Consider the following 279090-nt stretch of genomic DNA (forward strand, 5'->3'; position numbering starts at 1 on the left):
CAAGAATTGAACATCCAACCCCAGCAGCAGCGACTACATTAGGCATTGTTATGGACACATTATTCACTCAACCCCAGATGTGGCTAAATTTTTCCCTTACAACACTAAAAGGGAAGAGTTTAGAGAGAGAAGCAAAGTGCCCTATCCATGCACAAAACTATATAAACATAGTCGATTGGAGTTTGGGAGTTAGGGATTTAGGGTTTGGGATGTTACGGATTTGGGGTCGATTCATTGCTCTTATCTACTTTTTTACTCTCATTTCGGCACATTATATTCGGTCAATTTTTGGTTTTCTCTTTTCTTTATTTTACCCCCAAACATGCGGCCAATTATTTCAATAAACGAGTTTGACAAAGAAGATTCAAAGTGAGCGAATGGGTACTCAGGAAGGTCATGGAGAACACCAAGGATCTAAATGTAAGAATATTTGGATGGACATAGGAAAAACCGTACGAGGTAACAGAAGCCTATGGAAAAAGAGGCCTATATGCTGAGGCATATCGAGAGTGGTTAGTACATACGATGCCCTTGGAACACGACTCATTTGAGGAAGTGTTACATTTGATTTTATTATTTTAATTTCTTTGTTGCTTGCTGATTTCGTATTTTCACTCATTTTGGAACTTTCCCTAAATTGTCCATCGTTCGTTGAACATTTAACATAACACATATTTTCTTCACACTCAACTTGTTTGATCATATGAGTGGCTTGGTTTAACGGCGGGGGACCTGTGAAGGCATTTGTTCTTGAAAGAAATCTTGCTCCAACAGCTTGGGGTCCACTACATATGGGTTCAATTGAGAAGCCAACAATAGACATTGGTGGGCTAAGAGAAATGTGCATGGATTGAGTTTGACAACGTTATAATAAGAATTATTTAGTTAAGGTCTCCACAAATCCAATTAACCCCCACCAAGTATTGGGTTCAATAACACTTATATGGGATTAAGATGCTGAAATTGGACATGTAGGACCAACGACATTCATGAGTTCCACAATTCTTATATATGGGTTCAGAAAGAATTCAAGGATTATAGGTATGAGTTTGGCAGCATCTCAACAAGAATTGTTCACATGGGCATGACGATATCTCAACAGGTATTGCTTGCATAATGAGTTTGGCAATGTTATAATAAGAATTATTTAGTTGGATTCGGCCATGGTCAACGGGTTCTACCATGGTCCCCCTATGGGTTTAATCCGAAGGATTAAATCTAAGTAAAATTATTTTTCCCTCTCTCTACTCGCGAAGCATGTAACAAGGAAAAAAAAGGGGCCACTATGGGGACCAAAAATCATATCCCACGTAGGAAGGCCCAACTAATATGTCACAATTACAAGCAAGTAAAGATGTGGGTTAGTGGACCTCCCTCACATTAGAGAAGTGCGAAGCAAGGAAGGCGTAACTCGATCAAACTCCCCACGATTATGGAATGGAGGATGGGAAGCGCAAACCTAGAGGGATCGAGCCCTAGAGAGCTATAAAAGCCCAACGGAACCTCAACCAAATGTACAAGAAATTCAATCGAGCACTAAGAGATCGCTGCACAAACACTGACTTGAGCGTCAAAGTGCCTTTTGCAGGTACTTCTCCCATTTACATTGTTCGCTTCAGAGAAGGGATTTGGAGTATTTTCCAATTAGGAAAACGTGCGTATTTTAGTCAAGAATCTGTGGAGGCATTTCTTCTTGAAATAAATCATGCTCCAACAATGCCACTTCACTAACGATCACACATAATCGAAGAAACTCTGGCAAAGGCATCCCAACTAAGATTGCAAACTCAGAATAAAAAAAAAATATAAAGCTTAAAAAAAAAAACAAGCCATGACAATACAAATAAAACTCTCACAAAACTATACGAATTTTTCCTTTACAACACTAGAGGGGAAGAGTTTAGAGTGAAACAAAGCCCCCAATCTATGCACAAAACTATACAAAGACAGTCGGTTGGAGTGAGGGTGTTAGGGATTTAGGGTTTGGGGTGTTAAGGATTTGGGGTCGATTCGCTGCTATTCTCTACTTCTCTACTCTCATTTTGGCACATTATATTCCGTCAATTTTTGGTTTGTTCTTTTCTTTATTTTACCCATAGCCCATTATAGAAAATTATTCGATTTCTAACCCTGAAAATTTGTTATTATTCCATTTCAACATCGTGTAGTTCTAATTTCATGAACAAGTCATTCTTTACTACTCTACTCAATGTTCCGAAAACAAGGCTAGCCTAAGAGCACTCTTACATTATATTATCCTACCTCTTCTCTATAGCGCCTAGTCATGAACAATGAAATCTACATGATAGAAAAGGTTTTTTGATTAGTTTCTGGTCATGAACAACCAGATGTAGATAATCAAATACCAAGACATGTATGAAAATCAATCTTTAGTCTTGCTTTCATAGGAAATAAGCTTACGAGAACAAGGAAAAAGGCCATGGAGGCCGGGAGGGAGCTTGAATGGCATCCATTTGCTCTGCAACACCTGTGTTGATTGGTTAAGCTCCCCAGTGACCTATTTCCTAACAATATGAAATGAAATAGAAATTCACAAACAAATAAATAAAATAAAATAAATTAGAACAAACTTACATTTCTCAGCTCTTTTATAACCAGGGTTAACGATTTCACATTCTCATCTAGTTGTTTATGATGCTATTTTGCTTTCCTCCTGTTGAAGAAGTCAAGAATTGAACCTCCAACCCTAGCAGCAGCGACTACATTAGGCGTTGTTATCGACACATTCTTCACTCAACCCTAGATGTGGCCGAATTTTTCCCTTACAACACCAAAGGGTTAGAGTTTAGAGAGAGAAGCAAAGTGCCCCATACATGCACAAAACTATATAAAGACGGTCGATCGGAGTTAGGGTGTTAGGGATTTTGGGTTTGGGGTGTTACGGATTTGGGTTCAATTCTCTGCTCTTCTTTACTTCTCTACTCTCATTTCGGCACATTATATTCCTTCAATTTTTGGTTTTCTCTTTTCTTTATTGTACCCCTAACCCTAAACAGGCGGCCAATTATTTCAATAAACGAGTCTGACAAAGAAGATTCAAAGTGAGTGAATGGGTACTCAGGAAGGTCACGGAGAACACCAAAGATCTAAACGCAAGAAAATTTGTACGGAAGCCTATGGAAAAATGGGCCTATATGCTGAGGCATATTGAGAGCGGTCAATATGTACCACATCCTTGGAACGCGACTCATTTAAGGAAGTATTACATTTGATTTTATAGTTTTAATTTCTTTGTTGCTTACTGATTTCGTATTTTTACACATTTTGGAACTTTCCCTAAGTTGTCCATCGTTCGTTGAACGCTTAACGGAACACATATTTTCTTTACACTCAACCTGTTTGATCATACGAGTGGCCTGGTTTAACGGTTGGGACCTGTGAAGGCATTTCTTCTTGGAAGAAATCCTGATCCAATAGTTTGGGGTCCACTACGCATGGGTTCAGTTGAGAAGCCAACAATAGATGTTCGCGCTAAATCTGAACAGATAAGAGTTTAGGCTAACTTACAAGTATGCTGATGGTTGAGGATTGGAATGACCTTATTCCGTGATGTCCGAAGGTTCGAGCGGGGGTCGGATCCGAGCTGAGGAGGATACCGGTGTGGTACCTGCCGAAGGCACTCCGATGCCAAAGTTAATAACTAAGAGCAATTCTATTGACAGTGGAAGCACTAGTCAAGTCAGAAAGTCTTACCACTTGGCTGGGCCAAGGGGCTCTATTTATAGAGAACATTTGTGATGCTCTTAGCTCTTAGTTTCAATGTGGGACTCGTGGGAGTGTCCTCGGAGATCGACACGTGCTCTGACAGATTCCAGCAGAAGTTCGAGGTAATTTGACAGAAATGGATTGACGTGATAGTTGGTTGCTCGGCATACCATGCCGAAGGTTAGCGAAGGGACTGATGGTGCGAATCGACTTCGACGGTACAGCGTGCCAAACGCACATTCGGTATGGCCCGGTTGAGCTGGTCTCGGTGAGGGTGTTCCACGTGTCACGACGTGGGTGGGCGGTCAGATATGGTACAAACAGTAGTCCCCAAGTTTCCGATTGAGGAGGGACTTCTTGGTTGGGGACTTGCTTGTGTCCTAAGCTCGACATTCGACTGGGAACGAGTGTCCGTTGCTTGTATGCCGGTGATGATCATGTAGTTCCCCAAGTCCCCAAGCCAAGAGGTTAGTGTGAAGATTGGAAGGAATCGGCAGGAAGCGGAGTGAAAACTCGACCACGTGCGCCTACCGTCGGCACGAAGGTGAGAGAAAACTCGACCACGTCGCCTATCGTCGCACGAGAGGTGAGTGAATACTCGACCCGTGCGTTCTCGCCGCTTCGACACGAGAGGTAAGTGAATACTTGACCAAGGTGCGTGCTTGTCGCTCGCGCGAGAGGTAAGTGAATACGCGACCGTGTGTGCTGCCGCTTCGCACGAGAGGTGAGTGAAAACTTCGACCACGTCGCGCCACCGCTCGCACGAGAGGTCGCTGAATACTCGGCCAGTGCATGCCGCCGCACGATAGGTGAGTGAAAACTCGATCACGCGCGCCGCTGCACGAGAGGTGAGTGAATACTCAATTTATGCGTGCTGCCGTTCGCACGAGAGGTGAGGGAATACTCGACTAGTGCATGCCTACCGCTCGGCAAGAGAGAGGAGTGAATACTCGACCCGTGCGTGCCTGCCAGTATCTTTGTGGAAGTTGTGCTCTATCTCAAAAAGAGAAGAAAATGAGAAGGCGAAACGCTTGAAGTGTAGGCACAAGTGGGGAGGCGAGGGCAGTTGGGCTCCCCTGTGCATGGGTGCCACGTGTCGACAAGGTTGCGGAGACTTGTGATGTTTCGATTCCAGAGGCTAGGCTCGTCCTATAAATTGAGGGAAGAGGCGGTAAGAGGAGGTACTTGAGGTTTTGAGAGCAAACGGAGCTTGTGAGAGGCGATTTCCGGCGAGGGCATTGCGGCGTTGGGGGCAATTTCAGCGCGTTTGTGAAGGCGGAGCGATTTTCGGCAACTTCCACCACCGTGCAAAACAAGGTATGATAATGTTTTTCCGCTTAGCATGAATCAAATGCTTGTATAGTTGTATGAACACGTAAGAACATAGAGGAACGTAGATGAACATCAGCTCTTGGGCTCTAGGATATGGGTTTGATTCAAGCATGTCGTTTAGTTTTGTGTTGCTTTTGTTTGTAGATGTCAGACACCGAATCAGACTATAGTCATAGCCCAAGAGCGTTTGATGGAGAATCGGCATCGGAGAGCTCGACCGCAGGGCTTGATAGTGCCGACTTCGAGGAGACCGAGTGAGGAGAAGTGCTGGAGGTGTCCACCGATACGGGGAGCTCTTCGAGTGTGGAAGTAGTGGGGGCGGACGACGCCCACCCATCGACATCTGGTCGTCGAATGGAAGAGGCCGAGGTCGAGGTGTCGGTTGCCAATCCTAGGGAAGGCGTGCTGACGGTGGTCACCGGCCTACAAAGGATACCGATGGCGGCTGAAGGACCTTGTGTTCGTGGTGGACCACTTAGAGCTGAACGCTTTTGACCGGCTGCAGGTGACGAAGATCCGCCTTGTACAACATTCCGCACTGGTCAAGATGCGGATCCTGTGGTCGCGGAATCGCTGAGCGATCCGAAGGGAGGTTGTCTTCTTCACGGATGTCTTCAAGCACGGGCTTAGGCCGCCGAGACATTCGCATGTAAGATCCCGGCAGCGATCGGCTACGCCCGGCGCTTTAATCCAAATTTTTGGATCACATTCCTGGGACGACTGGGGCCTTCGGCATAGCCGGTGAGGGGAGTCGAGCTATGAGCAATTCACCTATTTGTACAGCAGACGAGGGCGAAGAGTGCCGACCGGGGTGGGTGCACAAACCGCTGTCGGCGGGCGTAGGGGCACGTAGTCGGGTGCCGACCTCGCAGAAAACTCGCGTCGGCGTTGGGTGTTGGTGTCCGAGCTTAGGAATCGGCGCCGAATGATTGTGGAGAGGCGTATCCCACTTCCTTCCAGATAGTCGGTAGGCCCATAGGGTGCCGTTCGGAAGCAATGACGCCATTTTTTTTTATCGAAGCTAACTAGAGGTTGTATTTTGTATTTCAGTGTCGTTGAAACGGCCGGTCGCTACGAAGAGGGAGATAGAAGTGATCGAGCATGTTCGGTCAAGAATACCTGAGGAGGGTCGTGTGCACAAGGCCCTGCTAGACTACAAGAACCTATTCAGAGCGGGTTTGATCAGCGAGCCCGAGTACCTCCGAAGGAAAAATGAGGAAGAAGAAGAAGATAGGCGAAGTAAGTATTGCCGTTTGGCCTTCATGATGTCATGTTATTGTGGCGTATGCCGAATCAGCGCTAACTTCCTTTTTTTTTTGGCGCAGTGGTGGTAGGAGGGCAATGACCGGGCGACGAGGAGGAGGCTCAGTCGCGGGCTCTCGTAAGAAGAAAATCGATTCCTCGAGGCCAAGACGGCCGCCCGCCAGTCGAGGGTGCATCGGCACAGAGGGCACGCCGAGTGATCAGCAGGGAGAGAAAGGTGGTGGAGGCCGAGCTGATCAGGGAGGCCCATCTTGGTGATAGGAAAGAGGGTGATCGAGGGTGCCCTCGATGTAACCCTTCTATCGAAGAGGCCAAGGGGACCAAACGAGGAAGCAGCCATCCTTGTGTCGGACGAGGAGGATGCCGAAGCAAAGCCGGTGAACATCGCCTGCCCTAGGAAGGTGGTACCATTTGTGAACTGCTTCATCGACGGTGCTCATATAGAGCTCCCGGAGCTGGAGCAAAGAAGTCGGTGCGAACAGGCCGGACGTGCCTTCCGCCTCCAAGCTGCCGTAAGTGTGCTTACCGAGTTTTGTCCAAGGGTTGATGGGAAAGTGCTAACGTTTGTGTTTGTGTTTGCAGGCTAACATGGAGATGTGGCTCGGCATGAAGCGGGCTATCAATGCGGCCAACGCGTCCCGAGGAGGGCCGAGCCAAAATTGCCGAGGCTGAAAGCTACTCCAGGATGCGGATCGGCATTCGGAGGAGAACATATCAAGATAACCGAGCCGTCATCCAAGTTGGCGGAGGTGAAAGGGCGGCAATGGATGCCGAAGAGGCGAGGGTGAGGGCAGAGGTGGCGAAGGAGGCCGAGTGTCGGTCTCGGGCGACGGAGCTAGAGGAGTCCAAGAAACAGGCCATAACGGAGTACCGAAACTCGCAGGAGTTCGTGGCATTGCTGGACAAGGAGGTGATGGAGCAATAGGAGGATCTCATCTACCGGTTCAAGCGCTTCAATGCTGATAAAAGCTAAACTTGCACTTCGTCCGGGATTCGCCGCCGTTGCTCGAGAAGGTAATCGAGAAGATGGTCGAGGCGCACTCGGGAGGATGCCGAAGTCAATTCCTCGAGCAGCGGACGGTGAGGAGGAAGAAACGACTCCCCCTGCCAGCCGTTGAGTGCACGAGAGGATGAGGGCGGGCCAACACCGCCCGACGCCGATCCTTTAACTCCGTGACTGCTGCCCTACGTGTCTCTTTTGTTGTAATATATGGTTAGTGTTTGGGATATTGAGGCCGTTTGGCCAATTTTTGTAAAGACAGTTGCCCAGTTTGAGGCGTTAATTATATCCAAGTCTAATTTGAATCAGCGTTGTTGTTTGTCTTTATTGCCGAATATAAGCATGTTGTTGAAATAAAAATTGGACAAAAGTGTAGTGGCCGAAGGTCTAATCACTTGTGATAGAATTTTAAATGTTTGACATTCCAAGGGTGGCCGAGGGTTTGACCGTCGAGCTACGTAATCGGTAAGTGCCGGGTCGGCGATGCGACAATTTCATAGGGTCCTTCCCATGAAGGGCCAAGAGTGCCTTCAGTAGGATTTCTCATTGCTAGAGACACCTTACGCAGAACCTAGTCCCCTATTTTGAACGATCGGTGTTTTACGCGCGAGTCGTAATACCCACCGTTCGTTGTTTGTAGGTAGCGTTAGTGTGCTTGCGATCGGCGTTCGTCAATGAGATCCAGATTGAGGTAAGTGCTCATTCTGTGAGGGTCGTAAGACGCCGTTCGCATGTGGGCGCATGTACCTCTACCGGTACAATAACTTCAGATCAAGGCTAGGGAGAATGGTGTCTCACCAGTTGACCTTCGGTAGGAGGTGTTGATGACCCATAGTGCTTCGGTAGTATGGCAGCCAATTGCCCTTGGCGGCTCCCAGCTTCTTCTTTAATCTTTTCTTGATGATCTTTTTGATGGCTTCTACCTGCCCATTGGATTGTGGATGTGCCGGAGATGCAAAGAAAATGCTGACATTGAACCGAAGCGAGATGCCGAAACCGTGAGCAATCGAATTGCTCATCACGATGGCATTTGGTAGGCCGAATCGGCATAGGATGTTGTTCCGTACAAAGTGTTCGATCTTAGCTGTCGTTATTGTTGTGAGGGCTTCGACCTCATCCATTTGGTAAAGTAATCGACGGCTACGATCGCGAATTTGAGTGACCCGTGCCTTGCGGCATTGGGCCGATGAGGTCGAGTCCCCATTGGGCGAATGACCACGGGCTAGTCATCGGATTGAGTGGTTCGGCAGGGGCCTTCGCAGATTCGAAACGTTGGCACGGATCGTACCTATGCACAATCTTGGTGGCGTCAGCGTGGAGAGTTGGCCAAAAATAGCCTTGCCGAACGGCCTTAAAGGCCAAGGATCGGGATCCCGAGTGGTCATCGCACGCGCCTTCTTGTATTTCACGCAGGATGTAGTCTCTTTGTTGTGGTGCAACACATCTCAGCAAAGGGAGTAGCTGCGCCGATAAAGGATGCCTTGCAATAGAAGGTAGCGAGCCGATCGTCGTCGTCGCTTTTGCTTCGGCCTTGTCAGCTGGTAGGGTGTCGCGGTAAGGTGGGCGCGGATCAGTCCATCCAACTAGGGTTCTACGACGGTGTTGACATCAGCCGATTGTGCTCGCCGAGCGAGAACGTCCTATGGGGACGTGGCGTCCGACACGGCCGTCGATTGCCGAGACGAGCCTAGACAGAGCATCGGCGTGGATGTTCTTAGATCCGGGACCTGGCGGATGTAGTAAGTTTTGAACCGTTTGAGCAATCGGCGGTCTGCGCGAGATAGGCAGCCATTGATTCGTCTTTTGCTGTGAATTTGGTGATTACCGGTTGACGACGAGTTGGGAGTCGCTACATATCATCAGCCGTTCGACACTCGAGCTTTGGGCAAGCCGAAGGCTTGCCAAGAGCACCTCATATTCGGCATCGTTGTTGGAAGCATGAAATTGAAAGCGGATAGCATATTCGATTGTGGTGTCATCCGGAGTCTTGAGGACTAGGCCTGCGCCGCTGCCCTACCGACAGATGAGTCGCCCATGTATAATGTCCAGTGAGGGTTGTTGTGATCGAACGTATTGTCGGCCGAAGGTGAATCTACGATGCCGAAGGTGGCGCCGTGACAGGGTCGATTGGTTGACCGTTGTTGGTTGGAAGTGTGAGTTCGAGATGAAATCGCCACGACCGCCCTTTTGGAAGGCCGAGGTGATACCGATGTCGAACTCGCCAAGCTCGATGGCCCATTTAATCACGTCCCGATGTCTCTAGCTTCGTAAGACTGCCGTAGGGTTGATTGATTAATATGTCGATGCTTGTGAGCCGAAAGTAGGGCCAAGTTTGCGCGTAGAGAGGACGAGAGCGTAGGCCAACCGCTCAACTTGGGGTACCGTTGCTCTACGTCCTGTAATGCATGGCTCATATAAAAGATGGGGAGCTCAATGCCGTTCGGTCGACGGATGAGTACGGAGCTCGGGCGATGCAGAGACCGAGATAGATGGTGAGATCTTCTCCGGAAAGAGGGCTGGACAGCAGATGGGCTTTGCTTATGTAGGCTTTCAGATCTTCGAACACTCGGTCGCATTCGGAAGTCCAATTGACATACCGTTTCCTCCCTTTGAGAGCTTTGAAGAAAGGGGCGCACTGGTCTGTGGCCTTGGATATGAAACGGGCCAAGGCGGTGACTTGGCCGGTGAGGCTTTGAACCTCCTTCTTCGTCCTCGACACCCGCATATCGATGAGCGCTCGGATCTTCTCGGGGTTGGCTTCAATCCCCCTTTGGCTGATCATGAAGCCCATGAATTTACCGGAAGAGACGCTGAAGGCGCACTTGCTCGGGTTCAGGCGCATGTTGTATTTTTTAGCTTGCCGAACATGAGTGAGAGGTTTCAAAGATGATTGTTGGCGATCCGACTTTTGACTAGCATATCGTCCACGTAGACTTCCATCGAAGTGCCAATGAGTTCGGCAAAGATTTTGTTGATCAGTCGCTGGTATGTAGCTCTAGCATTCTTTAGGCCGAATGACATGACATTGTAGCAATAAAGCCCTCTGTCGGTAATGAATGCTGTATGCTCACGATCCGTAGGATGCATGAAAATCTGGTTGTAGCCGGAGTAGGCATCCATGAAGTTGAGGAGCTCATGGCCACCGTGGCGTCCACCAGTTGGTCAATTCTTGGTAGTGGAAAGCTATCATTCGACATGCTTTATTCAGATTGATGTAATCCTGGCACATTCGCCAGGCTCGGATTTCTTCACTAAGACCGAGTTGGCGAGCCAAATGGGGTAGGTGACTTCGCGGATGAAGCCGATCGCCTGAAGCTTGTCTACTTCGATCTTCATGGCCTCGTATCGTTCGGCGTCATAGGATCGTCTCTTCCGCGGATCGGCTTGAAAGAAGGGGAGATGCTGAGCTTATGGCTGATGATATCCGGAGATCCTGGCATATCGCTGTAAGACCAGGCGAAAACTTCCGAATTGGCCCTTAGAAAGGTAATGAAGTCGGTTCGGAGAGACGGACTGAGGGAAGTGCCGATCCTGTGTGTTGGAGATGGAGATAGTCTTGAGCTCTTCGGCAGTTGAGCTTGCAGCGTGATGTTGTCGTCCCGGGCGCATCGGGGAGTTCGGTCCCTCCTTTGCCGTCGCATACTTGGGCGGTGTTTCGAGCGGTTTGCCTTGACGCCCGGGTTGTCGATTCTACCGTGGATGACACGTAGCATACCCGCGCTTAATTGGTCCCCGCACTGACCGATTCCCGAGTGTGTTGGGAATTTAAGCAGTAGCATATATGATGACAAAATGGCTTTTATTCAGGTGAGGGCGGGCTGCCGATGATGGTGTTGTATGCGGTCGGACGATTGACTACCGAAGTGAGTGTAGATGAATGCCCTTCTCGAGCCGGAGTCAAGGCAAGGGAAGCTGGATGCTTCCGATAGGCTCGACTACATCGCCCGAGAAGCTTAGAAGGGGATTGATCTCCTTGTTGAGGCTTTGATGGTCGATTCCGAGGCCGTTGAAAGCATCGGCAAAGAGTACGCTTGACCGAGCTTCCGGTCTCAATGAGGATTCGCCTACGTCGAAATCGGCAATGTCTGCTCGAATGATCATGGGATCGGAATAGGGAAGATGACGCCATTCTCTTCTTCTTCGAAAAAGGTGATGGGTTCCCATCCGAATTGCCGAATCTTGCTGTTGCGCTCCTTAGTGAGGCCGAGGACTGAGGGTGCCGAACGGCCCGTGACGTAACTCTTGGACGGATTGATACCGCGGTGCGATCGTGTATCCGCCGATCATGTTGATCTGCCGATTGCCCGGTACTCGGGACTGATTGTGCACTTAGATATCGGTCTAGTTTGCCTCGCGATCGCTTTTTCAACGATCCTTCGGAGGGCGGCGCAGACTCGGTATCGTGGCCGCTGTATTAGTGGTATCGCGAAAACTCCTCGTATCCTTGTCGACTTGCCGAGGGAGCTTAGGAGGCTTGGCTTTGGAATCATTCGATTTTCGACCATGAGGACATGTTCGTAAGTTGAGTTAAGAATGGTGAAGACCTCCGCGGTCGGTCGCTTTGGTATTTCGAAGTCTCGCCACCGACCCTTATTGCTTTTGCCTTTGTCTTGCCGACTCGAACAAATCCTTCGCTTATCTCCCGCAGTAAGGTGCGGCACAGCAGCCGCTCGATAGGGAGCTTGATTAGTGTTCGTGTGGCGGGAAACGGTCATAGATGGATGTCGAAGGCTGACTTGTGCTTGCTGCCGTAAGATGCCAAGGCATTCCTTTAGAGTTGAAGTGTTCGGCCTTGGCGTGAATGGCTGCCTACATCATGAGTTCGCCATAGGTGGTCCAATTGCTGCTGTGTACTAGGTAGCGAAATTTTGAAGGCGCCGAAGGCTACTCGGTCGTCGGTTTTTGGGCACCGAGAATACTCGTGGTTGAATCGCCGCATACTCCCGAAGAGGCTCACTGTCTTCTTGTCGAATGGTGTAGAGGTCGTCGGCAGAGTATAGACGATCGGTTTGTATCATAAAATGATTGAGGAAAATTTGTTTTAACTGGTCGAAAGAGTCTCAGACCTGGTTCCAACCGATAAAACCAATTCAGAGCTGCCCCGACCAAGGTAGATGGGAACAACAGGTATTGGCCTTCATCGGTGAGTCCCTTGCAACCTAAGGCCGATTGAAATGTGTGAATGTGGGTGACGGGGTCTTCCAATCAAGAGTAGAATAAGATTCGGAGGGCCTGTACCTCTTTTTCAGGTCGGTAGGATCGGATTCGACTAGTGAATGGTCCCGATTGTACTTTTCCCCAGGTTGGTGTCCGGATCTGATTCTGCTCTTCCTCGATCCGATTGACTTTTTGAAGGAGGAGGCGAATTGTATGGTCGGTAAGAGGGAGGTCGGTCCCGAAAGGTTCGCCATTTGGGGGCCGGTTGGGAGGCGACTCCTTGTGCCTCGTGGCCCGACATCGGACGTTCTCGCCGATCATTCCTTCCGGCTGATCCGGATGTCGCCGATCGGGCGTGAGAGTGTCGTGCCGCCGGGAGTTCGGAATGTAGTCGGATTCGTCTGCTTCCTCTAGGCCGATCACGTCGTACCTTCGTCGAATGGGAGATTTTGGTCCCGACGTCGGATGCCGATCGTTGAGCTTTGCTTGGGCGGAATCGATTATGTCCGCCGCCCCGCCGCCGATCGCTTGATTCTATCGCGGCAATCGGAGTAGACTTGGTATTCCTAGCGGTGCTCGCCGGAGTCGACGAAAAGTCTTGAGGCGGATGGTTCGCCTCAAGCTAGCCGCTTCACCGTCGATTATTAGGCCTTGTACGCTCTTGGTGATCGTTCTCGCCGGTCGCATGGTTTGTTCCAAACCGCCCTGCAGTTGGGATGAACGTGATTGTTGCTCGTGAAGTCGCTTTCTAGGTGTCATCCGTTTGGAGGAGAGGATATTGTTGTGCTCCTGCATCCCGATCATTTCGCTGTAGGGCTTCCATCCCGTCTTCGAGGGTGTTTTGCCGACTAGGCGTTTCCACTCGGGGTGTGTCGGTGGCACAGCAGGGTTCTCTCGGGCGAGGCCGAGGATGAGACCGTCGGCCGCGAGGGCAAAGGCGAGTTCATAGTTTCAGGAGTAAAAAGGGAGATATGGGCTGATTGTTAATCGGCTTCCCACAGACGGCGCCAATCTGTTCGCGCTAAATTTGAATAGATAAGAGTTTAGGCTAACTTACAAGTGTGCTGATGGTTGAGGATTGGAATGACCTTCTTCCATGATGTCCGAAGGTTCGAGCGGGGGTCGGATCCAAGCTGAGGAGGGGATACCGGTGTGGTACCTGCCGAAGGCACTCCGATGCCAAAGTTAATAACTAAGAGCAATTCTATTGACAATGGAAGCACTAGTCAAGTCAGAAAGTCTTACCATTTGGCTGGGCCAAAGGGCTCTATTTATAGAGAGCATTTGTGATGCTCTTAGCACTTAGTTTCGATGTGGGACTCGTGGGAGTGTCCTCGGAGATCGACATGTGCTCTGACAGGTTCTAGCAGAAGTTCTGAGGTAATCTGATAGAAATGGATTGACGTGATGGTTGGGTGCTCGGCAAACCATGCCGAAGGTTAGCGAAGGGACTGATGGTGCGTAATCGACCCGAATCGGTACAGCGTGCCAAACGCACATTCGGTAAAGCCCGGTTGAGCTGGTCTCGGCTGAGGATGTTCCACGTGTCACGACGTGAGTGGGCGGTCAAATATGGTACAAACAATAGACATTGGTGGGCTAAGAGAAATGTGCATGGATTGAGTTTGACAATGTTATAATAAGAATTATTTAGTTGAGTTCTCCACGAATCCAATTAACCCCCACCAAGTATTGGGTTCAGTAACACTTATATGTGATTGAGATGCTGAAATTGGACACGTAGGACCAACGGCATGCATGAATTCCACCATACTTATATATGGGTTCAGCAAGATTTCAAGGATTATGGGTATGAGTTTGGCAGCATCCAACAAGAATTGTTCACATGAGCATGACGATATCTCAACAGGTATTGCTTGCATAATAAGTTTGGCAATGTTATAATATGAATTATTTAGTTGGATTCGATCATGGTCAACGGGTTCTACCATGGGTCCCTTGTGGTTTTAATCCGATAGATTAAATCTAAGTAAAATTAATTTTCCCTCTCTCTACTCACGAAGTTTGTAACAAGGAAAAAATGGGGCCACTATAGGGACCAAAACTCATATCCCACGTAGCAAGGCCCAACTAATATGTCACGATTACAAGCAAGTGAATAAGTGGGTTAGTTGGATCTCCCTCACATTAGAGAAGTGCGGAGTAAGGAAGGCGTAACCTGATCAAACTCCCCATGATTATGGAATGGAGGATGGGACGTGCAAACCTAGAGGGGTCCAGCCTTGGAGAGCTATAAAATCCCAATGGAGCCCCAACCAAAGGTATGAGAAATTCAATCGAGCACTAAGAGATCACTGCACAAACTCTGACTTAAGCGTCGAAGTGTCTTTTACAGGTACTCTTCCCACTTACATCGTTCATTTTTGGAGAAGCGATTTGGAGTCCTTTCCAATTATGAAAACGTGCGGATTTTAGTTAAGAATGAGGAGGCATTTCTTCTTGAAATAAATCCTGCTCCAACAATGCGCCTCCATTAACGATCACGCAGGATTGAAGAAACTCTGGCATAGGCATCATAACTAAGATTGCAAAGTCAGAATAATCAAAAAGAGATAAAGCTTGAAAAAACCAAGTCATAACAATACAAATAAAACTCTCACAAACGAGAGATGAAAATCTCTCACAAAGGAGAGGTGAAAATCTCTCATAAAAGAAAAGGTGAAAACTACACAGAGAACCCAAAATGTCTAGTGACTTATTTTGAACATAAAGAAGCTACAAATAGGATGGTGGTGGAGATCTGACGCCGAAACGCAGGTAAAGATCTGACGCTGAGACGCAACCACCTGTGATGACTGGAGGAAAATCATAACAAATCAAAGACAAATAGAGAAAACCTTTTGTCTCTAAAAATGAGAGGAGAAGAGAGTGAGGAAGAAAAAGAGGGGAGATTGGAGGAAGAACAAACAATGGTTTACAACCTCTTTTTTTTTTCTTCAAAGTGAAAATGGCTCTAGGGGGTTTTTGGGAGAGAGGGGGCTAGGGTTTCTTTCTACTTTAGTGTGTTTTTAGTACAAGGATAGTCTAAACTACAGAAGAGGGAATTTCTTACACATACAACTAAAATGTTATGGAGGTAACCTGAGATCTCTAGTCTGCAAGTCAAGACTCTTTCCATTAGCCTAGATCCGTTGACAAATTAATTAGTGTTTTGGCTATGTAATGTAGCAATGTATATATAATATTACTATGAAAGGCTTTAGATTATTACAAATTCATACAGTTGCACAAGAGAAAGAAACAAATTCCCTACTGCATTCTAGCTTTTAACTTGTGGCAAAAAGAAGCCATTTTCTTAACTTTACACCATAATCAAGTCTTGGTCAAACCCACCAAGAAAAAATTATTTATATATATATACACACATAATATCGTCACCATGCTGCATATTACATACACATAATCACATGGTGTTCAGACCAAAAAAAAAAAAAAAAAAAAAAATCACATGGTGTGAAATATAGATAAATTAAATATTAAATATAAAATAATAAAACAATTCAACAGATAGACTAGAATCTCAATCCCTGCCGCAGTACATTTTATTTTTGTTAATTAATTCCGAAAACTACACAATAATTTACAAAGTAGAGGTTTTACATGTAAAATATTGTCTCTGAGGGGCATAATTAAATTGAAGTGTAGATTTGCATCTGGCTCAAAATATGCTCAAAGTTATCGGTAGATTTCTCGATGGGATGAGAGTGCATGCCTTCATAAGTTGTCACAACAATGCCTTCATCTTTGGTTAGCCTCTGAACTTGCTTCTTCACATTGCACCCCTGATGTGCACCGGTAGTAGCTTCTGTATATAATAAACAAACTCACAAGTTAACTCAATATGCATGGTCGTATGTCACCATAGATAACTAACTTAAATTATATATTTTTTCTATGTAGTGCACTAGAAAAGGGTCTTACGAAAAAAGGTCTTAATTTGTGGACCCGTGATTTGAATCCCTATGCAGTGAAGGAGCTAGAAATTTAAGTGAGGGGGACATTTAAAAATTGAAACTCTTTCACTTTCTCTATTGTTACTTTTTGTATAAATAATCTAATATTCATTTATAATAACAAAACATATGCAACTTAAAAGAAATTTAGACACGATAATAAAAGAGAAAACAAAAAATAGGGGGAAATTTAAGAATTTAAGAGGAATTTCATAATATTTGTATAATATTACTACAACTAAATATTCATACAACAATATTTGAGGAGGGGCACACGCTCGCATGCATTGGCTCCGCCACTGTCCCTATGACACTTTTGTAATTTAGACTATCACTTGTATTCAAAAAATTATTATTTTTTCCTATGCATGTTTGAATTAATGTACTAACTACTAATATATTTAATCTAATTAACTTGCACTTAGTTCTAGAGCAGTTGAAGAATCAATATTCTGTCAACGATTAATCTTCCCATGCTGCTTGAATATTAATAATTGTACACATTGAGAATCCAATATCCCATTTCGCTGCATGTATATTGTAGAACTTCATAATTAATATATCAGAAACATATGAACTAGAATATTATAAAATGGAGCAGATATACAAGGACAGACTAGTTCTTTCCCCTGATAAATATCTCAATTTGTTAATTATACTTCTTTTGAATTACAACAAATATCAAATTTTGCTCGGCAACCTCATGACCAATATGTCATGCTTGACCATGAAAACTCCATATTAATAAGCTGCTTAACTTTCATTACTTGAGCGATTGTTCTAAATTTCTTAGGTTTTCAAGTGTGAGATTGATGTCTCTGTAAAGAAGAGTGACTGGTTTGCATTTTCAACCACCACAGAAAAGTATAATCATATTTGCAACCATGATTAGTTCAACATGAAATAATAAACCTAATTCTTAATTTTTTTTTATACATGCTATATTCTACTCTAAACTAATCTAAACTACAGGAAGGGAGATTTGAATTCGAGTGCAGAGTGGGGAGCATATTTGCTCGCAGAGGTATTTTTTACATATTTTTCAGAAAAGCATAACCTAAGTTTTACATATTTTGTATGCAGAGGTCGAATAAGCCTAGAATGCTTGATGTAACGCATTTATATGAAATAATTGATCACGGTCGACTTATAGATCGGTGCCATAGAACTAACTATAAGGAGCTACACATACCTTGGAAACTTGTTGTTCTTCACCGCTTTTTGACCATACTTCCTCCATCGATATCCATCATCAAGGATATCAACTTGGCTCCTCGTTTGAAAAGCATATCTGGGTTTTCTTATCTTCTTCTCCCCCTTCTTCGTCCCTAACCTCACAGCACCTTCAGGCCCCCCAAAGCTTTTGCTCTGAGAAGAATTAATATTGTTTGAAACCTCCATATCTGACATCAGCCCCAAGAACCCATTTGCTGCTGGTGGTGACTTGTTATTTTGGAATTGAAGATGATCAGTAGTACTGTAAGCGCCCTGAGGGTTCCCCATGTTCAATGACAAGGAAGAAGAAGCTGGTGGTGTTGCTGCCGAGGAAAAAAATGTTTGGTAATTTTCCATCAGAGAGAGAGAGAGAGAGAGAGAGAGAGAGTTAGTGATAAGATTGATTAATTTATATGGACTGGTTTAAGTTATGTGTGGTTTATAAAAAGGTGGGGCTTCTACTTTTCTTTGGAATTATTAAAGGCAGTGAGGCGGCTCATCGATGGCAAGCTTTGGAGCTTCTTAATAATTTGTCCTATGTTTGATGTCGTAAACGGCACGCAATTATCAATAATATATACTTGTAAAGAAATGGTCATTTCCACAAAGATAATTCATGATTAAGGGTGGAAATGTAAGCCCTGTTAGCATAATCGCATTCGTTTTAATAATGTAATTCATCAGTTGGTTGGTTTTGACCAAATTTAACCCAGATTTCGTACGGGTATACTTTTCTTTGAAATTTGAACTACGTGTGTGTATGTGTAATCCTATATTTATTTTTAACAAATAATACTTTATAAATAAATTAAGCTTATTCACATGTATATCTGTATATATCCATGGGTTAAATAATTGAGTAGGCGCCCCCACGAGTTGAGGGCCATGCAATTCTGTCTGGTAACGGAGCCGCAGTTTCTTTAGTCAGGACATGTGTTTTCCTTATTCTTGAATCTGTTGCTTCCTTCTGAGTTCTTTTTCTGGCGACTCAAATATTCTTTTTCTCCTTTTAAGTATCCTTTTGGTATCATATTGTGCCTTGCCTAGTGGTATCATGGCCCCATATGTATATATATGGATGCATCTGAAAATTATATCCACATGTTCTATATATTGCATGCAATGAAAAAGTCAGACAACTTATACAGAAGTTGGTGATGAGACAACCTTGTGCAAAATAGATTTGATCAAATCATCTAGACTTCTTAAGATTATTTATTTTTTTTGTGGTCAAAATCTAGACTTCCTAAGATACTCTAGTTTATACTATGTTACACGTAAATATGTATATACACTAAGATGGAAAGACCCGCAATATATCCAACGTGTAATATATATGATGAAATTCTTTCCTCCACGGTGTTGTAATTCCAAACTAAAGGGTTGGACCATGTTCATCATAAAGATGGACAGGAACAGACCCGTCTTATTTGTTGAAACTATTTAGCCTAAAAACTCGGTAGGAGTAACCTAAAGATCTAGGGGAAAAGCCATGTAATTAGAAAATTCTTTCTTTTGTAATTGGTACCATGTTCAAATAAGATGGACAGTGTAGGAGAGAAGATGTAATGCATGCTGATGCTGAAACTTTAAAACATATTATCTCGAAACCAAAACAACATGATGATCTTCATCTTAAAGTATACAGGACGTTGAAAACTGACCAATATATGCTAATGCTATTGGTTCAAAGAAAAGGTACACGTGTCCTGTACACATTGGCCCAACAACAGTTAGCGGGTGATTATTCAATGGATGTGGAAAGTGTGAAAAGAAAAAAAAAAGGGCCTACTATTTATCGTCCACTCGTTTTGACCAATGCAGCAGATAGAAAATGATAGCTTCATATCGGTTGAAAACTGATGTAAAACACAGGTGTCTTCTGATTGAATTGACAAATAATGTGCGGTTTGTGAGATCACTTCTATGCTCTAAAATTGTAGTCTTCCTAACATTATTATTGTTTACTTTTCATATGTAACAAGACTGCAAGAGAAAGAAAAATACGAGAGCGAAACCTCAATGGACACGTGGGTTTGAATCAATATATATTCTCCCTCTGGCAACGAAAGGAAAGTCTCAAGGAAAGTCACAAGCTAACGATGGCGGGCTGAGTTTTTATTTAAGGTTATATATATTACGGTTGGTGGTGGTCACTACATCACCACAGCCTCTCCTGTCCAAGAAAGTAACTGAATTAATTCATCAAAAGCTTTTAGCATAGTTGATAAACTTAGGCCAATTTATTAAACACACTAGCTAGCTAACTTTCCATGTTCCAACTAGAGCGGATGAATATAAGTTAGGCTAATTAGTTAAGGTAGTGTGCTGCTTCCTTTACACGAGAGTTTGAACAATCTCCCGTATATTAATTGTGAATATTGCTTTGTTTTGTTTTGTTTTTAAAATTATATAAAAAACCAGGGTTGATGAACAACACTTAAAAAAAGCCTTAGTTCCACTCTCCTCCCACATATTTACATATATATATATATATTTATTTGGTTTTTATTTGTTAGATTCAAAAATGAACACTATAATTAAAAAGAAAAAGTTGACCTTTCAACCATTTTGGCCGTGTGACCATTGAATAAATGGTGGTCACTCACTCCTTTCTTTCCCTCCTCTTTCACGTAGGATGTGGAAAATGTGGGTTATAGCAATTTTGTCCACCAATATACGTAGTTATGGGTTTTAATTCTTTCACGGCAACGAACATCAACAAATGACAACGAACATCGTACTATTTAGCTAATTGCCCAATTAATCAAAGTATAAAACATTATATACATATATATATATATATAGCTTTTATTGAGGGATTCCTTAAGTAAGTTTATTTGAGGAACATTCTTCTAGGGGCTACTTATTTGAGGGACACTCTTGTAGAGTCTATTCCGCATTTTATTTCACTAAACAAAACTGTCTATTTTATAAATATTCATTCAAAGATCATTTCTATAAAAAAAATCACTTGAATCTGATATTATTTGACCATTCAATTAAATTATTGAAATTTTAGTAATTTTTTGATGCACCGTGTTCATTGATTTTGTAAGACACAATTAGATGTCTAGACAATTTCTGATTTGTCTAATTTTTTACAAAAAATGATCTATGAATGCAAACCTAAAATATAGATGGTCTGGATCGTTAAAAAAATTTCCGTACGGTACCCTAAAGGGCGTTCTTCAAATAAAATTATTTGAGGAATCCCTCAATAAAAAGGGACCGTGTATATATATAGGTGTTTGGCATGAATAATTCGAGATTAGGTCTGCTTTTATAGAATCTATAAATCTATGATTCTATATATCATCCAACTGTCAACAGATCTTAATTAGCCTACTAGAATATGATACCCACTTTTATAATTAAGCTTTTGTACTTCCATGACCCCAGAGCATGCCCAACTTCTTTCAAATTATATGCTGCAAACGTACCAATCAAGTAAGCACCCAAGTGAAAGTGATGACCTACAACCGACCTCATGCTTAAGGGGGGCATTAATGTAATCCCCAATTACAATAGAGAGTAGTACAGGCTTTAGGATAGGTAATTAAGTGTGTTTATTATTCGTTGATGTTAGGTTAGGGTTAATTAGGTTACCACCACTCTATAGAAGTCCTTTAATATATATATATATATATATATATATATATGGTGGATCCGTGGCACTACGTTTTTGACACAAGTTTTGACACAATTTTTGGGCCATTAGATTACTCCACTTTCAATGGTTGAGATTAAATATTATATGACAAGTAGTTTTAATTTTTACAAATTAAATAGACAATTTAATTTTATTTTCTCTCTCATAAAAATAAAAGGAAATTTTTCTCTCTCTCCTGCCTCTTTAATCTCAAATATTTATTAGAGTCAATAAATAAACAATCTCACCAAAATCACCCCAAAGGGAGACTCTGGAAAAACACAAAGGAGAGAGAAAATTTGTGAAGCCATGGGTTTTGGGTGTGTTTATAAAATTGCTTATTTATTTTTGTTTTAGTGAAACTCCCTTTAATTTGACAATCATTAATTTTATTTGAAAGTAAAGGAAATTTTTCTCTCTTTTTTGCTGGAAAAATCTCTCTGGCTCTTTAATCTCAAATGATTTATTAGGGTCTAATAAATAAACAATTTACTACCAAACTAAATACCCAAACCACAATCCCACTTCTCACGCCTCTCTCTCTTTCCTTTGATTGAATCGGCAAATGAAAATGATATGAAACCAGTAAGGTTTGCCTATAGATTTGATCAATGAAGTATTTCATTGAATAAATTCTCTGATGACAGTTAGTTCTTCCACCTCTTAGACATTAAAATAAAAAGTGAAAGGAAGAAATTTGGGAGGAAAATGAAAATGATATGAAACCACAATGCAAATATTAATTAAGAAGCTAGTTTGGGGACGAGAGAGAGAGAGAGAGAGAGAGAGAGAGAGAGAGAGAGAGAGAGAGAGAGACGTCAATTCTCTGTAGAAGAAAGAGAGAGAATTAATTAATTAAAGATAATTAATGAGAAGAGAGAGAATGAATTCTTAATTAATATTTGCATCAGGATTTTAATCAGGATTTTAAAATATTAATTCTCTGTATCAGGATTTTAATCCCAATGTATAAATATTAATTAAAGAGAAAAATATTATTTTGCCATGTCATATTTAATCTCAACCATTAAAAGTGGAGTAATCTAATGACCCAAAAATTGTGTCAAAATTTGTGTAAAAAATATGGTGCCACGGATCCGCCCCTATATATATATAGGTAATATTCTACTTTAATCTAATCTAACCTACAGGGAGATAAATTTGAACTCGGGTTCAAAGTGGAGAGTACATCTACTTTAGCCAATTTGGCTAAGCCCATGTATTGATAGGTACTAGTACAGAGTATTGAAAACAAAGGAAATGGAAGAAACAAATAAGAAACAGACAAAGTTCTATCCTGCTTTCTCATTGATGCTGTAGCAATTTATACAAAAGTTTGTTAGGGCCAGATCATAAGCTGTCACGTAAGAAAAGGTAAACAACTAATCCATAAGGATAGAATGGCTAAAGTAGCCTTTGAGTAAATCCTAACAGCAACAGGTAGTGACTAGGCGAGTAGTGATCCATCCATGAGGATTAGTGGTTTCATCAATTCCTACCCCCTTGAGAAGGAGCATGTCCTAGGAGACAAATGAAGGAAAGCAAGCAAGGATATCATCTGCTACTTCCCAGGTGGCATCGGCTTTGGGCATACCAACTCATTTGATAAGCCATTAAACAACTGGAGAATTGTTATGTTTGAGGAGGCGACGATCAATGACTGCTTCGGGCAGCCATTGGAATTCGTTGCCGGCAATCTAAGTCCGAAGGTCAGGAGAGGGAAGAATGTGCTGACCCAATTTGAGCTTTAAGAGTGTACATGAAAGACATGGTGAATTTTTGTAGAAGGTGGCAAGCGGAGGCGATAAGTAGTTTTGCCAATGCGAGCTTCATCTTGATATGGGCCATAGTATTTGTGGGATAACTTGAAATTTTTTTTGGGGTAGCAACAGAGCTCTAGCGGTAAGGTTGAATGCCCAAATAAATCCAATCACCAATGTTGAATTCGCTTATCTGTGCGGTGTTGATCAGCATAGAGCTTCATGCGGTTCTGAGCCTGGAGCATGTTGGTGCTAAGGGAAGCAAGGAGTTGGTCACGCTACTGCAAGGTTTGGTCAACTGCTTGAACCAAGCTTGTGCCTTGAAGGTATTGGTGGACGGTTTGGGGAGGAACATCGTAGAGAGCTTCGTAAGGACTCATTTTAATGGTAGCTTGGAAGATGGTGTTGTACCACCACTCAGCCCACGGAAGCCAATGTACCCAATTGGAGGGTTTGTTGTCAACGAAGCAACGTAAGTAATGTTCCACCGTGCGATTAAGAACTTCAGTCTGACCATCACTCTGTGGATGATATGAGGAGCTGTGACAAAGTTGTGTCCCTTGAGCCATGAAGAAAGAGTCCCAAAAATTGGAAATGAAAACTAGATCACGATCACTTACGATAGTCTTCGGCATGTCATGGCTCAGAAAAATCTCTTTGATAAAGATGTCAAAAAATTTAGTAACTGTAAAGGGATAAGTGAGAGGAAAAAAATGGCCATATTTTGTTAGTCGATCGACAACAACTAATAAGGCATTCTTGCCAACAGATTTTGGGAGACCCTCAATGAAATCAAGGAAAATGTCCTGCCATACGCCGTGAAGGATGGGAAAAGGTTGTAGGAGACCAAGAGGTCTAATAGCTTCATAGTTGTTTTGCTAGCAGACATCACAAGAAGAGACAGAGTTTGACGTCGCGTTTAATTCCAGGCCACAGAAACGAACGAGTAAGACATTTGAAAGTGTGTAGAAATCCAGAGTGGCCTGCACAAGAGAAGAGTGAAATTCTGCGAGAATCTTAAGACGCCAATTTGACGTGTGTGGCACAAAGATGCGATTCCAATACAACAAGAGTTGATTCTGAAAAGAGAAGCCGGCGGGTATTGTGGTGTTGGTACTGAGAGCATGAATAATGGCTATAGTATCGGGATAAGAAGTATAGAGGGCTTGAATGTCAGCAATGCCATTAAATACTGGGGTAGAAATTGCAAGAAGGGAAACATCTTCAGACTGACGAGACAGAGCATCATCAGCTTTATTTAGACTCCTTGCTCTGTATTCTAGGGTGTAATTGTAGCCAAGCAACTTGGTGAGCCATTTGTGTTGTGCCAATGTAGTAATACCTTGATCATGGAGGTGGCGCAATGTCTGGTGGTTGGTGATGATTTTGAAGTGGGATCTGACGAGGCACGGCCATCATTTCTCCACCACAAAAATGATGGCCAGCATTTCCTTTTCGTATGTGGACAAGGATTGATTCCTCAAAGAAAGGGGCTTGCTGAGATAAGCAATGGGATGATGGTTTGGGGACAATACAGCACCAATGCCATTGTTAGAAGTATTAGAAATATGCCGTTAAAGCCAACTAATTATGTAATAGTTAGAGTCAATGATATCTTTGATAAAAGACATATTATGTTATCAATGGGCATTATACATTAAATCATCCTATATTATCTTTCAATATGTAGAACAACCATAGTCCAAAGAATACACAAGTGGATATGAGAACTATGTAATGAGATTGCATACATGGAGACTTCTCATCATCCCTAAATCCTGAATATGTTCCTGGCCATAGGAATATTGATTGAGCGTATATATTCCGCAAAGACCAGTACACACAGTATCGTCTCTATATGTAGGGAATGGAAAAGTCTCAAGTCATTAAGTGTGGAGATACATCGATATGTGTGTAGGTGCTTGTAGAAGAACAAGTACACTGAACACGACCCAACACGTAAATTACAACATGGAAGTCTTTACTCACATGTGAAGCTGGAACTCATAAATTGCAATGGTGCAAACTAATCCTAAGACATGAGGCATCATAGATGTTTTGTAGCTATGTTGTTAATCTTTGAGGGCACTATACGGTCATGCTGAATTAGGCATAGCTTAAGGTGCTCATCAAGATTCTCAATACAATCATGGAAGCAAATGAATGTACAATAAGGAATCTTTACTCTCAGTAAATGAGAGAGAATACTTCAAGATATGATTGGTCAAATCTCTGCGCAGAGTAATGGATAAGACTTGAAAAAAGAAGTCGTCAAATCTTACCAGGATAATCATATAGAATGAATGATTCACATTAGGATATTGACAATCGGATTCCATGATCTAATAATGTGAATAAGGAGTATTGACATAAAAGAAGGATTCAATTGCACGATCATTCCAATTTGAATAAGTTCTTTCACAACGTCTCATTTAGCTCGGATAACCGTGACTTGCTGCTAGGTGACAACCATGGTTTGTGGATGTCCTAAAAGGTTTCAATTAACCTTTATTAATAGGAAGAATTAAATTATGGAATTTAATTCGTATATCATCTCTGAAGAGTTGAGTTAACCCACTACCTGGCTAAAAGGAACCTATGGATCTACACACCCAAAGAATGTGATTAGAGGTACAAGTAAGGGGAAATGAAATGAGGAGACACAAGTCAATGGTTGATAATCAAATGTCAAAGTCAACGGTCAAAAGTCAACATGTTGACCGGAGCAATTGACCAGAGTCAAATAGTTCGACCGGGTTATTAAGTAAGACTATAATTATAACTTAATAGTTAAATTATAATTAAAATATTAATTATGAAATTAATATTGACATATAGAAATATTAGATTGGGCTTTTAAATATGATTTAAAAGGAAATAGACAAAATAGCCTAAAAGGCTATTGGGCCCAAGAGATAAGTGGCATAAGATGACATGACCTATGGACCATATGGGGCCTCAAATACCCACCAAATTGCCTTTTGTGTTGTCCTATATAAGCTAAGTATTAGAGAAAACCTAGCTAGGGTTTTTGTTTTCCTACTTTGGTTGATGAGTGATTATCTTTGTATCTCATCTTCCATAAACCAAAAATTGGTCCAATCAAGAAGTAGACTAGCATCCATACTTCTTGATTGCCTTCTCTTCATCTCTAGGAACATTTGGTATGGTGAGGTAGAGGACTCCAATCTTGGAGCCTTAAGGTGAAGGAGTCAAAATCAAGAGAAACAAAAGGTTTTTCCAACAAATGTGTTCATTCTTGGGAAATCAAGAAAAAGTCATCAAGGGTAAATGATCTATTCCCTTTTTCCTTTTTCTATTTGTGTTCAAAGGACTAGGCTAAGATAATAGGTTTAAACTGAAAAAGGTTTAGCTCAACTAGTATAAACAAAATGAATTCGCCATTTAGAATATTTTTATTGTATAGGTTGTGGCTAAACTTCATTTCTTAAGCATTAGATGCATGTTTCCTTCAAGAAGCATCACATTCCAAAACAAATGGCTGTGTGAAATCCGGCAAGTCAAGGACTGTGGTTGTGGCCAGGGACTACTTGAGGGAGGTAAAGGCCTGAGCAGAGCTTAGAGACCAGATGAAACCATCACACTTTAGCACATCAGTGAGGGGTTTGGTGAGGAGTCCATAATGGCAGACAAACTTCCGATAATAACCCATGATGCCCAGGAAGCCGCGTAGAGCCTTAAGGGTCTTGGGTTAAGGCTAATTCTGAATGCAACAAATCTTTTGGGGATCGACCGCAACACTCGCAGCGGATAGCGCATGGCCTAAATAGCTCATGGAAGGTTAAACAAACTCACACTTGGAAAGCTTCAATTTGAAACCATGGTCACGCAACACAGAGAAGACTGCAGTTAAATGTGTCAAATGATCAGTCATGGAAATACTGTAAATTAGGATGTTGTCAAAAAATACCAACACGAATTGGAGAAGAAAGGGCCAAAAAATATCGTTCATCAAAGATTGAAAAGTCGACGGTGCATTGGAGAGGCCGAAAGGCATTACGAGGAACTCATAGTGGCCCTCATGTGTGTGAAAGGCAGTCTTTGGAACATCATCCGAATGCATTCGGATTTGGTGATAACCTGAGCGCAAATCCAATTTAGAAAAAACCGTGGCGCCATGAACTTCATCTAAAAGTTAAATCGTCGACGAGGGATAGGAAATCGATCCTTAATAGTTGCATGATTCAGAGCGCAATAATCGACGCATAGACGCCATGAGCCTTTTTTTTTTTTTAATGAGGAGGACAAGGGAGGAGTAAGGGCTACAACTGGGTTGCACAACCCCAGCCTGGAGCATTTCGCATACCAAAGCTTCAAATATGTTTTCTAGAAGTGGGGATATCGATAGGGGTGAACATTCACTGGTGGAGTGTCGTGCACCAGGGGAATTTAATGGTTAATTCGGTGAGGAGGAGGAAGACCAACATGTGCAATAAAGAGATCAGCATACTGCAATAAAAGAGGGAGAATCGCCACATGGGGTGAGGAAGAAGTCGAGGTTTCCTCGACAGAGACTAATTGAGTGAGAATGCCAAGTTTCTCCTAACCTAGCAGCGGGGTCATCACATGGCAATCCACCAAGGAAGCCTTAGTTTTGGTTTGGCCCACCAATCTATGGATCTCGCCACCCACTTTGAAAACCATGACCTTTTTCTAAAAATTCCAACCAATAAAACCCAATGTATCAAGTCTGTCGGCACCGAGAATGAGATCACATCCTGAAATGACATGTAAATAACAATCAGTAACAAGGATATAACCCTGCAGAGATACCTGGACTTGAGAAACGAAGCCCTTTGTCTCAATGATATTATTATTAGCAACTTTGATCAGCTTGGATGGTTGAGAAGAGTCAATAGCGAGGCCCAATCGCTTGGTGAGATGTGGGTTTAACAAATTGTGGGTGGAGCTTGTTTCGATGAAAACCGTAAGGCCCAATTTGCCAATGGACCCTTGAAGGCACATTGTACATGAACAATGAGAGCTTGTGAGGACGTAAATGGTAAGAAAAGGTTCAGACTCCTTGTGGCAGGGGAAATTCGTGGGTGTACCATGTACAACTTCTTGGGTAATGGCCTCCTCAAACGATTTGTCCAAACGTCCTAATCTGCGTCAATCATGAGAAGTTGAGGTCTTTTGCGCGATGACCTTATCACAGTTAAAGCAAAGACTTTTTTCATGGCAGATCTTGACCTTTTGCTTGAGTGTGCAGGCGAATGGGCGGTTAGCCGGAGACAACAAATGGAGGCGCCGAGGTCGGTGGTAAACTCGGATGGCGAGAGCTCGAACCAGGAGAAAGCGAACAGAAATGGCGGGATCGGTATCGTCGACTTTTGATTATCAAAAGCCCAGCCAACCGTTTAGTCAGTATTGAGAGTCACCGGATGGTGAATCGTAACATTGTCGTGGAGGTCAGCGGTCAAGCCACTCACATAAATGCCCTTAAGTTGTTCATCAGACCAATCAAGGGTGTGACATGAAAGCTTTGTAAATTCGATGTTGTAATCGTTGAGAGTGCCAGTCTGTTATATGTGGGAAAGAGCGAAGTTAAAATTCAATGAGTCACCATAACCAAAGTGAGCTAATAAGGCCTTTGAGAATGAAGTCCAAGAAAGATTCAGAAATTGGGTCTCGAACCATTGCATCTAGAGCGCGGCATCATCAGTCAAGTGTACTGATCACTACTTTAACCTGTAAATGAAGGGGAATATCATAGAGGTCCAAGTAACGCTCCGCAATGGTCAACCAAGCATAGGGGTCCCTTCTAGTAAAACAATAGAGTTTGATTTTTGGGGTTTTTGGGGAAGGTGGGGTAGTGGTCTGGTAGATGTGGTAGGGGTGTATTGGGGTTGTGGGTGAGGATAGGTAGGGGAACAAGCTGAGTAATGGGGATGTGGGAATAAGGGTTGGGTAGTGTATGCGCTGGTGTACGAGGGTGGTGTGATAAAAATGGCGGAGGGAAAGGTGGTATGAAGGGGAAAGATACGAGGACGAAAAGGTGGGAAGAGGATGAAGCATGAGAAGAAACTTGGGGAGTGGGTCGGTAAGGCAGGGGAGGTATTCGAATGGAGTAGAAGGAAATTAGGGGAGCGGTGGTGGGAAGGGGTTGGGAGGATGGTGGAAGATGATGAACAACATCCAATAGGGTTTGCTGGAAGGAGGATTGTTAAAGGCAGAGGTGGTCCTACAGCCAGGCGGGGTAGGCTACTGCCTACCCAAAAAAATTTCACTAAAAAAACTATATACAAGCAAAGTAATTGATACCCATTTGTTCACCCCGTTTTGTTTTTACTCCTGAGATGGAAGGACAAAGTTCCCCACTGCCTTGGAAACCATTGACTGTCAACAAGACAGACTTTCTTTGGTGTATGAGCGTGCCAGCTATCGGTGAAGACTCTAGCGACTTATTCTAGAAAATAGATAGCTTGCGCCCCAAGTTACTGATTTCTAAAATAAACGATTGTGAATTTGAGTGAGGAATATCTCCCAAGTAAGTTCTTTTCATGCCTCAAGCTGGTGAGGACTTTCATAATTTATCTCAGTATAAAAACGATTGTTCTTGCCGAAAGTTGATAAAAATTGGACTGTTTTAGGCGTAATGCCCTTTACAAAACTATGGACATACATATCAATGCTAGGAAGGTTAAAATACAACTGGAACTCCATTTACGCTGGATAGAGGACTCGATCCGGCCGGACTTGCAAATGTTTGGGCTGGACTGAACTATTAATAACTTCAACAACAAAGCTTCAATTGTAAATTAATACCAAAGTTCAATTTTGGCAGAGCTTTAATCTACTTCAAGCTTTTGTGAGGCTTTAAGCGGATAGAACTGCGGTCACTTCAATCTAAAAGGGCGTAAGTGGTGTTCTTGAGGACTCAGTGTGCTAAGAACTGCACTGTGAAATTTGTTGAGGTTTTCATGTTTGGAAAAAAGCTCAAACTCTACCTGTCTTGGCTTTTGCTGAACCAAATTTGTAACGAGAGGAATCTCGTTTTAAATGACTTATTTTCTAAGTCTGAACTTTGGGAATTTTGATCTCAAGCTGGTTTTTTCTGGAGCTCAAGTGAGTTTTTTTTTTTGGTTGATCTCTTGTTATTTGTTTGATTGATGAATTGAGTGTAAGATTGATTGTGTTTTTGCCATGTTCACTCTCTCTTGTATTTATGTGGAAAAAAATGCATAGGGGCAGGGTTTTCTTTCTTTTAAAATAATGGGCGGCAAGTCTTCTCAAAGATCTACAAAGAGATATAAGAGAGGGAAGATTTTTAATTAAATTCTGGCAGATAGGCTTTCATCAATCAATCTTAGAGATCACTTCCCTATTTTTAAGAGAAAGCCTAATTCATTTTCCCAATTTAACTGGCCCTTGTGTGATTTCAATCGTGATGGTTAGTTTGATTTTTTCTGTTTGAACAAATCCCTTCTTTCCTGCTTATCTCCTTTCTGAAAACATAGCCTGCGTATCCCTTAAAAGATGGTGCCTCTCTAGAGTGGAAACAATATCTTTGAATATATAAGAGGGATTTTGATTTTTGGCTGGCAGATTTTCAGAGATGTCTCTTCCTAGTTTGCCAGCCACTGTTTTTTTTCTTTTGAAATTTCCAATCAACTCTGTGATAGTTGAATTTGTTGACTTCTCCATTTCTGATGGTCACGTGGGTTCTTTGAAAGAATAGGCTTTTAATCAAGTCTTTGATATTTTGATTCTGCACTAGTGGTTTTTTTTTTCTTTGCAAAAAGGACTTGGGCCCCTTTAAAAAACTAAAGGTGGGTTCTTTGATGTTGGGCTAGTGCTTTCACTGTTTTTGGGCTAAATGTGTATTTATGGCCCAATTTCAAAGAGGTGTTTGGTGGCTGCCAAAACTGAGATGGGCTTTTATTTCCTTATGTTGGGTATGCCAATTTAGGCCCAAACACCATTACATGTGATGGTATAAACCCTTGCCTATCCAACCCATGTAAAACCCACACCACATGTGTTAAAGCCCACTCAAACTTTTTAAAAAATAATAATAAAATTATAACCAGCCCATGTTATGGAATGGCCCAGACTTTAATACAAGGGGGAATATAACTTATAAGCAGCCAAATAGTGGCTATGCAATTCCAAACAGAGTCGGCAGCTTCTTCTCAACTCAACAATCTTAGCTGTGCAATAGTCAAGCTGTGCAATCGTGAACAACCCATTCTCTTCTCATATACAAGGAAACAAGTATTCTTCTTAATCTCTTCTCTTTAATTATCTTCTTCAATTGGGTTATTCCTAAAATAAATGTATGCATCTTAGTTTTAATTTTAATTTGAAATTGAGTTTTCTAGGGTTTAATTAGGAATGAAATATAATTTGGGGATTTTTTGAATTTAATTAGGTCTTTGATTTTAAGAATTTTGTTGAGATGTTTGATTTGATGTTGGCATTGTTGAGATGTTTGATTTGTTATTGGTATGTTAATGTTTGATTAAATTCATTGATGCTTCTATGAGAAATTGTTTGATTTTTTGTTGGGATGTTTGATTAAATAGGTTATCTTTTATTATGTCGGATCACAATCAAAACCCCAAGAAAACAAAGAATTTGTTCTCTTTTTTTAAGAAAAAGAACGATGGGTCATCATCTTCTAGAATGCCTTCCATTTGTGATGAGCCAAATCTTCTCTCTTTTCTCATTGTCGAGCCTCAAGTTGAAAGAGTTGAGACTCAAAGAGTTGATAGTGGTCAAGATTTTAATATCAATTATCTTGAGCGTGATCCGGGATTACGTCGTCAAATATGCCAATATTCGGTGAGTGAACAAGATAATGTGCGAAAAGCCTATATTATTTTAGGACCTTGTCAACCGGAGTTAGAAGACTATCCAAGCCATTTAGAAGGGCGAGACTTACGTCGATTTAATAAATTGTGGTTTGGTAAATTCCCTTGACTTGAGTATTCAATTGCTAAAGATTTGGCATTTTGTTTTCCTTGCTTCCTATTTGACATAAATCATTCACATTCAACCTTTACTATTCACGAATTTCAAAATTGGAAGAGAATTGGTGGTAATCAATGTGTATTTCAAAGTCATGTAGGCAAGCTAAATTCTCCACAACATCTTGCTATGCAAAAGTGGGTTAGCTTAAAAAACTCATCTCTTCATATTGAAAATGTGGTAGATAAGCAATCAAAGCAACAAGTGATGGATAATCGGTTGCGACTTACAACCACAATAGAGGACATTCGGTATCTAGCAAATCAACTATAGGCTTTTCGAGGTCACGATGAATCCGTTGACTCATCCAACCGGGGCAATTTCATTGAAATCTTAAAGTCTTTTGCAAGAATGAATATAGAAGTTGAGAAAGTTGTTCTAGATAAGGCTCCTCATAATGCTCAGTATATTGCCCATGATATACAAAAATAGATCTTGCATATTTTTGCTACCAAGGTGAAGAAGAAAATTTGTACCGAACTTGGGAAGAACAAATATTGTATTCTTGTTGATGAATCAGGCAAGGAACAAATGACTATTATTCTAAGATTTGTTGATTGTAATGGATTTATTCGTGAACGCTTTGTCGATATTATGAGTGTCGTAGACACTAATGCCTTGACTCTTAAACAAGAGATATGCAAAATGCTTGATAATAACGGCATTCTAGTGGAAAACATGCGTGGCCAAGGGTATGATGGTGCTAGTAATATGTGTGGTTCATGGAATGGATTACAAGCATTGTTTCTTCAAGATTGTCCATATGCATATTATGTGCATTGCTTTTCTCATCGCTTGCAATTAGCATTAAATGGTGTGGCTAAAGATGTGAAGGTTGTATGGAGATTTTTTTCAATGTTGACTAACATTGTGAATTTTGTTAGTGCTTTTGCTAAGCGCCGTAATGAGTTAAATTTAATTCGAAAAGTTGAACTCAAAGAGTTGTTGGATTCTAGGGAATTTGAGACAGGTAGAGAACTTAATCAAGGTCATAGTTTGAAACGAGCTAGAGCCACTCGTTGGGGATCTCATTTTGCCTCTATTACAAGTTTAATGAGTTTATTTAAAGAGACTAAAATACTTCTTCAGGAAATCAGTGAACATGGACCTAACCAACAATTTCGTGGTGATGCAGAGAGTAACTATATTGCTATGATGTCTTTTGAGTTTGTGTTTGCATTGCTTTTGATGGATAAAATTATGGGATTGACCAACTTTCTCTGTCAAGTGTTTCATAAAAAAACTCAAGATATTGTAAGTGCTTTAAACTTTGTTGAAAACACAAAATCACAGTTCCAAGATATGAGGGCACATGGCTGGGATGATTTATTCATGAGTGTGGTATCATTTTGTGAACAACATGGTATTGATGTTCCTGATATGAGAAGATTTTATTACAGTTGAACATTACTATCGCGTTGATGTATTTAATGATGTGAGAGATTGCATATTGAGGGAGTTACATGACAGATTTCCAGAGCAAACAGTTGAACTTCTTATTCTTAGCTCAGCATTGGATCCTCGTAATTCCTTCAAATCATTCAATATTGGGCATCTATGTAAACTTGCTGAGAAATTATATCCTACTGATTTCAGTCCAAGTGACTTGAAAGGTTTGGAAATTGAGTTGAGGTATTTTCAAAATGATATGCATCGCTTTCCCTGCTTTAAGGACCTCACCACTCTTCCTCAGTTATGTCAACAATTGGTGGAAACAACTTTGGCAAAAACTACCATTTGCTTTACAGAGTTGATTCAGTTGGTGGAGACTCTTCCTGTTTCTACAGCAACAATGAAACGAGCTTTTTCATGTATGAGAATTATTAAGAATAGACTTCGAAGCACCATAGCTGATGAATTCCTTGTTGATTGCATGATTCTCCACATTGAAAGAGAGTTTGCTAATAGTATCGATAATGAAGAGATAATTGAGGAATTTAAGATTTCTAAGTCTCGTAGGGTACAATTTTAGATTAAAATAGTTTAGTTTTTGTGTTGCACTGCATTTACTTCTTTTTTTTATTTTTTTTATTAAGCTTTTATTTATGTAAAGATATGCATATTTGAGGGTAAAGCTCATTACGTCCCCCCTGACTGGGTGTATCTTTTTATTTTTATGAATAAAATTCACTCGTACCATCAAATTTTTAAAGTAAGTTTCACCTACCTGACTTTTGAATCCTGAATCCGCCACTGGTTGAAGGGTAAGAGTCTCAAGAGCCTTTTCCAAGGGATGCCTAGAGGATGGTGTGTTGAGCGGTGAAAGAGGAGAGGGTCTGTTGAACCTCAAGAATTTGCTCTCTGTGTAAGTAGGGTGGCAATTTCCTACGACCCGTTACACGACTCGAAACAAAAAACACGACTCGAACCATACGATTAATAATTGGGTAATTTTGGGTCAAGCCGTTTTGACCCGTTTATTAAACGGGTGGGTTTCGGGTCAACGACAACCCGTTAAAACACATGTGTAACTCGTTTATTAAGCGGGTCGTGTCAACCGTGTAAGACACGCCAACCAGAAAAATATAGAGAAATAGAGACTTCAAAACACACATGGGGTTTCAACCCCACCATCCTCATTACTCTCCAACACCTTATCCACCATGCTAGATACAACTTTGTGATTATATACTATGCCTTTTGATATTTATAATGTTTCTTTTTATTCTTTTGTTTTTTTCTTTTCCGTCTATCTTCTCCTCTCTCTTTTTTAATTTCTTTTCCTTCTCTCTTTTCTCCTCTCTTTTTTTACTTCTCTTTAGTTTTCTCTCATCTCTTGTTTTTTTTTCTTTTCCTTCTCTTTAGTTTTCTCTCCTCTCTTTTTTATTTTTATTGCTTTCCTTCTCTCTTCTCTCCTCTCTCTATCCTTTTTTTTTTCTTTTTTTTCTTTATATTTTCTCTCCTCTCTCCGTTTTTATTTAAATGTTTTCAGTTATGACTTTTGTAACATGCATGTTATTATTTATCAATCCGTTACACGACTCGAAACCCTTACGATAAAGCGGCCCGAACCCGACACGACACGTTTATTAAATGGGTTGGGTTCGGGTTGAGCATTCTTGACACGTTTAATATCCCGACACGACACAAACCCGACACGACCCGACCCATTGCCAGCCCTATGTGTAAGTCCATCTCTAATTTGATGGCAGGGATGGAAAGAGAGGAGCACAAGACTGCCCATTGTCGTGGCTGCTCTCATACCAATGATAGGCATCAGTACAAAGTATTGAAAACGAAGGAAATGGAAGTGACAAATAAGAAACAGACAAAGTTCTATCCCGCTTTCTCATTGATGCTGTAGTAATTTATACAAAAGTTTGTTAGGGCCAGCCTGTAGGCTGCCATATAAGAAAAGGTAAACAGCTAATCCATAAGAGCAACTCCACCCATTTGCCCTTAGCCATGGCAAGGGGGAGAGCTAGGGCAACCACTATTCACGTGAATAGTAGTTGCCCTTGCAAAATCAATTTTGTGTTTCCACCGTTGCCCTTGCTAAGGGCGTTACTATTATTTTTTTGTTTTATTCACAACTTTTTTTACCTCAATAATTAATTTGGATAATATTTTCGGATAAGATTTTCGGGTTCCTACGTGTCAATACTATTCATATCTCATAATCGGATAAAATTTTCAATTTCAAATTTCAGATAAATTAAAAAAAAAAAGGCTGGTATTTATAGAAAAAAATTCATTAATTTTTGGGTATTTTTTAAAAAATTTCGAATTTTTCCAGTATTTTATGGCAAAAAAATTGGTCGTTGGATTGGAGGAAAAAATCGATCGGAGAGCCCAGACGACGCCACGTGGCAAAAAAAATCAAATCAGCGATGCATCAGCGATTCTTGGCGATTCGTTTGGACCTCCTTGCCTTGTGGGTCCCACACCGGGCTGGTGCTCGTGGAACTCCTTTTTTTCCCTAGCCTTGGGTTGGGCTGCAGCGGTGGAACCGCTCTAAGGATAGAATGGCTAAAGTAACTTTTGAGGAAAGCCTAACGACAACAGATAGTGACTAGGCGAGTAGTGATCCATCCATGAGGATCAGGGGTTTCGTCATGTATGCTAGCTCCTATAGAAGTCCTTAAACAAACTTCCCTAAATGATGATAAAAATGCTTACCATACCAATGTAAGAATTTGTGCACAAACTTAGTTACCCCATGTATTGTACGTACATATCCTCCTGGCTTGCATCATCAGTTTCCGTACATCCTCATGTATTTATAATATTTGCTTAACATAAAATACGATATGTGTGTGTATAGAGTAGTTTTCTCCTTTGAATTGACGAGTTCTAAAATTCTAGATAAGTCATTTTCTACCATTACTATCGCATTAATGTATTCAAACGTTCTCATTTTTTTCTTTGTAGTCCTTGTACACTTCTCAATCAAATTAAATTACAGATAACATACATCTCCACTGCACGTGAGTTCCTTTTTCTTTTTTTTCTTTTTTAAATAATTAAAAAATAAAGATTATAAACAAATTTTATTTGAAGCTTGAGTTATATTTATTGCTTGCCTTCTTCTTAATTTCTGTAAATATATATATATATTTTTTTTTTTCCAAATAACTGAGTAAGTACCTACTTAGTTTTCAAATTGAATACAAGGGCAAATTTAGCATAGACATAATGTTATATCATCTGGTCAACAAATTACATCCATGCATATTCTTATGGCATTATCAACGGACGTCATGGCCTACGCATCAAATGATGCTATCTGATGTTTAATTACGTGACCCCAGCCATAATATCTAGGCTGCTAATTAAGCTAACCATTGTTGTAAATTAATTGGTGCTTCCTTAATTTTGATTACTTTTTTCTAATCAAAGTAATGAACCATAAATTTGAAGTTAAATCCAACAAGTAGCATGCGTACGTCGAGGTTAATTTCATTTTAATTAATCTTGAAGTTAATTACTAGGGTGACATGAATTGCATGCATGTCTCTCTGCACATTCACGTCCAAAATGAAATTCTTACTAGGCATCCCTAGTCACTTATACATCGTTATTTATCTGGTTTATTTATTTATTTATTTAAAGGAGCATCGTTAGCACTTTTCATTATAACAACAGTGCTCAGATCATGAAATTTGTGTCGGTGCACATGTGAATTGCTTTTAAAAAAATAAATGAGATTGAGACTCTGAGCTAAATTTAAATGAAAACCGAATCATTTGGTGAGCAAAATTTATATGAACAATGGCCAAGTACTTTTATTACTTGATTACAAGCTAATTGGTCATTATAACTAGAGAAGCTTCCGGATAAGGCTTTGACCATTTCCAGTCAAGCTTTCAGAACCTTCAGAGAAATAGCGGTTTCAAATTTGAACTTTTTTTTCTTGTTGGAAAATATATTGTATTGAACAAATTTCATAAAAAGTGTATAATGTTAATGGATAATTATAATAGTTAATTCACAATTCAAAAGTGGCGATCAAGAATAAAAGTAGAATCTTAATTAAAAGATTCGTGACCTAAATGCAATCACTGGGTAGAAAAAAAAAATACAAAATTATAGAAACAAATGCATAGCAATGCACGACTTACTCTCAGTTTCAAATTTGAACTTTGAAGTTGTTGGGTTAGAACACAAAAATTCATGCATATCGAGAGCCAAAGATATTTGTTAAGGTAGTATTCTATGATTTATCCTAAACAACCCAAAAACCTCGAAGATTTTTAATTTTAAAATTAATCTAAAATATATTTTTATTTTTATTTTTGCATATATTGAAACTTTTGCCACAATATTTTTATATGGAAAATGTTACGCATGCCACATTTTTATACCAACATTTTTATAATAGAGATGGGCCCCATTGTATTGGTGGGCTCCATCTCTATTAGAAAAGTGGTACACAATCACAATGTGGTATAAAATTATGATAAACCTAGCATTACCCCTTTTATATTATTCAAATCTGAACATGATGGAGGCCCAACCCTGTCTCATCCCACCATACTCTTGACTAAGGCCTAAAAACCTTTCAAGGCTTTCACACGTTTGAAGTCATTCCTTCACTCTTGTGGAAAACAAATACCCGAGCCCAAACAAGTGCATTTTGACAAGAATTATATAGTGAGAGCCTTATATAGCGCTATTAGTTGATGTCATATTTTTTAATCGTTAAATCAAATTAGTTAGATTGATCCAACGATTAAGATTCAGAACCTCACTTAAGGGTCATATATAAGACCCTCACTATAAAATGACTTTGATTCCAACTTTAATCAAAAGGCCAAAACATGAGTTTGTTGATTAAGGACTCATAGCTGTCGAAAGCCCCAAAACTTGAGTTTGGTAGAAATCTGGTTAACTTTTCCGGCTTTTAGAATATAATGACGTATCAATTTGCAGGTGGTTGTTTGAGAACTTGAGATAATGGCTTGAAATGAGGGGGGAAGGGGGTTGTGTGGTGTTTCGGGGATTGATCAAGTGGGTAGTTCATATAAATTGAGGTTGATGGCAGATATGGAACTGGACTTTTATTTTTATTTTTTTTCTTTTTCTGTTTGATTTTAGATTGGAAGAATTAATAAATTACCATAATAAGTCCTCGTAATTCAAGTATTTAAGATTACTTATTCTTTTTTTTCTTTTTTTGTTGGTTGTTAATAAGATTACTTCTTCTTCAATCCACAGCCCGCTCATAGTATACCATATATAACTATAATCATCTCAAATTGTATCACATTTGACTAATATCATATGAAGTTTATCTTTATTATTTAGCTAATCTAAACTTCTTCTTTTTTAGTACAAACGATAGTCTAAAATTGGAGAGAATGATTTCTTACACACACAATTTTTGTAGGTACTGGTGTACCCGCTATTAGGAATGAGACATGTGTAATAATTTATTTTTAGCCTTAAAATTGCAGTAACTTTTAACTCCATTAACATTTTGCTGCAATCTAGAATCTTTCCATTTTTTTATTAATCAATTTTCAGTTTTTCAAACAAAACCCTAAAGATACAAATTTTCTCTGACAATAACCCTTTTGCTATCAGGGAAAACAACCTGCTTTACGTTTTTAGTTACTCTATTCATGGACAAAGAAAAAGGTGATGACTTGCACCCTATTCCCACATGTCTTTACTTTTTTAGTTTTCGGGACTGTTCTATGAGTTTTGGTTTATTGGATTATTATATTGTGGTTTGAGTTACTTTTAAGTCAACATGTAGTATACATATATCATATTGGCTTTGCTCCAGATTCTTTGAACATTGGGGGTTGCCCTCCGAACATCAACTTATGCATATGTATTGGCTTTGCTCCAGCATCGTCTTTTAATTTCTACATTTCTTTCTTTTTTTCTGGTACAAGTGTTTCTTTACATTTTAAATTACAACATATTTGCATAGTATAATAAAAAATATCATAGATCAATGGTCTGTGCAGCTTCGTTTGGATAAATATATATATATATATATATTTTACTGCTTCCTATAGTTATTATCATTGATATGTTATATTACCTTCTAATCTACTCAATTTATTGAATTTTTAAATTTATTTTTGTGTTATATGCTACGAAAATTATTTCTTCCTACAGTTATTCATTATCATCTCACAAAAATTATTTCTTTCGTTGAATAATGTAGTCGTTGATCTCGGAAGTGATGAAGAAAACACCAAAAGCAACGATCAAGAAAAAAAATCCAACATTTGGGAATCTTGAAGAATCTTCCAGTGAAAATTTGTATGGGAAGATTGTGTACAACGAGCAAGAAGCTTATGATCTCTATAATGAGTATAGTGCAAGCATTAGCCTTAGCATTTGAAGAAAACAAAAAAAAATATGACAAATATAGGAGTTGTGAGATAACTTAATTTTGCGTGTTCAAAAACAGGTTTTAGAGAAGATAGTGACCCTTGTAAAGAGAAACCAATTGATAGACTATAGACCAGAACAGGGTGCAAAGCCAAAATTCAATTTTCATTGGAAGGTGATGTGTGGAAAGTTTCTACCTTTAATCCTGATCATAATCATAAGCTTGCAAGACCAGATGAAAGACAATTTTTGTTATCAAATCGTAAAATTTCATAATCTCATAAGGGTGTGATTAAAACCATGGTGAGTGCAGGTATAAGAACTTCAAATACATACTCGTATTTAGCAGAAGAAGTATGCGGATCTCAAAATGTTGGATTTACAAAGACATATTGCTACAATTTTGTCAGTAGGGAAAAAGTGAATCTACTTGAAGCAGGCGATGCTCAAAGCTTGATCAATCTTTTCAAGCACAAGCAAGTTGAAGATCCAGTGTTCTTTTATATAGTGCAAGTAGATCAATGATAAGTTCATAATTTCATACATTCGCATGACTTCTTTACTTAGTGACTTTGCTTAGTTTCTCTTTATTTTGAGTCACTTACCTTTTTTTGTTTGTTTTGTAGGTTAAGACAGCAAGAGATCACATTTTATGCAATCCATGCTTGTTAAGGGCTGATTAGGATAAGAGGAATATAAGCTTAAAGGCAAACCCAATTTGAGCCACACTCCTTGTCAGTCCAGTTTCGTAGGTCATCTTGCAGGCCTCATTTCAGCAACTTACATAGGTCGGATGAGGAGACATCCTTGATAGAAGTTGTTCCAATGGGTGTCTATTATAACATATACAAATTTCAGCCCAATTGGATAAATCTGGAGCCCTCAATATGTCAAAGACTAAACCAAGTTCACAGAAATGTCATGTTGGCTGCCATCACATTTAATCTGTCTCCGTCCCTGGATCCATGTGCTACACATGGGCAGCCATACATGGGAGTCAAATCAGCTCAGGAACTCAGAAAGATGAACAAAAGTCAAGCTTTCCATAAATAAACCATACCAAAGCATGTATTTGGCAGCTGGAGCAGGTGGCAAGTATGGGCATCTGGAGCAGTTGGCAAGTATGGGCAGCTGGAGCAGTTGGGAGCAGCTAAGAGAGGTGTGCTTCACCAGCCAAAGGGGAGGATGAAATTACACTCTATAAATAGAGAGCTGCACACTCATTCAAGATATAGAGAGTCAGATACACATTTTCACTTCATCCATTACTCTCATACACACATTCAAATTCACCACAAAGAGAGAAGAGAGCTTGGAGCTGTCCTGGGAACTACAATGCTGCCAGTTAGTTCTTCTCATCTCTTCTATCCTATCTATGTATTTCTTATTTTCTGTATTCATAGTTATGTTTAACTAATCCATTTAGTTAGGGCTTAGGATGAAGCCCTAGTCATGAATATTCAATGTTATAGATGATTTTATAGTTAATTGATTTCCTTGCTTTCCTTATCAAGTTGTTAATCTCCAGTTTATTATGTGCTTGATGTATATTTTCTTAGAGTAGCTAACTAGGATTTTATGCATCTAGCACATGTTAGGAAGGGGTTTAGATTCACCAATTCTACTCTCCTTTCACAAGCAACACATGAATGACCTAAGAATCATTCAAGGGGTTAATAACCATAGGTTGACTAGGACAGATACCATGTTCTAGGACTTGTGTGATTATCATATTCTCATAGAGCTTAATGACTCTTGTATGCTTTATTCTAAGTACATACCATGCTTAGTTACGTATTAGAGATCACGTGTTGTGTAGATACCATACACAATTACATGCCTTAGGAGAATCATGCATCCTGCACCTAGATACCATAGGCTTGTATGCGATAATCTATTGTGATGAAGCTTGAGTCAATTTCTATGCATTCATAACTTGGATAGGAAAACTAGTGGTGGATTCCAAGGCTCTAACACCTCTAAATTATTGTTTCACAATCTGTCCAATGTTTACTTTCGAGCACTTTCATTTCACTTTCTTCTTTTTATTTCAACAACAAAACCCCCCATTTTGAGTGCGTGTGTGGTGCTAGGATTCTGTCCTAAACCTTGAGTAATTAGCAAGAGGCATTGTTGAATTCGACCTTGCCTTTAGTTAGTTAGTCAGTTTCTTTGTTTTCTTTTTTTCTAGCATTCTAAGTAATTTAAATTGGAACCAAGTTACCATTCTCCGTGGGATCGACCTCGTATTTACATAAGCTATACTATAAACGGTTCGTGCACTTGCGAGAATTAAAGTTGCTATTTTTAATAACTCATTCTAGTTGTTAAGAATTGAATCAACAATCAAGAGAACCGAATGACAAACTTTTTTTAAAGGGATGGAAGGTCTAGACTTGATTATGAGTGCTTTGGGGACGTGATCGTATTTGATACTACATATCGAACCAACAGGTACAACATGATTTGCGCTCCTTTTGTAAGGGTTAACCATCATTGGCATAATGTGTTATTTGGCTGTGCTTTTTCGTTGGATGAAAAGATTCCTACATTTCGGTGGTTGTTTGAGACATTCTTAGAATCCATGGGAAATCGAAAACCTGTAACCATTTATACTGATCAATATCAAGCAATGGCAAATGCCATCTCCACAGTTTTTCTTGGGACATGTCATCGTTTATGCACATGGCACATATCAAGAAATGCAACACTGAAGTTAGCATGTTCTTATGCCATTCCAGAGTTTAAGAGGTTATTCAACAAGTGTCTTGAAGGAGGTGAGACAAAGTCTGAATTTGAGTGTACTTGGAATGAAATGATTTCAAAGTTTGACCTTGCAGATAACACATGGTTGATAAGTTCATAATTTCATACATTCGCATGACTTCTTTACTTAGTGACTTTGCTTAGTTTCTCTTTATTTTGAGTCACTTACCTCTTTTTGTTTGTTTTGTAGGTTAAGACAGCAAGAGATCACATTTTATGCAATCCATGCTTGTTAAGGTCTGATTGGGATAAGAGGAATATGAGCTTAAAGACAAACCCAATTTGGGCCACACTCCTTGTCAGTCCAGTTTCGTGGGTCATCTTGCAGTCCTCATTTCAGCAACTTACACAGGTCGAATAAGGAGACATCCTTGATAGAAGTTGTTCCAATGGGTGTCTATTATCACCTATCCAAATTTCAGCCCAATTGGATAAATCTAGAGCCCTCAGCACGTCAAAGACTTAACCAAGTTCACAGAAATATCATGTTGGCTGCCATCACATTTCAATGTGTCTACATCCCTAGAGCCATGTGCTAAGTATGGGCAGCCAAACATGGGAGTCAAATCAGCTCAGAAACTCAGAATGATGAACAAAAGTCAAGTTTTCCATTAAAAAACCATACCAAAGCATGTATTTGGCAGCTGGAGCAGGTGGCAAGTATGGGCATTTGGAGCAGGTGGCAAGTATGGGTTGCTGGAGTTGTTGGGAGCAGCTAAGAGAGGTGTGCTTCACCAGCCAAAGGGGAGGACGAAATTGCACTTTATAAATAGAGGGCTGCACACTCATTCAAAGAGGGAGAGTCAGATACACATTTTCACTTCATCCATTAGTCTCATATACAAATTCAGATTCACCACAAAGAGAGAAGAGAGCTTGGAGCTGTCCTGGGAATTCCTTGCTGCCATCAATCTAGTTCTTCTCCTCTCTTTATCCTATCTATGTATTTCTTATTTTCTGTATTCATAGTTATGTCTAACTAATCCATTTAGTTAGGGCTTAGGATGAAGCCCTAGTCATGAATATTCAATGTTATGGATGATTTTATAGTTAATTGATTTCCTTGCTTTCATTATCAAGTTGTTAATCTCCAGTTTATTATGTGCTTGATGTATGTTTTCTTAGAGTAGCTAACTAGGATTTTATGCATCTAGCATAGGTTGGGAAGGGGTTTAGATTCACCAATTCTACTCTCCTTTCACAAGCAACACATGAATGGCCTAAGAATCATTCAAGGGGTTAATAACCATAGGTTGACTAGGACAGATACCATGTTCTAGGACTTGTGTGATTATCATATTCTCAAGGAGCTTAATGACTCTTGTATGCTTTATTCTAAGTAGATACCATGCTTAGGTTGTGTATTAGAGATCACGTGTTGTGTAGATACCATGCACAATTACATGCCTTAGGAGAATCATGCGTCCTGCACCTAGATACCATAGGCTTGTATGCGATAATCTGTTGTTGATTAAGCTTGAGTCAATTTCTATGCATTCATAACTTGGATAGGAAAACTAGTGGTGGATTCCAAGGCTCTAACACCTCTCAATTATTATTTCACAATCTGTCCAGTGTTTACTTTCAAGCACTTTCATTTCACTTTCTTCTTTTCATTTCAACAACAAAACCCCCCATTTTGAGTGCGTGTGTGGTGCTAGGATTCTGTCCTAGACCTTGAGTAATTAGCAAGAGGCATTGTTAAATTCGACCTTGCCTTTAGCTAGTTAGTCAGTTTCCTTGTTCTATGTTTTTCTAGCATTCTAAGTAATTTAACTTGGAACCAAGTTACCATTCTTCGTGGGATCGACCTCGTATTTACATAAGCTATACTATAAACGGTTCGTGCATTTGCGAGAATTAAAGTTGCTGTTTTTAATAACTCATTTTAGTTGTTAGGAATTGAATCAACAATGGCTTAAGACCTTATATCAGCTTCATGAAAAGTGGTGTCCAGTGTTTAGCCTAGATACTTTCACTGTCAGGATCAAAGCTTCTCAAAGAAGTGAGAGTATGAATAATGTTTTTTTTAATCATATGTGTACTAAAACAATGAGGCTTACTGAACTTGTGCATCATTATGATAAACAAACAAATGGTATGCAGTCATGAGAGTTGGAAGAAACTTTTCGATACAATCAGGGATTACCTTCCAGAGCTGCCATAGAAAGTGGACTTTTGCTTCATGCTGCTAATATCTACACCATAAAAAAATTTAAATTATTTGAAACTGAGGTTATTGATAGTTTAGCGGTAAGAATGCGTCAAACTGGAAGTGATGGAAACTCTAAACTTTTGAGCTTAAAGAGGAGGGTCGCAAAAGAGTGCATGTTGTCCAATTTAACTCTTTAAATTTCAATGTCTTATGCAGTTGCAAGATGTTTGAATCCATGTGTTTATTATATCGTCATGCTCTAAAGGTGTTGAATGTAAAAGAGGTTACTAAGATACCATCTCAGTACATATTGAAGCGGTGGACAAAAGAAGCAAAGAAAGGATGGGATGCAAATGAGCATGGAGAATCTTTGCAAGTAAGTGATAAATCATCAGTGATTTTGCGTCCGAATAGTCTGATGTGAATGGCTTATGATATATTGAGTAAGGAAGCGGAGACAGATAACACTCATAGAATTGCAATGCAAAAATTGAAATAAATGGAATAATTGATTGAAAAATATATGTTGAAGTCTAAACCAGTTGGAACTTCTAATGAAGAAAGCAATGGAGTACTGAAAGAGGATAAGTAACACCAGATTAAAACCTAGTTTTGAGAAACGAAAGAAGAAGACATCACTCTCAAGTAAGAATTTTTTTTATTGGTTATTATTCCATCAATCTCTTCTAATTTATTATTATTTATTGACTAGAAGAATAACTGTTTATTATTTGCTTGTGTATAAAAAATTAAACAACCAAGAAAAGGAGGTTCTTCACAAACCTCACTTCACGCGCCCAATTATTTAAGTATGACTTTGCCAACAACGAATGACCGTTTTCCTCCATCTAATCAGGTAATCTAATTTGTAAGTTTGAGACTTATCTTTGAGATTTCAATTCTTTGTTTAATTGCGTAATTGTTTTCTTATAGGATTCCAATTTTAGTTGGTCATTTAGTCAATCAAATGTTTCCTTCACCAATATGCTTTAGGATCAAAATTATTTGGCACATTTGAATCAAGATTTCTTTTCCACTGGTTTTGAGCAACATCAGGATCCAAAGGAATAATGCATGTTGACAGAATGTTGGTTGGGTACTTCAAGGGAGAGGCTTTCTTGCTGTCCTATGTCATTAGAACTTTGAAATGGTGTATCAGATCATGTGACTTGTGTTTTTTTTCATATGAGACTATCCGTTTGTAAGATTATATTATAATTCCAGATATTATTATATGTCAAGTGTGTTTGTTTTTTATAGATGAAAGATCTGTTTCAATCAAGTCAAGAAAATTCTAACAAGACTTTCCCTTTTGAAGCCAGGCACTCGAAACTGTATGAATCACAAGAGTTTTCAATGAAAATACTATTGGTGTTATGCACAAGACTCTACATTACAAATATGATGAACCCGTACACACAGACACCTGAGAGGCAGGCTATAGACCCAAAATGCTGGGACAAAACTACAAAAGAATCATATGTTGATTCTAACATGACTTTTTACATAGTACTTTTCCCCTTCAACATCAACACCATAAACTAGAAATTCGTCTGCATAGTTAGCAAGAAAGTCCAATATTTCCTCATCAAGATACACATCACTGAACTTTTGCTATCTATCTGTAACAATTGCATATTTGCCTTCCTACAGATTAAAGTAAATGCACATTAAGGCCAACACGTAAAAGCCAAGAAGTGAGGCAGTTGAAAATGCTCAACGAGAAAATTAAAAGCAACAAAATCACTTTAATAATGATTAAATATTGATAGTTCTGATTCTTAACATATGCAATTGTCTCAGAAAATTGTTAGTCTATTCATATCACATATCACAAAGAAGCCATATAAAAATTGCTCAAGAATCAAGTAAATAAAAAGTCTGCTTAGCCCTTAGAAAAAACATAAATAAGAACAAAGGAGGTTTAATTTTTGGCTGGCTTCCTACCCTCTTTCTGTATTTAAGGTTTAAAACAAGCCTATCTTTTCCAACAACAAAAACAAGGTCTTTAAGCCTTTCAAGGTCCATTTGCTCATTGTTGAATACATACTATAAGTTTTAAAGATGTCATCAACTATAGAGATTAAAGTGAAACATCACACTCCCAAGGCACTCAAATTGCTTGACAATCTTATTTTGTGCAATAATACTGGGAAGCTTATATTTTTGTAGAGCATTTATTTGATGTCAATCCTTCCAAGCCTACTGATGCTAAGTTTCGCTTTCTTTTAAAAAAATCCACACTCATTTCTAACCACTTAGTAAACTTAAATTATATTTGCACTAGAGCCAGTTGCATTTTATTGAAACTGAGAGAACAATCCAAAGAAGCACTTTGCATAAATTACTAATGGGATAATTATTAGAAGACTGCTTCCAATCATTTGAACACATCAACAGAATCTACAATAACAAGAAAGCAACCATAGACCCACCAGGATAGGCATGCAGAGCTTCAATGGCTGCAGCTTTGCTCAAAGAGTCAGCTCCAAGCATGATCACATAACCACCTGTAAGGCCATCTTCATCATACATCTTTGCATTCTCCGTCACTGACTTATCTGACACAAAATTAGTAACAAGAGCAGACTCATCCTCCTTCAAATCCGAAAGGGTAGACCCAACAATTTGTTTCACGTTCCCCTAAAACCAAATCAACATAACAAGTACAGAAAATCAACAAAACACAAAAACATAATTGGGCTAAATACACACATATAAGAAGATGAGAAGACCAATAACCATACCACTATTGGAGCGAACCCCTAAGAACCCAAAACCAGTGTTCTCTCCAATCCCAAACCCAACACTTCCAAGCGCACCCAAAACCCCATCAACTCCTTACCCAACCCTCACTCTCTCCCCAACTTCTAACCACACCCACCTCCTCAACTTCCTTAAAACCCATATAAAAAACCTATCTCTCACACCCCAAACCCTCCTCCATTTCCTCAAGTCCAAACCTAGAAACTGGAAATTATTAGAAACCGAGGAAAAAGAGGACCTTGATGGCTGTCGGAAGACTTGCGCTACAACTTCATCATCCATGGTGACTTTTCGAGTCATACTAAACACCATTTCAACCCCAATCTTCCTCAATTCTCTCTTTTGTTTAGATTGTGCTTTGAATTTTAATAAGGGGGGAGTTCGATAAATTTGGAGAACAAAAGAGAGAATTGAGAAATAAAAAATGGGAAGACTCTCGATGTAGCAAAAGCTTTACAGAGAGACAGAGTTAAAAGTCTAACGGAAGAATGCTAACGGAACAAATAGTTAAAAGGCTAAAAATAAATTATTGCACGTGTCTCATTCCTATTGGCGGGTACACCAGCCAGTTGGTATATTGGGTACCTACAAAATTTTCTCCAAAAAATGATGCCATGAAGGTTCAAGCATGAGATCTCTGATTTGCAAATCAATGTCCTTTTACACTGGACATTGGCAGCTAATCCACACTTGATCTGCCACTAACATGATTGTTTTTCTTTATTCGAAGTTTTAAACTTGGGAGAATTTATTGGCACTTCATTATTTGCTCTTTGCACCCCATACTAATTTTAAACATGAATAACATATTTTATCATTGTACATAATTACCGTTAAGGACAAAAAACATTTAAAATAAAAATTAAATTTGCTCACTACACCTACATATGTTCCCGCAACCCTAGTTACATTTTTTTTTCTCAAACCATCATGTTCCTTCAACCCTAACGAGATTTATACTCTTATATTGGTGAAAAAAATATCTTGTATTTATTCATGAAGGGTGAAACTGAAGTTAGAGAGGCTTCGAATGAGGTATGAGTTTATTTTTTGGCGTTTTTCAAGTTTAGAATTTCATGATGGTCGCTGGTTTCATTCAGCACATCGATCGAATGCGATAAGTAAATTCGGTAGGATGCCACTGAAACATTGCACCTATTTCGGTTATGTTTGACCAGCCATCATGAAATGGTGTTTAGTGGTGTATTACCGAATTTTTACCTACAATTCAGTGGCAACGAACAGAAATATATTTATTTTTTCAATAACTTATTGTTGACCACAAATTTAATGCAAGCTATTTTGACCTTACTCCTATTGAAGGAACAAAAAGAAGGTGACGCCCATACTGAAGGCAATAATGTTGGAACATAATGTGTAATGGACTATAGTGATCAATTCAAAACTTATTTGGTAATTATTTTGATTTTTTATGTATTCGAAATCCTTTTTAATATCATTAACTTGGCATTAATGTTTCAAATTTTAACTTTAAATAACATGAATTTAATGTGTAGATATTCAATGGTAGAGATGCATTAATTAAATGGACTCGTACACAAGGAAAAATAAATAATATTGTAATTGTAATTAGAAGGTCTGATTATGGAGGTGAGGGCAAGAGGAGACCTCGAGTAATACTTGCTTGAGAGAGGAAACGATAACTATAAGTCTTTGTTTAAGTCTAGTGAGACAACTAATGTAAGGTCGAATGCAAATGGTGATACCAAAAAGTGTGCTAGGGACACTGGTAGCAAGAAATGTGGATGAACATTCTTGTTAAAAGGTGTCAATATTGGTGATGGGGATGATTGGAAGTTGGAGGTGGTTTGTGGAGTACACAACCATGCTATTTCAAAGTATCTTCAAGGTCACTCATTTGTGAGGCGATTTTTTGAAGAGAAGAATGCCTTGTTGGTAGACATGTCTAAGAGTTTGGTGAAACCTAGAGATATTTTGGTCATCCTGAAAGATAGAGATGCAATGAATGTTTCAACTATGAAGACAATATACAATGCTAGGATCCGAAATAGAACCAAAGAATTCGTTGGGAGAACACAGATGCAATCTATGTAATATCCTCAAAGTGATCTTAGGGAGCTGCTCTATGCCTCCTCTTTGAGGCTGTGGGACGTTGTATATTAGGTTGAGATGATGAAGCCTCAATAGTACCTATGTGAGTCATCTTCATATCTAAAAAACAATATTAAGTACAAACTCATCAACGAATTCGGTAGATGACCATTGAAACAAGAAACGAATTCAATAGACTACCACTGAAAAATGGAAATAAATTCGGTGGACAACACTGAAAAGCTGAAACAGATTTGGTGGACTACCACTGAAAAACATAAATACATTCGGTGGAGAGCCATTGAAAAACAAAAACAAATTCAGTGAACTACCACTGAAACAAGGTAACAATTTCAGTGGTAACCCACCAAAAGTAACATCTATTTTCGTAAAACCAGATTCGAACCATACATCCACAAAGTTGAAATCAAAATTGAAATCAAATCTCGACTTTTCGAAATTGAAATCAAACCTAGGCTTAATCAACACGCAGAAATATAATTATAGAAATCAAAATTGAAATTGAAATCAAACCTAAACCAGATTCGAACCATACATCCACAAAGTTGAAATCAAAATTGAAATCAAACATGGGCTTAATCAGCACACAGAAATATAAATATAGAAATCAAAATTGAAATTGAAATCAAACCTTGGCTTTTCAAAGGATTTTGAGGTCAGATGGGTTTGTGAAAAATGGTGAGATCGGCTAGCTGCGATAGGGGTTTACAATGGGGTTGAGGTCTACAATGGGGTTTGTGTTGGGGTGTGCGATGACTCTGTTTCAAATGGGATGGGGTGTGCGATTGGGGTGGGGGTTTGCGATGGAGTCTGTTGCAAATCGAATTGGGTGTGGGATGAGGTGTGTCTACAAGATGAGGGGATTTTCGATTGGGTGGTGCAGCGACAGATCCAGGATTCAAAAGTCAATTAGGCAAAACCTATCTTAAAAACTTGATGGTACAAGTGAATTTCATTCATAAAAATAAAAAGATACACCTAGTCGGGGGAACGTAATGAGCCTTACTCTCAAATATGCTTCTTTATATATAAATAAAAGCTTAACAAAAATAAACTTAAACAAATAAATGCAATGCAACGCAACACTAAACTATTTAAATCTAAAACTTTACCCCAAATGATAATTTATTCATAATTAAATCCTAGAATACTCAATTTCAAATTAAAATTAAAATTAGGCTTAATATCACAAAATGTCGCTAAGGTTTACAAAACTATCAGATTGCATCCTCTTTTTTTTTTCTTCTTTTTTTTGTCATTCGTGGTCCTCAATGTTAGTATATGTGATCACAAATGGTCCCTACCGTTAGGTTCCGTCAAAAACTCCGTTAGTTTGCTGACGTGATATATATCAACAAACTAATGAAGTTTTTTTAAAATAATTTAAAATTCATAAAATTTAAAAATGAAAAAACCATTTATATAAGATTTTAACCTTACAGACTATTTATGAACCATAAACCCTTGGTTTTTTCATTTTTAAGTTTTATGAATTTTATATTATTTTTTAAAAACTCCATTAGTTTGTTGATGTGACATATATGTGGAGCCCACATCTTCAATAATATAGTGTCACGTGTATTTAAAATACAATATATAATTTCAAATTCATAAAATTTAAAAAAGAAAACCAAAATTTTATGAATTTTAAATTAAAAAATTTTGCTAGGACCACTTGTGATAGGTGCGTGAACCTCAGGGATGTTTTGTAATATATATATATATATGTATATGTCGCGTCGAAAACTAACGGAGTTTTTACGGAACCTAACTTGGCGAGGATCATTTGTGATCACACATACTAACATTGAGGACTACGAATGACACAAAAAAACATTAAGGATGCAATTTGATAGTTTCGTAAACCTTAAGGACGTTTTGTGATATTAAGCCGTAAAATTAAGATGCATACCTTTATTTTAGGAAAAACTCAATAGAAGAAGGTAATTAAATAGAAGAGAATAAGAAGAATACTTGTTGCCTTCGATATGAGAAGATGTTGCTGCCAAGAGAGAAGTTTCTGTCAAGAAGAAACCGCCAAGGAAAAGGATGTAGGACTGTCGACTATTACATAGCCGAAAAGGTATTGGTTGCTTATATTGCTTCACGATTTTTTTGAAGTTTGAGTTGACCATAACACGTGTGTGTTGCTTTTAAGGTTTTTTTTATGTGTTTGGACAGGCATGGGTTCACTTCACACCATCACATGGGCTAGGTAGGAATAGTTTTGCTTACATATAAGTTCTTTTTTTTTTTGGTGAAAAAATTTGGGGTAGGTGGTTGCCTACCTTGCCCTTGCTGTGGGACCGTCCATGGGGTGAGTTTGATATGGGATTGGGTTGATATGTGATGAGATTTACACAGATTAGTTAAGGAATGGGGTTCATGAGGGTAATTTAGGAAGGAAAATGGGGTGTAGTAGTGAGTAATTTTAAATTTTAATAAAATTCAATAAGGTGTAAAGAGAATGTGAGGTGCAAACAGCAAATAATGGGATGCCAATAAAATCACCTTTTAAACTATAGCGAGAAAATTTATTTTATCAATTTTAGAATTAAAAAATGTGATTATTTTGTATAATCTCAACTTTTTCTGTTCATGAATTTTTACCATGTGCAGTTTGTATACGTTTCATATAAAAGAGTCGGTCGAAGTATATCGCATGTGATATTAATATATAAAAAGGTCGCGTCGCTCCAAATGAATTTATAATAGCACAATTAAATAAAACAGAAAAAAGGTGTTCTGATCGAGAAGGCAGCCGGACCATTGTAAGAATTTCAACGCTTTGTCTCTTCTTTCACACTTCTTCCACACCAGCATCAACAAAACATTTGCATCGAACAATAATCAGAAATTTCGCCAACAAAGCATATCAAAATCCAAAATCCAAAAACTCCATTCGGTAAGAAGCTCTCTAAAGCTACGCAACCCAACCAAACCCAAAGCGTTTACTTGTACGCCAGAACAATTTTTCAACCAAGCCTCACTATCTATCCGTAATTTTCTCTACTGGTTTTGAATTTTCATCGACGTAGTCTTGAACTGTAATCAGATTGTTCAGTTCAGCCATGGATTCTTCTGTGAAATCGTTCCTGCTTGATGTTAGAGCTTTCGCGAATTCATTCTTGTCCGAATACGAGCCTCTGGTTCTGGTTTCTGCTCCTCTTATCGCACTCTTCGTTGCTTCCATGCTTCAATCGGCTCTCCAAGTCCTGCACGAGAACGGACTCAAAGCCACTCTGCTAGGGTTCTTCATGAGCTTCGTCAAGTGAGCTTTCAGTAGAATGCTCATTTCTGTTTACTTGTTTCTTTCTTAATTTAAGATATCACCGGTTTAATTATTCATTTCTGTTTGATTTTGTCAATTTCAGGTTGGTTCCTGGCGTGAAGAGTTACATCGACGCTGAGAAACAAAAGGTCTGCGTTTGTTTGTATATAAGCTTTCATATGCGATTCAGTTTCTTTCTCTTTCAAATTTTAATTTCGTGGCATCTGTTTGTTTGTTTCTGGCGCCAATATATAATATTTTTGGACAATAAATGAAATGAGAAGGAAAAAGAGGAAGCATTCAGTGTGAGACTGTGAGTGCGACATAGACTTTTGCATTTTCTTATTTCTTGCAATATGAGCATTTAATGCAGTTTGTTCAGAGGCTGGTGATGTGTAGTAAATAGCCCAGTTGAGAAAGGTTTTGAGGTTTTATAGTTTAATATTTGAATTCAGTGCATGTCTCATGGCGGTAACAATTTGTCGAATTTGTGGATGTTGTTGTCAAACAAGCAGGTTGTGGATAAGTTACAGTCTGGTGGTAAATCTGTAAGAGAAAGTTGGAGAACTGAATTGCCTAGCACAGGGTTGGGAGTGGGAGTCATAGAGCAAATGAAAGATGAGAAAAGAAAAGATGTGGCTTGGCAAGGGAAATGCTCTGGCGCAGTGTATGTCAGTAGTTGTTAGTTACTATGAAAATTAATGTTGAACTACTTATCAACACACACATATGTGTGTCTGTATAGGATTTTCGATTGTAAGACATCCTGAATATCATGGATGACCACAGGCCATTAATTGCATGGGGAAGTCTATGTGATTGACGGCTTGAGTCTTTGTTGAGGGATCTTCTGTATCTTTGTCATGCACAAGCGAAACACACCCATGTGTGTGTTAGATTGTATAGATTGTATCGATTGTATCTATTTCTGTGCTTGAGCCTGGTTGTTTCTTGGTTCGTGTTTGCAGCTACATTGGAGGAAGTGAGTGTGAAGGACATTTTTCTTTAATTAACGAGGCATGCTCAATGTAAGTAAGATTTTTTTTTTACATCTGTGAATAGCCTTTTTCTTATTGCTATTCTTATTAGGATGTTAAACTTATTTTGCTTAGAACTTGGGGTGCAGAAACAGCCATACCCCATATATATTTGTAGGATATACCACTGAAAAAATAATTACAGGGTTCTACATTTAATGTTTCCTGATAAATTCTACACTTGTGCCGGGTTTCACAAACAAGTGAATGCCAAACTCCTTTGCATCCCCTCCACCCCTGCCTAAAAAGAAAAAAAAAATTGTAGTACTGAAACATCAGAAAGGTGGGTGAATTGGTGATTTTCGTATAAGCATTGAGTTTGCACTGGCTTTATGATTCAACTTCTTAGATGTCTTAAGTTTTAATCAGGTACATTGTTTACATTGACACCAATGGGGTTATGTGTGTCCAAGACAAGATTGCCTGTTACAGTTCTTTGCTTTATAGCTAGGGTACCATATTTATTATATCTGATAAGATCACTTCCTCTCCAATCTCCACCCCTTCCCATGTATTCATGTTTTACCTCTTGTTTGAACTTGCTTGGTTTTGGCTTTCAGGTTTGCACATACCAATCCATTGCATATGGATGTATTCCAGAGTGTGGTACGGTTTGAAGCAGAAGTGGTTGCAATGACTGCTGCAATGCTTGGAAGTAAAAAGAAGTCTTCTGGAGGACAAATATGTGGAAACATGACATCAGGAGGAACTGAAAGTATATTATTAGCTGTGAAATCATCACGAGATTATATGAAAACCACGAAGGGGATTAAAAAGCCTGAAATGTATGTCATGTTACACTTATCAATACTAACTGTTGTAGCATGGAGAGTATTAATGCAACCTATTTTATTTTCAAGCGCAGGATAATACCTGAATCTGCTCACTCAGCATACGACAAGGCTGCACAATATTTTAACATCAAGCTCTGGCGCGTCCCTGTAAATAAAGAATTTCAAGCAGACGTCAAAGCAATTAGAAGATACATTAATAGAAACACCATTTTGGTATGCAATTAATGTATTGATTTTGCTCCTTTCATATTTTCCCCTGTATCTCTGATAATATATTCTATTAAAATTTTGTTATTCTCATTAGCTCAAGAGAAAAAGGAAAAAAAAAAAATTTCTCCATTTAACCCATTGTGCAACATGGGTGATTTTCCTAACTTCAAGTTCTCTGTTTGCCAGTTAAACTGACCTATACTTTTGTGATGCTGCAGATTGTTGGATCTGCACCTGGTTTCCCTCATGGCATTGTTGATCCGATTGAGGTATTTTTTTATAGGTGGTTTTTATGGATAAATTTTTGGAAGATGACGTGATCTTAGCTTTAGTGATGTTCTCTTATCTTAAGAACCTTGAACTGAGAATATACGGGAACTTCTTGTACAGGAGCTTGGTCAATTGGCTTCAAGCTTCGACATTTGTCTCCATGTTGACCTTTGTCTTGGCGGCTTCGTATTACCTTTTGCTAATAAGCTTGGGTATGTCTGGGTTGGTTCTGCTAGCAAAAGTTGTTTCTAATTTTGGCAATTAATTTTATTGTGTACCATGTAGATGTCTTACTGTTGGGAGTATGGTCCTTTACTTTACAAGTCTTTTAAACTTCTTGTGTTCCAAAAGTTAATGAGTTGCAGCCTTGAAGGTACCATGGTGTTAACTTGATGAATTTGAAATTTGCTAACCACATTAGATTGGTCAATTTTCTTTTACCGTATGGTGATTAAGCAAATATGTTGAGTTTAGTGTTGCACATGATAATCGTAGTTTATTCTCTTGGTTTTACAATTTAGAGCTATTGGTAGCTGTAACTACTTTGTATAGGTTGGCACTTCGGTAATTTTAATTGATATTAGATGGTTCTTGTTTTTAGAATTTGATATTAGAGAGTTTATGGTATAAAATAGTTGGTATACACATGTCCATATGTCATCTTTTTGGATATATATATATATATATATATATGTATATATATATATATATATGTATGTATGTATGTATGTATCCTGAAATTAGATGGGTGTTCTTTTTTGGAAATTATAATTTCTTATTATTAACTCATCTTTCTCAACTGTTTGTTTTCAGGTATCCAATTCCACCCTTTGATTTTTCAGTGAAAGGAGTGACGTCAATATCAGCGGATGTGCATAAATATGGGTTGGCTCCTAAAGGAACAAGTGTAGTTCTGTACAGAAACCATGACCTCAGAAAGGTTATCCATTGATGTTGGTCAAACTTTCAGAAAACATTGCTTTGCATTTGGATTTAGCCTTCCTAATATGCTTTTCTTTTCATTGCATATTGGTTCATCGGAATGCTGGGTTTATGGCTTTCTATTTTCCATCTCAGCATCAATTTGTTGCTGGTAAGTTTTCATCAGAAAAAAAATGAATATCCAGGCTGTCAACTGAATTGTTCATCTGTCTTGTTGCTGGAACTGATGTAATTTTGATGCGATAATCATTGCCAATTTTTGTGGTTTGCAGTTACTGAGTGGTCAGGAGGGCTATATGTGTCTCCAACCATTGCCGGAAGCAGACCTGGTGGTTTAATTGCTGGGGCTTGGGCATCTATGATATCTTTGGGGGAGGAAGGTAAGAACGTATTGGCCAGATGTTTCTACTAATCCAAATATTTTCAGCAAATTCTTGGCTTGTGGCTGATTATGTTCCATTACATTCCAACATTCTGTAGGGTACTTGGAAAACACAAAAAAGATCATGGAAGTATCAAAAAGACTTCAGAAAGGGTATTGTTTTCTCTTCTTTTCTTTTTCTCCGTCTGAAAAGGGTGTCTTATTTGTTTGGTTATTTTTGTTTTCCTTTGGGGATTGGAAACAGGGGTATCGATCTTTTGATAATCTTTGTGTGCAGGATAGAGGAAATTCCCGAGTTGTTTGTCATTGGAAGGCCAGACATGACAGTTGTGGCATTGGGATCTAATGTTGTTGACATATTTGAAGTAAATGATATCATGTCATCTAAAGGCTGGCATTTGAATGCATTGCAAAGACCCAACAGGTAGGCTATTGTGTGTTTGTTCGCGTGGCTGCATGTGCACATACGTCTTCTTATAAAATAAAAAAAGTTTTGCACAAAGTCATAGTAGGCTATAGCCTCCTTTCTTTTTCCCATGTCAAAAAGTATCCACCACTAGTGACAAGTAGATTGTCTAATTTACCATTATGGAGTGTCAAATAAGGGGAGGCTTTCAATATGAATTGGATGGATGATTTTTGTGGGAAGGTATTCTGTTTTAGTGAATGACAGAAATGGCTTGTGCTCAGGTGCTGTCTTCATGATTAGTTCACAAATTCATGCGCATGAAACTTATTTGTTTTGTTTATTATGCTTGACTCAGCATTCATATCTGCGTGACACTTCAACACGTACCAATTATTGATGACTTTCTCAGGGATCTAACGGAATCTGTGAAAACTGTAAGTTGATTTTGAACTTAGCAAAATACCAGACCATATTTACCATTTGATTACATCCCTTTACTGTGTACCAAAAACCATTTATGTGTATTTTTATTAACTGTGACGTGACATCATTCAGGTTAAAGAAAATCCGGGTCCTATAAGTGGAGGGCTCGCTCCCATTTATGGTGCTGCAGGGAGGATGCCAGATAGAGGTACGGTTCAGGAGCTGTTGGTAAATTACATGGACGGTGCATTCTAGTGGTGCTCTCCAAATTTTTTCTCATAGAATTCTTTGGTCAAGTTGTAAGAAAAATGTTGTTTTTGAAAAGACCACAAGTTAAAAGAAAAATGAAAATCCATTCGTTGATTTTCTCCAATATTACTTGATGTTCTTGCCTCGGGTTTGATTTAAGGATTCATTGTCTAAATCCACGATATATACGTGTATTTTGTGATCATTTGCTGCTCATTCACAACTTTTTATTTTATAATTCAATCAACTGCCCCTTGCGGAGCCCCCCCAATTGTCAACTGCTTTTATAGGTCATGTTTCTTTTAAACCTACTTCAATCCCGTCCATTGCAATTATTAGTTAGGGTAAATTTTCTACTTTGTAGCGGTAATTCATAAGAAAAGGAAAATTGCTGCAAGAAAAAAAAACCCAAATATTATAGGAAAAAGTGCCAAATATCAACCCTAGCTGAGTTTTTAAAAATAAAAATAAAAATACAAGCGATTGTCTAAGGTGCCATAAAAGTTCGAATCCAAGTTGAGTTTAGGTGTTTGCTTGAAGTCTTGGTCTATTGGGTTCAACTTGTTTGAGCTGAGTTTTATCTCGAGTTTGGGTTAAGCAAATTCAACTTGAAGTTGGGATTAATATCAGATTGTGCCTAATCAACTTGATACAAGTCTGGAAAGATGATGATAAAACAAGTCTGGTAACAGCTTTAAATTAAAGTCATCGTTTATCAGCATATATTTCTGTTTATTTTATGATGATGAAGATGATGATAATAAAAGGATGTATAAAAATATATTTCAAAATTTCTGATAATTGTTGAAATACGATGACCAGCCAAAGTACACGATCTTACATATTTTACATTCACCAATCAGAGAGATTTATAAGAGGACTGAGCGCCTCTTTTTATTTATCTCTTCTTCAAATGCTCTTTAATTTGATCATTATTGGCAAATGCCAACACTACCAAGTAACACCAACAAAGTAAATTCTCACTCTTACAAACAGTAACTATAATCACTTCTTTCTTACTGATCAAGCTTCACAAATTAATTTGAAAACCCAACTGGAAAACCATCTTCTTCCTTTCACCTTTCACAGCTCCAAGACTAAGTCTACAGCAAACACAACACAACACAAGAATTAGGATGGTCTAAAGAATAGGCAAAACTTTGATTCACAGTTAATGTAATACTTGATTCATTTTAGTGTTCATTGTTAAGTAAAGGCATTGAGGCACCAAATACTACATTAAGAGCATAGTGCAGAGTCTACTTACAGTCTGCATCTGTTTTGATCCAGTGCTCCCTGTTCTCATTTGAATCAATGCTGCTAAGCGCGAATTGCGGTGGGTTTGATTGACTCTTGTAGCGCCGCATGCTCTGCTTCAAGGAGAAGCCTCGTTCAGGATATAGCATGATGTCTTCATCTGGGAGCACCTGATCTCCACTGTTGTAAGCCCCATCATTGCTTGTTTTCTTCTTGTTTTCGTTCTTATGGTACTTACCAGTTTTTTGCTCAGCAGATGAGGTTTCAGGGTGAACTTTTCTGTGGAACATGTGAAGGATCTGCAAGCCACACACACACCATAGCCATGAGCCAGGACTATATGGTCTAATTCAGTTCACATTACTCTTTTGATGTGAAAAGTCTGAAATGCATGCACAATGTTTGATTAGAGGTACCTTATTCAGTTTTGTTTCTGCTGAGGAAGGATCTGCAGGTCCACCAGAGCTGCGAGAAGAAGCATAAAGCATTTTTTTCTTGAGCTTCTTTTTCATCAAGTGCATGGCAGACTTTTCAGCTTCCTTCTCTGCTCGCTTCTCCTCCTTGGCCGATTTCGGTCCAGAAATCTCCTCTGCCAATTTAGTCCTCTGAAACAGCTCGCCAAGAGATGTCCTGTGTTCCTTCTTTGCCACTGTTGTTGTTTCTGACAATTCATATGCTGACCCAAATAGATATCCCTGGAGTGGGCACACTGTGGTTCCATTAATCCCATTGCTCTCTGAGCCTTCCAGTGTCTTGCCACTTAGTGTGATGGTGCTACCATGGCTACTTCTTCCATTGCTAACATGGCTGTTTCTTCCAGATGAATCATTGCAAATCTCATCTTTAGCTGAATCAGCTGCCAGCACTTTCTCCAATTCATCATTGATGAGCTTCAATTCATTCTCTGTGACCTCAGTCTCTTTTTCAGTTATGTTCTCCACAGAGATGGCAAGTGTTGGAGTTGATGGTTCCGTGATGACTTGCTCTGAGCCAAGGGTACCAATTGCAAGGAAGCCATGGAAGAGCTCAGATGCTGCAGCAGATGATTCATCTTCATAGTATTCTTCTTCTGCCCTGGCTGCCTCTAGACCGTTGAAAGACTTCCGAAGGTGCTGGTCTCTCTGGGTTTGTTTAAAGGGCTTTGTGCCACAGTTTGGCTTAGGATAGCATTGTTGATCATCGAGAGATGGCTGCCCTGAAAGACAAGCACAAGAATTCTCTGACACAAAGAAGAAAATGTAAACTTGGATGAGACTCAGATTGAGCAAGAACAGAGATTCTCCCACTGCATATCGGTACAAACCTCTCTGTCTTTAATAATGATCTTATGATTTCTAAGTACATATTAGTCTTTTGGTTCCCAAGCTGTTACGCATATGTACTTCATGTGATTTATTTTGGGGCTGTTCTGTTCTAGTCTAAAAAACCATGCAATGGGGAAACTATTGTATTTCACAAAATCCTTGTTCAGACTAATTTCTTTTATTAGGCGGACAAAGTCTTAGTTGCATCCTGTACCGTCTTTCAGGAGTGAAATGATTTATCTGGTTGATTCACAAACTTGCTGGGCATCATTAGAACCCATAATGATGTTTTCTGCCATTATTTTGGTAAACTGCAGTTATACAGGAATGCATAGGAGAAAGGCATAAGGCACCACACGACTTACCAATGACAAAAACTTTAAATGGCTCGTTGCTATTCTGCCGAAACTTACGATGCATCCAACCTAGTAACTGCAACATTGGCATGCAAGATCAACTTATAGATTAGTTGAAACAGTTTTAGCTTATCTAAAGGATAATAAGAGAATAGGCTTTTCTTACCTTCATCTTATGATCTTGTTTAGAACACTTGAGAGCTTTGATCCAATTCTTTTCCTAGGAGAGGTTGACAGAGGAGCTTCTTTTCATTGGTAGTCTTAATGCTTATTTATGAACAAGAGGTCAAATGCCACCTGAAAGCCTCCAGGCTCTGAAGAGAAGGTGAGCAGAGGCGTACACACAGATAGTTACAAACTTGGGCTGGCTATTCTTTGTCAAGATCAAATCAAGTGGACAAATGGCAAGTGGGTCCCGAACCACCAACCCAGTCATGCACATATGTTTATTGTGTGAGATTGATTGTTATAGGGTTTATATTTTATAATCATTTGGTGCGTAATTACATGTCTTTCAGTATACACAATGTTGATGTGTTGTGCACATGTTTTGAAAAACATGTACATCTACACACACACATACACGTATATCTGCTATGTCTTCTCTTTTCTGGATGTGGTGTTTTCTGATGCAACTTTGCACGTCCCGTTTTTGAAAAACATGCATGCCCATATCAGGTGTACCATGTTACATTTGGGCTTTCCACGCTGACATGTTCATCATGCACATGCTTTGGGCAGAGGATAACAAAGTAAGTTTCGTCTAATAATTTCTAGTACTTTGTTATTTTACTAGGAACTTGTGCCAAGACCCTAGATTGAACAATAGGGATTGCAGGGGATATTTTGTCGGACCTCAATGGAGCCAAACATAAAATTCGACAATTAAGTTGATCTTCTTTCTCTGGGGACACAAAACGTCGGACTCTCTACAGTTGGTAGGTCCACAGGTGGAGTTCTAACCGAAAGAGCTTAGCTGATAAACTATGATAAACTGGGATTGCTTTTAACAAGTATCTTCATAAGGTTAAACTTTTTTTTTCTTTTGCTGTTTACAGTCAATATACCATTGAACTCCAAAAAAATCCCATATTCTACCATGTTTGGAGGATATCAGCTTATAAGCTTTGATGGGATTGGTGATTTAATGCAGGTCTGTCTCCACATCTTCCACCGCTGTCATGTTTTCTGTTTGATAGTTCTAGCCGTTCTTGTAAACTAGTTCAAGGTGTTTTCTGTGCTTTTGCAGGCAATGACATTCATTTTTCACCATCATTCTGGCATAAGATTTACTAGAAAAAGAACAAGAAAAAAAAGGTTCCTGCATCAAGTCTTTTATCTCGTCAATATTCCTAAAACCTTTTGACATGACTCATGAGATGGCAAGATTGCCACATGTTATCAAGTTGTCCTCCCTCATTATTAACCATTCATGTTCATATACTTGCAAATATCGTTTTCATTAGAAACGCGTTCACTCTCAGAGTTAGAAATGTACATGTGGAACGGGGCCGTTTTGTCCTGGAAAAGTTCCACGAGCATCTACATATATGAATAAGAAGGAGCTGATAAAAACTAAAGGGTTTGAGGGCTTAGAGACAAAGGTAACAGTCTAACAGAAGTGTCCTTGATAGGAACCAAAGAAAACGCATTTTTGTGCAATTTCAGTAATAACTGATAAATGATTAATCAAGGGACAATAATTTCATTGAAGAATCTTGATATGTTTGTAGAAGTAGAAGAATTTGTTTATGTGAAAATGATGGATGCAAACTTGGTCTGTTTCTGTGAAAATGATGGATGCAAACTTGGTCTGTTTCTTTTCCATTGCCTCTGTATTCTGTGGTCTGTGGCAACATGAACAAAATCAAGTGGGGATAACGGATAAGATCATCTCTAGAGCCTAGAGGCATCTAGCCATTGTGCTCTCTTAATGTCCAGACGCATCTTTGTCTAATCTCTAAGCATAGGTACCAGCAAGCCAGAGAAAAAGCTTAAGAAGGGTTAATGTCCTCTGTCAATGATTATGTTAATTTTTTCTGTGGCACAAACAAAACCCTTGAAAAATATATTTTCAGATTGATTGAAAATGTTTATAAATAGGGGTAGAGTGGATATCAATCACAAATAATTGCCCTACTGTTGGATTGGCAGTCTCCCTATGTTTTATTTCCATCTACATTGTATGTTGAGATTCCACTTTACTGGTTGATAAGATTTTTTGAATAGCAGGGGACATGGCCGTGGATCGGGTAACTGTTGTTGATAGTGGCTGATTCTTGTTTTTATTATAATAATTCCCAAAACGGTGCTCTGATTCATCTGTTTAATACGTAGGTTATCTTATAAAGCTGGATAGAACAGTAATTGACAATGAGTAATCAGAAGAATGGGATTTGTGGGATAGGTTTATTTTGTATTGCTTTTGTAATATCAACTTCTGTATGCTCTCAGAGTTGCTTTTGAATAAAATCCATGATTACGACCAAAAAAAACAACTAAATATACCTGCTATAACTATATTCATGTTTTCTTCAATAGGGTTTTTCTTGTGACATGTCTTATAACTATATTTCTCGGGTTAACGACTTTTGTTCGTGAGATTTGAAGTCACCATCTCCTCCAACAAAGTGGAGACTAAAATATCAAATGGTCGTTTTGAAACTGTGCTGCTAGATCAGTGAAGTAATTAAGAAGTTGGGATGATCATGTGACTTGTTGAGGACAAAACAAGACCTCTATTTCTACTGTATGTTTATGTGACTGAGTGCTGGCTGCTCATGCACAACACAACTCATAATCTGTGCCGCCGACAAAGCAAATAAGTTGCTCTGGAAAATGAAAGTATTCCACATAAACGTTTGAAAAAGATGGCATTGTCCAAGGTTGCAGGGCCCCAAGTGAACTCTTCTATCCTTGGGAAGCCTACATGCAGCTAAAATACGAAGTGGTGGAGAATTTTTCTGCTACTGTCATGAGGGGAACCAGCTCTCAAGGAGACACAAAAATTAAAAAATACATAAAATACAGAGCTCCATCCACATCCCCACTTGACCTCTTTTTAATCATTTTTCCTGAAAGCACCTACCAAAAAAGTCCCACTGTCCTGTCCCTGTTTGAGTGTGATACGAAATGCATTTTGTTATTTGGACGGCGTTGTTTGTCTCCATGCCTTCAACTCTTTCTTCACTTTGTGGATTGAAAAAGATGGTGATTAATTTACAAACCTCATGATCTTATCAGATTATCATTTAAGCCAAGTTAATTTCATTGACATCTCCTAGTACTTCGATCATCAATTGCAGATTTTCAGTGTCGACACATTCATTCTTATTTGATCAACTTTTGTTATGAAAAAGAAAGGGTAACTACCAGTGCTACTAGATAGATAGATAGATAGAACCATTGAAACAACCAAGATTTGATTCCTTTAGAATCAGCTTTAATGGTTAAGTCTAAATGAAAATGACCACTTCATGGTTCAGAGCTCAGAGCTCAGAGCCATGAAGCTACTCACTCAAAATTAGAATATCTTACAGCTCACTGTTGTTCTTAATCTTCTCACAGCTCAATTGAAAATATGGGTGAAATGATAAAACATCTTTCTAGGTTTGACCATCCCTTCATTGCCAGACAAACAACTCAAGGAATGAAGAGATTCTCCCTCTCGTCAACTTTTTTTCCTTTTTTTTCGTTTGAACTTTATTATTTCCATTTTCTCTTATACCCCATTTGATATAAAGAAATTCTACTTTGTTCCTTCCTCTTTTGTGGATCAAGAGCAAGAGGCTTCCTGATGGTATTTGGAACCACTTGCCCAAGGGCCTAACTGAAACAGAGTTGGGTTTAGATTTTAAACCACACTTTACTTCTATTTTCGTTTTCTCCACATTTGTAAGTCTCATAATCAAATGCTTATAAACTATCATTTGTGACAATATATATCCAATTTAAACTAATTACTTGCAGACGTGGGTTTGGGCAATTAGCTAGTGCAATATATCCGTCCTTCACACCTGAGTCACTCTCCTTCCCGTAAATTAGAACATAATTATAATAATATAAAACTAGTAAGTACTTTGTTAAATTACAAAATAAAGTACTTTAGTTTAACGAGACCATTTGTAATCTTACCACCTAAATTCAATGACCTGTGTATCATTCTTCAACAAAGCCAACACTACAAGCACTAGAAAAACTTTATTGAAAAGATGTCATCTAGAGTTTAGCATTATTTAATAATAAGTGGGTCTATAATAACAAAGGATTGTGCATTTGGTGTAGATTTGTTTACCAATTCAAGAATAACGTTGTTTATTTGGTATTCGTTTCTTTCTTTCTAATTGTTCCTCCAAACTACATTTTTGAACTCTTTAACATAAATTTGGGCCTTTACTAAATTAGATTAACGATTCATTAAAGGCTCATCTACATTAATGCTCTGGAAACTACGGTCAAATCTCACATTGCCCTTCAAAGTTAAAGTCGCCCACTTACCTTGCTTGACCATGGTTTAGTGACCCACTTTATCACCTACCGTCAACTTCGTCCAAAGGTCTATTAACTATGATGACGTGGCAAGGAAGCTAATAAGGGCCCCACACGCTTCATGGCAACAGTTGTCTAGCCATGTGTCGCGATCCAACGGCAACAATTCAAAGCATCCTTTTTTCTTTTTTTAATTATATATTCCAATAGTAACCTAAATCAACGATCTATATTAAATCCAAGCTATTTAAACTGTAAATAAAATAAATAAATAATAAAGATTCAACGGCTGAAATTTAAATCTAACGGTCAAAACAATATTTTAAATTATTCTAAATCAGATCCAATCCTAAAACTCACTCCAAACTCTATAAATACCCACCCATTTCTCAAATAATCTACAAAAAATATTTTTTCTATTTCTCAATTTATTTTTCCTTTGTTAATTTCATCAATCTCTTTTCATTCTTGTTGAAGATGTCCACAAAATCTCAAAGAGGTGTGAATTGGAGGTCCGAAGAAGATGAGGCATTATGTAAAGGGTGGGTTTTCATCAGTGAAGATGAGGCTACTGGCATCAATCAAGCAAGCGACATATTTTGGCAGCGTGTATATCAAAAATTTTGAAAAATGATCCAGGCATTAGTGGACCCAAGCGATGAACGTACCAAGCCATTGCTTCTAGATTCAAGACTATCAACTAACAGTGTTCTTTTTGGAAGGCATGCTTGACTAAGGCCAATACGAACTCACAAAGTGGCTCAAATCTACATGATGTGGTAAGTACTCATTCTTATTAAAGCTTTAAATTTATATTTGTAATTTTATTCAACTTCAAATTTAAATTTATTTTTTCATGCCTAGGACATGTATGCGAAAAGGATCTTTCTTAATGATAATAAGCCTTCGAATAGGTCTTTCAAGCTATACCATGCACGGAAAATCTTAAAAGATTGCCCAAAGTGGAATGATATAAATGAGCCTCTCATACAACGTTCTTCTATAGCTAGTGTAAGTATGGTGAATTTGGAATTATGTTGTGTGTTTTTTTTGGAATAAAATTATATTTGTAGAATATCAATTTCTTCATTTAAAAAGATTAAATGAAAAAAAGTTATCCATAATATATATATATATATATTAGACTTAAATCATTCTTAAACAATTTAATAAAGTTGCGGATTTAAAATTTGAATCTGGAGGGTTGAGAGAAAAAACCGTTTGAGTTCGAACAAAACTCAAACAGTTACTTTTTGGATGGGGAAATTTGAGTTTAGCCCCAAATTGGTTGGAAGAGCCTAAGTAGGCCACTTTAAGCATGAACAGGCAATATGAGATTTGACCGTAATTTCTAGAGACATTTGTGTAATGTAAACCTAAAAATTAAAATTTACTAATAAATATATATATTATTATATAGATAATATGTATAATTTATATAATTTATATAGAAATATATATAATATAGAATTTATATATTTTTTATATTTTTATTTTCTATTTCTAATATATAGTATCTAATATATAGTATATTATTATATATTATATAGTATTATAGATATAGAAGAAAATTGTATAGAATTATAAATTCTAAACAAAAAATGAGATTTTATATTTGTAATTCGTTTTCTTTAGTTCTTTAGAAAAAATCAAGTTAAACAACTACGAGTGGTCCTGACCCCTGGCAACTGTCATTTCTTGTAACAGGAGAGGAGCTTGTGTGTCCTGTCCCCTCACTACTCATCTCCTTGTCCATAACCCCATCTTCATTCATTCATATGTAAACCCAACCCAACATTTGTCCTCAAAACTAACAAAATACAACCAGACAATTCAGCCTCGCGCAAGAACACGACCCACATGTACTACATTGTTCATCTTGTTTCTGTAATTTCATGAAACAAAAGAAATTTCCATGGCTCATTTTCATGAAAGTACCATCTCGAAAATAGCAACTTTTTATCGCAGGACAAGATTGCCCTAAAAGGGAAAACGAGAGTGCATCCGATTGTTGGAAGAGAGGGAGAAAGGGGCAATTTCGGTTTTTTAAGTTGCTTTTTGTAGGGCTAGATGTCAGAGAAGCATAGGGCACCTAACCCCAAATTAGCAGTGGCCTTGGGAAAATATAAAATGGAAGGGTACGTGAATTATTAGACCTTTGATGGGAAATTTCCGGCCGAAAGGAATCGAAAGGAAAAAAGCATAGAAAACCACATCCTTTGACGTTCAAAAACGAAGAACCCGAATAAAGAAAACAAAAGCTAATAACATCATTAACCCATTTTTAGTGTTAAATAATCCTAATTCCTTTAATTTAATCATCACTAAACTAGACATCCCCAAAACTCGAAAGCGATTGGCCCACTACCTCACAAATCCAAACCATCGCCACCAAATCAGAAAGCTATATATAAAATAAAAGCTTGGTTTCTAAGCAAAAATAAAGATATTTCCATGCCAAAAAAGAAATAAAGAAATAAAGAAATAAAGAAATAAAGAAATGAACATTTTCATTTGGGAGGGAGGGAGGGAGGGAGGAAGGAGGACATACCTAATATTCGAGCACAAAAATAACCTAACCCACCAAAAATATAATACTTTGGTTCTCTTCTCTCTCTTTTTTGAGGCTCGAAAAATTAAAGAAATAAAAGAAATTCAGAGATTTTCCTTTTCTTTTTTCTTTTTTTTATTGGAAGCTAGACATTCGGACTCCAAAGGTTCCACAAACGAGAATTAAACAGGCCCAACACGTCCGGCAACACTTTCCTAGCCAATCCCCTGTGGTTGCTCGTCGATGCCGTCCGTGCAATCATCGCCACGTCATCCGCCGTCTCCGGAGGCTCTAAGTTAACCTCCGCGCCTAAGTCTTCCACTTTCCCGTCATTTTCTTCTACCCCATCCGCTTTCTCATTCGAACCCACCAAAACCACGTCGTTTTCCGGCAACAGAGCAGAAGCAGAGCTTTCAACGGCAAGCTCATGTGAAACTTGAGCGTTCTCTTCCAGAAAGATAGAATCTTGGGCAGCAACATCGACTAGTTTCGGGGCCTCGCGACGGCTCAACTTGTCTCTTCTCTTGCCTCTGCCGCTGTTCTTCTTGGTCTTCTCGCCGTTGGCCAGGTGATCTTCGAAGGCTTCGATGGCCTTGGTGGATGAGCTCGCGGTTGGGGGAAGAGTCCCATTTGAACCAGTAGCTTCTGTAGCAGTCGAAGCAGTCGCAATCGAACATTGGGGGCTGGTGGGTGCTGGCGCTGGTGGACTTGGGGCCTTTCTTGGAAGATTTCTTCTTGGGGTCTTGGGCCGGGATCGAAGAAATATTGGGGGTGGTTTTCATGGACCGGGTTATCAAGTAAGCCAAGACCTCGCGGTCCTCGAGGGAGAGGACCGAGGCCAGAGCTAAAATGGCAGCTGGGAGGAGCTGAAGCACAGAAAGAACAAACCCATCAGAGTTGGATGAGGAGGAGGAGGAAGAAGAAGGAGATGGGTGCACTTTGCCTTTGTTCTTTATCTTCATGGTGTTTGATGATTTGCTTGTGTGGAAGAGAGAGTGGTAGGTGATGAAGCTGGGTAGGGATTTTGGGAAAAAGATGAAAACTTTAGAGAGATAGAGAGAGAGATGGAGAGAGAGGGTAATGAATAGTTGTGGGGTGTTTATCAATTAATTTTTATATTTTTGCTTTGAAAAGAAGAGTGGGCTGTCAAGGCAGGACAGTAGTACGTCGAGCAGAGCAGAGAGGTCACCGTTCCTTGTTTTTCAGGTTAACTAGCTTTTCTGTACTCGCGGGGGCGCGTTTCTTGGTTTTTCTTCTTTTGGATGGTAAATTACAACGACACCCTTCAATGCTTTACAAGAGGATCAATTATTAAATATTTGGGTAACAATGAATATTTGATAGGGGCAACTTGTGAACACGGTACTAGTAAATGAAATTATATCATCTAGACTCGTGTTGCAGTTTTTTACTCTACTAATTCGCATCATTTGCATTTACAAACATGGTGCCAGTCGATCAATTGATAGCATAAGCTAGTTACTGGCCTACGGTTAACCACATGATAGAATTGATTAGTTAATCAATTCGCTTACGCATAGTTTCGTGAGACGTTGTCAATATGGAATTGCCCGTAACACTTTAAATAAGTTATTTGATATTTTTCTCTTTCCTCCACGTGTATCAATCTATGTCTAAACCATAAAATTTCATTAACTAATGTTGTCTCTTAGATGAAGTGTTTGAAAATAAAAAATATTAAAATGGTAAAAGACATGTTTCATCAGTCTAAAGATGAAGTTTATTTATTATTATCATGTTTATGTAATTTCCCTTCTAAATTTTAAATCACTAGTTCGTAGTTGGCATTTACACGAAAATAATCAAACATATGGATTAATCGGCGCCATTCCTCTCCTCAACAATTTGAACTGTTTAATTAATTAGCAAGCAATTTATGTCTTCCTTTATTTAACAAAATACTGGGGAGTAACATAAAAGCATGCAAGCTAAATCTGATTAAGTCTAGAGAAAGGACAAAGTCATAGGATATATGCATCCAAATAAATATGATGGGGGCAACACATGTCAAACATGTATTGAAAATAAACTTTTGAATGCTCGATTGGTCACCACTTTAGCTACGCGCGTGGCTTTGTGTTGCGGTTTGAATGAATTGGAAAGGTTTACCTGCCCCATCGCCATTGTGACGGGACTGCCCCTATCTGGGTTTTGATCCTTTTTGTCACAGAGCTAGATGTAACTTTTTACTTTATGGGTAAAAGAGTCATTTCAGCACCCGCGCCGAGGATAAGGACAAGTGGACACCCGACCAGAAGTACTATTGAAGGCGTCAATTGAGGAGGTGGTGTGGCTACGGAGGGTATTGAATGGGATCTTCTCTCCTCTATCCTTTCCTTTCCCCCTTGAATCTCATTCGTTGGAACTTAGTAAAACAGATCAACGGCTGATATTTTTTTATTTTCTTAAAAGAACACTATTTGATTACAGCTGTTAAAATCATAGCGGGCCTTTTTTAACAAAAAAAATTAAAGACAAAAGATTACTTTTGGCCCTTATAGTTTTTCGATTTCACTACATTAGCCCATATATTTTCAATTTCGTTAAGTTTATGTTTGTAGTTTCAATCAGGGCAACTTGAAGGACAAATGAAGAACTATTTCAATTGACTCAAGTGGACCAAAGTACTTCTCTTCGTGAGGGCACATGATCAAAACTTACCAATTGATAGTGATGTAGAACATATGGTTGAAGTGATGGAAGATGAGATGGAGTGTAGCGAGTGTAAAGACAAGACCGGTAAATAAGTTTTGGTTTTCGAGTTCTGATTTCGACTCATGACCTACCGTTTCGAAGAGAATAATACTATAAGTAAACTCATTACTTTGCCATGAAGTATAAGCTTTTTTGAGCGTTCGAGATAGTTTAACATCACAAACGTGCCTTTTTATTATTTTTCCAGTGTTTGAAAACCTTTATTAATCTCTCTTTTAGTACCCTTTTGTTTCCTAGAGTTTATCAACTTTGGCCCGTGGTTAGGGCATCATGTTATCATTCTGAAATTAATAAGATTGAGGTATTCTCATCTCTAGTGAATTCCATGCTTAATTTTGTTAGGTAATTGCGTTGTCACGTTGCATCATATAAATTTTTTGACATAAATTAAAGTGTGTATTGAAACTGCTTTGAATTGAAAACACTACATTAATAAACTATGGGGTTCAAATTGACAAACTACAATAAACTATGGGGTTCAAATTGGCAAACTACAAGAGCCAAAAACAACTTTTACCAATAACAAAAGAAAAAAACTATTCATGCCAAAAATAAAAGAAAAAACTATTCATGGGCCTTATTGATCACCAGGCACTCTTCCCCGGATCATTTACGTTTTTAACCATTCAAACTTGTGACTGCAGTTTGGATTGCGATTTAGATAAAAATTCTGGTTTGGAGTGGGTTGAGAGTTTAAATCCTTGTACCCTATCGGGATTTATAGCTGCGGTTGGACTGGCAGGCTCAAAAGATTCTGTTGGTTGGTCGACTACAACACAAATTTGAACTTGAAAAATGGGCAAACCACCTTTGCTTTTCTTTAGTTAAATATACCTCAGCAGGTGAGACATCATCAACAAATGTAGTTATACAAAACAAACTTCCACAGATCAACAAGCCACATCATGTTCAGCAATTGATTAAGTTAAGATGCAGTATTCTGCTAACAAAAACAGTATATATAACCATGACCGCGAGAAAACCAAAACTCAAGCAGCTTTCTTATCTGAAACTGGTTCTGATTTATTTGCATCTGCTGCAGAGCGCTTGTCTTCTGCCATCTTGGCATGAACTTCATCCCTCTCCTTGAAGTACCTCTCGAACGCCCTCGGAAGGAACCGAGGGATCAAAAACCCGAACAGGTTGATGGAGAAATATAGGAAATTGGCTATGGCCAAGGTCCTCCCAAACCAAAACCATGCAGTGTCCTACAATTACAAGTACCCCAAATAAGAAAACCAATTAAGAACCACGAGAAATATGATTCTAATTTACCTTGAACTGTGCATTGGCAGGCAGGGTTTTGTTGAGCCAAACATCTCTGGTCCAATCGAGGATGACAAAGATTCTCCTGACAGTGTAAAGTAATGGGACCAAAGCTCTCACCGGCGGCGAAAACAGCGACAGCCCGCTGATCACATTCTCAGTCAGAATCTGAAACGAGAGCAAGAACAAGTGGGGTGTTGCAGAGCGCACAGCATGTTCGTCACCCCTTGCAAAGCCACCCAGCACATATGCAAGCGGCAAGAAAAGCCCAACGGTGGTGCCCACGATCACATAGACCCTGAAGAATCTGCTGCCTTGGAAAATCTCCTGAGAGCTGGAAGTGACGGTGCCGTGTGCCGGGAAGGCCAGGCGAGACAGGGCTAACAGATAGGCAGAGGCAAAAGCAGGGAAGATCAAATCAAAGAGCGGGACAAGGCCACTGGCTGAGAAGACCATGATGAAGGCCACGAGTTGGAGCTCAATTACCCGCAATGAGCCCATGACACCGCCAACAGCAGCCTGCTGTTGTTGACGGTGCTGCGGTTTCTCTTGCGAGTTAGATCCGGGTTTTGTAGTTGTTGTACCAGGCTCCGTTCTAGGAGCCACAGCAAGAGACACACCTGACATGTCTTTTTTGTGTGTGGAGATGTTTAGAGATTTTAATCAGACTAGCTTGGGAAGATTTGTTAAGTGTCTTACTGGTGATACTTCTTGAACCTGAACAAGATGGAAACAAATTGACCCAATTCACATTTACAAGAAGAAATGAGGCAAATCTTAGCAGTGCATCAATCAGCGATTTCAATGTTAATTATTTGAAGGGCCATAAATGGTAAGTAATTAAAAAAAAGTTTCAACTAAGGATTTAACTTGGGTTAATCAATACTTTCCACACAAAATTATCACCCGATCCAATCAAGAAAGGCTAACAATCTGAAATGCAATGCAACACATTCATGCATACAAACTATAACTGCCTGCAATATATAAACAGTTGTTGTTATTGAAATTCTTGAAAGAACATGAAAGAGTTTGAGAGAGAGATCTTACTGAAGATGAGGGATGAGTGAGAAGGAAATTAAAGCAAATGATTCATTCAAAACCAAAACGAAAGCCTCCGAATGAAAAGACGAGGCATCAGATCAGGGGAGAGAGGCCGAGTGCGTGCGCATACGTGGAAAAACGAAAGGACACAAAGGCAAGGCATGCCTCTCTCTACTTACTCTTCTCCTCTGTTTGTACGTGTAATATTCTGCGCACGACACTTGGTTTCGTGCAAACGCCGGACTGAATTTGGGCGACACGTGTCCAAGACCATGGCATTGTGCCGCTTTGATATGGATCAGGCAGTATTTAAAATACAAATTTATAAATAAACCCAATCCTAGGTATTTATAAAAAAACCCAAGACTATTTAAACATAGAAACACACCCAAAATTAACCTCAAAGTCAACTTTTTGGGTGTGTTTATAAATAGGTTTTGAGTGTGTGTAATGATGGATTTTTGGTGTGTTTATATGTTTAAATAGTGTTTGAGTTTTTTTATAATTTCATTTTAGGTGTTTTAGTGAAACTCAATATTTAAAATCGGTCTGGAACCATCTTTGATTTTCCTTGTTTGCTACGATGGGCCAAGGCCCATAGAAACAATGCCAACTAGTTTGGCCTGACAATCTATTTTTCAGTGGAAAAGGTGATGTTTCTAATTAATTCACTTATGCGATAAATTTGTGCAGGTGTGAGTTATGTTAGTTGAATAAGAAATGTTAACTATAACATACAAACAATAATAAACTATTTGAAGGGCACTTAGATCCCTTTGTTTTTATTTTTTATTTCATAACCATCGGTTTGTGGAAGGAGTAAGATATTGGCAGGATAGCAATGGCAATTATACACAAGGAAGGTTTAATGTCAGGCACAAATGCACATTTATGATATTTTTTATTAATTCGTAATTGAATGAGGATGAATTAAATAGAGGAGAGTTAGAATCTGAATTCCTATTGAAATTATTTACTAAATCATATGGAATTGGAGTAGAAGTGGTACTGATTCCTTATAAGTTGTTTACAAAATTACCATGAATCAAAATTGAAATCCATTTTGATTACTAGAATGCAATTGTTGTTGGGTTAAAGTAGATGACATATTTATAATTTTAAAATTTGTGTGAGAATATAATAGATAAAAAAGATAGATTTCTGATGGGTTAGCTCTAGAAATTAGAATATCACTTCTCACTCAAGAGTTCAATTCCTCCAAAATCAGGAGTTGAATTCATGATTTTGTGTGGGGGGCACATACATTTTCATTCCTCATGTGAAGTAAACATCAAAGTAATCCGTAATAGGAATTCAAATTCTTATTTTGATTCCGATTATGGATTAGTAGGGGCTCGTTTGGTATCATACTAAAAAAAATAAGCTCAAAAAATAATGATTTTTTATTATAACAAAACATGAGTTTTTAAATAGGTGTCAGTGTTGAGGCCAAAAAATCCACGGTTCGGCCCAATGCGATACCTTACCGAGAAGAAACCCGATTTGGGCACATGAAAGTTTTTTATATGCGCTTGCATACATGCCATGCCAAGCAAATAAGCAATACACCACGCTACAAGCTTAAGTGAGCTTAAGCCACGCAAGATGCCCGGGGCTTGCTTGAGTAGTTATGGTAAGGATGGTAATAAGTTAACATGAGGCCCATTAATGGACCGAGAAATGGAAGTCCTAGGGTTGCTTGAGAGCCTCTGAACTCAAACTCATTTCTTAAGCCCAAACATGTGGGTGAGCACAAAAGAGAAAGTAGTTAACCAACCAAAATAGCCCATCACTTCCAACCAAAATAACCCATCACTTCAACCAAACTAGCCCAATACTCGTTGAAGTTAGCCCATTTGCTTGATAAACCAACTTATTGTCCTAGAAGACCCAAGCAACCCAAGAAAATATCTACAAATCTCTAGCACCTAGCTGAAAACAAAAGCCACGATGAAAGCCAAAATAGCCATGTCAGTGAGCTACTGGGAGGCTCCAGCATAGAGGAGGGAACAAGTTTCAAGCAAAAAATCCAAAAAACCAAGGGATACGTGAGCAAAACACCCTTCAAACCAGTGTACATACCCATTTCTTTTCCCCCATCAGATCTAGCCATAGAAGAGGGAAGAAAAGAAGGAAGAAAGATGGCCGAAAATGGGAGTTCTCCACTGAGGTAGCTGCATGAAAGAGTATTGAGCTCTTAAAAATCCATGATTTTGTGAAAATGGGCAGAGTGAATTTCACCTAAATATGATGATTGAAGGGATGAGGGGAGAAAGGAAGGGAAGACTTGGCCAAATTAGATAGAAACCATTAGAGTTTCTTGGAAAATTATAGCTTCCAACACCTATAAAAAAAAAAGGCATTTCCTACCCCATCATCACAACATACATCTAGAGAGCAAGTTTCATCTCTCATCTCTGAAACTCTGCAATTTTGTGCCCTTTTCCTCCATCTTCCTCCCATTTTCTCTTCTGGCAAGCCATTCCAAAGTCTGACATAGCTTTTTGTCAAGTTGCTGAAAAATTACCCAAAACACCCTCTTCTTAGCGAGAGCAAGCTTAACACTTGATGAGCTATTCTCACTCAAGTCAAAAACACTCAAGCCACCCATTCCTCTCTCTTTCCCTCATTCTCAGCCAAACCTTCATGCATGCACTTCTTCTCTTACCTTAACACCCCATTTCCCCCCCAAGAACGCATAACTTTCTCTTCAGTGCTAAACTCATGTCAATTTTGCTCCCATGCCACAAGCCTCTCATACCAAGCTAGAAAATCTTATCTATAAGCTGTTGTTATTTTTGTTGATAAATGTAACCAATGTGTTTTCTAAGGTTTCACTGTCCTTTCGAAACATTCTTGAGGCTTGATCTTTGAACTCAGGCTCAAGGGGCAATTTCATCAAGTTTGCTATTTACGGCAGCCCAAACCCATAGTAGCTACCGGAACGAAAAAGCCCCTACACTAGGGAGGAGAGAGAGATCTGGGAAACCAGTAAGTGTGAAACTAGTAGGTCCCGACGATGAGATATGGGAGCAGGTTCAAGTTAGGTCGGGCTTTGGGGAGATGAGACAGAGAGAAAAAAGAAAGAAAGTAAAACGTCGCTTCTTTTTTTAAAAAATTGGGCATGTTTTAAGTTTTTTTTGAGTTGGCCTTTTGAAAAATGGACTTTACCAAACACTAATAATGGGCTTTGGACTCAAAATTTGTTTTTACATTTGAAAAAAATGGATCCAGTTAGGATACCAAACAAGCCTTAAACGTGCTATTAAAAGAAATATTAAAGGCTAATCTTACAGCAGCATATCAATCAATGATTTCAATGTTAATTATTTGAAGGGCCATGAGTGGTAGCAAATATTTAAGCGATCACATAATTAATTTCTTGTCACTCCATTGCAATGGCAGCAATGTGCCTAATTAATTTCTAATCTTCACGTGGTTTTCCTTTGAGAAACTGTCCATTGTTAAATAGGGGGGAAAAAAGGAGACAATTGAAGAGAAGAAAGAGGTGAAAGATCAAGAGGTTTTGAAGCATGAAGGCTGTTAAGTGGTTAAAGAAAAAAAGCTTCGGGGGATATGAACGCGTCCCCTTAATAAAAGAAGAGGTTGGCAATGTATCAGAAAAGAAAGAAGAGGTTTGACACTCAATAATGGTTTTGAATACGTAGGAAGTGCAATATTACAATTTTTTAAAAGGTATATTTTAATTCTTTTTATTTTATTTTTAAATTTTTAATAGTGGTGCAAATTTGTTGAGCTAGAGTTTACCAAGCACTGTGAAGGTTGTATAAGAGATGTGAAAAAATGCTGCAAACAAACGAAAGGTACAAAATGCCTCCTTTTTTTTTCAATTTTTTGTTGTTTCCTCTCTCTCTCTCTCTCTCTCTATATATATATATATATATATATATATATATATTTTATTTATTTATTTTTGATTTTTTTCTTTCTATGTCAGGAGTTGAAAGTGTTGTGGTTGATAAGGATAATCCAGTAGTGGTAGTGGAAGGAAGATTTCTTCTGGAAAAGCTTTGCTCACGCCTCCGAAATGTGACTAATAAGGTGGTCACAGTTAAGAGGTCAGAGATGGAAGAAACACAAGAACAAAGCGAGAGCAGCCATGGAGATGACCACGTTAGCGAACCAGAGGAGGATAAGAAGAAATAAAAAAGATCAACTCCTTCATTAGACTAAATTTGTTTATTTGTTTATTTATTTATTTGCTGGGATATATATTAATATGGTGGTGTATTAAAAAAATAATGGAGGTTGGGTACGCAAAGAAATGACTTTAAGTTCAAACAGGTTCATAGCTCAATGGTAAGAGTTTTTGTTTGCATATCAATAGTTTTAAGTTCGAACCCTGAATAACACATCCCTTTCTCCTTCCAAAATTTGCCACAAAGAAAAGAAAAACAGGTATGAGTAGATCCATAACCATGGTCCTCGCAAAACAATTATCTCTTTTATATACAAACAATATATTACCTCATTAAAAGTGTAATCTAAACACATTATAAGAAACGAAACTTATTTGCATAATTGGATTGGAAGCGTAAATAAATTGTTCCAGAACTAGTTGGGAGTTCAATCTCATATTGGAAATGCATCCATATATGAGAATCCGAGTGGTAACTGAAACCCAATCATTTCCTCTGCAGATCATCTCAGTTTGGTAAATTGGTTACTGAAACTGTTTCTCAAAAGCAAAGGTGCATAATTAAATACCCATAAATATCATATACATGGCAATGGCATGGCAGGGAGAGTCTTATTTGTATCTAACATCTTCATCCCCTTCGATGTAACACAGGAGATTGTCAAATGGGGAAGGTTTGATGAACTTATGCTTTGCTTGTAATTTGAGTTTTGGTTCTTGTAAGTTTTATTGTAAATGTGTTGAAATTTTTGCATAATATTTGTTTTGGTTATTAGAGACAAGATAAACAGGAGAACAATAACCAAAACGCAGAGACAAATCAACAAGATGAGAAAAACAGTCAGTCCAGCAAAGAGATTGTGTTGAGAGTACTTATGCATTGTGAAGGATGCAAAAGCAAGGTTTCTAAATGCTTGAAAGGGGTTGAAGGTAAACATAATTAATTTTGGGTTGTGCAAGTATTTAAATTTTCACATGCACATATATAATTTTGGTTTTTTCTTTTCATTGAAATGAATATTAGGCATCGAAGATGTTACGGTTGATTATGCGAATCAGAGAGTGGTTGTGAAGGGGAAAAAGGCCAATCCATTGAAGGTTTTGGAGAGACTGCAGAAGAAGTATAGCAGCAATGCTGAACTTATCTCTCCAAAACCAAAGCCTGAAAACAAAGAGAAAAAAGAGCCCCAAAAGAAAGAAGAGGTATGTCCCTGTTATTTTTAGTCTTGAAGAATAAAATAAATCATGAGTTTTTCTAGTCTACTTATTGTTGGTATTGTAAATATACATGCAGGCTCAGCCTCAGGTGAAGGTTGTGGTGTTGACAATGTTGATGCATTGTGAAGGCTGTGCAAATGATATTAAGAAATACTTGGAGAAAATGAAAGGTAAAAATCTCTTTAATGTGGGGATTTTAATCTTGAATTTTTGTTGTTGTTGTTGGGGATTTGCTGCAATTTTAGGTGTTTTAAGTGTTGAAGCAAATATGGAGAGCTCAAGGGTGACAGTGAGGGGAGTGGTTGATCCACCAAAGCTGATAGAATACATCAAAAAGAAATTAGGGAAGCATGCTGAGATTGTGAAGCAAGAACAAGGACAAAAACAGGGCAACAACAATAAGAAAGACCCAGAAAGGGAAAATATATTTCAATATCCTCCTCAATACTCATCTCAGCATATTTACCCCAACCAGACATTTAGCGACGAAAACCCTTTTGCCTGTACCATAACGTAAAAGCTTTTCAAGACATCATAATTCTGATAGAATAGCAAGAGAGAATAAAATCAAGAGTTAAATTGCACCATATATTGGCTGTGGTGGCTGGCTACAAATAAATGGAAACTGTTATGCGCTTTTGCTTTTTAGTTCCAAATAAGCACTTACTTATTAAGCTCTATAGCAAGAGTCATATGAATATGAAGCCAATCATTTACATAGCAATGGCATTGAGCCAACTGAAACTTTATCAGCAAAACAAAAGGAAAGAGCCAACCATAAAACCGTCCTGCTAATAGTCAACTTATTTGTCATGATCATATATAGCTTTGTGAACTCAAATTGTTATAAGTTTTGCCACCCTTCAACATAGTTTGGAGCTCTAAAAAGGGGAAGATGTCTGGTTGTGTTGGATTCGAGTTTAGCTAATGCGGGACTATGAGTTTAGCCGATATGGCCCCATGATTTTCTTCGGGTTGCCCAAAAAATGTGGAGTCGTGGTCTTGTTTCTTAGTTTTGTTTTAGACTAATGATTTTCATAAACTCTTTAGGAGTTTGTTGTGATTTATTTTCTATTTATGATTTTTATATTCTTTTTAGCTTTTGGAATTTGTACTTTTGTTTGCTCAATAATAATATACCATCGCTTATTTTAAAAAATTTAAGAAGAAAACTTAGACAATAATTTTGTTATTTCAATTTTTGGTAAGTTTGTAATTGAAAATTACAATAATTTTACCTGAAATGTTCTTGAGAAAATGGTAAAAATTTGAAATTTGATACCATAATTGATTGAATAGATTACAATTTTTTTTTGGTCCGATTTATTTACCATTCCTGCGCCAACTACCAGCCTCAAGTTTTGATCCCGCTCAAAAGGCAAGCAACAGAAATTCTACAATAACCCCGCCAAACAAAACAACCCAATAACTACCCTTGTAAAATCCACACCATTCAAAAAACTGGGTCTAATTCCTCTGTAATATAACGCACATTTTATACAACTACTCTGCCAATCAGACACTGCCACGTCATTTTCTAACCGTTACGATCGAAGTCAACACTGGTGTTGGGTCCCACTAACATAATAGGCTGAGTTGTCAAATAATTATTGGTTGGAGCACGAGTGCACCAACCCATTAACATTCGAATTTCGGGGCAGCTGAGAAGCAGCATATCATATGCCAACAAACACCAACGTCTCTAGTGGGGGAATATTTTCCATATAATATTTTCTAAACGCGTCAGTTATTCCCTATCCACCACGTGTCCGAATTGTCCCGCTCTTCATAAATCTATCCGTTAACCCTGTGTTTTCTTTCTCTCTCTTTCTTTTCTCTCTCTCTTCTGCAACTTCCGTTGAAGAAGAAGAGAAAGAGTAACAAGAAATACAAAAATAAATAAAATAAATAAAAAAGATAGAAGATTTTTCAAAAGAAGAGGAAAAGGTTGGGAAATGGGGAAACTACTATGCGATTCGACTACGGTTGCCGAGACATTTCAAAGCTCCTCGCCGACGGTTCCCTGGAGGGACCCACCCAAGGCGTCGCCACTGGACGAGGACGCAATCTCCGCCGTAGATCTCGTTGACCAGTCGACGGCCGACGTCGCATGGGACAGCGTGGTGGGCCTCGAGGAGCAGCAGAGACGGCACCTCCAGAGGCTGCACACGAAGGGCGTGCTGTGGAAGCACCCAGAGGATCAAGACTCGTCCGAGTCCGACTCGGACTCGTTAATGCCACAGAAGTCGATGGTCTTCAGACTGTCGCACGGGGGCGAGGTGTCGTCGGACGGGAATTGCCTGTTCACGGCGTCCCAGAAGGCGATGAGGGCGGCGCGTGAGGTGGACGCGCGGGAGTTGAGGAGGCGGACTGTCCGGAGGTTCACGGAGGACTACGGATCTGCGGTCGGGGAGGAGAAGCGCGTGATAGACGACGCGATTCGGCATATGTACGCGCCTGATCTGAGGGCTGGGTGGGGGATACATGTGATTCAGGAGGTCAAGTTGTTGGCCAAGAAAGACGAGCGCGTGAGTCTTGATTCTGCCATCGATGAGCTTCTTCAGCTCGGCATGCAGAGGTAATATTTATTCAGATCTGCTCTTGTTCATGTCTTTGAAATCTAAAGTTTTACAGGTGAAATGTGATAATAAAAGAAAAAAATCGTTTTTATTAGGGTTAAATTTTCTTTCTTGAAATGTGACCAATACAATTTATTTGGAATAATTAAAAAATATATATATTTCTTTTCAGATCTGAATATTTTCATTTCTTGTATGTTTCTTTTCAGGCCAAGGAAAAACTACTTTGTTTGATTCGATTGCCTTATTATTGTTTTGTCTTTTCATTTTCTTTTGAATGTAGAGAGCTGGCAGCAGAGTCTATTTACAAAGAAAGATGTATCCCAGTGAATGATGGAGCAAGTTGGGCCAAATACATGTCGACCTCTGGTTCTACCCATGATGAATATGATATCATCACATTGCATTACACAGAGGAAGGTTTATTATCCATTGATGAAAACAGAGAAGGTCATGCCGCTGCTTTTGGAGATGATATCGCAATAGAGTGTCTTGCCACAGAGTTTAAGCGAGAGATATATGTGGTAAGGGGAAGTTTTGGTTGGTGTGGATGTTATTGCTTGTTCACTCAATTTCTTCAGAAAGAGTCTTGGTTGAAGATTTTGATAACTAATTTTATCAGTAAAGTTTACAAGTGTGAATGCAATCAGTATTCAAATTTTCTGTGAGTTACTAAAGTTTAGAAGTGCATCAAGGTTTATTGCACTTAACGTTTGAGAAGGCTGAGTTGATCTTTAAAGAGCTTGTTGATTTGCAATAGAGGATCTTTTGGTTTTAATGTTGTTTTTCTACAATTCTATGAGGAGAAATGATACACTAATTCTCAATGCAAGTATTAGTCCGCTGCTTAAACTTGACCTATGTGCATTTGATAAATCTGCCGTTTGCTTTGTTGGGATATTGGTATATATTATTTTTGCAATTTTGAAGTTTGTGAGATGCACTGGATTATGAATCATTCTTGTCTGAAATTCATCAATTACAGGTTCAGGCACATGGATCGGATGCAATGGTTGATGAAGAAAATTGTGTTTTCTTCCTTCCACATCGACCCAGGAGTCAAATTTGTGAACCTCCTTTCTTTCTTTTCATGAAAGGAACAGGTAAGAAAAAACAATCTGCCCTCTGAAAATACATGCCATGTAGTTGATTAGCTTCTTCATTAGCTAGCTGGGCCTACATTTCTGAACATTTTCTCAAACAGGTTGGTGTGGTGCCGGAGCTGATCACTATGAACCCCTCATTGCCCATCCTCTGTCATTAATTTCCCAGGAGAAGGTTGCTGTGGTACTCTGATGAAAGGGAGGGCATCATGTCCAGCAGTTTTGTGGCTTTAGAGAGATTGAGTAGAAGTAGTTGTTCTATTTATTCGTTCCCTTAGTGCTTGGCATGCAATCTAAGTCTCCTGATTCTTCTCTGGATCATCACCACAAGGAGAATTTGATTGCATAGCATTCATTTTTTGTTAGCTAGAATCGGTTATCTGACTCCAACTAGCAGGCTTCGTGGCACTTGAGCTACCCAATAGTAGTATTCGCAGGCTTCGTGTTCCTGCACTTGAGCTACCCTTAGTAGTATTCGCAGTGGTTTTACCAGCTTTTGTTATTGTTGTTGTAGTTGAGTTTTTTGGAGGGTGCATATACTGCTAGGCGCTATTTCGTCCAAGCTGAAATGGTGCCTTTCTGTTGTATCTTAAGCTGGCTTTTATCATTTGAATGAAAGAATTGACTCCCATTTGTTCTCTCTTCCTGCTGGTCTTATATGTGACGAGATCATTATGCGTTTTAAAGTTCTACTTTTGTTCTCTCTTCCATACTCAATAGTTTATTATTAGTGTGATTCTACCAGACTCAATAGACCTTCACATCCAACCTGTTGGGTTTCAAATTTCTATCCCAACAATCAGTTCAGCCATTGAGTGAGTGATTGTGAACCGTTAATGCAAGTGATCCGTGTTTGAGTGAGTGAAAGTGGACTGTTTATCGTTAATGCAAGTGATCCGTGTTTGATTGAGTTAATGTGGACTATTGATCGTTGATGCAAGTGGTCAACACAATTGATCTGTGTTTGAGTGAGCGATTGTGGACCGTTGATCGTTGATGCAAGTGACCCGTAATCACTTGCGGGTTCATGCAACTGGTCTTTATGCAGTACCCAAGCTGGTCCATGCAAACTCATATTCTGCCTCATGTAGATTTCTCGAGCCTTGAGGGACCCGAAGTTCCAATAAGCCCACGTTTAAAGACATGTTAATCTCTAAAGCAAATGTGTTCCACATGATTGTTGTGTGACATAATGACATGAAAAAGACGGAGCTCTCAGTTCCCAAGTCTCTTTTCATTAAAGAGATGATGATGCAATACCAGAAAGACGTTAAATATTGTTTCAATTTGCTTTTGCCACATCTGAAGTTTTTGGTTCGGTTTGGTGAATATCAATTCAAAATTATTTTAGGCAGCAAAAAGTAATTGCAATCCTTATCAAATAAGTAATTAAACTAAACATAATATTCCTTATCAAATAAGTAATTAAACAAGAATATTGTTTTCTATTTTTTCATTAATCTATGATGTATCTGCAATAAAACAAGTGTGGAATCAAATAAATTCGACAATCAATTAAGAGGCGCCATGTGAAAAAGAAGCAAACCTTAACAATATATTATTTAAATTAATATTCTGATTTAATAATATATTCAATAAGGGGTTAAGCCGAGCAGACCAGGGAAAAAGCAACCGATAAAGGATAGAGTTCATTCCTATAAGTCTAGCAAACCATAAGGAAAAAGAAACAATTGTTCCTCAATAACAATTAAAGAACCAGGATCGAGATGAGCAAGTTCACCCGGAGACTTCTCCTGAAGAAGGATGGAGGCTTGAAGAAGATGTCGAACTTATAGATCTTGATCTTGACAAGCCAAAAAGAAAAGCGTGGATCAGCTCGCACCTTAGCAAAGAAGAAAAAGTAGAGATCACCACCTTCCTCCAGAACAATAAGGATGTGTTCGCATGGTCGCCATCTAACATACATGGCATCAATCCACAGATTACTGCCACAGAATACATGTCAACGCAGCTAGCAAGCCAGAGCTAAAAGAGACGCAACTTCGCTTCTGAGTGAGTTGCAATTATTGAAGTCGAGATTGACAAGATCTTAGCTTCCAGCTTCATTGAAGAAGTCTCCTACTTTGAATGGCTGGCCAACATTGTTCTGGTGACAAAGAATGACCAAGGCAAATGGAGAGTATGCGTAGATTACACGAACCTCAACAAGGCATGCCCAAAATACAACTTTCCATTGTCAAGGATTGATCTCTCATGGATGTGTACTTCGGCTACTATTAAATGATGATGCAATTGAGAATTAAAAAGCCTAGTGAGTATTTCACATCTCCTACATGCCTCATGAGTGACATGCAGAAGCTAGGGGCATTTATGGGAGCAAATAAATCCGACGACCAATCAGGAGGCACCACGTGGAAAAGAAGCAAACCCTAAGAATGAATTAATGAAATCAATATTATGATTTAATAATATATTCAATATGGGGGTTACCTATTTGGGTTGAGGGAATAAATTCCATAAATTCACTCAATCTATTTATTTCCTTCCATAACTTCCCTCAACTCAATTAATCATGAGAGGAATAATTCTCAATTATTCCCTCCTTAATTGGAAAATGAATGTTATAAGAAAGGAAAATCTATTTAAGCTAAATGGAGGACACAAATAAGGTAACTCTGAAAAATCCCTAAATTTACTCTCTCTCTCTCTCTCTCTCTCTCTCTCTCTCTCTCTCTCTATTTCTCTCCACAATTGATGGGGATCGGAATCAGGACACAGGTCACCAACCACATACACGAGCACCGAAATCTAGGGCTAGTGCAAAGTCACATATATCGTAGCAAATCCATGCCACAAATAAACTATTTCATTAATCATCAATATTCAAAAATTTTACAACTATTACAATAGCCTTATTTATAAGCTTTACAAGACTTGGGCACCAAGACTGCTTGGTCCAAAAGTAAACTAATTAATTATAAAATCACACATAAATAATAAAAGATATCCTAAAACTACCTAAATAAGAAAATAACAATATATCAAGAAATAACTAATTAAATGATAAATATCTATCTTGATCCACTCTTATGCTCTTGCATCAGACTCCCCTAGTTGGAAAGAATTCGTCCTCGAATTCAAGCCTTTGATTGAGGAAAATCTAGAATCTTCAATTGCTTCATATTAATTCTGGATCTTTTAGCATCCAATTGAAACCTTCCTTTCCAAATAAAAAGATATTTGGAATATTTCGTTATTCTTGGCTTCTTCTTACTCCCTCTAACAATGCAAATGTTTCTCTCTAGAATCTTCAACCGATTGACAAAATCAACCAAAGTTTTGGCAACCTTCCAAGTGAAAATATTAATGCCCAAAAAATCAATAATATCTTCGAAAGTTTTCTCAATTCTCATCTCTTCATTGTTTTGATCAATAAATTGCTTATCAAAATTGCTTTGAATACCCAAACAATTTTCATTGCAATTTTCACAGTTGCAAGGATCAAATATTGGAGGCAAATCCAAATTTAATAACTTTGATGAATAACAAGATGCACCAAAATTACCAAATCTATTTATACCTTCAAAGACACAATGAGAATAACCGTGCCCCTCTTCACTTGACTCACTAATGAAAAGGGCTATCCTCACTCCCGTCGAGACTCCCACGGCTTAGAGTGTCGATGAGCTACTCGGTTCAGATAGGTTCACGCATCTCTCCCGTCAACTCTTACCTATCCGGGTTCGAGCTGATGCGAGCGACGCCCGTAAGTTGCAGCATCCTCCTAATTTCCTCCATGTCGTTGTAGTTGTCAATACGACCCTCCATCCAAAAACCTCCCCGATAAAGCAGATCTTAAACCATAGCTCTGATATCAATTGATGGGGATCGGAATCAGGACACAGGTCACCAACCACATATACGAGCACCGAAATCTAGGGCTAGTGCAAACTCACATATATCGTAGCAAATCCATGCCACAAATAAACTATTTCATTAATCATCAATATTCAAAAAATTTACAACTATTACAATAGCCTTATTTATAAGCTTTACAAGACTTGGGCACCAAGACTGCTTGGTCCAAAAGTAAACTAATTAATTATAAAATCACACATAAATAATAAAAGATATCCTAAAACTACCTAAATAAGAAAATAACAATATATCAAGAAATAACTAATTAAATGGTAAATATCTATCTTGATCCACTCTTATGCTCTTGCATCAGATGGTATCAGAGCCTAGTTGCCTCCACCTCTCTTAACTACTCGGCTCCCAAGCCACATATCTCCCCTGTAGAGAAATATCTCCATCCTTTCAATATTATATGCATCTTCCGAGATCATATTACTAACTTAAGCATCGGAGGACCCCTTGTCACCACCACACCAGTGGTTCTCCATTGACCGCCATTTGTCTTGCAGGGAATCTAGCAGGGGAACGTACGAGAGAGAAGAATCATCCGCGAATATTCTCCCATGAGAAATTTACACAAACAACAAGGGTGCTGATTTTTCCACTTACATTCCCTTTTGTTTTTTTTAAATACTTTTTACTATAACAAAAAAAATGAGTGTAAGTGAACAAAAGATGAGTGAGAATGTATAATTTTCAACAAAGGGAATATAAATAAACAAAAGAAGAGTGGGAAAATCAGCTCCCTAAAATGAAGATTGTTTTTGTTTGAATGAAATTTGATCACATGTTATTCTTCCAACTTGATATATGGAAGAAGAGAAGAGATTTTCTATTTAAACCCCACACTTCTCTTAGTTCACCCCATGTTCTAAGTTTACCCCAACTTTTAATTAAAATTTTCACAATTTCTAAGAAAACCTCACTATCTTCCCAAACTACCCTTAAATACACCCCAAACTGAAGAAAAAAAAATTGAAAAAAAAAAGAACTAAAATAGATTTTCTATTTAAACCCCACAATTTTCTTTGTTCTCAGCAAAAAAAAACACAAACAAATGAAACCCCAAATTAGAAATTTAATACTTTCTAGAGAAATAGAACAGCTTTACCTCTCTCCAAGAACTGTAACTGGAATTCTAACACTTGAGTATTGTTGAGAGAGAGAGAGAGAGAGAGAGAGAGAGAGAGTTTGTAAACAGGAAGTTGGAAGGAGATTTTTAAAACTTAATATGAAGAGTGGTGAGGTGTGTGGGGTGTATAAGTGTACTAGAGTTAATTATTAAGTTGGATGACATTTTTTGTCTTTTTACATAATAATAAAACTTATAGCTTAATGATTTAAGTATTGGGGTGAACAAAGAGAAGTACTGAGTTTAAATAGAAAATCTCAACAATTAAGACCCGCGTTAATTTGCTGCATAAATATACTTGTAGACAAAACCAAAGCTTTTTTATGTCCTTCTGTCAAGCTTCATGTTCACCTCCAAATACATGGACTCCACTTCTGTTAAAACCGTCCGTTTAGTAAAAGCAGAATGTATATACATTGAACACATACTTTTGTTCCGAAAAGATGAAAAAGGCGCATCTATCAGGTATATACTTGCTATATGTGGTCTTGGAAAGCTGAATTAGGTTGTAAATTAGCATATGCATGACAGCTGATGGGTCAACAATCAAATGCCAAATATTTGAAAGCATTAGAAATTAGAATGAATTAATACAAGCTAACACTTGGAAGCTGCTCTCTCATGGTTGATATATTTAATTTACCTCAGTAGCCTTGCTTTCCAAACCCACCACTAACTTCTTTAACCCTCTTTGTGGAAGGTAGGTTTGGACTTTTGGGGATTTTCCTTTTAAACTTCTTTATTATGAGCACTACGTACCTCTAATTCAATGATTCAAAGTTCCTGCACTGCACTCAATATATCTGGCACCCACCAACTTCCATTTGATCAATCTTGAGAGTGAGATTCTAATTAACCCTTAATTAACCCTTGTTGTGTTAATCTTTGAATCACATTGCTAATTTTGACAACGACCCTCTTGTCTAGCTTTTTAAGAAGCTCCTTTACAAAGTGCTTTCCTCTCTTCTTTTTTTAAATTCAACACATGTGCCAATGCCATACTGCCATAGGCCTCTATTATATGGAGAAAAGCAAACCATGCGCATCCATTTTTTGAAATAGAAAAACCTAAAAGTGGCATTTGGGGCATCTTCACGGCTGTTCTCTTCTCTTGCAATGCCTGCCTACCCTAAAAGTGGTACTTTTTCATGGCAACTAGTCTTAACTTACTCTTAACTTTAGATATGGAAACCATTGGTGAAAGCAAATAAATTTCAAGGAAAACAATATTTCCATGTAGTGATTAATTAACATAAAGAGCAATGTTTTGATTTGTTAAAATCATGCCTCGTTTTGTCTTGAGGTGCTCTGTTCTGTTGTACTTCATAAAGGGATGGTCTATCAAGAGAAATCCCCGTATATGGCGTGCTTATTTATGTGCATACATACAATTCTCTTTTATTGAGGGATTCTTCAAATAAAATTTCTTTAGGGTTTCCTAAGAATTTTTTTTCAACAATCCAAACCATCTATTTTTGTAAGTCTTCATTCATAAATCATTCTTACAAAAAATTATGCAAATTGAAAATCATTAAGACATCTAATTAGGACCAATAAAATATACGAACACGTTGCTTCAAGGAAAGACTATAATAACAACTATCTAATTGAGAGGTCAAATGGTTTTGAATTCAAATGATTTTTTTTTTAATAGAGATGATCTTTGAGGAAATATCAAAAAACTAAACAGTTCAGATCATTAAAATACAATTGTAATAGGCCATACAAGAGTACGTATCCCTCAAATAAGTTTATTTAAGAGATCCCTGCATACATATAGTACTAGTATAACACTGGCATATATATATATATATAGGTTTTTTTCTTTTTTATTTCTTTAATAAATTTTCACTGCATGGGTGTTTAAGGGACGGGGGTGTTATATGGGGGGCTATGCTCCCTCCAATCCCTTTAAGTGAGAAAAAAGTATGATGTTTTGGTAGTCCGACGACCAAACCTTTGTGTGTAATTTTGTTTGCCGAATCTTTGATTGCCTTCGCTATTGTCTTTAAATATCTATATCTATATATATATATATATATATATATATATATATATAAACATACACTAAAAACTTAATTCTGTACAAAAAGGTGTGTAATATGATGGAAGTTAAGGGTAGGAAGCTATGCTGTTTTTCATTAATTTCTGTCACCCTGAACAAATTAAGAGGGTTGATGTCACAAGGACGTCCGACCATACCACCTACATCCAAATGCAAAAACCATTGCTGATGATGCAAATGTATGTTTCTTAGCTCAGAAGAGGAAAATTGAAAACCATCAACACCTTGAAAAGGAATTGTGAAAACAATGGAGGCTGAAAAACAAAAGCACCAAAATGAACACATTCTCAACTTGTTTTAGCTTTTTCATAAAGTAACCCTCCCTCACACAATAGTATAATGCATGTACAATAATTAATAAAGCAGCATGCATGCCTTGAATCCCTCCAAAATATCCAGCTTTTCCCCCACTATATATACACCTTGTTTTCACTTCTTTACGTTCAGTCAGATGTGAATTCAAGACTCACTGTCTAATTTTAGTCCTCTAAATTGGCTCCTCTCAAAGGACCAACTTAGAACTAAAAATCCCACCAAATTCCTCATACCACTTTGTGCAATAAATATATGGATCCAATCAAGGGTGAAAAGCTTCGAGCCATGAAGAGTTACAAGAAGCAGAACAACAGTCAAATTTTTTACAGTTTTATTGTTCATTTGCTTATTGCAATAGCATGCTGTTTACTTTGTTCCTACTCTCATTGGTTTCCTTCTCTCTACACTGCCAAACACTTGTTGTTTATGTCTCTTCCGAATTCTTGGTCCGGGTTCTTTAACCCCAGGTGCCTTTTCATTGTGGTCAATTTCATAGTTGTCTTCCTTATTGGAGAATCGAGGCTCAGCGGCAGGCAATCATCTCCCGCGAATGAGATGTACAACGAGTATGTTGAGAGAACTCGAAGTCTCGGGGCGCCAATCTCAATGTTTCAAGAGAAGAAAGAAGAGAGGACCGTACTAGCGATATTGAGTCAGAAGGAGGACAATGCGAAGATACTTGAAGAGAAAGAAGTTGATGAAACTAAAGAAGACAAGCATGAAGATGATCAGGACGAAGACTTTAAAGAATGTGAGGGAACTGATGAAGAAGAAAAAGAAGAAGAAAATCAGAAAAAAGTAGAGAAAAAAGAGGAAGAAATAGAACAAGAAAAAGAGGAGGAGGAGGAGGAGGAGGAGGCAGCTGGAATTCCTGCTGAAGAACTAAACAAAAGAGTTGAAGCCTTTATTGCGAGGGTTAATAAGCAAAGGTCGCTGGAAGCTAGATTTTTTGTTTGTAGTAAAGCTTGATTAGTATGTTGGGTACCCAAAATTGAGACTCGGTTGATTAGTTGGGGTAATTATTGGTTTTGTTTTTCTTTTCGTCTTTTGGGTACTTTGAAAAACCTTGGTAAATTATTGATGTTATTGATTACATAATAACAATTTACTGGTGGCGATTGCCAATATCTGCTGTTAAATATTAATTCTTCATTAGTTATTGGAGAAACTGATGAAAATAAAATCGGAATTTGTCCATTTACACTTCTTTTGGGTTAAAAAAAAAAAAAAAACTTTTTACTATAACATACAATTTCCAATAAGAGAGTGTAAGTGGAACATATAATTTTTAATTAAGGGTGTAAATAGAAAAAAGAGGAGTTGGAAAATAAGCTCCCTTTATTTAACATATCAATAATGGTGAAGTTGCAGAAGAAGAAAAAAAGCTATTTAGTTTTTCTTTTTTTTCTTTTTTTTGGGGCTAATTAAAACCGAATTTTGTTTTCCTTTTTTTTTTGTTGGGATAAATTAAATAACACCAATTTATAGATTTAATAGAATTTGGACGGAATGGATCACATTGGCTAACATATATAAACACAATAATAAAATTGACCAAACTAATAACACGGGAACAAAATTGATCGACACATGAACTATTTTGACATTTAAGCCTTTCATATAAACGTATTTAATATTATTTTTACAGTTGAGATTCTAATAAATCCTTGAAATTAATAGTTTATACATTTCACACTACGCAACCAAACACCGAAAAGGCAAAAAAGAACCACTCAGACGGTCGGTCTCCCTAGACCCACTCTAATTTGGAGGAAAGAATAATATTAGTATTGTATTAGATTCGAGAATTTGGCAGGTTTTAGGGTAGCAAGGAGCAATACCCCACCACCACAGAACCCACTATGAATATGAATATTATGTTGGGTTTATTTTGACGCTCAATTCTCCAAGGGCTGAAATTCCTTCCTTAGCTCCGAAGAGAGAAAAAGGAGGCAGAAAGAAAAGCATTAAAATTGTGAACAGCTCGACTCAAGGTCAGCCTACCTCCTCTAAAATCTAAATAAACTATTCATAACCACCATGTGTTTCTTGTATTCAACCTTTCCAAATAAGAGTGAAATGCATTTTTCCTCATTGTGTTTTGTCTCAATTTCAATTTTAAACACACTAATTTTATTTTGTTTCTTCCCAATTTTGGTCATTGTAATAATCCGTTAGAAAAAATCCGGATTTTCAATTTAGAGAGAAAAAATCCATTTGATTTTGAGAAAAATATTGTTGAGGGTTTGAAAACTGCCATAAGAACTTTTTAAAACTTTTTTCAATTTTAATTTTCGTGTTTATTTGATACAATATTAGAAAAAAAAATAAAAGTAATGTAACTCGATGTTGGCGTGTGCGTGAGTTCAGGAAAGTGATTTCCTAATTAGTGTAGTTGACTAATTCTTGTACAATTAGGACTTTGTTTCCTACTTTATTTTGTTTCCTTGTTAAACCTGTAAAACCCTATGTAAACATATAAATAGATCATTATGGAGATGAATAGAATTGAATCAGTTTTACCAAAACATATATTTCTACTTGGTATTAGAGCCACCGATCTAGTGGTTTCTTGTTTATCCCAAACCCTCTAATTGAATTCAAACCTATATTGAGTTCATACGTTTTTCATCCATCCTCCACATATATTGAGTTCATACTTCCACATCATGAATTTCCACTGCGATGACCACACCCGAGGCTTCCCTTGTTCTCCCGCATAGTTCTTCGACCTCCGCTGCACAACCTCCAACTTCGTCGGTTCCACATATTGTCACCATCCAGAATGATAATTCTGTGTTGCCTACATGAGTTATTCTTAATGAGACCAATTATGCTCTTTGGTCTCAACTCATGGAAATTCGAATTGTTACCCATGGAAAGTTGGGCTATCTTACTGGCTCTATTGCTATGCTAGCCGAATCTGCTCCTACTTTTGATGCGTGGACCACTGAAAATCTACGAGTCAAAGGTTGGTTAATTGATTCTATGTCCCCTGAGTTGATGGGCCGCTTTATTCGTCTTCGCACTGCCAAGGAGATTTGGGCTGCTGTCAAGAAAGTATTCTATGATGGATCCGACGAATCTCAAGTTTACGAAGTAAACAGGAAGGCATTCACCCTCAAATAGAATGGCCAACATGTTTCCAAATATTATAGCATGCTTCAGAGTCTTTTTCAGGAACTAGATCATCACGACCCCTTTATCTATGGTGTGCGCTGCTGACACTGATGCATAGCAAAAAAAAACCTCGACCGTCTTCGAGTTTATATTTTTCTTTTTGGATTGGATCCCGAATTTGATCAAGTCCGTAGTGAAATCCTCCGCAAGGAACCTAAACTAGATCTTGACCAAAGTTTTGCTTATGTTCGCCGTGATGCACAACAACACGTCAATTTTACTGGTGCTGCCACCTCTCTTAATGCTACTATCATGGTGGCTCAATGTTCCAAGGGACCACCTTCATCTCATGGGAGTTCCTCGACCCAAGGGGTGAAGGACAAATTAGTTTTCACGTGCACTTATTGTGGTGGTTCAAAGCACACTCGTGAATATTGTTATGAATTAGTTGGCTTTCCATCTTGGTGGGATCATTCTAAGAATAAAAGAAGTGGTCATAAGGCACTCCAAGCCTCTGCTACTCCAGAGACCCCCCTGTAAGTGGCAACAAATCAAATGAACATACTTCTGCATCTGCGTCCATGGCTACATCAGGTACAACCAGTTATGCATTGAATGTTTCTTCCACCTCACCTACCAGTAATGTCTGGATTATTGATTCAGGCGCCTCTGATCATATGACATGTGATTCGAATAAAATCACATCTTTGTCTCCATCTTCACAGTCAGTAGTATCCAATGCTAACTGTAGTTCCTCTCCTGTTGTTAGAGAGGGTTCTTTATCCCTTACAGATTCGTTGCACCTAGATTCAATACTTGTTGTGCCGTCATTGGATTTTAATTTGCTATCTGTTGCGCAAATTACTCATGCTATTTTCTGTACTGTAATGCTTTGGCCAAATTGTTGTATTTTTTAGGACATCCTTACAAGGAAGATAATTGGTTATGGTACTAGAAGGGGCAAGCTGTATTTTTTGGATTTGGCACCAAGTGGTGAGACTCGGATTTCTCAAGCCTTCAAGACTAGTGGAGATCCGACCGAGAAAAATCATAATTTTATTTGGTTGTGGCATAGACGGTTGGGTCATGCCTCCTGTGGATACCTTAAAAAGTTGTTTCCTTCATGGTTTAGTAAACTTTCAAATTTTAATTTTAAGTGTGATGTTTGTGAACTGGCAAAAAGCCATAGAGTTTCCTTCCCTTTGAGTTTGAATAAAAGTACGGTGCCATTTGCAATTGTTCATTCTGATGTTTAGGATCCTGCTCCAATTTCTACTCCTTCTGGTGCTCGTTGGTTTGTTACCTTTATTGATGATTGGACATGTATGCCTTGGATTTCTCTCTTAAAAACCAAGGGGGAGGTATGTACCACATTTCATCAGTTTTACAAGATGGTAGACACTCAGTTTCATGCAAAAATTAAGATCCTTCGTTCTGATAATGGGGGTGAATTTGTGAATCATGATCTTTGTCAGTTTTTAGAAGCTCATGAAATTGAACATCAACGAACATGTCCATATACCCCTCAGCAAAATGGGGTAGCAGAGCACAAAAATCGTCATTTGTTAGAAGTGGTTCGAGCTTCATTGTTTGATGTTCAAATGCCTCGTTCTTTTTGGGAAGAAGCAGTGTGTTCTGCTACGTATCTTATTAATCAGGTTCCCTCCAGTGTCTTGAACTTCCAACCACCATTACAAGCCCTTCGTCAGTTTTGTGCTCTTCATTCCACTCCAAATTTGGAGCCACGAGTCTTTGGATGCGTAACTTTCGTTCACCTTTATACACATCAGCGCAACAAGTTGGAGCCTCGAGCACTCAAGTGCGTGTTTATTGGCTATGCCCAACATAAAAAAGGGTATCGATGATATCATCCACCTACTCAAAAGCTCTACATCATTATGGATGTGGATTTTCGAGAAGAAGAAATGTATTTTTCTGGGGGAGTTCAGGCACAAGCGAGTCCAGATCTGTTGATGATCGTTCCTGACTGGAAGGATTCGTTACTCGAGTCGTTATGTCATCCAACAGTTCAGGATGCAATAATCGACTCGTCAGATACCACTCCAGAAACTACGCATGAAAGTCTTGATGACCGGTCACAGTTGGTCTCCTCACCCACAACCCACTCACCCAGTTAGGGGGAGAAGAATGATGTATTGATGCCCGTTTCTGAAGTTGCTGTACCATTTAACCAATTATCTTCTGAGGTGTCTTATGAACCTACAACCCAGGTAACATCCCAGAACATTGATGTTGAAGATTTATATTTAACTGATTTATTTTCAGACGATCCATCTAATGAGATACATCTACAATCATACCAATTACCCGTTCGTAAGAATCGTGGTATCCCGAAGATTCAATATGAAGCAGATCCCAAAACTAAAGAAAAGTACCCAATTAGCAACCATGTTTCCACTCATAGATTGTCCACACTAATGCCATGTTGATCAAACAACTAGATTCTTTGCCTACACCAAGCAGTGTAGAAGAGGCTTTGATGGATCCAAACTGGAAACAAGCGATGAATGATGAGATGCAAGCTCTTCAAAAGAATTCCACATGGGAACTTGTTCCTCTCCCAAGTGGCAAACGAACTGTGGGTTGTAGATGGATTTATACCATTAAGTTAAAGACGGATGGATCAATCGAACTGTACAAAGCTCGATTGGTGGCAAAAGGATACACTCAGAGATATGGAGTGGATTATCAGGAGACGGTTGCTCCAATAGCAAAAATCAATACTGTACGAATCCTAATATCACTTGCTGCAAACTTGGATTAGCCATTACACCAATTCGATGTCAAAAATGCCTTTTTACATGGTAATTTAGAAAAAGAAGTTTATATGGATCCTCTGCCTAGATGTAACTTGAGTTCCGAATCAAAACACTATGTGTGCAAATTAAAGAAGTCTTTGTATGGTTTGTAGCAGTCACCTAGAGCATGGTTTGGGCGGTTGACAAAGTCTATGAGGGAATTCGGATATAAACAAAGTAATTTTGATCATACTTTGTTCTTGAAGCATAAGGAAAATAAAATTACAGCTTTGATATTATATGTTGATGATATGATCGTAACAGGTGATGATCCTAACGAAAGAAAAGCATTGCAAGAGTACTTATCTAAGGAGTTTGAGATGAAAGATCTTGGTACACTTAAGTATTTTCTTGGGATAGAAGTATCTAGATCATAGCAAGGTATCTTCTTGTCTCAATGAAAATATGTTATGGATTTATTAACTGAAACAGGGATGCTGGGGTGTAAACCAGTTAATACGCCTATGGAGGAAAATCACAAGCTTGGTGAGTGTACTGATCATAAAACAACTGACAAGGAGCAATACTAGCGCCTAGTTGGGAGGTTAATTTATTTGTCACATACGAGACTGGACATTGCATATGATGTGAGTGTTGTAAGCCAGTTTATGCACTCTCCAAGTGAAGTTCATAGAGATGCAGTGAATCGCATCTTAAGATATTTGAAATCAACTCCTGGTAAAGGGTTAATGTATTCAAAGTAAGGACATCTGGATGTAATTGGGTATACAGATGCGAATTGGGCTTGGTCCCAAACAGACAGGCGATCCATTTCAGGTTACTTTACTTTTGTAGGAGGTAACCTTGTTGCTTGGGGTAGTAAGAAAGAAAATGTTGTTGCAAAATCAAGTGCGGAGGCAGAACATAGAGGTATGACACATGGTGTTTGTGAGTTGTTATGGATTAAGCATGTTCTAACGGACTTTGGTTTTAAGCCTAAAAAACCCATGAAATTATATTGCGATAATATTGCGGCCATTAATATTGCTCATAATCCAGTTCAACATGATCGAACTAAACATGTTGAAGTGGATAGGCATTTCATCAAAGAAAGATTAGAAGACAAGACGCTTCAGTTCCAGTTTGTAAAGTCAGAAGATCAATTGGTAGATATCTTGACGAAAACCATTTCAAGCCGAGTATTTCAGGACATGCTGAGCAAGTTGGACCTTGGTGACATTTATGCTCCAACTTGAGGGGGAGTGTTGGCATGTGCGTGAGTTCAGGAAAGTGATTTCCTAATTAGTGTAGTTGGCTAATTCTTGTACAATGAGGACTTTGTTTCCTAGTTTATTTTGTTTCCTTGTTAAACCTGTAAAACCCTATGTAAACATATAAATAGCTCATTATGGAGATGAATAGAATTGAATCAGTTTTACCTAAACATATATTTCTACTCTCGAAATTGAAATCGAGACAAAATACAGAGACTAAACATACATATATATATATATATATATATAGCAAAAGGCAAAGAATGGTGAAACATTCAAAATACCAGAAAATACCCTTGGTTAATTTAAACATTAAGAATTAAAATTATTAATTAAATGAGGATAATATGGTAAATTCACTTTTTTTCATATTAAAAAAAATTAAAATTGAAAACAAAATCAGATAATAGGTCCTCTTTTTATGGAACATAACTACCCATAGTATATTTTCTTAATTCTAAAAATAAAATAAAAAAGAAAACCAATTGGCGTGAGCATTTGCCAAGGAGCTAGTTTAAAATAATGCATGAGTTTCAAAGTTCCATCCAATGGCCAAGCAAAGACTGATAAATAAAAATTAAGAGTTATAATTTATAATTACAAGGAAAATATTTTCCTCCTTATCAGGTAAGTAGGAACTCTTACATTCTTAGAAATAGCATTGTGATACATGTGCAAAAAAAATTCTTTATATGTTTTTGATGAATTACTTTTGCATATATGTCAAAATGTTATTCACACTTGTTACAGGTAAAGAGACAAGTAGTATCATAATTACCGACAAAGAGCTCTTACTATTTCTGGACATGTTTTTAAATTGACTGAATTGACTAACACTTTTATTCAACCAAAAGGCATGCAAACTTCATATTTATATATCTAAAAGTAAGAGGGAGACACGTGCGCAAACACAAACAGGTCCAAGAGAGAAAAATAATTAAGAACTAAGAGCATATCTAGGAGAGTCTCTAAATTTTAGTTAAATTCTAGCAAAAATATCTAGAAAGCTGTAGGGGCTTTTTTCTTCCGACAGCTGTAAATAGGCTAGGCTGCCGTAAATGGCAGATTGATGAAATTGTCCCCTTTGTTTGAGTTCGAAAATCAAGCCCCAAAATGATTCAAAAAGGCAGTAGAGCCTTAGGAAACATCTTGGTTTTCTTCACCAATCAAAGCAACAGCAACAGCAATTTACAGATAAATTCTTGGCTTGGCATGAGAAGCTTGTGGCATGGGAGCAAAATTGTCATGAGTTTAGCACTGAAGAGAAAACTAAGTGTTTCTAGGGAAAAAATGGGGTATTAAGGTTGGAAAGAAAGGATTTTGCAGAGAGGTTTGGTTGAGCATGAGGAAAAAGATAGAAAATGTAGCTTGAGTGTTTTCCGGCAGCTTGACAGAGACTCTGTCAAGTGTCAGAACAGCTTGCCAATAGGGAAAACTAAGGGAAAATGATGAGCTGAGCACGAAATTACTGGGTTTTGGGAGTAAGAGAGGAAGCTTGCTCTCTGATGTAGTTGATGCTTGTTGGGTGGAAGAGGCCCTTTTTATAGCCGATGGAAGTTGACATTTTCCAAGAAACCCTAATGGTTTCTATCCAATTTGGCCAAGTCTTTTCCTTCCTTTCTCCCCTCATCCTTTCAATCATCCTATTTTGGTAAAATTTTCTCGGCCCATTTGCATAAAATCAGGGATTGGTGCTCAAAGCCATTTCCCGCAGCTGCCTCAGAATTCCCATTTTCTGCTATTTCCTTCCTTTCATTTCTTCCTTTTTTTATGGCCAGGTCTGATGAGGGAAATAGAATGGTGTGCATGCTGGTTCAAAGGGTGATCTACGCTCCAATATCCCTTGGTCATTTGGAAATTTTTGCTTGAAACTTGTTCTTCCCATGTGCTAGAGCTTTGCAACAGCTTTTCAGACTTTTCTTCGTGGCTTCTGTTTTCCAACAAAGTGCTGATGGTTTTGCAGGTCTTTATTTTATTTATGTGGGCCTTCTAGAACAATGGATTGACTTATCAAATAAATGGGCCAACTTCACCAAGGTTTGGCTTGAGGTGTTGGGCTTTTTGGTAGAGTCAATAGGCTATTTTGGTTGGGCTATTTTTATTTGGAGTGATGGGATATTCTTTTCTCTCTTGTGCTTACCCACATGTTTGGGCCTATGAAATGGGCTTGAGTCCCGAGGCTCCCAAGCAACCTCGGACTTCCATTTCTCGGCCCATGAATGGGCCTCATGACAATTTATTACCATCCATACCACAACCCACTCAAGCAAGCCCTGAGCATCTTGCGCGGCTTGGGCCTACTTAAACTTGTAGCGTGGCATGATGCTTATTTGCTTGGCGTGGCATGTGTGCAAAGCGTATATGACGAACTTTCGCGTGCCCACATCGGGTTTCTTCTCAATAAGGTATTGCATTGAGCTGAGAATTTATTTAGGCCGAAACGTGGATTTTTTTGGGCCTCAACAAAAGCTATTATAGCAAACCACTTAAAAGGTATTTCCTCCAGTAATGTTCTCTATTTTGGCTAATCTGAAATATTTTGTTATTATTTTCTCTTTCTCTTTCTCCCTATGTCTCTTGCAAATCAAATATATTAAAAAGAAAAGTAGAAACCCAACCCCACGAACCTCCCAAATGTCTCTATCTTTCTCCCCCGTTTTCTCTCTTTTTCTCTTTCTCTTCAATTTGGCGAGCCACCATTTTTCTCTCCTTCTTGCTAGATGTAGAGAGCCAAATGTTGGTTCTCCAATATAGAGCGCCAAGTAGGGAGTTTGTTAGAATGAGGATTTTCATTCTTTTTAGTCAACGTAGCTAGGAATGAGAGAATATGGAGTTTACTGGAGATGCTCTAATGGAACACAACTAACTACAATGAAAACATCATTCATGTCCATCTGTGACTGATTGCTCATATATGGGCTCATAGAATATGGTTTGCCAAATGACAGTCAAAAACCTTGTAGTAATTAATGTATCCTACATAGAAAATCAAATTAGAGTCTTCATCTTTTTATTTATTTGTACGAATTAGAGTCTTCATCTTATTATTATTATTTTTTATCATGAAAAATAGTTTCATTGATACTGGAAAAATAGTTTCATGGCTTTGTATTCGGCTTCAGCACTTGAACGAGCAACGACACTTTGTTTCTTACTCTTCCATGTGACCAAATTTCCTCCAACGAAGGTACAATATCCTCTGTTGGATTTCCGGTCAATTTGACACCCTACCCAATCAACATCTGAGTACCCTATAATTTGATTGTTTCTATTTTTCCTCATCAAAATACCACGACCAATGGAACCCTTTAAGTAACGAAGAATCCGTTTGACTGCTTGCAGGTGAGTTGATCGAGGAGAATGCATGAATTGGCTTACTAAGATTACTGCATGAGAGATGTGAGGACGAGAAATAGTAAGATAAATAAGCCTCCCAACCAGCCTTTGATAACAACTAGCATCTGCTAACAAATCTCCATCGAGACCAAGTTTGTCTTTGTAGTCAATTGGGGTAATGACTGGTTTGGTTTCTAACATACTAGTTTCTTGAAGAAGATCCAACATATACTTGTGTTGATTAAGAAATAAACCTTTGCTTGAAGAGGCAATTTCAATACCCAAAAAATATTTTAAGGACCCTAAATCCTTAATAGCAAACTTCTTGTGAAGAAAAGACTTGAGTTTATGAATCTCTCTCATATTATTGCTTGTAATAATGAGATCATCAACATATATAAGTACCACCAATCTTCCAACAGGCCCATCTTTAACAAACAAAGAGGAATCTGCATTACTTCTTTTGAAATTTATACTTTCAAGAACTGAACTTAATTTGGCATACCAAGCCCGTGGAGATTGCTTAAGTCTGTAGATAGCCTTGTGCAATTTACAAACCATTCCTTCTTGTTTTTCTTGAGGATGACCAGGTGGCAAGCTCATGTAAACTTCCTCTTCTAATTCTCCATGCAAAAAGGCATTCTTCACATCCATTTGAAATAAAGGCCAATCATTATTGACAGCAACAGATAAGAGAACTCTTACTGTGTTCATCTTTGCTACAGGAACAAAAGTTTCCTTGTAGTCTATCCAAAAGTTTGAGTAAGCCCCTTAGCCACTAGCCTTGCCTTGTGTCTCTCAATGGATCCATCGTTGTTAAACTTGGTCTTATAAACCCATTTGCAACCAACCACTTTCTTTCCTTTAGGCAACTTAACAATACTCCAGGTTTGATTTTCATCAAGAGCTTTAAGTTTTTCTCTCATTTTTTTTTTCCAAATCAATTGGGTTTTTGCCTCTTGAAAAGAGCTGGGTTCACAAGAGTTGGAAATTTTGCTTTGAAAGACGGCATGGGATCGAGACACGTTAGCGTAGGTAATATACCTTTCAACTGGATATTGAGTGGCACAACTAACATAGTCCTTGAATTTTGGTGAGGGATTCCGCGCTCGACTTGAATTTCTTCGTGGTGCAATTAGAGAAGGAAGAGTAGAAATAAGCTCAGTTTGAACACTGTCGAAAGGAGTACCTTCGTTGTTGGAAGGTGTTCCTTCGTTGATGGAAGTTATATCTCGAGAACAAGGAATACTTGTAGGACTATGATCATCAATGGTTTCTACAATTAACAAAGGCACTTGATCAAGAAAGCTCTCCCCCTGACTATTATTTCCATAGAATTTATCAAAGAAGGAACATGTTTCATCAAACACAACATCACAAGATATAATGATCTTTCGGGTTCTTGAATCATAGCATTTATACCCTTTTTGTGTTGAAGAATAACCCATAAAAACACACTTAGCTTCCCTTGAGTCAAATTTATCTCGATGTAATCCTTGAATATGAACAAAACAAACACAGCCAAAGATACGAAGGGGGGAAAGATCAATTTTCCTTCCTTTGAGAACTTCAAGAGGAGATTTGTAGTTAAGAACTCCACTTGGAAGCCTATTGATCACATAGGCTGCCGTAAGAACTCCCCGAGACCAAAACTTCTTAGGAACATTTATTTGCAGCATGAGCGACCACATTTCAAGGAGATCACGATTTTTCTCTCTGCCACCCTATTTTGTTGGGGTGTGCCAACACAACTTGTCTGATGAATTACACCATAAGAACTTAAGTATTGTGAAAGGGTATTATTCATAAATTCACCATTGTCAGATCTCAAAACTTAAAGCTGGGCTGAAAATTGATTCATTATAAGCCGATGAAACTCTTTGAAGACAGAAGCAACCTCACTCTTTGATTTCAATAGATATAACCAAGTAGCTCGAGAGAAATCATCGACAAAGATAATAAAATATTTAAAGCCATCAAAAGATTCTAAGGGTTCTGGCCCCCATACATCTGAGTGAACAATCTCAGAAGGTCTGGTGGTTTTTGACAATGAATGACTAAATGGTAGACGTGTTTATTTTGAAAAATGACAAATCTCACAATCTTAGGATGCCTTATCTAGTGCTGGAAATAAGCTTCACAAAACACGATTTGGGAGAGAATTGACTTGGAGCCTTCTTGAGTTGTTAGGAAAATGATGAAGAATATACAATCCATTTGAGTAAACACCTTCACCAATCTTCTTCTTGGTAATTCGATCCTGAAAAATCACATTAAAAGGAGAAAAAATGGCATCATAGTTTAAGGAATTTGTTAGTCTTCCTACTAACAATAACTGAAAAGGGAACTATGGCACATATAAGGCAATAGACTCAACATCTGTACCAAGAAATTTAACCTTCCCTTGGTCCAAAACTAAGACATCAGTACCATTAGCTACAGCGGCAGAGTGAGCCTTAGTGAAATTCTTAAAATCACAAAGATACTGTTTTTTATTCATCATGTGATCGGTGGCTCCCGAATCTATAACCCAAACATTTGACATAGTGCTAGAAATAAGTGCAGTCACAAAGGCTTTGACAATACCTGAGACATCAGAAGTAGAGAACTTTTCATATTGTTGAAGAAAATTAGCAAACTGTCCAAGAAGAGCAGCAGAGTTTGAGGCTAGATTTGCTCTAGCATTATTAGAGACACTTGCATCAATTTTACGATTGGGATTCTCATTTTTTTGGTGGAGATACGCAGCAAACTCACCAAGAAAAACTGAAGGGTTGGTAGTGAATTTTTCAAAATCATCAGCAGCAGAAACTTGATTGGCACTGTGTTTTTGTTCTCTGTTTCCTTCCTTTCCAAATTTTGGTTTCAAATGAGGGTGGAGAATCCAACACCTATCCTTGGTGTGACCTTTTTGTTCGTAATGACTACACTTCAAATTGCCTTTCTTTCCTTTGAAATTTTTTCTTGCTTGTCTTTTAGCACCAACTACAAAAGCTTTAGATTCAGAACTTCCAGCGCCTGAGGTTTCTACGTTCATGACTTTCTTCCTTACCTTTTCTCATTGAATAGTAGTACAAACAGTATTGAAAGAAGGCATTTCAGCACTCATCAAAATGTGAGTGCGTAAGTCTTCATAATCTGCATCCAAACTTGCCAAGAGTTGGAAAATTTTATCCTCTTCAACCATTTTCAAAAGGGTGGCTAAATCAGTAGTCTGTGGTCTGTAAAGATCTAGCTCATTCCACATACCTTTAAGCTTTCCATATGTTCAATAAAAGGTTTTCCATCTTCATATACCCTAACAATATCCTTCTTTAGTTGAAAAACCATGGCTGCATTATTTTGATTTCCATACATTTCTTTGACAGCAATCCAAAGATGTTGCGCATAATAAAAAAAAACTGAAAATCTTAACAACTTGAGGCTCTATAGAGTTGAGCAACCAAGACATGACAAGTTGATCCTTGCAGAACCAATCCTCATACTTTGGATCATCAACAGGAGGAGCATGAATATTTCCATTGATGAAGCCAAGTTTCAATCTTCCTCCAAGAGCCAAACTGACAGCTCTTGACCAAGGAATATAGTTAAATCCATTTAGAAGAACTGAACAAAGGCGAAGATTAGGATTCCCATCGGATTCGCCGGAAAAAATAGAAGCTCTCCCAGAAGAATCACCCATTGAGAAGACAAAGAGACATGATTTTCAAAGGTCTTGCTCTAATACCATATAGAAATCATAGAAAAAGAAGAAAACAGAACAACACAAGTTTAACGAGGTCCGGCAATTTTGAACCTACATCCCCGGTGAAGTTTGAGATTCTTATTCATCATATAGATATCAGTACAACAGGCTACATATATAGGCAAACCTTTTACAGTCGTTAGAATTAATAAAGGCTTTTACAGTACCAAGACAATACAACTGTTGGAAGAAGAAGAGTTTCCAGCAGCTATAAGAAAACGAGGAGTTTCCAGCATCAGTTAATTATTTTACATATTCCAATATGTAATTATGGATTAATGGGCTCAAATTTATATAATAATTATACATAAATAAAAAAAGTCCCATTAATTCCCAAATGGTCGAGTGACGACTCAAGTGGTACAAAACCACACCAAATCTCAAGTTATACAAAACCACATCAAATCCCAAGTGGTACAAAACCACGCCAAAGCCCCGAGTGATACAATAACATGCAAATTAAACAATCTTTTTGAAACTACGTTGGTTTGATCTTGTCAACGGTAAGTAAGCAGTTTAGCACCCCAATAGACGCAATTGCAACTAAATTTGAATCCATGGGTCATCTACATATGAAAATTTTAACCTCTCCAAATTGCCTCGAAGACACAATCTTAATTAGTGGGCCACATTTACCCATTAATTTCCAAATCTTAAATCCGAACAGAATCCCCGGTTTATTCTTGTCCAAATTTGCCTCCAAACACAATTCCATATCGAATCCCTGATTTATTCAGCTAAATTCACTCAAACACTTTTCAATGCAATTCAAATCAAATTTCTCTCGCAATGAGTCATTTATTCATTGCAATTCTTTGAACTATGAGTGGCTTGATTCCCGCAGTGGATACGTAGGCACCCTGAGATTCGACTTATGGGCAGCTGCAAAACCAAATACACACGTTCTGTTTCTTTATTATGGAATCAAAGGGTGTTCCCTTGAAGCAATGGATTGTAATTAAGAGACACTACGTCTCAAATGGGTCGAACTTAAAATAATAAAATCTAATTATTTAATTAGTGGTGGTAAAATTATGTTGGGAGGTTCACATTTTTCTTCAACAATCATAATTAATTATTAAACTTAGGCTTAATATGACAAAACGTCCCTAAGGTTTACAAAACTATCAGATTGCATCCTTACTTTTTTTTTTTTTTTTTTTTGGTCATTCGTGGTCCTCAAGGTAAGCATGTGTGATCACATATGGTCCCTGCCGTTAGGTTCCGTCAAAAATTTCGTTAGTCTGCTGTATATATATATATATCACAAAACATCCCTGAGGTTCACGCACCTATCACAAATGGTCCTTAACCAAAATTTTATGAATTTTAAATTATTTTTAAAAAACTTCAAAAAAATATAGTGTCACGTGTATTTAAAATACAATATATATTTTTAAATAATTTTAAAAAGAAAACTAATAATTTATGAATTTTAAATTAAAAAAATTCGCAAGATCCATTTGTGATAATGCGTGAATCTCAGGGATGTTTTAATATATATATATATATATATATATAAATACCACGTTAGCAAACTAACTGGAGCTTTTGACGAAACCTAACAGTAGGGACCATTTGTGATCACACATATTAATCTTGAGGACCATAAATGACACAGAAAAATATTAAGGATACAATATGATAGTTTCGTAAACCTTAAAAACGTTTTGTGATATTAAGCCTTAAACTTATTCAATAGCTCATAGCAAAATTCAAATTCGGCTCATTACCATTACAAAATGGGCTAATGGAAGTAGTCCATTGTGACTCGGGCCTACATTGCTTTAGCCATTCACTTTCTATTTAACATTTTAATAATAATTGATAGAATGATTCATTATTTTAATTACATGATAAAACCTAATTAGAAGGAGGAATCAAAGTTGAAACAAGACTTGTCCCTTCCTTGTAAGCTGCATATGGTAATGTGGTTGGTTTGTTGGGCAACTTGGCAAGGCAAAGAAAGAAGACAAAACATCCTTTCGGAGATCTCAAAGGGCCTCTCTGATAATCCGACCCCCTTCGATGTTTCCCAAGTTTCTCCCTTCTTAACTCCTCGTCTCCTCCGACCTTAACCCAAACCCCAACCCAACTTGTTCTCTCTGTTCTGAACCCAAAAGAAACAAAAAAACAGAAACAGAAAGAGAGAGAGAAAGATGTCGACTCTTCCATCTACCCATTGTTGCCACACTTACTCGCCATTGCCGCCTTCATCTTCGTCTTCATCTCCATCGTCGTCGTCTTCAGTATCGTATTTACCTTCTTATTCATCTGCACACGGACGCCTGCAACGTATTGCAGTGCCTTCCACTCCGAAACGTTTTGTTTCAGCTAAGGTTTCTCTGCAATCTCAATCCGTTTCGGAGAAAAATGCTGTCCACATGCAAGACGGTTAGCTTCTTCAGTTTTTGTGAGCTTATCTTGATTGCATCTGAGTCTATGGTTGTTTAATTTTATTGATTTGCTAACAACCTTAGACCAATTCTTTGAATTTTAGATGCCATCAGAAATCATCAGATTGTTCTGTTCTTGCGTTAAGAGCTTCCGCCTTTTGATTTATTTATATACTTATTGTCATTTATTAATGTAGGCCCAGTGGCGCCAGTAGTGAACCCAATTGAGAATGAAACTCCTTTCGAGAAATTGAAAGATGGGTTATTTTCAGCTCCATCTTCCAGGGAATCTAAAGACATAACTGGGTTTAATGTCAATGAAAAAGACTCAACTGTCAGTATCACTGTGGTTGGGGCTTCTGGGGACCTTGCTAAGAAGAAGATATTCCCTGCACTTTTCGCACTTTATTACGAGGGTTGCCTCCCTGAGGTGTGGATTTTGTTTTTCTTTCATTTGATTTACTCTATTCCCATATATTGGATTGATCGGTGGAAAATAATGTGATGTTTTGTTGCAGCATTTTACTATTTACGGTTATGCTCGGAGTAAGATGACTGATGCGGAGCTCAGAGACATGGTTAGCAAGACGCTTACTTGCAGGATTGACAAGAGGTGAGCCAAGCTTTATTCTTGTTTGTAAAATGAGGTTGCTTTGCTTTGTTATGTATACTTTGATTGAAAGCTCTAACTAGTATTTGACAGTTCTTTTGCTGAGTTGATTGGTATGTGATATTGTTTTGTTGGAACTTCAGGGAGAATTGTGGCGAAAAAATGGAGCAATTTCTTCAAAGATGTTTCTACCATTCTGGTCAGTATGATTCACAGGAAGATTTCGCGAAGCTGGACAAGAAACTAAAGGAACATGAGGTACTTTATATGTTCATATGGTGTACTTTATAAACTAAACATCTATGTGCATATGATGTTTATACTTTGCATTCTGCTCGAGATTTGGAGTTTGGATGAATTTTAAGTTCCTTTGCATATCAGACTTGCTCATGTGTACTTTATATTATCGTCCATTTCAATGACATTCAAGTTAGTTATTTTCTCCATTTTAGTCCTACTTCCATTTAGATTGACAAGGAACTGCATGTGTAGGGGGGAAGAGTTCCTCATCGCCTGTTCTATCTATCTATCCCTCCAAACATATTCATAGATGCTGTTCGCTGTGCTAGCTCGTCAGCCTCATCTGGTAACGGCTGGACCAGGGTTATTGTTGAGAAACCCTTTGGTCGAGATTCAGAATCCTCTGCGGCTTTGACCAAGGCCCTCAAGCAGTACCTAGAAGAGGATCAAATATTCAGGTAGATTTTTTTGGACCGGGTTGGTTTTGATCATGCAATGATTATGGACCATAAGCTAATATAAGGTTCTTTTTTCTGTTAACAGGATAGACCACTATCTGGGCAAGGAGCTTGTGGAAAACCTTTCAGTTCTCCGCTTCTCCAACCTTATTTTCGAACCCTTATGGTCAAGGCAGTATATAAGAAATGTACAGTTAATATTCTCTGAAGATTTTGGCACTGAAGGACGTGGAGGGTAATTTTCTTTCCTAAGTAGGCATAACCCTTTTATGGGGTCGGAAGTTGGGCATGAATTTCTAATCTTTCCTAAACCCTTCTTCCTTGCCGTGGATGTAGGTACTTTGACAATTATGGGATAATAAGAGATATAATGCAGAATCACTTGCTTCAGATACTGGCACTCTTTGCAATGGAAACCCCTGTCAGTTTGGATGCAGAAGATATCAGAAACGAGAAGGTTTTACAAATACCTGAAATGAGACTGCTTTAGTACCATATATTATAACTTTCCTCTTTCCTTTATTTATATTGCTTGCTCGGTGCCAGGTTAAAGTTTTACGTTCTATGAGGCCATTGCAACTTGAAAATGTGGTCACGGGGCAATACAAGAGCCATGTTAGAGGAGGTATTACTTACCCAGCCTACACGGATGACAAGACTGTACCCAAAGACAGCTTGACTCCAACATTTGCTGCAGCTGCCCTCTTCATAGACAATGCAAGATGGGATGGGGTTCCTTTCCTCATGAAAGCTGGGAAAGCATTGCATAATAAGAGGTGATCAATTAGGGATATAACCTAATTCTTGTTTTATTTACTGAGTTTTTGATATCTCGACTCATAGTTGTTTCTTTAATTTTTTTTTCCAGGGCTGAGATAAGGGTACAGTTTCGTCATGTGCCTGGAAATTTGTATAATCGAAATATCGGAACAGATCTTGATCGAGCGACAAATGAGCTTGTTATCCGAGTGCAGCCTGATGAAGCTATTTTGCTGAAGATCAATAACAAAGTCCCTGGTTTGGGAATGAGGTTGGACAGGAGTAACCTAAATCTTCACTACGCAGCCAGGTAAATTTCAGAAGTTATATATATATTCGACCAAAGGGTTTAATCTTGTACTTGCTATGAAATATTGTTAATTGTAATATCAGAATTAGACTCTTACTGTATGATACTAGTTCAGTGAAACCGTACTCAACACTACTTATGGTTATTTTTTATGATTGTCTATTTTATGTTTTGGACAAATACTAAAATGTTTAACCAAATCTGTTTGGCATGTTATTTGTAGATATTCAAAGGAGATTCCGGATGCTTATGAGAGGCTTCTGCTGGATGCTATTGAAGGGGAAAGGAGGCTATTTATTCGGAGTGATGAACTTGATGCTGCTTGGGCACTCTTCACACCCTTATTGAAAGAGATAGAAGAGAAGAAGATTATTCCCGAGTACTACCCTTACGGAAGTAGGGGTCCTGTTGGGGCACACTATCTTGCAGCAAGGTACAAAGTCCGGTGGGGTGATGTTGGTGTGGAGCAGTGACTCTCTGAGCGAAGTCCTCATTTCCATTGCTATCAGAGCGAAATGGAATAAATTTTTTTCGAAATTTTTGCTTTGTAATTTGTTCCGGGTAGATTAGGAGTGTGGTCTTACTAATTAACAAGCAATTAGAACTAGGACTTGGATTATCCTTGAGTTTTTGTGAAATCTGCTCTTTGTCAACGTTAAGAAACATTGAAGTAAATTCACTCCAGGTTTCTTCTCCAGTAATGCAGTCCCGGCATGTATATGTGTAAATTAATTACTTGATAATTAGTGTACTTTGAATCTGTTTCCTAGCACTGATTAAGAAACAGAGGCTTAATAGTAAGTTGAGTTTCACTGTGCAGGCATGCGAATTACATTGAAAGCCAAATGCCTTGTGGCAGAGTGAAGGCAACAAGAGCAAATCCAAACAAACTCTAGAAATTTACTCTCAAAATACAGACGGAGAATGTAACCTGAAAATTGATGCCAGGATTGAGACTCAAATGACAAATTCTAACGATAATAATCAGCTTCGAATTCTAGTGAATGCCTTATCTAAGGAAACAGATGATGCCCTATTTCTTACCGTTTGGAATAAATTGATTAGTTTGATCCAGCGGTTAAGAGATAGAACATCATCCAAATGCCCTAGATAAAACTTAATTAGCAGGTTTTTTTTATTGTCGTACATTAACCCTCAGCCCGGTTCGAAATTAGAAAATGGGTCATCTACTGAGGCCCAAATTTTGAAGCCACATTTGTTCCGACCTGCAGTTGACTTTTTCTTTTCTTTTTTTCTTTTTTTCTCTCTTGGCCTTTGGCCATAGGCCACAGCAGACGAAAACCCTCTTAGGCATCTGGTTAGCGAAAATGAATTCATGGAAATCAGTTCTTATGCCTTTTATCCGTTTTCTATGTTTGATAATGTTTGGGAAAGTAATTGAAAAATATTATTTGATTTCCTTTTTCATATTTGTTTGTGCATGAATTGGGAACAACAATTTGTAAGAGGATATTTGGAAAACTAAACAAAATGTATCGTTTGTATTTAAAAAAATTTGTCTTAAATTAGAAATATGCAAACGTGGGAAAAAAAGCATAAATTTTTTTCAATTATTTAAAATTAATTTCTCAAGGGAAAGGAAGATGAAAATCATTTTCCCAAATTTAGACTTACCAAACAAAGGAAAATAAATTATTTATCATTCAAGACTCCATTTCCTACAAACCAAACACCATAGGGTTTATCTTTTGACATGTTTTAACACCATAGGCTAGCCAAGAATCATCACATGAATCGTAGGTATGAACATAGGGGCAGCCCTAGAGTGGTGCAAGTGGCACCACAGCACAAAGCCCCTGGAAAAAAAAATTTCTTCATATTATATATATATATATATTAATATTATAGGAATTGTATATATATTTTAGCGTGTTATATATTAGCACAAAAGCATATGTGGCGGAGTTGACTTTTCAGTGCTTATCCCTTTAGCAACAGTATATATATCCCCCCTTCCCCCCAACTTAAAAATAAAAACAAAAACATAACTTCATGGCTTCTTATTTCCCTTAAACTTTGATTTTCGGGTAAGTAATCATCATGATTCATCAATCTCTCTTTGGTTTTTTTTTCAATCCTTTGACAAATTTTGTTATTCTTTCAATTTCAGGAATTTCATCACCAAAAAGAGAAAACCCTAATTCCTAAATTCATAAAGACCACTCAAAATTAAATAGTCAGATTCAAGTCTCAATTCAAATTCAGGAGACCATTGACCCGGTGTTTCGTGAGAAGCAAAAAATCATAGAAAAAAATATTTTGATGAGAATGCTTGTGAGCCATCCCAATCGGTTCCTGAATCAGCTTAAGAAAAGTTTAGAATTGATTATTTCTTGTATTTAGTGGATCAAGCTATTGGTTCTTTACGGAGAAGGTTTCAACAACATCAAGAGTATGAGAATATTTTTGGGTTTTTGTTTATTTCCAAGAAGTTAAATTCATTCGATGACGACAATTTGAAGACTTGTTGCAGTCATCTGGAAAGCATTTTGAAAAATGACAAGTTTTCTGATGTCGGTGTGGAAGATTTATTTGTTGATTTGAAAGTTTTACGGGAGTGTTTACCAAAAGAAAAAATCACAACTACTGCAATATTAGATTTTTTGAAAAGTTTAAATAGTTTTCCAAATGCATCCATTGCATATAGAATTCTATTGACTATTCCTGTTACTGTTGCATTTGCATAAAGAAGTTTTTCAAAATTAAAATTGTTAAAATCATACTTGCGATCAACTATGTTGCAAGAAATATTCAATGGACTAGCTTTGATTTCAATTGAAAGTGAACTTCTAGAAAAACTTGATTATGATCATTTGATTGATGATTTCTCTTCTAAAAATTCAAGACGATCAATTTTTAGACATTAGTATTGTATTTGTTGTGTGTTTTTAAAAAAAAAATTGGGGGGAAGTTCACATAATAGTTTTAATTCTGCAAATAAAGACAACAAATACAATGTGAGTGATTTTTGGATAGTCAAGCATGTTTTTGTTGTTACTTTTCTGTTTGTAGTATAATCTAATTTGTTAATAACATTTGTGTGCAACTACTTTTTTGTTTATGATTGACAATTTTTTATCCTATTAAACACAGATTGCTTATTGGAGGTAGCAAGGGATCTTATGGAGGCATAAGAAGCTTATTTTTATATCAAACATACTAATATTTAACTTTATGAAATGGAAACATTTAATTTTTTATGAATTTGATTTCTTATTGTCATTACATGTTTATTGATGGTGACTTTTAGTTATAAAAAAAAGGGAGTTTCACTAAAACACCCAAAATGGATGTTGAAATTATAAAAAAAACCCAACACCCAAAACATTTTATAAACACACCCAAAACTCATCATTACACATTCAAAACCCATTTATAAACACACCAAAAAAGTTGACTTTGGGGTTGATTTTGGGTGTGTTTCTATGTTTAAATAATGCATGGCTTTTTTTATAAATACATGTCTAGGATTGGGTTTATTTATAAATTTGTATAAAAAAAATTGTTTTATGACATTAAGTTATGGAAAAAAAAATTTACATAGTATTTTTGTATTAGATTATGTGAGGCCCCAATTTAAATTTCGCACAAGGCCCTCAAAATCTAAAAAAACGACCATATATGAACATTGGGATGAAACCACTCTCCTTTACTTTCCGTCTTTGGCCAAAAAGGTCAGAAAATTAAGAGCAAACTACTTTTTTTTTTCTTTTTCTTTTTAAAAAAAAGTAGAACAAAAGAATGGGTTTTATCTGTAAACCTACTCGTTTTTAAAGAAAGAATTTCACCATAAACTTTAGAATTTGGGTGATTTGTCAATAGCAAATTTTATAAAGATCCCTTTTTGACTCCTCGATGGCCAACACATGAAAAAATAACACAAGAATCAGATGCATATCTCATACCTACCTACCCATTCATAATTCATTCATTAAAGAAACCAACGTCGACGAAAATAAAGACATTAAGCAAAGTCATCCACTCTTTTGTTTGCAAGTTTTTAAAAAGATTTTGCAAATTTCGTTTGCTTTACAAATTTACTAATAAAATATTCTTGCAAACATTATCTGCTATGGTTATGAAGTCACGTCTTCTTTTATGTATGCTCATCAAGTTGGATGATTTGTGTCCTTGGTTTTTTGGCTGTATCTCCCACGTTTCATGTGATGAGTTGTCAAATGATCAAAGAAAATAGGGGCAATTCCTCATTCAATCAAAAATCAAAGGGGCCTACTTAATTATTGTTTGCACCAAACGCTTAGACCATTTCATCATTTTTTTCATGCCAATTTGGACCCATTACTATCAATCTCCTTAGTGTCAAAAACAGTTGAAACTATGCAAAGGCTCTATTAGAATTTAGAGAGCCAAGCCTAGCCAATCAGTTACTACTTTTGAGGCACAATAGACGCCTCACTGCCTTAACTATCCACACAACTTACTTAAGGCATAATGTAGCTTTTGACGTTTATCACGGTTAAAAGTTCATCTGTAAGTGATATTATTAACTCATGTGTTATAATATGAATATTTTATATTTTAAGTCACATGTCTCATAGTATGGTAGAATATGTAAGTCGTGACACTAATACAGTGGTGCATAGATTAGTCCACTATACTTTATCTTTATCATGTATATTTACATAGTAAGAGGTTCCCTCGAATATCATCGAGGATGTTCTTATATAAAAAATCTTATGTAATTTGTATTTCATCATTTTTAATATATGGTTTTTAAATAAATAAATAGATAAATATGAAGCACTTAAAAATTTGGAGGAAATAGTATGTGATGTTCCCATATTTTGGAGCAGGTAACAAGAAACCGAAGAAGAAAAAAAAGAAAAAGAAAAAGGAAATAGCGTGAGAGAGAGAGAGAGAGAGAGAGTGGCGGTACGAGTTGTAACTTTCCGATTTCAATTATTGAATTTCAAGATATTTCCCATTGGCAAATTTACGCGTGCCAATAAAAGAACAAGCCTTGAGAAGTGGCCTTCAAATTTCAAACGCCACCCCAACTTCCTTCTCTCACTGAGCCAAAGGGCTTACATCATCGTCCCCAACAAGAGGTGCCCACCATTTTGGGTCCTGAGCTGAGCCTGATCCCACAAAAGCAGACATGGCAGAGAACAAGCCTGCGCAAATCAAGGACTTGCAGATTCTGAAAGCAAACAAAGATGATGAAAACAAGAAGCACCTGGCGCCCAAGAGGAGCTCCAACAAGGACAGGCACAAAAAGGTGGATGGTAGAGGGAGAAGAATACGGATGCCTGCCTTGTGTGCAGCTAGGGTTTTTCAATTGACCAGAGAATTGGGTCACAAGTCTGATGGGGAAACAATTCAGTGGCTGCTGCAGCAAGCTGAGCCATCAATTATAGCTGCCACTGGCTCTGGAACTGTACCTGCTTCAGCTCTTGCAGCCGCAGGGTCCTCTGTTTCTGAACAGGGGAGCTCTGTTTCCTCTGTTTCTTCTGGGTTGCATACAAGGATGGAAGGACTAATAAGACCAAGTGTTGGGTCTGAAGGCAGTGCCAACTGGGCATTTCATATGGGCAGATCTAATGTAGCAAGTGGGGTTTGGCCCTTGCCCTTTCTCAGTGGGGTTAGGTCTGGCTTTGATCAAAATTCTGGTCAGGCAACAGTCAATTTTGGGAGTGAAAACTTGAACATCATGCAGCATAAGTTTGGGTTTCATGGGTTTGATGTTCCTGGTATGAATTTGGGGTCAATGGGTTTTCCCACAATTCTAAGTGGAAGCAACCAGCAAGTTCCAGGTTTAGAGCTTGGGCTCTCACAGGATGGTCATATTGGGGTGGTGAGTTCTCAAGCTTTGACCCAATTTCACCAGCACAAAGGGCAGAGGCCAGGTGGTGTAGCTTCCTTCAATCAGCAGCAGCAGCATCAGCAGCCATCTGATACGAATGAATGATTTTCAATGATAAAAACAGAAGAGAAAATCAAAATAGCTCAGATACTAGCTTTTGCTGGGTTACCCTTCTTTCAGTATTTTTCATTTGATCAGGTGGTTCTCTATCTCTCTCTTTCTTTCAGAGTCTCCTTTATTGGAAATTCTTTTTTTGAATGTTTAATTTTGTCACATGCAGGATGAAGTATGAAGAGAAAAATGGCTTGGAGATTGGATTTGCTTTCTATTTCTGGTTCGTTTTTTGATGTGTGTGCTATCATGTCCCAATTAGAATATGGCTGCTGCTTGCATCCAACCAAAAAAATTGTTGAAATGTTGAGCATATACTATATAAGATTTCATGCAGTGCAGGTATGCAATTTCATTTAGATATGATCTGGTTCCTGTTTCACTGAGTCTTTATTTATATATATATATATATATATATATATATATAAATATATAGCTCAAGAAGATGCTCTTTTAAAGTTGCTTCTTTCAAACTTGGCAATGATTTGCAATTGGTTAGTTCTTGGAAGTGGTGTGGTGTGGTGCTTTCCTTTCTTGTTAAACAATACGTCTTAGTCTTGGATTTGATCTTAATGAAATAGGATTACTGAACCTTAATTTAAAGGATACATGTGACGGTGCTCTTGTCGTTTTCGTTACAGAAAAAATGTAAAGGAAAAAAAGAAACTAAGGTTGTTCTTAACACTTGTTAAAAATGAACCAAGTACAATATACATGATAAGGGGCTTATGACTCAAGTAGTTAAGAGGAAGTTACTCATGCATGCACATGTGGTAAGTGACCGACCCATCGTCATAAACAAAACGGTTGTCGTTCTCCCAATTGCAGCAGGCCGTCAATCCAAGCCCAATCAAATCAAACAATGCACCAAAGAGGATGGCAAATGAACCTAACCCATTTCCAACATTGAGTTTTACCATTGTTTCCCTATCCCATCCAAGCACAACCGAACCAAACCCGGTTATGCATCAGTTTGGGCCATCACCAATCAAAAAGAGGCCCTTGTTGTTTTCCATTACAAGCGAGGTCATGGTGAAGGTGTGAAGCTCAATCTGTCAACCCAGAAAATGTCCAGAAAATTTTACAGACAGGGATGAGGACGAGACGTTGCCATAGCAGTGCCCCCCAGTAAGCTTAATCAACTAGTAACCAGAGACAAAAATGTAGGGTGGTCCAAGCAACCCAACCCAAGTGACTTGTTGGACCACATCAAATTAAAGATTCAAACATATATTGGGGATTGATTGGATTGGATTTGGATCTATAGACTACAGTCTGTGTTCTCTCTAAGCCTCTAATTAACTTCATATGGAGGCCGTTTTAAGTTGTATGGACTGCCAAATATACCATGTAATCCCTTATCGGCAACAAATATCTTCTCTTTTCTTTTACCCTTTTTGTTTCTCTGGCTGACAAAAGTTGCATGGCAATCAATACATTATACATGTATATTGTGTGTGTGTATATATATATAAAAATATATCATATTCTCTCTTTTATCTATTACATTAAAGAAAATGTGTGGATCCAATTAATACATATTAGTCAGCTAATCAGCTAATGGATGTGAGTATTGTAGTGTTACATGCTGGGTTTTCTTAGAAATAATGAGAATTAAATTAAAACGAGAAATGTACTTAGAATGCAGAGTGAACTTAGACGAATGTGGAAAAAAAAAATTCTAAATTCTTTGTTTTATTGTTGGTAAGCACCCGCCCGGAGTCCTAGGCTTATGAAGATGTGCAAGTGGAATTGCCACTTGAGATCTGGTCTGATGTGAGTAGATTTGCACAACCTCCCCCCGGGCCAGTGGAATTGGATGAGCTGCTTTGTGATGCAAGTTCATGTGATGAAGATGCCAGCACTTAACTTCACTAAACCCATCAACCATTTGCTAAATCCACTTGAAAAAGACATATGATTAATAAGTCCAGGTAATATTATATAATTACACTTGGCCTCAGGTACTTACATAAACCCTGAATTTGACTTTAATATACTTTTTTATTCATCTTTGATTATTCAAATAATTTGAACCTCAAATTTCAACGAAGTTTGTGTGAGCATGGTATTGTGGTAATTATCTTTCTTTTTTTTTTTTTTGGATGCTGCTGCTACCCCAATTTAAACACATGATTTCTCAGCACCTCAATAATGCATTTGTGGTCTGATTGTCATTCTGTGAAACAAACACCATCAATGATCCATTTTTTCACTTACAATATTGTCAATCCCATACTCCTTGTTCATCTGTTGGAAAAGGAAAAAAGAAGAGCCCAATCACATGGCATGTTGCCATGGCAGGTGGACCTAAAAGCCTTACAATCTTTACTTCCTGGTACGGATATGTTGTTCCCTATGATTTTCTGGTTCCTCTCAATTAGAAGTAATACGAGTGATAGTCTAAATTATAAGTAGGAGGACAGTTTCTCACATACACTAATAAGGTACCATGGATTCGAACCTAAAATCATTGGCCTACATCTTTGGAATAAAATCCAGTTAGAAAAGGAAATCCAATTAAAAAAATTCTTTTTCACTAAGTTAAAACCGCGTGAACAGTATTACTTCTTTTTTAAATATTAGAAGAAGTTACACGTTTAAATTTCCCCACTCTCTAACTAATAAATAAGAATATCATTATATTTTATGCAGATCCACATGGTTTTAAGCCCCCTTTTTTTTTCTTTTCTTTTTTCTCAGGCTGGGTTTCTTCCATGTGTGTGTCATGTGCTGATCCTGCAGAATAGTAGTTATGGCAAGTGGCATGTTTCAATGGGTGGCCCTAGGCTCCCTCTTTTATGTGTACCTGTGATGTTACATTTGTTTGACTTTACAGTCTTACTTACACCATTAATATCTTTTGCACTCAACTCTGCAAAGCAACTATATAATAATATTACAGATATGGTCAGTTTATTCCTAAGGCTGCTGGAGGCTCCTACCGATCTTATGCCGTCCAGCTGTCCAGGGTAGAATCTGATCCAACGGTAGGGTGGCAGAGAATGAGAACAAGTTTGGCAAGCATTGTCTGTTTTCTGATTTCACGAGACATGTTGTGTTGTATTGTATTGTATCTTATAAGTTAGATCCCTCCGTCCCTCTCTCCCTCCTTCCCTCTCTTCTCATATCAATGTCATTTATATACAAATACAATACCAAAGGTGTGGGCTGAGGCAGACGCCCTCCATATTCCTTATTAGATTCATAGAAATTTATTTCTCTTTTACACCCGATATCATCTCTGGCTCACAACAACAACCCATTCTTTAATAGAAAATTTTACTTGTGTAGTTCTTGTTTGATGATTTAGTCGGGAGAGATTCTTAGGTAGAGTTTCTGCCTAGGGTGGAACTCGCGGTACCCCAAGTGCAAGAGACTCTCACCCTACTAATACTATGAGAGGAGCTTACTTACACTCCATTTACCCAAGAAAGACTTTTAATCACAATATGATCCTACATAAAATCAGTTCAAAGAATTAGAGAAGAGTTGCATTTAAAAAATAATTAATTTCTAACTAAAAAATCACAACACCAAAACCTAATGTTGACCTCCACAACATTCAAGCCATCTTGACTAATACTTTGACATTTGCCAACACTTAGAGTGCTATCCGTCTTGACTATGCCCTAGTGTTTGCTTTTCTCACGTAAGTGATGTCGGTGATAGTAGCCATTGTAAAAATAAGAAGAAAATTAAATAAAAGGCATGTGTGCTATTTCTCGATATAATAAAGATATAGGCTTATGATGTCTAGTGGCGGAGCCAGGAATCTTACCAAAAGGAGTCTTACTATATGGCAAGTCCAAACACTTGGGTGCTATTCATCTGGACTCTTGTCCTGATGGCTTTTGTCATACAAGCGTTGTCGTTGATAGTGTGCGTTGTAAAAATAGGAAGAAAAATAAATGAGAGGCATTTTAGGATATATCCTTGGAGCCAAAAAAAAAAAGAGTTCTTATGCGTGCTCTTTCTGTATATAATAAATATTTAATAAATCCAATTAAAAGATGTTACATGTTATTAGTGTATAATTATGTAACATGACATATTTTAATGCCATGTGATGTGAGAGAGATACAACTTAAATTTTCCTCCAGAGTGAGGGGCAGATAGGATACTGAGGTTAGGTCCGAAAGTAGCCAAGCAAATCAAATCAGAAAAAAAAAGGCAGATGCTTAGTGGCAAAATAGAGGGACAAAAGGGGATCCCCCCAGCTGAGGATAGCCCTACTACATATGGAAAGGCCTTTATTTATTTTATTATTGTTTCGAGGGATCATAAACTTTGGGACAATAATTGAATGAAGGAGAGGAAATCAGACATGTTCAGATGTTTCCTTAAAATAAAGGGATGCTTGTGGTTAAATCCTTCTATATTCAAAATGAAAAGAAAATCCAAGAGCGATCAGTGGCCAAAAAGCCCAACAAAATCCCTCTAGATTTCGAATAATTATGAGATAAGAGGGGCTTCCCCAAATCGGAGGAGGGGTCTCTAAAGCTGTAAAGCACAGCATAATCGTACTAGATTTCCATATGATATTATATATATATATATATATATATATAGAGAGAGAGAGAGAGAGAGAGAGAGAGAGAGAGAAGAGAAAAAAAGCCGATGTGTCGTGTGTGCCTTTTATCTATAAGATTTGAGGGCACCTTATCCCTCCTGGGAAGACCAACTTGCATAGATAAAGGATAAGGTACTAGATTAATTAATAATCCCTACGATATTAAAGATCCCTAAAAACACAGGAGCCTAAAATTATACCAGTTGGTTTAAGAAGTGTACACACAGACTCGTTGCACTTGAATTCGAACCTGTTTTAGTTTAAAATATCGCACTTGTCAAAAAAAAAAAAAAAGAAGAGAAAATTAAGAAAATAGAGCCGCCTTGTCCCTATGATTGTGAGAGAAAAACACAAACAGAAACCTGGAAGACCAAGTTTTTTAGGAGGTGAGATGGGTCCCACTTGGCAGTGACATAATAGTCGCATGCCCTCTTTTTTTAAATATATTTTTTGATTATTGAATATGATTTTGTTAATATTTTGTTGTTATGTCCCTCCAAAACTCTTCGCCAGCTCAAGAGCCACCACCACCCAACCAACACTTAACACAGCCACAGAGCCTCCTCTCATTTCATTTTCGAAGCAACGCGGAAACTGCGAGAGACTCTCAGAGAGAGCAAACTAGAAAGCCCTGTCTCAAACACAGAGCTCAAGTTTTGCTTTTTATTTTTGCCCTTCTGGAATCCCAACCTCTCTTTTCATTGTTTCTAATGGATTGGTCTTCCTCTTCTCTCGCTGTTGACGATGAGTTTGAGAAGCTCGCGATGAGAATTAACCCTCCAAGGTAATTCACTCTCCGTTCTCTTCATTTTTGGTTTGTTTCCTTTATGGGGTTTTTTTGGGGATGAATTGCTCTTGGTTTTCGTTGAACAAAATGGGTTTTGCTCATTTTCTTGGAAGTTCATTGTTTCTTGAGCTGCAATTGTCCATTTTGAGTGTTTTTAATGATACAGTTTTTTGATATGGTTTCTTCTTGATATGGGATTTGTAGGGTTACCGTTGATAATACCTCAAGCAGGAAAGCCACTTTGATAAAGGTATATCTGACTGAATTTCTTGAATTATCTTTGCGAGAAATCCAAAAGGGCCATTCTTTTTAACATTGGTTCTTTGTCCTTATCCTTTTTTTTTTTTTTTTTTTTGGTTGAGAAAATTGTAGGTAGATAGTGCAAATAAGCGTGGGAGTTTGCTGGAGTTGGTTCAGGTTCTGAATGATTTAAATCTCATTATAAGACGAGCTTACATTTCGTCAGATGGGGAATGGTTCATGGATGGTGAGCTTTTTATTTCCAAGTGCTGAAAAATCTCAAATTTTTATTCTTTATGACTAATTTTCAATGATTCTTTTTGTAGTATTTCATGTCACTGATCAACAGGGGAATAAGCTCTCTGATGATGGAATAGCTGAACGCATTCAACAGGTCAATCCCCAAAACTAATAGCCCTCTTTCTTTCTTCTAATATCGAAATTGAGAATGGGGTTTAGACTGACTTTTAATAGGTGGAACTTTCCGCAAACTTGATTGATTGATGTGTTTTCTATCTGTATTGTGGAAGCAATAGTTTGAGTCTTACTGCATTTGGAGGTTTACTTCATTCAGTTTTCGTATGGTTCTATGTGTGCTTCTTGACCTGCTCATATATTAACTGAATTTCAGTATTAGTCACGATTTGTATATATTCACTTTATAAAACATGGTGCACATTGTGGCAAGATCTATTCAAGAGGATATCTCTCTTTCTCCACCCCAAGAGCGAAGACTGTCTAGAACCTTACTAGACAGTCTTCTCTATTTGGTTTGTAATGGAAATAATTAGCAACATTATCTGTGAATCTTGTAAATTTTAATTCATATTGATTATTGAATTCAAATTTTGCAGTCACTAGGACCAAGAGCACGGAGCTTCCGTTCCTTGAGAAGGTCTGTGGGTGTCCAAGCTGCCGCAGAACACACCACTATTGAATTGACAGGAAGGGACAGGCCAGGCTTGCTGTCTGAAATTTTTGCTGTTCTTTCTGATCTCAAATGCAATGTGGTCACCGCAGAAGTCTGGACTCACAATTCAAGAATGGCATCAGTTGTTTTCATCACCGACGAGGCAACTGGGAGACCTATTGATGATCCTGACCATCTTTCCAAAATAAAAAAACTTCTCCTTTATGTGCTTAAGGGGGACAGAGATAAGCGCAGTGCCAACACTGCTGTTTCTGTGGATTCCACACATAAGGAAAGGAGGCTTCACCAGATGATGTATGCTGATCGTGATTATGATATGGATGGTGCTGATTGTGGATCAGCCAGTGATCGAAGCAAACCTCTTGTAACTGTTGAAAATTGTGTAGATAAAGGATATACTGTTGTGAACTTAAGGTGCCCAGACCGTCCTAAGCTGCTCTTTGATACTGTATGCACCTTAACAGATATGCAATATGTGGTATACCATGCAACTGTGATTGCTGAAGGACCTGAGGCTTATCAGGTTGTCTTTATTTCCCTGAAGTTGCTCGAAATTGCTTATTTTAGCTTTAAGATGCATATCGCAATCAACACAAATACCTTATTTTAGTTAACATTTAATCTTTTTTTAATAGGAATATTATATCAGACACACGGATGGCTGTCCTATTAGTTCTGAAGGAGAAAGGCTGAGGGTTATCCATTGCTTGGAAGCGGCGATTAGAAGGCGGACGTCTGAGGTACAAACATACAGTAATTTTAATTTTGTATATCTTTTTCCCGATTTCACATAGCATTTTGAAGTCAAAGCATCATTTCTAATGCAGGGTATAAGACTAGAGCTTTGTGGTGAAGATAGAGTTGGCCTTCTTTCTGATGTGACTCGCATATTTAGAGAAAATGGTCTTTCAGTCACCCGAGCTGAGGTTACAACCAGGGGTTCCCAAGCCGTGAATGTTTTCTATGTGATAGATGCATCAGGAAATCAAGTGAAGAGTGAGACAATTGAAGCAGTTCGGCAAGAGATTGGTTCAACAATACTGCGTGTGAAAGAAGACTTCAATTCAAAATCTCCACCACAGGAGAGTGTGAGATTCTCTTTGGGGAATCTCTTTCGGACTAGATCGGAGAAGTTCCTTTACAACCTGGGTTTGATAAAGTCATGTTCATGAGTGTCTCATTAGGTGAACTAGGTGCTGTCTGTCACTCTGTCTAATGCCTGTCTATATTAGGATGCCTTTTGGTTAGCTGTAAATTGTGCTCTGAAACTGCAATGCAAAGCTTCAGGTCAATCCCTTTGTTGATCTTGAATCCGGCCTGGGACTTGTAAATCAGATTTCTGACTTGTACAGTTCCAATCTACATACATTTCCCCAGCTTCATCCTTTAGTCTCTAAAGGTATGATAAATACATATATGACCTATTCTACCAGCTACTGCAGAATCTCAAACCTGGTATGCCTTTTTGGCAATTCATATTATAAGGGCTAGTTCTGATAATCAGCAGGAAACCTTACAGTGTGATGACACTAGGATCTAAGCAGTCACAAATTGAATGATCTATCTAATCTCTCAATTAGAGAAGAACCCTTAAAAGCATAAAAAGCATGTCTTTCATCAGGGTTTTCAGTTCTCCAATTTTTGCTATAAAAAGCTTGCATTTTTACACCTAGACACCTAGTGTTCCTATGAATATGAACAAGACAGAAAAACTCATGGCACAAATATTGTAGCAAGTGCCTTTCTTCTTGTTTGTTTTATTTTGTGGGCTAGGGCTCCAATAGATGAATAAGCTGCCAAGATTGACCTGTGTGTTGCAATTTGATTAAACAAGTGCTTTTGTGACACTGCGCATTTGGATAGGGTTGGCAATTCAGCTTGAACATCAGGCCTTAGGTAATTACAGTGACAGGTGTAGGTGTGAGTGTGTGCGTGTGCGCTCTTGAAGTTGAAAGTTGTTTTCATATAATGCTATGAGTAGGTAACGTCACTATGGGGAACATTTGCCTTTTTCGGAATCAACTGAACATCTAGCCTGAATAATAATAATAATAATAATAATAATAATAATAATAATAATAATAATAATAATAATAATGGCAATGAGTTTGTAGTTTAAATGATCAAAATTATTTATTCTTGCATTTGAATTTCCGTTCAAATTCCCCTCTTTAATATTCGTCTTCAAATTCCCCTCTCGTTGTGTAAAAAATTATTATAATAATATTGTAAGAACAAACATAGAAATTATGAGGGAAATGAGAGCATCATGATGAGGGAAATGAGAGCATCATGATGAGGAAATTAAGGCACAATTAAGGAGGAGTTTTTGATTGATGGATGGATAGATGGATGGTGATGATGAGCATAATGATTTTGTCAGTCTAAGAAGGAAGGAAGAGAATGAAGAGAAGGGAAGGAACGACATGTCATCAATGAAAGGGAAAGGGAGACTAATAATAAAAAGTCTAACACCGACAGAATCCCAACGGGGGCAGAGAGGTTGGGGGGTCGTCACGAATCTCCACGCCCACATGATCCGTCGCTTTCTATTTTTGCTGTCGTTTAGGCTCTTCTCCTTTCTATAGCTGGTTTTAGCTGTGAATGGTCTCAAACTCTAGTACAACGTGGCGCAATCTGAACCGGACAGACAGCCGCCAGTACATGTGGGCCTCATTTTCTCCGTTCGATTGATGCCATGCCATGGACCGCTGGGGGGCTCACCAAAAAGAAAAAATGGTCCTTCCACCAAGGGTCACGTGGTTGGGATCGTATCGAATCCGCCTCGACGCGCGTGCGGCAAGTTGTGACTATTACGACCAGAGAGACTCAGAGCGCAGAGAGACTCATCAGAAAGACCTTTTGTTTTATTTCATTTTATTTTTTAAAATTTTGATACAAAATGATAAATTAAATCAGCGATACTAAGCGAATGAGGACTCGAACGTATGACCTAAAATGTGTAAATAAATACTTTTAAACATTTAAGCTATGTACTCTAATTTAAAGGGACCGAAATGAAACTCAAACAAAGACACGGGCACATTTTATTTTATTTTTATTTATCAGAAAATAGAACAATTTTATTTTATTCATCTATCATACATCAATTATGGTTGCAATGGAAGGGAATGTTGGTTCTGGAAGGGCTAGCTTGAGTCTTCCACGTGTATGTATATAGAAACAATAACCCCCCATGCATTTCAGACATGTATAAGCAATGGCATCGACTGCTCTGCATTTCTAAGCTTTTTGTGTTGTATGATTTTTCTCGTCAGGATGCTTTTTTCTGCCACAAAAGATACTAAATGTTAACGTAGATTAGATAGACAAAAAACAAAAATCCTAACATATTAAATATCGACAAAAATGTCAACCACATGTACAAAGTAGAAACTAAAATTGTAACAACATTGGATTGCATATCCCTTTATAAGTAACTAGGATTTTATTTTGTGAAGTTTTTCATTGAATATTAATACTAAAACCATTTTGTGGTAGATTGAATGTTTTACTTGTTACAAGTATGTGAGATTAAAAGTTGAAACTAAACATGAAATTTTGGTGTTGTTTATAGTGCAACTTGATGCAACACATGGGCTTAGTTAAGTTAACTAGAGGGGATGTACTTCCCACTCTGCACCCGAGTTCAAATCCTCCTCTTAGTAGCTAAAATTAGATTAAAATATAATATCACTTGTATTTATATATATATATATATATTGCAACCTTGATGGTGGAATGAATTTTGACGTTGTGTTAATAAATGAAGATCGAATAAATAAATAAATAAAGCCAATTGAATGCTTCAATTACTACAAGAAGTCTTATAGTAATTGAAGCATGTTTATGAAGAGTGATTTTCATTGTTGGAAATGTAATGTTCTCAACTTGAATTAATAATTAAATAATATTTTAGGAATAATGGTGGGTGGGGAAATAGGACAGGGTGGAAATAGTATCACTCTTTCTTTTTGGAGTAGAGTTTTTTTGTGTAGAAATGTCACTTGAACTTATACCTCAGTCTCAATTTGTCACCTTAAAGAAAAATTTAAAAGAAATGTCATCTTAATTTTTCAAAATTCATAATTTGTCATCCAACTTTAACAACATCCAATTTTTCATCTATTTTTAAGGCTATTTTAGTGTTTTCATTTTCAAGGAAAAAAAGAGAGAAAAAAGGAGACCTTTCTCCCTTTCTCCCTCACCTACCCCGCATATGACTCCATTCTCTTTCTCTCTGAGCATGTATAATTTTTTGGGCTTGTCCAATATAGATTCCTACATTTTCTATTTCCTAGACATATACCCATTACTCTATAAATCTATGTGTAAAACCTAATTTCAAATTTAAATGACCAGTATGATATAAGATGTCGTAGTATTTCTATGGTTTTACATCGTTGCCACTAAACTTCATATTTTATTTATAATTTATTTCAAGCATTTCATTAACTGCCATAATTGTAATTAATATACTCCTATTAATAGCATATCAATCACCCCATTTCTTTTAGTTGTCATTCCCTCTCACATCTCGCCCCTAAAATTGCAAACAAAAAAAATCTGTAAATTACATATCCAATAATGTACCTATGAAAAATATAATATAAATATATACATATAAAATATAGGTATATTATTTACCCAAAAAAAAAACAAAGTCAGTTACTTTGTAATTGCGTATATTTTTCATAATTAAAAATAGGTACACAATAATTTATATAAAATACAGGTACATTATTGACCCACAGGTAAATTATTTTACAATATACTTGTAAATGTGTATATGTAAGTTATTTGGAGAGAGAAAATAGGTTCATTTAAAAAAATTACTTTTAATAAAACAAATAATAGGTATATTGGATGTCGTATGATGTAGGTATATTGGAATAGAGAATTATGTACACTTTTCATACTAGGTAAATTATATTTTTCATAAAACAAACAAGTAATAGGTACATTATTTTTTCAAAATAATTAGTATGTTCAGTTTTATTCATAAACAATTATAAAGTGGATTATTAGTCATGTATAATTCATAAAAAGAAAATAACATAAACATTTTATTAAACAAACCGATTACCCAAATTTGAATTTATTGTTAAATTTTTTTAAAAAATGTTTCAAAATTAATTCCTACATCCATTACAACCATTTGGAGATCTTTCCAAATTCAACATCTGTCATTATATACAATCCAATTAAAAACTGTTTCCATATTGATTCCTACATTAATATACAAAATGCAATAATGGCTTAGTTGGGGGTATTTTTGGAATCTGAAAAGTACAATAAATCAGATTTTATGCTTAATTAGGTAACTTGCTGAGTTGGATCCTAGTCATGAGTTTTTACTTATACAAATTGGGTATTATTTATAGGAACAAAAAGTGAAGGGTTTTAGATACGGCAAATCGAATTTGAAGGGTGTAAGTCAAATTTACTATAATTTTTTTTTAGTGTTGCTATTTCCACCCCCTGTCCTATTTTCTCATTGAGCATGTCTTAAATTTTCATATATGTGATTTAAAACTACTTAAGCTTCCCACCCAAAATCTAACCCCTTTCTTGTCTTCATAGTTTTATTAACTCATACCAACAGTGTTTCAGTTGAAGGATCCAAAGTTTGCTTGGTCACCATCTGTTACGTAAGCTATCGAATTGTTGGTTTAGTAGTTGTCCTTCCCCAATTTTTCAATATGCAAATGGAAAAATACCAAAAAGAAAAAGAAAAAGGTGGACTCAGTTTGGGTGGGCTGAGGGAATTTGTGTATGGAGGGTAGGTGTTCCATGGTAGATGATGAGGGTCTCAAATTACATATTTTTAATATTATTTTGGAGACTTTATGATATAAATTTGGCTTTAAAAAGATAATTTCACTTACTATTACATTTCATTCTCACCAATTGGATTTATGAATTTTCTGTATTTAATTTGGTGAACTTATTTTGTGAATTTATCTTTTGTGGAAAGCTGAAAGATGAAGATATATATATTTGTCCAAATTCAAGCCAAATGTGAAGAGAATTGCTAGCAGATTTTTATTCAATAATTGATTGTGAGATTATTGTAATTATAGAGAGAAGTAAAGAGGGAGAAGAGAAGACAAAACCGTTGAAGCTAAAGAGCCTATTTCGTGTCATTCATAGCCATCTATTTAACGCCCACTACCTTACTCTTTTTTCTTTTCCACTAACTCTCCACCATCAACACATGTGTAATCCAATTAATCTCTCACTTAAACCCTTCATTACCCATCATGAATGTATTAGCTTTCCACTCACCTCATTGACTACTATAAATCACCCATCAACTTATTTGGCAAGGAGACCACTATGAAAAATTTCTTTATCCATTTCATTCAAATTTAGTTACATTTTTCTTTGTAATGAGTTGCTAGAACTCTAGCTAAGCCTAAAGGGAATGTCCTTTGAGTAAGTTTGTGAATTATTTTTTAATCCAATATACGGTATGAATTGCTCAAAAATTTAATTTTTGATTGTTCAATATTTTCATATCCTTTTATTTTGATTGATGTTAAGAGCTACTATCTTTTCATGAGTTCAATTATATTTTTCTCATTGTTAAGAACTGACTTAGCATGCTTTTAAATTAAAAGATTAGATATTAAGCAATATTATTTTCTGAACAATCATTAATAAAAGATAACATTGAAAAATTAAATTGGTTTTAATTTCTTTATCTTCCGGTTAAAGTTTCTCAATAATAATTTTAATCGAGTTATAATTTGGATTAAAGAACATGAAACATATTTTGCTTAAAGAATTGAACCTTGATGCTTTAGCATTTCCATTATTGATATTTCGTTTTAAAACTCAATCTCCACAACACTCAAATCAAATTATTTTTCAATTTTGCTTGTCACTTTTATTTGGTATGTTTAATTATTTCTTTGTGTTCGGACATTTGCCTACTTGCTCCTTGAGAATACGATACTTGGACTTCCAAGATTATTACTACGTGTGACTAATTGCACTTGGGTAGACGCAACAGTAGAGAGAGAGAGAGAGAGAGAGAGAGAGAGAGAGAGAGAGAGAGAGAGAGACATGGAAGGAGGAATAGAGGAAGGAAGGGGGAATGGATTTCAAGGTGGTCGGGGTTGGTTGGAACCGCTAGTGGCGCAGCACAAGGGTTAGGGGAATGTGAGATTTTTTAAATATTTTTTTTCAATTTTAATTGTTTAAACGATATACAAATTTTTTATAATGATTTTTCCGTTTTTAAAATATCCTTGAAAAGAGTGCAGACTAAAATACCCTTAAAAATGGATGGAAAATTGGATGGTATTAAAGTCAGATGACAAATTAAGGATGTTGAAAAATTTAGGTGACATTTCTTTTAAATTTTTCTTTAAGGTGACAAATTGAAATTGATGTATAAGTTTAGGGGATTTTCTACAAAAATACCTTTGAAATTTTGATTTGTTCCGTAGGTATTCTTTAGATAAAGAGAATACGTATCAAGTTTTGACTTATTATCACTCTCCTTTGGCAAAAGTCATTAAGAGAAGAAAAAGGAAAACCCATTTGTTATCGATTGATATATGATCTTGACGATCGCATCGCATTGTATCAAATCGAAAATAATGAGATGAAGAGTGGATTTCTGAATCTTCAATTATGCATGGCATGGCAAGAAGTAAAAGAGCTTAATCATTTTTAGTACAAAGGAGCCTCTTGCATTCCTTTCCTTTCCTTTCCTTGTGTGTACGAAAACAGTACATGACATTGGTTTGGGGGGAACTAAATCAATATGGACTTGGAGTTGCAATAAATTGACCCAACAAAGAAAACCAATAAGGACTTAACATGAAAAAGGCCCCTATGTATCTGAATCAACATCTAACCCCAGCCCAAAATTACAACAAATGGGTAGCCCAAGAGCCATGGGATGCAGCAATTTTGAGCTTACGGTACTAATTGATGCTTTCCATGGATTGGATCACATCAATTAACAATATTAATCAGTCCACCTATCATCACATTTTCATTTCACTCGTAGATTCAGAAAATGTTCTTTCCTCTAATTGGCTATAATTCTCAGTTCTCAAACTCAACTATCTGGAATACAGATATGTGGAAAAGAAAGAAGATTGTGCAGGACCTAATCCCACCAAACAAAAGCCTCTTGACTGGGTAGATAATACAAAAGCCTACATTTCCAAAAGGAAGCAAACTGATAAGAATCGCTGATAACTCAAACTGATAAGAAAACTCATCAGGCCACCGGCAGCTCTCCGCAGTCGGCAATGACCACCTTCTTTGTAGGACGGTCGCCTCTGTCTGTCTCTTGAGACTCAATCAGCCTAACCACGTCCAGGCCTTCCAGAACTTGCCCAAACACAACATGCCTGTTGTCGAGCCATGGGGTCTGCAACCAAATAATTATACTTAAGCATGTATCAAGTTACAAAGCTATAATGCTACCTCCTTTAAGCTTCAACTACCTTCTGAGAAGAAACTAAGAAATCTTGTCAATCTTCCACGTTAGGAAAATTGAAGTTTATGAATTTTGCTTTGTGCCACAATTATATGAAGCTTCAAAGAATAATGCCATAATTTTCCTACAAATTGATTTATCATATAGAGAATGAATGACTCTTACCTTGACAGTGCATATGAAGAACTGGCTCCCATTGGTATTGGGGCCTGCATTGGCCATGCTAACAACTCCTGGTCCAGTATGAGACACTGCAAAATCATGATTTACATTGTTACGTTTGCAATGAAAGTTAGACACAATCATATTCAATATCTCATATTACATCAGAAAGAAAATCTGTTGTCAATAAAAAGACAGTTCATACTGTTGGAGTGTAACTGAATGCAAAAGATCCAGGAATACATCAATGACTATTGAATAATTCCAATCAAATAATCATTGTATTATCTATGTTTTCTGGAAATATTATCCTAGGAAGGAATGTATCTAGCACGTCAGTCACAACCTACTATGAGGCATGAGAAGTGAGGAATAACTTACACTTAAAGTTCTCATCCTTAAAAGTACGACCATAAATGCTTTTACCTCCAGTTCCCTGCAACATTATTCCAGCATTGTAATGTCATTGTTATGTCCAATAAATGGAAAAAAGCTCTTAACAAAAACAAACTATGAAATTTTCAAAAAAGCATGAAGAAATGTTACATATTTCAAAGTAATAAACGGAACAAAATTGTGGGGAAAATCTTGGAAAAGTGAGGCTGTGAGATATGAATGAAAGGCCAAAAAGGGTACCCTCAATAGTTTATTAAGCACGAAATCTCTAAAAAATCAACTCCTTCCAATACTCAGGAATTCAAGATCTCATTTACTAGCAGGCAACATTGATTACAAGACCTTTAGTAAACATATGTACCTTTGGGAACAAGAGTAAATATATACTGGAAGAAGTTGTTATAAATAATACAGAAAAGCTAATTTTCTCAAAGTTCAAAACGCACAGCTGGCTTGGGAAACAGAACAGAGAAAAGATACATAAAACAGGAAAAATAAAATGGTCAACCAGCCATATGTGCGAGGTAACTCCACAGCTGTTTTTATGAGTGAATGGCAATGCCCACTGCAAACTTACAGACTCATAAGTTTAGATGTAAAGTTTTGGGCTAGAAAAGAGACCTATTCAAGCTATCATAACAATCTTAACAAATGCTGAATTGTTTTTCTGTTTTCTTCTGTTTAACCTTGCAATCAGTGTTTAGCATAAGTGAACCATTAGTACCCTTCCTTGTATTTGATAAATTGGCTTTTAAAGTAATCTTACCAAAACCAATGTAAAATCAATCTTATACTAGAAACCTAGACCATGTATCATCGTTAAACCTATAGTCAACCAATGTTGCAATTCATAAAATAAACCAGAAACAATGAGGCTACAAGATTAGGAAGAGCACCCACATTGCCTTTGTCAAAATCCCCTCCTTGAATCATGAAATCCTTGATTACACGATGGAATGCTGAACCCTTGAACCCAAAGCCCTTATCACCTACGAAAGACACACAGCTCATATGAAATCAAAATACATTCAAGAGGCCACTTTAATCAGACCATAAGCCATAAACAAAACCAAATAAATCTTAAAACCTGTGCACAGGGCACGGAAATTCTCTGCGGTTTGGGGCACATCATCACCAAACAATCCAATCACAATCCTTCCAGCAAGCTTCCCAACTGGATTCCCAATGCTAATGTCAAAATACACCTTATGGGTCACTTTTGATTGCAAAGTTGCTTCCTACAATTGAAAAAAGAAACTTAAAATTATAATTATAAGCTCACCAAATGCAGCAACTTTGGTTAAAAAAAAACAAAAAATAATTTTCATTCAAACCTCAGCACTGGCTCGGACTGAGCTAACAAGACTGGCCCTTTTCTGAGAATTAGGGTTCGAAAAGAATGTCAGAGGGGACAAACGCGACGACCTGAAGAGGAAGCTGGAGGATAACGTTGCCTTTTTGTTAGAAGACAATGGAATTGTTGGAAGCGTGACTGAAGTACAGGTAGGGGTCAAAGCTCTGATCTGAGATACGCTGCGAGAACCCGGAAGCGAACCAACATTTGACTACGAAAGCAAAAACAGAAAGAAAACTTCTTTTATTGTACCATCATTAACATTTATTTTTAATTTTGGGTTTCTCGGGAACCAAACAAAGTGAGAGAGAAGATGGGTTTTTACCAGGGTGGTCAATGGAGCCGCCATTGAAGGTATAGTAGAGCTACCTCTGCTGCTGCTAAGCTATCTGGTCTGCTGATAAGGCTCAATGTGGGTGGTGGTGTAATTTACGGTATCAGTATATCCCTTCTTTGTTGTTGCAAAGAAGCGATGAATTCGAGAGTAGCGAGAAGGCCACTGACTCACCAATGCAATGACTCTGAAATTACCAATATAATGTCCAAGTTATCCAAAATGCCGATTGCATCCTAAACGGGCCGAGTTGGGCTTTCATATATGTGACTTAAATGAAAGGGTCTTTTAGCCATAATCCAATGGCTATGGCAGTGAGGCTAACGCCTGTTCTGCTTTCAGCGTCAGCTCAAGTCCCTGTAGTGCAACTTAAATGTCCACCACTGTTTGCCCACATTTCAACAAAGACCCGGTTCATAGTCTCTGCTGCAAGAATGGCTACCAATGAACCCCAGAGTAGAACCAAGATCATAGATTCACATCTGCATGTGTGGGCATCTCCCCAGGAGGTAACCCAGCTGAGTTTAACTGTTTTGCAAGTTCATACTTGTTTTTTTCTTTTCTGAATCTGAAGTGTTATTGAAATTTTGGGTTGTCAAGGCTGCGGATAAATACCCTTACTTTCCTGGCCAAGAACCTACTTTGCCTGGAGATGTCGATTTCTTGCTCAAGGTATGACTTTTATGAAGCTGTCACTGTGTGTGTGTTTGTTGCTTAATCCCAATAGAAATTATATGGATTTTTCAGGATTGCCAGCATTGTAACTGTGATCTCATACATACTTTGTCTTTCTAGATTGTCTCACAGTCTCAGTTCTAGTGATTTTCAGTATGAGGAGAACACATCACTCTCATATTTCTTCCATTTTGTTGCCCCCCTTATTTATTTTTTTTTCTATATGGAAAGCTGATAAATGACAATGTCTATTGCCAACATATATTCATGTTTTTTCTTCTTCTCCCAGTCTATGGAAGAAGCAGGTGTTGACGGTGCGCTTATTGTGCAGCCCATTAATCACAAATTCGATCATTCTTTGGTGACAAGGTCTGGTTAAATATGATCATGTCCTATCAAAGTTGAAGTCATTTTTCTTCATTTTTTCTTAATATAGTATAGTTTAGACAAAATATTAGCAGTCATGTTAGCTACAGAGCCACATGAAACTGTAGCTGACATGGTTAAATGCGTATATGGTAGTTGATCTTTACGTTTTGACAATGACTTTAGAACCCAACCCAGTAACTGAACTGCTGAACTTCTAAATTCCTGCAATAACATGACATGGCTCACGGTATCCCACCTAATGAACTTTTCATTCCATGTAGACTTGAATTGCTAAACTAATCAATAAAGTTTAATATTCAGAAGTTCATCAGGTGCTCCACCTAAGTAGTGGCCTTATGATCATGTTTGCGAGTGCATGAGTTGGTAGGAAACATGATATAGGACTACTTGATGCATATCAGTATATGGTAGTAATTTCGTCTTGATTTCTTCACCACGTATTATATATGGTATTGCCTTATACTTGCTTATCTTTGGACAGTGTGTTGAAGAAGTATCCATCTCAATTTGTTGGTTGTTGCCTAGCAAATCCAACCGAAGATGGAAGTGGGGTTAAGCAACTTGAACATCTCATTCTGCAGGTCTTTGGGAAATTCCAGATTATGTTAATCAGGGTTTATCTCTGGTGCCTTAAAGGAAATCACTTTGACAAAAATTTCTTTTATGCTAGGATAATTATCATGCTGTTCGCTTCAATCCATATCTGTGGCCTTCTGGTCAACAGGTAATTTAAATATTTTCATACTTTTGCACATGTTTTAAGATAGATGCTCTGGTTTCCTCATAAATATTTATAAAATAAAAAAATAAAAAGAAAGAAAACAGATAGATGCTCTTGTATATATGCCTGCGAACACCATTAAAGGTGGAGCAAGTTCCTTCTAGAGCCAGATAACTTCTATACATCCACATCGATGTTATTCTTATCACATTTGAGGGTTTCTGCAGATGACCAATGAAGTTGGGAAGGCAATGTTCGCTAAGGCAGGAGAACTTGGAGTACCAGTTGGTTTTATGTGTATGAAGGTATTGTTTTTCTTTTCTTATGACTTTTGTAAAATGGATTTGCAACTTGTGGTTCTATATTACAAGCAATTGATGTGGATGGCATATTCATTTAAAACATTTTATTACTTTACATCGTACTACTTGATGGCCTACATCACCTTGATGGCCTACTCACCAAATAGGCTAGTCTCTGTGTGTGGGATGTTACCAGATGGAGCTTATCATAGAAATGCTTATTTACTATTAAATGGTTAAATTCAGGGCCTCAGTCTGCATATTTCAGAAATTGAGGAGCTGTGCACACAGTTTCCATCAACAACTGTATTGCTTGATCATTTGGCTTTCTGCAAACCACCAATGTGAGTTTTCTCGTAGTTTACTTTGCTAGAAAGAGCTTTCAAGAATCAATATTTGGCTAGACCATTTGTAACTTTTCTTACTTTAAATATCTTATCTTGCAGAAACGATGAGGAAAAGCTGGCTTTCTCTGCACTTTTAAAGCTATCCAGATTCCCACAGGTAAAGGTTTCCAGAATACCTTCTCATAACTGCCTGGTTGCTTTTCTACTATTGCTGCCATCTTGAGTAAGACAAGGCCGTCATATTTAGATTGACCTAGACCATTACTTGAGAGCCTTATATCTTTATTTGTTCTGCGCCGAGGGCATTGAGAATGATATGGGTTGTTGAACTTGCTGAAAATCAACCAACTTAAATTTCTATTAGGCAATGATAAAGGATTGTCAAGAACAATTAGGTTATTGGATAGGGCATATAAAGCACAATCATGAACCCTTGGATCCTCAATCTCTGTCTAATGCCTTATGATTTGTATGTTTGTTTCCCAATTTATACTTCACGCACATTAAGAGTCCGATTCTTGACGTGTAATGTGATTTTTTTATGGCCAGGTCTATGTGAAATTCAGTGCACTTTTCAGGTTGTCAAGAATGCCATTTCCATATCAGGATTTATCTCACTCACTGTCTCAAGTTGTCTCAAGCTTTGGTGCTAACCGTGTCATGTGGGGCAGGTAGAGCTCTGTGTTTCTCTTGTTCTTTCAATCAAAACAAAAATGCTTCCTTCTTGACCAGGTAGGGAGAAGAAGCTAACAGTAATAGTCTTCACTGCAGTGATTTTCCATTTGTTGTTCCCGACTGTGGTTATAAAGGAGCGAAAGAAGCTGTTTCTCTTATCGTCAATCAAATACCTCTGTCATCTACAGACCTGGAGTGGATCATGGGAAGGACGGTCATGCAGCTCTTTCAAAATCAATGGCTTCCATAAGCAAAATGTAAATGCCAGTAACAACTTTTTGCAACATTTGGTTGTACAAAAGATAAGATAAAAGGTCTTGTTCTTCCATTCAAGTTCTGATTAATGTTAAAACTTTAGTAAATTTAGGTTTTAGCCACAAAAAAAAAAAATTTCACTTTGGAAAAAGCTAAAGCTTTTTAAAAAAAAGACAGAAAAATCTCCAACTTTTAAATCAAAGACATGCGAATATAAAGGATTCCTTAAGAAATTCAAAAATAAATAAGAGTAATTTTGTCTATTTATGCTTATTTTACAAAATTTCTCATCTCTTTGTGTTTTTCCAAAATCTCCCAAACTTTCTACCGCTTGGGAATCCGAGACTAGTCTGCCCCTTTCTGGAGCCTATTCACTTTCTCAAGTTCAAATTGCAGCAAAATATGAAGCCGTGCCCCCAGTTTCTTTTCTTTTGCTTTTTTCTGTATCACCTTTGTTATACCAATTTTGCCCTCGGTACAAAACATGTAGCGTTGCTGTGCCCTATGAATCTGGTCTTTTCTGCACAAATATTAGTAGTTGTAGAAGTATAATTGTGACGAATAAGGCATATGCAAACCTAATTTTTCAACATTTAAAAAAGACCCAAACAGAGGGCTCAGCTAATAATGTTAAAGCTTTAAAATAAATCTAAACAATATACAGACATTGCCGGATCACTGCCCTAAGTAAACCCTCTTAGTCTTATACAAAACTTAGATCCTACTAGCCGTTGCTGCACACTCAGATCGCACGCTAAGCAATCTTTATCACCAGTGACAGTATGTGTCAACCATTAACCGCTAGGATATGGATGGGGAGAAAAAATAAAAGAATTTTCACCCGCAGATGCTTTACACCGAGTGTTCTAAACCTATACGACTAACTGGACTAACTATCAAGAAATGGAGATTTACACAGAAATTACAGAATCAATGGTGCTCTAATCGTCTATGCGTTGAATTTCACCCATCATTATCCGGTTGCTGGTAACTTTAAAACCAAGGAGTGCGGGGTCAATTTGCCTCCCTTTCTTTCCCTTCTTTTTGCCACTTCGGCTCCCTTGCATTGCATCGGATGCTTCTGAAAATCCTGCTGCCGTATGGGCATCCATCGGACCAACCTTCTTGGTATTACTCTTAAGCATATCCATAAATGACGCCTCTGACACATCAGCATCACTGACGGATAAAGCACGGCGAAAATGCACTTCTTTCTTTGAAGATGAAATGACGTCAGAACCTTGGTTTACAGGATTAACGACTTGGTCTGGCCTCCCCCCTGAAGATTTAAAAAATACGTACTTATTTGTCTGAAAGTAGTATTTGACAATTTGATTGTAAATTTCAAGTTCCCAACATTATTTCAAAGTGGTACAATAAAGTAATAAGAAATAGAATGCAGATGATAGCACTGCCTGTTTGGGGTGGCACGAGAGTTAAAGAGATGGTAGACGTAGCTATAAAGCCCATAACCTTTTAAATAAGCAAATGGACATCAAATCTACCATACACGGATAAGAAATTAGTAGAGAGTTAGAAGTACGATACCATCTGGAGCACCACTTGAATTTTTCCCTCTGAAAACTGGATTGGAAATCAGTTCTGACAATCCTTCTTGGGATGCTGAAGCATTTGATACAGCAGGTCGTCTCAGCAGAATATTGTCTTGACCTTTGGATGGGACCGGCACCCTGTGGCAATGTAAGGAAGAAAAAATAATTACTTCTACACATGATAGGAGGAATTCGTATAAGAATTTGGGTGATAAAGACAAGGGACCAATAAGAGTAAGGTCGCATATGTACCGATCCTTGGTAGTTTCTTCTGCAAATGAATTACTTCGGCCAATCTTGTCGCCGTAAAAGCCTGCATTCCCACCTGGGAAGAAGCAAATTTATAAAACCACGACTCTCACATGAACAATTTTGAACACAATGTAAGGGAGTCCAGACTAAAAAGAAGCAATAAAGAGTAGTACCTGAAACACCAGATAAATTATGCATGCCAAGGGCATTTGTTGCCCTCTCCCCATAATCTTGGGCAGCCAACCCTGCTTGTTCAGCCATTCGTTCTTGAGTCTCAAAAGCTCGACCCATAATGATCGCCTCACTCTTGGATCCACGCTTCCTCCCCTCCAACTCCGAACGTTCTTTATTGATAGAAGACTTACTAATCATGTTAGAATTTGTGTAAATTGACTGAGTCGTAGCATTGATGCCTGCCAAGAATGACTCTCTCTCAATCAATGCTCCAGAATCAGGTCTATACATCAATTTTTCATTGCTTTCCACACTGCAGGCTCGCTCTTCCTGTGGAAGTTCACATGGATTAGAACCATAGGATCCTACTCGAAATGAATTATTTAGACCTGCTTCTTGGTCTGCGTGAAGAATGAATGGGTGATTTGAAGAGCTTGATCCAGAGTAGAGGCCAGATGACAGCCTTTTATCAGAGAACATATCATTGCTGACATTCGATGACTCAGTAGGTTGATGGCCCGATTTTTTATGGAGTAACTCCATCAATAGTCTCTTTGAATGCTCTTCATTAGATCCATCTGACATCCATAAAGTTCGATCCTGAGAAGGAATTTTGATTTCTGACTCCCTTTTCTGCCGCTCAGCATTAATATGCAGCTGTTGAAACCGAGAGTCCAGCCAGTCATTTTCTAGCTGTTCATTCTTCTCAGACCAGTGTCCCTCAAGTGCATCCAAATGTGAGACATGAAATTGGTTAGGAAGAGGGTGATGAGGATTATGAGAATGGATGCCAGACGAAAATGTTCCCAATTGACCAGCCGATTGCATACGTCCAGCAGAATCCTGCATATCCAAACCCTGAGCACGAGCCATAGCATTTACAACATCCAAGTTCATCCCTGGTGCACCAGCAGGCAATGACATTGACCGCTCAAACGGCAGTGAGCCAGGCTCATAAAACCCTTGCTGAAGTCGATCCTGCAATGAATGATTCCGGTCAAGGTGACTCAGCTGCTCCTCATGGGATGGCCTCTGTTGCCTCTGGTAAAAATCCAAAGGACTAAATCCAGAAGAGTGAGCTCGCTGCTGAGTACCAGCATGGCCCCTCAAAAACTGATTTGATTCATCTGCTGGCCAGACAGAATTGACATGCCTCTCTTCTTCCATCCTCTGCCTCATTCCTATTGGTAACTGCTGCCTGGCTTGCATCTGATGTTCCAACGATTGAATTTGCCCATGCTGCGCACGAGACAGTAGCTCAAACAAATCTGTTTGATGTCCTTGCGGTGAGTGACCAAACTTCTGGATAAGCTGTTCCATAGATGGATCAACATGCCTTGGAAGATGGTGAGACCGTTGTTGAAGCTCATGCAGAAGGTGCTGCTCCAATAGAACCTGATCAAGAACATTGTTTGCTCTGACAGGATCAACATGTTGCTGCCTAAGTGCAGGATCATGCATTTGACCACGCAGCAGTTGTTCAAGAAGCACCTGTTGTACTTGAGATTGCTGTTGCTCCTGTAAAAGCTTCTGCTGTTGATGAAATTGCTGCTGCTGCAATTGATGATGTTGCTGGAGCTGAGCCTGTCGATGCTGTTGCATCTGAAGTGCCAATAGATGATCCATGTCTGCAGAAGAATGGTTGGCTAACTGTTGGTGAATAAGATTCTGATTTGGCAAATGCTCTAATACTGCATCATTCAAGTGCCCAAAACTAGACAACATATTTCGCTGCTGGAGCTGTTGCTGTTGAATTTGCTGTGACATGAGCTGCTCTGCTAAATCATAATGACTGGGTTCCTGTTCCATGTGTGCCAATTGCCGAGGAGCTATCATGTCTTGATACAGGTTTGTATCAGAGACTGTATTTTTTCTGTGAACATCAGGCCACGTCTCGGCAACAACTGCTGGATCAGAAATTGCACCAAATGGAACCGCCCTCCCCGCACTAGAAGGCGTATTGGCTGACTTGATATGTTTTGTTTGACCACCTTCTAGTTCAGACCATAGCAAGCCAAAGGGGTGCAACTTATTATCATTCTGAATAGGCATACCAGATTCAGTCAGCTCAGTTGGAGGAAGGTGGCTAATAGAATTAGCTATAGGATCATGAATGGTCCCCGAAGATTTTGCAGAAGAATGGCCGGTGGTTCCAGGTATTCCTGGAAACACAATATCTGGAAAATTGCAGATGAAATAGGATGAGATAAATAGAAAAACCATCTGTCAGCACAATAAACAAACCAAAACGAATTGATCATTAAAGCCAAACCTTCATCATCTGCAACAAATTCATTAAAGCTTTGACCCCTGGAATTTGGCAGTTGTAATGGGGCTTCAGGCTCAGATGTTCTGGGTAGAATATGCTGAGCTGAAAGGCTTTTAGTTCAGGCAATGGCCGCCGAAGGTCATTCCCCATAAATGAATCAGTAATTTCTGAAACTGGAGCAGAAGACGGTAAACTGGACTCTAAGTTCCCTATCAAGCCACTGGATTCTTCTATATTAGAACTTGGATTCATGATATTCCCTTGCCCATCCCAAACTTTCAGATGTGGCATGAACTCCCCCAATTCGTTGAAAGGTGTTCCTTCAGGAGTATCCGCCAAACGAACAAGCAAGTCTGTCCCGAAAAAACCTTGTTCAAACCATGAAATAATGTCTACCCCCAGGTATGGTCCCTGAATAACCCCTTGAGGATCAAGGTAATACAAACATAAGTCCTCGGGAGGGACATCCCTTTCTACTTCTTTTGCCCGAGGGTTGGTACTCTGCATCTGCTCAGAAGAGCCTAAAGCATAGAGAGTATTTGAATCATCAGGAAGTTTGGATCTTATGTCAGAAGAAGGGGTAAACTCAATGTCATCAGAGAGAGAATGACTGGAAAAAGTAGAATCTGCAATTTGCCTACTGTCACGAACATGGAGCTGATCGGCACTATTGTAAGCACCATCACTCTCAAAATCACTGCAGATACCATTACTTTTTTGAAATTTTAGGGACAATCCATCAAGGTCCTTTCCTGCAGTAGCTTTGTTTTGCCATTCTTTATGATTGACATCTTTTTCTGCAATAAAAATAATTAGGATTCTTCAGATGTCAAATTCCAGTCAACAATCCTTGCATACAGTTTAATATATAGGATAACATGAAAAATATAAAAACAAACTGCAACTCACCATCTACCACATTCCTCTGTGGACCATAATTCCACAAACTCCCATTAGTATCAGCACTTGCAGCCTCCTGCAAGGTATTGATAGACTCTTCAGGGATGTTTGAGGGCAAAATACCCAGAACTCCATCAACAGCTTCCAAGTCCCCAACACCTAGAGAATGAGTGTTTTAGACATTAGACTTCAAATTTCCAAAAATTGACAGAAATTGGAAACCATTGAGTTGAAAGTACCTGTACTGCTCTCAGTTGATCGCCCCTTTCTAAAAGAATTGTATACTACCCCACTACTTGTAATCTTTCCCTTCCATATATCACTAAGGATGGCCTATTAGCAACATATGAACAGTTAAAACGCATAAAAGGAATCAATCCATCAAAGAAAAATAATCCACATACCCAAGATGATCCAAGAATTTCATTTCTTACCTCTTCTTCAGCATCTGGGGCAAGAAAAGCCAGTGGTTCAACAAATCCTACTTCAGTTGTAGGGGGTGATTCCTCCATCTCATCTGGCATGGTAGCAAAAGATAGATCAAGCTTTCTCTGACGATAAATGTCAAGAAGCTTTGCCCTAGGGTAGCAAAAACTATCAGCTGAGTGCCTAGGTTTCCCTGGGACACTTTCACTTTTTCCTGAAGGAGCAGAGCCAATAACGCCTGCAGATGATCTCCCGATGGCATTTGACCTCCCTCTTCCAAGGGTAAATCCCAAATTTGAACCCTCCACCCGTCCTCTTTCAGGTCCAAATCCAGGTGCAGCACGGTAAGTATTTGACCCACCAGAGTGAACCTCCATTCTATGGCGTGGCCTCCATTTGTCCCGAGAATCTGACTCGCGCTCAGGAGCTGAACGATTGTTACCTCCAAGGGATTGATTGTCATTGTTAGTGTGAGCATCTTCCTTCTCTACATCTGTTCTCTTCTCAGTTCGAGGCTCCTTTTCTTTGTCTTCAGGACCCCACCTCGATGACCATTTGCTATCACGCCGCACTTCATGCACAGAATTACGGCCATCATGCCACCTTTCCGATGCAGGCAATGCCCTATTGTCAGTTGTGTCTCTAACTGGAACACTGTCAACACGGCGTTCTGGTTTCCTGCGATCTCTTCTACCACCAAGCAAGCTAGTTTCTCTTTCCTCTTCACGCCAACGACGGCTATTTTCACTTTCAGAGGCAGGCCGCCTCCAATCTTTTTTGTCATCAGATCCTTCCAAACGCCAACCTTCCTTCTGGTTGCTATCAGTGGAGTTTCCGAGTGAACTTTGGCCGCGCATTTCCTGTCATATACAGACAATTTTCTGACTAGTTAGCTAACTTATAAATTTTCATGCAATCCAGGGTTAAACAACTGTTAATTGGCAGATAAAGTGAGTGTTTTCATCATATCAAGATATAATCTGAGTATCAATAACGCAGTAGCACAACTCCACAAGTTGAAGTCTTTTGATAAGTAAAACGGATTCAAGTAACTACAACTAATCCTGATTCAAAGAGATAACAGAAATAAAATTTCTCGACTAACACTAAAAGAAATCCAATTTTTTCAGCACATACCAACTTAGACTCACTAGGTTTGGCATACAGCCATTGGGGGGACAAAGGTATGCTGCTTTCTGAGGCTGCTGGATCTGCCAAAAAAAGAAGTCAAATAGCATATAAAATCAGATCAAACGAAATAAACAACAAATGGAGGAAGCAAAATAGATATTACTTTGATTCAACAGTTCATCAAATTAATGCTACAAAATAGAATGACAAAGCTCACCTTTTGAGTCATCAGATGACCCGATAAGCACCTTTTCTTCATCATTTCCTCCAGAGGCTTCAACTGCCATAACATGAACATTAATTAAAAGACAAATCTATGCCTATGATTTCACTACAAAGCCCAGTCAATGTCACACACTAATCTAGTAATGATGTTACTAACCCCTTAAACACTACTTGAAGGAACTGTACATATTTGTCAACAGCAAATAAAATTTGATACACTAGAATTTTAAATAGACTTTCCAAAAGAGAAAAGAACTGAAAACTTCGATAATTAATTTCCTAACATAGTTTTTACTGCAAACCAAAATTTTCACACAAGAATAAATCTCAAGAACTCGGCATCCATGGTTGTACTATTGTTCATCACAAAAATATAGGTCCTCTCCGTTCATTGAGTCACCGAAAGAGTTAGTATAAATGAACCGTGCCATGGAAAGAATCAACTGTCGAATTTTGAAAACAAATAAAACGAAAACTGGGGCCTAACCCAGGGACTGTAGCACATGCAAATTCCTTTATTTGATCTTCGAACAAAAACATAAATGAAATACAAAATACAGAATTAATAGTTTTAAGAAAAACATGAGATTTTGATTAGTTAAAACAATCGAAGGGATTACAATATAGTGTTACAGATCAATTTCGAATGCTAAAATCACAAGTAAAATATGAGAGAAAAGAAAAACTGATCTGAGAAAAATCCAATAAACGAAATATTTATATAATAAAAAAAACAACGTATAAGTCTGAATAGCTCAAGATGCAGAAAGCCGAAATTAAGGAAGTTGATGTTGAAGAGACTTAAATGAACTGGTCCACTATACACTTAAACGCTTCAGATCAGTAACCTTCGCCCTTACATTAGCTTCATATGGATCAAATCCATTGAATACACAAATCGAGAGAAATGAATTACTAAGAAATAAAATGCAAAAATGAAAGCGCGGAAGTACCTTTGGAGGTCCAGGACTGATCGGACGGTTTGGACGAGAGGAGATCGTCAGGCAGATCGAGCTTGCCTTCCGCCATGGAACGGTCGAACAGTGACGAAGTAGGGGAGGGAGGGAGATCGAGAAAGGGAGAAGAAGCACGCAGTGGATTGAAGCTCCGCTGCTACAAAGCCAATAGTGAGAGATAGAGAGCGGGATGCTTAGGTCTGGATTAGTTTTGAAATTTCAGAGAATCTAGGGTTTCGAAGAACAGTTTTGTACAACACTGAGAGCAGAGAGAGAGATAGAGGTCTGGGAGAGGAAAAGGGTGAGGGTTTGGGTGGTGGTCAGAACAGCCAAATCAACTAATCAAGTATAAGATTTCAGGTTGCTTGTTTAGTAGAATAAAATATTGTTATATAAAACAATCAGGGTTTTAAATTAAATAATAGTAAAAAGATTTTTATTTTAGTTTTTTAGTTCGCTGGAGAGAAAGGCCTTAGAGAAAGGTTTCATAACAGAAAAAGCTCATGAAGTGTAATTTTTTGTTTGCGTTCAGTGGCCGTCAACTGGATAGAAACGCAATACCGTCCATGAAGTCAATGGGTCGGGTTGGTTTGGCTCTAATTTGCAATCCAAGCCCAACCTCTAATACGGCCCATGAGCCTTAATTATAAAGTTACAAATTATTAGGCTGGTTTGTAACGCAGGGCTGTCTTGACATGGATTAGACTTAGGGTTGTCTTGGATTAGCTTGGCTTAGTCTAAGATGGATAACACTTGTCCTATGTTTAGTGTATATTTGGACGGGATTGGGACTAGGTTATTATAATTTTAAAAAACAGGGTATATGGATTTATTTTTCCTTTTTCTCTTATGTGCATCTTCTTCCTTCTCTCTGCACAGGACTCTTTCCTTCTCTTCCTCCAAGCCAACTTATTTCTCCTAGCTTAGCTTGCTCAATCCTTCAACCTCCTCAAGACCCGTGCTTCAAAAGTTTCCAATTTTACCCTTCAATTGTAGGACCTCAAGGAACATTCAAATAGACGCATCTCACTCCCACTCTGCAATCATAACCAAGTTTCAAAGAAATTGAACTGAATTTCTATGATAATTCTAAAGAAACCCAATTCAATCCCACTACCCCCCATGATCTGTAGATCCATCAAACCAAAAACTATGGGTAAAAGGGTTTTTAGATAAGGGTCACTTTTGTTTATCATGGGATTAAATTGCTCAAATTTTGTTGTGTTTTGTTTTGTTTTATTTTTTCTGAGTTTAAGTGTGGGAGGTGCAGGAGGTTGAAGAAGATACAATGGACAGAAACCCAGGAGAGCACAAAAACAATAACAAGAAAGGCCCCTCAAAAGCACCCTAACTCAACTCAAAACCTGACAAAGAAACTCCTATGACCAAACATAAGTCTTCGAGCAGCGTAGAGCAAAGACGAGCTACAAAGGAGCAATGTAACAATGGAAAATGACAGCAAAATAGACGTTAAAATCGAAGACAAAACCCCTCAAAGGGCACACCACCACATCCTAACAACTACCACCAGTGTTGCTGATGTCGTCATTGTCGAAACATAGACAAAACATCAACCACCAGGTATCACAACTCTCCTAAAGAGAGACTCATGCCCCGTTTAGGATTGCTTTTTTTTGGCCAAAAACCTGCTTCACTTTAAAGTTAAGCAATTTAAGGTGTTTGGTAAAAATAAAATATCCTGATTATTTTAAAAGCATTAGCCTTTTGACAGCAACTTTTTAAAACAGGCTTTAGGTTGCTTTTCAAAGTTGCTTTCAAAAGAAGCAGAGATAAACATTTAATGAATTTTTTTAGTTTCCAAAATACCATCATTCATTTTATAAAATGACACCTTCTCCACTTCCACATCCAACTCCATCACTTGCACCACCACATTCACTACCTACACAACAACCGCCATCGCCACCACCTCATCCTCCTCCTCCTCATCCTTCGCCACCACCACCACCACCACCACCAGGCTGCCATTGCCACCACCACCACCACCAACTCCACCTTCATCACCACCACCACCTCCACTCCATCACCACCACTATCACCACATGATCAATACATAACACTTTCAATATTATGTCTATTTTAGTCATTATTCACAGTTACAATAATTTTATATTAAAATTTACCAAATATTTTTTTACATTGGATTTTGTACTAACAACACTTTAAAAATATTGTTTACCAAACATGAAGCTGCTTTACTTTACAACTAATTATTTTCAAAACACAGCAGAAGCAACTTTTTTTAAAAGTGGCAACAATCCCAAATTGGGCCTCAATCCAGCATCACTACTATCGCCGTCATTAAGACAGAGACAACACCAGCCACCTAGACCACTGCAAAAACAACCAAATAAAACAAACACATAAACATGCCTATATCCAAATAGATCAAGGTTAAAAACTCAAGATCCCAGTAGATCTGGGGTGGATAGGAGGAATGGGAGAGAAGGGCCAGCAAGAGCCCCCAAGAAAGTGGAAAGAGGGGGAGGGAAAAAAATGGGAGAAGATGAGAGGAAAGGAGAAGATGGGGAGGGGGAGGAGGGGCAATGGCCACCTCACCCAAGCATAGAAAAAGTTGGTTGTCGACAAGGAAAAAGAGGGAGGGTTTCGGCTAGGGTTTTTGGGCAAGGAGAAAGAGTTTCCTTTGTCAACAACATTACTATCAAGTTAATCTTTTTTTTGTTGTTAAAAAAAATTTTATTTTTGCAATCTAGTATTTGACTACATAGACATCATATTAATTACGTGAATTAACAGTTGTTTTATGAACAACAAATAAGATTTTCTTTTAAAAAACACTCAACTTTCTGAATATAGAACGATTTAAACTTGACATATGTCTGCATAATTAAAATATAGGTTCATCAAGTTCCACATTTTAAAAAATAGCAATAAGCTTGATAGCTAGACAAAATGTTACAAACTTAACCCACTTGAGGCCTTCTCCAACCATGGGGGCTTCCTAAAAAATCCCAAAATTTTGCCAAATTTCATCCCCAACGCATGTATAGGGAGGGGAGGAATTTTGGGTATACTGGTTTTTAGGGGGGGTATTTGGCCCAACTTTCCGGTCCGGGCAAAAATTTTGTGGCCCCAAATTGAAGGCAACTTGCAGCACGTGAAGGAAAGCATGAGAAATTGAACGTGAATTAATAGTTATTTTATGAACAACAAATAAGATTTTCTTTAAAGAACACTCAACTTTCTGAATATAGAACGATTTAAACTTGACAAATGTCTACATAATTAAAATATAAGTTCATCAACTTCCACATTAAAAAAAAAAATAGTAATGAGCTTGATAGCTAGACAAAATGTTACAAACTTAACCCACTTGAGGCCTTCTCTAACCATGGGGGCTCAACCTAAAAAATCTCAAATTTTGGCCCAATTTCATCCCCAACGCATGTATAAGGAGGGGAGGAATTTTGGGCAACTGGTTTTTGGAGGGGGGGGTGGTATTTGGCCCAGCTTTCCGGTCCAGGAATAAATTTTGTGGGCCCTAAATTGAAGGCAACTTGCAGCACTTGAAGGAAAGCAAAAGAAACTGAACGTGAATTAACAGTTGTTTTATGAACAACAAATAAGATTTTCTTTAAAGAATATTCAACTTTCTAAATATAGAATAATTTAAACTTGCATATGTCTACATAATTAAAATATAAGTTCATCAAGTTCCACATTTAAAAAAGTAACAATAAACTTGATAACTAGACAAAATGTTACAAACTTAACCCACTTCAGGCCTTCTCCAACCATGGGGGGGTATTTGGCCTAGCATTCTGATCCGGGCATAAATTTTGTAGGCTCCAAATTGAAGGCAACTTGCAACGCATGAAGGAAAGCAAGAAACTGAGGAGGTGGGCCAGCAATGTGACTACTTGAAGGGAAAGTTATTAACGCGTGGCGCAAGATGGGCTTGCAGTCGTTGCCATCTAATGGCTGCAATTCAAACGGCCAACTTGATTTTTTATTTATTTCAAATGTAATGGCTAGTTTAAACCAATGGCTATGATTAAAAAGTGACTTGATCAACAAAAAAACAAATGATCCAACGGCTAAAATTAAAATCCAACATCTAAAATAAATAAATAAAATATTCTAAATCAGATCTAACCCTAAAACACATCTCAAACTCTATAAATCCTTATTAAAGTCTATGAAATAAAATGTTGTTGTATTTGTTTTTTTTAAGTGAAATTATATTATATTTTGGATTTTGGATTTGTTTTAGGTTAAAATCTTCATAAAATTAATTCACGAAGATTGAAACAAAAATAATGTCGAGAAAAAAAAAATAAGGGTCAACTTTTTTACAAATTTATAAATAAACCAAATCCTAAACATCTATTTATAAAAAAACCCAAATACTATTTAAACATATAAACACACCCAAAATCAACAATTGTATATTTTTTGGATGTGTTTATAAATGAGTTTTAAATGTGTATAATGATGAATTTTGAGTGTGTTTATAAAATGTTTTAGGTGTTAGATTTTTTTATAATTTCAACCCCCATTTTGGGTGTTTTAGTGAGACTCCCTAACTTTTTTTAAACAATTTAATAAAATTGCAGACTCAAATTATGAGTCTGCATGATTGGAAAAAAAAACTGTTTGAATTTAGGCAATATAGTTATGTTTTAAAGGGGAGAAATTTGAGTTTAGCCTCATTTGAGTTGGAGATTGCCTGAGCAGAAAATGTAATTAGCCCAAAAATTAATGGTTTCAAATTTAATTTGGTAACAATCCTCTAGTGGCAAGCTAAATTAAAGCCATGAAAAGCTCGTTACAATACACAAAATGTTGCTAAACAAGTAAATGAATATTAGGACTTTGGTAAAACAAAAAAAAAAATAACAGTGGTCATAATCAGGCTTAAAATTTGAGCGGATTCCGAGGATTGGGTTAGGACCCAGTCAACAGGGCCTTGTTTTGGATTCTTTTATAACGACATATGCGTTAGTTTAAGATGACAAGTCCCAATTGAAAACAAGATCACAACTTGATCCAATCAAGTTCACAAAATCAATGTAGCAAAAAACATTAACCATTCAATTTCAAATCCAAGAGCAACACGAGCAACTTACAATTACAAAACCGAAAGAGAAAGAAAGAAAAAAGTTTTAATTTACTGTTTCCTTGCATTATTATCTGGTGGTACGAAATCTGCAGCAGCAGCAGCAGCTGCTTGCCTCTTCTTCCTTCTCCTCAACCTCTCGCACACCAGAGCTCTCTCTAGCTGCTCCACCCTCTGCGACAGCGAGCTCAGCATCCGAGTTTGCATCTCATTCCTCTCGAAAAGCTCCACCATCATACGCATCATCTTCTCATTGTCCACCACCATCCTTTCCAGAAGCTCTCTGCTTCTCTTGTTCTCCTCTCTGTCTCTAACCCCAAATCCAATGCCATTGCCTCCCTCATCTTCAGCTTTCACAATCTCCATACCATCATCATCCTCCTCCTCTTGCTTCACCAACGGATTTTCCTCAACATAATCTATCATCGAATTCTGTGGATTATATGACGACACAGACTGGCTCTCACTTTCACCTTCTTCTTCACTTTCATCTGCAACAATTTCTCTAATCTCGTTCACATTTGTTACTCCATCTGTCTCAGCAGTTTGTTCCAAACATGGCAAATTCAGAGTTCCATTCAGAGACTTGGGGGCTGCATTTGAATTGCAATCTTCTTCACGAGCTACAGATTGCAAGTCTTGGGTTTGATCCACTGGGGCCGTTTTACCACCTTCAAAATCCTCCCCTGAATCTTTATCCTCCATGGCTCCTCCAACTGTTTCAGAAAGTGATTCCCCATTATCAACCCCTGATGCTTCCCCAACCTCACCCAGAGTATGATCATCATCAGCAATCGCAGCGTCCACTCTCTCCTGCAAAGCAATCGCCTTCTTGATCACGGTCCTCCTGAAATCCCTAACTCCAGAGTCGACGCCCTTCACCGAATCCAACCTGAACAGCAAGCTCATCAGCGTCTCGTTCACCTTCAACCGCTCCTTGGCCTCCCTCTTCATCAATTCCACCGTCTCTTTCTTCGAAAGCCGCTTCTCGATCTCGTCGACGTCGCCTTTGATCGCCGCGATCTTCTTCAAGCTTTTCCTCACCAGGAACCCTCTGAACGCCTTCTGGATCTTCAGTGCCGAGGCCGACCGGTCGCGCTCCAACCCGACGAATTGGACCGGGATCGAGACCACCTTCGGCGACGGCGTCGGTTGGCGCTGGACCGGGACCTGGCGAAAGCTCGGGGAGTAGCGATGGTGTGGCGCGAAAGTATTCAAGTGTCTTTTGAAGTACGAATTATCCATGGGGTAGACAAGAATCTTCAAATCTTGAATCGAATTACAACGACGACTTTGAGTGTAGAAGAAGATAGTTTTCTAAGGAAACTTTCTAATTTGACGATGAGGAAGGAAGTGGGTTTCGGGTATTTATGGAGAAAGGAGGAATTTGATCGGCGTCCAGGAGGGGCGGGAAAGTTCCAGAAGGTTCAAGTAAGATTCTAGAGAGTGGGCTTTGGAGAATGTAAGTTCTAGCTTTCTTTCGATTCTTCTTATTTGCCGCGTGAAATTTGGACTTCATGTGATCACGTGCTTCCTATGTATACCCTGCCACGTAGAAGCTCTTTACCAAAGGGGATTAATTTTCTTCTTCTTTCACCCAAAAGAAAAAAATAGGAAATTTGTTTTCCATGTAAAGGCTGGAAAACTCTTCCGTTCTCCTTCTATACAAATCCAAAATACTTATGTGGTAATTTTCTGACCCAAGGGAAAAAAAAAAAGTGGAAATTTTAATACAAGAAACCCAACTGCTAACTTAACCAAAATCTCTCTAAATTTTGATATCTTAAAATATATTTACACACATAATTCTTTGGATCAGAAAATAATTAATACAAACTAGAGGAATAATGTTGAACTTGATCAAGTGACATTTTCACATCATGGGTTGTTAACTTAGGTCTGTGTGGGTTTTGATAGAATATAACATCAAATATCAAAATCATGCAACAGTTGGTTTTGAGGAAGAACAGCAATTAGAACACTGTTTCTACAGTTCTAGCATTATAGAAAATTCATTCTGCTTGGTATTTTAATGCCTGCCCGTTTTAAAAGTTCTGCCGAAGCATGCTTCGCCTTTGAAAGAACTTCTTCCTGTTCAGTTACAAGAGTGAGAGATGAGATGCTGTAGTTTATATAGTCGGTTGCAGAAAATCCAGTTGCATCGTAACATATGGATCACTAGCATACTATTTCATAAACCAAACTAGCAAAACATAGCTAACTTTATTGTCTAGCACATTCACTAACTGATATTTACAGTTAATTTTGTGTGGAAATTGGGCTTGGCTATCCACAATTGATCTTTATTCAACCTTGATCGTTTAATATGAGAAAAGTATGACAGAATACCTCATCCACATTCAGAATCTTCTTGTCCTTCATAATCCACTCACCATTGCACATTACAGACACTACATTTTCAGTTCGCATACAGTACACGAGGCTGGAAATGCTGCATATGTAGTATGGCAAAACATTAATCTACCTGAATAGGTATGTTGCAGGAAAAAAAATGGAGCTAAATTTTATGAATTTATCGCTTATTAAATTGGAACCATATCCACTGAAAACCCAAACAACGACTTAGAAAAGCGTACTGTTGGCCACTCATTAGTCCATAAATCTTGAACTATCCCATTGATCATGAGTCATGATAATGGAAACTGTCAAAAAGTCTGTATAAGAATATTAGACACATGCATAATCCACAACATACTAGGATACAAATTATAAGAAGCCAGTTAGAAGATCTTTCTTCGTATATGAATTTTAAGAATCACTCCTTTGAGGAAGGTTCTTACCTGTCATGGAGAGGAACCATGGTCCAAGAGGAAGGATTGATAACAACCAAGTCAGCCTGCCATATCATGGAATAAGGAAGCTAATCAGCCTTTTAAAAAATATTAATTTGTTGGGAACTTGGGATATAACGAATGCATACGTTGTGACTTAAATAAAAGAGAAAGTTGTATGAGAGATGAAGAAAGACACGAGAAACTAAACAGAGCCAAAAGTCCAACCTTTTTCCCAACCTCAAGGGATCCAATTTCATCATCCCAGAGTACTGATTTTGCACCATTTATAGTCGCCAGCTTGAGAACTGTTTCAGCAGGAAGAGCGGTAGGATCAGTTGTCCCATTTGTATGAACTTCCCGTCCTTTGTTAATCAAAGAAGCCAGGTACATCTCATCAACTGCAAGGAAGAAAATTCATGCATGAAATTCCAGGTCCAAACATTAAATTTTCCAACGTTCAAATCCATAAATAAGGAAGATGTGCAAGAATAATCAGGAAATCAACCTATGCTCATTCTATTATTTGAGGGCGCCCCATCTGTTCCCAAAGAGACACAGATGCCAGCATCGAGCATCTCTCTAACAGGTGCAAATCCAAGCATTCGCATTGCAGCAGCGGGGCAGTGAGATACTTTGACCCTACCCCTTGAAAGACAATCAATCTAAACATACAGAATAAGAGTTACATACCAATTTACAATATAAGAACAAGATTTTAACCAAAATAATAGCATAAATAACACTTCACAGGCTTGAAAACTCATAATGTCTTACTGTTAGACAAACACAAGCCTCATCCTACTCATATTTTGTGTATAAGACAGTATAAACAAGAAAAACCATTTGATGAGTTCTACCAAATTTGCGTTAGTTCGACACAGGAATAGAAACAGCAACTCACCTCAGCAGGGTTAACCCAAACTGTATGAGCCGCTAACAAATTGTCCTGAAGAAACTGTATCTTCTCTAAGTGCGTGACTGTTCCATGGTCAACTTTTCTCGTCTCTGTCACAAATTGATTCTCATATGCTATCTCTGCAACATGCTAAGCATTGGAAACATGAGTTTAGTGAATGTTAAATTTCAACATCAACCATAATGTATCCTAGAATGTACAGAGATAAATGAGCAGTACCATGTGAATGCCAGTTTTCAGTTCTTTGGCAGTATCTCTTGTTGCAAGTAGTAATCCATCAGTTGCATTCATAATTTGCCTAATTCCTAACCACACTCTGATGCGCCCATCTCCCGTATTATGGTGCTTCTTGTAAAGCTCTTTTTGAGACTGTGCCGAGTGATTGAGTGAGTGAGCTCTTCTTGTAAAGTGTTTAAACAGTGAGTGAGTGAGGACACTAATTTCAGCTAAACACCCAACCAAAACCGAGTAACTTAGAACACAAGTTATGTCATTAGTCAAGAAGTATATGCTCAAACCTGGATACAATCATCGGTGCTCCGACCGGCCCAAGAAGCGGGCAAGCCGTCACCCGCGTCCATGATGGATTCAGCCAAACATGCCCTTAAGCCCAGTAACTCCACTGCCCTTGCCATTCCTGACGCATGTTGCCCTCCTGCTTCAGCAAAGCAAGTAACCTAAATTCAAACAAGGAACCAATCACAGGCCTTCAAATTCAGCATTTGTAGCTCACTAGTTTTTGGCAAATCAAAAACAAAAAACAAATAAAATTAAAAAAACCTAATCGAAAAGAGAAAGCTTACACCAGAGTGAATGAGCTCAATGCCACAAAGCAGAGTGGAAATATATGAATCTTCCTCGCTCATATTGGACTCGTACGGCCAAATCCGATGGTGCAACCAAGTCATCAAATCCACATCATCGGCTATCCCTCTTCCCAGCTGCTGAGATGTGTGCACGTGCGTGTTGATCAATCCTATTTTAAACATTTTCAATTATTTCAGTATTTTGAAAATTCAATAAAATAAAATAAAATAAATAAAAATGGAAATTATGAACCAGTGGGAGGGAGGACCAGGGAGGACGATTTGGCCGTTGAGATCTAAAATCTGATGGGCGAGAGAAGAGAACTGGTGAAGAATATTGGAAGATTGACCGACGGCTACGATTGCGTCTCGCTCGATGACGACCCCACCGTTGCGGAAGACTCGGGCGTCGGGGTCCATGGTGACGATGGTGGCATTGTGAAGTATAGTTACTGCAACTGATTTGGTCCGCTGCGCCTCCATCGCTTTCTCAATCTTATCCGCCCTCCTTATACTTGTGGATTTCTTACGGCGCTTCGCGAATTGAAGTTGAAGGCTTCGTCTATGAAGTCTGCGATTTTGTTGCAAATGTCAAAGTAAACTTCAATTGAAAGGGAAGGATCACCTTCGCGGGCTCCATATTTTTAATTCGTTTAATCTCATCTGTACAGGAAAATTTGCACCTTTTTCTTCTCAATTGCTAACAGCCGAAAGGGATTTTATATTATTAATATTAAACAAATGTCAATATTAGCTCTTTCAATTTCATATATTTTTTGTGTAAATCATTTTCATAATGACTTGAATGTTTGCTGCTGGTTGCCCTGGTTTTGGTTTGTTGCTGTTGCTGTTACTGTTTGGTAAGGCTTGGCTGCTGGTTTGCTGCCCTTTCCCGGTAGCTTTCGCTCTTTTTTTGTTGGGCTGCTCGTCTATTTGGGCCACTTTCTCTCGTTGGGCTCTCATCCCTCTTTGTTGTTAACCGTCATCTTTTTTGTTTTCCCCTTTTTTTATCGGAAAAGATGTTTTATTCAAAACCAAAGAAAGTATGGCGTCTTTGGTCTCGGCTGAATCACTTGCTCTGTCCATATTTTTTTATCTTCATCACTCAATAATTTATCCATAATCTATCTTCTAAGAATAATATTTGTCAATTATATTTACAACTAGCCTCTCTACCTACCCTTATACGTGTGTCAATATGCCTTGTATATATATATATATATATATATGTATATATTTGCTTTTGGCAGCTAGTCAATTTCCTATCTTTGGACTCCTACCCTACAAACAAATAAAAAAATATCCATGTCAATTTAGTGAACGGATAGAGCAGTAGCCGGTCGTGTAGGGAATCAAATGTCAATTCTCTGGAAGCAAAAGAATACATCAAACAAAACTGTAGGGATCGTTTGGACAAACTATAGAGTGAGTAAATTAAAAATGTTGTTTTGAACCACAAAAAAACAAAAAACAAAAGCATTATTGTTACTAAAGAAATTGGTTTACCAACTCCACCAGGACAGAACCAAGTATTCTGGCACAACCAAACAAAATGAGAAGAAGAATAAAAAGAAAAATAAATAAAGAAAAGTCTAATGTCAACTTTGATGAATGGCATGCGTGGTGGTGACGTAATGAATATGGGATTGTAGTAGTATACACGTATTATCAATGGTGTGTGAACTGTGAAGTGGGTTCATTAGCTAGCTATTATTGCTGATTAAGAATTAAGACAAACTTTTCTCCAACTTAATTAAAATTAAACACCAATATTCAACGAGATTGTTAATTAAAACCCTTCCAATTTGCTGAGTTCATACCCAACAAGTTATATATAACCAATTACCAACTGTAAATAAACAAACACATACGATTAGACAAACTGTAAATGATATTCCCATTTCTTCCATCCTCTTTCTCACGCATTCATCACACCAATCACGTACAAAAACTAATAATTAAACGAAAGTAAGAAAGAAGAAAAACTAGTGGCGTAACTATATTGATTAAAGAAGAGGAACGACATGCAATCAACTAATATTATATTTTAGGTGATTGAAATATCAATTACGTCATTTATTTATATTATAACACGTGAATCAATAATACTACGTGACCACATGTCTGTTACACTAAACAAATTCTCCTCTTGAACATAACAAGTGGCGGCTGATCCCACCGCCAACCCCCAAAGTTTCTCTCCGACCCACACCAGAACTTCATTTACCTGGTTCCTTCATAAACTGCTGAGCTTAGCAAAAGAAAGATAATAAAATATAACTATCAGCCAGGCCGCCTATGTATTACTATTACCGACCTTAAGGTGGCTAATCAAATTACAAAAACAGTCTGTGTCTTGATAATATTAAGTTGTAATGAATCATTTGGACTGTAGCGAGGGGTCAATTAACGTAGGGTTCAGCCCTCTTCATATCCCAGGTATAGCTTGGTCCCTAAAATATTCGTGATCTTATCTTTCCCCTTTTCATCAAATCATATCATACAAGAAGATGACATAATTACTTTCAGCATCTATTAGCCCCTTTTTTCCAAGTTGCTACCGACTTCCTCCTAATCTCTATTATTTGTAACATTATCAAGAAACCTATATCTAGCTATTATATACAGAGTCTCCTCAATTTCTTAATTACCCCTAATTTGCATATGATAATTATTTATGCTTCATATTGCAAGCAGCATGATGATTGAGATGGAATCTAAAAGCTCAAAATACAAAAACAAAAATTTATACCAACCGCTATGTTACAACAAGGTTCTTGACAGACTGAAGAAAACTTAAATCCCACAAAATTTATTATTTCAAACGCAAATACATACAACCCAAGCAAGCTACACCAAGTCTTTGTAAATTAATACACATTATAATCAGAACTGATTTATAACAACCATCCGAGACGGGCTAAGAAGATGGTAAGAGCCATAACGCTTTGCCAAGCCACACCCTTGAGGAACCTTCGGGTTACCACAATCGTCCATTTCCATCAGCACCTTGTAGAACACTTCAACGTTACAAGGCAGCACAAGAGGACCTTGGCTGTCGTACCCGAATTCCGACTCAGCTTCTTCAAGTAGCATCTTGAAGAGAGGATGGTTTGCATATTCGGTTTTCACCACGAACCTTTGCTTTTGGGGTCCCACGTAGACGGAGAAGCAGCCCTCGGGAGCCACTTGGCGCCTGCTGGTGCGCTTCTCTTCCCTTTCGGGGACCCCGAGGTTGATATGTGGGCAGGACCTGCTCTTGATTGTCAGAGCAGGCACCATAGCAGTAGCAGTAGTAGTAGTCATGTTGCGGCCACGGCCTATTGATTTGCATCGCTCCCAGGTTTTGACTATCAAGCCCTTCTTACCCTTTTCCTTCATCATATCCAAAGATGACTGGAAATTACAATGAATACAGAAAGAGAAGATATATATGGAATATGGATGTTGGGTTTAAAAACCACACACAACACCACCCTCTTCCATGAATTTAATTGCAAGGAGAAATCTGATTCTACTACTTAATTGTATTATGAACAAAATAATAAAGGGCACACAAAAAAGTTGTGAACAGGTCGGATCCAGTTCAACCCCGGTCGTAGACCAAATAAACCATGACCTTCACTCTTGGGATCATTGTGTTACTCATACTTTCTCAATGAACAAAAACAAATGGATCATGCAAAAGAGGGACTGCCTAGCCCCCAAAATAAGGAAAAATATGGATGAAGCCCGCCCCAAAAGAATCACAAGGATTTGATCAGGTTGTATTGGTGGTTAAGGTGGGCATTAGAAAGAGGTAGTGTATTGAAGAATGCCAAAAGGGTAGGGAAATTAAAGGGAGGATATAAAGGGGAAGAGGAAGGAAGCAGAGAAAAGCTTCACGAGATAAGCTTTGCGTCTTTGATGGGGCAATCTCAGCATGGAGAGGCGGCATATAAAGCCCACATGTATCATAGTTTATTCTTAAATATTCCCCCTTGTCAACGCCACACAGGGCCTATTTTTCTCTATGTTAAATAATTCTTTAATTTTGTTCGATGTAATGACATTAATACAGAGAACATTAGTTTAAGGAGACTTTTGTAGCATCTACTCCGCATTGTATTTTATTAATTCGAACTATTTATTTTATAGATATTCATTCAAAGATTATCTCTACAAAAAATTACTTGAATCCGAAATTATTTGACCAATTAATTAGAAAAAATAAACGGTTTGGATTGTTGAAAAAAAAAAAATCTAGGAGACCTTATATAAAATGATATTAAAATAATTTGATATGTGTAAAAACAACATTGGTTGTAAGGAGGAATCAAGCTTTTTCCTAAAAGTATTTAGGAATCCCTCAATGGAAGGGGACTGAACATCAATATATCCGAAATATATAAAATGAGTAATTTATAAAAAATAAATTACATTATTGAGTGGTACTATACGAACACATCAGGGGTGAACAAGTTGCAGTTTACACCATTACCAGCAGTAAGAATTTATTTAATTGTCGACTTTTCTATTTTCATAATTGTAATTGAATTGACCTATTCAGTGTTCGTATATGGCAGAAGGCCATTCGCTTGGTACATGAATTAATACACTACTCATTATGGATTTGTTGACAGTTATTAGCATTTTAGTTAGTGCAGATATATACGAGGGCTGATCGGATCAGAAAAACCTCTATTATTCGATGAACCTAACCCGGTTCTATATGTCACGTGAAAAATAAGTACACAAAACAAGCCCACACTACAGGCCACCAACTGATCAAGTGGCCAATAAAGAGTACGTACCTTGGCTTTCACGCGTATTTGCCTTTTTCTTTTTATATATATTCTTGTAAATTTTATTTCAACATAATAAGGCTCATACGCGTGTCAGTTGATTTTTTAAATTTTTTTTGTTTTATTTTAGAGTATAAAAAGATAATGGGTAGTTGTGTTTTATAAAAATAGGATTCATTATTTGATTTTGTTTTTTATTTTAATTATTTTTCAATATGAAAAAGTGTGAATTTATCATATTATCTTTATATAATTAATAATTTTAATTCTTAATGTTTGTATTAACAAAGGATATTCTCTAATATTTTGACTGTTTTACCATTCTTTACTTTTTACTTTATATATAGATATGAATATATATATATATACTTGCTTTATAATTTTTTAAAAAGTGTTGCTAAACGAACCCTAAAATTAACTGAGTATACCATAATATTTAAATTAAAATATAAAATTAACTAAGTACACCATATTTAACTACCAAAAATATCCATACCCTATACCAATAAAATAATTGAAAACATTTATTCATAAAACTAAAATATTAAAAAACCTACCTAGTCTCCCACTCTCCCTCTCCTCCCACAACCGCCTCCACACCCAACCCCCACCCACGGCCCGCCCATTCCTTCCTCCACCACCACTCATCTCCAAGTTCTACACCCTCCCTCCCACACATCCCTTTGTACCCAGCCCCAGACCCAAGGCCTCAAAAATTTATCAAGGTACACAACCCCTTGCCGTACCCCCAGATTATCATCTTGACCATCGTACATCAAGTGGGCTTAGCACTTATATGCTTTTATTCATCATGTCAACTAAATCCAAGACAATGTCATTTCCATCTCGATCAATCAAAGAGCTTTCATACTTATATAAGCCAAAATCATGTCATCGTGCTCTTTGACTTCCCTGGGTGTGTTCTCATGAAAGATGAATGTTGCCCTCTCTTGAAGTTGAGTATAAATGAAGCCAAGGTGGTGGGGTTTCTTTTATTTTTGGTTTTTTTTTCTTTTATTAGTTGCATACTGGAATCAATATGTGAAAACATTTCTTTGATTATGGTTGAAGGTGGTGAGTAGAGTGTACTTACTAAAATTACATTTATTTCACAATTAAATATATTCTTTTTGATAATTTTATATTAGGGTAAATTAGTAATTCAATAAATAGTTTGGTAATATGGTGTATTCAATTAATTTTATGGTTCGTTTAGTAGCACTCTTTTATAAATTAAATCTCAAATTTCCTAATATAATCGTACTTGTTTGTGGCATAGTACTGATGATTAAAATGTTGGTTGGCTGCTGCTTACTTATCCCTCACATAACTGTGTAATTTTATTCATTTTTAATGAATTTCTTGTGACATTATATGGATGTTGTTGAATCACTAATCATTTTATTCCTTTTTATATATGATGTATTAATTTGTGGAAACATAAATATATTTGGCTAACATGTAGTTGTTGGCGTGAGTCAACGTTCCTATTAGGAATAGAATTTATATTTTATTATAATTATCTAATTTGAGTAGAATTAGGAGATTTTGTACATATTTCCTATTTCTACCCACTTTGTATGTAGTGTATATATATATATATATATATATATATATATATATATTTCTCCTTGAGAGAAGAATAAATATATCAGTTTAAACCATAATTATTTTTGACATCATATCAGAGCTGGTTGATTGACTGAGTCCTGAATTGGGCATCTACCTTTACCTAATACGTGGTGTTCACATGTTTGGCCTGAATGTTTACCCCTACTATTTACCCAATACGTGGTGCTCACGTGTTGGGTTTGAATGATTGACTCCGATGTGGATTTAGCTTCATGTGTGATCCACTATATGGTGGTCCCACGTGAGGGGGCATGTTGAAGAATATGAGTCCCACGTCGGAAACTTGACTAAATAAAATACAAAATATAATGAATGGTTCTACTACTAATAATATCGAGACTTTTTGTGATAAAACCCCACACCTACTAGGCTTTGTAGGTGATTAAGTTGGGGACAATATTTGTGTTGTTAGTAGTGGGCCGTAGGCCCGTCTCTCTGAATTTAACAGTAGTTAGATATTGGATCCCGATCCTATGCATAGAGAATATACATTTATCCGCATTTCATAAATCTCAAACATTCAAATCATCTAACAACTTAAAGCAAGCCACATCAGCTACAAGATAGATTTGTAATTTTCTTTGAAAATTGACGGTAACAATCCCTCCGTCTCTCAACCCCAGTATCCATAATCCTCATCATGACTATAACTCCATTAAGGACTACGCATCCATCTTCCAGCACTTACCAGATTTCCTCCTTTCGAGCCACATCTAATTTCTATTCATGTTCATCCTCCTCATGATTGCTTGTCATCAGCTTCCATGGCAACTGCCCAATACTTCCATCCTCCTCCATATCCCCAATTTCATTTCATTATAAAATTGAATTTATTTATTTATTTTTAATTTCACTCATATCTTCTTTTTTTGTATGATGGTAGATCCCCTCACCCTATCCCTTAGCAGATCTTCCAATTTGAGATTAGGAGGATTATTATAAGATTGGTATTGCGGAAGTGGCTTTCTATTTATGTAAATTACAGAGTCGGTTGAGAAGCAGGCTTGGTAATTTGAAATGGGTTGGTGTTTCTCATGATTAAGTTGGGAATTTCTGATTATTCATTAGAAAAAGAAAGGAAAAAGATTGAGAGGGACGATGAAGTTGGTTATGAGGAGAAAACAAGGAGTAACGAATGTCGTTATCGTTAATAAAGCAAAAAAACATATTTAGCTGATTTGGCTTTTTTTAAATCGTTAGATGATTTGAATCCTTGAGATTTTATGAAATAAGGATAAATGCATACTCTCTAAATGCAGAGATTCGGAGTCCTTAAATATGCAAGGGCGGAACATACCTCATATATTTAAACATCAATCTTTCTCTTTAAGAAAATAAATAGAATTTTATTTACATCTAAGAAACTATAAGAATGTATCCCTTATAGATATAATGTGACACAGTACATAGAGGCACTAAAGATTAGCTCGACTGGAGAGTTTCATATCATTACGCCATTAAATTAACTTACAGTAGCTGCAATTTCAACGCCAACTATTCAAGTGGAAGTTGAAATCTCCACCAGCGACAAAATAAGTGGAAAATCCTTCTACCCTACATCACTGAAAGCTTAATTTTGTATATATAATATATTTGTCGGTCTGAAAACTGAATTTGCCAAATTGTCTATAGAAAAAGTTGAAGTGACAATTTAATAATTATATATAATTAATAGACGAAATGACGATTAAGAAAGTGACGACTTATGTTGAGTTAGATATATGACGATTAATTAAACCTCATCCACATATTCATTCTTGCTTTGGTGCTTCATGAATGGGTTTATTGGACTTGACCCACGTGTTGGATTCAAGTTTGCCAGGGTGGAACGAGATTGCCAGAACATTTCCTTTGTGCAAGATCAGTTTCAACACCTAAGCTTTCATCACATTTTGCGTTAAAGGAATTTCGTAGCTTATCCTCTTGCAAGACTAGGTCATCAATTTGAGGATTATTACGTGTGGGTGCGCTCTCTTCCCCATCAAGCTTCGGAGGCCTTAGCTTTGGATCTTTTGGGGTGGTGGTTTACTTAGAGGTGACTCTTGTGCGTCTTGTGAGAATTATCACGATATGTGACAATATTCAACGAATCTTTTGTGAGAATGCAATAACATGGACCAAATTGATTTGTGGACTAAAAGATGAATGATCGTATTGATTTATTTGAGAGTTTAATGACTAAAATAAGAACTTTTAAAAAATCAAGGGATCGTTTGTGATAAAAACCTTTTTTTTAATCACAACACAAACATACTTTACAAAGTGGATAATGCTTCCCCCCTTGCCCATAAGGAGGAACTCCTCCTTACCTACTAATGTCGCTCAGCCAAAATCAGACACGTGTCTCTCTTGTTAAGAATAATTGAAGTGCAAAATAAACCTTTGAGAATATAAAAAAGGGACAAGTGTTAGTTTGTGGGAATTGGGTTTTAAATGAGTGTTGAGTAGTATAATCCTGGAAAGTGAGAATTGGGATAGTCGAAGTGAGGGAGGAGGGAGACAAAGAGATAGTGAGATAACAAGGATAACATCAATTTAGAACATAAATTTTTTGATGTGTTATATTTTAAGTTGATAGGACAAAGATATGTTAATTTTTTATATGTATTGTTTGAGCAAATATTCACATGAGAGAATATTCGCGAGAGATTCTTTCATAGCTTCCTTCTCTTTCTTGTTCATCGGTTTCTGTAAAATAGATTGGAGTCAATGGACCACACCCAAGGGGTGTTGGTCAAAGGCCCTTCCATACCTAAGTTAGTTGGAGGATCTTTAGGAAGATATGAAAATAAAGGAAATGTCGGAGTTTTCTCTCACGGGGAGAGTCGGGTGGCCTTCGCTATGTGTGAGGGGTGGCGCTTGGCCATGTAGGAGAAAGAGGAGAGAGAGTGGCATGAGAGAGAGAGAGAGAGAAGAATTTTGCCAGGGTTTTTAGAATTACCTCTTATGTGTTGCGCAACCATTTATTTATAGACTCCTTGCTTGGTTAAAGTTTGAAGAATAATTCTTTATTTAATTAGGATAATTCTTACACAAAAATAGGTGATAGGATAAATCAAAAAGATTTTTTGGAAATCAAATCCTTGATTTAAGGAGATATTCCTATCCTAAATCAAAGATAATTTTGTAATTAATTATGATTTAATTAGGGTAATTAGTTGACCTAAGGAATATTCCTTTTTTTCACGTGTCACCTCCTTATTGGTTGCCGAAAATATGTATTCCCACATGTATTAAGATATTTCAAATATTTCATATTTTATTCTTCTCAAATATGAAGGTATTTATAAAGAAGTACAAAGATGTGTTAACCATAAATACAATAGGAAATAAATCTCAATTACAATAGGACTAATAAATTAGTAAGGAACCAAAATCGTAACTAAATAAGTACTCACGAACAAAGTGTATATGCTAACTATTTTGGAGTGCTAGTTTCCTTACATAAACACATGAAAAACGACAAAAGTAAAATGATACAACCAAAGTTAAGTAGATTTGAAGACCGGATGCCTCTTATGAAGTTACAACAAAAACTTAATAAATTGGAAGGTCATATGTCTCGGAATAAGAGATATATAAAAAATAAAAATAAAAAAGAAGAAACGACCGAACGATACAAACAAAGTTACTCTTTATCTATCCGTATTCTCTCACACCCTTTTTTTTTTTTACTGCATGTTGTAACTTCCATTACCCTTATCAAGTTATAACTATTTCCTTTTTTTTTATTTTTTATTTATAAAAAAGGCTATAAGAACTGATTTTAAATATAAACAAGGGTATTTTTTAGTATTTTAAATGGTTTACAATTCTCTGTCTTTTGCTTTATATATATAGAAGAAGGAAAAAAAACATTTAAATACAATTTAAAATATGAACAAAATTACAATTTCGAAAGAAAATTGTTATTGACACTATGCAGAAGTTCTCGTGCCCCCTTAAAATACAAATTTCCTCACAAATCAAATGCCGTTTTGAAAATCTTGGACTACATTTTTTTATATAAAAATAAGAGAAAAAAACCTGGAGTGCCAATTGAGCGAGTAACCGCCGTACACGAACACGATGTGCTGTGCATACAAAAATAATATCCACGTGCTTCTCACGTGCAAAACTAGTTCTTTAGAGGCTATATACTTCCTATTCCTACTCTATTTAATGTAACAGAGTCGCGCCACTTCGCCGCACAAACGTCTGCGAGCCAGAATATATCGCTTCATCTTCTTCTTCTCTCTCTCTCTCTTTCTCTCTGTCGTTCTATTTATCCCTTCGATTTCAAAATCCTTAAAATTCTCTCCCATTCTTTAGCCCCCCAAAAAAACCCTAAACCACCCAAAACCATAATTCTCAGTCGCTGTAAATCTCTCACATTGCCCTTCAAACCATGGCCGCAGCTACCGTATCCGTCAAGCAAGAAATCACGGAGAAAACCAATCAAATTCCCAATCCTTCGCCTATTTACCTAAGCAGCGATAGTAGTAGCGCTAGTTCCGTTAACTCTTCGGACGTTGAAGACCTAGACAGCAGTTCCTTATTGGCTTCCGTAGCGAGCAAGTTGAAGAAAAATCGTGATTTGGCAGGAGGCGAAGGAGCTCCGGCAACGAAGAAGGTGAAAAGTAATGGAAACGCGGGTTTCACGTTCCCTCTAGGGTTTCTGCATCCTCTTACGCCTTTGGAAATTGCCAAGGCGGTGCCTCTGGCTCAGGTTTCGGCAGAGAACGTTGCGAAGAGTGTTGGTGTAAATAGTAATAATAATAATGATAACCAAGTGGGTCCGGTTTTACGGAGTTGCAAGCAGTTTTGGAAAGCAGGGGATTATGAGGGTGGCAGTGAAGGCATTGCCAATTCTGGGTTCTCTTCTGGTACAAAAGTGCTGCACTCGTTGTTTTGTTTTCCAAGTGTTTGATTGTTTGTTTTCTGCTCTGCAAGTTTTTGCATGTCTTTGTTTGACTGTTTTAGGCTTTTGGCTTTGTGCTTTTGATGTTAATCTTCTTTTTGTACTTTTGGCTTTTGCAGTTGGAATGGACCATGTCAGGGTTCATCCCAAGTTTCTCCATTCAAATGCCACCAGTCATAAGTGGGCTCTGGGAGGTACATTATCACTAAAGTTGTGAAAGTTGAATTTATACTTATTGGTTCTTTATTGATTTTGCTTTTAAATGAATAGAAAGAATTCGACTGACTGTGATACTCTGTTTGCAGCTTTTGCAGAGCTTCTAGACAATGCTTTGGACGAGGTAATTGAACATCTTTTATCTTGCTTTCAGAAAATTGAAGGAATATTGATTTGTTTTTCAATCCTAATTTTTTTTTTTTTGGGTCAGATTTGCTATGGAGCCAGTTATGTTCATATTGACATGCTGAGAAATAAGAAAGATGGCAGTGAGATGTTGATGGTTGAAGGTACATTACTCCATATGTTTTGTCATTCTTTCCTGATGAACTAGACGCAGTCCCATCTGTGCTGTTTTTTGATTTCACAGTTGAATTTTACCATTCCCAAATTCTTTTGCTTTTACTTAGAACATGACCCCAACTCTCTTATACAAATGCTAATGCTTTGTTTTTATTTAACCCTTTGACTACAGATAATGGTGGTGGAATGGCTCCTGATAAAATGCGACAATGCATGTCTCTTGGGTATTCCGCAAAAAGCAAAATGGCAAATACTATTGGTCAATGTGAGCTGCAGCATAACTTACATGAGACTATAATTTGAAAATTTATATGTAAAGGGGTAGTGAACAAATATTATAAAGGAAGATTGTTTCAATTATCACAGTCTCATTGTTTTAATGATTTCAATTTCTCTTTTTCTTTTAGATGGCAATGGGTTCAAGACGAGTACTATGAGGCTTGGAGCAGATGTTATAGTGTTTTCTCGTTGTCGGGGGATTGATGGGGGAAGGTTTGGTTTTCATCAGTCTAAATTAAAATCTGGCTTAAATTTTTATGATTGTTTTTGGTCTTAAAGTTTTGCATGAGACTTTTGTTACTTCCCGTTTTACGTTTGTCTGCCGCTTCACATTTGTTTGATTGTCTAAATGAAATTTAACTGACTTGTCTTCTTTTCTCTTAGCCCGACACAGACCATTGGAATGCTATCCTATTCATTTTTGAGGGATACTGGAAAGGAAGATATTGTGGTTCCCATGGTAAGAACAGTTGTTCTTATTTTTTGTTTTTTTTGGTAAATAATGGCAACAACAATTTCAACCATTCTTGACTTATGTATTGTACTTGTATTTTTGTTACTTAAATCAAAAGAAATCAAACTAAAAGTAGCTTTAAAGTTCTTACAGATTATTATTAAAAGACTCAAACTCTTTACATATCCTAAACTATTTTCTCGTTTGTTTGAGTGTTGTGAACTCAAGGATTTGATTGTTAGCATAAGCTGTGATGTTTTTTCAGAAGAAGATTAACAAAAGACGTTGTAGTTAATTGAGGATGAATATTTTAGAGGAGAAGCTTATCACTAGGAAAATTGGAGAAGTTATGTAAATTGATCAGTTGCCACCACAAAACATTTATTTTGCATGAATTCCTTTGAATTATTCTCTTAACTATGATTCAATTTTACGGTAAGGTTGACTACAAGAAAAGAGGTCAAGGATGGAACAGGATGGTGCGGGGTTCTCTAGATGATTGGGAGAGAAACCTAGCGACCATAGTGCAGTGGTCTCCATATTTAAGTGAAGAAGTTCTTCTTCAGCAGGTGAGTCTTACTTCTTATTTTCAAATTATATTTTTGAACATTGCATTTCTCATCTGGTCCAATTCCTTTTTTTGCTTTTTCATATTTGTGGCATAATCTTACTATGAGAGAGAGAGAGAGAGAGAGAGAGAGATCCAGTTTAGTGTTCTGTTGCTTCTGTTGATGTAGTATATTTTACTCGTATGGTTTGATCTGTAATCCTTTATTTATTCTAATTTCTTATCATAGTTCTAGTTCTTCAAGCTTTTTCTTGAAACACCAAATCTTTTGCACAACTGTCACTAGTATTGTTCCTTTCACTTTCAACTGGGCCATAAAATAGCCTATATTTCTTGTTTTGATAAACCACATTGTCATTTCATAGCTATGCTTCATGTGACCAAAGAAAAAAGTGTTATTTATCTCTTTCTTTGTTGTGCTCTGTAGTTTATGCTCTTTAAAGAGCATGGTACGCGTATCGTAATCTACAACCTTTGGGAAGATGATGAAGGACAACTGGAACTTGATTTCGATACTGATCCCCATGTGAGATTTTGACTCTGAATTCATATAAACTTAAAGGGTACCTGCACTGTCAGATTTGGGTTCTTATCTTTCATGTTTGAAATGACAGGACATTCAAATTAGAGGAGTCAATAGGGATGAGAAGAAGATTCATATGGCAAAACAATATCCCAACTCTAGACACTTCTTAACGTATAGACATTCGTTACGGGTATGTTTGAAGAGATCATTCAACATGAATGAATGTTGGCATTCATTGTGATAGAACTGCAATTCTTGAAGAGATTTTAACATATGGTCTTACATCAGTAACCATACCATCTTTTTCATTTTTGCCAGAGTTATGCATCAATTCTCTATCTCAAGCTTCCATATAACTTCAGAATTATTCTCCGTGGGAAAGATGTTGAACATCATAATATAGTGAATGACATGATGTTAACTAAGGAGGTAACATACAGACCTCTGCATCTTCCGGAGGGAATCCCAAAAGATGTGAATGTAATGCTTTCGAAACTTAGTTTTGGAATTAGCATTATTTTCTGTTTTCAAGTTTACAAATATGCTGATTTTTCTTATTTTTACAGATGATTGCCAATGTCACTCTTGGTTTTGTAAAGGATGCGCGATTTCATATTGATGTCCAAGGGTTCAATGTTTATCATAAAAATCGACTGATTAAGGTTTGCTGTCTGTGTCTTCTTTATCAATTTGTAGCATTTATTCCATGGTCGAGATATTATCAATTTGTAGCATAATAAAGCCTTCAATTTGTCCCATATCATCGTTGGTTTTGGTAGAATGCACAGGAAGGACTTCGTTCTTGTAATATTACCAGTATATTCCACCTTCTTGTCATGTTTTTCCTAAACTAAAAAAAAAATCTTATTTTTCAGCCGTTTTGGAGGGTTTGGAATGCTGCTGGCAGTGATGGTCGTGGAGTTATAGGTATTTTGTAAAACATTTCTTGTGTTTTCTTCTGGTGTTGCAGTGACTAATCATAATATGGATAAGTTATGTTACCCCACTCCTGTCATATCTCTCTGTAATAGGTGTGCTGGAAGCTAATTTTGTTGAACCAGCTCACGACAAACAGGGCTTTGAGCGGACAATTGTTCTTTCAAGACTTGAGGCACGATTGGTTGCAATGCAGAAAGATTTCTGGTTTGTTCTTTTCCTTCATGCCACTTAAGTAACTTGATGTTACATGTATTTAAGTTACTGTGATCCGTTTTTCCTAGGTCTAAAAATTGCCAGATTGTTGGGTATGCTCCAAGAAGACGTTCGAGTGATTTTCCAGAAAGAGAACCTTTAGCATCTAATCAAGAGAAATCCGCAGGCACAAAGCAGAATTGCCATGGTTCTAGTACTGGGGGAGTTATGAAAATGTCCAGTAAGAAACTTGAAAAAGGATCATCACCTATGGATGCTTCAAGTGAAGATGAGGCATCATATGCTTCTATTGAACCTCAGCAAGACCCTGCTTCAGACGCAAGGGGCCATCAAATGCTTAGGCATTCACACTCCAAGGCATTTTTTCCCATTACTTCTCACTTTGTGGTGGGCTGGGCACAAATGAAAAAATAAATGTCGTGGATATATTGGCACTCCAAAAAAGTCATCCTATACTCCTCCATGTGCAATTTCTCCCTTACGTTCTTATAAAGGAGAAGTGCATGATAACTTTTTTGGAGTGGCAATAACAGCTCTCTATATAAATGGTTAAGTCTATCTGGTTTTCTCTTTTAGTAGTAATAACTCTATATCAACTGTCAAGCATTAGACAGTTAATAGATTGTTGTGTTCACTGATTTTTGCTAAGCACTACCTCAAGCTGCTCATATGCCTAATTGTCTTGCTAATTATCTATCAACCATAGTTTATCTGTATATGATGTTATATTTCTTGGTACCAAAGAAAGAGTCAATAGCCACTCCATACTCCATCCATCTCAATAATCAAAGAACTGATTTGTGCTTGTACCTAAAAAACAACTGACTTGTGCAGTATTTTTTTGTTTTCCAAATACTCCTTCTTTGTCTTTTTATTTTTTCTACCTGTATTGCTTATATTCTCTCCCATTAACAGACACCCACTACAAAAGGAGCGGAGCATGTTTCTACTGCTGGCAATGTTGAGTGTTCAACTAAGTCGAAAAAAGATTCTCATGAAGCCATCAAAAGGTGGTGTCAACAGTTCTATGAAATTAAGCTTCCATGTTGTTTGCCTGTGCCAGTAGTCTTTATATCCAAAATCGACCATTTGACTGTTTCCTTTTCTTTTTGCAGATCGAAGGAAACTGGTGGTCCGACAATGCTTAAATTGCTAAAGGACCTCGGTTCTGAGAAAGCTAGGTGTAAATCACTTGAAAATGAAGTAAGTGCACCACGGTTGCTTTAAATAGTTATCTTAAATTTGTATTTGCGTTTAATTTATTGTATATTTATGATATACTGTTGATGAACGTTAAAACAGTACCAAGATCATTCCACTGCATGGCTTGTTGAATTTCTTTGCATATTTTGTACAAGCTATAGATATACTATTGATTGGCACAAATTGGATGCCTTGAAATAAAATTTAGATCACTAGGACTTATGAAGAAATGAAACTTGATATTCAGTAGAAGGGCATGCTGCATCATTTGTTATATGTTGCTTTCTGGTTGTAGATTATATTATGACTTACTGAATTTTGATACTCATGCTTTTGGCTTGTCATCAAAATTAGCTTCAGCAGGAAAAACAAAAAACAGAAGAGATGGAGAAAGAGCAATCAGCTTTAATTGAAATATTAGTGGCAGAAAAGGCTGAGCGAGAAAAGGAGGAGGAAAGACTGAGGAAAAGTCTAACAGTGAGGATTTCTAGCCAACCATTTTAGCACCTTCACTTGTCTATTCTCTGAGATAATTTTATTTATTTATTGTATTCTGTCTGCAGGATGCGTCTAACACCATCGATCAGCTGCTTGAGAAGGTGAGAAAGCTAGAAGGAACGAAGCTATTAAAGTGCAAAGTTGAAAGCGAATGAAACGCTAGCAGCGTGAGCGTCCGGTCTCAATTTTACATGTACATATATATTTATAGTCAGAAGCAGTAAATTCCAATGAATAGAAGGCTAGAGTGTACTTTACCTGGAAACAATTGCAGGATTTGTGCAGTTAGAATCTTAGAATTGGAAAGGAGAAAAAAATAGTTGAAGCTGACAACTGAATGAACTCAAGCCCTGTATATGGCATGTGGCATGGTAGGACTATGATCAGCAACTTTTCTATGACCCAGAGCTTAGTTTTAGTCTTTGTTTCCTCCCTTCGCGTACAAGTTTTTCATTTCAGCATTCAACGAGGAGCTTCTCCTCAAAACAAATAGGAGTTTTGACACTTGCCCCTACTCAATTTTAAGGAGCAAAGCTATGCTTTTATCATGTCTGTAAAATTCATTTCAACGTTTTTCCAAAGTCCCATGCTTTTATCATATCTATAATATTCATTTCAACGTCCAAAGTTTTTGAAATTGTCGCACTCTGGAAATTCAAAAGGAATTATTATTATTTGTTTTTTTGGGATATTAGAAGACACATTTTTGGACTTGGGTTTTGTCCTTTCACGGCTTAATTTAATTTTAATATGATCTTAGAGTTTTTATCAAAAATAGCCAAAATTTACCTCCTATTTTTATAAATGTCAGTTTTGTAAAAAACTTTCAAAAATAGCCAAAAATCCACTTAAATGAACTCAAATGCCCTCAAAACTAAAACCACATAAATCTAAAATGCAAAACTTCTACTAGATAAAAATTTAGAATTCAATAGGAACATTTGCAGCACTAGTCGAACTCCTATACGCTAAGTGCCGTTATTTTTATTTATTTATTTATTTATGTTTCCCTTGCTTCTTTGTTCGTTCTACCATTTTTTTAAATAAACATATGTAGGCCCAAGCATGGTCGTGCTCATGGGATCTTAACAGTCCACAACATATATATATATATATATATAGGTTTTGATCCTTAACTATCTCGTTATATGCTTATAATCATTTTGACCTGTTTATGAAGTGAGTCATATATACATGATATGATACTGCATAGTGTCATCTTAAATATTGTAGTATCGGATCCATATCTGTTCATCCCTTTAATGGACAACATGGTTCCTTTTCTTGTTTTCATTGGAATCCATCATGCTTCTTTAATGTTCATGATGGAAGAATTTTTATTTTTATTTTAAAAAAACTTATATAGTATTCTCTCAGAAACTTTGCACAACCAAGAAAAGCCACAAGTGCAATTTCCTTTTCCTAATGTTTCCGGAATTTGTCCAAATATATATATATATATAATTAAATGGTAGTAGTTTTAATTTTTATATGGGTTTGGGTTTTAGTTTTGCGGGCATTTGAGTCTATTTAAGTGAGTATTTGGCTATTTTGGAAAGTTTTTTACAAAACTGACATTTATAAAAGTATGAGGTAAATTTTGGCTATTTTTGATAAAAACTCATGATCTTATCACCTTTAAACAATCATTCTAAGAGCATTCACAGTGAGGAGATGTATATGGGGGTGTATATTAAATATACACTGAGTCACTGAATCGTCTCCAATGAGGATATGTAAATGGATGTAAATATACATTACCACCATGGGGATGTAAAATAAAATGTATATTTACATCTATTTTTACATCCATTGCATGCGGACTCACCCGAGAAAGAGAAGAAAAATGAAGAAAAGTCAACATAAAAGGTGGGACCCACGCTACACCCCAAATTTATACCTCCTATTGGAATAAAACATATTTACACAGGTGTAAATGAGATGTAAAGTGACTTTACAATTTACACCCCTAATGGGGGTGTAAATTGTGTAATGTGTCTCACCTTTTATGTTGACTTTTCTTCATTTTCTTCTCTTTCTCTGTGGATCCTGCAAGGATGTAAAATATATGTAAATATACATTTTATTTTACATCCCATAGTGGTGATGTATATTTACATCCATTTACATCTCCTCATTGGAGATTTGACTGTGTATATTTAACATACACTCCCATATACACCCCCCACTGTGGATGCTTTAATTTGCTAGTGGTGGAGGGAGGCTCACTAGTCACAAGCTAACATAATAAAACAGATGTTTCTGCCTTTTAGGGCAGGGGATTTATGTAAAATATTGTTATATCCAATTGTTTTCCATCTCATACATAAAACAGAAGCTTTTCTTCACCATGGCAAATAAGCTTTTTTGACCATGGTAAGCAATAATATATGGAACATAGTATTATTGTAGATATGTGAAGTAAAACAAATAATGAGACTAAAACTATGGTTTCTGGTTTTGAGGGCTACCAGGAGGGGATGGAGGAATATATGGTGGTATCCAAGTTCTGGGGTCTCTAAGATTAAATGCAGGTGGTGGAGGAGGAGCAAAGACTTTAGGGATATAAGGTATCCAAGTTCTTGGGTCGCCTAAGTTAAATGCAGGTGGAGAGTTTGGGGCCAAAGGATTTGGGGATGGAGTAAAAGGAGGGAATCGTGGGAATGGGAAAGGCAAAGATGGTGGGAATGGGAAAGGGAAAGATGGTAGAGGTGGCAAAGGAGGAAAGGGAAGTGATGACAACGGTGGTAGTGGAGGGAATGGCAATTGAGGCCGAGGGAAGAAGCCATATGGTGGGAAGTAAGGGAGAAAGAACTTGGATGAGTTGAAGGAACTTGCCAATTCCTCTTTCTTATCTCCACATAAGCTCACATTCTTCTTAGATGGCCTGAAACTCAAGGCATTCATGCTGTATATACACAGATTGTCTTGCTTTGACTTCACTGATATCTCATCTGCTGTTGTTTTTAGACCAGGAACATTGCAGGCTGAGGATGAGCTTCCTATCAAGTTTGCCTGGCACATGGACTTCATTGCAAAGCCATCTATGCAGTTAACTCCATCAACAACAGGTATTTCCAACTTGTACACTCCATACTTATCTGTGGTTCTGTTGACCTCAAAATTGATATCTTCTGCTGTTTTGGGTGAGTTTCCTCTGAATTTGCATTTTATGAGAACATCCACTCCTGATCAGTTGAACACAAGCAATTAAAACACCAATATGAGACAATTAATTATTATTATTTTATATACAAGCAATATTGGGGGAGGGAGAACCGAATCTAGGACCTCATGTGTGCAGAAGTAAATGCTCTTAACCACCTGAGCTACAAACCTCTCTTACAACAATGAATTACTTAAAAGACTGCTAGCTAGTAACTTTGAATGAAACTATGCTCTGTTTTGGGGCCTTGAAGATCATTAATTTTACCTGGCAGAAAGTAGCTGCTTCTGGAGAATGTGTTGGTTGAACAGGTATCACAATAAACTGCTCCCACAACCGTGATCCGGGCTTTTGGTGTTCTTGATTGAGCTGCAAGAGCAAGTGACTGTGTAGCAAGATATGTTAGAAGAAGAAGTAAAATAATTGGATGATCCATGGAAGAAAACATGGGAGAGGAAGAAGGAAGCTTCCAGTAAAAGCATGTATTGCCTATGGACTATATTAGTTTGTACTTAACCCAGTGCATCTAAAGCAAATATTATATAGCTGGAGGCTCAAGCTCTGTCTGCATATAATGTGCCCGTGAGTATTTGGTGTTAGGACCAACTGTAATCATAGAGATGAAATGCTTTATCTATTCAGAACGAAACAAAGACATGTGAAGAACCCTTTTGGCAGATTGTCAGGTAAGAGGGATAGAGGGGGGCTTTTAATTCTGTTGCAGATTTAACAGCTAGTGGAAATTGAACTAGGGCTTACATGATTTTCTCGATGGCAGAAAAGTCCTAAGGTTTTTAAATGACTCAATTGCTGGTTGTGGGGGCACGGGGCTTGTCTCTTTTTTGTGACAATTTTGCATTGGACACTACTTCCTTCCTTACATTCATACTTCCGTTTGCTTTTGGGGGTTAAAGGCCACTAGGTGGCTGATAATTTGAAAGAAATTTATGTCATGCACGACTCTCCATAACTAGGCTTAGCTCACACATCACATGATATGGTGCCTCTCAAACTCTCAAGGCTTCAAAATTGTTTGGGTTTCATAGTTTCGTCTCTTTGGCAAATCAGATGCTGATTAATGCTTATGCATGGACCGTGGCTTCTTGTTATACGTTTAGCATTCTCGTTGGCTTAATCATCGCTGGAATTAGATTTTGTGCATATTATTTTAGATCTTGAAATGGTCCCTGAATCTGTGCGGGTGTGCGTTTTTTATCTGCCATGGTGTCCTCTTTCATATATTTTCTTATTAAATTCCAATTTTGGTTTTATGTTTTGTTTTTATTTTGGTGGTAAAGAACATCGGTTTCATGTTATCTTGGTAACAACGCAGTAGCTTCGCCACAGCAGTAAATCAAAGCCTCTCTCAGTTGCTTGGGCTTTGTTCCCGAAACAAGAATTGGGCCCGATTGTAGACGTTCCATCAAAAAGCCCAAAAGCAAAATTTCTTTTTGGACGTTGTTTTTGCAAATTACAATTGATTACGAAACAGGGTTTGGATTGGAAGTGTTGATGACGTAGCAATCAGTGATAGTTGTTGTGTTGTAGGTCAGGATTTGGCCATGGCCCGCCATGGGACACACTGTAGCCGACATCATCACTGTGTGCAGTGCAGCAGCAGGAATGTAGGTGGCCGATCAACAAAACATTATAATTGTAAGTATTTAAGTTTGAAGAGCCACTTTACCTGATCGACATTAATTCTGGTACAACGGCCAAAACTACAGATACCGAACAAAATGCCAAAATCATGTCGATTACTGGCTTGATTATCCTCAACTAATGGCTGAGAATTTCCATATAGAACACCTCAAAATCTGAACTTTTTTTTTTTTTTAAATATATATATCGGAGAATTTCCATTGGAGTAGAAAATGCAAGTGAAATTAACATAAAGCATTCCAATGTATTTCAACAGGACATCATCATGAAAATCACTTCTGAAGCTCACTCCTTCTCTTCCTTTTTTTTTTTTTTTTTTTTTCTTTCTTGTGACATGTCAACTAGAGATGCTCATCAGATCAGAGCCAGAGGGCCCCAGCCTCCTTGAGAAGGGGGACCAGGGAGCCATTGATATGGGAAGCCATGACTCTGTCCATGGTGCCGATTAGCTTGCCGCCAATAAAAACCACCGGAACAGCCGGCGAGTTGCCGAGCAACCTCATGAGAGCCCTCTCGATCTCCTTCCCTCTGGGGTCCTGGTCCAGCTCATACACCGTCGGATTGACCCCCATCCCGCAGAAGAGCCTCTTGACAGCATGGCACATGCAGCAGCTGCTCACACTGAATATTACCACCGCGCTCTTCGCCGCCAGCCTCGCCACCCGCTCCAGTGGGTCCCCCATGCTCATCCTCACCGGCACATAGTAACCCCACGACGCCTCTGCCTGCTGATAATGCATCATTATAATAATATTGCACTACTCTTACTCTCTCTCCTCTCAATTAACAAAACTAACCCACAAACCAAACTTGAAGATGATTGAAAAATGCTCTCAAAACCCACAAACCAAACTTGAGGACTGTTGAAAAATGCAGAAGACAAGAGAAGAAGAGACCAGAGAAGTTGTTGTTTGAGACAAAAGAGTGTGAGAAGGTGTTGCACAACTTAGACAATTGAAGAGTGGGATGGGGATTTTATAGGGAAGGTGGCGAGGGGTAATATGGTAATTGTGAAGGGAGGGGGGTTGTTTAAAAGGGTTAATTGGTTTGTCTGTTTGTTGTCGCAGGGCGTGCTAAGGGGACCTCGTGGATTTTGCTTTAAAAGGATTGTTGTCTGTACAACAACGTACAAGGACGAGGAGCGTAGACGTAGACAAAGTAGAAATACGTCGTAGGGGATGGGAGTAGAAGCGGCGATGTCAGGGGAGGAAGGCGGCGTATGGGGTAGTTTTGTCTACGGTAGGGCGTAGGGAAGGGCAATTGGCAGCTCCATTTTAAGCTAAAATTAAGCGCTTTTTCAGGTTTTGTTGGAAACCCAGGCTTTTTAGTAGCAAAGGCAAGGCATCCACACACAGAGCACAGAGATATTAGACGGCTGCGTTGGTCCTTGTTGTCGGGTGTAGTTTATATTATGACCAAAACTGCTTTTACAATTCTGACGTGACCCTTACGCGCATGTCTGCCTCGTTTTTCTTTCTTTTCATTTGGATTTTTGGATTTTGGATTTGGATTCGAAGAAGAACAGAGAACATGATGATGATGATCAACGGTTCTTGGGTTTGTGAATTTTGACCTCTTCCAGCAACAGTGTAACTGTGCAAATCCCATCCCATGAAAAAGTAGTGCTGCAACATCTAGCATGCCATGCATTATGCCAGTGTGTGTGTGTCAATTATTTTTTTTTCTTCTTTTTTTGTGGAATTGTGTCTGCTTAATGAATTAATTATAGTTAATGGCTTTTACAATAGTATTGATGAGGTTCTGGTAACGCATGCAATTGCAATACCCCAAAACACTTCAACCCTCCTGCATGCGTTATTTTTTGATACTAGTGTACATATATATATATATATATATATATATATATACTTGATTACTATTAATTTCTTCCACTAACCCCTATAACTTTTATTTTTCATGTTCATTTTTACCTTTTATATACGTTACATATATTAAGATAAGTTTGATTTGGGTCAATTTGGGATTGAAATATTAAAATATATGTAAATGTAAAAACAGCAAGAACAACACCAACAACAAAACCTGGGATTTAGTAGTGTGTCCAAGTAAGGCAATGACAAAGCAACAGTTGACTTGGATATCGATTTTAGAGAAAGAACAGAAACAAAACACAAAAAAGAATAGAGAGCAAGGCGTGGCCTGCTGCAGAGCAGACTCACAGTCGGGCGGCGGGCACAGTTTGCATGCAGCGGGATGTGGGCGTCTTTTTACTCTCTCTCTCTCTCTCTCTCTCTCTCTCTCTCTCTCTATTCTATAGATTTTGGCTTTAATTTAGTTGGGGATTGGGCTGGGGTCTTTAGGTCCCGACCACAAAATTTACTTTAAATTCTGTGCTTCTCTCTTCTCTCACGCTGTTTTAAATTGCAACAGTGGTAACTGGTTAATCTTTGAGAAAGAATGCAGAGGCAGCAGAACGTCCCTTGGCCTGGCTCCTCAGTTTACTCGAAAACTCATTACTTTTTACAAGTCAATAAGTAAGTAAAGGATTTCGCATTGTTCTCAGTCCGAACATTGATTTGGATGTAGAATAATAATCTTAGAAAAAGGAACTATTCAGAACATGTTCTATCTTTTGCTGTCCAAAGATAATATATATTTTAAACTTTTAAATTACACAAACAATTACGAATAAGCAATATGGAAGAAGTTGGAAGGGAAGTGTGAAACAAGGGATGGGATGAAAGGAGAAGTTCATAACTGTCTACATTGCTAATGATACCTTCATTTGCACCTTGCCCAATGGGCTGCATCTGATTTTTTTATAAAAAAAAAATTTGTTGTCAAAGGACTGCATCTGACTCTAATATGTACTATTAATTTTTTTTATTTTTATTTTTTTTATCAAAACAAGTAACTTCATTCAACTGGGAAAAACTTACAATGCACCAAACTTTGGAAGACCAATATGTTGAAATTTTTTGCGAAAATTACTGAATTCAAAAATAAATTCGATAGCAAAACAAGTGAAAGGCAAAAATATGGCATCATTAAAACCTTGCCATAAAAACCTCCAAAGAAAAAGAGTACCACTGCCCCCCCCTAATAAACAAATAAACAGACTAGGCCAAATCTAAATCATGTTCCAATCTTGCCACCAACCAAGGTGGAGCAGCACCTTCCCAAAATTACCTTGTGCTTTCCTTTAACCCAAATTCAGCAAATGCATGTGCCACATCTAGGTTATGCTTCCCTATCAACAAGCAAACGTCGAATATCCTCCACCACAATATCAATGTTACTCCACTACTCCAACCCAACCTTGAGCATAGACAATGCTTCTTTTGAGTCTGAAGTAACAAAAAAGGGGTAAAACCTTTAAACCTTATCATCATAAGGCCTTCACATAACGCCACCAGCTCCGTACCTAGCACATCCTGTTGGTAAAAGTAAAGATAATTGTTATACTTACAGAATTTTGAAAATAAAACTTTATTATAAATTAGAAATAAATACAAGAAAAATAACGACAAGGAAAATTAAGAATACTTTACAAATGATCAAGTCTAGAACTTGGTTCTATCTTCTTAAGAATAAAATTGCCTCATCACAGGTACTTTTAGGATTTGCTTGGCAAACGTCTCCTAGAATACGACGATCGACTTCTTGTTGAAGTAGCACTACAATCCCCAAGACATGCGAACTCAAACTTGTATATGAATTCTCTCTTACTAACTCACTATATTTATGAAAATATAATGCTATGAATGCTCTAAAAACTACTATTGTTGGATGACAATTGGATGAATGAAATGTTGTAGGACCTTCTCTATTTATAGGCAACAAGGCCTCTATTCAAAAAAGATGTGACTGAAAAATATCAACAAATGTGTCTTTTCATATTACAACTATAAGCCAAGAAGTGCAATGTTTCAATTACTATGAAATAATGTAACTTAAGCCAAGAAGTGCAATGTTTCAATTTCTATGAAATAATGCAACTTTTCACATAAAGTATTATTATTTTATTCACAAACAAAATAAATAATATTTTATTTTTCATCGGTTAAGAACATTAACTATTCCTAATTGATACATACAAATTCATAAAAGTCATGTACTTAAAGTAGTCTTGGGTCCCACAATTTAATTTCTATTCAATTATTAAATACTTAAATATAAATATTATAATTTTCTAACACATCCAACCCATGAGGCCCCAGCAGCAATGAACCCACACAGAAAATTTCCAACATAATCTCGGCAACAGTCCCTAAACCCAGGCCACTTCTGTCTCTACTAACAGCACCATCACAGTTGAGAATGAGAGTTTGGGTCGGTGGCTTAATCCACTTCACATATAGAGAAGCAACAGAATTTCGCAGCCGCTCAACATTGGCTTTGAATGGAGCATGCATCTTCAGAGTGCTCTCCACGATCACATCCATCTGTGGTTCATTCTTCCCATGCAATAGATCATTGCGAATCTTCCAAACACGCCAAGCTCCACATGCAATAGTAGGATATTCTAAAATCTGCCACGCCTGTTTAGCCACCATTGCCTTGTTAAAAACTTCAAAGTTCCACCATCCCATCCAAGGAATTCCTTTCCTCCCTGCCCTTCCACACCAAAACCGGGCAATCATGGCAGACAGTTCCTGATATAAATCTTAGGGCAACTTAAAGACTCCCATAATATATATAGGAAAAGCCTGCCCTACTACATTGATCAACGCTTCTTTTCCGGCAGCAGATAATAACTTCGTATTCCAAGCATTTAATTTTTTCCACAACTGTTCCCTCACATGATTAAACATCTAAGATTTGTCCCTCTTGGCGATCATAGGCAAACCAAGGTAACACTCATGACAATTCACAATCCACACCCCCAACAATTCGGAAATCAATTGCTTCATCATAGAATTAGTATGAGGACTAAAACAAGCCGCTGACTTGTCAATATTGATTTTCTGACATGAGGCCCTCTCATACAATCTAAGAATGATTAGTATGAGGACTAAAACACGAGGCCAATTCGTACTATTAATTGATAAGATATAATTTGTCAACTATTTTTTCCAAAGTCTCCATCTGCTTGTATTTTCATTTTCTTTTAATAATGACGATATTCTAAAACTATTTTAATATATAGGAAGGGAGTTTGAACTTGCGTGGAAAAAATTAAGGAGTTTGACATATTGCTTTGGCAAATTGAAGAAATGAAACACATTTCCATTATTATGCCGTTCTTTACCTTGACATTGAAGAAAAATAGACACATTTCCTTTTCTTAGCCCCAGAGAGAGAGAGAGAGAGAGAGAGAGAGTTCCTTAATGACTAGGAGAGTTTTGGGGATTAAAAAAATCAAACCTATATATTTAACTTTTTTAAACATAGCCCAATATGTATGAACCTATTACTACTCCATTAAAGTTCAATTCTTCATGAGTTTAGTTGCAAGACATCAATAAAGATACACATTAAAATAGGTACAGTTTTAATTATGTTGTTGAACATATTTTTTATTTTATAATATGTGCTTTTTGGTTTCATTAATAAGTAAATTTTTTTTTTAATGTTAAACCTTATTGGAAATTAGCATTTAGTCATGCACTCGAGGTCTTAGGTCCGATTCTCCCCCTCCACAAATATCGCTTGTATAAAAAGAAAAAAGCGTATTGAAATTTAGTCAATGAAATTATGAATTAGCGTGATTTATATGATTTAATGTATACTTTTATTTCTACAAAGACTATAGAAACTGTAATATATATATATATATATATCATTAGATTTTAAGGTAATAACTTTAACTATCCCACCGTTGAAAAATTCATGATTCCGTCCTTGAGAGAGAGAGAGAGGAGACCACCACAATGAGGTTTAAATAGTAATTAACAATCATTTAAATAAACAAACTAAAATAAAATATTCCCTTGATTTCCTATCACAATATATTGTTATTCCACATTTGTGGAATTTCTGATATACATTAATGTCTAACATTTTAAAAATATAGTATCTATGATTGGCATATGAATGCAATCTTCCCTTTACATCACCAAATTTCTTAAGAACATTCACATTGAATTATAGGAAAACATGTTAGAAACCAACCTGTTACAATAGAAAGGCACAATAGGCTAAGTTTAGTTCATGAAAATGGACTAACATATAAGACACAAAGTTCAAAACAGAATGATTCTATGGTGAGAGCCTTATATAAGCCAAGCCAACCATAACACAAAACACCAAAGCCAACACAGCCCAACATACGTAACACACAACATGTACACAAAACAATACAAGCCCGAATCAAATCTAAAGTTCCTGGCCTAAAGCTGGTGAGCTTTCATTTGATTAAGAAGACAAAAACATTAACCTAGTGTTGCAACTCAGCAGATTGAGGGAATTAAAATGTAAAAGATAAGATTTTGAAGGAAAGGAGAAAGATTTGAAGAAATTCCTTATTGGGTTTTTGAAATTTGGCGCGCTCCTTGCAAACCGATCAAAACTTGGTGTGAGATTTCTACATGATCAAAACCCAAATAAGTCCAACATATAGTTTACAAGATACATAAATCCCGATCTGCCAAAACTGAACAGAAAGGAACACAAAGAAAACAGAAAATTTGCTCAAAATTAATCCATCTCTAGAAAAAAAAATTCCACCAGCTGGCATGAGTTAATCGATCAAAACATTGGGAATTCGTTGTTCAAAATTATCACGTCCTCCTCCTCATCATTGAAGTATTGTTCCCATCAAACAAGTCATCAATCAAATTCTCAATATCCTCCGGTTGGTACTTTATATACTTCTCCGCCTGCTTCGTCCCCTCCAAGTACTGCCTGAACCTCCCCCAGAAGGACCGGTACGCTGGGATCACCACCGCCGAAACCGAAACCCTAAGCTCCGACTGCAGCTGCTCGTCGCTCACCACCCACGTGCTCTGCGTCTTGTGTATCTCGTCGAACAACGTGTTGAAGCACTTAAACCTCTCCTTGATCACCGTCTTGACACCTTCCCGCTCACCTGCAAACCCTCATGGTTCACGCACTGCAACACCTTCCCCCACGTCTCCCTCTGGTAGTTCTTGTGGTAACCCCTCAGGTCCGTTGACCGTTTTCGGCACCACGTGTCGCCCATCAGTTGGTGGATCTCAGTGGACCCCTTCACCTTCTGCATGATGTACCGCCCGTTGTTCATCAAGAAAATGAAGCGCAGCGCCGGGTCCCTGTACAGCCTGGACTTCATGTCCAGGTTGCTGTCCAGCATGTCCATAACCGTAAGTAACTGCATTTGGAACGGGGACGATGTCGTTCCGGGGGTCCCGTGCGTCTTTTCGAATTCCACGAACACTTGCTCTAGCGAGTCCTTGTACTCGCAGGTGTATTTTAGATAGTTCATGACGTAGCGCGTCAAGGGGTGCACTGCGCCACTCGGCACCGGAGTTTTTCCGTTGTCGCTCTTGATCGAGTTTTCGAGATCGCATAAGATACTCACGGCTACCTCGCCGAGGCGGTTCCTGGCCGCCTCCGCCTCCGAGATCAGCTCTTTCCCGATGTCCTCCGGGTACGATTCTAGGATCGCCGGGACCAGATCCCGGAGCGTCTCGTACATGTCGAGCATTGTGAAGAGCTTCTCCGGCGACCGCTTCGTCAGGACGACGGCGTCGGCGAAGTTGAAGAGCTGGATAGCGACGGCGCGGGCGAGGTTGCAGAATAGGGACTCGGATAAGGATTTGTGGCCGGAGAACACGGCGTCGCAGAGCTTCCGCTCGCGGGAGAAGAGGACGGAGGAGCAGAGCTTGACGACGCTGATCCACGTGGCGATCTCTGCCTGGAGGGACTCCCACGGCATTCTCTGGACCTCGTCGATGCTGATGCTTTCGTAGCCGATATCGTTGAGCGCCGATTTGAAGGCGTTGCGCCGCGAGATGCTGTAGACCATGCAACACTCGTTCTCGTAGCCGGCGGTGATCATGGTGGTGGCGATTTTGTTCATGGTGGAGATGCTCTCCTCGGAGAAGGAAGGAAACTCATCAAGGCGGTCTGGTTCGGGTTGTGGTTGCTGTCCCCGAACCGAATCGTGACTGGAGCCGCTGCTGTTGCTGTTGAAGGAGGAGAGCTTGGAGGTGATCTTGCTGGAGAAGCTCTGCTCCAGATTATAATCCGATTTGGCAGCATTCGCATCTTGCTGATCGAGGAGGAGGAGGTTACGAAACTCCTCGTCCAATAGGGCCATGGCACGTTGCAGGACTGTGCTGCTCCGGTTTAAGGTCGCATTAGTTTTGGAACTGGAAGAGAAATCGTCCAACATTGTTGAAATTCTGGAAATACAGGTCACGGCGTTGATGAACGATTCGTCGTCGTCTTCATTCTCCCCGAACCTGGCGAGGCTGCGGCCGTATTTGTTTATCATGGACTCGACAGTTTTGGATAGCGACTCGACGGAGTCAGGGACCTCCAGCTCCTCCATCGGGTCGCTGTTGCCATTTTCTTTGGCTTCGGAGAAAGAGGCCAGGAAGCAATCGACTTCTTCCAGAACCTCGGAGAGGCGGAATTCGGTGGCTGTTTGATTGGAGGAGTTGGGGTCTTGATCTGGGTCTTGGGATTCGGGTGGATCTTCTTCATCAATGGTTTCGTAGCGTCTTGGTGTGATTGGACTCGAAAAGAGGATGTTCTTCTTGCTCGAATGTCTTGGAAAACTGACGAACTTTTCAGGCGCCGCTGCGATTTTCTCCATCAAGTCCGTTCCCACCAAGCACTGCCTTAAATCAATTCTCCAGACAGATAAATTGCGTTGCAATGCAATTGGGCAAGCTTTTCTTCTTCCTTTAGTTTTTATTTTTTTAATAAAATAAATTTTAATTTCTGTTAATTTTGATAGCTGCCCTGCAACAAAGAAAATGGAATTTTGGAAAAGTGGGAAAATTAGGATCCACAACAGGAGCAAACCAAAATTAGTGAAGGAGAGATATGCGGAGATAGGAATGGATTTTGATGTTTTTTGGGGGGGAGATGTTAATGTTTTTCGGGAGGTGGAAGTTGGTCTGTTGACCGTTCACTTGCACTTGTCATTTGTGCTTCCCACCACTATTCCACTCTTTTTGCATCAATCGCTCTTCGTTATGATTAATTTATTCCAAATATGTTCAATATTTTCCGACGAATCCAATCGTGCATCCTCATGTTCAATTTGTTGCACAAAAATAATAATATCGTGTGCAAAAGAAAATTCAGGTTTGGACTTGGAAGGAGTGGTCACGTTCTCTGCTTTACCAATTTGCAATGTTTCTTTTCAATTCCAATGTACAATTCAAGGCTTGGGCTAATTTAATTTTGGATCTTTATTTGGTTCTCCTGGACACATTCATGACTTGGGTTGATGGGCCGACACGAATTAATATATTCTAATTATGGGATCGTCTTCACAAAAAAAAAATATTAAAAATCCAATGATTCCTAAATAAGCACTTGGAAGTGATTCTCATGTGCTTTTGTTAAATGTTATTAGAAACTTTTTTGGTTGTGAAAAAATGCTTTTAGCCATTCAGAAACACTCAAATAAGCCCTATATTGGACTAGTATTTTAATTATGAATTTAATGGGATGAACTAAATGACAAAGGCAAAAAGAGGAAGGTAAGAGGGGAAAATAAATAGCATTCCTCTTGAACTGAAATCCGAAAAAACCACCGGCCCACAAAACGAAGCCAAAAATCCTAAAATGGCCTAGCAATCTAGAAGAATTTGTGTATTAGACTCTAGAGCTGGGGAATGCACCAACCCCCCAAGCAGGAGTTATGTTGTCATAATATCATCTAAGATTGTGAATGATACACGTTACAATCCCATGTATTTAATCCCAACAAATACCATGCTTGACTATGGACGAGTATTAATATTAGCACATGCGCATTGGGAAACAAAACAGTAGAGGCAACTTGGGCCTATGTCCACCATCCTCTTTGACAACACCACGAGAGTACTGACAGTTCAAACAATCGTCGACAATGGTACTTCATCCTGTTGGGAGGGATGGCCCAATCTCCCAGCATTTCTATCATCCATTTTCACCTACCAAATTACCAATGCATTATGTTCATTTTCTTTATTTTTATGTTTATTTTCCTTAAACAAGCAAGATCGAAAGAGACGATAATTGAGTACATGACATATTCTTAATCACTTGAATTATAAACTTTTTATTATTAAAATCCAACAACTTATGTTCGCAATGCCATAGCCGCCAACGGGGAAAATTAATAAAAGATTTTACAGAAAAAATAAGTTGGAAAATCTTTGCGTATGGGCCAAGGCCCAATACACTTATTTTTGCAGCCGGCCATGTTCATAAAGAAAAAGTAAAACAAATGAAGTGACCTTCCTATGTAAAATCTGACAACGTCAGAAAAGAATCTTCACTGTAGTCTGATAGGAATAATAAAAATTGGGATATATTATCACAATTTAGAATCTTAGCTACAGCAATCAATCATGACCCTTCATTCCCATTTTGTTTCGGCATCCCATTCGAATGTTGTCGGTGCTATGCCATTTCTACTTCTCTACCGTCCATCCATCCATCATCATCATCATGGCATACGCACAACACAAGCCCAAAATTTTATAGACCAGGCGTGTGGCATCTCTCAAGTATGGAACATTTTTGTTGAGAGAGATCTGCTAATCAAAAAAGAGAGAAAAGGAACATTTTAGCTAGAGTCAATCCTTCTTGTCATCATCCGAACTCTTTTATAGTGGCGGATTCAGGAATTTTTTTTCCATGAATTAACGTCTAAAAGGTTGAAAATATTCTATACAAAATAGACAAAAAAAAAATTGAAATTATAATATTATAATTTATAATTAATAGAAGAAAAAAAAAACCACATTACAATTGTCCAAGATGAGTTTTCATATTCTGAAAACGTCACATTATAGAGTTATTATCAATACAAACAAACACATATTTCTTAATATAAACAAGTACGCTATTACTCAACCATTAATTTCTCATTCGATTGCGAACTAGACCTTTCACAATATTTATAGCATAAAATATTATCTCCACAGAAACTGTTGCAATCGGTAAATTTAAGGCTAATGTGAGAAGTAAATAAACATAATTAAATGTTATATGCAATCCTTTCTCCACCATTTTTCTTGCAAGGCTACCAATCCCTTTCAATTAAGAAAAATTGATCCTTGTATGCATATGATGAATATAAATCCTAAATTGATCTTCAAGTGCCAAAAGATCTCGATAAGTAAAATCTTGAGGATAAAATTCAGCAAAACGAAGTAGCTTTGTTTGTCAAAAGCTATGAATGAATCATTTGGACTCAAACATGTCAAACAAAGAAGTAACTCAGTACTTACCTCACTAAGCGATGATTTAATTCCGCAAGTTGCCTCTCAATGATTTGAATAAAGATATCCACGCGATAATGATGGAGGTGTGTTATTATATGAGCTCTCCGATGTGATCTCCATTAAGCTGCATATGTATCATCCATGTTTGGAACCTCAATATCATGTTTGCCACAAAATGAGATACTTGATCAAGCAAGGCTTCAAATGCATTCTCTCTCATATGTTGTAGTTGGTCCTTGCAATTTTTGACTAAAGTCATTGCATTCCCAATATCTTAGTCTTTCCTTTGTATGCTTGTGACTAATTATTTGTGGCTCCCAATATAGATCGCATGAAAAATAGGTAAAATACAAACTCAAAAGATTGTATTTATCTCAATGACCTATTTGCTTCACCAATATTATCAATGAAGTCATCTTCAATAATCAATTTAAGCACTTTCACCACAAATTTGAACATGGAAATTATACTAAGTATTGTACCATAATGTGAGTTTCAACGTGTATCGCCGAGATGCTTGAGACAAGTTTCTTGATTTAAGCCTCCCCCTGTTGGAAGAGTATCTTTTTCAAGAGCTTCTGTAATATACTTTTGTAGTTGATCTCTAAGCATATCACGACGCTTATATGATGCTCCAACAATATTAACTAAGCTATTGCAAGATGTGAAGAAAGTGGCAATATCATCATTTCCCTTTGCTAAGCCACAAAAGCTAATTGAAGTTGATGTACAAAATAATGAATATAATAGGCACAAGGATTTTCTCTCAAAATTTGTGTTTTAAGACTATTGAACTCATCCTTCATATTACTAGCTCCATCATATCATTGTCCTCTTAACATGGAAATGCTCAATTCCTTTTTTGAAAACAATGTGTCAATAGCCTCCTTTAGTGAGTTTGATGTAGTGTCGCAAACACGTTGAATGCCTACATGTCACACCCTGGATCGGCTCCGCCGTAGCACGATATTGTCCGCTTTGGGCCCCCATGCCCTCACAGTTTTGTTTATGGGAATTCACTAGCAACTTCCCAGTGGGTCACCCATCCTGGGATTACTCTAGCGATTACTCTACCCAAATTTGCTTAACTTCTGAATTCCCATGACTTCGAAGTCAGTGAGCTCCCAAAAAGCCTCGTGCTATATAGAGGTGGACATGTACATATAAGGCACATCATCTCCTATTCGTTGGTCGACGGAGGATGTTACAATCTACCCCCTTAGGTGCCCGATGTCCTCATCAGCACACTCGTACCACACAGCAGAGTGGTTATGATACCATTATGTCACACTCCAGATCAGCTCCGCCATAGCATGATATTATCGGCTTTAGACCCTTCCATACCCTCACGGTTTTGTTTCTGGGAACTCATAAGCAACTTTCCAGTGGGTCATCTATCCTGGGATTACTCTAGCTCAAACTCGCTTAACTTCGAATTCTCATGACTTGGAAGCCAATAAGCTCCCAAAAGCCTCGTGCTAGATGGAGGTGAGCATGTACATATAAGGCACATCACCCCCTTTCTGTTGGTCAATGTGGAATGTTACACTACAAACCTTTCAATTGCATCCCTACTTTTGTCCACATAACGAAACACCACCGCTATTTGTTCTTTTATTGACACATCACACGATTCATCAACTAATAAAGAGAAGAATGCATGATCCATATCCTTAATGATTTGATTAATAGCTCTAAATAATTCCCCATGTTGTTTGAAGAATGCACCAACAAATTGGAATCCACCAGAGAAATTGAGTAAACCTCAAATATATTGATTGAAAATAAGATGATAAATTGACAAATACATTAAACATAAAACAAAGAAACCCTAAAACCGTAGGAAAACCTAGGTTCTAACTTAGCTAACAAGAACATAATAAAAATCATAGCTAAAATCATATTAGGAAAATAATATCCTAATAGATAACTGATTCTTCAAAATATTAAATTAAATACAAATCTTGATAGAATCATAATTACTTCAAACTTACTCAATCAATTAGAAAATCTCAATGATAAGCCTTCCTTCTTTTCATAGCCCCATAATTGACATTTAATTGAAATTTTTCTCTCTTGCACGATTTCCTTCCAACTTTGAGCAAATTTATTTTAATTAATTTTTTACACCATAATTAACCCATATTTTGTCATACATCACTCGACGCCACCATCTCCTTCAGCTTGATGGCGCCACTATCTCCTTCAAGTTGGGGGTTGAGTTTACTTTATTTTCTTTATTTTAATTGTTTAATTTTTAAATTTAAATTCATTTAGAAAACAAAAAATGGCTAAACATTTAAAAGGACCAATTTGCCCCTATTTTGATGGAAAAAAGTAACATAAGTTAGTCTAGGACTTTTGTTACAAATGAAAGTAGAGTTGAGAGACTTTAAAAGCCATTTAAAAAGTTGAGGGACTAAAGCTCAAGTGGCTCCTAAAAAGCCTTTATTATATTAAGTAGTTGACAAGTTAAAGAAAATTGATTATCTTCTTCAACATGCTTTTGCTTCCATTGCTTAATGGACGATACCTCAAGTTGGTACCAGGTGCCGAAGTGCGTATATGGAGGTACACACGCGTATCATATTTCCCGCGTGGGTGTGGGCCAACACATGAATCGGACCCGTTTGGCACAAAAGACTACACTGGTACAGTCTTTGTGTAGTCCGCCAATCCCGCCATTTGACACGTCTTTGCGCTTAACCGGCTCCCATCCCATCCACACCACTTGTTCTTGAGCCTTTTATTTTTCTAACTTTTACAACGTTGCTGGCTTCTCCATCTGTCTGAAAAACCAAACACCCTAAGATTTACCTTGCTCGGTTAAAATTTAACTTTTTGCGAAAATCTAGAGAGAAGAAAGATACAGAGTTGCCATTTGTATTTTTTTGGTCAAAGTCTCCTCAGAGAGAAAGAGGGAGGGAAGTGTTGTTGTTGTGTGTGTACAGTAGGAGGAGAAGACAAAGCCGGCTCCTTTTGTTTTAGTTCTGTTTCACTACCCCGTTATCAGATTCTTTTACGCCCCAAAAGGATTGGGATTTTTTTTTTCTTCTCGCTCATTCTCTTCCTCTTTGTTATCGTTTTTGGTGTTTGTGGACTTGGATTCGTTTGCTTTTGTCCTTTAGATAGCGTCCGCATCTGCCTGATCGCTTCAACAAAGAGGAAAAGAAAGACAGAAAGTTGCCCAGATATTTGAATGGGCCTCGTATTGGGTTGTTGTAAAACAGGGATTGGAAAACCAAACTCTGATTGAGCTTTGGATACATCTGGGATAAATTTTCTTTCTTTCTTTTTTCTCCTTCAATTTTTGGATTGGAAACGAGTAAAAAATAAGTGTGCTTTTTGATTTGGGGAAATGGGTTGTTTCCCTTGTTTCGATTCGAAGGAGGAAGAGAAGCTGAATAATCCAGTGAATGAAATTGATGACCGGAAGCAGGGTCAACCAACGGTCTCTTCTAACATTTCCAGATTGCCTTCTGGTTAGTTGTAGGCAGTTTTCATTCTTTCATTAAATCCTTATTATTTGGTAATTTCAATGTCTTGTTGCTTGATCTGATCTGGGTATTTCTCATTCATTCGTTTTTTATGAAGAACATGCTGAGGATGCCTTCTTCGTTTAGTTATTTGGTTTTGTTGTATATTACTTTGCTGCATGATTGATTGTTTGATTAAGTTTGTGAGTTCTAAATTTGATATGTTTTAGGTAGACCCCACCAGATTTTGACATAGTTCATAAAGACTGTTCCTATCTTTTGTAAAATTAGATCTCATGATGACTTTGATTGTTCAGGTCAATCTGATTGGTAGCCAGTGGTGGTGTCCCAAGTTGTAGCTTATTTGCATAATTGAAGAACTAACATAGATATTCATAATTTCATCCAATTGAATACAGTACAACTGAATTTTATAACCTGTCCTTTATATGTTTTAGAACATGCCAAATTTCGATAATTTCCTATTGGGATTGTGGTTTCATTGAGTTTCCTTTGTTGCAAATCCAATGGATCTTTGGCTTCGAGTGTTTTGTTGAACTCAGGGAGGTGTAGGGGAGACTGATATGATACTTAGGGATCTACACTAATTTGTTACAATTGTATTTGCAGGAGCAGACAGAATGAGATCAAGAAGCAATGGAGGCTCCAAAAGGGACCTGGGGTCTAAATTGCCTGATCTCAAGGATGTACCTGGGGTACAAATTGCTGCTCAGATTTTCACTTTTCGTGAACTTGTGACTGCAACAAAGAATTTCAGGCCAGAGTCTTTCATAGGGGAAGGAGGATTTGGGCGTGTATACAAGGGGCGACTTGAGAGTAGTGGTCAGGTAAATTCTTTTGCTGGTGCATGATCTGTTATTTATACAGAGATCAGGTATTACAGGATTGAGTTTTTGAAATGAAGCAAATGAGGCAATCAGTACAGGAAACATGAGTGAGATATTGAACATTAGTAACCTGGTGGAATCAGTATATCAAAATAATAATAAAAATTTAGCAATTATATTCTATAGCTGTATGAAGTACTAACAAAGACTTCTAGGTTTTGCTTTATTATTTCAACAACAAAAAGATAACTAAATTACCAATGACGAGGCTATAATGTGAGCTAGATTCTAGAGTTTTCAGTGTCATAAGGATGGTTATTAGACACTGTTAGAAATCAAAAAAGAAAAGCACAGTTGTTAAACTTCTCATTCAGAATCTAGAATGCTATAATTCTTGGCCCCATATCGTACTTTCCAATCCATCTCAAAACGCCAAGGTTATACAATGCTTATGATATCCATCATGAATTATTAAATATTTGCAAAAATTGCAAAAATTCCACCTCGACTTTGAGGGCTATGTGCATTTGCCAGCCGGCAAGCCACCTCCCCTCAGCCAGCCCGATTTCTCCTCCTCCTGGCCAGCATGACCCCTGCAACCCACATTCTCTCATCCCATCCAACCCCTCCCCCCCGCCCTCAGCATTCTTTCCCTCCAATCTCCCATGGGGCTGCACTTTAATCTTTTCAGTTGTTTATTTATTTATATTATCTCAAGTTTTTATTTATAGATTCTAATAGATTTAGAATTTATTTTATTTTATAATTATATTTTTTTCATGGGTGAGGTATTGACGAGAATGCCCTTGAAAATGTGTCCACGTGCAAGTCATGTGATGAATTTTGACGTAAATTCTCACATAAGGTGACAGAGACTAGCGCAAAAAGTAAAGTTTGGATGACAAATTGTTGAAATTTTTTTTTTCATTGGGTGGCTATTGCACACACCCCCCAGGTAGCATTTGTGCTATTTTGCAATTTTGTCTATATATTTAGACTGCAGATTCACTGACATTTCTAATAGGTCATGTATGTGCAGCATGATTTCACAGTATTTACTACATGTGACATGTTTGAGATGATTTTGGATTCTTAACTTTGTTTTATGGCTTTAACAGGTGGTTGCTGTTAAGCAGTTGGATAGGAATGGACTTCAGGGTAACAGAGAATTTCTGGTTGAGGTTCTCATGCTCAGTCTTCTGCATCACCCCAACCTGGTGAATCTGATTGGGTACTGTGCTGATGGCGATCAGCGGCTTCTTGTTTATGAATTTATGCCCTTAGGATCATTGGATGATCACCTTCATGGTATCTTTTCCTTTTTGTTCCCCCCCTTCTTTTGGCTTATTGTCTGTTTCTCGCATTATGAACTTTTTACTTTCTAATTTCTTTTTCATTAATGTCAACTAGTGAATAGTGGTCATGGATTCACCTTATGGTGTTCAATTATTTAGACATTCAACAGTTCTGCTCTGCAAATATGGCAAATACATGTGCTGCATGCTATGTGGAAGTGCTTTTTCAACGGTTTCTTTTTCTAAAAAGGAAAAAAATGAGGGAATATTTACAATGTTGGAATGAGTGGTGAAGTTTAAAGTATTGCATACATAAATATAAGTATTTTCTTTTATCAAATGTCGTCTCAGTAAAAAAATAGAAGGAAAAAGAAGAACATTTGTTTATATTGCTTGTGGTGATTTCCTTATGTTGATTTAAAAGATGCAAATAATCTAACAGAATTGTATCCAAACGATTTGAATGAATCACCTATAATAGTATGTTGATTCCTGTGCAGATCTTCCACCTGATAGGGAACCATTGGACTGGAACACAAGAATGAAAATAGCTTCTGGTGCAGCCAAAGGATTGGAATACCTGCATGACAAGGCAAACCCTCCAGTTATTTACAGGGACTTCAAATCATCCAACATATTGCTGGAAGAAGGATTTCACCCAAAGCTTTCAGATTTTGGGCTTGCAAAGCTTGGTCCCACCGAAGACAAGTCACATGTGTCGACCAGGGTGATGGGCACTTATGGTTATTGTGCTCCCGAGTATGCAATGACTGGACAATTGACTGTAAAGTCTGACGTCTACAGTTTTGGGGTAGTCTTTCTGGAGCTGATTACTGGACGTAAGTCCATTGATAGCAACCGGCCCCATGGAGAACAGAACCTTATCACATGGGTAATTTTTACTTACTTAGCATAATTGCCTGAAACTTATCTTCTTGTTGTGCAGGCTCTGTGGGGCTGCCAAGCATGGTTTCTGTGTTGGTGAAAATAACTGAACGGCAGTGGTTTTATGTCTATGCAGGCACGTCCGTTGTTCAATGATCGAAGGAAGTTTTCAAAATTGGCAGATCCAAGACTGCAGGGTCGGTATCCAATGCGGGGTCTCTACCAAGCTCTTGCTGTGGCATCCATGTGCATCCAGGAACAGGCTGCCACACGGCCTCTCATTGGGGATGTGGTCACTGCTCTGTCTTACCTAGCCAACCAGTCATATGACCCTAACATGGCTTCAGGGCATGGCCACAGAGGATCTGGAGAAAAGGATGAGAGAAGACACAGAGATGAGAGAGGTGGAAGGATATTGAAAAATGAGGAAGGGGGAGGATCTGGACGCAGATGGGATTTAGATGGTTCTGAGAAGGACGATTCCCCGAAGGAAACCGTGAGGATGCTAAACCGGGATTTGGATAGAGAACGAGCTGTTGCTGAGGCCAAGATGTGGGGAGAGAATTGGCGAGAGAAAAGACGACAGAGTGCACAAGGCAGTTTTGATGGCACTAATTTGTAGTGCCATATTGTACAAGGCACCGTCTTTGTCATGAGTTCCTTGCCTCCTTTATCAGCAGACCAACATGTTTTCTAGTTTAACCATTTTTATTTTCCTTTCCTCTTATCCAAACATAAAGAAGAAGAAGGAACCCATAAATGGAAATTGTACATTATCTTCTAGGAGAATGAGAACAGAAGAAACAGGACGTATTTAAAAATTTTGAGAGTAGACACGTCTGGGTAATGCTATGTGATTCTTCTGTCTCTTGTGCTCGTAGTGTTTTTTAAACAAATAAATAAATAAATATCTGTGGTTTGTCCCTGCATTCTAGTCTTTTTCAACCAGAGTTTTATCGAGTATTTTACATGTTTCTTTGGTGATGCGTCCATGCATGTGTTCAATGACTTAATGTCCCAAAGAAACCGGATTAATTTGCACTTTATTCTTCTTTCCTGCCTCTCTTATCCTTTAAATTATTGCTCTTCGTTGCGGTTAAAACTTATCTTTCTATGTTCCTTTTTAATTAAACTTCCAAAAAAATTAAAGTATAGAATAGAATGTATAATTCTCTCTTCTTGATATTGAAAGAACTCTCAAGTTCGAATTTTGACAATCCTTAATACTAAGCTGTGGTTAATGTCCATGGCAGTACGCCATAGCCGTTGTGTGTGATATATAGCTAGCCAGGGCCATGAATGAGAGAGAAGGGGATGCACCATTAATTTTTTCTTTTCTTTTCTTTTCTTTTTTTTTTTTTTGGTATATATATACATATTTTTTATGAAATGAAAGTTTAGAGGGATGGGAGGCTATTCCATTTGAGGGCCAGAGTGAGTGATGCACCATTAATTAAAGTACTCTCACACATGTTATATTAATTAGAGTAATTCTAGAAGGATGACATCATGAGATTTTAGACGGACCACATTAGCCAATGCATCACATGACATTATACGGCATGTGGTAATTAATTCACTTATCAAGTCAAATTTCTGGTTAATAACTTGATCATAGATTCATATGCATACTCTCATATCACAATTAAGTATTGTTATTATTAATAATATAATTATGATAATAATACTGAGTAGAATTGAAGCCAAGCCAAGCGTACGGTATAGCTGTAGCTTTCTTCCCACCCTCCTCAGTTACTTCTTAATACATCGATAGCACTGCCCACAGTTCCACGCATGGACACAGCGAATTAATTAGCATTTAGCAGAGACAAACATTAACCAAAGGGACCAAAGCACATGTGAAACGACATGCAGTCTTGGCCTGGAGCGGGCGCTACCTGCACTGCTCACACACATCAAACGACGCCGGATTCATCATGACTTGTATATATATAATTATGCACACGATGCTGCAGCAGTGTGAGAGCCTGAATCCACCTCCACGCTCTTGTCGTGGTCATGCGGAGGAGGATCCACCGGATGAACCTCGGAAGTTGCTAATGTGGTTAAACCGACAACGTTTTTCACGTGCTGATCAGCAGCAGCAGCAGCTGGTATCTTTTTCTCATCATCTTCTATGATCACCTGTTCGCGGTTTCTGTAGATGGCATAGAGCAGCATCTGAAGTAACCCCAGAATAAAACCCAACACGTTTGGAATCTACAAACAAAAAAAATCACAGAGGAAAATGATCATTAAAATTAGTTGTTAATTATATACTAATTAATTAATTAAGTGAATAATATAAATGGAAAATAAATTATGTCTACTCACTGCAATACAAATGTCCTTGAGGAAAAGACCATAGGAAAACCACATTACGGCACTCAATGTAAGGAAAAATGATAAGCTAAATGGCATGAATTCCACACTCCTTGTTCGGATGACCTGTGCCTGCAATTTATATATAACTAAATTAATAAATTAAAAGAGAGTAATTCTAATTTGTATGGGATTGATATTTAAGTTAAGTAAAATTACCACAATACTTAAGGGGGCAGCAAAAACAATGACAGAAATGGCGACATTGATCCAGCCAAGAACTGGGACCCGGTATTCACTTCTCACAGCAAAGTGTGAAAGGACAAGGATCGAGCAGAAGAGCCCCACGTTCATAAAACCAAATAGTTTCAGGGTGAATTTCTGCCAAAAACAAAATAATATTTGTTGAATTAAGACATTAATTACGTTACGTTACGTTACGTTAAGTCACGGTACGCGCAAATGAAATAAATGATTAAGTGTCGTACCCTGGCATCCTTTGGTGCATAAAAAATGAACATGACGATGTAGATAGTTTCTATTACAGTTCCGAAGGAGTTAATGGTGATGAGAAGCATAGCATTCTTTTTCAGCAACGCATAGTAGAACCAAAGCATCCCACTGAACAATGCTACCAGATATGGCACCGATTGGAAACCTTGAGTTGATTTTTTCTTGTAAATTCCATAAAATGTGGGCCTGCAACAACCACCAAAAAATAAGAAAGATATTTAAATAAATATAACTCTGTGTGTATCCCTTTTTAAATAAATATAATATATATATATATATATATGTACGTGTCACTTACATTGGGGCTAGGTAAACCAAGAACGAGATTACATTTCCTGTCATCAAAAGAAATTATATTAATTATCAACCGGTCACTTCTTTGTAAATTGTTAGATATTTATGTAAGTGTGGTCATTCAAATGGAATTTCTAAACTAACCAAGATTACAATAAAAGAAAGAAAAAGAAAAAAAAACGGTTTAATTATCTAAGTGATGAGGAAAGGTTGATCATCCAAGATAACACTGCTTTACAATGTTACTTAAATATAAAAACTTACCCGTAAATGAACTAGAAGAAAAAATTGGACAACTTATTGTCAAATTTAGAAAATTTATGGTTGTTTGGATTTAAATTCCTCCTCTGGATTTTGCCAAAGATGAACGAATGGCAACTAAGAAATAAAGATGACTCATTACCGAGAAGAATATAACAATAACAAACAAGTGTATGTAACACTCAACAAATATATATATGACGCATGCATCATATTTTTGTCTTGCTCATTAATTTGGTACACCCAGCTAATTAAGTTAGTGTAGCTAAGCTAGCTATAACCCAGTTTCCATCACACTGAGAGCTGATGGAAGACGTTATATATCTCAAAGAATGAAGATCCAGATCATACCAATTGGCCAAGGCAGTCTGAATTCCCCTTCTCGTGCATTAGACATATGGCTTTTGTCAAAATAAATATATATCTCAAAGTATAATGCATGTTTGTTTACCTAGGATACCAAATGTGAATGCCCAAGGATGGTGGCTGTCTGCTAGTGCACCCATGATAGCAAACTCAAAGTGAAATTCTCTCTCTCACAAAATGAAAACTAAAAGGATAGAAGAAGAAGCTTAGACTCAGTTGGTGAAGATATGAGTAACCCTAGAGCTCTCTCTTCCTCTCTCTCCCTTTCTCAATTCTCAATTCTCAATTCTCAATTCTCATGCAGAGAGAGAAAATGAATGGAGAAGTAGTGAGTGGTAAGGAGGATGGTTGATGGGTTTGCGCAGCTTTGTTTATATACACACATAAAGTGGGAAAGAAGAAAAGAAAAAAGAAAAAAGGGAAAAGGAGAAATAAGTAAGGGGTGTGCGTATTGAATTCATTCTGGTTGCATGACAGATGGAGGATTAGTAGGTGGTGTACCACAAACTCATTCACTGAACCACAAATAGAAGCCCCAAGTGCCCCACCTCATCGCGTGGCAATAGAGCTAGCACTCACCACACTAGCTATGCACTTTTGATAGGAATTAGGATCACCCCCCCCCAAAAAAAATGTTAATTGTTGATTAATATCACCCTAAAATGAATTAGGAAGTGATAATTCTTTTTTAATATAAGCAATAATTTAAATTACTCTAAATTAATATAATTTAGGGAGAGGAGTACCCGAACTAAGGTGCAAAGTGAAGAACTCGCTACATTCTAACCAACTGGCCTAACCCACATCTATAAAAAGAGATGATTTTTAAGTTCAAGTGTTTGGTTGTTTATTAATTAAGTTTAGAGGGGCTATTAATTTTACCATAACATGAATCCCACGCTCGTTGAGAAAGAGTAGTTAAACTTAATTAGTGGCTTTGCTCTAACTAAAAGAGGAAAATGATTTTTCACGTTACTTTCCTACTCATAGCGCAAAAGCTAGAGCCATACCATTCACGTGACCTATCTCATCTCTCCATTTCCAAACAGGAGTGCCTTCCTCTGCCTTTGAGAGCCGTTTCTCCATTTATTCTGAGGCATTAACGAAACACGCCTTGCCGCGTCAGCCCTAGTTGTCATTTGTATATTTCTCACAAGTCACACACAAATGACAATGTTGTTTTGCAAAGCTTTTGATCCAGGCCGTTGATGTTTGTTTGGTAGCGGGGGTAGCTTCTTCACTGTTCATTCAATTGACCAGGTTTCGTGTGCATCGGGGATCTCAGTGTCAGTGTGCATGACTTTTTTCCTCTTCAAGTAATCAAATTTCCAAGGGCTGCCCTGCTTTTTCATATTATTGTTTGCGGTTTTGAGAGGGAGGGAGGTTTTAAGTTAAGACAAAAATATTAAATTATGATGTTGTTGTTTCATTCTTGCCTCTATTATTTGCTTGGTGGATGGGAGCCTTTGGACACACAGATATGTACCAGCTGGTTTATTATAGGACGTGAATATATATGTGATTTGATTGCCATGTTTTCTTCTCCTAGAATAAATATATAAATCGTGCATATGCTTTATCCTTTTTAATAATATTATCGTCGTTAAACTTGTTTATCAAATTACGTGTCAGTACACATATCCGTATCTCAAAGGACTTTGTACATAATTAGAATAATAAGCAAGTTAATTACGTGAATATCTCAATTTTGAACTATATTTTCAAATAAAAATCTAATTAATTGAGGTCTACGAAAATCGGAGTGGTCTGACAATATAGCATACTAAAGGATATGAAAAGGAGAAGTTTCTTTCTATCTCCTCAAAGCCAAATGTTAAGGTGAGTGTGGTGGCTTTATGACGTAATAGTCCTTGCCTCCTGATATGATTTGGCCTTTTTATCTCATGATCACGATCATGAGACACCAATAATGCAGTGATATAGACACATTCATTCATGCGTTGCCACCAGTATTGTTAAGCAATCAAATATGACAACGTTTTTATATACTAGTAGCTGGCTCGCTCTCTCCCGCTAGCTCCTTACCTTACAGAATAGATCGACGATTAAAGATCAAAAGGGATGCCAATTTAATCTTGAATTTGCATTTTTTTTTTGTTGGCATTTATCGCCCACCATTGAAATTTTGCCTTATCATTTCATGAATCTTCAGAGAGGAAAAGAAAGAAAAAAAAAAAAAAAGGCTATGATTCGTCATTCATGAATGATTGCAATTTGTTATCGATCTCATCAATAAAATTAAAGCTGCCATTAGTATGAAAAAAGAGAATGCTTACATGTGCATATTGACAAACATGAAGAATATTCCCATGATTTTTCTTCTTCATGCATTGTCGACCCTAAAATGAAGTCAACCTTTTCTCTGAACCAAAAAAAGGGAATTAAAAATCTAATTATAACTCCACCTACACCCTACTTGAAATTAAGTAGTTGTAGGTAGGGTGGTCAATTTTTAAATGATAGGAGGTGAAATAGGAGAGCCACCTCCTATATGAGTAAGCTTTTGGGGTTGAATTTTTATGAAGGAATTAAAAAGCTTCATCATGATAGGTGATTAGGATAGAACTCTTGGATGATCATGATTCGTCACGATTACTCATGACTAATTAATTAATTAATTAGTTAATTGTGGTTGATAGATGAGAAGCCTCATGATTGGACCAAATGTCTTCATTTCTTCATTCAAATTTAGAGTATTATTCATTCCAATCCGATCATAGCAATCAAACGAAGCCTTACTCTCTTGTCACTGAAACGATGCGTTTACGACATTTCATCTCTGATTTTCAGTCAAATATATCTTAGATTAGTGGCGATGGCGTTGCCTTCATTTCGTGATATATTGGTGGGAGTCAGTTCGGCATGTCATAGCAAACCAAAGAGATAAGGCAGAGGTACACCATGACGAATGAGATAATCTTGAGGAATAGGAATGGGAAGGAAGAGGGGTGAGCGCTTTTGATCATGTTGGGGTCAAATTGATAAACATGTATATATTTCCTTTTTGTAGCTGTGTGTGCCCAACAACATTAGATTCAAATCACAAAAGCCTGTCCTCTAAAGATGTTGAAATTATTTGATTACGTGCAGTGGAAGCAGGAGGTCTTCGTTGCGCCCTAATCTGTTTAATGTAAATATCTGAGTCCTCAATACTGGGATTACGTGCATGGCACATAACATACTCTTTTTTGGTAGCTCTCCTTTTTCAATTCATGACTGGGTCCAACGTAAGATGAGGTCCGACTCCAAATTTTCAAACGAGGCCACCTAACTAATTTAAATCATTTTTGTTGACTTTGAGTTTAGAAATGCAAAAGTAGTGCCTAAATCGTTATATTCTTATTTTCCTTCAATTTTGTTCGCCTAATTGTTCATCCCATAAGAGAGGGGAATATTGTGAGTTGGGCAAAATAATAAAAAGAGAGATAGCGAGATTTGAAAAGAGTACCAAGATTTTCAATCACATTTTAATACTACATGACGTAGCAATAACTAACTTTTTGTGATATAAAATTATTAATTGACATGATATATACAAATCACTTGACATGCATGTGGTATTAAAATGTGATTAAGAAAATATAGCTTGCTTAACAGTTTGATTTTGATCAGTTTTACTACCAAACTACAATCAAACCAATCAACCATTGAACGGTGTGTTTGGTTCGTTTTGGGCTAAATTAAAGAGGAAAAACAAACCAAACCAACCCACCATTGAGCGATTTGGCGGGTTAGAATGTTTTCCTTAGTTATTTATCTCGATTACCAAATACCAAGAAGTAACAATACAATTTGGTTCGGTTCAATTAAAGCGCTTTGATATATACCAAACTGAACAAAACTAATTTTGATATGGTTCAGTCATTCCAAAATTACACTTGTTTAGGGTATTATGTTGGGAAGTGTTTCTAAAGGGCTAAAGCGGTTCCTAACAACCAAATGATGTTCTAATAGCGTTTGGCATAAAAACTTATAAGTGCTTCTGGTCATAAAAGCGTAGCACTCATAAACCACTTGCAAGTGCTTCATTAGATTTTATATAAATAAATTTACATATTCTAATAAAAACGCTTACGAATAGAAGTGCAGAAGCATTCCCAAACAAACTCTCAGTATTATTCAAATTGAATTACACTACTCGAATTAGTTTGAATTTGCCGCTTTGAACCGTTGGAGCGGTTTTTTCCTCACTCCCTAATTTAACATGAAGTAATTCAATACACATCACAACTTTCGGACACAATTGGCAATGTGTAATGTACATTGTTATAAAACCAAATAAACCACGTTTTCTTACAAGATGGTTCTATGGTGTAGTGGTTAGCACTCTGGACTTTGAATCCAGCGACCTGGGTTCGACTCCCGGTAGGACCTCTTTTTTGTCAAAATTTCATTTTCATCTTTTTCTCTTAAAATTATCGTTTCCCATCTTGAATCGGGATCACTTAATTCTGTTGACCTTTATCTTCATTTCCTTCCCTCTCTCCTCTCTCTCTCTCTCTCTCCTCTCAATTCTCAAGCAAAAATGGCGAACTACACAACCCTAGAAATTGTTCAAGAAAACCCAAACTCAGCCGTCTTCTACCTTTACCTGAATCGCCCAAACCATCGAAACGCTCTATCGCGCGACTTCTTCACCGAATTCCCCAGAGCCCTCTCGTCCCTCGACCAAAACCCAGACGTCAACGTCATCGTTCTCAGCGGCGCCGGCAACCACTTCTGCGCCGGAATCGACCTCAAAACCCTAACATCGATCTCCGACCAGTTCGTCTCCGGAGACCGAGGCCGTGCCGGAGAGAAGTTCCGTAGAGAAATCAAGGAACTGCAGGAGGCGATCACGGCGATAGAACGGTGCCGGAAGCCCGTGGTCGCATCAATCCACGGGGCGTGCATCGGTGGCGGTGTTGATATCGTGACCGCCTGTGACATAAGGTATTGCAGCAAGGACGCGTTCTTTTCGGTGAAAGAGGTGGACTTGGCGATCACGGCGGACCTCGGGACGCTTCAGAGGCTACCCAGCATCGTCGGGTATGGTAATGCGCTTGAATTAGCGCTTACGGGTCGGACCTTTTCGAGTTCGGAGGCTAAGGAGCTGGGCCTGGTCTCTAGAGTGTTCGGCTCCAGGGAGGAGTTGGATAACGGCGTACGTGTCGTCGCTGAGGGTAAGTTTGTCATTCCCGAAACAATGAAATTATGATTAGTAATTATTGTTTTTTTACTTTTAAATTTTAATTAAGTAAATTGTATGCAGGAATTGGGTTGAAATCCCCACTCGCGGTTAGAGGGACGAAAGCGGTGTTGCAGAGAAGTAGGGAGCTGAATGTGGAGCAAGGCTTGGATTATGTTGCCACGTGGAATTCGGCGATGTTGTTATCTGATGATTTAAATGAGGCGGTCTCTGCCTACGCCCAAAAAAGAAAGCCTGTTTTTGCCAAACTCTGAATCTGTAGCTCACTTCAATTTTGTTGTTTAATAAATGGAACATACTTCCTCGCTCCTACATAATATATTTGTATTAAAAAATATATACTACAAAGTAAAAAGTGTGACATGCATGCCAAAGTCAACTTGTCACCGATATGACTGATCATGTTTTTTAAAGTAAGTAAGCACTCCCACGACATTATTTAGATAATAAAAAACTCCAATATCATTCTCGCGTAATATGTGTACTCGATGCAATGTCTTTAATAAATTACATCATTCAATAATTTCAGGCTTCACTAGTACTTAGAGCATCTACAACCTTTCTCCTTATTTTTTAAGTTAAAATTTAGCTACAAATACATAAAAGCATAAAATTTGAATTCCAATCATGTTCTCTAGTTTGGAGAGTCATAAATATTAGAATTATTTTTTAATTCAACATAATTGGTCCATCCCTATACAAAATAATTAAAAGTATGCATAAAACAAAGCAACATTAAATTATATGGGGTTATTATGAGTCATTTCTCTCTCCTCAGATTTAGGAATTTCTAAAGGTCTCTCTATTTTAGGAGGTGGATGTGAAGCACGGTTGAAGTTGTATTTTTCCAATTCATTCCTAAAATTTGTCTAAGGAAATAGTTTATGAAACTCATTATAGATGCTCTTAGTATAAATTTATGTATTTTATTGTTGTAATAATTATTTGGTTGGCTATGGGCCATGGCTTGGGCTCCCATCAAAACTATGGACCCAACAAGTCGACATCACACAACAATCGCCAAGAGATAAATTGATGGATGCCATGCCAGCAATGATTTATTTTCTTGGTCCATTCTAGTGCCGTTTATACTATTTTCGTTTCTCCCCTGAACTTAGTTTGCAAAATAAATATTAAAATACTTTCTTGGCAATTTAGAATATGATTGTACTTTATCTATAAGAAGAAAACAAAGAAAGTCCTTATAAAAAAGTCGTTCTTTGTTTGCAAGTGGAATTTTTTGTTGGTCCACTTCATCCTGACTAGGAATTGGAGAAACCCAAATTAGTTATCAGGCACCACTTGGGTGGGGGAGGTTCTATAATGGGGGTTATGGTGAGGGGGTGTCTTGAGGGGTTCAATCAACCATGATAATAGTTATCACTATTACAAAATTGTAAAATTTCTAATTAGAAAGACATGCTATGTATTGATCCTAATCTTGTTTTCCTGTAGGGTGTTGAAAACAAATTAACAGGTTATTTGATTAATTTTTTTTTTTCACAAGGTGATTTCATTTTATTCACTTAAGTAATTTTGTTATTGGGTGCTTTTTTTTTATGGAGCAGGGAAGGCATTGAAAGAGAGGGAAAAAGCTGCCAAAAAGACTGAGATTTTGGAAAAGATACAGGAAAAGGGGCATTGGACTATAACGATTAAAGGGAAGAAGAAAGGCTTTGCTATATGTTGAGTACAGAAAGAGAAAGGAAAGAGAAAAGGTTGATATTAGGAGATGTGGTAGAATTTGTGAGCAATCATATGTAGTTTCTTTGTTTCTAATTCTATGTAATAAAATTGAATCTTCAAGTTTTATGAAAGAAATAATTTTTGAGTGTATATATTCATTAATAAAGCATTATAATTGATTTTCTAGTTAAAATCGTTGTATAGAATTTCATAGGAAACATAAAACTAAAATGTAACAGCTTGAACACTTATTACGCGACATATTTCAAGATAATAAAACGATGGTTATATGGGAAAAACCGTCGTATGTACATATAATCAATGACCCTTTTTAACACAATATTGTCGTCTTTATATAAAATCAATGACGTTTTTTAACAAAATACCGACGACTTTACCCATAAATGACGATGGTTTTAACAAAATAACGTCAGACTTTTAAACAAAAACCGTCATCTTTATCCATAAATAATTACGGTTTTTTATAAACCGTCGACTTTACCCAAAACAACGATGGCTTTTAACAAAAGAATGTCGTCTTTACATCCGAACAACAATGGTGAAAAGCCGTCGTAGTTTGATACTCCAAAAGATTGTGGTCGATTTAACGACGGTTTTTAAAGTATCACAACGACAGTGGATCACCATCATCTATTTTGTTTTCTGTAGTAGCGTATGTAAATGATCTGATAGCTATTAAGGTTCTTTCATTATAACTCATCATTTAATATTTCATTATAGTCTTTCTGCTAATCAGTCATTGACCTATGAACTTAACCAGTCCAATAATGTTCGGATAGGGTCATTTTGCTTTCAAACAGAAAGAGAAATCCTATATTTTTTTTCGGATGTAGGCCTCAACCATGCCAGTCTGAGTTGCCCAAAATGGAAAACGTTATGATGAGGGAGGAGAGCCTCATACGTTTTCCTCTCCACTATCCTTGTACTTGAAGTCTTTTAGAATTCTAATTGACCAGTGTAGGAGTCTTATCAAATATTGAAAGAAGTCTCAAAGTGTCACAAACCAAATTCTGCAACAAAATTTTGTCATTTAAGTGTCAAACGCACATTTTTTTTAGATGGTAGGCGAGAGGGTAGTGTGTTTTTCATGAACTCTCACCTAGACATATCTTGATTCTCTATATGTTTCACGTGAAATCAGTTGCACCAATAATCTTGAAAATAATTGGCAATAAAGTGAACGAAAAGGAAAGAGGACGGATCATGTTTGCAAAAGTTGTTGGATTTAAAAACAAACAAAAAAAACAAAAACAAAATTTTGAGGCAAGCATTAGTGCTCCACTCACACCAAGCCTTGGTTGCTTTGATGATGCATTGTCATTTGCCATATAGCAGTGAGGTACATCACTTTTGTTAGTGACCATTGATTTTTTAAATCAAGACAGTTCTACACTATCCTATTCCTATCAACATATTACAATAACAAATATTCTGGTCTTCATTTATGGAAGAAGTTTTTGTTAATCAAGGGAGAAGAGAAAGGGGATGAGAAGAAAATATTGTTAGGCTAAAAGTTAGTTATTATTCACGTGAATGAATTTGGATATGAAAAAATTAGAATGATTCTCTCTCAAACAAGGGCGAAGCTAAGCCTAGGCTATGGTGGGCTCTAGCCTAGGGGAACATTTATAAAATATTGAACATGGTCTTATTATTATAGGCTTATTTCTACTCAAATAAATATTAGCTCACATATGCATTGTTCTTTTTTTTTTTAAAAAAAAAAATGCCATATTTGAACCTTGGGAGCCTAGAGGAAATAGCTCTCTGCCTTTGAAAAATTGTATCAACCCATCTTCAGTGGGTTCTTCAATTTTGGTAAGTTTTTCTCCTTTTTTTTTATTTTTTTATTTTTATTTTAAATATTCAATTTCCACTTTTAATTGTTGTTGTTAAGTTTTTATGATTTAGGGTTTGAGTGAAAACTTTTGGAGATTGTTGATATATGTTTTATTTTTGCAACTTGAATTATTAATTAGCTTATTTAATTTTTGGTGTCTAGTATTTCTTGTTAGGATATCATGTCACATGATGATAATAGACCGACAAATAGAGGAAAAACTATTTATTCATTCTTAAAAAAAAAGGTGGTATAAGAAAGATACATTTTCTACATTTAATGTTGATACTTCAATTCCTGAGGAACTTATTGAACTTGGATCTCATTATGATTCTTGTTTGGATTTATTAAATATGTTTAATGCATCTTGTACAATTGTTGAGAACTTGATTAAGGATGGAGCCATTAATTCTATGTGTGGGGAAGCGGCTGGTACGTTCAAAGCGATGACATCTTACAAGTTCATAATATATCTCCTCTATAAATAAATAAAATTAGTCTATCCCTATAAAAATTCTTGAGTCAACCATTGCTCTCCAACTAAGCAAAACATACCATATCTATGAAGAGTGTGTGTATGTATTTCTTCACATACAATTTGAACGCTATCTAATGCATTATGTGAAATGAAAATCATCGGTGATATCTAGACGAGTCTCGAACGGTCAAACCTTATCAACAATGAAAGGCTAATTACAGTTGCCGCGGTTTGCGAATATCTTGGACATGCATGGTCAAAGTTGACTTGGAGCAAAAAAAACAATCCTAAGTACGCAAAATTAGAAAAATACTAAATGAAGTTTAAGCATATTCCTTTGAACTCGAAAACCCCAAGCCGCAAAAATTTAGCGAAATAAAACAAAAACCAAGATTCCGCGCGAATTCCTCGTTCTTTCAATGAACACAGAGAAAAAATTAAAATTAAAATTAAGCCCCTTGGGAATGGAAGATTCTTTCTCTCTCTTTTTTTTTTCTTTTTTTTTAATTTATAAAAAGACAAAAAATTAGTTGGCAATTGGGATTTGTCTGTTATTTTAGTATTGCTGAACCTTGTTAAATACCCCTTATCACTTCCAAGCTTGTGTGTTCTGTGGACCAAGTGCCAATTTTCTAAGCGTCCTCATTTCTTGAATTCGAAAGCTTGCTTGCAATTTTGCAAGTTTGCAAATTTGCAAGAGCAAATGGCTCTGAGGGCCGTGCATGTCTTTAACGTTCCTAGTCTCCACCAAGTCACAGAAAATGCAGCATTGGCCCTCCATTCTTCACGCTTGGCTCAAGGTGATCACCATTCAATCAAATTGCTTTGAATTCAAACAAAATAAAAAAAGAATATAGAAAGTGGTTTTGATCTTGATCTTGGGTTTTGTGAATAGGTGTGAAAGATGAAGGTGAAGAAACCATATATGGATACGAATGGCCCAAGTTCATGGTGATGGGACACAGAGGCAGCGGGATGAACATGCTACAATCTTATGATACAAGGCTCAAATGCATCAAAGAGAACTCTATTCTCTCTTTCAATTCTGCCGCTAAATTCCCTATCGATTTCGTCGAGTTTGACGTTCAGGTAAAAGCATAATCTTTGTGCTTAATGGGCACCCAAATGAAAACAATTAATGAAAAGTAGCAATCTTGCTGCAGTTCGTTTTCTTATTTTACCATAACACATGTTCCTTGGCTTGTCATGGAATTTGGGGCTACAAAATCAATGTTAAATTATTCATTCAAATTTAGGGTACTGATTGCTCTGCTTCTTTTTCTTTTCTGTCCTTTTATTCCATTTTCTTACTTTTACATTTGGGTGCTTTAGAGGAAACTGTAAACAAAAGCTATTTTTGTAGGTGACCAAAGATGACTATCCAGTCATTTTTCATGACAACTTCATTGGCGCTGAGGACATGGTTAGTTCTACTTCTATATATATATATATATATATATATATATATATATATCTCCCAATGCTCTAATCCCATCAATTCTTTATTTTTTTAAATTTTAATGCCATACTGAATATTCATCCTATTTGTAATTTGGTTTTAGGGTGTTTTCAAGGAGCAAAGGGTTACAGACATAACTCTGCTGGAATTTCTTTCCTATGGACCTCAGAAGGAGGCAGGAAAGGTAATCAAAATTGGAGATTGTCCTGTTTTCAGATTGATAAATAATATGCATGCATGGAAGGTAGAATATAGTCTAGGATGAATATTCAGGTCATTCATTCCCATATCCAGGTTGAGAGGCCTATGCTTAGAAAAATAAAAGATGGAAGAATTTTTGAGTGGAAGGTAGAAAAGGATGACTCCCTATGCACATTGCAAGAGGTGTTCGAGAAAGTTGAACATTCCAAGGGTTTCAATATAGAATTGAAGTTTGATGATCAGATAGTCTACAAAGAGGAAAAACTCGAGCATGTTCTTCGAGTGATCTTGCAGGTAAGAATGTTTCTTTAGCATGTTTTATAGAACATTGCAATTAATATTGTTGTTTTAAGCAGATAATATTTCCCGAACTTTCTTTGAACAGGTGGTAAATAAGTTCGCCAAAGACAGACCAATCCTGTTTTCAAGCTTTCAGCCCGATGCTGCACTTTTGATGAGAAAATTGCAGAGCACATACCCTGTAAGATCACATTCCAAACTTCCCCATAGACTGTCTCAAATGAAAAGCCTTCTGTTAAAATGTTTCATAAGACTGAATGATTTTCAATGGCTTACTTTTTGAAGCTGTAATGTATGTGATCCAGGTATATTTCCTCACAAATGGAGGGTCTGAAATTTACGCGGATGTTCGAAGGAATTCGACGGAAGAGGCCATTAAGGTTTGCTTGGGGGGCGGTTTGCAAGGAATTGTATCAGAAGTAAAAGCTATCTTCAGAAATCCAGGAGCAGTGACCAGGATCAAAGAGGCCAATCTTGGCATTATAACCTATGGACAATTAAAGTAAGCCGTTCTTTTGAGTTTTTCATTAGTTTATATATATATATAACTTCAGAAACTTGTCCAATTAATAATGAGATATGTTGGTGGTTCTTGCAGCAATGTGGCAGAGGCTGTGTACATGCAAATTCTAATGGGCGTGGAGGGAGTGATTGTTGACCTTGTTCCAGAGATCACAGAGGCAGTTTTTGTGTAGAACTACCCAATATCATCCTACAAAGGAAGGGTAGCTCATTTCTTCTCAGAGCAGGAACTTGAACTTGCTTTCCTTGTAGAGGTTATGCCAGAGTAGATACAACTTTTGAGGGCCATCATCATCAACATGGCCAGCCAGAACCAGATGAAAATCTTGTGTGTAGAGTAACAGTTTTTTATTGACAAAATAGTTTTTAGTTGTATCCAAATGGTTTCTCAAAATGGAAGATGAGTTTGGAGTTCAAATCATCAACAAAATTTCATAAATAAAGTCACCACATTTTTTTAATTTCCATCTCATTAGAAACCATTCCTCCAATGTTTTTGCATGCTCAAACGACATAATTAAGTAGAGCAATCCTACAGGAAAATAGCAGACTTTACACTTTTGGAGCCCAACCCATAATTAATTATATTAATTCAGCCAAAGTTTTACCATCTCTGGCCCAACCCATACAATACATTCCCAATTCTGGCTGGGCAGGAGTGGCCCAGACTAACACAATAAATAATATTTCTTGAAGGGATATATCAACAATCCGCTGTAGCACAAATTGAATTGGAATTTGATTAATCCGGGTTCGAATCCCGGCAGCGGAATAACTTTTTTTAACTTCCTCTTTTTAGTGTTTTAGAACCTCTTGAAAGAAATAAATAAAGTTAACCAAGGTGGTTGGTGTGAGTGGTTCGGCACTCTCATTTCTTAAGAGAAGGTCAGGGGTTCGATCCCTGCTCTCGTATGGAGTCACCACTTTGGCCAGCACTTTACCCCTTACGGGCCGACCCGGTGTGAGCGGGGATTAGTCTGGGTTGTGGTTAAGGCTTAAAGGTGCCACCCATAGTTGGGGCCCATCCAGGACCACCTCGTGGTTCAAACCAAAAAAAAAAGAAATAAATAAAGTTAAAAAGACAATGTAATTTGCTTCTAAAACTAGAATATATACCCTTGTAAGTTTCGCAGAATAAGTAACAAGGTCTAAAGACACAGCTTTGATATCAAGTGGGCCAGTTGTTCACATCACGCATGCCCAAAGACGCCGCTCTTTTGCTAGCATTGCGTTTGATGGGCCTTTTGAGGAAGCTTCTTTCAAGTGTGCATGGGCAAAGCTTGAAGATACGAAAGTTGGCAAGAAAAGTAAAGCATAAAAGAAAGAAAGTGGACAAGCAAACTAGACACTGAAATCATTTGCCAAGTCTAATTAGGAAAATTAATCACGACATTGAAATTACAGGGGTGATTATGTTGCTACATCATTGTCATCTTTGTTCAACTTTTCCGTAATTACATACATCATACAAACCCTAGATGGCTTGCCTATAATAAGTGTTTGCAGATATTAATCTGATAGCTTGCTTGCTTCAGGCCTGGCTGGTTGACGGATTTGGTTCATAGCTTGAGAAGGAAGAAAATGAGCTCAACCGATGAGTCTATGCGCAATGCATGTGTAAGAAGCAATGACCTCCGGAAGCCATCGGCATCATTAGACAAACATAGAGCTTGGTCAACTTTGAAATCTTGGGCAACTTTTGAATTTGTTTAATCCTTCACCCGTTGTTCTAGAAATTCGTCTCATTGGGTGTTTGTTTACTTGTGGATCGATGCATCACATCTATATTATAAATTTGTACTCAAACATGGCTAGAGTCTATGTTAGAAGCGGTTGCTTGCTTATATTTTTAATGGCATATGATATGATATGAGATCACACTCATCCATTTTCTTCTGGGACAAAAGCATATATTAATTTTTCATGCTCGTTACGAAACCCGAAAGTATATAATATAAAGTTTTGTTTCCATAATTAATAAAAAAAAATGAAGTCTGTCGTTGTAATGAGACAGCACTTAGAAAATGGGAAATGATGTGCGAACATTAAAGAAAAGGAAGCATACATAATTCTAAAATGATTGACGTAAAGGAAGTGAGAGAGTGAGAGAGGAGAGCACTATTTCCTCTTCTTCCACGTCGTCATCTGCCCCTTTTTCTACCTGGTGCTTCTCTTTCCAGCTAATAAATAATTAATCTGTGGCTAATACTGTTTCCATTTTCAATTATTCATTCATTTGAGGGATTGCCTTTAAAAGCTACAATTTTATTGCAAGAAAACCCTAAATTGTCACAAGGGTTTGGTTTTCCTTGTAAGTAACCCTATTGATTGGGTTTTTTTTTCTTGTTTTCTGCAAATCAAATTTGAAAAAATTCTCTCTCTCTCTCTCTCTCTCTCTCTCTCTCTGTGAGAAGGCATGGTGTGTATGAGCCATTAGGATGCTTCAAATGAGGGCAACCCTTACAAAAGATGAATGAATTCCCAGAAAAGTAAAAAGAGTGAGGCAGTGGAAGAAAACCAAGCCACACCGCAAAAAGAATACCAAAAATAAAAAGGGATTTAATAATAATAATTATATAGGAGAGAAAGATTAGGATTGGGTGTAGGAGGAAAGCAGAAAGGCATTTTCCCATTGAAGAACATATTTTACTCAAAACACAATAATTGCAGGGTTTGACGTTTCTCTCGATACTCCTTCAAACCCTCTTCAAAACCCACACGCAACCTCCTTTGACCTCTCTTATAATTCAAAAAGCAACCCCCCAACAACAACATGCCCAACAATTTAAACCACAGCCGCAATTTGCCTTACGAAACCCAAACTCAACTATTCTTTCTTTCCATCATATATATTTTTTTTAATGCAAGTGGGGTTTTTGCTTCATTTGCTTGTGGGCATCTCACTCATCCCCTTTCTTTTTTTTTTTTTTTTTTATAAATATATACATAAAGAAAATAATTCAGTCCTTTAATAATAATAATAATAATAATAATAATTTATTGGTGAAAGCGGTTGCCCTTCTCCATACGGAGTCGGGCTTTAATTCATTCGTCAATGTTTGAGGCTCCCGTTTAACTACAATCTCAACCGGCCCACGTTACCCCAACTTCCTTTTTTATTGTTCCATAACCAACCCTGGCAAGTCAGATATACTACCATTCTGCCATTGGCTTTAACATAATTCATTTTCAAATTCCAACAATCCAATCGAGTAATTATAGGATACTACGGTAGTACTGTCACTTGGCTATACTACCATAATATTCTATAATTTCTCCAATCCAATCACTCTAATTAAAGCTTGCTTATGTTGTATGATTTTTCTGAATAGGACAAATGCTCCAAGGTTTTGTTTTGAATCATTTGTACAATAGTTTTTCAATCAAATTTATACCATTTTAGTCAAGATGGAGCCACTCTTAGATTTTAGTGGGCTCGATCTAGCTCAGTACAATTTTGGAAATACATCAATTTGGTGTTATCTTTTTAGGAAATTCATCATATTAAGTGAAAATTAACCTACCCCATCTATGCAAGAATTAGTCCACTACTTTCAAACAACTCCTTATACAAAGTCACTAGTTTGACATTGCTATGTTGTAAAAATAATCGCTGTCAGATTTAGTTTTAGAGGAAGCAATTTGCCGTTTGGTAAACTTTTTGTTAAAAAGTGTTGTTAGTACTAATTCCCGCATAATCGGAAAATGATTGTCGCATAATCATTAAACTCAGCGCCTCTTCAAAACTGATTATTTCATAATCAGAAAATGAAAGCACCTCATTAGTTATTTTCTCTTATAGCTTTCTCTCACAACAATTTTTAACAATAAGTGATCTTCTCATAATTTATCAAACAGGTTGGGTTTCCCAAATTTTTTTAAATTACCTCAAATAAGTAATGTCAAACAGACACTTAACCACTCACATATAATAGGATAAGAAATAAATTATAACCGAGTGAAAAATTCCAACCCCGTCCTAGATTGTACTAATACCTAAATTTGATATAATTTAGCTAATGACTCAATTTTTTTATATTGAAAATTAGTGACTCCTTTTACTAATACATAAACATGATTTAATATTTTTATTATAAAAAAAACATAATTTACTAGTTACTGGTCATTAGCGATATTTTTTTTCTTTCTAATATTAGAAGTTGTTCCAAATTCAATTTTCACTTGTCTAATATTAAAAGTATTGCTAGGACAAACTCACTAGAGTAATTCGTGGTCCGTTTATGTAAGAATCGGTTAATACAAGGATAGGAGTGTCATTTCAACAAAAGAGATTCTTTAGACGATTTCTCCTAAAATTTCCATCTGATCCAAAATAGTGAGACAAGAAGATTGAGGAAATCTTGAAATGGGGCATCGCTTGAAGGTGGCATTTTTGTCAGTTACCCTAAATCCGACGTGGGTGCCCGTCGTTTTGGAGGCAAGTAGGACCCTTACCTTTATTCCCTCACCCACCCCCACGAGCCATAACATCACTCCGATTACCAAAATGCCCTCCCAAATTCAACCAAAAATATTCTTTTTCAATTTTCAATCACTGATAGAACACCAAGATAAGGCACATGATATATTAGTTAATAGATTCCAAAGGGCAGTGGCCAATATGGGCCTATGGGTTAGGACCCATTTACCCATTACCCGTCCAAGCAGCATCTTTTCTCCATCTTTTATACGAAATATATTAAGTTACCTTCACACGCATCCCTATGCGTGCACCCTACAATGCCATAAAACAAATATTGGTCCCCCTTTATGACTAAATTTTGGAAGAAAAAATAATAATAATAAAGGAAACTCATTTTAAATATTTTTTATTTTTCTGCCAAAAATATTCCTTGTGTTGATTCTTTGTTTTTTTTTTTGGGGGGTAATATATGACATTTGACTTCGATTTGTTTATAATTCATTTATTTATGGGTTTGATATAATTCATAAAATATTGAGAACTTTCATTTAATTTCGCTATGAGTCTTGATATTTCAAACTGTTAGGGCTCGTTTTGAGAGTGATTATTGGCCTACAATAATCACTTTTGTAGAGAATTCATTATCCATATAATCACTTAAAAAATGATTTTATGGATAAACACATAAGAGGTGTTCTTCCCAAATTCACTCACTACAAGTGATTATATTGACTCGTTTGAGAGTGATCTACATACATCAATAATCGCTTCTCCATATAATCCCGTTAAGTGGTTTTAAGTAATTTATTGAAAAGCACATGAGAGGTGCTTCTCCTCTAAATCACTTAAAGTAATTATATAGAAAAGCACATGGAATCCATAATCACTCCCAAATGAGCATGTGAGATGTGCTTCTCCCTATTATTAATTAATTATGGGCCCAAATCACTCCCAAAGGAGCCATATATTATCCACCAAAAAAAATTGTTAGTGCATAAAATATGAGGAATTTAAGTATTTCTTTGTTGGAATTCTATGACTTCCAGTATTATTTGTAATATATATATATGATTAATCATTGAGACAACCTTAATTATTTCCATCAAGCCTTCATTTTCTCTTTGGATTGAGATGGTGAAAGCTAGTGGAGGAAATCAAAGATTGATTGAGATAGTTGAGGCCGATGTATGAAATCAAATGTAGATATAGATAATTAAGGTTAATGGAGAAATTCAAGGTTGATAAGGAAAATTAAGGGTGATGGAGATACTCAACGTTGGAGATGATTGAGGCTGATGGAGAAAATCAAAGATTGATAGGGATAATTAAGGGCCGTTGAATTTGTAAAAAATGAAGCCAAAATCTTATTATAGGACACAAAGGTCTTTTAGCTATTTCAAAGAGTTACACTTTCTAATTACACTTCTAATTACCATTTTGTTATTATAAATTTATAGTTAACTAGAAAAATAAAAGAAAAGAAAAAGTTTGACATGAATTTGCTATTATTTAATATTAAGCCAGAGATATTAATAAGGAATCTTGACTAGTGATGAGTTGTCAAATCGCCTAATTTAAGGTCTCCATTGCCATGATAATAACCATTTGGAATTGGCTAAAGGACTTTCGTGTAACACACAAAGTGACAAATCGAATAAAATTGTAAAATTAACAAACTTTTATAAAATAGAAAAAGATATTTATAATAAAAAAAGATTTATATTTTTCACAAAAGTCCCTTTATTTATTCTCAGCCTCAGGCTAGTTTTGGTTGGTTCTTCACTTATTCCAAAAGGCAACGCAGACATTAATAATATTCCGTAGTCCGTACTTTTCCCCACTGCGCTGGGCTCTCTGAGCACCCAACAGTTTTGTTTCCCCCGCGATGGCACGGCACCATAACTATTTTGTTGACGAAGGCTACAACCGTAATTTCATACCCCAATGCCTTTAACGCTTTGGTTCAAGTACAGCTGTCAGCATGACATAACATGACTTCACCCTTACGGGCCCGTAACCTTTGCTGCAACTAATACCTTCTGCCTTCCTGTACTTTGGGCTTCGCTCATCTTACTTTCAAAATGACCATAATACCCTTCTAGCCTTTTCCATACTGAATTCCGCTCGGACGTGAGTTAGGTAAGTTGGTTAATACAGTGCATTCACTCTCTTGCAACCGAGCTCGCTTGGTCTTCCTCCCCTTATATCAGAGTAGTTTAGAATATATTTTACACAAATCTGATTCTTTCATGAGATGACCAAAATGCACCTCTGCGCCGTCCAAACATTTACGTGTCCAATTAACTTAGGTAAACGTTAAAAACATGACTGAAATTGAGTATGGGAAGCTTGGAAAAGATTGAAAAAGGGTGTTAACAAGTTCGGTTATTTCCACACACAAAGGTGAGGTCGAGGACAACAAGGCTTAAAAATGAGAAGCATTTGGGTTTCGTTCAAATGGAGAACTTTAACCTTTTCGTAGAGCCCTCAACATTTGTTAAAATAGCGTCAAAGGAAAGGAGATTGAGTCTAGTTTACGCCAAATGGGTCGTCCTATTCTCTCTCTCTCTCTCTCTCTCTCTCTCTCTCTTGTATCATATGTCCCTAAGACCCATTACTATAAAAGAAGCCACACTTTCTCTCCTTGATACCCACCACCATTAATCTTCACACCCTCAACGCAACTTTTTCTCTTCATTTTTTCCACCAGGACTCTTTTCCTTCTTGTTCTTGTTCTCTCTTGTTCTTGTCCAATATCTTCTTTGTTTATGTGCTCTAATGGACTATAAGAACTTGCCATGACTTTGCTTCTAACTCAATCCGTTTGATTTTGAGTTCCAAGTTGAACTATAACTGTGCTGGGGATAAAACTAAAGGCTTGAGCTTTCAGTTAATTTCTTGTGGTGTCTCAGAATCAAGATGGAGAGGCTTAATTTTGTAAAGAATGGTGTGCTTAGATTGCCTCCTGGGTTTCGCTTCCACCCCACGGATGAAGAGCTGGTTCTTCAGTACTTGAAGCGCAAGGTGTTCTCTTGCCCCTTGCCTGCCTCTATCATCCCTGAGGTTGAAGTTTGCAAGGCTGACCCTTGGGATTTGCCAGGTTTGTTTCACATTTCTCAAACTTCAATTTTGTTGAATTGGTTTCTTTTTATTATTATTTGTATTGTACCAAACCACAATGCCATATGCCTATCAATCAAAAACCCAAATCGTATTAACATGGAAATGGTCTTGAAGGAAGAAAATTAGACAGAGAATTGAAAGACTGTGAAAACCCAAATCGTATTAAGTGTTGTTTCTGATGCATGTACGGCTTGTGTGGGTTTAGGTGATTGTGAGCAAGAGAGGTACTTCTTCAGCACTAGGGAAGCCAAGTACCCCAATGGGAGCAGATCAAACAGAGCAACCGGTTCCGGGTATTGGAAGGCAACTGGGTTAGACAAGCAAATTGTGACTTCTAGGGGCAACCAAGTTGTGGGTATGAAGAAAACTCTGGTTTTTTATAGAGGAAAGCCTCCCCATGGGACTAGGACTGATTGGATTATGCATGAATATCGCCTTGTTTTGGCTGAAAATACAGCCCCCAATGCCCCACAAGAAAAGAACTCAACCCAAGTGAGCTTTTTGTTCTATTTAGTGTTGTTTGCTCTGTAACAATTGTCTCTTGCATGAGTAGTTCAACTAAAAATTTCAACAAATCCATTTCAAATAGTCTTCTATGATGCTTTACAAACCAAAAAGCACACATTTTCTTTTTCCAGTGTATTATGTTGTCATTGTTAATAATGATTTTTTTTCTTCTTTTAGTTGCAGAGCCCTGTGGTGCCAATGGACAATTGGGTCCTCTGCCGCATATTCTTGAAGAAAAGAGGTGGTAAAAATGAGGAGGAGCAAGTTCAACAACCCTGCAATGACCGAGTGATTCGGAAAACCAAGACTGCCAGGCCTGTTTTCTACGATTTCATGACAAAAGACAGGAGGAATTTGAGCCTTGCACCGTGTTCCTCCTCTTCAGGTTCCAGCGGAGTCACAGAGGTCGTTTCTAGTGATCAATTGGATGATCATGAAGAAAGCAGTAGTTGCAACAGTTTTCCTTACTGTAGAAGAAAACAGTAGCAATTTAGTCAAGAATCCCACTTAAATTAGTCGTCTCTGTACCGGTAATTAGGCTTCTGGTTGCTTTATCAGAATAACCATCTAGGAAATCCAAGTCTTGGGTCCTTTAAGTTTATAATGCAGCAAAAGATGTCCAAAGGAAGAAAATCGGCAGTAACTTGTAGTCGGTAATATGAAGAGCAATGTATGCGAACAGATGGTTTTATCGCTATGTAATCAAATCCCAAATTTTCTAATATCTGATGTTCCATTTTATTTGCAGTATCTGAATTGAATTTTTTTGGAGAAGCAAGCACACTCGTAATCTGAACATGTTCTGCAAATCATGCGGCATAATTTCTTTATAGAAAAACCATGCTATTTTCAAGGGGAATATCAAGGGTTGAAAAGAGACTCCCAAGAGTAAAAAGCAAGCGAAAGTGTACATCAATAACATGAAATTTCCAAAAGCCTTCCTTAGATTTTGGGAGGAGTAGAAGAATTAGAATATTTTTATCTTCGCAAAGATCAGCTTCGCACGAGGTTCCCTTTCTCCCTTTGGGGAAAGTAAAATCACTCAAAGGGAACCCAATTCCTAAGCATTGTTTTCAAATGGATCGAATCTCCAAGAACTCCAAGCCGTCACACAAATCTTCAAATGTACTCCAATCTGCATCACGGAATCTAATTCCAAGAAAACAGACATTCTGACATAGTATTCCACAAACATTTCTTACAATTGTGTACTATTTTAAGTGTCCTACAAGAAAAGAGGGCCTATGAGAGAGTAGGTTTGGCCTTGCAGGGGAACAGGGTTAACTAAGTTTTGAATCTTCAGGACCAGTTGGTGAGAGTGGAGGGACTAAAAACACAGTGGATTATTGTTTACCAGGGACAGCTGCGTTTGAAAAGAAAATGTGGGAGATGGCCAGTTGGAGGGTCCCAAGTTAAGAAAACTGATCCATCGGCCATGACCTTAAATTTCCTAAAGCATATCATTTCTTGCACATTCCTGCTAGTTTACGTAAACGGTACCTCTTAATCCAACAGTTTAAACTATCAAACACACATTGTCAAACATGTTAATGATGGGAAGCATTTTATATACAAGTTTTCCTTGCAACTTGCAACAAAGTAAACTCACTCTCAAGAAAAATATCAAATCACTCATCTGTAATTTTGCTGCTCTGCTATGGCTGTAAAAACACTGCGGTGAAAAATACCAAATTGTTCATCTGTAACACACACGTGTCATACATGCAAGAGCCACGAGCCTGATATAGTTGACTCCATCATCAGTAATATTTTTATCAAAGACATAAACAAAGTACACAACTCATCATAGTTATGATTTTTTTGCATAATACAATAATCATTAACAATTTTCTCAATTTGCATACGCGTATAATGTCGTTGGCTAGATCAGTGAGTTCGTCCCCTTTCATTCAAGTTTTAGACATCAATCAACATAACAGATAGAGTATCTTCTCAACTGTCAGATAAAAAAATGAGTGCTTGTAACATTGGTGTTGACAAGGGCAATTTGTGAATACGATTATGAGAAAAATAAGAGAGAAAAAAAAATTGTAAAATATGATGGAACAAAACCTACAAGGTAGGTTGTTGTCCTATACAGACATGAGACATGGAGGATGAGATCATAGGGTAGATAGGATTGGAAACCCATGAGAGAGTGCCAAGTGGACATCAGGTGGACAAAGGACGGCATAATAGTAAGCCATTGATTGTCAGTCTGATTAATTTGGCATGCTATAAACAGATGGGAGAAACAAAAATAATATTAATAGATAAGGGAAAATAAAATATGCCGACCAGAGTTTCTTGTGACAGTGGTTTAGAATCTCCTAAGGCTTTTGGAGTTCTTCACGTCACTTTTTCTCTATATTAATTTCATTTTCATGACAGACCCCAAAAAAGAAAAAAGAAAAAAAAATGAAGATGAAGAAATTTGTGTGTATGTAAGAGAGAGGGAGAGGAGAGAGGGATGGGATGGGATTGGATTGGATTGGATTGGATTGTGGATTGCTGACTTGGGTTCTCAAATTGTCAATCACGTGGGCAGCCCGTCATGGTAGACCACACACCACAGCTAAACTGATTAGGTCAATCACAAAAAGAAACACTAGAAGGGCAATTTGAGTCTCTGTCACGGAGGGGCATTTCTGACATTTTAGAAAGCATTACCAGGCAGACAGGGAATGTATTATCAATTTGTGTATGTTGACCAGTTCCCAAAACCAACCACTTGTATATGGTTTTTTTTTTTTTGGGAGAAATTTTTAAAGGGTTGCTTAGTATCTATGCAACAGAGACATCTCCAATTTTTAATGGCATGGTCAAATCAAAATATTAATCTCTCACATTTAAATTAAATTAATGTGGGTGGACCTCTTAATTTATTATAATCACAGTCTATAAATACCTTAATTAACTGGCATAATTTACGTCCAACTGTCATGAATATGATGAGGTGAATGGTAAAACCCATATTAAAAAGGAAAACCTAATTACATCTACACACACAACCAAAAGGTATCCAAAGCCTGAGAATCTCGTGGAGGGTGAAGATTTTTTATTTTTCTTTCCTTCTTTTAAATATTGATCGTTGATGCGCTTAACAAGTGGGCAGGTGCCCTTTGGCAAAAGGAAATACCTCCCAACACGGCAGCCATTTTGCCACAGCTCACCATCAACAGATTTAAAAGCTAATACCAACTACTATTGCACAAGATGTGAACTGTGTGCCCAGTTGAAATAAATGGGTCCATGTTTTTTTTTAAATTAATTAATTAATTTCTTTTTTTTGGTGTGTGGCTTTGGCAATCCAAGATGTTGCCTCAGCATTGAAGGACTTTAGAGTGCTGAGCTCATTGACAGATAATAAGGGACGGCAACAACCCTCCTGCATGATGAATTGAGTAGTTTCTTGCCTTTTCCCCTGTGTACTAGAAGGTACCTTTTTTTTTTCGCTTGTGTAAAGTGCCAAAATATGGAGTAAGATTATGAATTTGCTTCCTTTTGGCAGCAGAAAAGTGAGACATTTCAACATCCCACAGATGCATTAACTTGTCAAAATCTCAAATTTCCTTGCAGCAATAAGTCATATAAAAAAGACAAGACAGTACACATGAGCTGAACGCACATAAGATTTTTCCCAGAAGCCGCACATGTAAGAGGCATCATGGTTGCGTGCAAAACTGTAAATTCATCTCACTGATTGGCTTTGGAGTATCTCTGTTGATATTCTGTGAGTTAATAGTGACATATACAGAAACGAAAATAGACTAATTTACCAACTTGTTTAATGTCAAAATCAGTCTAACAACAACACAAGAAGGGGGCTGGAAAGGAAGTTTTCAACCATTATTTCCGCAGTTTTCGTGTCCACATTTCATCCCAACCCCGTTTTCTTATAAATAAAACATGGACCACGCATCATCCGGTGACAAATTCAGTATTATCATGTGTAGGAGAATGTGGAAGTGCAAAGATTCCCTCTAGAAGGGACTTTTCAAACACTACTTAGAAGTAAATATTACGACAGCTCTAGAGAGATTTCCGCCATAAGGAAAATAGCGATAAGATGCACAACTTAAGATGTGCTGAAACCCCAACAGCCAATCTCAGCCTAAGGCCTACTATCAAATATGCAATCCTATTCTGCTTTAGACTCTGATGTGGCTGGCATTGACTCTACTGAATGATGTGCTCTGAGACACAATCCTACAGAGCAACAACAGTACCATAAAACCAATAAGCTTCAGGTTTGAGATGCACATCGGCAGCAAGCAATTTCGGAATAGTCTTATTGACCATCAAAATTCATCAGAGTTAACCCGGTTACACATGATTATAATTGTATTTAGTCAATGACTTAAAAGCTTCCGTACATAATGCTCTACTCTAGAAATAGAAATATCAAAACGGAGGTTCAGGATAGTATTCATTTGAAGGTTACATGGATGACCAAACTAACACCTCCAAGTTTGCCTAGCATTCTACCTCATTATTGGCTACTTGTGCTATCTTTCTCACAGACTCCACTGGCAGCAGCTCCTGATGATTGTGAAGTAGGTGTTTCCGCACATGCCCTCAGAACAGCCTCATTCTGCAAGAAAAGGGGCATTTCCATAAGTTCAATATCAGTTAAATAGAGGATCTTCAAAGTGTGTAACACAACATATAAATCCCAATGAAGATTTCGGAGTGTACAAGTACAAATCAACAAAGCGGCTGTGATTTCATCTAAGCTTATACTTAATTTGTAGCTCCTTATGCGACCCACCACCAGACATGTTTGTAAATGGAAGCAGATATTACATAAGCACATGGGTAAGATCATGCAAGTAGATTATCATTGGAATGGATGGACTGCTCATACGAGGTGAACTGACCAATTTAGAACAGAAACACATTATACAAGCAGCCAAAATAAGCACTCAGCGTATGCAATAGAACAGATATACATAAAGAACCCGTAAAATTACAATAGAATTAGACAGGCTCAATCATTGATGACTAGGGTCTAAAATATGCTTGAAACAAATAACCAAAATTCAAAGGAAAAACAATTAGCCTTGAACCTATCTTCCATCAAACTACGAAAAAATCAAACTTTTTTTGCAAATATCTCACATAGTTTCCTTCATAGGGCATTTCACCTAATAGGCCTTGTCAACTGACCATAAATTATGATCACATGAAAGAAGATGACAGGATAGCATTTCTTCCATCCAATACAATGCTGTATGGCCATCTATCAAGACCAAGCTTAATCCTTTTTCCTGTAATTTATCTCTCAAAAGTATGCTTGAGAAAACCCAACCGGGAATCTCATTTTTCAATTGCCAAAACTCAAGAGCCCTTCAGCATATGCTGGGGTTTATGCACATTACGACTTTCAAGCACAAGACACATCCACAAAACAATGGCGGATTCTACTGCCTGGCCAGTGGCCTCTAATTACGTAACCCATAACTTTTAAAATCAAATATTCCGATTTCAAGCAAGTAAATAGCTCCGACATCGGCGGTATTACTAAAACCCTAAACCCTAATCAGAGACGGATAAATCAGAAATGGTATTATTAACTTAAGAGAAAGGAGAGAACCTGCCAAACACGGAGGAGGCGCTTCTTGGCGTTGGCTTTACGGGTGGTGGTCAGCTTTATTCTCTTCCACACTAGACCTCCAGAGTCGTGCTTCTTCACTATCTCCAGCACTCGCGTCCCCCAAAACGCACCCGCCATCTCTCTCTCTCCCTCTGTTTCTCTCACGCACGGTCTTTTTTTTTGCCGTCTCTTTTGTCTCTATTGCATTGGTTGGGTTAGTACATAGTATGGGCTTCATGGACCACAGCACTTGGGAAATAATATGGGCTGAGCCCAAATCTATAGACCAATCTAGCCCATTTAGCTCATTTGACAATCTCTCTTATGTCTGTGTTTTTGGTTTTTTTTTTCCTTTCTTGCTTTGTTAATGGCATGCACGTTTGTGGAATGCGCGCATTATTTTTCACTAGCAGTTAGAAGCATGCATTTGTTTTTTGGTCAATACAAGCACGCATGTTTGTGAATGCGCGCATTATTTTTCATTTTCAAACTTCTTTTCCATGGACCAACATGCTATTCTTTTATTATATTTACTTAAGTTTTCCACTTCTCTGCTTCATTTTTTTAAAAAATATATACAAGAGATATTGGGAGAAGAGGATTTTCTCACACACGGAATCAAAGTGTCATGAGGGTTGAACTTGAGATTATTGGTCTGCAAGCAATGGCGGAGCCAAGATTTCAGATGAGAGGGGGCCCTTAATAAAACTTGTCTTCTCTTCATAATTGTCATGAATTTCATTTTTTAAATTGGTTATTTCATCATCTACACTATTAAAGACTTAAAGTTTAATAATTTATATTCCAACAAAGAGAAGAAATAGAAAAAAAAAATCATAAATCAAAATATTAAGGTACCCAACTCATACATGAAAAAAGAGAGGAGAAAAATAAGAAATTCACAAAGCTTTAAACAAAAGAGGAAGAGAAAGAAAGGTTAAAATTTTAGGAGTTTTTAATGCCACTATCATAAACTAACCTAGAAGAAGGAAAATTAGTAGAAGAGAGATCAATAAATTTTATAATTAATTTGTAGACAAAAAACCTAATATATTATTTTATTTTAGGGTAAATATCCTAAAACTAATATAAAATATAAAATATATATTATAATATTATATATCATCTATATAAAGAATGATGAAACATTCAAAATACAAGAAAATGCAAACATTAAGAATCGAAATTATTAATTAAATGAGGACAATATGGTAAATTCACACTTTTCATATTAAAAAAAAATTAAAATTACAAGAATAATCAAATAATGAATCCTATTTTTATAGAATACAGATAATCAGATAATAGAAGAGATAAAAATTAGACTGGACCCCGTTAACTTCTGCCTTATTTTTTTTATCCTTAAAAAGAGTTTGGCTTTATAATAACGGAAGATGTTTTCGACCAACAAAAACAAACAAAGATACAAAGCATAAATCACACCTACCCATACATGGACATCGTTAGCTTATTACATATAAAATTCTAAGCATTCAGTTCAATATTTTTTTGGGTCGTCTAAATGGACAATAACCAGATAAAAACCAAAAAGGTTATGACGGCTGTGGGATTTGAACCCACGCCCTTTCGGACCAGAGCCTAAATCTGGCGCCTTAGACCACTCGGCCAAACCGTCTTATTGGTAAGTACTTGGCCTAAATTTATAAATATCAGTAATGTTGCCACGCTATAGGAACATACGTTTGAAGATTGTTACGGGCTTGAGTTCGACTCACTGGTTTCTTGGGCTTCATTCAGATGCATGGACTTTATAGTCATTTTAAATGGATAAAACGTAACTTTTGGTCCTTATAGTTTATCACTTTTATCACTAAGGTTTATGTAGTTTTAATTTGATCATTTTTACCCATGTGATTTCAATTTGAAGCAATTTAAGGGCAATTCTCAATTTTTATCAATTTTTTTAAGGAAAAACTACATTAAACCCTATAAACTATTAGATCATTTTTAAGTTCATATCCAACTTTAGAAACATTTACGAGTACATAATCAAACTCTCGGAAAACCTATAAATTGCCCCATCCGTTATACAAACTGTTAATGAATATGTTAAATGCTGATGTAGTAAATGTGACTTCCCATTTTTGATGATGTGGCATGTGACTCCCTATTTTTGATGACGTGGATTCTCAGCAAAATATATAATAAACAATTCTTTTGTTTTTTAAATAAATTTAAAAAAATTAAATTAAATTCTTTTCTGAAAATGGAAAATGGAATTGGACTCTTTACTGAGAAAAAAATCCCTTAAGTTTTGCCAGTATGAAACAACCCAGATATGGGTTGAGTGTTCTAAAAAAAAGAAAAGAAAAAAAGGAAGAACCTTTTTAACAAACAAAGAACCCATATATGGGTTTCAAGTTAAATTCAACTGGGTAAACTTGGTCTCGCGGTGAAGAGAAGAAGAAGAGCTCGTCAGAGTCGTACAGGGCCAATGGCTTGCCCAATAAAACTAACATCGATCCCAACCCAAGATGAAGACCTTCCAAACAAGCTACGACATACCTTTTTTTTAACCAAGGAATTAAATTTCGATATTATCGCCGATATTTCGGCGATAATATCGTTTTTTTTTGTCCCGATATTTTCACAACATTCCATTTATATTTCATCAATTTATCGATAATATCGCCGAAATATCAGGACCGATATTTTCATTCAAATTCAATCTGAAATGGTCAATATATCGCGATATTATCGATAATATCGATAATATCGCGATATGAACTTTCAAAAATTAAAGAAAACTTACTTCATGCATGCTGGGGTTCAAACCCCTTCCCAATTCGAAGATCTGCAGCCACTCAACCACCACGCAAGTCATCACTTTGTGATAATAAGCTATGGAATCTGTATTTATAATACTTGCAAGCTGTTTCTCAAAATAGAAATTAACATAATTACTTATTGTTTTATTTTGTTGTTCAGTTACTTAATTACTTAATATAATTTATTTCTTTTATATTTAATCCATTTAATGTTATTGATTATTTTATTATTCATTATAAGTACTTACATTACTAAATTCCCTTCAAATTGTTGCTTAATTACTTATATCTCTATAATTATTTTCTTTATTTACTATTTAATTCTTCCTTGGATAAATTTATTTATATTCTTAGTTAATTTTCAATCATCACTATTATTTTTTAGGGAGTTTCACTAAAACACCCAAAATGGGGGTTGAAATTATAAAAAAACCCAAGCACTATTTAAACATATAAACACACCCAAAACCCATCATTACACACACTCAAAACCCATTTATAAACACACCCAAAAAGTTGACTTTGGGGTTGATTTTGGGTGTGTTTCTATGTTTAAATAGTGCTTGGATTTTTTTATAAATATATGTCTAGGATTGGGTTTATTTATAAATTTGTATATTTTTTAAGCATGGTAAAGTGCCTAATTTTCATGAAAAATCAAGTTGGTTTACATCTTTAATTATTTTTCAATTTTTGATAAATAATAAATATAAGAATATGTACCATGTCCAATGACGTTTGTGAAATAAGGTTACTCATGTATCTTACAATGCAATTTATAAAGTGTAAAATATTGTACTTAAAAATGATAAATAAATCACTAGGGGGTGTTTAATTCTCTTTCATTAATTACTCTAGATTTTCTAAGTCACAGAGTTTGTCAGCTCGCAATATAATCAATTTAAATCACTCAAACCCACTATGCAATGCATTTCCTTCCAATTTTTTTGTGTCAAAATAATAGATGATTGACTAAATAAACTTCTTCTAAAGTTTCATTAAAAATTTCCATGTATTTATGACAATTTCCGTGGTTTTTATTCAATTTTTATCGATATCGATATTTTCCCGATATTTCCATTGATATTTCCGTGTTTTTGAACCACCGATATTTTCGAAACTATCGATATTTAAGACCTTGCTTTTAACACAGGCTCATCCGCCTCTTCACCTTCGACAAGTTGGGTGGGCTGAGAGAATTGGGTGGGATGGGCTCTGTGTTATCATCTCATTGGACAGAGAGAACTTGATGTGATGCAGTTGATGGTGCGAGTATGGTGCGGCTAAGGCTTGGGTGGGTGACGGAGTGGTGGAGGCTGGGTAGGTGTCGGAGATGGTAGTGCCACTTAGTTTTTAGTGGTAATTTTAACCTTTTTTCCTACATGTAAGAATAATGAATTTTTTGTTGGCTGGGTGGGGAAGAGAAAGGGTCATGGATTTTTATGTTTTTAATTTTCAATTTTAATTAATTAATTAAATATAATTTAACTTTTTTTTAATATTTGAAAAAAAAAGATTTTTTTGTCCACTTGGAGGTCCACGTCATTAAAAAATGGAGCCCATATTTGCCACATCAGCATTTAACAAATTTACTAAAGGTTTGATTGACGGTGGGGGTAATTTGTAGGTTTTTCGGAGAGTTTGAGTATGTACTCGTAAATGTCTCTAAAGGTGGGTATGAACTTGAAAATGATCCTAGAGTTTGGGGGGTTTATGTAGTTTTTTTAAATATTTTAAAACTTAATATTATTTGTTGAGGGGCAATTCAATCCATAAATTATTAAAAAAAAATTATTCCTTTTAAAAATAAAGAATAAAAAGTCGTTTCAAAATAAAATAAAACATCTATGTCTCATTCTCCTCCCAACCCCAATCCTTACCAACAGTCCCCTCCTAACCCTAGCTAGCCACCACCTCCCTATAACCCAACTTAAATTAGTCTCTAAATAAATTAAAAAAATTAGTTCAAAATAAAATATCTCTTATCATATGCTATTGGCACAAGGGTGCTGGGAAAGAATGAGAATGACACCTCCATGACCATGAGAGAGTTGTGTTTGACTATTTTATTTTAGAAAGAATTTGCATGCAAGTGCAAATGGGAAATTGAACAAACTCTTTAGGGTATATTTCACTCTATTACCCGAAAGTTTTTTGAAATTTAGACTTTGCTACAAAAAGTTTTTTTGGTCCTAGTCTCATACCTAAACCTTAATTTTAGGACCACTTTCATACCTCTGTTAGTTTAACTGTTAAGTTTTCCGTTAAATGATGATGTGGCATTCATAGCTCCATGTTGACCCACTGAATTTGAGCCATGTGGACCAATAATCAAATAAATAATAATTTTTATGGAAATGAAAATAAAACAATGAAAACATAAAGGGTGTTGGCGCTGCTCATAATCTGCCATAGACCATTATTGGCGATTTTAATGAGACTGTTTGCTCTAATGAAAGGAAAGGTGGGAGTGACAGATGGAAGCCATGTGGACTTGCTAACTGGATTTAGGTTCATAAACTTGTGGACCTTGGATTTGTTGGCAGCTCTTACACTTGGATTGATAAAAGGGACAATGGTGAAACTATTTGGAGAAGGATTGATAGAGGGGTTTAGTAAACCCTTGATAGTATGCATATTCGTGATAGTCATCTCAAACCGTTTCGTTTTGAAGCTATGTGGCTTAAACATGATGGGTTTGATGATTTTTTGAAGAATTTCTGGCCAATTGATACTAGGGGTATTATTCAAAAAATTCAAGATCTCACCCATGCGCTAAAAACTTGGAATCAAGAGATTTTTGGTGCTTTATTCCAGAAGAAAAAAAGGGCTTTGGCTAGATTGGATGGGATTGAAAGACCATTGTGCAGAAGGTATCGTCCCTATCTTTGGAAACTCGAAAAGAAGATCACTAATGAATACAATAAAAGTGGGGTGCACCAAGGGGATCCTTTATCCCCATATCTTTTTGTGCTATGCCTCGGAAAATTAGCTCACTGTAAGACAATTTATTGTCTTAATCCATAAAAGGTGATCTTCTAATCCTAAGAGGATTCGGGTTTTGATTTGATCAGGAGATACAACTCAATCCTCATTAGATAATGCTTGTACAGAGCTTATTAAAATCAAACACAAGTATTATCAGGATTCCTAATACAACATGGATTGAAACAAACCTATTCTAATGCAAAAAGGACACTCGAATACTTCTTGATAGGCAAGGTTTTCGTAGTGATGCATCTATAAATAGAGGTCCCTTCCCTTGCAGCAAACACGCTCTAAAATCAGTACTTACCCTATCTAAGAGACAGAGACATCAAGAGCTGCAGAGGGAAGAAGACTTTCTAGACGAAACCAGATTTCTCTACTGCTACAATGGCTGAACAAGGTTAGTATTATTGCATAAAGGCTTAGTACAGACTTACATGTGGTATCAGAGTTTTAGGCTTTTGTTCTTTAATCTGACTAATTGATCGTAAGCTATAAAGTATGCAGTTTTTCTTTTGTTTGCAAATCTTAACTGTTAAAAGAGCATAAGGTTATCTCTGCTCGTAAAGTTTTGACCAAAATTTGAAAACTGCTATGCAGAATGAGTAAGCCACAGCTGCTCAGGCTGTGTAGGAGTTCTTGAATTTAACAGTTTGGTCAGAAAATTGCATCAGTGTTCATAGCCTTCTATATGATTCTCCATCCACAAATGGAAAGTTGTACAGATTGATCACAGCACTTATGGAACAATCTGGACAGTTGATTGCACTGGCTTGTGAGTATCTTTACATCCACAGATGTGTGTTACTTGCGCAGGAAGCTTGTACGATTAACTATCTAGGATTTTGGAACATGTTTAAACTTAAACCCAAAGGTATGAGATAACATGTTTAAGTAAAGTTTTAGGGACAGTTTTATTTAATTTGTATTGCAAATTCTACAGTGAATCACAACTCCATCGAAACCTTGACTGGATCAAATTATAGCAAATGGAAACAAGATCTGGAAATATCTCTAGGTTTTCTGGATTACGATTTTGTGCTCAGAGAGAAACCTCCCCAGGAACCAGCTGCAGATGCTTCTGCAGAAACTAAGACTAAGTTTGCCAAATGGGAAAAGGCAAACAAGATGGCTATGTTAATCATGCAAAGGGCTATGTCTTCATCAGTGAAAGGAAGCATTCCTAAATCTAAGAATGCACAGCAATACTATGAGTCAATTGCACAAAGGTTCAAGGAATCTGAAAAAGCTGTCAAGAGTTCCCTGCTGAATCAATTGATTGATATGAAGTATGATGGACAGGGTTGTGTGAGAGCTCATATCATGAACTTGATTGACATAGGAACGAAATTACAAGAGCTGGACATGACAGTAGATGAGGACATGATGGTCCATTTTGCACTGAATTCATGGCCTAAAGAGTTTAAATCTCTCAAGGAAACCTACATTGCTCAGAAGAAGACCTGGACCTTGAATGATCTTATTACTATTTCTGTCCAACAAGAGCACAATATCATAAGAGAAAAGGGAGCCAAAATGGTCAACATGGTTCAGACTAAACAGAACAAAGAAAACAAGTATAAGCCTGCTGCTGGGAAAGAAAAGGAGAACAGTACAGATAAGGCTTTGAAACCTACAACTGGATTAGGTTGTTTCTTTTGCAAGAAAGCAGGACACATGAAGAGATACTGCAGGAAATACAAAAAGTGGCTGGAAAAGAAGAAGGGAAAAGGTAATAACAATCTGATTTTGGTCTGTTTCGAATCTAATTTGGTTAATTTCTCATGTGATTCATGGTGGTTGGATAGTGGTGCTTCTATTCATGTAGCTAATTCCTTGCAGGAGTTTACAAGCAAGAGGCTGCCAAGCAAGGATGAAGTGAAGGTGTTCGTGGGAAATGGAGAAGAAGTCCAAGTTAATTACATAGGGACAGTTAGAATCAAGTTAGAATTTGGTTTTGTTTTGGAATTAGATGAAGTAGTTTATGTTCCTTCTATGAAGAAAAGTTTGATTTCAGTTACTAGACTTGTAAAATCAAAGTTCAGTTTGAATTTTGATGGAACTGGTTGTTCTATTTTCAGAAATAAAGATTTAGTTGGCAAAGCAAGTCTCATTGATGGAATGTTTCGATTAAACTGCAAAAGAACTGAAATGGAAATAAACACTGTGCAAACCAAAACCAATGAGATTTCCTTCAAATTATGGCATAAAAGACTTGGACATGTTTCAAAAGAAAGGATAACACAACTGTGTAAGGAATCTGTCTTACCACCATTGAATCATGAAAACGAAGATGAAGTTTGCATTCCATGTATCAAAGGGAAATTAACCAACTTAAGAAAGAAAGGGGCATTGGGAAGCAAAGGTTTACTGGAACTCATTCATACGGATACATGTGGACCCTTTCCAAATCCAACTCATGAGGGATTTAACTACTTTATAACTTTTACAGATGATTTTTCAAGATATGGATATATCTATCTCATTAAAGAGAAATCAAGTGCGTTGGACAAGTTCAAAATTTATAAGGCTGAAGTAGAAAACCAGTTGAACTTGAAAATAAAGGTGGTTAGATCGGATAGAGGAGGAGAGTACTATGGAAGGTTTGATGAGACTGGAAGGAATCCTGGACCCTTTGCTAAGTTTCTTCAAGAAGAAGGAATTATAGCTCAGTACACCAACCCAGGTACACCTCAACAAAATGGAATTTCAGAAAGAAGAAATAGGACATTGAAAGACATGATAAGAAGTATGATGAGCTGTACAAATATGCCAATTTTTCTTTGGGGAGAAGCTTTAAAAACAGCCAACTATATTCTAAATAGAATTCCAACCAAAAGCATAAATAGAATTCCTTATGAAGTGTGGAATGGAAGGAAGCCTAGCATTAAACATCTGAAAATATGGGGCTGTAAAGTAGAAGCAAAACCTTACAATCCAGCAGAAAAGAAGTTGGATCCAAAAACCATAAGTGGTTTTTTTGTTGGCTATCCTGAAAGAACAAAGGGATACAGATTTTATTGTCCCAAACACGCTACTAGATTCATAGAAACCTCAAGAGCAGTCTTTATAGAAACTGACCAAGAAATAGATGAGGAAGAAAGTTTCAGTTTTGAAGAAATAATCTTGAACCATGACATGCCACAGAATCCAAGTAAAGAAATTGTTAGATTACCTCAAATGGATTCAATCAACACTTAACTCGAACACACTGAAGAGACCAATGTCAATGAACCTGAAATTGCAGAACCAATGGAGTTAAATGACAATCAAGCACCACCAGCAGAAAATCAAGACATGGCTCAAGCACAAGAAGTAGCAAATCCAGAACCAAACTTGGAACTAAGAAGATCACAAAGGCAAAGAAAACCTGCCTTAGGAGATGATTATTTTGTATACCTACAGGGAGCAGAACATGATGTGAATATCATGGAAGATCCTGCAACATTCAAACAGGCCATGACAAGTGAAAAGAAAGAAAACTGGTTTGCAGCAATGAAGTCAGAATCTGAATTCAATGGAGAAAATGGAGTCTGGAAGCTTGTGACCTTACCTCACGGTTGCAAACCAATTGGTAGTAAATGGATATATAAAACGAAACTGGACTCAAAAGGACAGATAGATAGGTATAAGGCAAAATTGGTTGCAAAGGGATTCACACAGAAAGAAGGAATAGATTTTAATGAGACTTTCTCACCGGTCTCGACCAAGGATTCATTAAGGGTTATCATGGCCCTTGTAGCACATTTTGACCTCCACTTGCACCAGATGGATGTCAAGACAGCTTTCCTAAATGGAGATTTGGAAGAAGACATATACATGGTGCAACCTGAAGGTTTTGTTCAAGAAGGGGGAAAGGACTTGGTCTGCAAGCTAAACAAGTCAATCTATGGATTAAAGCAAGCCTCTAGACAGTGGTACCTAAAGTTCAACAAGGTAGTGAAAGACTTTGGTTTTGTTGAAAATGTTTTAGATGAATGCATATACATGAAGATGAGTGGGAGACATTTCATTTTACTAGTTTTGTATGTAGATGACATTTTACTAGCCTGCACAAATCTCACCATGTTACATGACTGCAAGAATTTCCTATCTAAGAACTTTGAAATGACTGATCTAGCTGAGGCATCATATGTTTTAGGCATTGATATAAGCAGAGATCGAAAGAATGGGGTACTTGGACTATCACAAATATCCTACATAGAAAAGGTGCTCAAGAGATTCAATATGCAAAACTGCACAGGAAGTGATATTCCTATTGCAAAAGGGAATAAGCTAAGCACTGAACAAGCACCTAAGACTGAGCAAGAAAAGCTGGAAATGGTTGACAAACCATATGCTTCACTAGTTGGAAGCCTAATGTATGCGCAGGTTTGTACCAGACCTGACTTGGCTTTTGCAGTCAGTGTGCTAGGAAGATTTCAGTCCAATCCTGGACAAGCTCACTGGATTGCAGGGAAAAGAGTGTTAAGATACTTGCAAAGGATAAAAGATTACAAACTAACATTCAAAAGAAGTGGCACGCTGGAATTACAAGGTTATGCAGATGCTGATTTTGCAGGATGTCAAGACTCCATGAAATCAACATCAGGTTTTGTATTCATGTTTGGAGGAGGTGTAGTGTCGTGGAGAAGTGTAAAACAACCTTTGATAGCAGGTTCAACTATGTTTGCAGAGTTTCTAGCATGTTATGAGGCCATCTCTCAAGCCATATGGTTAAGAAATTTCATTATCAGTTTGAATGTGGTTGAATCGATACACAGACCAATTCAAATATGGAATGACAACAGCGTAGCTGTTTTGTTTGCAAAAGGAAACAAAAGGACAAAGGGTTCAAGACTATTGGATGTCAAGTTTATAATAGTGAAGGAGAAAATTGCTCAAGGCTATACTAATATAAGTCATATCAGTACAGACAAAATGATAGCAGACCTTCTCACAAAAGGAGTCCCAAATGCTGTGTTCCATAGGCATGTTATGAGCATGAGATTAAGGAATGATTTGAATGCTTAAATCAGTGGGAGCCTTGTTAAAGAATGATCAATGTGATTATAAAGACTCTGGATCCTTATATATTCAGTGAAGTCTTGATGGTTCCTTTTCATTCTTTAAAATTAACAATTGCTTGATGGAATCAGATTGAGTTATATTTCACCAAGGCCTTAAGTGATCAACACAAAATTTTGGGATTAATCGATCAAGTGGGAGAATGTAAGACAATTTATTGTCTTAATCCATAAAAGGTGATCTTCTAATCCTAAGAGGATTCGGGTTTTGGTTTGATCAGGAGATACAACTCAATCCTCATTAGATAATGCTTGTACAGAGCTTATTAAAATCAAACACAAGTATTATCAGGATTCCTAATACAACATGGATTGAAACAAACCTATTCTAATGCAAAAAGGACACTCGAATACTTCTTGATAGGCAAGGTTTTCGTAGTGATGCATCTATAAATAGAGGTCCCTTCCCTTGTAGCAAACACGCTCTAAAATCAGTACTCACCCTATCTAAGAGACAGAGACATCAAGAGCTGCAGAGGGAAGAAGACTTTCTAGACGAAACCAGATTTCTCTACTGCTACAATGGCTGAACAAGGTTAGTATTATTGCATAAAGGCTTAGTACAGACTTACACTCACATCATACATCAACATGTATAAATGAAACTTCGGAAACCAGTTTTGGCAGCGAGAAAGGGGCCCTATATTTCCCATTTATGTTTTGCAGATGACCTGTTTCTCTTTGGCGAAGCTTCTCCAAAACAAGCCAAGATAATGAGGAAGTGTATTGATTATTTTTGTCAGATATTGGGGCAATTAGTGAGTTTTGAGAAGTCTATGTTGTATTGCTCTCCAAATGTTGAAAAATTTAAAGCCTTGGAGATTTCTCAAATATTTGACTCTCCCTTAACCACTGATTTGGGAAGATATTTGGGTGTCCCGCTAATTCATGGAAGAGTTAGTAAGGGAATTTATTGGGGGTATTGTTGGTAAGGTTCAAAGAAGACTTGCGACATGGAAGACTGAATCCCTTTCTGTGGTTGGCAGAGTGACATTGGTCTAGTTTGCTACTGCTGCTATCCCGATTTATACTATGCAAACGGTGAAATTACCGATGACAGTTTGTCATGAGTTGGATAGATTGAATAAAAATTTTATTTGGGGTACAACTGATAGAAGAAGGAAAGTGCATCTTGTCAACTGGAGTACTATTTTTTGTTCCAAGAATAGTGGTAGCCCAGGGTTGAAGACAGAGCATTTTAATCAAGCTCTTCTTGCAAAAACTGGATAGAGACTGGTGAAGAAAGATAATGGTTTATGGGCACAGGTGCTTAGTGAGAGGTACTTACAAAACCATGATTTGCTTATTGGTGGGAAATCTAAAAGCTCAAGTTGCTCCAGTACTTGGAGAGGAATTATTTTTGGGGCTCAGGCTATAGAGCAATGTCATGTGTGGTGTGTCGGCAATGGGCAAAAGACTAGGTTTTGGCTTGACAATTATCTAGGGATGGTGCCATTAGAGCTGGCAACTTCCTCCAGAGGGCAGATACAAATTAAACACTAATGGTTGTAGATCTAAGGATGGTGCCATTAGAGTTGGGAGAGTTGTTAGAGATTACTCTGGTAGTTGGCTTGGTGGCTTCTCTGCAAACATGGGTTTTGGGCAAGTTCTGCAAGCTGAATTATGGGCTCTTTACCATGGAATTGTTTTGGCGTGTCAAAAGGAATGGTTCTCACTTGATATTGAATCGGATTCTTAAATTGCTGTGCAAATGCTTTCTTCAGAGTTGGAGGAAGAGCATCCATATTACAGTTTGGTGACTAGCTGTCAGAAGATGCTAAGGTCCAAGGATTGCAGTATTTCTCATCAATATAGAGAAGGAAATTGCCTTGCAGATAAAGTGGCAGCTTTGAGCTCAAAACTAGATTTGGGGTGTAGTTTTTGGGAGGGTGTGCCTGAAGGGTTTAGACATTACCTACTGGAAGATTTGAGTGGGGTTGCTAGACCCAGAAGTTTGCTTATGTAATTTTTTTTTCTTCTGAGCTTCGGCTCCTTAGAACCGAAAAAAAAAACATAGAGAAAATATTTTAAATAATAAAAAAACCTCTTTCTACCGTACCTCTATCCTAACGCAGATGCCTCAACCACCTCTCACCACATCTTCTCCGACCCAGCACTACTTTCCCTTCACAGCCCCCACCCTTTCCATAGCTTTGACTTTCACTAATCCACCCCTTCCCTCTCCACAACTCTATATCTCTCCCCATTATTCCCTCACCCACGAACACACTTCGAATTCCATTTCCAATCTGATCAAACCCCAAAACCCACAAAAAAAATTGTATTTTCAAGAGATGCACTGCAAGACATGGATTGACTAATTGACTGAAATCCAGCGTATTTTCAAGAGCTACGCTGCAGATGGAGGCACGCACCGCATACATCTCCCTAAATCGGGTCCACCCCGACATCCCCATGCCCCTTACGCACCGCTGTGATGCAAGACATGGATCAACTTCACCGTCAAGATCTGGATATGCCCTTTTATGGCAATTAAGGATTATCAAATCAATTTGTATATTTGATTTTTATTCCACGATTCTTTAAATTTGATTTGGGTGTGGGGAGATGAAATTGTTATGGGTTTTGGCTATGTGAATGGTTGTATTTGGCAGATGAAATGGTGATGGGTTGTTGGGTTTCGACTCTCGAGTGATGATTGTAATATGCACTATTGCATGTCCCTCTGCCATCAAGATGCTCAGCTATTAGGTTCCAGTTTTGAGGACCATATTGGGCCACAAGTTCTTTCAGCTTTGAATCTTCAGCAGGTCTCCAATGGCCTATGACACAACTCTTTTTATGCCCATTAGAACTAGTTCTCCCAACAACAACAAGGCTCCTACCTTCGTCAAGTCTTAGTCTTTGTGCGCGATGCATGTATGATTGATGAGAAAGAAAGAGTCGAGCGGTGACTTTAAAGGCGGAGATGGTCATGACGATTGTTGCGGTGGTGGATGGATAGAGGAGGCGAAAGACAAAGTTGAGGTCTACATATTGAAACATGGCGGAGATAGGGGCTCTTGGGTTGGGGTTTTGGGCCATCACTATCGCGAAGAAGAAGAGGGATATTTGTTTAATTTTAATTTTAATTTTTAAGTTTATTTATTTATTTACTTATATTTTATATTTGTTTAAAAAATGTTATTTATTTAATTATTTATCCACGCAGAGCAAATCCAATCGGTCAATATGCCATGTCATCATTTAACAGAAAACTTGACAGTCAAACTAACGGAGGTATGAAAATCAAAGTTTAGGCATGAGACTGAGACGAAAAAAACTTCATGTAGCAAAGTTTGAATTTCGGGAAATTTCCGGGTAGTAAAGTGAAATTTACTCAACTCTTTATCCTGAGGAAAAGTAAAGAATAATTACACTTGCCCTTCGTCACTGCCTGCAAGGTTGGGTTGAAGCTTGGGTTACAAGGAGGTGGTTGCTGGTTGAGGTGGGGTGGGGATTGTTGGAGGGGGTTGGGGTTGGGAGGTAAAAGAGGAGAGAGATGTTTTATATTTATTTTAAAACTAATTATTTTTAAATTTATATATGCATGGTTTATTTTAAAGGGAATAAACTTTTTAATAATTTGTGAATTGAATGCCCCTCCACACTAACAAAAGTTGAAAAAAATTGTCTGAAGTTGAGAATTGTCATTGAATTACTTTAAATTGAAACCATAGGGGTAAATAGACCAAATTGAAAACACAAGGACCTTAGCGGTAGAAGTGATAAGCCACAATGATCAAAAGTGACGTTTTGCATTTTGGTGAATACCACAAGGTGTTCACATACCCGAAGGGTGGGATTAATCTTAGCTTGGGGTTCGGCTTGCGCCTAGCCACAAAGTGCTTACAACGGGTTTCAAACTCCTGCCATTGAGGTACCAGGTAGCTCGCTAGCAGGAGGTGGCAGTTTACCAACCGCATCACACCTTAAATGGCACACTTAGGGGGTGGGCTTGAGTTCGACTGACATGGCTCTTTTTCTACATCTACAATTATGAGACTAATGGTTTTTATTGCCTTCTAATTTTTTAAAATTGTATGAGGTATTTATTTTCTTATTATTTTTATACTAATGATATTAAATAAACACAAATCCACATATATATATATATTTAATTACTTGAACTGCAAATCTTTTAAAATATAATATATTTGTTTAGCATGCAAATAAACTATATTTTAGAAATTTCTATGATACATGAAAGAGCATTTGAAGGATGTTCACATATTGCAATGAAATCTCACATTAGAGAAACCCCTTAGAATTTGTACATATATATTTTTGGATTGTTTCATTTGGTGATTCTTGCTTTTCAGAATGACATAAACAAACTAGCATCTAGCGAACAAGTATTGTTATATGTATGCAATATGCATCGTCATTTTGAGAATGATACAAATTTCGCCTAACCTAAACAAAACTCATTTCTTATCCAAGCAATCTCATTTGATAGAAAAATGACATGTTTTATACACCCTTGTGAGAAAGTTAAAATAAAAGGGCCTGGGATTGAGTGCGTTTGAACGCGCTCCACCTGCTCCTCTTTCTTCTGCGTTCTCTTGCCCTTCTTTTTTAGATCCGATAATTTCAAGGGCAATTGGGTCTAGTGCTTTCACGTTTTTGGCTTGGCGACCTTCAGATAGTCTAGTTGTCATGAAGGATTGTTCTTCTAAACGTTTCCGTTCTGAGGATTTTGCACCTCCTGAAGGTGATAATGATGGATCAGTTAGATCATATCCATTGGAGGAATTTTGCGATTATCAAATTTGTAGGGAATTTTGCGATTATCAAATTTGTAGGAATTCTGCGATTATCAAAAAAAGATGTGTTCTCATTGAGTGAAGAAGTTACGTAATATGATGCTTGATGGTAATCAACGAGGCCCGATTGATCCCACTTGGGATAAGGCTGGTTTTGGTATCTGGAATGTTGTTCAAACTAGAAAAGCTTGGAAGAAGAATTTTAAAAATAGAACTATTGCTAGTGAAGATAAAAGAAATGGTGTTAACCCTAAGGTGGTCCATAGGAGATAGGAAAAGGTTATTGGTTGCGGCGTTGATTTGCCTAAAGTTGTTAAAGGGGTTAATAATGCAACTCAGCTTTATGATTCATCTGATTCTAGATTTAATATCTTAGAGACCGATTGTTTTGATTTTGAGTAAGAACATGTTTTTGGGACTTTGGATAATCTGCTGCCATTTAATGGGAAGGCTATTCAGAGTCAAGATATTGGTGGTTGGAATGAACTAACTCCTTCTAATAAAGGCAAGAAAAAAGTTGGTAGGCCGAGGAAAGTTTTGTCTGATATTTTGAATAAATCTTCTTCTAGGACTTCTATTGTTTTGAGGTCTAACGCTAAGAATTTGTCTCACGATTCCACCATAACTTCTATGTTTGAGCTGGATCAAGCTTCAATTAAACGTAGGGCAACTATGGTACTGGAGTTTTGGAAAGTGGGGAGGTTGATGCTCTTAGTAATGATTCTTTTTTCATTCCTAAGCCTCAAGCTCTGAATATTACTTTAGGGATTCTAGAGTTGTTGATCAGGATATGGAAAGTCAGGATTTTAGGGATTCTGAGAGTTTACAGTTAGATTATGAAGGTGGTGAAACTTTGATTGATAATGGTAAGGCTTAAGGTCTCAATTTTTAGGGCCTTTGTTTGTCATTTATGATTAGTCTTTTTTGACATTTCCTAATATTTTCCTTTCATTATGATGATTGGTTGTTGGAATATTAGAGGGGCAAGTAATAAGAGATCCTTTCTTGCTATGCAAGATCTTAAATATAGACATAAGTTTGATATGTTGGTTATTTTGGAGCCTAGAATTAGCTCCAGTAGAGCTAGGAAAGTCATTTCTCAACTTGGCTTCCCTAAAGCTAAGCTAAAATTTCTGATTCTGTAGGCTTCTCTTGTGGTATATGGTTGCTTTGGGATAATGCTTAATTCAATTTGAGAGTAAATTCATTGTATGGATCAAGCTATTTCTGTTTGTGTTGAGCCTTCAGGAGGTATTTCTTGGATCTTTACTATCGTTTATGGGCACCCTTGCCCTACTAAGAGATCTTATCTTTGGCAAACTTTATCTATTATTGCTGCTTCATGGAATCTACCTTGGGTTGTGTGTGAAGATTTTAATGATATATTGTTTAAGGATGAAAAAGTTGGAAAATTATATGGTAAAAGTATAGGTTTCAAGGAATGGTTTGATCATCATAGGCTCATTTATTTAGGGTTTTGGGACCCAAATTTACTTGGGTTAATAAGAGGGTTAGTGGTGATTTTGTGATGAGGGGCTATTTGCAACAAGGAGTGGAGGGTTTTATTTTCAGAAGCTTTCATAAGGCATAGAGGATGTTATGATCATAGTCCTCTTTTGATTAGTCTATTTTTTTTTTTTTTTTTTTAATAAGATTCTTTCATATGAGCTTAAGCCTTTCAGATTTGAGGAAATGTGCCTTAAACATTGTTTATTTCCCGAGTTCATCAAAACATAGTGGAATAATTTGGAAGGCTCACTTTCTAATAAATTGGACAAGTTGATTCCTCTGCTTTGGCATTGGAATTCTCAAGTCTTTGGTTATGTTTTTCAAAAGAATAAGAGAATTCTTGCTAGACTTCAAGGTATTCATTCAAAGGTCTCTTTGTAAGGGTTACTCCCTTTTTATTTATTTTATTAATCTTGAGAAGCAGTTACAACACGAGTTTGAGGATTTATTGGATTAAGAGGATGTGTTTTGCAAGCAAAAATCTAGAGTTTCTTGGTTGCAAAGTTAGGATAGAATTACCAAGTTCATTCACATTACTAGTCTTGTTAGAAGAATAAGGAATATAATTGAAAAGTTAAAATGTGGTGACTAGAAAGGAGGTGCATGATGCTTTTTTTTTTTAATTAGTCCTTACATGGCTCTTGGCCCCGATGACTATTATGCTATTTTTTTTTTCCATAATTGTTGGTCTATTTGTAAAAAAAGATATTGAAGTTTTGGTGTTTAAGTGTTTTTCTAGTGGTTCCGTTCCAGAGTTTCTGAATAGTACTCTTATTATTCGGGTTCATAAAATCACTAATCCTCAGAGCATGTTGCAGTTCCATCCAATTAGTTTATGTAACACTTTATACAAAGTTGTTTCTAAGATAATTATTGGAAGGCTCGGATCCTTTGTGAGTAAGCTTGTTAGCCCCAACCAAGTTAGTTTTGTTCATGGAAGACAAATTTCAGATAATATTTTCATTGCTTAAGAGGTTCTGTATAGATTCCACAGAGCTAGAGATAAAAACTGGGTATATAGCTTGGAAAATTTACCTCTCTAAGGCTTATGACAATTTGAAATGGTCTTTCATTGAGCAAACTCTTGCCAAAATTGGTATTGGGAAAATTTCTCTTCAACTTATTATGAGTTGTGTTAAGAATGTCTTATACAAAATCATTATGAATGGGGAATGTATTGAGAGTTTCAAAGCTCAAAGAGGTGTCAGACAAGGTGACCTTCTATCCCCTTACCTCTTGTTTTATGTATGGAAAAACTTAGCCACATCATTGCTGCTAAGGTGTTAAAGAAGGATTAGAAAGCTGTTAGTGCAACGAGGTCTAGTCCTTTAATTTGGTATCTTTTCTTTGTGGATAATTTGATTCTCTTTGGCGAGGCTTCTGCTCAGCAAGCTATGGTGATGAAGAATTCTCTTGATGAGTTTTGTGAGCTTTCCGAACAACAAGTTAATTTTGAGAAATCTTTGTTGTACATATATGTAAATACTAAATATGAGCTTGTTGATCAAATTGAGTTGATTTATGAAGTTACCAAATCTGCTAATATGGTGAAATATCTTGGAGTCCCTCTTGTTCAAGGAAGGGTTACTAAGGCTACATAAAGGGAGGTTCTTGTTAAAGTTTAGGCTAAACTTTCTTCTTGGAAAAGTCAACTGCTTTCTATGGCTGAAAGAATCATTTTAATCCAGTATGTTGCTTCTTCTATTCCTCTCTATACCATGTAGACATCTAAGCTTCCTCAAGCTCTTTGAGAAGAGCTTGACAAGTCTTCTAAAAGATTTCTTTGGGGAAGTAGTGAGAACCATCATAAAACTCATTTAGTCAAATGAGATACAGTTTGTTTGCCTAAACATTTGGGATGTTTGGGTATTAAAAAGGTTTCTCTTATGAATCAAGCCATGTTATCTAAAGCTAGTTGGAGAATTGTTGTCAGGGACTCTGGATTTTAGGCTGCTATGCTAAGGAAAAAGTACTTAAGGGGTAGTTGGTGCTTTGATGCTTATGATGATAACCATACTTTGGCTCACAACACTTGGAAATGGTTGATGTTTGGAGCTGACATTTTGAATAATGGTAGGAAGTGAAGAGTCGAAGATGGTACTAGAGTCAAATTTCGGATTGATATATAGACTGGTGATGTTCCGATGGTGGATACTAACTTTCCCTTATTTGATCAGTTTGACATCACTGCAACTGTGTCTAATTATTTTTCTAGGATTGGTTGGAATATTGAGAAGCTCCTGCAAGCTCTTCTTCCTGAAGCCTTTAAGAAGATCATTAGTATTCATGTTGATTTTGAAGGGAATTTACCTCTTACTTGTATCTGGGGACCCACTTCAAATGGAATTTTTTCCTATGAAGTCTGCCTATGAGCTATCTACTGGTTTTAATAAAGTCATGGTTCTTCTTGGAATTTTATTTGGAAATTGAAGATCCCTCCTCATGTTAAAGTGTTCATTTGGCTCCTTACTCAAAATAAGATCTTAACTAATGTGCAAAAAGTAAGAAGACATCTTTCTAAGGACCATTCTTGTTCTCTCTGTCATTATCATGAGGAGTCATTGCAACATCTTTTTACTACATGCCCTCGTATGCTTGCGCTTTGGAGATCCTTATTAAAAGTTTGATCAACTTCTATTTCTCTAATTTTGATAGTTGGTTGAAGAATAATTTGTGTTATAATGCTGGGCATTTAGGGAATTTGAAGTGGTGTAATATTTTTTTATGTTGCTTGCTGGTTCATTTAGAAGTGGAGGTGTTGTTCTATCTTTGAACCTCAATTTCAAACGTCTTCTTGTCCTAAACAGACTACTGTCAAGTATCTTATTGAGTGGGATAAGGCCAATTACCTTTTAAAGAAGGCTACGATTCAATCTCACATTTCTCTTGCTTGTCAGCCTCCTCCTTGTGGCTTCTTTAAGTTGAATATTGATGGTTCAAGAGTGAGTGACTGTGGATGCATTGCTGAGGAGGTATAATTAGGAACTCTAATGGTATCTGGATAGAAGGATTTTATGCTAATCTTGGTCATGGTGATGTCTTTATGGTTGAAGCTTGGGCCATCTCCAAGGGTGTAGGAAAATGAAATAGGCAAAGTTGTACTATATAGACTGATGTGGCATGTTGCCTACCCATTTACCTCATGAAAAAGTTGATCACTCCAAGAGACTAGGCAATGCACGTGTACAAATCACTACTATATTATTTATTTTAATCTTTCACTTTTATTGTTATATTTTATAGAAAGTAAATGAGAGAGTGAAATGATATTTTATTATAAAAAGTAAGTGGGGCCCAATATACTTCTTCACTTTGAAGTAGGCAATATTGCTTGTTGGGGAGAGTATAAATATTTTGCCTACTCATTTGCCTATTTTCTTGAAGCATAAAAATGCTGATGTAGCAAGACAAATGAGATTTGTCTACTTTTTTGTGTGAGATAATTGTTAATTCTGATTATGCTCATCTTGTTGATATGATTAATGTAGATCTCATCCTATGTTTGTGTTGTTAACCAAATGTAGAGAGCTTTTGGAAAGCCAATGGAATTGCGACATTCTTCGTGTCTATAGGGAGACCAAATTTTGCAGCAGATTTTCTAGCTAAGATGGGTCATCATAAGGATATGGAATATCATGAGCTTTTTTCACCACCTGAGCAGCTGAAGGCTATTTTTGGTGATGATAAGAATGTCCTCTTGATGCATAGATTTATTTTTGTGTAGTCTCTTTGGTTTGGGCTTTGCCTCTATATTATCAAAAAACAAATAAATAAAAGGGTCTCATTTTCCTGATTTTATTTTATTTCTCATACGTCAACTTTGAACGGGAATTAATTCCATTTTTTGAGTGTGGAGACACCTCTTAAAATTTACTAAAAAAAACCAACGAATCTAAATTACTATTTTATTTTCAGAGTCAAAAATGGACTTCTCTTGCCCCGTACAAGTTTTTGCAACAAAACAACGCAAACAGCGATTAGGCGGAGTTGACAGTTGAAGGCTAAAGCAGACTGGACCCCAAATCATCAAAGAATACCTTTCCTCCACTTTGGATGGCTACAAAAAATAAACCTACTGATTTGATTCAATTTTATATCAACAAACAAACATTGCCTCGTTTGGTAGTTGGGTGCACATTGTCCACTAATCCGCCCTCCACCATAGCCCTGCCTGCCTACCTACCTTTTTCCTACATCTGCAGAGGACCTAACCTACCCTCTCTGCGCTATTTATCAAAATTAATTAATTTATCTTTTAATTGACATTAATCATTTTTTAATTGTCTCTTGTCGCTAACAATCTTTTCAAACTACACCTTGTGCTTCTGCTGCTGTCCACGACTCCAAGCGTTTTGGTTCCGAAATTGACCGCCAACCAGGGACTTCCCACATAATTACGACTTTACCTTTTTTATTTTGCTGTCATTATTTAATAAGTAAAGTCAAATAATAAGTGTACAAAAAACTATATTTTTTATTTACGCTTATTTTAAGAGCCTTTTGCTTTTAAATTTTTTTTTTAAAAAAATAGTGGTAAATGAAATTTCTCACACACCCTATTAAAATGTCATAAAAGTCGAATTACCACTCATTTGTAAGTCTTTTTTCAGTGAACTATACCGTCGACAGCATTTTGCATTATTTTTTTTCCATTTGTTGTTAAAAAAATGTATGTGGTCGCTGGTCGCGGGTCCATCATCGTAATATACATTTTTCCGAAGCCGCAGAACTTGGTGGAAGTTCCAAATTAAAAAAAAATGATTTAAAAAAAAAAGAAATAAATAATAAAAGGTCGAAAGTACGGAGAGAAAACAAAATACAGAATTATTAAAACGAAAGGTAATTGAAGAAAGAGCGGTGGCCGCTGCTGCTTCCCTTCACGCTCATTTTTACACATCTCGTCGCCGATCCGATCCCCACTCCAAACCCGCCAACAAGGTTCGTCTCTCTCCCAAATTCCTAGGCCCTCTGATTTATTTCCCTATCAATTTTGATCTGATCTTTTGTTTCCTTATGTCCAGTAAATCGTTTTGTTCTTCCACATATGCTCAGTGCTTTCACTGAAAATTTCAGTTCCTGAATAGTTTTTTTTTTCCTTTCTGTTTTTTTATTTATTTGGTGGTCAGTTTGATTTCGAGGAAAAGAGACAAAGATGTTGGGGATTTTAAGGCAAAAAGTGGGAGCTGGAAGCTCATCTGCTATGGTACACCCTACTATTTCTGCAATTCTTTATTGTGGTTTTGATTATGGAAGACACTTCATTGCTTTACCCTTAATATGATTTGTTTTCCCAATATTTGTGATGGTTCAGATTTTGGGGCAGTCCATGCAGAGGATCCGCCCCACCACATCGGCATTGAGAGCTTTTTCATCTTCCGCAAAAGAGGTAAACGTTAGTTTTCGGATTCGACTTTCTCGTATTGTTCTTTCTGGCATCTACTTTTTTTTACCGTCCTACTTGTATATGAAGTTCTGCTTGTTCACATAACTTTTGGGCGTTAGTTTTTATTTGTACCTATTCTCAGTGGTATATCTTCACTTTCCAGAGGCACTTAATATTTTTTTGCAAATGAAAATCATGCACACAGATGACAGTGAGGGATGCTTTAAACTCTGCACTCGATGAGGAAATGTCTGCAGACCCGAAAGTCTTCTTGATGGGTGAAGAGGTGAGGATACATGGATAGGTTGTACTATTTTTTACTTAGAAACCAACAGAATTTGTTTTCGTAAGCTTGATCATTGTTCTTTATGTTATGCAGGTTGGGGAATACCAAGGTGCTTACAAGGTTAGAATTATTTACTGAAGAAATACATTTGAATTCTCCTTTTTTCCCTCCTATTCCATTACTATCCCATGTGAACTTACACATCTCTGACAGTTGGCCTTTATGCTCCATTGTATATAGATATCCAAAGGACTTCTCGACAAGTATGGCCCTGACAGAGTTCTTGATACCCCCATCACGGAGGTAATTCCTGTTACTTGACAAGCCATGCAAATTCTCTTTTGTTTACTTCTGTGGTTCTGTAAAATCATTAATTTCTTCCATTTTCTTTATTTCGCTCCTAGACTTCATGTTATGTTGGCCCTGCATGTTTATTTACATTAGTGAAAGTAGCTGACTTATCTCATTTTATGTTTACAGGCTGGGTTCACTGGGATTGGAGTTGGTGCTGCTTACTATGGTTTGAAACCTGTTGTAGAGTTTATGACCTTTAACTTCTCAATGCAGGTTGGAGGTTTTTTCTTTGGTTATAAACTTCTGACATTTTTGTACTTGAGTTTAATGTTATATGGTTGATGTCTTGACACTGAAGGGTTTTTTTGGTTAGTCTGAAACTATTGGCATCTAAAATGCTGACATGGGCACTTATTGAATTTGTTCATATTATAATTGTAGCAAATCTTGTCATGGTCTTATTCTATAGAAAATCCAGATACCTTCCATTCAAGGAGAAGTGTTCATGATTTATTTAACCATGAAATGGATTCAAGTTTTTCACTAATGAAATTTTGTGCTTTCATGCTGCTGCCTTGTTGCCCTTGGCAGGCTGAGTTGGTATAAAGATATGCCTTTTTAACCTCTAATCGTTCACTTAAGATTTTATTGTATAGAGTTAAGAATTGAACATTTTTGGAGTTCTGTAAGTGTTTAAACTGTGCTGGAAGGATTAGATGTTATATTAAACAAAGGTCCCTCTTGATTTTGAGAGAGAGAGAGAGAGAGAGAGAGAGAGAGAGAGAGAGAGAGAGTGGTTTCCCTAGAGGATTTCAGAAGCCTTCTAAGACTGTTAAGTTGAAAAGGATGAGAACGTTGAAATCTTTTGTTTGGCTGCATTATATCTATTTACTTACAGGTATTTTACAGTCTTGTTCTTATCAGCCTGCTAGATCATTTAGTCCTGTTTATCATTCTTTAGAGGATTATGTATTTTCTGTTCTTGTTATTGTGAATCTCAGTTAGGGCTTTTGTTGCAGGCAATTGACCACATCATAAATTCTGCTGCAAAATCAAATTATATGTCCGCAGGCCAAATAAATGTCCCCATTGTTTTCAGAGGACCAAACGGCGCTGCTGCTGGTGTTGGTGCCCAGCACTCTCAAGTAATGTTCTTCAAGCCATTTATTTTACATCTCTCGTCTACTTTGTTACATTGCCATCTTTCATATGTTACCATTTAGTTAGTGTGAATTGCGAATGAATTTTGACAATTAATGATATGCTTTTTGATCTAGTGTTATGCAGCATGGTATGCTGCCGTCCCTGGGTTGAAAGTTTTGACCCCTTATTCATCTGAAGATGCTCGTGGGCTCCTAAAAGCTGCCATTAGGGACCCTGATCCTGTTGTTTTCCTTGAGAATGAGTTGCTGTAAGTAATTCACTGCAGATTGTCATGTTTATGTTGTTTGTTATCTTGTCAAACATTATGGGTTTGATGGTTTGCAGTAATTTTCTGTTTCAGATATGGTGAGTCATTTCCTGTTTCAGCTGAAGTTCTTGATTCCAGTTTTTGCCTTCCAATAGGGAAAGCTAAGGTGATCACTCAGCTAATAAAATGCATCTGAAAGATGCTTGTTGCTTGCACTCTTAATTCCACGTTTTTTTGTTCACTATCAATGATGATTGCCTTCTAATCGTAATATAATTAAACTCAGATTGAGAAAGAAGGAAAGGATGTCACTATTACAGCTTTTTCAAAAATGGTCGGCTATGTTCTGCAGGTTTGTTTACTTTACCTCCTGCTGCCTGGATGTGGTGCATGTAATAATAGGGTGTAATTTTTGCTATTAAGTTAGAGCATAGTTACCTGGTAAGGGAACGAGAGAGTACGTGTATAGCAGGTTAACTAAATTAAATATGTAATCTAAAATTAAGAAAGAACTTTAATTAAGGGGAGTTATTTCATTGGAAAAATATAAGGGGAGTAATTTAATTTATTATTTATTTAATGGTAAAATTAGTTGGAAGTTCAGAGGGTCTTTGAAAGACCCGTGCCTTCATTTCCAACAGGTGCCTCTTTGGAACACATTAAATTGAAGGACCCAATGTCGTCGTCCTCTTTGCTACACTTATGACCCAATTTCAAAGCTCCCATAGCTCTCTCCCTCCATTGCGCTCTCTCTCTCTCTCTGTCTTCACATCTCTCCCAGTACTGGTTCTCCTTAACAAATGCGGTTTGTTGAATATATATTGATCCAGGTGGCTAACGTACCGCGAATCGGTATGCGTGACCTAGTTCAGAATTCGCACGCGGGGTTTTTGGGTTGGGGGTGTGGTGGGGGAGCAAATTAAGTAAGTATGAGTTAGAGCTGGATTGACATGACAGATGCTTAATAAGTTGTACTTAATAATTTAGAGGAATTTGAAATGGAACTTGCATGAAACTTTATCATAGCTTTGACAAGAAGCACCTAGTTGCTGCTGTGAAATACTGTTGCCTTTATAATTGTTCAACATTCCATTAGTGGTTTGCCTGCCGATTTGACATCTCCTTAATACTGTTGCCCTTAATTTGTGGTTTATGGGTGCTTATTTGTTGACACGTTTCTTTTATTTTATGTCTGCATAAGAGCGAATATAGAAAGTGTATTTTATAGGCACTTCTTTTAATTCTTGCTTATATAGTCTTTGGTTTGCAGCCAGACTCTCTCTCCCCTCCCCCTTTTCCTTTCCTCCCTTACATTTGTGATTTAATTCTGTTGGTTTTCAGGCGGCTGAGATACTCGCTAAGGAAGGAATCAGTGCTGAGGTAAATTTATATTGGTAACAACACAATCTTGTTCGTACTCTAGCAATAGAGACATTATTGACTATTTGTTTTATTACAGGTCATAAATTTGCGGTCAATTCGTCCTCTGGACAGGAACACCATCAATGCTTCGGTCAGGAAAACCAACAGGCTGGTAACAGTTGAAGAAGGGTTTCCTCAGCATGGTGTTGGTGCTGAAATCTGGTCTGTCTCTTTACACTCATATATATATTCCCTGCTGAGTGATTTTCAGACACTTTTAATACTTAACACTCTGTACTTCTTAACAGCACATCTGTTGTTGAGGATAGCTTTGGCTATCTTGATGCACCGGTTGAGAGAATTGCTGGGGCTGATGTTCCAATGCCTTATGCTGCTAATTTGGAGAGATTGGCTGTTCCTCAGGTGAGTTCCCTTCCGATTTTTATGGTTTGGTATCAATTATCAGTGTACGGTGTATTTCCACTGTTGGCACTGAAATATGGTTGCACTGCCTTATGGTTGGTCAATAGGTGCAATAGTTATTTGGTCGTTGGCTCTTTGCCATTAATTGGGCTGTAGGCCAGGCTGCATTGCCATTTACATCTTGGTTAACTGTTTTTGCAGGTAGAAGATATTGTTCGTGCGGCAAAGAGAGCGTGCTACAGATCGGCGTCATTGGCTGCAAGTGCTTAATTTTACTACTCGAATGCAGAAATTCTCCCAATCAAGGTTAGTTGAAGGGTTCTTTCATGGTTCATGGAATGATTTGGTGCGTACATGATATGGTTATTGTATGCGTGCTACAGATCTGTATGTAGCAACATTCTTTAATCAAAGTTTTAGGTTATTCTATGGTTCATAGTGTGTTTAAGGTTTTAATAAAGTGAGTTTATTTTTCTGAATAATTTTTTAATTTTCTTTCAGGAGATATAGAGATTGTACATTATTTCTCCTCATCCTGTGGGGAGGAACTGCTTGTGAAATAACTCGGGAGAACATTGACAAGAGCGAGGGATTTTTTTGACTCTGTTTTGTCCTTAATATTTGTGGCTGTCAACATTAAACTGATCGCATTTTGGAAGCCATTTTCAGGGTTTTGTACTTGAATTTCTAAACCACACCATCTTATTCCAGAAAGGTTAATGGTGCTGCTTCAGTGTTTATCTTCCAGTGGCATTTGTATTGGCTGCCCTTTGTTAATCATTCATTATTGATGTACTTTGCAGGGGCTTATGTTCGTTAGAATCAAAGCAAAATAAGTGAAAAAAATTTTAGGAAGGAGAAAAAATCATTTGAATTTTGAAATGATAAGCATGTTCTAGTTGTATGTTCGATTTGAGTTTGCAGGGTACAAATTGATTGAGCAAATATCAGAAGATAGTTTTGTCGACTTTCCTGTGTGTTTTATTGAGGAAATATGAATCACAAGGTCAATTGGCTACATAATGAAATTAGTGAGTTATTCAATTCAATCCTAAACACCAAATGTGTCGTTTTTAAATTGTTTTTGACCTGCGATTTTGAATGCAGGGTAAATGCTCTGAACTATTTGAGCTACAAAACGAGCCTTAAGGACAGTGTTTAAACATTAACTCTCTTAGCTTCTTCTAATGTAAGGGGGCAAAACTATGGCTGCAGTTCATTGGATTGTCCTTTCTTTATTGAATTTGATAGATACCTTGGTCAGAAAGCTTGACTAATTTATGAATGCTAAAGTGTTGGTCAGCCCATTGGTTGGGGCAAGGCCTCCAAGCCACAAAATAAACGCTGACTAAAGAATCTCTCCACTGCAAAACAAATTTGTTTTGTCTCTGTATTGGTAGGTGGTGGGGATGGGTGCAAATATGATATCCCACTGAATACTGAATACTGAATGTTGGGGTTGGTGTTGTTGAGTTGGGAGAATAGGAAGGAATGTATTTAAAACGCTGTCGTACTTTGCAAGTTGTCCGGTTACATTGCTCTCTGCCGGTGGTTGGGTGATGTAAGGCTGATATCCACGAGTTTAGAGTCTTTTGACCAACTCTATTATTATTAGTTTGGTTTTCTCTTCCAAAATGAGCATAACATACTACTGATTGCTGGCTGCTGCTGCTGATACAGAAAATGATTAAGGACATCTTCATCAAATCAAATAATAACATATCTAAGTGTTATATATGGCAAACTAAAAACAGAAAAGTTCTGGGTAAACCCGTTATAATTCCTAGTCTTATCATATGATGGAGGTCTCTTGAGATAAGATGACTCTTTTCGGAGTATTTGTCTCACATGGAAAAAGATTAGTCTTACATCAATATATAGTTTAAATAATTTTGGGTATCTCGGCTCACATCCAACTAATTATGGATTGAATCTTGACTTTCTAACGGTCGCATGGAAAGAACTGAACAAGGAGACAATGAGTTTAAGAAACAAGAAGTAAAAGGGGTAAACCCTCCTCATAAAATGAATTTAAAGTTGTAAATTCTTGCAGTGATACACCATCGAGACATGTATTCATTAAACTGGAAATCTTCTTATTCTTTCTTTTATCCAATTGTATGTATATAAGTAGAGTAAAAAAGAGTGGGAACCTTTGTATGCATTACTTATAAACGTTGGTAACCATGCGTTTGAGGGTCTAGGGCCTCGGGGATGGTGGAAACGCCGGTGGAGGTGGTGGTGGGCTGGCGGGTCGACCAGCTTGTTCGTGGATGACCACCTTCTCCACATACAAACCTACGCATGAACACGTTAATTTATCAGACCCCAGAAAAAAAAACACAGAAATGCATATTAGCAAATCAAGCCGGACATGAAATTATTTGTGATCAAAAGTACTTCAAAATTAGAAAAGACGGAATATATGCGCTTGCCAGTAAAACCAACAAGCGCTGGTTTACTTTGATGATCATCTTGCTTCTCTTGCTGGTTATTTGCAGCTCAGGAAGACAGAGAGGCTATATGCTTATATATTATATACTGCGTCAAATCGCATGCTGATCCATATGGTTGAAAAAAACTGGATTTTGAACAGTAAGTGGTCACCCTTCTTAATTTGTTTTTATTTTATAGGACGACTTTCTGTGCCATATACTAATTTCCAGGTGCTTGGCACGAAGGAATTGAATTCTTCAAGGGACTTTTCGTAGTGTTTCCAAATTGGGCCTGGAAATTGTTTTGTGTGATAAACATGATTAATAATAGCTTGATAAAGTTATAGACACCTCATCACAAAAGCATGCATGCAACTCAGTCAATAATAAGGACAAACATTCCTTAACTTGGGAGGTCAAAAGTTATTAGAAGGTACGCGTGAAACTTCCCATAGGATGCCACTGGTGGTATTCCACCGCAATCATTCTCTCTGATATGTTTTAACTTTTTTCATATGAGAGTGCTGCTAAAATATGAAAACTTTGAGAGGATATTTGTTTGTGAGAATTTTCTATGTATTCTTCTTCTTGTAGGAGGTCATATTTATAATACAACAAAACCTGAATGGGCAAGTAAATAATAAATTCCTAAATCTATTTACAGTAGGAAATCAGGAATTAAAGTAAATCAATTACAAATAAAATAGGAATCCTTGGTGTGTAAGGAAAGTAAGTCAATGTCCACAAGTCACGCCAACACTCCCCCTCAAGTTGGTGCATAGATGTCGCCAATGCCCAACTGATCCAGTGAATTGTGGAATGCTTTACTGGAAATCGCCTTTGTTAAAATATCCGCCAATTGATCCTCGGATTTCACAAAAAGAAATCTGAAACACTTTAGCCTCAAGCTTCTGTTTGATGAAGTGTCGATCCACCTCAACATGTTTAGTACGATCATGCTGAACCGGATTCTGTGCAATGGCTATAGCAGCCTTGTTGTCACAAAAGAGATTTATTGTAGATGTAGGTTTATACCCAAGTTCAGTAAGCAACTTTCTTAACCAAAGAAGTTCACAAATCCTTTAGTCATGCCTCTGAACTCGGCTTCTGCACTGGATAAAGCTACTACATTCTGTTTCTTGCTCCTTCATGTCACTAAATTACCTCTCACGAATGTGAAGTAACCCGATGTGGATTTTCTATCTGTTACATTACCTGCCTAATCTGCATCTGAATAACCATCAATATTTAGATGACCATGCTTTGAGAACATAAGTCCTTTTCCAGGTGCAGACTTCAAATATCTAAGTATTCGAAGAACTGCATTCATGTGGTCTTCACTTGGAGAGTGCATAAATTGACTGACAACGCTCACTGCATAAGCAATGTCTGGTCGAGTATGTGACAAATAGATCAATCTTCCTATTAACCTTTGGTATCTTTCTTTGTTAGTTGGAATTTGATTCGGATATTCTCCAATATGATGATTCTGAACAATAGGAGTGTCCGCAAGTTTGCAATCTAGCATTCCTGTGTCTGTCAATAAGTCCAAGACATATTTCCTTTGAGAGAGAAATATGCCTTGCTGCAATCGAGCCACCTCAATTCCCAAGAAATACTTGAGTCCACCTAGATCCTTCATCTCAAACTCTGTAGCCAGATAGTCTTGTAGCTGTGATATTTCCTGTTTGTCATTCCCAGTAATAATCATATCATCAACATAAATTATTAATGCTGTTACCTTCCCTTTCCGATGTTTCAAGAACAAAGTATGATCTGAGTTGCACTGTTTGAAACCATTGTTCTTCATTGCCATGGTGAACCGTCCAAACCATGCACGTGGTGACTGTTTCAACCCATACAATGCTTTTCGTAGCCTGCAAACTGTTTCAGTCTGAGTAGTATTATAACTAGGAGGAATGTCCATGTACACCTCCTCCGTGAGTTCGCCATGTAGAAAAGCATTCTTTACATCAAACTGGTGTAGTGGCCAATCCAAATTAGCTGCAAAGGACAATAAGACTCTGACGGTGTTTAACTTTGCAACTGTAGCAAAGGTTTCTTCATAGTCTATATCATAGGTCTGTGTGTAACCTTTTGCCACAAGTCTTGCCTTGTATCGCTCGATAGATCCATCTGAATTATGTTTTATAGTAAACACCCATCTACATCCGATAGTCTTTTTTCCTCGTGGTATAGTCTCCAATGTCCAAGTTTGATTTTTCTCAAGAGCTTTCATCTCCTCTTTTATAGCTTGGACCCATTTAGGATCTTTCAATGCTTCAGAGACCTTGGTTGGAATATGGATAGCAGACAACTGATGCACAAAAGCCTTGAGTAGTTCAGATAGCTTCTTAGTAGATACATGATTTGCAATTGGATACTTGGATATCTTGCCAATATCAGGTGAATAGCGGTTTGGTGGCTTCCCACGATTTTGCCTGAAAGGTAATTGATATCCAATAGTTTTATTCTCTAAATGCACAATTCTAGTAGGAGTAGTTACCTCAAGGATATTCTCAGGAGATTGGTCTGTTGGTACTGTTGAGTTAGAAGGAGTCTTCATCTTGTTGTTCTGTATTGTCTGTAGGTGTGAGACTCGGATCAGAAATATCTTTGTATGGATCAGGTGGGTCAGGTAATTGATTGCTATGAATGGGCGATTGGTCGCTTTTCGACAAAGAGTAATCTTGTGCTCCAGACTCGGGATGATCAATCATTTCTGTACATAGGAGAATTTCTTCGTTTTCCAAGTTGCTCCAATTCTGCTCTTCATTTCGTATCTCCTCCTGAAGCGTAGAATTGGATGATGGGTCATGAAAGAACAGCTCAGATTCCAAAAAGGTCACATCCAAAGTGACATAAGTACGTCGGGTAGGAGGGTGATAACAACGGTAGCCTTTCTGATGAGTGACATAACCCACAAAAACACAACGAAGCGCACATGGATCAAGTTTGCTACGTTGATTTTTGTGGAGATGAACGAAAGCCACACATCTAAAGATTCGGGGTGTGAGTACCAAAACAGAGGGTAGAGGTCTGTGTTGCGCAAGCACCTGTAAGGGAGTTTTAAAGGTCAATACACCAGAAGACATGCGGTTGATTAGGTGAACTGCAGTGACAATAGCATCATCCCAGTGATGGCGAGGAACATGAGCGCCAATCAGAAGTGCTCGGGCGGTTTCAAGAAGATGTCGATTCTTTCATTCAGCAACACCATTTTGTTGCGGTGTCTGAGGACAAGTTGTCTCATGGATAATTCCATGTTGTTGGAAGTACGTCTGAAAGTCATGATTGACAAATTCTCCACCATTGTCGGAGCGAAGAATCTGGATTTGAGCATTAAACTGAGTTTTCATCTGTTTGTGGAATGGTAAAGCGGAAAACACTTCGTTTTCATTCTTCAGCAAATAAAGCCATGTCATCCGTGTACAATCATCTATGAATGTGACAAACCATCGAACACCAGAAGGAGCAGTGATAGGTGAAGGTCCCCAGACATCAGAGTGAATTAACGTAAATGGAGTAGTATACTTGTTCGTACTCAACGGGTAGGGGACACGGTGACTCTTAGCCAAAATACAAGTATCACATGTGAAGTCGGAGTCCTTGAAACCTGAGAATAAATCTGGTATAAGATGCTTCATATAACTAAAAGACGGATGTCCCAATCGACGGTACCACAACCAAATTTGCTTTTGTTTGCTATCAAAGGGATGCGTCACACTGTTAGCCATGCCAGGACTGAAGTCATCGACATAATATAGCCCCTCTCTCTTAATATCACGACCAAGAATCTCCTTAGTGTGAATATCCTGAAGCAAACAAAAACTCGGGTAAATGAGTACACAACAATTCAATTGTTCAGTAAGCTGACTAGCGGACAACAATTTAGTGGATAAAGATGGAACAAGTAAAGTATTAGACAGTGTGAGAGAGGATGAGAGTGCAACAGTGCCCCTGTCACAGGATAAGTAACGCCATTGACATTTGCAATATAGGTTCGTCGAGGTTGTGTAGTATTCAGAAAATCATCAGGATCAAACGTCATATGATCAGTTGCACCGGAATCAATTATCCAACTCCTGGAATCAATCTTATCGGAAGTATGGAATCCATAACCAGTACCATTACTGGTTGTATTGCATTGTCCTCGATCTTTAAGAGTAGCCCACCAATTGGGATAGCCATGCAATTTAAAACAAGTCTCACGAGTGTGTCTCGGATCACCACAATATGCGCAATCTAGTCCATGTGTCGGTGTCGTTAGTTGAGAAGTCATAATCTGTGCAGCGGAAGATGCATAGGATACTGGTAGAGTAGGAATTCGGATCGGGATCTGAGCCTGAGTCGGGGCTAGAGTCGAGTCGAAATCGGGATCGAGGTCCGAATCATAAACAAATTCGGGGTTGTGGTTATCATCGGAGTTGGGGTCAAGGTCGTCTTCGGAGTCGGGGTCGGGGTTGTCGTCGTCATAGTTGAGGTCGGGGTTGGGGTCGTCAAAATAGGATCCTGATTCCGGATCGGGTTCGGGGTCATCAAAATAGGATCCTGATTCATGATCAAATTCGGGGCCAAAGTCTGCATCTGTAGGAGCTGAGCCATTTGGGCACTCAACTAAGCTATAGTGGGTTGAGAATGAGAGAAGGAGTCGGTGGTGCTACCTCCATGAGGGTTGAAAAAATCATCAACCCCCATAGCGGCGGCGGGGGTTTGAAACTAGAGTCAGCAATTCCAAGATCGCCGCTCTGATACCATGCTAAAATATGAAAACTATGAGAGAATATTTGTTTGTGGGAATTTTCTATGTATTCTTCTCCTTGTAGGAGGTCATATTTATAATACAACAAAACCTGAATGGGCAAGTAAATAATAAATTCCTAAATCTATTTACAGTAGGAAATCAGGAATTAAAGTAAATCAATTACAAATAAAATAGGAATCCTTGGTGTGTAAGAAAAGTAAGTCAATGTCCACAAGTCACGCCAACAAGTGCATGATTGACATGAAAATTCTTTTTATAATCCATATATAGCTAAATATATGTTTAACAGTACTTGACAAGAAAAACCAAAAAGATTGATTTTTGTTGTTTCATGTGAAGATGCAAGGCAAGGCACCCATCATTGGAGACTTTGGAGCAGTTTGTCGAGGCATGGAAGAAAATAATAAAAGGAGGATAAAGTTAGAGGTTCATAATTTCATACTTGTGGCTTCAGAAACGCGCATTGTTGACCCAAACAATGTCTTTTCTGCATGCCTTTCCAATTCCACCCATTCCTTTCTTTTCATAATTTCATTCCATTCCGTTTCCCTTTGCTCCTTCATTCCTACCTCAACTTGCCTCACCAGCCAGCAGTCACCCTCACGACCTTTGACGCCGGTATCTGGGAACCTTCAATTTTCAAACAACGCACCACTCAGAAATTGACAGTCACCCTCTCCCGTCTCTTCACCTTTCTTTTTTTCTTTCTCCAGTAATTTCCCATCACTTTTCCATTCCCGTTTTCTTTTTCTTCGTACAAATAATAGGCGGATACTTACAATATACTTTTATAACATGCTAACATACCCCCCAACACCCGATTAATCATGTACATCGAACTTAAGACCTCGTATAATCAATTAGAGACAATAATCATTGGACCAAACCAAAAATTACATTGCCGTATCAATTGAGTGACATTTATAATTGTATATTAGAAAAAAGAAAGTGAACGCACATGGTGACTCTGTAGACGAGTCAACCAAAAAATGGTCAACCGTACTTATTTTTCGCATTAGCGGTTAATTTACCGCCACTTCTGTCTAGTATAAAAAACTAAAAAAAACAAACAAAGACAAATTGACCGACTTTTTTCCTTTTCGCTTTTCGTTGGTCATCAAAATATGAATTGACTAGTATACCAACCATAATTAATTAAATCCAATGACCAATATATTTTCTTCTAAATTCTAATTCTCAGATTAAGCATAATTAAACAACAAGTATAATTAAATAACAATAGTGAAATGGTGGTGGTGATGATGTAATATAATATTGATAATAAATAAAATTATTAATTTGTCAGATTAACATAACATAAGCATGAATGGCAGAATGGGGAAGTGGTTAATTCATCATATTAAACTTCTCTTCTTCTTCTTCCTCTTTATCATTGTCTATACCAATCTGTGGTTGAATTGAATTCGCAGAGAAACAAAGAGGGAGAGAGAGAGAGAGAGAGAGAGAGAGAGAGAGAGGGAGAGCGTTAGAAAGAAGAAAAGCATTAGCTTGGGAGGCTTTTGGTCTACTGGGTCTGTTTTGTTCCACAAAATCACAGAGAGGAAGGCAATGAAAACCTCTCTCAGAAAGTTGCGAGGTTTCGCACTTCACAAGCACGATGCTAAGGACCGGAGAGATCTTCGGCCTTTGCCCCAATTGGACGAGCTAGCTCAGGCTGCACAGGTACGCCTCCTCCTCTTCTATTTCGTTGGCTCATAGATTACACCAACCCAAAACGGAAGCTTCAAGCTTTACGACGCTCATTGTACAAAGAGCTCAATTTGATCTAATTTGAATTCATTTTCACCGTGTGGATGCACGGGATGCGAATTACAATTTTAGGGTTTTGACAATGGCAGAGTCGTTTATTTAGGGCTTGAGGCTTGGTCGTGGATCTGGACCTTGATCTAATCTGAAATTACTTGCTAAATTTGTGTTTCAGTTGTCAATTTAAGCTCTTCTGTTATGTTCAACTTGGTACATGTGTTTCAAATATAATTTTTGTTTCTCAGTCTCCGTCTCTGCGGGCGCTTGTTTGTGCATAATTTAGCTATTAATTATTTGCAATTAATTTGTTCATGTTTGTACAGGGAATGCAAGATATGAGGGACTGCTATGATAGCTTACTTTCTGCAGCTGCAGCCACAGCCAATAGCGCTTATGGTATCTATTTCTGTTTTCTGTTTCTTAAAAAATATTATATAAAAAGGGTCTATTTTTTGAACTTATTTGTATGCCTTCTCCACTTGTGCTGTGTATCGTCAAAACAAATAAACAGCATGGGAGAGAATGATAGTTACATGCTATTAGTGGGAAGCTTTATTAACCACCCTTAACAAGTTTGCTAACTTGTGTAATGCACATAAACTGGACTCTATGAAACAACAACATTTATTAGCAAAAGCTGATAAATAATTGGTTCTATATTCATCTAATTGAGTTTTAAAATTGATCCTTAGAATGCTAATTCAAAGTTTAATAGTCTTATACATTCCAATTTATTTGTAGAATTTTCGGAGTCACTGCGGGAAATGGGTTCTTGTCTTCTTCAGAAAACTGCACTAAATGATGATGAAGAAAGTGGTGAGGTTCTAAATTCCCTTATGCATTTATTTATGATTTGTCTTTAAGTAGTGGGTGATGTATTGTTTAGTCGTGCTTCACTGAGGACTGAGTTTGTCACCTTGATGTCTCCTGGGGAATAAGCAACCTGTTAATTTTTGTTTCTCCCTTTGGCATCCTAGTCACCTAAAATGTTTGCGTGGTATTATATTGAAATCATGCTCTTGGTGATTGTTTTAATCTTCAAATTTGAAATAGAAAAAAAAAAATCAATATCAAAGTTCTAGGACCATAGTTTGGATCTGTATTGGAAGTCAGAGTGATACCTTATTTTTTTCTCATCTCAAATGCTTTTATTTTTATCAATCTTAAATCTTCAGGTAGGCTTGCTTCTGTTCGTGAATCCTAGACTGACTTTTATTTATGAACTGGTATTAGACCCTAATAGTTGATTTGGTTTTCTTCAAGTACTGTAGGAATGCAAATGTGTTTGTCTGTTTCCACTTCTTTGCTTTATTCCTCTCTCTCTCTCTCTCTCTCTCTCTCTCTCTCTCTCTCTCTCTCTTGTACATATTTATGTCCTTGTGTATTTAGTAATTTTTTTTGTTACAAAAACCATTTTGAGGAAATATAAATATTTATTTTTATTTTCCTTAATTGTCTTGCAGGTAGAGTTCTACTAAAGCTAGGGAAATTGCAATTTGAACTCCACAAACTTGTTGATAGCTATGTGAGGCTCTATTGTTATATGAAAACTAGTTAAGAAACCTTTCCTTGAGTTTTGCTCTACTAATAGTTTCATTGCTTTGCATATTACAGCGCTCTCATATCTTCCAGACAATTGCAGTTCCCTCAGAATCTCTTCTTAATGAACTTCAAACAGTTGAGGTGTGTTTGCTTGGACCCTTTGATCTAATAAGCTTATAGCAAGTGTTGTATGGGCACTTTTTTTTATATGCACAAGTTATACATTGCTGTAGGTGTTTCCATCCTATGTTTTAATTATCCATTTGTATGTTCTCTTCATTTCAAGCCTTAACACTTTTCTTTTAGGCACGGGAGGACGAAAGGGGGTTGATTATTGTTGTCTCCTCCTTACTCTCCGTTACCAGTTTTAGTGTTGTTTAGACTATTAATATCTGCCCCAAATGCTTTATTTTTCCTTGGCAGACTTTTTATATCGGGGTTAGTGCTTCTGTGTGAACATTGCATTTACATATGTTAAAGTGATGTTTGTTCTTTCATGTTGATGCAGGAGATGAAGCGGCAATGTGATGAAAAAAGGTATTACAAGCATTGTATGTTTTCATATGAATACATTTGTATATCTGTGTTTAGATGAATGTCCTCTCATATGGTGCATGATCTACAGAGATGTATATGAGTATATGATAAAGAGACAGAAAGAGAAAGGGAGGTCAAGAGGTGGAAAAGGAGAGAGCTTTTCTGTGCAGCAAATACAATTGGCTCGCGAAGAATACGATGAGGAGGCAACACTATTTATTTTCCGGTTGAAATCTCTGAAGCAAGGACAATCTCGTAGTCTTCTCACACAGGCAGCTCGTCATCATGCTGCTCAGGTTTTTTTTTTTCTTTTTCCTTCCGTTTTTCTTGTTGTTCATATTCATTAAAGTGTTCTTAGTTTTTTCTTTTTTCCTGCTTGAAACAGTTGTCCTTCTTCAAGAAGGCACTTAGATCTGTGGAGTCAGTAGAGCCACATGTGAAATTGGTAACCGAGCAGCAGCATATTGATTACGAGTTCAATGGGCTAGATGATGAAGGGAATGGCGATAACAATGATGATGATAATGACGATGATGATAGTGATGTGAATGATGATGGAGAATTGAGCTTTGACTATGGACAACGTGACCATGATCAAGATGTTTCTACATCGCAAAATTCAATGGAGGTCTTGCTACAATTTAATCTACTTTTACTAAACTGCATTTGTCCTGTTGAAATGCATTTAAAATATAATTCAGAATAGAGTTGGGAGAACCAGCTGTAGCTTTTTACCAAGGAAAATACTTTGAAACAGCTATGACCCAAAAAAGGGATTTTTATTCTTTCTTTCTTAAACAGCTATATGTCGTGCATGTTTAAGTAACAGTATGAAAAATCAGTCTTAAAATAGTGCGCAAAACAGTCATTTCAGAAGCACTTTTATGCAATATATTCTTGCAACAAGCGTGATATTATAGGGATATGGGGACCTTGTTGCCGTTTTCTCTTTTAAAATTTCTGAGACATTTTGACATCAGCCTCAACTTTATTGCAGTTGGATCAGGTGGACATTACCTTTCCTAAATTAGCACAAGTGGAAGCTCTCAAGGTAAACATCCACTCTGTAATCAGTTCATCTGTTCACAAATTTAGCAGGTCTGTAATGCACTTTCTAGTCTGCTCTTTGTAATGCACTTGAGATGCATAGTCGGATTGGATTGGCCTGAAAGAAAAAAAAGTGTTGTTATTGAATCCTTCTATCTATTCTATCCTCTGATAAATTGCAAGAAGGTAAATGTCTGCAGTGGTATCTCTATACTCTTAGAAGTTCATATACCTTTATCTAGTCAAACTGTGTCTTGTTCGAATGACTCAAGGTTGTACCGTGAGCTTCTAATTCTAGTTTAGTTGTTGACTGGTTTTTTTCTTGCCTTTTTACACCTCTGCACATCAGCACATGCTAAAGGTACAACACAGTCCATTGCACAGTTCTAGAACCTGGAGACGTTTTATTACGTTCAATTCCTACATGGATGACTTTAAAAACTTTATCTAGAAGATGCTTCGAGTTTCTAATTTGTTGTAGCTTATGAATCTCATGCTTATCATTTGACCTATTACCAGGACAGATTCCGTAGGAATTCATTTTCCTTTAAGGGTAGGACAGTCAGCCAATCAGCTCCACTTTTTGCTGAAAATAACTCAGATCGAGCAGAAAAAATGAGACATAGGCAGCCATCATTCTCACGGAAGTTCCACTCGTATGCACTACCTACACCAATTGATAAGAAGAGTTCAGTTTCTACTGGATCAGATAATCCAGTGCCCCACACTGTACAGACAAGTTTAAGTGAGCGAACGCAGAATTTGTGGCATTCATCCCCTTTGGATCCAAAGAACGAAAAAGCCATGGGAGAGAAGAAAGTTTCTGGAATCAATTTTATGAATGTGCAATCAGTACTCAAAGAGAGCAACAATAATATTGCATCGCATCAATTACCCCCTCCTCTCACAGGTCGGTATTTGTTTTCGGAGCAGGTTCCACTGGCTGCTTCTGACTCTAAAGAAAGAAGAAGACAAGCATTCTCTGGTCCATTGACAAGTAAGCATTGGGCTTCCAAGCCTGTCTCCTCAGACCACCACCAAATGTTTTCTGGACCTATATTACGAAATCCAGTGTCTCAACCTCTGTCATCTTCGCCTAAAGTATCCCCAAGTGCTTCACCTACCTTTATGTCCTCGCCTAAAATAAGTGAGCTTCATGAGCTTCCAAGGCCCCCTGCTAGTTCAACCTCTAAGTCTTCAAGACCTCTGGGTTTAGTTGGTCATTCAGCTCCCTTGGTTCCTAGAACACAAATGCAATCTGCAACAAATAAACCAGCGGTGTCACCTACAGCAGCAGCTCAATCTGCAACAAATAAACCAGTGGTGTCACCTACAGCATCTCCGCTGCCAACACCTCCGACTATCGCCCGTAGTTTCTCTATACCCTCGAGGGATCCTGGAGCTATGGAGTTTCATGTAACCGAACCACAAGAAGGTTCCCCTGTTCCTGAAATGGCTGCAGACAATGGTTCACCTCCTTTGAGTCCACTAGCCTTACCTAACACAGCTAAGTGATAGTCAACCAGCTCTGACATTGTCATTTGGGCTGTTCAATTCAGAGGTAGTTTGAACACTCAAATACTGTTTCTTTCTATTAAGGTTAAAAATGAATGTTGAGGCTGTGTTCTAACAAACTAATACTATTATGTGTTTCATTACCGAAAAGCAACTTCTAGGGACTTGTACATATCAATTGATCATGCATTTAACATCTAGGTAACTAGTTGGGGAGATTATTATAAGAATCTTTCGTTTTGTTGGCTGTATAAATGGGATTTATGTACTTTTGGGACGTGGAACTTCTTTGTTTCTAAGTGGAAATATATTTTTTGAATGCAGGTGGGGATGGATTATTCATTTCGTGGTGATATCTTGTTTCTAACGAGGCAACAAATTGTTTTGGGGGGAGAAAGATTATGTTTTCTTCCACTCGTAGAGGTGCACAAATGTAAATATATCTTTGTCCATGATATTTGTTAGTTGTTTATTGCCATTTTTACTAGCTAGTTATTTTGTGTTATTGGGCATATGGCATAAATTGTAAAATAATTGCCATCTTGTTCCATCATCTGAGGAATTTTGTAACTATCCCCAGCAATTAATAGTTAATAATTCTCATTCTCCCTTATGGCACTTTTCCTTTCTCTCTTGTTATCATCTTCCCCAACTTTCTGATCGTTTTGATAAAGAAATTTCCATAATGAATGGTTGATATAGAATTTGCCCAAGTGCTCATTAAGATGATTGTGTTATGACTTATCAGATACAAATCCAAACCCAAGTGAGGAGGAGGAAGATCTGTGTTGGCTACCCAGATATGTTATACCACGAGGCTTGGCTTAGTACATAGAACCTGCTTTGAGGTTGCTGGAGATTTGATGGAAATAATTACAGTAACAGTTCCTTTTAACTTTGGGTGAATTAAAGAAGCCAATGGGTAGTAAGTTGTGGTAATCACATTAGTGAAACATAAAAGGCTGTCTCATAAAAAAAGAAAAATGGACAATGTAAATACAAGTGGAGATGGAATTTTGGCAACCCTTTGTTGCCTTTTAGGTATAGTATATAGTATATTAATGGTACACATCATTTGCAGCTCCCTCTGGTATCGTATCTCACAAATCCCATCAGTTCTGGTCCTTCCAGTCTTGGGTTATTCTTGAAACTACATCCAGACAAACAATAAAAACACAACCCACTAAGAACCAAACCTCAAAACTAAACAAACAGAAACAAAGTTTTTAATTCAATTTGCACATGCGAATGGTTAAATGTTAATCACCTTTCCTCTGAGAACTTGGAGAAAGGGCCCGAGGTTGGGAAAGTACCACATAAATCGTTGTTGGATACATCACTGCACAGGTTTATTTATTTACTATTAATTTAATGTAACCTGATGAGATTAGAGGGAGGTGGAGAAAATAATTAAAGGGTAATGTTGGGTTTTGCATGAAGATGACTTACAGGATCTTCAGATTCTGAAGTTTGGTAAGTTCCCTTGGAATTCTTCCAGTCAGTCTGTTACCATTCAGTCTCCTGCATGGAATGGAAGGAACACTTGCTTAAATGAGCTTACCGCTAATTAAGGGGTAAAGAAGTTATTAATCAAAAAGAGGAAAGAAAAAAACGAGTGATGTGATGTGGTGCTTACAAGAATTTAAGATTGGAGAGGTTGGAAAGGGAGGGTGGGATGGCCCCAGAGAAGTTATTGTGGTAGAGATCCAAGCTCACAAGGCTCTTCAATCCTCCAAGCTCTTTTGGTATACAACCCATCAAGTTGTTCATGTACAATTCCCTATTATATTATATAACAAGAGAAACACACACCAACCCAATACTTGCCATCAGTCACTAAACTAAATGCTCCTCTTACAATATTAATTCCAGATGCATGATAATTTATAATCCGACGGTGGTGGGCTGTCTGGCTGGTGGGGTTGGTGAGATTGATCATAAATGTGTCCACTGTTGTTGCCGTATAAGCCAACAATTCAAGTGATTAAGCATTGAATTTGTTTGTTTGCTTTTTATATAAAGATTTATTATTCATATGAGACAAGCAAGCCAAAGAAGAAGAAAATATAAAACAGTGAAGCTGTAAATTAAATGGGGGAGACTCACAGATACTGAAGGCGCTCGAGCTTCCCTAACTCGGGTACTAGACTGCCAGATAAGTTTGCATTTCCAAGGTCTCTGCGCATACAATATTATTCTACACTAATTACTACTTCATCTTTACAAAATAAAATCAAACAACCAAACAACTTCATATCAATCTTTTTTCATTTGCACTATACAAAAAGAGAAGGGAAAGAACAACAAAAGAAGCTGGACTGCACGCAAAATGAGCATGGTTTTTCTTTGTTCTGTTTTTTTTTTTCTTTTTAATTTCTTTTCAACTGTGTGTGAGCCGCCTGATCACGGGCTTCCAAGGAAGGGGGAATGAATCATATATAAAAACGAAATGCAGTGTACTTCCATATATTTTATACTCTATTTATAAGAAAACAAAAACAGCAACCTAGCTCATTAATAATTAATGTAAACCAAGTAGAATATTTTGGAGAATCTAATCTAAGAACCAGAGAGCAGATAAACACACAATCCTTTTGGCTAAAAAAGAAGAAGATAAACACACAATCTTAACCAAAGCATTAAAAACAACTCAAAAAGGGAGAAGAGAAAGTGAAGAGATGAATTACAGTCGTGTGACCCGATTGTCAGCGTCGCAAGTGACATGAAACCAAGTGCAGGGATCAACCAAGGTGGGATCCCAGCTCTGCAGAACACTCTTTGGGTCATTCACAGCTCTTCTCAACGCGTACAGAGCATCCCCTGTTTCATTCACAGACAAACATTAACACATTGGAGAGTTGCATATAATATACTTAAGATAGTGATTAACTTAAGGGACACTTAAACTTATTGTGCATGTTTGTATACCTTCTAAGTTTGCACTTGTGGGTGCCAAAGGGCAGGAGAGAACAAGGGCAGCAGCAGCAACAAGATGAAGCAAACCCCAGATCGCCATTTTCTGAAGCTTAGTTGAAAGTGGGGGTTGAAACTTAAAAGCCTCAGTGGACCTTAAAAGATTCAAGATGCTTATGGGTACTTTCAGAGAGAGTGTGTGTGTGTGAGAGAGAGAGAGAGAGAGTTTGTTTTGCCTCTTTTCTTCAAAGCAAGGAAGCAAGGAATCAAAACTTTGATGGGGGAATTTATAGAGCCCATAAAAAGGACTGCTCCTCCTCCTTTCTGCACCAAAACAGTAATTACCAAAATTTAAATGGCGTGGGTCTTGTATTGTTTTCTTATATTGTTTATATAATCTACACAGTTATATTCTTGCTCCTGTGTCCATTAGATACCCCCTATCTTTTTGTCAACGAGACAAACCTGCCTCTCTTTTTTCTGTTTTTTGTTCTTTCTCCTATTCCACGTGCCAATGCCCATCCAAACTTGATCAATGCATATTTTTTTGCTTGCCATTTTTTTTTTCTAAATCAAGTTTTATTAATACTAGCCTCTTCATACACGCTTTCACATGATGCTTTTTTTTAGAAAATTTTAAATTTATTTTAGAAATAAAAAATATAATGGGTAGTTGTGTTCCATAAAAATAGGATCCATTATCTAAATTTTCTTTTAATTTTAATTTTTTTAATATGAAAAAGTGTGAATTTTCCATATTATTCTCATTTAATTAATAATTTTAATTCTTAATGTTTGCATTAACCAATGACTTTTTTGGTATTTTGAATGTTTCACCATTATCTGCCTTTTGCTTTATATATATATATATATATATAGATAAAAAGCCAAATTCAATTACATCACAGTGAACTTAAAAAATAAGTTCAAATAAATGTAACATAAAAAGACACGAAGCCCGCTACAGTCATAAAACTCAAAACAAGTATAAAGCCAACTACTAGTATAGAGCCATAGCCAACTAAAGCAAAAAGCCCACCAAGCGTCGAAGGACCACTGCCGCCGTCGCCTCCATGAAAAACGGGACATCACCACCATACCAAGGAGGGGTGAAGGAACTGCAACTCCACAAGCACACATAAAAACGTATACAAAAACCACAAATTTGCCAACAAATCCGAAAATCCCTCACAATACATAAAACCACCATCTCAACAAGGATGACCTTGACTTTTGAGTGGCCCATGGTCAAAAATTAAAATGCGACCCTTTTTTCTTTGTATGCAATCATAATTTTACAAGGATTTTTTTTTTTGCGCTTAAATATAGTATTAAATAAATTATTGTTAAGGAAGTACACATGCATGTTATAAAAAACCAACCGAGGAGTCTCATTAAACTACATAAATCATAGAAAACCATCATATTATTGACCCCAAAAAAAAAAAACCCCATCAAATTAGAAGAACTAAACATTTTTCATGAAGGATTGGATTAATTGCATATTTGTTGTTCCAAAAAAAATTATTAGTTTTTAAATATGGGGCCTTCTATTGTTAAAGATTTGAACTCGTTTTTATTTGGGCATTTATATTTTTTAACTTAAAAAAAATCACTTTATTTATGGGGTATAAATAATTATATATAATATACATATATTAAAAAATTTGGGCCCCTTGATCCGGGGCCAGAGGTCGTCGCCCTCGGGGTCCAAGCCCAGGCCCGGCCCTGTTCATCAACTCCATAAAAAATGAAATCACTAAAGCACCAAAACGAAAATAGCATCCAATCAAAGAACAAATCCGGGAATACACTTTCCAAAACCAAGGAAACCAATGACCTGAGGATGGAAGGAGGTGGTACAAGCACTTGAGCAAGTGCTCTACACACCTTCCGAAAGGTACACAAAAACTCGTGTTTGGGATTAGCCGCTGCAGCCAAATGGGATTGATAGGTCCACTAGGGTAGAAAAACTTTCTTGTAACGAGGGTAACATTGTTTCTATCCTTAAACAATAATACAATGACACGTGAAAAAATTATCATATTTATCGTTGCGCTATTCGGTGAAAATAGAAAAAGTGATATGCATTATTAACTTAATGCATATTTATAAAAATTTTCCATTCCCTCCCATTGTGTTCAATTTAATTTTGGAGTGTTTTCTTTGTCTTTTGTAGTAAAACTGAGAATAATAATGGGAAAACAGAGTAGAGGGTTTGCGTGCATGCCTGCCAGCTTTGACAAGAGAGATGGGTGGGAGAATCCAGACATATCTTTTAAACCCTGTCGGAGGCAAAACAATAGACTTGTTGTATAAAACTCTGCACAAATTATTATCAGTTGCAGGACGTCTCACACAGAATAAAGGAAAAAAGAAAAATTGCAGGCGGTCCCATAAGCACTGCACAGTGCATAATTGAATTGAGGGATGATGTATCATCTGAGTACTGATTCCGCAACAGAAGGAGAGACTTCTTTGTAACCTGACACTGCTTTATCCAATTCTATAAACTTTTAATAATAATACTTTGTTTTGCTTGCTTTGCTTTAAACAAGTGCATGTTTTCTAGTTTGATTTATTTGGCTTTTGTTTTATTCCCCTAGGTTAAAGCATAGATAGATAGATAGATGGACAATTATAAAGAGCATTGGGGAATAATATTTGTGCAACTTGGAAATCTGTGGTGGTGGTCGGGAATAACCCTAATTGGCCAATAAAATCTATCTAAACTGGATTAATATAAAACTTTGATACCCAGATTCGGCATTGTGAGGCTTATCTTTTAAGAGAACAGGGTTCCATGAACATTACCAAGGTCAACCAACTTGCACCAAGCAAATTTCTTGGCCTCCATTTCAAATTCTAGAAGGATGATCCGCTGCTCCAGTTCAATTGTTGTGCAGCACAAGGTTTTTAGAGAAAAACCCACATACAATATCCAAGTTTTGATTCGTTTAGACAGTGCACAGTAGTTTTGCTATGTAACTGCAGCAGGTCCACTCTGCCACCAAGAAAGAATTACAGGGAGATGTGGTGATTGTAGTAGGCATGTGATGTGAGACTCGTCTTTTTATGGCTACTGTGACAAGATTTATATATATATATATATATATATATAGAGAGAGAGAGAGAGAGAGAGAGAGAGAGAGAGAGAGAGGTGGGGGTCCATGTCTTGTTGGTTTTAAGTAGTCTCCATCTTCATCACGAGTCCATGACTTTTTATGTGGTTGATTGATCTGCAACATGTACATGTGTGTGTGTATAACAGAAGTGTAGAGTGTTCCATTTTATTAGATATAGAATTAATTACAGACGAGTGTGGTTTGTTGTTGGTGCGGGGTGGGGCAATCCAAAGACTTTTGGTGTATATACGATCTTAGATATATAGGCATGGATCAATCATTCATGCATGCTCATTGCTCATTGCTCATTGCTCACCACCACCACCTCTTCCTTCTCCTCCTTAAAAGAAGTGAGACTTGACAAAGCCAAAGCAAAGCACTAACACTCTCCCACTTCTTTTTTACTTCATCATAGAATTGGAAAAAGGTGGGAAAAAAGAAAAACAAACTGTGAAAGCCATCCATTTGATATTTCATCTTCTTCAAAGATAAAAGCTTTCTATATATACGGACCTTTGAGTGTATAATCACTACCCCTCGGGAGTTTCTCCCAAACCTACCCTACCCCCCGTTGCTTTAAGAGAGAGAGAGAGAGAGACAAAGGTTGACCATTGACTCCATCTAAAGATAGATTCAAATCAGCCCATTACTTTTACCAACTCCATTCAAATACATAAAATCTCAGTTTAAAAAAATCCGACTTAGAGTTTTGACATGATGGCATGCATGATACTTACAAATTTAGTAGTTAATTCCAGAGCAGGAGGAAGAAGGAGGGTCAACAAAGTTATCTTTTTATTAGTTTTGAATGATGAATTATTGACTGATTGACAATCTTAATGATAAAGGCAAACAGCTTCCCGCTGCTTTTGACCTTCCCTACCCGAATTTGATTTGTACTTTATAAAGCTGGATCATCCAAAGTCACTTTTCTAGTTGTCTCTGGGGCCTCTACTAAGCTCTCATTTCAAATCTCTGGTACCAAATTGTAATCAAAGAATTCTAGTTTGAAAATAAAACTGCTGACATGTGACCCTAACAAAAAGTTCAAAAGATAGAGAAACAAAGTTGCCAGCAAATTATTCGGTTTTGGTCACTGAAGAAAAGTAATGTTGGACCTTGTTCAAGGTAATTAACGGGCCTCACTGGGCCGGTTACACAAATTTGGAAGCTCTGCCTGTGGCCTATTATAATCTTGTCTCGGAAGAAAATTCATAAATCCGTCATTGATTTCGCTCATGTATAACTCAAATTTGATGTACTTATGTAAGTGAATCTCATGCTAAGAGACATGTGATGGGCAACATGATTAGTAATTCAATTAAAAATATGGAAGACTTACAATGATAAATAATTGGGATTGATTAGCTCTACACGACTTTAATATAAATACAATAATTCCAAGAGTGGATCAAAAGATATCACCCTCTATGAAATGAAAAGAGAATAGTATAAAGCTTACATGTACAAAACATGTAGAGGTTTATTGGGCTTTAGAAATACGGATTTTATTTGAAATATAGCTGTACCTTCCTTCGCTTCGCTTTTTTCTAAGCTTGTGGATCTTGTATTATTGTGGTGACTCGAAATCCTTTAACACACACCAAAAAAAAAAAAGGGAAATAAAAAAAAGGTTAATTTAAACTAAGATTAATCAATGAATAAACAAGGATGATTGGTAACTTCAAGTGAACTGGTAAATTAGTAATTTCTTTGATTACTTGTTGAATTGGTGCGGTGTACAGTTCCTGCCAACAGATTGTCTGAGACGTTCCTGCAGACAAAATCAAAGTTGAGACAATCCTCCTAATGGTTAGATCAAGAAGGAACACATGCCACCTTTTTCTTGACGACTGAACAAAGGGAACCAATAAACTCACAAATGCTTCAGCTGCCCAAATCGAACCAGTTCAAGGACCACAAATGGTAGAGGGCCAGTGAGCCTGTTACTGTTTAATTCCCTGAAAAATAAAATGAAAATAAAAGCGTGGTTGACTGAGTAGGAAAGAGAATTAACATGGACTTAATCAAGTTAGCCAGAGCGGATGTGCTTCCAACTCTGCAACCGAGTTCAAATATTAAAAATAGAATATCGATTGTATCAAACTTACAGGATTTCCAAAGATGTCAAATTGCCAAAATTTGGAGGAATACGTCCGGTCAAGCTATTGCTAAAGACCCTCCTGCCAGTAGAATCAATATACAGCCCCCCATATGATCAGAATTCAGAATTACCAACACCAATATTGTTGTTTCGTTGAGCCAAATAATTCAAATGGTTTGAAGGAATTCAGACAACTCGAGGAAAATTGCATTTTTGAAGTGGAGATATAATATATTTACTTACAAGAACCTCAAGAAATGCAAGTGTCCAAATGATTTTGGAATTCTCCCTGTGAAATTGTTCTTGTAGAGGTCCAAGCTGACCAAGTTTCTTAAGTTACCAATTTCATTTGGAATAGATCCAAACAGTCTGTTGCCAAACACCTCCCTGCAATGCCATTAATAAATTAATTAATCAATGATTCATTATACTCAATCAAGAAGACTAATCTAATTTGTAGTTTGAGAGATGAGAAATTAAGAAGGTCTTACAAGTATTGAAGGTTAGTCAAGTTTCCAAGCTCAGGGATAAGAGGTCCTGACAGGCTTGCATTCCCAAGGTCCCTTCATATGTTAACAAAGCTAATTAGTAAAATTTGCATGAGCCGGGCAAGTTCAACGTTGTTAATTTAAAACCACTTACAGCCTTGTAACGCTGTTTTCGGAATTGCAAGTAACGTGGAAATAGGTGCATGGGTTGATCAAAGTTGGGTCCCAGCTCTGAAGGACATTGTTTGGGTCGGTCAACTGGGTTTTCCAGGCATTCAGAATATCACCTGTTCAAAAATTAAGCGATGAAAAACCCAATTATTAAACCAACATAAGATGAATTTTGGTCAGTTAGTCTAAGTTGGGAAGTCAGTTAGGCAGGACAGTGAGCTGGTCCTTGCATCTAAGTTGGAATACCGCTTCCCGTAAATTAGATTAATAACATGAAATGGGGTTGAATTTTCCCATGATCGTGAATGAACATAACAAGACTTCAATTTGCTTGCATACCTTCAGAGTTGCTATCCACTGATGCAATGACTGCTGCTGCTGCAAGCAGAAAACCCAGCAAAACTCGACAACCCATCACGCAGAGGAAGAAATCAATCAACTCTATAAACGATAAGGTCAAACTGCAACTCAGATGGCAGAGGAGGAGGAGCTGGGATTTTATGCAGAAGAGAATATAAGCCAACCGGTATTGACATTGATATATATAGATGAGGAGAACAGGCAGACAATGTGCTGCTGTTGTTGGGACTATTAAATTGGTGACCAGCGGAATGCTTCAACATTGAGCAAGGTTGAAGACAGGAAAAGTCCAGAGTCAACACAACTTTGCCTGGAGAGACCGATGTCTATAATGAGTGAGTGAATGTCAAATGATTCTGTAATCTTTTACATTGTATGTGACGTGAAGCCGTCCTTCCACTTCTAGAACCAGCCTATAAAGTCATAAACCAATCATAAAAAAATTCAGAGAATTTGTGACAAAATGTGAAGAGACAATAGTAAGATTTCATTTTCTATTTGGCCAAATGAGATAATATTATTTTTTCTAATTTTGGCCAGAATTCAGAGTGTTGACTTAGCAGAAGCCAGAAGGTATACGCTATTAAAGGATAACTTGGTTTCTTTTCCCCTTATCCTTTTTGTTTTTTCCTTTTCGGGAGAGCAGAGGTTGCTGTTCATATAGGCGTGCACACCAAAGAGAGAGAGAGACAGACGGAGAAACAGCAGAAACAAATAATATTTGATTTGATGAAATAAAGACTGCAGAATTTATACATTTGCCTTGCGAGGAAAGTAACCAATATTTACAAACAAGAAGATAGGAGAAGCCCCAACTCAACATGGATCTGATCTAACCATCAGGAGCCTCAGTAGCCTTCACAAATCGACCCTTGACTCGCTTCCTAGTATCAGCTCTTGCTTTCCTTGACTCATATCTTATGTGCTTATCATATCTACTCACAGAAAAAAAGGGAACAACTCTATTATATAGTTATGTTGACGACAGGACTGTGTAAAGCATTAAAAGAAGACAAAAAGGGCAACATACCTTCGGGTTTTCTTCTTCTCTTTGTAACGTAGCATAGCATTGCCTCTGTTTTGTGCAAGTAGCTCCATGTCAGCCTTTGTGCCTACCGTTCTCAGACTGTCACCTCTCATCAGAAAAGATTGTTCCATAAAATTGAGATCTGTAGAGGCACCAGAGCCTTTGTCTTCACCAAAAGCTGACCCCAATGACGGCCGCCCAACAGGGATGTTGTTGCTCTCAGATGTTGCTGGCCCCTGACTGGGTGCGGGGTTATTGGAGTTGTTCTGCATTTTTGAATTATAAACATCACAATATTCCACTGCCCCCTCACAATTAAAGAAGCAAAATTTGCATACATGAAGAAAAGCGTAAGCCCTGCTTACAGATGGTTTAGTGATATTCATGTATGTAAAATGTGTGAATGCCATGATCAAAACTCCACTCACATAGACTAACAATCAAAACACCTTTTGTTTACAATCTTGACCATTTTGTTAAAATTCTACTCGAACTGCATAAAAAAGAGGGATTTAACATACGGCATTTTGTACATTTCTCAAGACTGAAAAGTGAGGTTCAACAAATCACATACAGGGGTGCTAGTGTATGTTAGACAACAACTACACACTAGAAAGCTGTCAATATTGATTGAGATACTAAATACTTGAACATGACAAACGGTCACACGAGAGGACTGTATGGTACTATTGATGTACATAAAATGCCTGAGGGAACTTTAGGAAAAAAAAAATTTGATTGAACAAACAAATGAATACAGAAAGAACTCACATTGAATTTTATATCATCATGTCCAACAGGGCAGTTCATCTGGTACATATCTCTGAACATTTTTGTATCAGTCAAAGATGTTTCTTTCATAAGTTCACCAAAATTCTTAATCATAAATCCTGAATCGTTTGAACCATATGTGACTTCCAATGGACCTGATTCTTCATGATCCCTCGACCGTCCTAAATGGAAATCCCATATCTGCAAGCCGGTAGCAATTAGCATGATTGTCATAGGTGCACCCAAAACACACTGAAATCTACACCGTAGAATTATGAGTAAATTGCCTTGCAGGGGGATCTAAAGCAGATGAAACCTTTAATACTGCAAACAATTCACCCCTGTCAAAGCTAATATATGACTTGCAAATAGAAAACCAAAAAAGAAAAGAAAAAAGAAAGGGAACCATGAGAAATGAGAGTTCGCAATTGACATCTCATGAACTTGAAAAAACTACATCTCTTTTGTCTCGAACATGCCACTATACAATTTTCTAGATTTAGTATTAGACAGATGAAGGAATTATAAGAAGAATTGTTCACTACAAAAGGGATGAGAGCAGTAAACTAGAACAGAAACTTGTAACTCTTGTTTCCATTGTCTTCAAATAAACAAACGATGCAAATTCGTTATCAATGCGTTTTAACTAAGCTCAGTTTAGCAATTGAAGACAATACCTGACTGCTCTGACCATGGGGGTTGCTATTCCACAACATGTCACCGTCGACAATGCCACGGTTGTCTTCAGGCATCATAAGCAGAGACGTAAAGGGCGCTTGTCGCTGCAACAATGGCTGCGAAGTGGCAGCAGAAGCTACAACCCCATCAACACCTCCATTCCTATTCCCCAGATCAAGCGGTTCAAGACCTTCCACGTTCCCATTTCCATTGTCCTCCTGCCAACCACTGCTTGTCGGCGTCCGCGGCACCACCAAATTCTCTCCACCATCACCACAACCACCGCCATCGCCACCGCCACCGCCACCGCCACCGCCACCGCCACCGCCACCGTCCAAGTCTCTCTTAAGCAACTCCACCAGCTGCTTCTGTATCCCCTGCTTCTGCTTCCCGCTAATGCCCCCGCCACTCTGTCTCTTCACCATCAGCTCATCATTCGGATAAACGACGCCGTTCTGGTTGTGGTTGGGCACCATCAAGTCCTGCAGGCCCATCCCACTCCAAGAAGAATCCAGGGAGGGCATACCCATATCCCAGTTCTGGAGCTGCGGGTCGGGTCGACCCGGAAGGTTCTTGTCGTGGAGATCGAGGCCCAGCAGGGAGGCGAGCTGGAGCGCGGAGGGGCAGCCGGAGAAGCCATCGAGAGGGGTGCGATCGTGTGCGGCGGAGACAGAGCAGCTACCGTGGGCGTCCCAATCGCACTCGTGGCAGAGAACGAGGTTGTCGGTGGAGCAGCGGACGGAGACGGGCTCGGACGCGCAATTATCACAGATCTGAGAGCGCACGTGCTTCCGGGAGAGCAAGTTGGCGGAGTGCACGTGCTGGTCGCAGAATAAGCAGAGCTTGGCGGAGTCGGCCTTACAGTAGAGAACCGCCGGCTGATCAGTGCAGAAATCGCAGGGCACGCCCTCCCCGCTTCTGGATTTCGGGCTCGCCATGCTAATTTTTCTTCCTTCCTAATCTCTGTCGTCTTGAAGCAAACTATACCGATGGATTCTTCAAATCTGCTTCGCTTGCTGTTTAAGACTAATTTCAAATTTTTCCTTGCAGATTTTTTCAGAGTAGAAAATTTGTAATGAGCGAGAAATGACAAAGGAGTGTGTCTATCAATTTCGGCTTTTCGATTGTGATGGTGATTTTTTATATAAATATATTATTCTGCTAAAGTGGGAATGGGAAGTGAAGTGAATGATTGGGAAGACAATCTATCTTTCTATCTTGGGAAGTCGCTGACATGCTGTATTATTAAAATAAATATATTTATTTTTTTGGGTGAACTGGCCGGGCAATCAACAACACAGCATAAAAGATTGCTAGCTTTAACATGACCATCGTCGACACCTTTTGTCTCAGGCCTGCCATTTTAATTGCTAACTTCTTATTTTTTATTTTTTAATTTTAATTTTTACCCCGACCTTAATTTTAATTGCTAGCTTCTTTTTAATTTTATTTTTCTGCAAGAATTCACGTGTTGGTTGTAAATTGTAATTGATCTGGACGGTGGAGATGGGTCGTGGTACAATTGGGTTGGTCAGCGACAAAAAGGCAGGATCGCTATTAATACGAATGGGGGATGGAAAAGCACGTGACTACGATGCGGGAAGAACGAGGGCACTTTTATTTTTATTTTTATTTCTTTTATATACAATAATGTAAAATCATAATAACATGTTTAAAAATATTTGATGAAGAATAAAATGTTAAATTTTAATTCCATTTAATTTATTCTTTCTTTGGTTTTTGCTATTTAACTACTCTTACATGGTCACTTTGAACATAAATCCAAGTTCAACATCTGCTTTGCAATTTAGGTTAGAGTTTAGTTGAATTTGCTTTAATTCTCTATCAACCTATTTCATAAGATAAAATCATACATCCTAAGTAGATTAATTTAAATGTTACATTCCGTCATCTAAGAATCCTATACAATTTTCAATTCTTTCATCCAAACGAAGGGTAAGTATAAGCAAAAAACCCTACATTGAGCTGGTAGAATAAATGCTATATTTGTCTACATAAGTGAAAAAGTCAAATACCAACATATAGAATAGAATTAAAATTATATGGTTGAGTCATTTTGAGTGAGTATAATTTGAGCTACGAACTTGTTGCAAGAGTTAAAATCGTAGCGTCGGTAGACATAGATATGAAAGAAGGGAGAAGATAATGGAACCAAGTTTGGATTTTGCTCAGTCAGCCTCACCCATGAATATGATACTTTGGCTTCTCTATTCAAGTCTCTCCTCCTGGGACAAATGAAGACTAAATAATTGAGCTTAAACATCCTGTTCTTGTTGGACCCCGCTTAATAATTGAGATTAGCAAAATATTGTTGTGTACGATCTATGATAACTTGAAAATAAATTATGATGAGGATGCAGTGGGGATTGCGGCCTTCTCTTGGTGACTCACTCGCCGGTTGTCGTCATCCATGACGTAGTACCCACCGTCCTGGGGATTTTCATTTTGTCTGTAACGTAATATTGTAACTTTGCTATCCTAGTATTTATCTTTTCGTTATTAATTTATAACAAGATAATAATATCGACTACATATTTTCTGAGCCAGAACGTTTTTTTTTTTAAAATTTATTTATTTAAATTTTATAGATATTTAGTCATATATCAATTCTTAGCATAAAAATTATAAACAAACCTTACACTATTTAATTTCTATAAATAAATAAATTAAAAACTCAAAAAATGATAGTTGACCTTATTGAATTTAATTTTGATTATTAAATTACTTTGATGCCCTATTAAGTGTTTAAGGCTTTTTTTATGAGGTTTTAGAGTTGAGTTTATTTTAAGAAATCAATGGCAGTTTTGTAATTTAAAAGAAATTAAAAACTTTTTTGTTATGTTGTAAATGGACTTTGGGTGTGTTTCTAAAGTCCATTTCATATATGGTATTTTTATAATTTGGGCTCTTATATTGGGTATAATAGTGAAATTTTTTTTTTTTGGGTTCAATTAGTTTTGTGAGGGTTTGGAAATTATATTGATTTACAAATTAATAATTTTAAGTTTGAATTTTCATGATAAATTAATATTGTGTGTGTAAGACTTCTCCCTTATATTCGTGATATATAAGGCCTCTATTATTAAACACAAAAAGTTACGCAATAGTACATAATTTTTTTATATAAATATAAATACAAGAGAAATTGATACTTTTGTGTCGTTGGTCGAAGGAGCCATTGCAATTGCCCTCTTGCACAAATGATGTAAAACTTAAGTGTCCCAACACCACCACCACCACCCAGCAGCATGTGAGAGAGGGCAGAACTAAGCCACGAGGTGGGTTGTAGCCCAAAAAACTTTGAAGAAAAAAAAAATTTTAATCTATATTTATAGGGAGCTGATTTCTCCACTTCCCTTTTCTCTACTTACACTCTTTTTTGTTTTTTAATAATTTTTAATCAATTTTGTTCTTTCTCTTTCCTATTCTATCCTTACCCTACATTAATTTCTTGGCTTATTATCACAAAACGTCCCTAAGGTTTACGAAACTATCAGATTGCATCCTTAATATTTTTTTGTGTCATTTATGGTTCTCAAGGTTAGTATGTGCAATCACAAATGCTCCCTGCCGTTAGGTTCTGTCAAAAACTATGTTAGTTTGTTGACGTGACATACATATATATATCACAAAATATCCCTGAGGTTTACACACTTATCACAAATGGTCCCTACGAAATTTTTTTATTTTTTAATTTAAAATTCATAAAATTTAGGTTTTCTTTTTAAAATTATTTATAAATGAAAAAACCATTTATAGAAGGATTTTAATCTTGAGGATTATTTATAAACCCTAAACCTTTAGTTTTTTTCATTTTTAAATTTTATGAATTTTAAATTATTTTTTAAAAACTTCATTAATTTGTTGATGTGGCATATATATGGAGCCCACATCTACAATAATATAATGTCACATGTATTTAAAATTTAATATATATTTTAAAATAATTAAAATTCATAAAATTTTAAAAAGAAAACAAAAATTTTATGAATTTTAAATTTTAAAAAGTAAAAAATTTCTTAAGGACCATTTGTGATAAGTGTGTGAACCTCAAGAATATTTTGTGATATACATATATGCCACATCTGCAAACTAACGGAGTTTTTGACCAAAGTTAACGGCATAGACTATTTGTGATCATGCCTACTAACCTTGAGGACCACGAATGACACCAAAAAAATATTAAGGATGCAATATGATAGTTTGTAAACCTTAGGGATGTTTTGTGATAATAAGCCTTAATTTCTTTTTTACTTCACTTTTATATTATTTCTTTTTCTTTGTACTTAATTTTTCAACTTACATTTTCAGTATTAAAGGGAAAAAAAAACTTAATTTCTTACTCGATTAAAGGAAAAAAAAATACTGAAAATGGAGTGCAAGTTGAAAAATTAAGTATAAAGAAAAAGAACTAATATAAAAGTGAAGTAAAATGAAATTAATGTAGGTAAAGGTAGAATAGGAAAGAGAAAGAACAAAATTGATTAAAAAGTATTAAAAAGCAAATGGGAGTGTAAGTGGAAAAAAGAAGAGTGGGGAAAATCATATCCCTATTTACATGGCCTACGAAAATTGCTACCTTTTGCTTTGAGCGAATCCTCCAATCAAATTGAGCGAATCGTGCAATTGTTTAGCAGCATTTGTTTTTTTCCCCCCTCAAAGCATGTGGCCTTTTGCCTTTATTTTTTTGTTGGCAAAGTCAATAATCATGTTTTATCCAAAAAAAAAAAAAGGGAAAGCTTTTTAACATTGGACTCAATAAAAACCCTCACGAGTCCTTCAATTCACAATTACAGACAGTTGTAGGTAATTGAAACTCACAGGTGGGAAAGGGCTTTCAAAAACGGAATATTAACCTAATCATATGCTTCTTGTATTTACAATTAATTTATATGTGAAACTTAATTATTTATATTTTTTCACTTTGTATTTGTGAAGCTTATTCGGTTGATGCCAAGAAACAAGAAATTTGAATATGAACATATATTAATTGATAATATATATTTTTTGGCAGTATTTAATATGTATTTTTCTTATAAAGTTTATTGAAAATTAGTCTATGGAAAAAAAAACCAAAATCATTAGAGTTTAAGCTAAAAATTTTAGCTAGCCCATCCATCGAAAAAATCCTAATTCTGAATAACATATTTTCTGAAACTTTTTAATTATGACTACAAAACTAAATACTAGTTTAAAGGAACAAAATACCATCACTTTTGTTTTGGCCTTCGTATTTTTCTAGTAAAAAAAACATGTTTATTTTCTATACGAAGTCGTACGAGAGAACAAATGTGCAATTGCATGATGAAAAACGAGCTTCATTTGGTCCATTGCTTTTGCTTGATGTATCACTTTCATCTTAAGTCTCAAAAAAAAAAAAAAAAAACACGTATTTTCTGTAAGTGTGGTTTTCGGAGTGTTTAAATTCAACCTATTGATAAAGATAGGACACTGACCAGCAACGCCGTACCACGTGGTCGGGCCTATTTTTCAGCTGACTTCTGTAAATTTTACACCATTTTCTCCGTGGTTTTATTCTTATATGGATCATTTTCGAACTTACTGAATTTTTCCAGTTATTTGTGTAAAAAACCATCATCTTAGAGCATTCATAGTGAGGCAATGGCGAAGATTTACGTGTGCTACTACAAATTATAAAGAATTAAAAGTTCGAACTCATAATACATATGAAAAATAGTATATATATATATATATCACATATATGTCAAGAATTATATTGCTTATTGGTTGCAATCATAATTGTCCTCGACAAAGGGATAGACAAATACATTTTAAGCAAGAAAAGTTGTAAGTGATAGACAAAGAGCAGAAATTTAGCAAATATCTTTAAAACTTTTCCTCCATTAAACTCAATATAAAGAAAAAATCAAAATTTCACAAACTAAAAAACACCTTAGGTCCTTTCATACATTCATTTCATTCATACATGAAAAAATGGTTTATGTAAAAATATTGACTAAGTATGAAAAATGGTTTTTCGAAATAATCATTTTCTCAATATAATTTTTAGCGGCTTTTATTCTTCACACATCAAATAAGAAAACTTGATTTTATGGTATTTTAGTATAAAGTATATATTGACTTAATGAGCCATCATTTTTAGCCTAAATCGTATTTTGCACTAAAACCAATTTTTCATATTTTGATTTGATGGGAATTTGATTTTCTAGTATTTTTATTTGAATCCAAATAGGGGGTACTTTCTTATTTACATTGTAAACTTAAGTAAATGGAGTAATATAAAAATAAATGAAAGTAAAATGACAAAGACATTTACTTAAATGCTGAAAACGGGAATAAGGTAATCTGTACACAGTGCACCACCACTAACTGAGCAAAAGGGCAATTTGAAGTACCTCATTGTGCCTTAATAGATCTTGCCACAACACATGTGGGTACATATCAAAACGTAAAGTATTTGAAATAATATACATATAGAAATACATAATAGTATATTACTTTTAAAATATATAAAAACTTGAGTGGGGGCCCGGGACCACACTGGTCCCAGTGTGGCTCCTGTAGTGAGGGGTGTATTTTCGAGGGTGTAAAGCCACTTTTACATCTCCTTTACAAATTCAGAGGGTGTAAATACGTTTTTTGGTCCAATGAAAAATGATGTAAATCCAAAGATGTATATTCGATTTGTTTGTGATAATTCTTTTTTGTGTTTTAACTTTTTAAAATTAATTTTGTGCGTGTTAGATTTATTTTATTTTTCCTAATAAATGGACCTAAAAAAATTTAAATTTGGAGAACATATGATTTTACCTACAAACTAACATAAAAATATCTATGTTGGGCCATTGGAAGTGCAATGCAAATTGCATGAAATCTAGGCCTTCCATTTTGAATTCCAATCATTCTCTTTCCATTTTTCTCTTGTAGGTCCCGCTTGAAGAGGATGTAAAAAAACATGCAAATGTGCATCTAATTTTACATCTCTATGGTTGTGTTGTATTTTTACAACCATCTACATCTTCTCATTGGAGATGATTCCGGCGACAAAGAGTATATATTTAACATACACCTTATTATACACCCCCCACTGTGGATGCTCTTACA

At 37.4% G+C, this 279090-nt stretch overlaps 33 protein-coding genes, 1 long non-coding RNA gene, 2 other non-coding genes and 4 pseudogenes across 43 annotated transcripts; 21 read left to right on the top strand and 19 right to left on the bottom strand.

Annotated features, from left to right (window-relative positions):
- Nucleotides 1–15960: 15960 nt before the first annotated feature.
- Nucleotides 15961–18070, bottom strand: WRKY75 (WRKY DNA-binding protein 75). Its single transcript, XM_008223975.3, is given in 3 exon segments — nt 15961–16285; nt 16287–16304; nt 17645–18070. Coding segments are annotated over 3 exon segments (555 nt in total). The 5' UTR covers nt 18025–18070; the 3' UTR covers nt 15961–16128.
- A 21642-nt stretch (nt 18071–39712) lies between these two features.
- LOC148919881 (protein FAR1-RELATED SEQUENCE 5-like) lies at nt 39713–44742 on the top strand (annotated as a pseudogene).
- A 1519-nt stretch (nt 44743–46261) lies between these two features.
- Nucleotides 46262–47693, bottom strand: LOC103322134 (1-(5-phosphoribosyl)-5-[(5-phosphoribosylamino)methylideneamino] imidazole-4-carboxamide isomerase HISN3, chloroplastic-like; annotated as a pseudogene).
- A 4686-nt stretch (nt 47694–52379) lies between these two features.
- DPL1 (dihydrosphingosine phosphate lyase) lies at nt 52380–57837 on the top strand. The gene is made up of 15 exons (XM_008223976.2): nt 52380–52916; nt 53020–53065; nt 53432–53583; nt 53885–53944; nt 54514–54738; nt 54819–54960; nt 55176–55226; nt 55348–55439; nt 56041–56167; nt 56305–56320; nt 56442–56549; nt 56650–56704; nt 56829–56975; nt 57316–57394; nt 57516–57837. Exons 1-15 carry the CDS (start codon nt 52717–52719, stop codon nt 57636–57638), a joined length of 1623 nt encoding a protein of 540 aa, XP_008222198.2. The 5' UTR covers nt 52380–52716; the 3' UTR covers nt 57639–57837.
- Nucleotides 57838–58415: 578 nt separating this feature from the next.
- LOC103322099 (protein LAZY 1-like) lies at nt 58416–60853 on the bottom strand. Of its 2 annotated transcripts, none has more exons than XM_008223980.2 (5): nt 60716–60853; nt 60559–60625; nt 59306–60084; nt 58900–59188; nt 58416–58735 (listed from the first exon to the last, which is right to left on the bottom strand). In XM_008223980.2, exons 1-5 carry the CDS (start codon nt 60719–60721, stop codon nt 58716–58718), a joined length of 1161 nt encoding a protein of 386 aa, XP_008222202.1. In that variant the 5' UTR covers nt 60722–60853; the 3' UTR covers nt 58416–58715. The 2 variants fall into 2 exon arrangements, with proteins under 2 accessions (XP_008222202.1, XP_008222201.1); XM_008223979.2 differs by having other exon boundaries at nt 59306–60108.
- LOC148919882 (uncharacterized) lies at nt 59998–63015 on the top strand. Of its 4 annotated transcripts, XR_016123881.1 has the most exons (4): nt 59998–60184; nt 61346–61487; nt 61608–61702; nt 61799–63015. It is a non-coding gene; the product is annotated as an uncharacterized LOC148919882 (long non-coding RNA). The 4 variants fall into 4 exon arrangements; XR_016123878.1 differs by adding an exon at nt 60774–61301 and having other exon boundaries at nt 61388–63015; XR_016123880.1 differs by having other exon boundaries at nt 61346–61702.
- Nucleotides 63016–67452: 4437 nt separating this feature from the next.
- On the bottom strand, nt 67453–68736 carry LOC103322100 (uncharacterized). The gene is given in 2 exon segments (XM_008223981.2): nt 67453–68180; nt 68182–68736. Coding segments are annotated over 2 exon segments (816 nt in total). The 5' UTR covers nt 68551–68736; the 3' UTR covers nt 67453–67733.
- A 2369-nt stretch (nt 68737–71105) lies between these two features.
- LOC103322101 (uncharacterized) lies at nt 71106–72780 on the bottom strand. Its single transcript, XM_008223982.2, has 3 exons — nt 72641–72780; nt 71600–72307; nt 71106–71532 (listed from the first exon to the last, which is right to left on the bottom strand). Exons 2-3 carry the CDS (start codon nt 72215–72217, stop codon nt 71314–71316), a joined length of 837 nt encoding a protein of 278 aa, XP_008222204.2. The 5' UTR covers nt 72218–72307; nt 72641–72780; the 3' UTR covers nt 71106–71313.
- A 3387-nt stretch (nt 72781–76167) lies between these two features.
- Nucleotides 76168–76801, top strand: LOC148919883 (heavy metal-associated isoprenylated plant protein 5-like). Its single transcript, XM_089044467.1, has 3 exons — nt 76168–76269; nt 76374–76458; nt 76593–76801. The coding sequence occupies exons 1-3, from the start codon at nt 76168–76170 to the stop codon at nt 76799–76801; spliced, it is 396 nt and encodes a 131-aa protein (XP_088900593.1).
- A 657-nt stretch (nt 76802–77458) lies between these two features.
- On the top strand, nt 77459–78528 carry LOC103322136 (heavy metal-associated isoprenylated plant protein 8-like). The gene is made up of 5 exons (XM_089044468.1): nt 77459–77467; nt 77570–77723; nt 77818–77996; nt 78088–78181; nt 78257–78528. Exons 1-5 carry the CDS (start codon nt 77459–77461, stop codon nt 78526–78528), a joined length of 708 nt encoding a protein of 235 aa, XP_088900594.1.
- Nucleotides 78529–79824: 1296 nt separating this feature from the next.
- Nucleotides 79825–82334, top strand: LOC103322102 (Gap junction beta-4 protein). The gene is made up of 4 exons (XM_008223983.2): nt 79825–80589; nt 80874–81114; nt 81576–81693; nt 81795–82334. The coding sequence occupies exons 1-4, from the start codon at nt 79967–79969 to the stop codon at nt 81884–81886; spliced, it is 1074 nt and encodes a 357-aa protein (XP_008222205.2). The 5' UTR covers nt 79825–79966; the 3' UTR covers nt 81887–82334.
- Nucleotides 82335–89228: 6894 nt separating this feature from the next.
- LOC103322103 (uncharacterized) lies at nt 89229–90223 on the top strand. Its single transcript, XM_008223984.2, has one exon. It carries the CDS (start codon nt 89337–89339, stop codon nt 90051–90053), a length of 717 nt encoding a protein of 238 aa, XP_008222206.2. The 5' UTR covers nt 89229–89336; the 3' UTR covers nt 90054–90223.
- A 14983-nt stretch (nt 90224–105206) lies between these two features.
- G6PD2 (glucose-6-phosphate dehydrogenase 2) lies at nt 105207–108788 on the top strand. The gene is made up of 10 exons (XM_008223985.3): nt 105207–105712; nt 105912–106144; nt 106233–106327; nt 106468–106582; nt 106817–107022; nt 107108–107257; nt 107359–107479; nt 107569–107798; nt 107891–108091; nt 108315–108788. The coding sequence occupies exons 1-10, from the start codon at nt 105478–105480 to the stop codon at nt 108562–108564; spliced, it is 1836 nt and encodes a 611-aa protein (XP_008222207.1). The 5' UTR covers nt 105207–105477; the 3' UTR covers nt 108565–108788.
- A 631-nt stretch (nt 108789–109419) lies between these two features.
- On the top strand, nt 109420–110979 carry LOC148919884 (uncharacterized; annotated as a pseudogene).
- A 2124-nt stretch (nt 110980–113103) lies between these two features.
- Nucleotides 113104–114406, top strand: LOC103322105 (transcription factor TCP20 pseudogene; annotated as a pseudogene). Its single transcript, XR_016124643.1, has 2 exons — nt 113104–114134; nt 114217–114406. The product of XR_016124643.1 is annotated as a transcription factor TCP20 pseudogene (transcript).
- A 4727-nt stretch (nt 114407–119133) lies between these two features.
- LOC103322107 (ACT domain-containing protein ACR4-like) lies at nt 119134–122014 on the top strand. Its single transcript, XM_008223987.2, has 7 exons — nt 119134–119404; nt 119612–119657; nt 119780–119894; nt 119974–120041; nt 120502–121101; nt 121214–121318; nt 121406–122014. The coding sequence occupies exons 1-7, from the start codon at nt 119331–119333 to the stop codon at nt 121748–121750; spliced, it is 1353 nt and encodes a 450-aa protein (XP_008222209.2). The 5' UTR covers nt 119134–119330; the 3' UTR covers nt 121751–122014.
- A 6591-nt stretch (nt 122015–128605) lies between these two features.
- PNSL5 (cyclophilin 20-2) lies at nt 128606–131472 on the bottom strand. Its single transcript, XM_008223988.3, has 7 exons — nt 131280–131472; nt 130935–131165; nt 130688–130838; nt 130501–130589; nt 129586–129640; nt 129208–129293; nt 128606–128973 (listed from the first exon to the last, which is right to left on the bottom strand). The coding sequence occupies exons 1-7, from the start codon at nt 131301–131303 to the stop codon at nt 128821–128823; spliced, it is 789 nt and encodes a 262-aa protein (XP_008222210.2). The 5' UTR covers nt 131304–131472; the 3' UTR covers nt 128606–128820.
- A 76-nt stretch (nt 131473–131548) lies between these two features.
- On the top strand, nt 131549–134760 carry LOC103322109 (catalytic/ hydrolase). The gene is made up of 10 exons (XM_008223989.3): nt 131549–131797; nt 131889–131960; nt 132253–132332; nt 132835–132934; nt 133024–133077; nt 133302–133379; nt 133623–133720; nt 133823–133880; nt 134273–134394; nt 134495–134760. Exons 1-10 carry the CDS (start codon nt 131564–131566, stop codon nt 134646–134648), a joined length of 1050 nt encoding a protein of 349 aa, XP_008222211.2. The 5' UTR covers nt 131549–131563; the 3' UTR covers nt 134649–134760.
- A 462-nt stretch (nt 134761–135222) lies between these two features.
- On the bottom strand, nt 135223–142905 carry LOC103322110 (uncharacterized). Its single transcript, XM_008223991.2, is given in 12 exon segments — nt 135223–135932; nt 136202–136344; nt 136459–136531; nt 136632–138809; nt 138905–139018; nt 139021–139698; nt 139811–139960; nt 140041–140134; nt 140236–141087; nt 141365–141438; nt 141576–141638; nt 142537–142905. Coding segments are annotated over 12 exon segments (4833 nt in total). The 5' UTR covers nt 142613–142905; the 3' UTR covers nt 135223–135594.
- A 4689-nt stretch (nt 142906–147594) lies between these two features.
- Nucleotides 147595–149242, bottom strand: LOC103322138 (uncharacterized). Its single transcript, XM_016792387.2, has one exon. It carries the CDS (start codon nt 148883–148885, stop codon nt 147692–147694), a length of 1194 nt encoding a protein of 397 aa, XP_016647873.2. The 5' UTR covers nt 148886–149242; the 3' UTR covers nt 147595–147691.
- A 147-nt stretch (nt 149243–149389) lies between these two features.
- LOC103322111 (uncharacterized) lies at nt 149390–152820 on the bottom strand. Its single transcript, XM_008223993.3, has 10 exons — nt 152427–152820; nt 152155–152327; nt 151870–152028; nt 151571–151720; nt 151337–151480; nt 150941–151097; nt 150661–150833; nt 150442–150497; nt 149990–150092; nt 149390–149731 (listed from the first exon to the last, which is right to left on the bottom strand). The coding sequence occupies exons 1-10, from the start codon at nt 152638–152640 to the stop codon at nt 149642–149644; spliced, it is 1419 nt and encodes a 472-aa protein (XP_008222215.3). The 5' UTR covers nt 152641–152820; the 3' UTR covers nt 149390–149641.
- A 2068-nt stretch (nt 152821–154888) lies between these two features.
- LOC103322112 (auxin-responsive protein SAUR32-like) lies at nt 154889–156083 on the bottom strand. The gene has a single exon (XM_008223994.3). It carries the CDS (start codon nt 155539–155541, stop codon nt 155044–155046), a length of 498 nt encoding a protein of 165 aa, XP_008222216.2. The 5' UTR covers nt 155542–156083; the 3' UTR covers nt 154889–155043.
- Nucleotides 156084–162776: 6693 nt separating this feature from the next.
- LOC103322139 (protein MICRORCHIDIA 7) lies at nt 162777–169101 on the top strand. The gene is made up of 19 exons (XM_089047458.1): nt 162777–163438; nt 163593–163667; nt 163779–163813; nt 163901–163979; nt 164165–164257; nt 164400–164484; nt 164656–164731; nt 165166–165294; nt 165721–165819; nt 165908–166009; nt 166138–166299; nt 166386–166481; nt 166695–166746; nt 166851–166962; nt 167040–167328; nt 167887–167981; nt 168087–168174; nt 168529–168651; nt 168738–169101. The coding sequence occupies exons 1-19, from the start codon at nt 162961–162963 to the stop codon at nt 168825–168827; spliced, it is 2358 nt and encodes a 785-aa protein (XP_088903584.1). The 5' UTR covers nt 162777–162960; the 3' UTR covers nt 168828–169101.
- Nucleotides 169102–170965: 1864 nt separating this feature from the next.
- Nucleotides 170966–172410, bottom strand: LOC103322113 (Pollen Ole e 1 allergen and extensin family protein). The gene is made up of 2 exons (XM_008223995.2): nt 172106–172410; nt 170966–171860 (listed from the first exon to the last, which is right to left on the bottom strand). The coding sequence occupies exons 1-2, from the start codon at nt 172284–172286 to the stop codon at nt 171118–171120; spliced, it is 924 nt and encodes a 307-aa protein (XP_008222217.1). The 5' UTR covers nt 172287–172410; the 3' UTR covers nt 170966–171117.
- Nucleotides 172411–173652: 1242 nt separating this feature from the next.
- LOC103322114 (glutaredoxin-C1-like) lies at nt 173653–174461 on the bottom strand. The gene has a single exon (XM_008223996.2). The coding sequence runs from the start codon at nt 174241–174243 to the stop codon at nt 173860–173862; it is 384 nt and encodes a 127-aa protein (XP_008222218.1). The 5' UTR covers nt 174244–174461; the 3' UTR covers nt 173653–173859.
- A 5494-nt stretch (nt 174462–179955) lies between these two features.
- On the bottom strand, nt 179956–182411 carry EXO70C1 (exocyst subunit exo70 family protein C1). The gene is given in 2 exon segments (XM_008223997.3): nt 179956–180476; nt 180479–182411. Coding segments are annotated over 2 exon segments (2019 nt in total). The 5' UTR covers nt 182205–182411; the 3' UTR covers nt 179956–180183.
- A 5120-nt stretch (nt 182412–187531) lies between these two features.
- Nucleotides 187532–192269, top strand: PBS1 (Protein kinase superfamily protein). Its single transcript, XM_008223998.3, has 5 exons — nt 187532–188318; nt 188943–189160; nt 190279–190468; nt 190956–191347; nt 191477–192269. Exons 1-5 carry the CDS (start codon nt 188195–188197, stop codon nt 191960–191962), a joined length of 1410 nt encoding a protein of 469 aa, XP_008222220.2. The 5' UTR covers nt 187532–188194; the 3' UTR covers nt 191963–192269.
- A 708-nt stretch (nt 192270–192977) lies between these two features.
- SAG29 (senescence-associated gene 29) lies at nt 192978–195436 on the bottom strand. The gene is made up of 6 exons (XM_008223999.2): nt 195182–195436; nt 194474–194510; nt 194151–194361; nt 193882–194043; nt 193675–193794; nt 192978–193560 (listed from the first exon to the last, which is right to left on the bottom strand). The coding sequence occupies exons 1-6, from the start codon at nt 195234–195236 to the stop codon at nt 193297–193299; spliced, it is 849 nt and encodes a 282-aa protein (XP_008222221.1). The 5' UTR covers nt 195237–195436; the 3' UTR covers nt 192978–193296.
- Nucleotides 195437–199419: 3983 nt separating this feature from the next.
- On the top strand, nt 199420–199491 carry TRNAQ-UUG (transfer RNA glutamine (anticodon UUG)). The gene has a single exon. It is a non-coding gene; the product is annotated as a tRNA-Gln (tRNA).
- Nucleotides 199492–199547: 56 nt separating this feature from the next.
- Nucleotides 199548–200622, top strand: DCI1 (delta(3,5),delta(2,4)-dienoyl-CoA isomerase 1). Its single transcript, XM_008224000.3, has 2 exons — nt 199548–200279; nt 200369–200622. The coding sequence occupies exons 1-2, from the start codon at nt 199643–199645 to the stop codon at nt 200557–200559; spliced, it is 828 nt and encodes a 275-aa protein (XP_008222222.2). The 5' UTR covers nt 199548–199642; the 3' UTR covers nt 200560–200622.
- Nucleotides 200623–204948: 4326 nt separating this feature from the next.
- Nucleotides 204949–207256, top strand: LOC103322120 (glycerophosphodiester phosphodiesterase GDPD2). 2 transcript variants are annotated; one of them, XM_008224002.3, is made up of 8 exons: nt 204949–205130; nt 205226–205419; nt 205694–205753; nt 205893–205973; nt 206084–206284; nt 206376–206471; nt 206596–206792; nt 206889–207256. In XM_008224002.3, the coding sequence occupies exons 1-8, from the start codon at nt 205034–205036 to the stop codon at nt 206983–206985; spliced, it is 1023 nt and encodes a 340-aa protein (XP_008222224.1). In that variant the 5' UTR covers nt 204949–205033; the 3' UTR covers nt 206986–207256. The 2 variants fall into 2 exon arrangements, with proteins under 2 accessions (XP_008222224.1, XP_088902468.1); XM_089046342.1 differs by lacking the exon at nt 206889–207256 and having other exon boundaries at nt 206596–206796.
- A 6416-nt stretch (nt 207257–213672) lies between these two features.
- On the top strand, nt 213673–215587 carry NAC083 (NAC domain containing protein 83). The gene is made up of 3 exons (XM_008224003.2): nt 213673–214335; nt 214564–214850; nt 215043–215587. The coding sequence occupies exons 1-3, from the start codon at nt 214155–214157 to the stop codon at nt 215349–215351; spliced, it is 777 nt and encodes a 258-aa protein (XP_008222225.1). The 5' UTR covers nt 213673–214154; the 3' UTR covers nt 215352–215587.
- A 3544-nt stretch (nt 215588–219131) lies between these two features.
- LOC103322122 (uncharacterized) lies at nt 219132–220658 on the bottom strand. The gene is made up of 2 exons (XM_008224004.3): nt 220462–220658; nt 219132–219459 (listed from the first exon to the last, which is right to left on the bottom strand). Exons 1-2 carry the CDS (start codon nt 220597–220599, stop codon nt 219358–219360), a joined length of 240 nt encoding a protein of 79 aa, XP_008222226.1. The 5' UTR covers nt 220600–220658; the 3' UTR covers nt 219132–219357.
- A 1359-nt stretch (nt 220659–222017) lies between these two features.
- TRNAL-UAG (transfer RNA leucine (anticodon UAG)) lies at nt 222018–222097 on the bottom strand. Its single transcript has one exon. It is a non-coding gene; the product is annotated as a tRNA-Leu (tRNA).
- Nucleotides 222098–226330: 4233 nt separating this feature from the next.
- On the top strand, nt 226331–228677 carry LOC148919885 (uncharacterized). Its single transcript, XM_089046605.1, has 3 exons — nt 226331–226638; nt 227182–227970; nt 228081–228677. The coding sequence occupies exons 1-3, from the start codon at nt 226626–226628 to the stop codon at nt 228113–228115; spliced, it is 837 nt and encodes a 278-aa protein (XP_088902731.1). The 5' UTR covers nt 226331–226625; the 3' UTR covers nt 228116–228677.
- Nucleotides 228678–242309: 13632 nt separating this feature from the next.
- Nucleotides 242310–247478, top strand: MAB1 (Transketolase family protein). Its single transcript, XM_008224123.3, has 16 exons — nt 242310–242517; nt 242706–242782; nt 242891–242965; nt 243168–243248; nt 243342–243368; nt 243489–243551; nt 243729–243815; nt 244562–244687; nt 244820–244953; nt 245047–245119; nt 245240–245305; nt 246295–246333; nt 246413–246537; nt 246624–246738; nt 246940–247044; nt 247240–247478. The coding sequence occupies exons 2-15, from the start codon at nt 242732–242734 to the stop codon at nt 247006–247008; spliced, it is 1131 nt and encodes a 376-aa protein (XP_008222345.1). The 5' UTR covers nt 242310–242517; nt 242706–242731; the 3' UTR covers nt 247009–247044; nt 247240–247478.
- Nucleotides 247479–255306: 7828 nt separating this feature from the next.
- Nucleotides 255307–260959, top strand: LOC103322231 (hydroxyproline-rich glycoprotein family protein). The gene is made up of 11 exons (XM_008224124.3): nt 255307–255621; nt 256029–256101; nt 256447–256521; nt 257169–257230; nt 257320–257388; nt 257756–257784; nt 257873–258080; nt 258170–258412; nt 258782–258835; nt 259351–260392; nt 260671–260959. The coding sequence occupies exons 1-10, from the start codon at nt 255508–255510 to the stop codon at nt 260344–260346; spliced, it is 1923 nt and encodes a 640-aa protein (XP_008222346.1). The 5' UTR covers nt 255307–255507; the 3' UTR covers nt 260347–260392; nt 260671–260959.
- A 308-nt stretch (nt 260960–261267) lies between these two features.
- On the bottom strand, nt 261268–263613 carry LOC103322232 (leucine-rich repeat protein 1-like). The gene is made up of 7 exons (XM_008224126.2): nt 263275–263613; nt 263034–263166; nt 262453–262524; nt 261983–262126; nt 261796–261867; nt 261614–261685; nt 261268–261496 (listed from the first exon to the last, which is right to left on the bottom strand). The coding sequence occupies exons 1-7, from the start codon at nt 263360–263362 to the stop codon at nt 261418–261420; spliced, it is 660 nt and encodes a 219-aa protein (XP_008222348.2). The 5' UTR covers nt 263363–263613; the 3' UTR covers nt 261268–261417.
- Nucleotides 263614–267678: 4065 nt separating this feature from the next.
- LOC103322233 (leucine-rich repeat protein 1-like) lies at nt 267679–269620 on the bottom strand. The gene is made up of 8 exons (XM_008224128.3): nt 269487–269620; nt 269131–269263; nt 268980–269051; nt 268732–268875; nt 268496–268567; nt 268265–268345; nt 268106–268158; nt 267679–267975 (listed from the first exon to the last, which is right to left on the bottom strand). Exons 1-8 carry the CDS (start codon nt 269560–269562, stop codon nt 267935–267937), a joined length of 672 nt encoding a protein of 223 aa, XP_008222350.2. The 5' UTR covers nt 269563–269620; the 3' UTR covers nt 267679–267934.
- Nucleotides 269621–269702: 82 nt separating this feature from the next.
- BBX13 (B-box type zinc finger protein with CCT domain-containing protein) lies at nt 269703–273326 on the bottom strand. Of its 2 annotated transcripts, XM_089045171.1 has the most exons (5): nt 271983–273313; nt 271306–271506; nt 270538–270800; nt 270324–270442; nt 269703–269920 (listed from the first exon to the last, which is right to left on the bottom strand). In XM_089045171.1, exons 1-4 carry the CDS (start codon nt 272919–272921, stop codon nt 270340–270342), a joined length of 1506 nt encoding a protein of 501 aa, XP_088901297.1. In that variant the 5' UTR covers nt 272922–273313; the 3' UTR covers nt 269703–269920; nt 270324–270339. The 2 variants fall into 2 exon arrangements, with proteins under 2 accessions (XP_088901297.1, XP_088901296.1); XM_089045170.1 differs by lacking the exon at nt 269703–269920 and having other exon boundaries at nt 270206–270442; nt 271983–273326.
- Between the last annotated feature and the right edge of the window lie 5764 nt (nt 273327–279090).

This window comes from Prunus mume, linkage group LG2 (genome assembly GCF_029339155.1).
Source record: "Prunus mume cultivar Tortuosa linkage group LG2, ASM2933915v1, whole genome shotgun sequence".
Lineage (NCBI taxonomy): Eukaryota > Viridiplantae > Streptophyta > Magnoliopsida > Rosales > Rosaceae > Prunus > Prunus mume.

What these genes read in the sequence shown, in the direction of transcription:
- DPL1 (XM_008223976.2), top strand. Translation starts at nt 52,717, where the DNA reads ATGGATTCTTCTGTGAAATCGTTCCTGCTTGATGTTAGAGCTTTCGCG. An exon ending in TCGACGCTGAGAAACAAAAG is followed by an intron (nt 53,066 to 53,431) that starts GTCTGCGTTTGT and finishes TCAAACAAGCAG; the next exon opens with GTTGTGGATAAGTTACAGTC. An exon ending in GCATTGTTGATCCGATTGAG is followed by an intron (nt 55,227 to 55,347) that starts GTATTTTTTTAT and finishes CTTCTTGTACAG; the next exon opens with GAGCTTGGTCAATTGGCTTC.
- LOC103322099 (XM_008223979.2), bottom strand. An exon ending in ATTTAAAGTTTTTGTCATTG is followed by an intron (nt 60,109 to 60,558) that starts GTAAGTCGTGTG and finishes TCTTTGTGTCAG; the next exon opens with AGAATTCTTGTGCTTGTCTT. An exon ending in GATCAAAACAGATGCAGACT is followed by an intron (nt 58,736 to 58,899) that starts GTAAGTAGACTC and finishes TGTTTGCTGTAG; the next exon opens with ACTTAGTCTTGGAGCTGTGA.
- LOC103322101 (XM_008223982.2), bottom strand. Translation starts at nt 72,217, where the DNA reads ATGTCAGGTGTGTCTCTTGCTGTGGCTCCTAGAACGGAGCCTGGTACA. An exon ending in CTGCCAATGCACAGTTCAAG is followed by an intron (nt 71,533 to 71,599) that starts GTAAATTAGAAT and finishes TTGTAATTGTAG; the next exon opens with GACACTGCATGGTTTTGGTT.
- LOC148919883 (XM_089044467.1), top strand. Translation starts at nt 76,168, where the DNA reads ATGAAGGCTGTTAAGTGGTTAAAGAAAAAAAGCTTCGGGGGATATGAA. An exon ending in TATCAGAAAAGAAAGAAGAG is followed by an intron (nt 76,270 to 76,373) that starts GTTTGACACTCA and finishes AATTTTTAATAG; the next exon opens with TGGTGCAAATTTGTTGAGCT. An exon ending in ATGCTGCAAACAAACGAAAG is followed by an intron (nt 76,459 to 76,592) that starts GTACAAAATGCC and finishes TTTCTATGTCAG; the next exon opens with GAGTTGAAAGTGTTGTGGTT.
- LOC103322136 (XM_089044468.1), top strand. An exon ending in AGCCCCAAAAGAAAGAAGAG is followed by an intron (nt 77,997 to 78,087) that starts GTATGTCCCTGT and finishes ATATACATGCAG; the next exon opens with GCTCAGCCTCAGGTGAAGGT. An exon ending in ATACTTGGAGAAAATGAAAG is followed by an intron (nt 78,182 to 78,256) that starts GTAAAAATCTCT and finishes CTGCAATTTTAG; the next exon opens with GTGTTTTAAGTGTTGAAGCA.
- LOC103322102 (XM_008223983.2), top strand. Translation starts at nt 79,967, where the DNA reads ATGGGGAAACTACTATGCGATTCGACTACGGTTGCCGAGACATTTCAA. An exon ending in TTAAGCGAGAGATATATGTG is followed by an intron (nt 81,115 to 81,575) that starts GTAAGGGGAAGT and finishes CATCAATTACAG; the next exon opens with GTTCAGGCACATGGATCGGA. An exon ending in TCTTTTCATGAAAGGAACAG is followed by an intron (nt 81,694 to 81,794) that starts GTAAGAAAAAAC and finishes TTTCTCAAACAG; the next exon opens with GTTGGTGTGGTGCCGGAGCT.
- LOC103322103 (XM_008223984.2), top strand. Translation starts at nt 89,337, where the DNA reads ATGGATCCAATCAAGGGTGAAAAGCTTCGAGCCATGAAGAGTTACAAG.
- G6PD2 (XM_008223985.3), top strand. Translation starts at nt 105,478, where the DNA reads ATGTCGACTCTTCCATCTACCCATTGTTGCCACACTTACTCGCCATTG. An exon ending in ACGAGGGTTGCCTCCCTGAG is followed by an intron (nt 106,145 to 106,232) that starts GTGTGGATTTTG and finishes GTTTTGTTGCAG; the next exon opens with CATTTTACTATTTACGGTTA. An exon ending in AATCTTCACTACGCAGCCAG is followed by an intron (nt 108,092 to 108,314) that starts GTAAATTTCAGA and finishes TGTTATTTGTAG; the next exon opens with ATATTCAAAGGAGATTCCGG.
- LOC103322107 (XM_008223987.2), top strand. Translation starts at nt 119,331, where the DNA reads ATGGATTGGTCTTCCTCTTCTCTCGCTGTTGACGATGAGTTTGAGAAG. An exon ending in GGAAAGCCACTTTGATAAAG is followed by an intron (nt 119,658 to 119,779) that starts GTATATCTGACT and finishes AGAAAATTGTAG; the next exon opens with GTAGATAGTGCAAATAAGCG. An exon ending in TTAGAAGGCGGACGTCTGAG is followed by an intron (nt 121,319 to 121,405) that starts GTACAAACATAC and finishes TTTCTAATGCAG; the next exon opens with GGTATAAGACTAGAGCTTTG.
- PNSL5 (XM_008223988.3), bottom strand. Translation starts at nt 131,303, where the DNA reads ATGGCGGCTCCATTGACCACCCTG. An exon ending in CGGCTCCATTGACCACCCTG is followed by an intron (nt 131,166 to 131,279) that starts GTAAAAACCCAT and finishes TTGCTTTCGTAG; the next exon opens with TCAAATGTTGGTTCGCTTCC. An exon ending in TTTCCGTGCCCTGTGCACAG is followed by an intron (nt 130,590 to 130,687) that starts GTTTTAAGATTT and finishes TGTCTTTCGTAG; the next exon opens with GTGATAAGGGCTTTGGGTTC.
- LOC103322109 (XM_008223989.3), top strand. Translation starts at nt 131,564, where the DNA reads ATGAAAGGGTCTTTTAGCCATAATCCAATGGCTATGGCAGTGAGGCTA. An exon ending in TTGAACATCTCATTCTGCAG is followed by an intron (nt 132,935 to 133,023) that starts GTCTTTGGGAAA and finishes CTTTTATGCTAG; the next exon opens with GATAATTATCATGCTGTTCG. An exon ending in TGTGGCCTTCTGGTCAACAG is followed by an intron (nt 133,078 to 133,301) that starts GTAATTTAAATA and finishes GGGTTTCTGCAG; the next exon opens with ATGACCAATGAAGTTGGGAA.
- LOC103322138 (XM_016792387.2), bottom strand. Translation starts at nt 148,885, where the DNA reads ATGGATAATTCGTACTTCAAAAGACACTTGAATACTTTCGCGCCACAC.
- LOC103322111 (XM_008223993.3), bottom strand. Translation starts at nt 152,640, where the DNA reads ATGGAGGCGCAGCGGACCAAATCAGTTGCAGTAACTATACTTCACAAT. An exon ending in TTGAGCTCATTCACTCTGGT is followed by an intron (nt 152,029 to 152,154) that starts GTAAGCTTTCTC and finishes GTTTGAATTTAG; the next exon opens with GTTACTTGCTTTGCTGAAGC. An exon ending in CCCTTGAGGTTGGGAAAAAG is followed by an intron (nt 150,498 to 150,660) that starts GTTGGACTTTTG and finishes ATGATATGGCAG; the next exon opens with GCTGACTTGGTTGTTATCAA.
- LOC103322112 (XM_008223994.3), bottom strand. Translation starts at nt 155,541, where the DNA reads ATGATGAAGGAAAAGGGTAAGAAGGGCTTGATAGTCAAAACCTGGGAG.
- LOC103322139 (XM_089047458.1), top strand. Translation starts at nt 162,961, where the DNA reads ATGGCCGCAGCTACCGTATCCGTCAAGCAAGAAATCACGGAGAAAACC. An exon ending in TAGACAATGCTTTGGACGAG is followed by an intron (nt 163,814 to 163,900) that starts GTAATTGAACAT and finishes TTTTTGGGTCAG; the next exon opens with ATTTGCTATGGAGCCAGTTA. An exon ending in ATTTCGATACTGATCCCCAT is followed by an intron (nt 165,820 to 165,907) that starts GTGAGATTTTGA and finishes TTGAAATGACAG; the next exon opens with GACATTCAAATTAGAGGAGT.
- LOC103322113 (XM_008223995.2), bottom strand. Translation starts at nt 172,286, where the DNA reads ATGTTTTCTTCCATGGATCATCCAATTATTTTACTTCTTCTTCTAACA. An exon ending in AAGCAGCTACTTTCTGCCAG is followed by an intron (nt 171,861 to 172,105) that starts GTAAAATTAATG and finishes TCAACTGATCAG; the next exon opens with GAGTGGATGTTCTCATAAAA.
- LOC103322114 (XM_008223996.2), bottom strand. Translation starts at nt 174,243, where the DNA reads ATGATGCATTATCAGCAGGCAGAGGCGTCGTGGGGTTACTATGTGCCG.
- PBS1 (XM_008223998.3), top strand. Translation starts at nt 188,195, where the DNA reads ATGGGTTGTTTCCCTTGTTTCGATTCGAAGGAGGAAGAGAAGCTGAAT. An exon ending in GACTTGAGAGTAGTGGTCAG is followed by an intron (nt 189,161 to 190,278) that starts GTAAATTCTTTT and finishes TGGCTTTAACAG; the next exon opens with GTGGTTGCTGTTAAGCAGTT. An exon ending in AACAGAACCTTATCACATGG is followed by an intron (nt 191,348 to 191,476) that starts GTAATTTTTACT and finishes ATGTCTATGCAG; the next exon opens with GCACGTCCGTTGTTCAATGA.
- SAG29 (XM_008223999.2), bottom strand. Translation starts at nt 195,236, where the DNA reads ATGGGTGCACTAGCAGACAGCCACCATCCTTGGGCATTCACATTTGGT. An exon ending in ATTCACATTTGGTATCCTAG is followed by an intron (nt 194,511 to 195,181) that starts GTAAACAAACAT and finishes TTTTGATGACAG; the next exon opens with GAAATGTAATCTCGTTCTTG. An exon ending in TTGGTTTACCTAGCCCCAAT is followed by an intron (nt 194,362 to 194,473) that starts GTAAGTGACACG and finishes TGGTTGTTGCAG; the next exon opens with GCCCACATTTTATGGAATTT.
- DCI1 (XM_008224000.3), top strand. Translation starts at nt 199,643, where the DNA reads ATGGCGAACTACACAACCCTAGAAATTGTTCAAGAAAACCCAAACTCA. An exon ending in CGTACGTGTCGTCGCTGAGG is followed by an intron (nt 200,280 to 200,368) that starts GTAAGTTTGTCA and finishes AATTGTATGCAG; the next exon opens with GAATTGGGTTGAAATCCCCA.
- LOC103322120 (XM_008224002.3), top strand. Translation starts at nt 205,034, where the DNA reads ATGGCTCTGAGGGCCGTGCATGTCTTTAACGTTCCTAGTCTCCACCAA. An exon ending in TCGTCGAGTTTGACGTTCAG is followed by an intron (nt 205,420 to 205,693) that starts GTAAAAGCATAA and finishes CTATTTTTGTAG; the next exon opens with GTGACCAAAGATGACTATCC. An exon ending in CTCAGAAGGAGGCAGGAAAG is followed by an intron (nt 205,974 to 206,083) that starts GTAATCAAAATT and finishes TCCCATATCCAG; the next exon opens with GTTGAGAGGCCTATGCTTAG.
- NAC083 (XM_008224003.2), top strand. Translation starts at nt 214,155, where the DNA reads ATGGAGAGGCTTAATTTTGTAAAGAATGGTGTGCTTAGATTGCCTCCT. An exon ending in TGACCCTTGGGATTTGCCAG is followed by an intron (nt 214,336 to 214,563) that starts GTTTGTTTCACA and finishes GTGTGGGTTTAG; the next exon opens with GTGATTGTGAGCAAGAGAGG. An exon ending in AAGAAAAGAACTCAACCCAA is followed by an intron (nt 214,851 to 215,042) that starts GTGAGCTTTTTG and finishes TTCTTCTTTTAG; the next exon opens with TTGCAGAGCCCTGTGGTGCC.
- LOC103322122 (XM_008224004.3), bottom strand. Translation starts at nt 220,599, where the DNA reads ATGGCGGGTGCGTTTTGGGGGACGCGAGTGCTGGAGATAGTGAAGAAG. An exon ending in GCCTCCTCCGTGTTTGGCAG is followed by an intron (nt 219,460 to 220,461) that starts GTTCTCTCCTTT and finishes CTTTTCTTGCAG; the next exon opens with AATGAGGCTGTTCTGAGGGC.
- LOC148919885 (XM_089046605.1), top strand. An exon ending in GGAAAAGAAGAAGGGAAAAG is followed by an intron (nt 227,971 to 228,080) that starts GTAATAACAATC and finishes AATTCCTTGCAG; the next exon opens with GAGTTTACAAGCAAGAGGCT.
- MAB1 (XM_008224123.3), top strand. Translation starts at nt 242,732, where the DNA reads ATGTTGGGGATTTTAAGGCAAAAAGTGGGAGCTGGAAGCTCATCTGCT. An exon ending in AATACCAAGGTGCTTACAAG is followed by an intron (nt 243,369 to 243,488) that starts GTTAGAATTATT and finishes CATTGTATATAG; the next exon opens with ATATCCAAAGGACTTCTCGA. An exon ending in GGTGTTGGTGCTGAAATCTG is followed by an intron (nt 246,538 to 246,623) that starts GTCTGTCTCTTT and finishes ACTTCTTAACAG; the next exon opens with CACATCTGTTGTTGAGGATA.
- LOC103322231 (XM_008224124.3), top strand. Translation starts at nt 255,508, where the DNA reads ATGAAAACCTCTCTCAGAAAGTTGCGAGGTTTCGCACTTCACAAGCAC. An exon ending in AAATGATGATGAAGAAAGTG is followed by an intron (nt 256,522 to 257,168) that starts GTGAGGTTCTAA and finishes ATTGTCTTGCAG; the next exon opens with GTAGAGTTCTACTAAAGCTA. An exon ending in CGGCAATGTGATGAAAAAAG is followed by an intron (nt 257,785 to 257,872) that starts GTATTACAAGCA and finishes CATGATCTACAG; the next exon opens with AGATGTATATGAGTATATGA.
- LOC103322232 (XM_008224126.2), bottom strand. Translation starts at nt 263,362, where the DNA reads ATGGCGATCTGGGGTTTGCTTCATCTTGTTGCTGCTGCTGCCCTTGTT. An exon ending in GACAATCGGGTCACACGACT is followed by an intron (nt 262,525 to 263,033) that starts GTAATTCATCTC and finishes TTGTATGCGCAG; the next exon opens with AGACCTTGGAAATGCAAACT. An exon ending in CTCTCCAATCTTAAATTCTT is followed by an intron (nt 261,868 to 261,982) that starts GTAAGCACCACA and finishes CATTCCATGCAG; the next exon opens with GAGACTGAATGGTAACAGAC.
- LOC103322233 (XM_008224128.3), bottom strand. Translation starts at nt 269,562, where the DNA reads ATGGGTTGTCGAGTTTTGCTGGGTTTTCTGCTTGCAGCAGCAGCAGTC. An exon ending in GAAAACAGCGTTACAAGGCT is followed by an intron (nt 269,052 to 269,130) that starts GTAAGTGGTTTT and finishes TAACATATGAAG; the next exon opens with GGACCTTGGGAATGCAAGCC. An exon ending in TTGACTAACCTTCAATACTT is followed by an intron (nt 268,876 to 268,979) that starts GTAAGACCTTCT and finishes ATGGCATTGCAG; the next exon opens with GGAGGTGTTTGGCAACAGAC.
- BBX13 (XM_089045171.1), bottom strand. Translation starts at nt 272,921, where the DNA reads ATGGCGAGCCCGAAATCCAGAAGCGGGGAGGGCGTGCCCTGCGATTTC. An exon ending in CCCATGGTCAGAGCAGTCAG is followed by an intron (nt 271,507 to 271,982) that starts GTATTGTCTTCA and finishes ACCGGCTTGCAG; the next exon opens with ATATGGGATTTCCATTTAGG. An exon ending in GAGAAGAAGAAAACCCGAAG is followed by an intron (nt 270,443 to 270,537) that starts GTATGTTGCCCT and finishes TTCTGTGAGTAG; the next exon opens with ATATGATAAGCACATAAGAT.